General features: G+C 34.2%; 8 protein-coding genes across 21 annotated transcripts; 4 read left to right on the forward strand and 4 right to left on the reverse strand.

Moving 5' to 3' along the window:
* Window positions 1–2,855: 2,855 nt before the first annotated feature.
* LOC105345801 (CD109 antigen) lies at window positions 2,856–150,683 on the reverse strand. Of its 3 annotated transcripts, none has more exons than XM_066080335.1 (38): window positions 150,532–150,683; window positions 134,054–134,122; window positions 130,619–130,779; window positions 129,208–129,230; window positions 126,694–126,853; window positions 125,939–126,009; window positions 125,021–125,072; window positions 123,492–123,580; window positions 123,226–123,265; window positions 122,787–122,874; window positions 120,604–120,691; window positions 118,380–118,595; window positions 117,376–117,564; window positions 115,673–115,789; window positions 49,065–49,088; window positions 22,297–22,371; window positions 21,582–21,770; window positions 20,838–20,990; window positions 20,541–20,681; window positions 17,956–18,031; window positions 16,972–17,119; window positions 16,703–16,817; window positions 15,664–15,786; window positions 15,461–15,565; window positions 14,948–15,100; window positions 14,048–14,183; window positions 13,616–13,789; window positions 12,904–12,985; window positions 12,386–12,548; window positions 11,440–11,538; window positions 10,857–11,046; window positions 10,053–10,288; window positions 9,580–9,750; window positions 8,651–8,713; window positions 8,410–8,519; window positions 8,143–8,290; window positions 7,204–7,306; window positions 2,856–4,773 (listed from the first exon to the last, which is right to left on the reverse strand). In XM_066080335.1, the coding sequence occupies exons 2-38, from the start codon at window positions 134,101–134,103 to the stop codon at window positions 4,628–4,630; spliced, it is 4,467 nt and encodes a 1,488-aa protein (XP_065936407.1). In that variant the 5' UTR covers window positions 134,104–134,122; window positions 150,532–150,683; the 3' UTR covers window positions 2,856–4,627. The 3 variants fall into 3 exon arrangements, with proteins under 3 accessions (XP_065936407.1, XP_065936408.1, XP_065936406.1); XM_066080336.1 differs by having other exon boundaries at window positions 16,972–17,056; window positions 130,619–130,782; XM_066080334.1 differs by having other exon boundaries at window positions 130,619–130,782.
* On the forward strand, window positions 34,447–58,560 carry LOC105345805 (FMRFamide receptor). 4 transcript variants are annotated; one of them, XM_066080338.1, is made up of 2 exons: window positions 34,447–34,629; window positions 57,156–58,560. In XM_066080338.1, the coding sequence occupies exon 2, from the start codon at window positions 57,160–57,162 to the stop codon at window positions 58,279–58,281; it is 1,122 nt and encodes a 373-aa protein (XP_065936410.1). In that variant the 5' UTR covers window positions 34,447–34,629; window positions 57,156–57,159; the 3' UTR covers window positions 58,282–58,560. The 4 variants fall into 4 exon arrangements, with proteins under 4 accessions (XP_065936410.1, XP_065936409.1, XP_011452419.3 ...); XM_066080337.1 differs by lacking the exon at window positions 34,447–34,629 and adding an exon at window positions 44,160–44,676; XM_011454117.4 differs by lacking the exon at window positions 34,447–34,629 and adding an exon at window positions 54,931–54,965.
* On the forward strand, window positions 78,634–98,747 carry LOC105345803 (neuropeptide Y receptor type 6). Of its 2 annotated transcripts, none has more exons than XM_011454111.4 (2): window positions 78,634–78,862; window positions 96,625–98,747. In XM_011454111.4, the coding sequence occupies exon 2, from the start codon at window positions 97,073–97,075 to the stop codon at window positions 98,204–98,206; it is 1,134 nt and encodes a 377-aa protein (XP_011452413.3). In that variant the 5' UTR covers window positions 78,634–78,862; window positions 96,625–97,072; the 3' UTR covers window positions 98,207–98,747. The 2 variants fall into 2 exon arrangements, with proteins under 2 accessions (XP_011452413.3, XP_034318352.2); XM_034462461.2 differs by lacking the exon at window positions 78,634–78,862 and adding an exon at window positions 92,133–92,276.
* A 9,688-nt stretch (window positions 150,684–160,371) lies between the features above and the next one.
* On the reverse strand, window positions 160,372–167,040 carry LOC105345808 (cytochrome b-c1 complex subunit Rieske, mitochondrial-like). Its single transcript, NM_001305290.1, is given in 4 exon segments — window positions 160,372–160,675; window positions 163,088–163,390; window positions 164,790–164,924; window positions 166,820–167,040. Coding segments are annotated over 4 exon segments (789 nt in total). The 5' UTR covers window positions 167,007–167,040; the 3' UTR covers window positions 160,372–160,511.
* Window positions 167,041–167,208: 168 nt separating this feature from the next.
* LOC105345809 (uncharacterized) lies at window positions 167,209–171,464 on the forward strand. Its single transcript, XM_011454124.3, has 5 exons — window positions 167,209–167,336; window positions 169,973–170,134; window positions 170,268–170,456; window positions 170,596–170,825; window positions 171,053–171,464. The coding sequence occupies exons 1-5, from the start codon at window positions 167,301–167,303 to the stop codon at window positions 171,153–171,155; spliced, it is 720 nt and encodes a 239-aa protein (XP_011452426.2). The 5' UTR covers window positions 167,209–167,300; the 3' UTR covers window positions 171,156–171,464.
* Window positions 171,465–177,245: 5,781 nt separating this feature from the next.
* LOC105345810 (GATOR1 complex protein NPRL2) lies at window positions 177,246–206,489 on the forward strand. 6 transcript variants are annotated; one of them, XM_066080343.1, is made up of 14 exons: window positions 177,251–177,400; window positions 178,406–178,471; window positions 178,557–178,757; window positions 178,854–179,106; window positions 200,357–200,448; window positions 200,632–200,800; window positions 202,006–202,114; window positions 202,281–202,414; window positions 202,882–202,979; window positions 203,079–203,115; window positions 203,617–203,704; window positions 204,420–204,537; window positions 204,846–205,003; window positions 205,598–206,489. In XM_066080343.1, the coding sequence occupies exons 4-14, from the start codon at window positions 179,089–179,091 to the stop codon at window positions 205,663–205,665; spliced, it is 1,089 nt and encodes a 362-aa protein (XP_065936415.1). In that variant the 5' UTR covers window positions 177,251–177,400; window positions 178,406–178,471; window positions 178,557–178,757; window positions 178,854–179,088; the 3' UTR covers window positions 205,666–206,489. The 6 variants fall into 6 exon arrangements, with proteins under 6 accessions (XP_065936416.1, XP_065936415.1, XP_065936414.1 ...); XM_066080342.1 differs by having other exon boundaries at window positions 178,557–179,106; XM_066080346.1 differs by having other exon boundaries at window positions 177,252–177,400; window positions 178,557–179,078.
* Window positions 181,655–188,523, reverse strand: LOC105347172 (uncharacterized). 2 transcript variants are annotated; one of them, XM_066080340.1, is made up of 16 exons: window positions 188,175–188,523; window positions 187,728–187,930; window positions 187,512–187,613; window positions 187,296–187,322; window positions 186,818–186,889; window positions 186,614–186,700; window positions 186,064–186,453; window positions 185,495–185,929; window positions 185,052–185,289; window positions 184,423–184,958; window positions 184,087–184,299; window positions 183,683–184,000; window positions 183,494–183,558; window positions 183,009–183,256; window positions 182,622–182,873; window positions 181,655–182,302 (listed from the first exon to the last, which is right to left on the reverse strand). In XM_066080340.1, exons 1-16 carry the CDS (start codon window positions 188,405–188,407, stop codon window positions 181,726–181,728), a joined length of 3,996 nt encoding a protein of 1,331 aa, XP_065936412.1. In that variant the 5' UTR covers window positions 188,408–188,523; the 3' UTR covers window positions 181,655–181,725. The 2 variants fall into 2 exon arrangements, with proteins under 2 accessions (XP_065936412.1, XP_065936413.1); XM_066080341.1 differs by lacking the exon at window positions 187,296–187,322.
* Window positions 191,767–198,635, reverse strand: LOC136274102 (uncharacterized). 2 transcript variants are annotated; one of them, XM_066080332.1, is made up of 16 exons: window positions 198,287–198,635; window positions 197,840–198,042; window positions 197,624–197,725; window positions 197,408–197,434; window positions 196,930–197,001; window positions 196,726–196,812; window positions 196,176–196,565; window positions 195,607–196,041; window positions 195,164–195,401; window positions 194,535–195,070; window positions 194,199–194,411; window positions 193,795–194,112; window positions 193,606–193,670; window positions 193,121–193,368; window positions 192,734–192,985; window positions 191,767–192,414 (listed from the first exon to the last, which is right to left on the reverse strand). In XM_066080332.1, the coding sequence occupies exons 1-16, from the start codon at window positions 198,517–198,519 to the stop codon at window positions 191,838–191,840; spliced, it is 3,996 nt and encodes a 1,331-aa protein (XP_065936404.1). In that variant the 5' UTR covers window positions 198,520–198,635; the 3' UTR covers window positions 191,767–191,837. The 2 variants fall into 2 exon arrangements, with proteins under 2 accessions (XP_065936404.1, XP_065936405.1); XM_066080333.1 differs by lacking the exon at window positions 197,408–197,434.
* Window positions 206,490–218,753: the final 12,264 nt, after the last annotated feature.

A 218,753-nucleotide genomic window follows, 5' to 3' on the forward strand; every position in this document is an offset into this window, starting at 1 on the left:
GAGGAACCTTTTACCTCTATCTCATTTAATTTGTGTTGAATTTGAAACATATTTATATAAGCAGCTGACCATGCAATAATTTGTATTTAATGCTTTTAGTTCTGGGGCTATGATGTATTTGTGTTTATTTGTCTATAACACTATTTAAAGAGGTTCGTTCCTCTGTTTTGGGTAGCCATTTTGGGTCTATTACAAATTGAGAAAAAGTTGGAGACTTTTAAATTAAATAATTTCATTGAATGTTAAATCGCTAATGGCTAAAAATGGCGTTTTATCAGTGTCAAAACGTCAAAATCACAATTAGGTGAAGACATTTCAAACTTTTTCTTTTTGTTAATTTTATTTATTTTAATAGTATAAATTTGTATTTGATGCCATAGTTCATTCCGATGAAAAATTATAGAGGGAAAAGCGATTTATGTGCAATTTGCACTTTCAGTTCAGAAAGGTCATATTAAATACGCCATAGCACAGAAAGAAGCATATAGACCCAACATTTTGCATTGAATTTCGGTTAAGCTTTGTGTGTAGATTTTTAAAAAATACTTAAGAAAACGTCCTTAAAGCATATTTCCAATAGTTTTTAATTTGAAGTTTATGACAATTCCATAAACTATCCACATATGAATGATTAAAGCACCTACAATTAAGGAAATATGCAAGGTGTTTCAAGTGACTTCTAAATCTCTGTAAGAAATTTGTTCTTCATTCTTGTTAATTTCTTTAGGTAAATTGGATTTTTTGTTACCTTTCATCAATTCCAATTGTACTTCTTTGTCAGTCATGAATATTTTGGTTAAAAATTACCCAAAAGGTGAGAAATGATATTTTGGGACTAAATAAAAATAATAATGATAACCTAGAAGACAACAGATAAAGGATATAAACAGACTAAAGACATACCGTACATGACTAGGGCAGATACTTGTGTATGATATATACAGGAAACAGACTAGAATACATTAAGTGAACAGACTAATGTTACAAAGTGAGCAGGCTAATATTACTCAGTGAAAAGACTAATGTTACAAAGTGAACAGACTAATATTCCACTGTGAACAGACTAATGTTACAAAGTGAACAGACTAATATTACACAGTGAACAGACTAATGTTACAAAGTGAGCATGCTAATATTACTCAGTGAAAAGACTAATGTTACAAAGTGAACAGACTAATATTACACAGTGAACAGACTAATGTTACAAAGTGAACAGACTAATATTCCTCAGTGAAAAGACTAATGTTACAAAGTGAACAGACTAATATTACACAGTGAACAGACTAATGTTTCAAATTGAACAGACTAATGTTAAATATAGAACAAATAAATGTTATAAAGTGAACATATTAATGAAACATGGTGTACAGACTAATGTTACATAGTGTACATATTAATGATACATAGTGTACATATCAATGTTACATTGTGTACATATTAATGTTACATAGTGTACAGGCTAAGGTTACATAGTGTACATATTAATGATACATGGTGTACAAAATAATGTAATACATAGTAAACAGATGAATGATACATAGCGTACAGACTAATGTTACATAGTGTACATATTAATGATACATAGTGAACATATTAATTTACATGGTGTACATATTAATGAAACATAGTTAAGAGAACGATGATACACAGTGAACAAATTGACAATGGTTTTATCAGAAATATCAATATCAACTGTTGCCCTCTCAAACCATCACTATTTATATAATGATACATAGGACACAGACAAATGAAAAACCAATGATGCATGGGACAAAGATTTATGATACAGAGGACAGATTTATGATAAACACAGAGGACACAGACTTACGATACAGAGGACACAGACTTATGATATGGAGGACATAGACTTATGATACAGAAGACACAGACTTATGATACATATGACATAGCCTTATGATACAGAGGACACAGACTTATGATACAGAAGACACAGACTTATGATACAGATGACATAGCCTTATGATACAGAGGACATAGACTTATGATACAGAAGACACAGACTTATGATACAGAAGACACAGACTTATGATACATAGGACACAGACTTATGATACAGATGACATAGCCTTATGATACAAAGGACAGACTTATGATACAGAAGACACAGACTTATGATACCAAGGACTCAAACTTATGATACAGAAGACACAGACTTATGATACAGAAGACACAGACTTATGATACCTAGGACACAGACTTATGATACAGAAGACAATTGGACAAAGACTTGTGATATAATATAGGAAACAACCATAAGTTTCATGGGACACAGACTTATTATACACTTAATATTGACTTATGATACATCTCAGGCGAGCTAAAAAGCTGACTGAAGATTCAAATTTTTAATCAGTCCTTGAGTTTCAATATCATTATACAGTAAATATATCTATGAAACAGCCTTTTTAGTTTTTAATATATGTATACTATTGGAAAGTTCCAAACATAAAGGATGAGGATTTAATTAAGACATGATATTGATTTTGGTTTCAATACAGGCATAACATTAAAACATGTTAAAGGGCACATGTTCATTAGTACAAGTACGTTGATATTTATTGATATTTGACCATAGAAGAATAACCTACACTTTTTATACCAGGTAATCATATCTTAGTCGCTGAGACATATTTAGGTTGTGAAAATGAAATCAAGTATAACCTTTTTGTGGATTCCATGGATTCTTCTAAGATGCCAAGATATCCATATTTATATAATTGACATTTCCATGTGTTCAGGAATAAAAGCCTTACATCTACTGTCAGGGAAGCTGCCACAAACGGAACAGTTTAACAGTCCAGTTTAACAGGAGGCAAGAAGATGCAAGTCATTGTGTAGATTTTGTTAGCTTTATTTTTATTATTCAAGTACGGTACAAGAATAGCAGATATACAAAAGAATATAATATACTTTGTTCCTTACATTGTCTTGTATAAAAATAGAAAAAATAAAATATCAGTAAGCTAAAAAAATATACACAAGTTTATTAATAATAGCATAAATAAAAAGGATTATAATGTACACATAAATTCTTAGAAAGAAACAAAACATGCCTGCACGTGTTTGTATCCGTTGTATCTTAATTACCTTTGTTTATTTTTTTTTCACTGGCGTAGAAGATATTTTTATGAAGGAAAACTATATTCTTCGACCCTGATCAGGGTTTGTACATTACTTTATCGGTTATTTTTCAAGATGATCCAATTTTTCTCCATCACTTTCAGATTGGACAAAATACAATAAAAATTACCCGATGTCCGTTGTTTGTTTTTAAAGAAACTTTTTAAATTGGTAAAAATGACTAAGCAAATAAAAATGGTTGCAGATTCAGCTCATGTTTACAAATTTTGAGAGAAAAAACCTGGATATACAGTATATTCTCAATACTTCAAGAACGTTTCTGAAATTATCCTACCCGCCATGTCATTGTTGCCGTTTATGACTCTATTATACATTTTTACCTTAGAGCAAATTGATTTTGTTTAAAAATGGATGACACCTCTGTTTGAAAATTACTCCCTTTAACAAAATTGATCAAACTTCAAACATTTGGGAAGTATCACAATCTTTAAAAGAAAATCCAAATTAATTCAGCAGAAATCTTTAAAATAAAATAAAACCCTCCACAAAATCATGATTTAAAATTTCTGCAAAGAAAAAGATAAACCCAGATTTTCATCAAAAGTTCAACATAAAATTGAATTGTCATTTGTCTGTTAATTATTCAATTACATCACATTTTTGTCGCTTCAATTTTTTTCTTAAGATGGAATAACACACCTGGAAAAAGTCACTCAAATTAACTGTAAATTATTTGATTATGATCATGAAAGATATAATGATAAATAAACTATACATATGTCAAATAAGTGAAAAATTTGCATTTTGGGGATAAAAAATGAATATCTAAAAAAATCAATTCAGTAAGTAACAACAAAAACCCCTGCAGGATTCGAATTCGGTATTTACAGATCATAAGCTCTGAACACTTTATCCACTCTGCTATGAGGTAAGCTATAAGTTGCAGTCAATAAAATCCTTTTAATAAAACAAAATGTTGTTTCGATCAGAGGTCAGCCATTTTATGACGATGTGTTATTCCACCTTAAATTAAAAAAAACCCAAACAAAACCCAAAACCCCGAAAAACCCCCTACTTTTGAAAATAAAAAATATTTTCCCGATGAAACATTGAATTCCACAATAGCTTGCATTGTGTTCTGAAACTGATGAAATTAATTTTTAAATAGAATTCAAGGTTAATAGTTCTTGCAATAAACAAACATGTACATCTAAAGAAAATTTTGTCAACAAAAGTTGAATCTAATTAATTTTCATTACCAAAAAACCCAACAAACGAACAAAATTACTCCCTCAGGAAAATAAAAATACTACCTGTAAATAAAAGTTGCAAATATACTATCTCATACAACTATAGAATATCAAGTCTATACAATCTACATTATATATCTTCAATGAAAATATATACTGTAAAGAAAAATACAAAACAAAAATCTTAACTCTAATCAATATGACCCTATATATTATCTAATATTAAAAGGGAGAACTCTATCAAGGAATGTACAATCTTCAATTAATCAAGTTTCTCAGCCAAAACAAATTAATGCCAATAACATAATTAGAAGAGAAAGGCTGGAAGTTGTCATGTGACCTGCACGTGAACAAATCTGATTCCCACAGAGTTTTACTCGGCTGGAAGGGGTGGGGTCGTACGACACAACAGCTGATACCTCTGTAAAATAAAAAGAATCAGATTATATTCAAGACAGTATCACCATATTCACACATAAATACATCAAACTTCAAATTAGACTGCCAGTACATGTTAGTACTTTTTTAATTGTTGTCAAAGTTTTTTTATATTGATTATCAGTACATGTAATACTAATGACCTTCAATCTCTAAATTCAAAGCAGTCATCAAACCTTTGTATGGAGAACAGTGGATGACTGTGAAGCAAATAAGTCAAGATACTGGCTGTACAACACATGATTACTGATAGATACACCCCTCCCCCAGTAGTTGTACAACACATGATTACAGATAGATACACCCCTTCCCCAGTAGTTGTAAAACACATGATTCAGATAGATACACCCCTCCCCCAGTAGTTGTACAACACATGATTACAGATAGATACACCCCTCCCCCAGTAGTTGTACAACACATGATTACAGATAGATGCACCCCTCCCCCAGTAGTTGTACAACACATGATTACAGATAGATACACCCCTCCCCCAGTAGTTGTACAACACATGATTACAGATAGATACACCCCTCCCCCAGTAGTTGTACAACACATGATTACAGATAGATACACCCCTCCCCCAGTAGTTGTACAACACATGATTACAGATAGATACACCTCTCCCCCAGTAGTTGTACAACACATGATTACAGATAGATATGCCCCTCCCCCAGTAGTTGTACAACACATGATTACAGATAGATATGCCCCTCCCCCAGTAGTTGTACAACACATGATTACAGATAGATACACCCCTCCCCCAGTAGTTGTACAACACATGATTACAGATAGATACACCCCTCCCCCAGTAGTTGTACAACACATGATTACAGATAGATACACCCCTCCCCCAGTAGTTGTACAACACATGATTACAGATAGATACACCCCTCCCCCAGTAGTTGTACAACACATGATTACAGATAGATACACCCCTCCCCCAGTAGTTGTACAAAACATGATTACAGATAGATACACCCCTCCCTCATTAGTTGTACAACACATGATTACAGATGGATACACCTCTCCCCCAGTAGTTGTACAACACATGATTACAGATAGATACACCCCTCCCTCATTAGTTGTACATCACATGATTACAGATAGATACGCCCCTCCCCCAGTAGTTGTACAACACATGATTACAGATAGATACACCTCTCCCCCAGTAGTTGTACAACACATGATTACAGATAGATACACCCCTCCCCCAGTAGTTGTACAACACATGATTACAGATAGATACACCCCTCCCTCATTAGTTGTACAACACATGATTACAGATAGATACACCCCTCCCCCAGTAGTTGTACAAAACATGATTACAGATAGATATGCCCCTGCCCCAGTAGTTGTACAACACATGATTACAGATAGATATGCCCCTCCCTCAGTAGTTGTATAACACATGATTACAGATAGATACGCCACTCCCCCAGTAGTTGTACAACACATGATTACAGATAGATACACCCCTCCCCCAGTAGTTGTACAACACATGATTACAGATAGATATGCCCCTCCCCCAGTAGTTGTACAACACATGATTACAGATAGATGCACCCCTCCCCCAGTAGTTGTACAACACATGATTACAGATAGATACGCCCCTCCCCCAGTAGTTGTACAACACATGATTACAGATAGATACACCCCTCCCCCAGTAGTTTTACAACACATGATTACAGATAGATACACCCCTCCCCCAGTAGTTGTACAACACATGATTACAGATAGATACACCCCTCCCCCAGTAGTTGTACAAAACATGATTACAGATAGATATGCCCCTCCCCCAGTAGTTGTAAAACTTGTAAAAATGGCTTTGACTGGCACTGTAATGTTATAACAGACTCGCCTGGTTTGTAGTACAGCATGGCTTTGACTGGCACTGTTATAACAGACTCACCTGGTTTGTAGTACAGCATGGCTTTGACTGGCACTGTAATGTTATAACAGACTCACCTGGTTTGTAGTACAGCATGGCTTTGACCGGTACTGTAATGTTATAACAGACTCACCTGGTTTGTAGTACAGCATGGCTTTGACTGGCACTGTAATGTTATAACAGACTCACCTGGTTTGTAGTACAGCATGGCTTTGACTGGCACTGTAATGTTATAACAGACTCACCTGGTTTGTAGTACAGCATGGCTTTGACTGGCACTGTAATGTTATAACAAACTCACCTGGTTTGTAGTACAGCATGGCTTTGACTGGCACTGTAATGTTATAACAGACTCACCTGGTTTGTAGTACAGCATGTCATCGACTGGTACTGTAATGTTATAACAGACTCACCTGGTTTGTAGTACAGCATGGCTTTGACTGGTACTGTAATGTTATAACAGACTCACCTGGTTTGTAGTACAGCATGGCTTTGACTGGCACTGTAATGTTATAACAGACTCACCTGGTTTGTAGTACAGCATGGCTTTGACTGGCACTGGTTTAGCATCCTTTACCTCTGTGGTTTGGACAGCAGTGAATTTCATACATTGAGTAACTTGTGTAATCTACAAATTACAACATAACACACATCTTTTATTTTCAAAAACAGACAAACAATGTTCATTATTTCATAAAAACTTTCAATGTGGCGGTAATATCTTTCAAACCTTTTTTTACCATTGTTAAGGTACCGCCTTACAGACCTGTCACAATCCATGTCCTTTCTCCCACCTCAACCTTACCCCCCTAATTATCTTCTCACCAAAATTTGTTTGAATAAATACTTCAAATCTTTCTTTACATACAAGATCTTATATTTGGTCTTGATGTCCTGAATCTTTGAATCTTTAGTCAGCAATAACCAATATCATAGTATAGTTTTATTACATGTACTTAACAATTAAATCATCACCTTGTGATGCTGTTCAGACCAATGCAAATGTTTCCATAGTACTCAAAGGCCCATGATCCATAAACATTCATTAAAACAGGTTTTTTGGCATTAATTTGAATCAGGGTAACCTCAGAGTCCCTGAACTTTCATAAAAAAAATCCCAAATGTTGTTCTTAAAATTTGGTAGGCCTTCATCAAGCTCAGTTAGAACCCATAACCAGTCATTACATGCAATCCATTTGGCCTAGATTGCTGGGCTTTAATTGGGATCAGTGTGATCCTATTAATCCCTGAAATTTAATGTTTTGAATGCTAGGCCTTTATAAGGATCAAAGTATTCTATTGAAATGCTGGGCCTTTATTAGGATCAGTGTAACCCCATTATCATTGAACATTCATTCTTTTGATTCTGAGCTTTTACTAGGATCAGTGTTAAGTCATTCCCCTGATCATTCATTCGTTTAAATGCTGGGTTTAGTTGGGATCGTTGGAATCCCTGATCTTTACCTCATTGATGTACATGTGGACCTGAGATCCCTCGACCTCCACCTTGGCCAGACCTGGATTCCTGTCCAGTTGATTCACATCAGGGACCATCCCTGATCCCAAGGTCACTGTAACCAAGGCCATGTTGCTGGGCTCAGATCCCAGGTACCTACATAAAGACAATAATGAAGTCTTATGTCATCGCATTCAGTCTTTCATAGTTCATCCAAATCATCCATCACTCAATTCAGATATCAGCAAAAACAAAAATTGTGGTTGGTAACCTACTGAACGCAGGCGTTGATGTCATAGATTTGATTACTGATTGGCTGTTTCTGGACAGTGACCTGGATGTTTTCATCCACGAGAGACTCCACCAGGTTATAATGCCACACAACCTAAAAGTCAAATAAGGCAGTGATCTAACAAAATCCACAAACACAAACAACTAACACATACTACAATACCACTGTTGTACACAGAGAGCTATTACATCAAACACTATTGAAAATAATCAGATTTTCCTTACTGTTACAACTGCATCACCAGCTTGGCCTGGCTTGATCTCGATGTGAGTGGTTTCCACTGGGAACTGAAAAAATAAAATAAATGATTCAGTCAGTGTAATAGGACAACCTCTGCAACTGTTACCAACACCAGTGTCTCCATCAAATTTTACCATCCACATGACAGATTTTAAGTTTCACTTGATACTGATGAATACCCCAGTACTCAAGGTACGGAGCATTCCTAAATTCATCACAACATGTAACTCTAATCTTAGCCTTTAAGACAAAACACTAACATTCCTCCTTCTGACATTACACTAACTCTTACCCCTCCTGACATAACACTAATATTCCCACTCCTGACATAACACTAATATTCCCACTCCTGACATAACACTAATATTCTTCCTTCTGACATTACACTCTTACCCCTCCTGACATAACACTAATATTCCCACTCCTGACATAACACTAATATTCCTCCTTCTGACATTACACTCTTACCCCTCTTGACATAACACTAATATTCCCACTCCTGACATAACACTAATATTTCCACTCCTGACATAACACTAATATTTCCACTCCTGACATAACACTAATATTCCCACTCCTGATATAACACTAATATTTCCACTCCTGACATAACACTAATATTCCCACTCCTGACATAACACTAATATTCCTCCTTCTGACATTACACGAACTCTAACCCCTCCTGACATAACACTAATATTCCCCTCCTATCATAACACCTATATTCCCCCTTCTGACATTACACTAACTCTTAACCCTACTGACATTACACAAATATTCCCACTCCTGACAAAATACTAATATTCCCCCTTCTGACAAAACACTAATATTCTCCCTACTGACATAACACTAACTCTTTCTCCTCCTGACATAACACTAATATTCCCACTCCTGACATAACACTAGCATGTACCTGTTCTCTTTGCAGCAGGATTCGGTTATTTTGGTTAATCTGGAAGGACTTTGTCTTTAGTACAGTTGAGTTTTCTTTGGCTATTACATCCACGTTTATCTGAACATTCTTGTTTTTGTCCATCCTACTCCTGGCAAATTCTGACAGGGCCTTTAGGCCAACCACTGTATCCTATAACAAAAAATGTATACTTCTGTTATAGATGGATGATGAAATATAAGGGACTTACACTATGTTAAGGCATCAGAGGTTAAGAACAAAGAACAAAGAAACATGCTTATTATTCAAAACCAAAAGGTGACAGCTAGCTCTTCCTTAAATAAAACATTATTGGTATTACTTGCTATTTTGCAGGCAGATACAAGAAAAATTCATAACTCAAATGTTAAAGGAAAAATGATTACTGTGAAAAGTCAAATTGCCCCAAAAGAAGTATAAGACTTTTGGACAATGATGACAAAATGAAAACAGACCTGAGTGGAGTACCAGCCGCCCAGGCTGTTCCGTTTACTGTTGAGCCACCTAAGGAAAGGTAAGGCCTCCGTGGATTTGTTGGAGGTCATTAGGGTCAACAGGAGGTAGCCGGTCATTTCTATACTAGAGGGGGACGGCTCATGGACCGTGTACATCCTCATCATGGGGTTGGGCCTCTTCTGCTCATTACCCTGACCCCCACAGTCCTTACCCAGACACTTCATCTCAACAGCACCTACATGTAAAGGTATAGTGATACAAATGTTTCAAGACCAAAGAAAGAAAGCATAAGATTGGCAATCTTTTCTTGCTTAAGAGAAAGCAAGTGGTTAACAATCATCCAAACTGCACCTTGAATGTAATGTAGGGATAATAATCCTCTAAACAGACTGTGCTTGTTCTCATCACAAGATGAATTCAATTGATTACTGTATACTGGTTTATTCTTTTTTTTTTTTTTCTTTTTTTTTTTTTTTTTTTTTACTCTCAAGAAACATAATAAATAAATTCAATACAGTTTTTTAAATATTCTTTCACGCATGCTCACTCTCTCACACTCAATCTAATTGGTAGAGGCTGCTTAAATTGAAAATTGATACTGGTTTATTTTTGTCCCATGTAATCTTTGTCCTTTTTCACTTGAAACAGTTTTGCTCCATCTTGAATCCACCCAGAATTATTTGTGTTTATGGAGAGATGATATGAGACATTGGAATTCGCCAAGTCTTTAAATGCCCAATGACAATGAGGGCAAAAGGAGCGAAAAATAAAAATTGGGGGGAATATTTCCCTGTATACATTACCTTCCATATAGGATGTAGCATTATCCATTAGCTGTTGAGTCAATCGCTCAACTTCCAGTGTTGATGAGCCATCTAGAGCAAGGGCATAAGCCAGCAGAGAGCTGTAGTATGGATCAGTGACAGCCCGAGGAAGGTTGCCTTTCAGAAGTTTCTCAATAGCTGTCATCTTAGTTTGTGCCATAATGAAAATCTGAAAACAGAAGGATCAAGATAATAAAGACATTGTAAAGGTATTACAAGTGGTTTTTGTGAAAAGCAGTCTCTGCTAATCAAATATATCACTAAATGCCATGCATATATGTATAAGAAAAGGTGCACTCTGAAAAATGCTAAATCGCATCCACGCTTACTTGTTTGAAAACCAATTTCTGCCAAATATCATACATGCCAAATATAATACATTTACAGTAATAAAAGAAGTCAATAAGTTAGTGACAATCTGATGTTTTCATATGAAAGTTTGCCTTCCAAACAGAAAAGTTGCCAGAATAAGAAAAGAACTTGAATGATTATACGCTACATTTATGAAATCTTACTCAAATAAATTACTGGTACATGAAAATATCACATAGAACCAACTTACTAGCTCAGTCTTTGATTCTGCTCCGAATACGTCTAAGACTTCAGCGTAACAGGCCAGCACAAAGGCAGCCAGCTTCTCTTTAGAGTCCGACATAGTTCCCTTAGAAATACAAAATTATAATTTCACAACCCTTATTGCCAATATTCAGGTTCCCATCCTCTTATAAAGCTCGTTCCTACAGTAATCATTTGACTTTGTCTATGTGAGTATACAATAATTTTTCGTTAAAAGTGAAAACTTACAGCTACTGAAGTTGAGCTTAAATATCATACCTATTCTATGGTTTTAGTTTAAATTTAGAATTCATCATATTAAATCTAAAAAATAAGCTTTTTTTCATCTTTTATATATTTGACAACATTTTTTTGAAATACAGCATTTATTGCTTGACCCATCTCTCCCCTTCTTCATTTTTAGAAGTTAAGAAAAGCATAACTTTAAACCAGTTTTCCCCCTTTTACATTGCAATAATTAACCAAAGCACAGTATTCGACTACATTCTTCTGTATCTTGCTTTTACCCTCTTTTTTGGGGGGGGGGGGGGGGGGAGTTGGGTTGTTACATAATAAAGCTGTTCATATAAAGACAAAATGAAAAGTTGATGCATTCAATGGGACTATACACATACTGGTACTGCAACCCTCATAACTAGTTACTGTACCATAGTGTCTTATGATGGTAGATCAGACTCAAGAATATGTTTACAATATTGTCTGTCTTTGACAAGCCTAAAACATATACTGTAGAAGCAGAAACATTCTTTGAGGATCAAATTGTTATTTTCGTTGGCAGAATAAATCAACGAAATTAAATCCCCATAAATTTTTTGACCCAACAAAAATTTGTACTTTAACAGTAGATGTTAGTGGCACACTTTCATGGGAGATGCAGCAACACTACCACACACTCTGTCCCTGTGTGGGAGACAGGAGATGGACAGACTGACCTGCATCTCTGTGTGGATGACCCGCCCTGGTTCCAGGACAGACCCCCGGTCATCCACCTGTCCGTTCAGCCAGGAGGTAGCCATGACGATGATATTGGGGTCCACAAGATCAGGCAACATTCTGTGAATCTCCGCAAAAGACTTTAAAACAAATGCGGTCAACCTGAAACCCAAATAACGTTATTTTGTGACCATGAAAATTTAGGCAGTTAACCAACAAAATGAATAAAAGATATCATTTTGTGAAACTTCAGAACTAATGCTTGTTTCTTTGAAAATTATTAAACCCAAAGCAGCATTATGTGAATTCACAAATAAGGTTGTAATTGTTAAAGACACTTACACTGCAAACCAAAATACAACTAAATTTTAAAGCAACTTGATTCTACATGCAGATACAGAATGGATAGACAAAAGGGTACTAAAAAATACTTAAAGATCTTCTTCTGTTAGGTTACCCAGTACTAATATGAAATGAAAAGGTATGGGATGTACACCTGTACACTCCCTATACATACCAAGTGCTTCCTGATGGGTCATTCATTCCAAACGCACTGTAAGATCCATCGTTTCTCATGTATTTCAACTCTTTCTGGTACCCTGTAAACAGAGTCATTAATTATGCAAATTACAATGAAGAAACGGGTCGAACTCTGACGCCAAGCCAGGTCCATATCTCACCCCCAACAAACATCAGGTAAAGCGACCAGAGGAAAGGGTGGGAACTATTGTCTATAATATAGATGATGAAGCATGGGTATGGGTCTCCAAATGGAGTTATCTCTCCTTTCAAAGTTACATACTATAATCATGATTAATTTAAAGGATAATTTCATTAGGCTTTGATTATAATGAATATAAAATCACTGTGAAGTATCTTTAAATCAAAGAACAGGAATACATATCAAGCCTTTGGCTATATGCACAGGTCTCTTCCTTGTTCTGTACATTATTTTTTGTGCTGATTTAAGTGATTTGGTAAAGAATTGTTCAAAGGTAATATGGTTGGAATTTTTATGAAAATGAAGTTTTAAAATTTGGAAATCAATGATTACATGTATTTGTGCAAATCATTTTTTTTTCTTAGAAGATTTTCATGATACACAATAGCTGACATAACTGTGTTTTATTTATTGCCATTTAAAAGTGATTGTAAAAACAAGAGAAAAACCACAGCTGAAAAACAGATTATCTGGAAAGGTACACAGAGTCCCTGATTTTTGGCCCCACCTATCTTGATGTTCTGGATGATTTTGGACTCGAGTGTTGTAACAGTCTCGGTGGCCCTCAGGTGTTGCAGCAGGTAGATGTTTGGCACAGTGGTCGCCATGTTCTGTTCCCCGCAGCCTGTCGGGACGGTGATCATCTTCTCGGGGTTACTCAGGGCCTGACCGAGCATGTCACCTTATATAAACATATTCTATTGAACCAAAGGTCAAAAGAATGAGACTCAAGTTCTAACACTTAGACTGTACTCTTCTTAATTCATACATTTTATATTACACATACTACATACAAATATGGATTTATAATATTTATCATATTAAAATTACGGAATAGTGAAGTTATACTGTATTGTTATTATGGCTGAGTATAGGGTTAAAAGGTATGAACCATGTAAATTTCACCAATGGGCTGATAACGATATCTGTTGCTACCTACCCATGACCAGAGCATACACAGCCTTGGAACCTTTGACTGCAGAGGGAGGGAAGGAGACCTCCACTGGCGGGATATCAGTGCTACCAGACGCCTCCAAGCTGATCACCTTGGTCATCTCAATACGCCGACCTTCAGGCTTCAAAGGAAATATAATGGAAATCAAGTTCATATCATATCAAATTGCATATCACATTTGAGTAAAATAAAACTCAATCCCTATCATCACAAATGTCACAATGAGTACATATTATTAAGTGTCTGTATATCCAAACACACCTCAGCACTTGATATCTTTGTATATCCACACTCATTGCAGCACTGATATCTATGTACATCCACATTTACATCAGTATTGATATCTTTGTTTATCCACACTCACCTCAGTACTGATATCTATGTTAATCTTCACTCACCTCAGCACTGATAAACTGTTTTTCTCCGCTCACTTAAGCAATGATATCAATGTTTATCTTCTCTTAGAACCATTTTAAGAAGGTCTTGGACTTTACTAGGATGAAACTATTTATTTTCTGCATCAAAACAAGATAAAAATGATGCTGGTTTCAATTGAAATATACAATGATTTCGTAGTCTTAACTAAAAAGCCAGAAAAATGTTGTTGATTTCAAAGAGCAATGGCTGAGTGGCCAGCAATGAAATAGACAGGCCTACATCACATTGTTGTTTGACACAACTAACCAAAGTCCAAGTTCTTGTTAAATGGTTCTACCTCAGCACTGATATCAATGTTTATCTTCACTCACCTCAGCACAGATATCAATGTTTATCTTCACTCACCTCGGCACTGATATCAATGTTTATCTTCACTCACCTCAGCACAGATATCAATGTTTATCTTCACTCACCTCAGCACAGATATCAATGTTCATTTTCACTCACCTCAGCACTGATATCCTTGTAGATCATGTCTGTGTAGGTCCGTCCATCAGCCTGTGCAGTTGCCTCCCCAATCAATTTAAGAACAGAGGAGAACTGTTCTGTGTCCAGCTTTCTGACCCACACAGCCAGCATACTTGATTGACCCCGTTTTACCTTTTAAATGTGAAAAAAGCACACTGCCTCTTTACAAACATGATATTATTAATGGCAGGAATGATGGACAACTCTTCAATAACTGATTCATATAAGATTGTTCATAGGAGATGAGAATTCATGGTTATATTTTAATCCACTCTCTTGTGAAAAAAAACCCATTCTCTCCTATCTTAAGGGGAAATTGAATGATATAGATGGATGTGCTTAAACCGACAAATTCCAATTTTTTCCAGTTTATGCAATACATGTAGTATAAAATGTGAAATATGATGTGTTGGTTTTTTTTTACGATGAAAAGTTGAGAAAGTCAGAGATAAGGGGAGGGGGTGTCCACAGAGATATGACCGTTACACTCACGGTCAGAGTTTTGCTGACTCCATCAGAAGAAGTCGGCTCACTCTCCAGCTCTCTACTCCAAACCTTCGCCGTATTGTCCACCTTTCCTCTGATGGAAACTGTGGCCTACACAAAATATCACAAAGAGTACAATCAACCTCAGAGATCAACTGAGGGGATCAGCAACATTTACAGATATCATACTCCAAGTTCTCCAGGCTTACCTGGACTTCTTCAGGCCCCGTCTCTATGTAGTTAAATAGCAAGACTTTCACTTCAAACACCTCCCCTTGTATAATGGAGGGTGGAGTCTCAACTACCAGGAAAAATGGCTTGAAGCTCTCAATCTGAAAATAACCATGCAGTCAAGTCTTTGTACCAGTTGTATCCCAAATCATGCTTGTTTGATATCCCCACTTTTTATTCACTATGCAATAAAAGTAAATTCATCCATTTTGCACTGTGGGATAGGGGATGTTACAATACCAGATATCTAAGATATATGTGTGTGCATGTCATACCTGCAAGATTCTTACATTTCCGTGTATTATTTCCACTTAAATTACAACAAATAAACATTTCTTTTGGATGATGTTTGCTGTGAAATAGTGAAACTGTGAATAGCAGAAAACAAAAACAATTTCCCTTGGTTTAATTTTAGAACTTTTCTGATGTTATCATACTCACTTTGTTTAAAGTCTGAAAACTAAAACTTGTTCACCAACGACAAACTCTAATTGTCTTGACATAAAAACAAAGTTTTTTTCATGTTAAAACAATGCAATGCTTTCTTTCATGATTCATGCGGATATAAAGATAAGCACCACTGCAGAAAAAATAATGATTATTTTGTGCAATCCATGATTTTTCTTAGGTTGCTGAAGGTTTTGACTAATCGATACACTGGTAAGAATCGATTGTATAGACTTCAGCCCTGTCAGTTCATATGACACTGTGAATTACAATTGGTTTGCTTCAGAAATATAAGAGAAAATACACAGTAATACAATGTAAATATAATGAAATATCTATGACTACTTCCTATTTTGAGTTTAATGACCCTGAGCAAGTTTAATGTCCCCCTCATCAGCAACAATCCATTAGCCATGCCTCAGAAAAAAAGTTGCTGTCTTGAGGGACAATAGTCAGCCTAGTGTCCTCGCAGCCAGTAAATCGGTTTATCAGATATAAGACTTAGCGATATCTGTGTCTGTAATCACTACATGCCCCACCTTGTGTGATCTGTACAGTGTAGGGATATACCTGAGTGACATCAGGGACGTGTAACCCACTGGACGGACTGACCACTATGGCTCGAGTCACCCATGATGTAATGGAGTCGGGAAGTTTTGTCCTCACTTCAAAAATAGAATCCGCTCTGTGAACAAGAGGAATGAGATTTTAAATATGTATATCATATATGCTGGATATATTCTACGACTTGTAAGGAGACGAATAAAAGCTCATTGACTATACTGAATAACCAGAGAGTGTTATAAGCAGATGTTACGCTGTAGTCGGCCAATACTTGCCCACTTTGTCCATCCATCCATATAAAGGTCTCGGGGAAGTACTTTCTGACCTGCTGATCACTGCTTGGTGCTGACCCACTAAAATCTGAAACTACATTTTCTGCAGGCATCTCTATCGGTATATTTGGTTGCTTTCCCATATCATGTACTAAAAATAAAATTGACTGTTAATCCTTCTACTTGTATCTGACCCCCACACCTTTCTGCAGAAAAATTCCTTCACCCTAGGGGTACTGTAGATTCCTTATTTTAGACAAGTTCTTAGCACCATGAATCACAAGGACACTAAAAAGCCTCATCACTTGACAAACAAAGACATTGATTTCACAAAATTTAGTTGAGAAGTGCTTAGATTTTTAAGAATGTTTTTTTGACTGATGTCTTTTGATTACTCTGTTCTTATTAGGTCACTCGAGTAATGTAAACTGTAAAAGCATATTGCTCACATGAATAGAAACGCCTCCAAAATAACAACATACTAGGTAATCAAAGATTACAGAGCAAACTGAGGTGAGGCTAAATCGTTATGAGATCTCCTTGAAAATCATTGAAAATCATAATTATTGATCTTTACTAACATATTGTATATAAATGTGTGGTTTGACACAATATTTTATAATATCCTATCTCCTGCTAAACTCTAAGAAAATCATTGGCCTATAGCAGTCACGTGGAGACCGTGTGTATCCCATACATAGTCAGTACGAAATATTCCTCTCTTTGAGCATTATGATGATCATGTTTTTTACCCAAATTAAAACTTAAAACCTAACTCTTTATTATTATTATTCATTATTTGCCATTTAATATTACAAAGGCAGTCATCAGGATATAATCATTACATGGTTTTTAGTTAACCTTGTATGGTTTATAAGTGGTCAATTAATTCCATATGAATGGGGTTATAGTAATTTGAATGCTGTAGCTATTCACACAGCTTACAAACATAACGTGTGGAAAGTAAAATAGTTAAACGACACTCACCGACTTCCTGTTGCATATGAAAGTTGATGTTCTCTCCTTCCACAATGGCATCTGTCATCCACAGTACCCCGACACTCTACAACCAAAATATGGTCGACAAAATATAGACCTCTGAACTGTTCTATTGAAATACTCCTATACAACTAAAGTACAGGAAAAATATGAAGAAAAAATTGTTTCTAATTATTTTGTCAAATTAAATAAATTCAAAACAATTGCATTAATTACACCCTTTAACCTAAGCATCACTCGATTGTAAACAAGAAGAATTTTTTTCTAAGTCCAAGGGGCATAACTCTATTGAAAATTGCATGATCTTATCCAAAATCAATCTTGACCTAGATATTATTATGATAAATCTGTATACCAAATTTCATTTAAATACGTGCAATCTCTGCGAAGAAAATGAACGGAAACCATTGGTGGACCGACCGACTGACAGACAGATGGATAGACAGACAGGTCAGCAGCAAAGCAACATGCCCTCATTTCTTCGAAGGGGGACATAATAATAAAAACTTTCCTCTACAGCAAAAACATACCAGATAATCATAATTACAACTCTAGGTATACCCTCTCCCCTTTAATAAGAAAGTCAAACCTAGTTTAGCAATATTGAAAATGGTCTGTTGTATAATCCTTGCCTAGAATAGATGGTTTGTAGTGTATTCCTTACCTAGAGTAGATAGTTTTAGTGTATTCCTTACCTAGAGTCGATGGTTTGTAGTGTATTCCTTACCTAGAGTAGATGGTTTGTAGTGTATTCCTTACCTAGAGTCGATGGTTTGTAGTGTATTCCTTACCTAGAGTAGAGGTTTGTAGTGTATTCCTTACCTAGAGTCGATGGTTTGTAGTGTATTCCTTACCTAGAGTCGATGGTTTGTAGTGTATTCCTTACCTAGAGTCGATGGTTTGTAGTGTATTCCTTACCTAGAGTCGATGGTTTGTAGTGTATTCCTTACCTAGAGTCAATGGTTTGTAGTGTATTCCTTACCTAGAGTCGATGGTTTGTAGTGTATTCCTTACCTAGAGTCGATGGTTTGTAGTGTATTCCTTACCTAGAGTCGATGGTTTGTAGTGTATTCCTTACCTAGAGTCGATGGTTTGTAGTGTATTCCTTACCTAGAGTAGATAGTTTGTAGTGTATTCCTTACCTAGAGTAGATAGTTTGTAGTGTATTCCTCACCTAGAGTAGATAGTTTGTAGTGTATTCCTTACCTAGAGTCGATGGTTTGTAGTGTATTCCTTACCTAGAGTCGATGGTTTGTAGTGTATTCCTTACCTAGAGTAGATGGTTTGTAGTGTATTCCTTACCTAGAGTAGATAGTTTTAGTGTATTCCTTCCCTAGAGTTGATGGTTTGTAGTGTATTCCTTCCCTAGAGTAGATGGTCTGTAGTGTATTCCTTACCTAGAGTCAATGTTTTGTAGTGTATTCCTTACCTAGAGTCGATGGTTTGTAGTGTATTCCTTACCTAGAGTCGATGGTTTGTAGTGTATTCCTTACCTAGAGTCGATGGTTTGTAGTGTATTCCTCACCTAGAGTAGATAGTTTGTAGTGTATTCCGTACCTAGAGTTTTGTTGTTTATTCCTTACCTGGAGTAGATGTTTTGTAGTGTATTATTTTTTAAAAAATTGTTGGTTTGCCGTGTATTTCTTACCTGGAGAAATTGGTTTGCAGTGTATTCCTTACCTGGAGTTTTCCGATTTTTGTAAACTTGAGTTATTGTTCGTTTCACAAGTTATCTTTCCATTAGAGCAGGTATAGTGCTATGTAACCAGTGTAAACAAATGGATGATAGAGACATTTTTTGTCTTGGAAATGAACTAGACAGTTGTGCAATTAAAGGATGCTGTAATATTAAGAAAAACAATAGGGCGATTTGACTACCAATAGCTTATGCTGTTGCAGAGTGAAGTGCATGGTTTCAGAAGAGCACCACTGATATATGAACACTGTATTATCTAAAGAAGTGGACAGGCAAAGCAAAAGATGCTTCATAGATGATTTTGTCTGTCAACCTCTGTTAAGGTATTATCTCATTCTTTCAGTACGTCGAAGTACCAAGACAATGATGGGCATTATACCTACGTACATCAGTGCCTGCCCTAATTATTGACTGAATATAGTATACTTCTTGATGTCTCTCATTTAGATTAATATTCACTAATTTCAATTTCAGCATCTTGGGATTTTATATGAATATATTGATATCAATTTGGTTCTTGCGCATTTCTTTTTTTACGTGGAGTAGTTTATGGGCAGTGTTTTTTACCTGAAGTAAATGGTTTGTATTGTATTTACTCAACTTCAGTAGATGGTTTCTTGTTTATTCCTTATCTGGAGAAGTTGGTTTGCAGTGTATTCCTCACCTGGAGTATATTAATTATTTGCTTTGTATTCCATACCCGGTGTACTGTAGATGGCTTGTTGTTACTCCTTACCTGGAGCAGATGGTTTGTAGTGAATACTTTACCTGGAGCAGATGGTTTGTAGTGTATACTTTACCTGGAGCAGATGGTTTGTAGTTTATACCTTACCTGGGTTTGTTGTTTATTTCTGATGGTTGATATTGCATTATTTACCTGGAGTAAATGGAATGTAGTGTATATTCTTGGCCAGAAAAAACTACTCCTCTTCCTTCTGTCCACTGCCATTTGATTGAAAGCATCAGTAGGTTGTTCAACGGCACCTCCCATTGAGTACATTCCTAGACCACTTATAACCTGCCAAAAGGAAGGCATTAAACTTGGATAAGCCCATTTTCTAACTTAATCTCACTGACCTTTGCAAAATAGATACCTAGTGGGAATGAAACTAAGATCAAAAGTGAGCTCATCTGTGTTTCATCAGTCTGGACGGCTCTATTTCTGGAGACTCACCTCGGTCTCTGTAATATCATTGGGAGCCCCCAGCAGTTCCGACCCTTTGTCTATGGCCACCAGAGCCACATAAGAGTTTGACTGGGGGGTGGTCACCCGCAGTGTTACATTGGAAGCCACCCTGGCTCGAGTCACTCCGTATGACATGCTTGTCTAAAATGTAAAGCTTAAAATAAAGATCTCCCTTTATTCCTATATCACTACCATACTTAGAATTACTATGTCATCTAAAACATCATATACATAACCATCTCTAAGCTCAAACAGTCAAATCTATTTATCTCAAACTCTATGTGAGTTTTTTTTTTTTAGATATCCAATGATTTGAGATATTGAAGAAGAAATACATAAAAAACAAGTTACTTGGCATTCTAAATCCTTTTGACATATCAATGGATTTCAAAGAAATCAGCATTTGAGATAAGGAAGTGCAACTGAATACATGTATTTATAGTCAGTACTTTTTACTTTAAAAAATCATTTTATGCAGTGTTTTAAACTTATAGACATTCAAAAGACTGAAAACATTAGTTTTCACATATGTGTGTAACACATGTAATTAACATTTCTTTCTGAAAAATATATTTTAAATGTATTAAGTGTTACACAATCAAATATTTTTTTGCATTTAGAACTTTGCTACATCCAAAACATGGCTAGTATCCATGTCCATATTAGACAATTCTTTCTGTAGCTTTCATATAATTAAGAGCTTATGGTAAAAAAGTTTGGATAATGGAGTACCTGGGCGTTGAGATTCAAGCTAACTTGGATTTTCTGCATTGCTGTTATGAGATATCCATTGGAGACTCCGTAAACAATAACTGACGCAGACGGAGACATTTTCCTGTTGGTCCTGATGACCAGCGTGGCCGACGTATTCTGACCGAAGTTCACCAACCCATTAACCAGTGACTCCCCTTTACTGTATACCTACAAACGGGCAGCAAAATCAGAGATCAGTTCAACCAACAACTATTGAAAGTGTCTTCTCTTAAGTCTACACAATACAGTAAACCACGCTTATAGTGAACATGCTTATAACAAATTGATGCTGATAGTGAAGTGATTTTCATTCCCCCTGGTTTTTAAACATATTGTAAAGCTAATGGATATAACAAATTAAGTTTATAATAAAGCAAAATTGCCCTTCCTTGGCATATTTTACTCTATCATCAAAACACCGATTTGTAAGGGAAAAATGTATTAATTATGCTCTGTTATACACGTGAATAACAATTAGCAATTCTTGTACTGTTTTCAAAACATGGAATATGCATTTATATGCACATTACTATGGAAACAAAACTTTTAGGATGAAATTTTGTTCATTATTGTTAATTATGATCTGAAGTGGTTATGTGAGGATTCATTTTGTACTTTCCCTAGGCCTAAGATAATCTTGTTTCAGTAACACCTAGCCTGAGTTACCTGCCTGCTATCTGATGTTGACCCTTACCTGGTAGAAGACTGGGAAGTCTGCCTTCTGTGCCGATTTGAGAACCTGGAATTGGACATCTTCTCCGACATTGAACTGAAAGAGAGTTAGGATTCACATCTCAATTACGTTAAAAGAGAGCTTTCATAAACATTAAAGTCATCAATCCTATGAGCTCATCTTAATTTAATTTACATCAAGAACAATGACCTGCACAAATGAAAAAAAACTGCTCATTCCAGATAAAAAGAAAGCTGGGAATTAGAGTGGTATGTGATACCACTGTAGATCTATCCTCAGCTATCAGGGCATTATCTCTTGCAGTCAGTTCCAAGTTCAGCTCACACTGATCAAAGGAATGGTAAAGATTAGATTAATTTTATTTCTTTTGTATTTTCCTTCCAGTCTGTTGTCCATTAGGACAGGACATTGTTAGTACTTTGTAAACAACAAAAACACAGCCATTAATTGAGTGCCAATACCATATGGTCAGTCCTAATGTATGATGAATCTATCAAACTGGATTTGCAAAAAATTAAAGGTTTTAGAACAATCACTGATTCCATTTGAACTTGCAAGTATGGTGTTTTTAACTTTTGGAAATTATGACAAATGAGCAGTTATATATTCTCTCTCTCTCTCTCTCTCTCTCTCTCTCTCTCTCTCTCTCTCTTTCTCTCTCTCTCTCTCTCTCTCTCTCTCTCCGAGAGAAACGTTAGTTTTCTTCCAATTAAGAAACATGAATATCAAAGTTAAATGATAATTTTGAACATTAACAAGCTCAAACTTCAATACCTTCTGAGTGACGTGAAATAATGATTTTCATTGGGGCTTAATTTTCTAGGATGTCATAGGTACTCCTAATACGCACAAAGTAATTACACATTTACACACAGTCTTCATCCATTAAACATAGCGTCAAATCTACAAAATTAACACCCCAATAAATCTTGTAAAGATTGATAATCCATAATATCTGACCCCGGGGCCATAAAACTCAGATGAGCTCACTTTTGATCTCAGTCTCACTTTTCTGCTATATACCGTATATCAGGTTTTTTCCACGTGTATCCAATTTCCGCTTTGTTCGCGACAATTTCCGAATCGCGGAAAATAAATCGGCGTAAATTTGATACAAAGTTTCCTTTTTTGTAATAGAGTTCTCTCTTTCCTGGTGAAGTGTACAGGTAATTAAAAGTACGGTGAACTGTGTTCAGTTAGTTTACTTAGAGGTACAAATTGCGGGATCTGAGGACAAGCGCCCGATAATAGATTTGTATGCCTCGTTGTTTATTTAATAATCCATTGACAAGCTAATTAAAACGTTCGCTTTCCTTGCATAAACCGATGTCTAATTATACCTGAGCTACTGGTATATGTAACGGTACATGATCTATTTATTTATGACTGTTTGCGTCTCCGAAAATAATTGTCGGTAATTATTTCACATGAAGGAAAACGTGTAAATGGATTGATTGTCCGAATTTTTCATTACAAAGAGCGACAATTTAGATACTTTTCGCCACTTTCCTCCAAGGTTTAGACAATCGTAAATTATATTTACAATGTAACTTTGAAATAGTGAAAATTAGATTCGCGTAAATTTTATATACCCTTCTAGGCTCTGATTTGCGGAAAAAACATGACGCGGAAAAAACCTGATATACGGTACTATGAATTCCCTTTGAAAAGGTGAGACTCAGAGGAAAAAAAAGAGCCTGTTTAAATTTTATGGCCCTGGGGCCTTAAGGGACCATACAATTTGACTGTTTTCACAGATTTTATTTTATAAGGAATATTTGTGCTACCATGTCATATATCTTTGTATCATTACAATATAAAAGAAACATTAGATTAGTTGAAATGGACGGTATAATAAATATGATGGCTGTTTCATGGGGTATATGATGAAGTAGTTGTCGAAATGATTCAAATGACACCGCAACAGGTTCCTTATGGTTTAACTCATGCAACATTCATCTGGTCTTTTGACAAAAGCAATAATAAACCCTATCAATTTTGTTTGTCCCTTTCAAATAGCTGAGCTCTGTACTTTACAGCTACTAATTGAAAGGGACAATGAGGACAAAGTTAACCAGCATCAATCAAAACCCAACTGAGAGGACTGAAGGTTTGTTTTGACCATTAGCATTGGGCAAAATTGAAAAACTCACGCAATTGCATTTAATTTGCATAAAAAATCATGAAAGAATTGTTCTTCATTTATAACATCATCAAACTTATTGTCATGTCAGTCAGTGCATGATAATTTATTTTAATAAATCACAGAGAATAAAAAATTAACACATGGTGACAGTTCACAAAATCTCTTTTGGGTACTAGAAATCTCCAGCTTAATTGTTCAATCAATTTATAGAAATGATGTGTTATAAATTCCTTATTAAACGCGAAGAATAAATATCCGCGTAAAATCGCGAGAAGCACATCTCTGGGATTTTAAAATCTCGCTTTAATTTTTGGACAGGTATACCTAAACTGATAGGAAATACAAAGAAAAAATGGTGTTTGCGATTTTATAGTCTCACGATTTGATGTTAAACGATGGAATCGCGAAATTAAGTACTCGCGTAAAATAAGTAATCTACAGTAATTAATACTGTAATAAACTGTTTTGGTACTTTGAGCCAGACATTAAAAGAGGACACTTTTTATAAGATCAGTAAAAAAGCTTAATGTGTCAAGTGCATTTTTTAATGGTCTGCAAATTTCAAAGTTCAGAATTTTGAGACTGACAAGATTAAACTACTAAACAATAATCAAAGTCAAACATTATACAACTCTGTATAAACAATTACAATGAGTTAATAATTGAAAATGTTAACTCAAAAAAAAAAATATAGACCAGGCAATGTCTTTTAAATATTGACCAGCTAGGAATGATATTAAAAAATATATAAATCCCACATTTCAAAATCAATTATGATTCATAGATACAGTGACAGTGACAAAAATAAACCTTTGCAGCTCAAAAACCAATCAAAACTAGCTAGGTGATGTCATAATTAATAAATTAAGGCAATCAGTAAAGACTACATATCCAGTAAACAATGGAGATACAATGCAGTGGTCTGTTAACCACAGAATATGAGATACAGTACAGATAGAAGGATTTGTAAGTCACTGAGAATTAAACAACAGGTAGCCTATCTGTAGTGTAATTCCCATGAGCGGTGGAATATAATCAGAGACTGTTACGGATAAAAAGGATATTTAGGAATAAATGAACTGACTGCAAAATTAAAGTAGTGAATTCTATACTTAGCTGAGAGAACTCCATATCAAAATTAATTAATCATTATTTTAAAATCCTTTCTTTGTTTTTGCTTTTTTATAATGCACAAAACAATTATTGTGTATATTTTTGGGCAAAAAATGATCATGTTAGCTCCCTAGAGAATAATATAATATCCCCCGCCATGCAATGTGAGGCATTATTCAGCATGCAACATATCGGTAAATGTTGCACTAAACCTCAGTAAACATTTGTATCATATAGTCTTTAATTGAAATGATTAATCACTGGCTAGGAATAATATTGAGGGAATATTCCTGCAGTTTCAATAAATCGCTTCTGATTTATCGATGGTAATGTATTAAATGAAATACAAGGTGACATCATAATACTTAATAAGTCAAAGTAAACAACAGGTACACAGAATAGCAGTTTGCTTGCATTTAAAACAGATAACCGATAGAACATCGGGACATACTCTAAAACCTGGCCTGGCCAAAAATTTTTGCATGGCTTCAAATTTGCCACTACAAAAATGTTGGCTTCAATTCTATTTTTTTTTTTTTTTTACATATTTTATAATTTTTCATTTTTCATTTATTTATGTCTTAAATACTTCAGTATCCTAACAGATTTTACTCCAGTCTGATTTTAGATTCCATTAAAGTACTAAAATATAATTATGATATTGCCACTGTATTACAAAGGCATGCTTTTAACTAAAACTCAGGATCAGAAAATAGTAATCGACTATTCATCTAAAAACAATTATTTGTAGAGGCTATTTTTTTTTCTAACCAGCATTAGTGGTCATAAAAGTTACTTTAATTTGTTCAAATTGAGATAACAAAATTTCCCTCACAAGAAAAATTGCTGCCAACAACCTATGTATGTAACTCTACTCAAATGAAAGGTGATGATTAATGATATAACTGCTGAACAGATTCATATCATCTTGGAGGATGCAATGTTGCAATTTATTCATAAAAACACAATAATTAAATAAGACAGTGTGAAATGCTAAACTGTAATGCAGGAAATCAATTTGACCCCAATATAGCAGATATAATTATAAAATAACATCAAATTTCTGCTGGGGAGGAAAATTTGGGCTTGATCAGGCATACTCTAAAACCTGGCATCACTTTTGGCCTAAAATTTGGTCTGGCCTAAAATAATTTTCAATGTTTTTAACTCAAACTGCTCCCAAGGTCGGACAATATCTATATGAAATTGTTGTTGACAAAAAAATGGTAGAGACCAATTTGTTTATTTCTAGCCAACATTAAAGGTCACAAACTGATTTGCTTTGCTCAAATTCTGATATCCAATTAATATTTGTTTTTCCCATATGATTATCTTATAAACATTAAAAAATTAATAAAAATTCAATGATAACTCTTCGAAAATGTGAATGAGGAAAAATTTTTGGCCAAATTTTTTTTAAATGGGCCAAATTTGGGGCCAAGCCAGGTTTTACATTGGTGGTGTAATTCCCCTGAGTGCCAGAATATCACCATAGACCATCCTATGATGAGACTGCTCATGAATTCTACACATTCAGAGCCAAGAAAATTACAGTTCTAAATTTGTTTTTAAACCCTTTCTTGTTTTTTTTGTTTTGGGTTTTCATTTAAAAAAACAAATGTCGACTTGATCTCAGGGCAACACTGATTATTTCGACCCTGAGGGATGAAATGTTGCCATCATGTCAGGCAATATATTAATGTCTCAAAACAGCAAACATAATTATCAATGTTTCCTGAAAACATAAAGTTTAATATATTGTTCAGAATAAAAAAGCATGCCATGGTCTTTAAGATTTTTGCTTTTTAATTAATTTAAATTAAAACTTATCTGTTGCATGTAATACTTTTTATTTTTTTTTAATGTCATGTGAAACGAGATTCATCAATACTATTACCCTGGTGATTATCAGTAACCCATTTTACAAATAAAGTCTGCTGTTTTTAAATAATTCTGTTTTTGATTGACCTGTTCTACTTATGGATGCATTGATCTTTGCGTAGAACAGGCTATTTTGATCCAGTTAAAGATTTTGTCTATCACCAAGCATTCCAAGGAAACTGGCACCAAGCATTTCAAGGAAGGCTAACCTGATACCATATAACTTCTGCAAAATGCCAGTATAAACCACATCACTGCAGTCACAACTCACTACAAATAATATCACTGCAAGTTTTATGACAGTCACAAAAAATATTAAATGACAGAGTGATGTTTTTACTTAATCAAAAAAATCTACATTTGGGAATTGACTTGGAAAGTTTGACAAAACAGGAGACAGCTAGGTTATCAAATAAAAGACCGGGGCAGGGTTTTCTCTGTCTGTTTCAGCATTCCTTTCCATTTAATTGTGGATAACATCAATTCTAACAGGATCATGCTAGACTTGTTAACAAATTAGTAAGCATCGGACTGTCTCTTTGTATAATGGGAGGTTAAGAAGCTGGTTCCCAAAGGAACACGAGTAAAACATTTGGGTGGACGGACAAAACTAGCAAATTGTGTGGGGGAGGTTAGATCTTATTGATTCTATAAAGGTTTTGGCACATCTGTAAAAGGTCTCGATGGGTGAGTGGCATTATAGATTATACTGTGGTCATCCTTCGAGGCATCAGAAATGAGGCATCAGAAAACGCACTGTTTCCAAAATCTATTATACACAGATATATTATAATCAATACCAAAATTCAAGGACTATCTGAGAGTTCATGCATTGAAAGTTAACATCAGTTACGTTGTTCTCAGAAGACTGTCAGGTTCGATTTGTACACCTTTATCAGTACTATTGAACAAAAATACTGTCACAGAACATTCAGATGGCTGACAAATAATATAAAATAAACACGAGATTAAAACTGGTATGAAAATGATCAATAATAGGACTTCATGCATGCATGTAGGTCAAGTAATAAAACATCCAAATGAAATAAACAATATTTTGGTTAAGTTTTTTAAATACATTTATAAATACAAAATCAACGTCATACCTGTTTGTAATCATTAACTGCTAGAATAATATATATATGTTATCAGTGTTATAATCTGCTTGAGTTGTCTCTCTTGAAGAAAATTGCCCATTCATCATTATCATCATTCATAAGACTTGTCCTATACCCAAGGTTGATCACATCTTTTACTCATCACTCATGCATCATGATGGACTAGCCTCCCATTTTTACATAAAGAAAATTATTGAGTTTTGAAGGTGCTGCACCCCTCCCCTATATTTTTGGAAGCCTGTAAAAGTTACTGGGAAATGAACAGATTTCTAAGGGTTTTAAGTACATCTACCCTTTCCTCTCCTACCTTTTCTTCTTTTATAAAGTTTCTAAATGCAATTGATCAATTATGATTATTATCTTATACAAAATTGTACTGTACATGCATTTTTTTTTCAATGTTAAAGTAGTCCGAGTATCGCACTACGTCATAATACGGATTTTACAATATTGGTTCGACTTTTACAAAGCGTTTTGATACCCGGTATTGATTTTGCTCTACATCGCTGTTGTAAACAATGGCAATAATAAGCAATTAGAACGGTAATATATGTATTCTGTGAGAGATAGAAATGATTAATGTTGAGTAACCCGATTCTGTTAAAGTTAAATGAAAAACGATATTTCTGATTAACCAGGATCTCAGGAGCCCGTTTCTCAAAAAGGTCTACGTCCAGGCGTAAGCTTAGTCCGGACTTAATCAAGGACTAAACCTCAAAACCAGACTAGGTTGCGTTTCACAAAAAGGCGGAAACTTAGTCAGGACTAAATTTGTGTTTAAATCTACGCCTGCTAATGGGTAGGCGTAAGTCCTTAGTCTGTGCACAAAAATTGCGACTGTTTTGTTTTCAAGGCAAAATAAACAGAGAATTTTATTTTTTTGGTTTGTTATATGTGTTATTAATGAAAACATTCACATTTATTTAAATATTTATATATGTACGTTTAAGTTTAAAAATACATATTGTTTGATAACTGTTTCTATTTCTAAATAAATTAAGATTAAATCAATTTGATAAATAATGGGCTCACCTTGACTAGACTATTATTAATCGTATGTAATATACATTACTACTCTTTAGTGAAATTTACCTAAAGTGTGAAGAATGGGTATACCCCGATAAATGATATAAACACGATAATTAAAAAGATGCTATAATTCTAAATTAAACATGTATTCCCCAACAAGATAGATGTATATAAGTAAGAATAGATTATTGATTTTTTAATCAATACTCAGTAAGCATAAACTAGAATTTAATGTTTCTAATCAAGTATGAACATGTGAAACGAAACTGATTTAAAAATTATAAGTAGGAGCAACTCAAAACGTTTACAGTTGTACTTTGTCCTTGTGTGTGGTTGTTTGTTCTTTGCCTATATTACTGAAAGCTTTACAACACGTATGCATTCTCATTTTCATTTTTTTACTCCTAGTATCTTTACAAAACCGTATGAAAGCTACATGTATTTTGGAATGTTTATGAACTCGCATTTAGATACAATCAATTTTTGTTAAAATATTACTTAAAAATATGTTTTAGAAGCGGGCAGAGTGTGCATCAATTTTAGATCTATTGACAAGCGTCTGTCAAGGTTCTCGAAGATTCTAAAATTGCACATGCACACCTTGAATTTTTGGAAATCAAATTCATTCATCTTATTAATTCTAGGATGAAGTGATCAATTGCGTTCATATTAAACATCGTTCTTAATTCTTTTAAAATAGGTTTGGGGCAGATGTACTATCAATGATCTTCCTGCATATTCATATGCATTGTTTAATTGTACTCATTTAACTGAATTGATCTTTAATTACTTGAATTCATTATAGTTTTGTTTCATCATATTTAAGATGTATGTATATCAAGGGATTTGTTTTTCTTTCTAAGTTGTCGACTTGCAATACAAAAGCGTTATTTTCGCAGTTTTACAACAGTGTGCATGCATTATTTACAAATTTAACTTGTTTGCATTTGTCATACTTATTATATAAACAATTGTATACACCCACACCCCCACCCCAATAACACAAAGCAGATAGGGAAAAAAGTAAAACTCACATGCACTTGTTAAAACCGCAAAGATAAAAAATGTCTTATCCGGAAGGGGATAGGTGATTTTTTTAGATGCCTTTTCCATTAAACTTGTAAAAACCTTTTATTTATAAAACTTTCTTTAAATAGGAAGGGTGTTCTTAGATAACTGCTTTTATATCTTTATTTTAATCAAGATACTGTATACAGGGTTATTTGGGTCCCGTGTAATTTCCGTCCTTCTACACTTGCAGACAGTTTCACTCTGTCGTGACTTCGTCCAGTCACAGCTGATACTTAAGTCACTTAATATTAGATATTGAGATATTGAAAATCAACATAAATTCGCCCGCTGACAACGAGGGTGAAATGATTGAAAATTAAACAGGGCGAATTATTCCCTGTTTATGGTGTATATTACTTTCACCCCCCCCCCCCCCCCCCCCCCCCCCCGAAAAAAACCCAAATCAAAATAATTGATCGATTAAACCAAAAACAGGAAAGGGAGTTGGGGAGACCATGGCCTCAAATGTTGATAATTCCTGTCTTGTTAATTGATGACTATTAATATCTTTCAAAACTATTATCATTTGAATCGCAGAAAATCAAGAATCGTTTCCATGTCATTGTCACATTCTTTCAATATTGGAACAGAGGATGGACAAGGTTCATGTAATATTATTTATACAGTAGATATTTTCGATTTCAGTTGGTTGCTGTTATGATCATGGTCACATTATTTTCTATAAATAATATAGTGAATTGATAAAAAAGAATCAAGCCTTATCCAAGCATCTGAAAATGTCTAAAGGTCTACAGTGTCTATGAAGCATACTTCTCATTCTGCAGACGTATTGGGGCATATCCACTGTACCTTGTCCCTGTATTCTATAAATATTTGAAGTTTACACGAACATTGAAGTTAATTTCTATGTATTGTTTCGTTCAATTAATATGTAAGATTGTGCCTCAATATCATCTACAATGCATTTAATTGTCACATATTTGGTTTCTGAAACCTCTTATATATGCCGCTTTCATAACTGTTTTTCTCTAAAATTTCATTATTTAAGAAGTGTATAGGCATTTGTTCTACTTTTATTAATATATAATGTCATGAACAGCTTGAACTATGCACATTCAGTGGTAAAGTATAACATGCGTACTTTCGGGTACTACATGTACTATGAATTGGAAAATTGATCCACCACATATAATCATAGCCTCAAAGCAAAACAAAATACGATATGCGCATGCTTAGTACTCAGCGGAGATGTCTAAGTTTTTCGACATTTAAACCCTAACTTACGCCTCTTTCATAAACGCAACTTAGACCCGACTAAATATTGGCGTAACTTTGTTAGTCGGACTAACTTAGGCCCAGATTTACGCCTTTTTGAGAAATGGGCCCCAGGTATGCTTATATCTTCTTTGTTTTGACCCCCCCCCCCCCCCGAATTTTTCTTTTACTAAAACCTGTTTAAATTTAGAGACAGAAGCTATTTCGATTTTAATCAATCGTCAATTAATTAATGTTTAAATGATATCTAACATTGTTGACAGATCTAGGCAGAAAACTGTAGCAAAATGTGATTTTTACGGATTTTTTCATCAGGGTCTACTTGGTTTAGAGCTTATAGCGTGAAAAGTAATCCGTCAACATATAATTTATTTTACCAAATCTTTTTTCTAAGATGTCAATCTATAGAATAAACACCATGAATTTAAGTTTGAGTCCATAAAATAGTAAAAAAATTACCAAACGCGATACTAGCATTGCATTTTTTGTATTCTATTTTTATACATCAGGTCCATAAAGCGTAATTACTTACAAAAATTTGCACAAAATTATTGATGAGATATGGCTGAAATAAATATTTAAACTCTATTTTGTATGTTCAGTTCTAATTTCCCCAAAGTTGGTAATTATTTTAAGAAAAACCGACGTCTGGCAAATTTAATAATTGTCAATAATTTTCGCAAGGGGGTACACCCGTCTGAGAGGTGATAACAACCAAACTAGCATGTAAACATACATATTTTCTTTTGAATATGTATTGCTAGAATGTATATTTATTTTTTAAAGCTAAGCTTTTAATGATTGAGCCCATTTAGTGCCGAGTATAGGACTACCTTAAATAGTAACATTAGAACATAATGTACTAGCTGTCAGCACATGTTTGTACATGTATATGTATAGCAATATCGCACGTACGAAGTTGTGTGTATATATATATATATATATATATATATATATATATATATATATATATATATATATATATATATATATATATATATATACACACACACAGTACCCGCAACATTATTTTTTACAAGATAAACGATAGGATAGGATTCACGCACGATAGGATAGCATTAACGCACGATAGAACAGTATACACGCACGAAAGGATAGGATTAACGCACGATAGAACAGTATACACGCACGATATGATAGGATTGATACACGATAGGAAAGGATAAATGATGTTCATGATATACGTATGATTGCTTTAAACGATATTTACCAACAAACTGATAATGACAGAATTTGAGAGAGAACACGTGCAAATAAAGATTTACGTGGAATTTCTTTTTAGTAACAATTGCCGAGTTGTTAATCATCGCTGCATCATTTATAGAATGTATAAAAATGACCAGTTAATTTTTTTTCAACTAAAATTATGAGCTTTAATGATCAATAATTTTTCTGTATTGTTAAAAAAAATTTCATTACCGAACACCCTAGCCGATCGCCGCGAATATTTCAGCCCGAGATTAAATCACTCGGAAAATAGCGGGTTTAATTATATAAATCCAACTCTTGTATAAAGTAAATATAAAATCTATCATAAGTACATTTCTTTCTGTATAAGAAAATGATGCATTAAAAACGAATTATTACTCACAAGTTAAATAAATATTTACGCAGATACACATTCTGCGTACGATTTGTTAACATTGTTTTCATTACCACACACCCTAGCTGATTGTCGAGAACATTTCAGCCTGAAATCAAATATCACACGGAAAATAACGGGTTCAAAATACAACTCGGGTTTAAATTAATTATATAAATTATATCATAAATAGTTTTGTGTCTGTAAAATATGATGCAACAAAATTATATTAAATAAAAGTTAATGATTACGAAGGTATACACTCTGCGTACGATTTAATATATTCGATATACAGGTAAATATGTTACCTTGTTCCTAAGAACTTCGTTTTTCATTTTCAATGTTAACAGAAATGAATGACATATAATATTGGTTAATTTTGATTTTAAAAAATTTAAAAATTAGTATCCTGACGGAATGTTGGATAGGATTTTACAATTCTTGTTCGATAAATATATGTATACGGCGAACCGAACAAGTTGCAACTTAGTAATAAATTTACTTGCTTATGAAAAGGCACGAAACAATTAACACGATAGGATAAACGGAAGAATTGTTGAAATTAAACGATAAACCTGATAGGATTAACGCACGATAGGATAGGATTAACGCACGATAGAACAGTATACACGCACGATAGGATAGAATTATCGCACGATAGAACAGTATACACGCACGAAAGGATAGGATTGATACACGATACGATACGATAGGATTGTAAAAAATAACGTTGCAGGTACTGTGTGTATATATATATATATATATATATATATATATATATATATATATATATATATATATATATATATATATATATATATATATATATATATATATATATATATCTCTCTCTCTCTTAAGATATCTCTGACAAGCTGAATAATCCATAGATTGTAGCTCTGTCCAGTTCCTGAATTGTCTGCGACTGAGATTGGCTCGATGAGATACAGCTACACCTTATAAATACTGTAATTCAGTTTGAACACTGATAATAGAGAGAGCAGGTTTCAAGTCCGGTGACCTGGAGTAACCCCCCAGTGAAGTGTGGATTATGATTAGCTGTCTGTGTTACAAATTGGTCACTTAAGACAGGCTGTTAGGGTGTAACACCTGGAGAAATGAACCAAGGTAACAAGGTAAGCTATGATCAATACCTGACTTCTCACTACTTATCTTTAGGATGCTGATAGTAACTCTGGTATCTGATGAGTTTCAAACATTTGATTGAAATACTGAATTATGGGATTAACTACTCTATATATTTATATCAATATGACTTATGTGCCAGAGGTACTCAATATAAAGGTACTTACTAGATTACAGACTGCTTGAAGCCAGTAATCATCAAATTTCCTTTTCACACTCAGCCTATCATTTAGATGCACAGATCTTTACAACACCTCTTTATAAATGGATTTTATCTATATATAAAAGTATTTTATAATGGTGAAATCTTAGTTAAAGGTCTGTAGCTCCCAGTCTGAAAAACTTGAATAGGTCGTCAATCCAAGTTTTTCAAACTGGGAGCTACAGACCTGCAGCTATTGTGACATCTTTTATATTTTGTAATTCTAGACAGCTGTCACTCTGACACGCCTCCAAAAATCATAACCAAAACTTTGAGAAAAATTTTGTTCTTATTCTGGAATTCAAAGTTTTGTTCAGAAATCCTTACTTTGAATTTTCATTTTATCAAACAAATATTCTGTGAATCTGGATCGGCACTGTAAGATTTCAGCTATATTTGCCAATGATTACAGGGATTGCAAAAACTTGTTAAGTAAAACATCATTACAGAAATTGAAAAATGCTTGGAATACAACTGCCATTAAAAAAATTATAATATGCCACAACAGGAATAAAAACTATAATCTAAAATATCAAAATCTTTTAAATTGTTAAATGTATCATCACCTCTATCAGTATACAATACTCAAAAATATATCATAACTTATCACTGTGCAGTAATCATAAAAACTACCACCTCAAGGCATCATATAAGATTTTCTAAAAATTATCACTACAAAAACCTAAACTCTGGAGTGTTTTGATCAGCAAAAATCATAGGGAAACTATCCTCATCATGTTCAAATGTTTAACAAGAACTGTTGTATTTTATAGTGATTCATAGAAACTACAGTTTTTTTTGAAGCTGTATATATTATGTTACAGTTTGAATTTTGTTTTGGTATATCTCTATTAGATCATGGTGAACTTTGTTTGCTTTCAACTGATTTCAGCCATAGGAGTACATGTATATAGGTGGGTAAAATTTTGATCCAACTGTGGTCATCATTTTTTCAAACATCAGTTTGACAAATCATTTTGCACAGGGTAATAATTCAAATAATTCACAGAAATGACACAAAAAATCTTTATATTACAACTATTCATTCATACTAGACTAAATGAAGCAAATAATATTTATATTTTATCTATTTATAAAAATCAGTTAAAATCAAATATTTTCACAGTTATTCAGTGACAAAATCTGAGCTGTAAATTAGAAAAATTATGAAGAAAAAGTACAGAGTAATTCAAAACTTAATTTAATTCAAATTGCTATGATTCTTCAAGAAGTTTTAATAATTAACTTCATCCTTAAAATGCAGAGGGATTAGCTCCAGGGGTCTCAAGAGTGCATGCTCATCTGCTGCAACATAAAAATTCTGATAACTAGCATCTGGGTGATATTTCACAGTTAAAAACTGAAAATTCTCAGTTAATTTCAATTTATATTTCACCATAAAGAGAGTACACGCACACTAATCATCATAATCAAAGACTGTAGTATTGTTGGATTGGCGTTTCTTCAGATGATTTTCATTACCGTTAAGTTATGTTTACCTACTACAGCAAAACCTGGACAGGATAAATTTACATAAACAGGAAATTGCCAGGAATTATTTGACAACAGAAGACTTTCAATGCCAAGATGTTCAATTTATCTACTTCCTTACACTAACTGTTATAGGGCATATTGTTAATGAAAAATGACTTCACCATGAAAAGCACATAATAGTTCTTTAATACAGCCTAATTAAAACTATAAAGACATTTAACAATTATACTCTAGTGGAACTTAAATTGTGAAAAAGATTGAATTTGGCACGTACATTTACTTTTTAAATCAATGGATTTTGTCTGTTACGTACACCCCCTCCCCCTCCTGAAGTATAAACTGTATCGACTTTTAATAATATAATGCAACCTGCTGCTGCATTTTAAGAAATGAAAAAGATGAGTTCAATTCCTGGTCATCTGTCTTTTTTTGTTTGCTGAGTCAATGACCTAGACAATTCCTGGGTGATAGGTGCTCCATAAAACAAAGAAGTAGATCTAGTGTCTGTCTTTAGTCGTGGACGGCAAGGAGCTCTTACACCACCGACTCCCAGTGATCGCAAAATCCAATCCCTTGATGGATGTTGTGTCGGGAAGAACAAGGCCAGATTTATCCCCTGTCAGGAGAACACTGGCCAGCCCGGAGTCTTCTCTTTCTTCTGACTGGGTCTCGTTAATACAATCAAAAACATTTACCCAGACTCACACAAAACACAGATTTGTGTAAATCTTATTAACAGAAGACCTTATAATGCTTTTTGAACAAACACACCTTGTGAACAACTTTTCAACTTCCTCTAAGTTCAAGGAGATATTACAGCATTAAATCACACATGGCGTACGTCCTTTGGCCAAGGAAATTGTTCCATTGATTGAGATTATAAAAACACAACTACTGTGTTTTGTGAGTTAACAAGATTCAGTAGTAAAAATAGAACTTGGTGGTAAAAGTGCACGCTTAGTGTGCTTTTATAAACCTCTGATGGGGACAAAGCTTAGATTCCGATTGGCAATAGTAGCAGGTATTTATTGAGAGACCATTCAAACAGAAGAACTCTTGGTAAGGAAGGTATCAACACACAGAGTTGCATCATTTACTTTTGACAACAGCAGTATTTTTCTGACAAAAGTTAAAAATTCTTAAGTGGATGTTAAACAACATTCAATTTCCTTGGTATAAGTGATTTATGATAAAAGTATGAATGAATTCAAATTTACATCAGTCACATTAATATACAGCTGATGGAGACATCATAACAAGAATCATATGATGAGGAGCTAAGTCGGTCACTAATAAATCTTCATACGGCTCTGTCAGATTTTCAAAACTGACCAGCCACTGAGGGTTTGGAGGGCTAACAGGGATGAGTTTTTTAGGTGCCTGTCAAATGGCCTGGAAATTGCCAATACTTTGGCAGATTTTCTGTTGGATGGTCAGTTGTTGAATTCTTTTTAAGGTAAATACTCATTACTATTTTACTTCAGATGATCTGAATCATTATACAGAAATCTACCTCGGATGACCTTGATATTTTCACTGTTTAAGCTTTACTTCAGATGACCTCGAAATTTTTACTGCTGAAGCTTTCCTTCTTACGACTTTAATATTTTCTCTGTTTAAGCTTTACTTCAGATGACCTTGATATTTTCACTGTTTATGCCTTACTTCAGACGACCTTGATATTTTCACTGTTAAAGCTTTACTTCAGACGACCTTGATATTTTCACTGTTAAAGCTTTACTTCAGATGACCTTGATATTTTCACTGTTAAAGCTTTACTTCAGACGACCTTGATATTTTCACTGTTAAAGCTTTACTTCAGATGACCTTGATATTTTCACTGTTTATGCCTTACTTCTGACGACCTTGATATTTTCACTGTTTATGCCTTACTTCAGATGACCTTGATATTTTCACTGTTAAAGCTTTACTTCAGATGACCTTGATATTTTCACTGTTTATGCCTTACTTCAGATGACCTTGATATTTTCACTGTTTATGCCTTACTTCAGATGACCTTGATATTTTCACTGTTTATGCCTTACTTCAGATGACCTTGATATTTTCACTGTTTATGCCTTACTTCAGATGACCTTGGTATTTTTAATGTTAAAGCTCTACTACAACTGACCTTGATAATTTTGACAGTTTTTTTTAGGGTTGTCACTCTTCAGCATATGACAATTCTTGATTTTTTTGGGATTTCAAGCTTATTGCTTTACCTCAAATCAATGAGCTCGAGTTTACATAAGATTTTTTTCAAATTCAGTGACATATGATAAACTTTACATGTAAAATTTAAATCACTAGTGACCTGTTCTGCCTTGTGAGGTTATTGCTCTACCATTCATTACACCTAGGGCATTTCATATTGTTGTACTTCTTCAGATTACAATAACAATTTTTTGTGGGCTTCATCAGGTGACATCTTTTATTGATAACACTCTTTTTAAATTTTTTTTTATATCTCAGGGTTTTTTACTTTGGATAATAGTAGATGTATTTTTTAGTCACACTTTTAGTGACACGTTTTTTCCAGTTCAGAGGGCAAAAAGAACAGAAAAGATATTACTGTATCTACGTAATATAATACATTAACCACATCTTTAATAGAACACTTGAGAAATATGGAACAGAGATGATAATTTGTTGTTTCCTGTCCTTTTAAGAGTACTTCAAGGTGTCACCAATTGGTGGTGAAGGATTTTCAAAATCCTTTATCAATGGATATGACCATTCAACCGATAATAGTGCCAACATTTTTAAGGACACTAAAGTTGTGTTATTTTGTAGAGAAACAAACTTATCAATTAAAGCACCCAGTCCAACAAATGCATTCATCGATTTATTAAACAAAATGTATAAGGCTGATGATCTTGACATCACACTCTTCTTTTTTTTAACAGTTATAAACTGAATAAAAATAGTCTGTTATGCATACATGTTCATTCGATTGTTAATTCATACATGTACCAAAACCAAAGCTTATATTATGAATTAATTGCCATTGTGAGCATTGATGTGACATGTTGTCAGTTCACTAGTTAAATTGATCAGACCATTAATTCTCTTGTAGCTTCCTTCAGCAGACGTCATTATCTGAGGTAACAAATAAAACTGTTATGTAAATGTGCCACTGTCCCCCTCCGGAGGGTTCAGTCCTTATTGTAGAGATCTGCAACAACTTGTTAAAGGGTCTCCATCCAATAGTTGGAGTTATTGAGGACTTCCGTGGAAGACACATAAAACCCCAGATCTTTATAGGAAATGAATGTACTAACCTTCAATGTAATGGAACCACGCTTCACTTCTTGCCAACTTGCTATATTTTTTAGCTTTTATTGGGACAGATGGCTCCAAAGAAGGTTTAAGATGGGACAAAGAGTACTCATTACCGTCCATGCATCTGTACGAAGGTTAATGCTATTAGGTTCCACATGTGTAGCTTTTATACATCATAGAGAAATCAATTGATATGTCAAAAAGACATGAACCCTTAGATGAATGGAAGCAGAAAATGTCTTCAGCTGTGATGTTGCTCTCTAGAATCCTCTATGTTTTGGTCTGATTTACTCAAACTTTGTATACATGGCTCTGAGCAACTGTTACAAAGCATTGTGAAATGGTTTCATTCTTGGGAAGAAACAACATTAAAAACAAAGTGGTGAAATATGTCAAGTCCATATGCAAAGTATCATTATAACTACCGCTGTTCCTTGCATCAAGCTCTTAACAAAGGTAATGGTGGTACTGTTGTGGGTTCAGCCGACAATAATTCTGTAAATGCAGCAAGAGTCTGTATTGTTCTGAGAAACAGCAATAAACCCGCTTCCTGATTTAATAGCACTGTAAACGTTATCAGCATGCTCTTGGAGAAAGTGTAAATTTTTCAAAAGCTAAGACTGTGACCCATTCTATCACCAATTTGGGCATTATAGTTTTGAATTAAGTTCTTTGAATACTTAATCACAGGTAACAGTAATTGACATAATGCAAACAATCTGTCTTGGTCTCTGACAATTAACTATTAAATACATTTATTGTTTCTTAAATTGTTTACAATGCCTTTTTGTGCATCACATAAACTGATCTGCTGTAGAAATAGAAACAATTAGATGGCAGTCGATAAGGTGAGATAAGGTGAAATTTTTGTTTACGGTCTTTGCAATCACTTCCTCATTTAGAAGGTCTCCTGCTATAGTAATCTTAATGTCTGTACTCGGGTTACAAAATGAACAATAACATACAAAATGTCTCAAAGCAATTAAGAACTTTAAAACAATAGGAAACCATTATTCTCATTAATATAGTACAAGATAAAGCAACAAAAGCTCCATTCGGCTTAAAAGTCACTTAATGTCTAATTAACACAGTGCTTGTAAAGGATTCACGGAAAGGCACTAAACTATTGCAATACTATTTGTGACACTATCTGACTGGGGTTCGTGTGCTTGGGATGTCAGCTAGGGATAGCAGGTGGGGGGGGGGGGGGGGGGGTACAAACAAATCTCCTAGTACTTTTCTACTAAACTCTTTGGGACTTGATCGCTAGATCCATCTTTTTCAGATGGAAATTCATGTACCTTTAAACAAATTTAAACATTAAGTTTAGGGGATTTTTTTTATTTTGGCTGATGAAATGTATTGGACAGTATTTATACAGCATACTTCTGTTCTTTTTCTATGGTCATACAAGGGACACATGACCACTGTTACATGCTAATTTTTTTTTACATTCAGGAAAATTAAGTGTAAAACTTGGATACCATACCTGATAAAAGAGCCAGGGATGAAATCAAGCCGCAAGCCACTTCTGTTAACCGTGGAAAATATCATATAACCAGATAATTTGCCTTCATGTTCTGACCCTTTTCTCCCAAAATCTATTTAGCAATATCTTCCTATCTAAGGGGTGTAAATATGCATTAGTAAGATCCAGATGTGTGAATTGAGGTAACACAACAACATATAAAATGATGAATAATTATTTTTAAAGCTTAAATTTGTGTTTTATGAACACATTTTGATTTTACATAATAATACTTTTGTCTTTTAAAATATCTAGTCCTACCAATTTTCATTCACTATACAGTAAATCCCATAAAGTCTTATGTTAAATCACCAAGGACTGTTGATTATTGCCTGGGGACTTATAGTTTCAATTCTCTGCTATTGTAATTTACGTCATACCTTATAAATCTATAATACATTTTAAGACTATAGGGGGTATAAAATTGACTTCATGCACTGATGATAAGCCTGGAATTCAATGAAACTAAAAACTTGTTCATTGCTTAATATTCGTATTAACTGTGCTATAAAAATATTTCCCCTGTAGTACATGTTGAGTACTAAAGAGTTATACCCCTGTAATAACCATTCAAACCCAGACGGGCGGCAAATTTCTACAGACCCCTGCAGACTCAAAAACTTTATTACCCAGGACACCATTGTACTAATGGTTGATAACTGCTACATTTTACCATTTTAGTTCAAAGTGACAATATAACAGTTATGATGATGATATTGTGTAGGACAGACAACTGTTTCCAAAAATGCTGAATGTTAGATTTCATTGATTGGTTGTACACACCCACGTATGGGTAAAAGATACAGCAGGTCGTGATTGAAGACAGAACACAATGTACGAACTGTGAGGAGTTAATGTGGACATTCTCATTTTCAGATACATTGAAATGTCTGTTTCATAACTTTGCTGTCAATTAATCACTTTCTGTGATGTGGTGTCGGTGGACTTGCATCTGTCTGTCCAACCATATTCCACCTGAACTGCAAAACTGCATCATAGTGTTGACAGTTCATGGTAACAAAGTTTTATTTGAAGAGAATTTTCAATGTCAGACATTATTATCTTGACACGTTTTCATCTTGCCAATGGTATCTTCCCTGTGATTCATCAATAATATCTGTCAGCCTCCCGTCACTTTACAACACATGGTCACCGAGCTATACTCCATCTGTTTTATAGAATTTATCAGTAGTAATTTTAACATGTATATATTAACCTTAGAATCTTTGCTTCTTTCTCCCTCTCATTTTCCCTCTCATTTGAACAGTGCACATCTTGAAATTTTAATTTCCTACTGGTTAAATGAATATATACAGTAAAACATCACTATAGCAAACACGCTTATAATGAATTGGTGCTTACAGGGAAATGATTTTCATTCCCTGTGACTTTATTACATGTTGTAAAGTTGAATGATATTACGCTTGTAACCAAGACAAATTGTCTGTCCCTGGCACTTCGTTATATGTTTGTAACACTGTAATGTGTTACCTATTCCAACTTTAAGACTGTATGTATTATTAAGTGATGATCAGCTGGGGAAATCATCTCAATGTTTAATAATTTACAAGATTACTTGGCTTGTCAGGCTGTCCCTCATTAAATCTCTCAAGGACATATTTTATATTGCAGACCACATCTGTGATTCCTTATGTGATCCGGATTTGTAAAAGTGATACTCAAATGATAAAAGCCAGGAAAAAATATAAAGATAAAAACATGTGGCTTGTAATTTAGGCTTGGTTGGGGAACCAGAAACACTGCCTATACTCATCAATCTTGGCCTAAGATATGGTATAAAATTTAACACCCATCTTAATTGCCTAAAAACATTCAAACCTGCACGGACAATTTGTGTGTTAAACGTCACTTAATATCATATTGTAAAACTAGGCTCACAAAAAAATCCACATTTATTTAAATTGGAAAACAGGGATCTTGACATCCATTCCATAAAATTAACTTCATTCAGATCAAACTTCAACTCCTGGTATGCTGTGCATGTTCCCTAAATAATTTCACCTCCTATTTACTGCTAACACTATACAAAGTCAATCTTTTAGAGATTTCTGTTACATTGAATTGAATCATGTCAATACTTTTTTATTTTTAGATGTTGATAATTTCATAGAAACTTGAAACACTTTAAATGAAATCTCAGAAGCCTTCACAAAACAAAACACATCATGTTTATAGAATCTTCAGATGCTTTCCCATAGAACACAAAGCCCAATTACTCAGGGAAGCTGGTCAGCTGCAAAAACAATGCACAGTATGTCAAAAGCCTGAATTCTTTTGCTTTAATTGAGCTTACTAACAGTTCAACATGACCTTCCAAAATACAACACTCAGTGTCTACACAACAATGAACTTGGCGCACGATCAATATATTATGTATATCTTTCCTGCTTAATGACCAGATAATTATTTCTTCATCTGCCAATATAAAAAATTTAAAAAATACCGGTATGCTTTTTGGTATTTCTGGAACAGGCATTAATCTCGACTTTCCTATATTCACTCTATCAATTAGCGCTATGACCTTGATAATTACTTTGACCTCTAACCTTGACCTTTGATCTACTGTAGATAAGACTACTGAATCCAGCTTAATCAATTCATGATATTAAAGATGGAATTATATTTTCCATGCAGAGATCAATATAACCTAAACTAATGGTGTTCATCTTAGGGGTTATTAAGTTTGAAAAAGGATAATTAAACCTTTGATAAACAGAGAATCCCCGCAGCTGTCTAAACAGGAAATTTTGGTGATGGCCTTTTGATAGAAAATGTAAAAAAAATAAGAAAGTTAGCCTCACCATGTACTGATATACCTCTGATGAATGTTTTACCTTGCAAAAAAACATAAACCAAGCTTGTTAAAAGTCAAGAGCATGTAAAATATGTAAATATATCATGACTAGATATATCAGATTTAATATGCTACACTGATTGAGGATACAGTTGAGTTCATCAGTACTGAGTTACTCCTAACAGAGTACAGAGTGTCTTTATATAAACAGTAGCATCCACCAGTAGCATCCTCAGTGGAGACCTAAACAGCCCTTGTTGATTCAGATACATCTTTAATATTGGGGAGAACAATTTGAAATCTGTTGTAACTTGTTGAGTATAAGGCTCTGAGCTGGGACTATTGGAGCCTTCTTTGTGCTCTGTTAAATCCTCAGGCAGGACACAGCTTTACCATTAAACCTTAAAACATTCCACTGCAAGCTCAGAAAACAGTGGACATGAGGAATTATAAGGAATCATATTTGTGTATTTGCAGTGGAGGAGCCTGTATATAAAATTGCGGTGGTGTGTTGATTAGCACTAGATACTGTGGATTCATTATGTGACAGGGTGCCTAGGAATGGTAGCAGCACAGTGTGGTAGCACCTTATTAAAAAATAATTACCAGTGTACTCCGGAGGTACAACATATATCCTTGTTAGTATCTGGCTCATTTAACCGCAGATGTTACTGGATAAATAATCTAATCACCATGTCAAGTCTCCTCTTTTGAAGGTAAGGATATTGTTATTATATTTTATTTCTTTCTAACATCTAGAGTAACTACGAATCTTTAAAAATAGGATGTTTTTCCCCCTCAACATTATTTCCTAAAAATATATTTTCTAAATGTAAATTTTGCTCCCCCTTTCTGTTTTTGAATACATGTACCATTAAATACAGTTATTGAATTGGAAGTTTGTATGTCTCTTTCTCTGCTATATTAGACATAGTGGCCATATTCTAATTAAAAGCTCAATAGGCACTGACAGACCCCCCTTTGTTAAGAGTGAAATTAATAATAACCCGAATATGACAGACGACAGTTCTTTGGGCTTTTATCAGGATCCTGCTACTTGCTTTAAGAAATGTGTGCCCCTTAATGACATTTTGTAATAAGATGGTCTGCTTTCCTCCATACTTATCATCCATTTTACTCCAGAGCCCAGAATCTGACAAACTCAGAGTTATCTCCCCAATCCTGGACCTTCCCACTTAATCAAGTCTACATATTTTCTCTGATGCCTTTTTTCTGATTTGGGCTAATCCTATCTGATCTTATGACTGGTCAATAATAGCAACCCTGAATAAAAGAGGAATCAAGTTGGGAAGACTGTTCAATTCTTTCATTCATTAATTGGTTTTTTCCTTTAGTTCAGACCCTGCAACAGTTTTCTGAATCCCAAACTATTGACAAACTACGACTCCAAAACATACCCGGTCAATTTGAGTCCCTGCATCTACTTTTTCTCGCCAACATTTGCCAATATTTTGTAAGATTGATTGACATTCTTAATTGAAAGTCAAATTCAAATCCATGAATAGTAGGACTTAAACATATATTCTTTAATATAAGTTCTGAGTTATGTACCACTGTTCATTTTTAACAAAGAGGACATATCTGAGTAAAACTTTTATTTTGAATGAAATTGAAAGGGGACATAATTAATACGAGATATCCTGAACTTGACAGATAACGAATTCAACTGTCCATATTGATAAAAAATTTGTATTTTCAATAAAATTTCTCCAATTATAAATGCAACCATATTGTGTTTATTTTTCACCTGAAAGAGATTTCAATGACAAATAAATGCCCAGGTATGTGTGTTCCAATCTTGTAAATGAAGAATGAATCAAAATGACACAATTGATTACATTTATTCGATAAAATTAGGAAAATTAAAGCATTGCAGTTTAAGATAATACATGAAATGAGTTCAGCTCAAGATGCATTAATAAGAATAAATCGCTCTGTAAAAGGGCTGAATTTATTCAAAAATTTTAAAAATATTTTCATGTTTATTTGAATTTTGTATTTACTTCTGCTCAACCCTCTTGTGTGACATATGACATACAATGTCAAGCTTAAATGATGAATGCAACAATATGTCACCACTCTTGAACAGATATAACCACTTCATTAATAAATAAGTATCATAACTTTTTCCTCAATCAATTTTCATATTCTTTTTATTTTTAAAATGATATCCCCCCCCCCCCCACCTACCTCGCATATCAAATGATCATTAATGAATCATAATCTTACATAATTGATTTGTATAAAACAAACTGCAATGGTAATCTGCTTATATTATGTATTAAAATTTCCATCACAAATTCCATACCATAACCAGTCATTCATAAAATACAGAAAACTACAAACCCTAACAAAACAAAATTATTATCTAGACAATTCGTCTGATGTATGCATTAAAACTGTAGAGTCTGACCCATCCCAAATAACAAAATCAAATTCAATACAGATTGATGGTTCAAATCACCATGAAATTTGTTGGAATTTTCTAAAATTATCTCAAGCTTTTCATAGAAAGAAGAGAATGAATTGAATTTGTATGGTAATACTTTGCAAAATTTGTCCATCTCCAAAGGTCCTTAGCATGTATATACAGAAGCAAATTCTGAAAACTGATCCTTTTCAAACTTGTTATTATACATCATGATAGTTTTCTTAATAGCTGTATAATGCTACAAAAAAAACCAACTTTAAATAATGTTTTGTTGACTTTCCGAATTCAATGTCTGCGTTTCAAATTTTAATTTTAATTCCATTCCATTTAAGTCCCTTTATCAGAAAACTCCCCTAAGGAAAAGAAACTTTTTTCCAAAATTCATTATTAAGTTAATGTAATCGACATACAAGTTTAATTTCTAAATTATTTTTTCTACAAGTATCTTAATTTTCAAAATCAATAAAACTTGCCGATTCCTACAATAAACAACGACCAGCAGAAGACGAGGAATTAAGGACAAATAACAAACAAAAAGTAATTAATTTTGTGAAGTTTGTACAAGGCCTCCAAGAAATTGTCTCAAATCTCCAATGTACTAAGTGTTAGTCTGGGAATATTAAACCTGCTCCGATCCATACAGTACGTAGCATAAAACTCTCAGACTCGTTGGAGTTCTGCTGCTGAGGCATTACTTCTGTTTAATAATGTTATCACGGTAGTAATTGTCCTGTTGCCTTCGGTAAGAATGAAATTAGGCTGTTCAAGAGGTTTTATTGAATGTTCCAGCTTCCATAATCGGTGATCTCTGACACTCTCTCTGTTTTACATTGCCCATCCAGGAGATATTATACACAAGATGAGGTCTCATTTTATTGCAAGTTTGTATCATATCATCATTTCTATCATAGAGGCTTTGGTCATTGCTGATTAACCCCAAAAAATCTTCTACCCAACCCAAAAATAACAAAAATCTTCTACCCATTACTTAGATACCAAGCCTCATATTATGCAATTTGTTAAAAATGTTAAAATGGACCCCCACCCACCACCCACCTTTTCTTATGTGAAAAAAACTAGCTGAAAATTAATGGAGTACTGTTTAAAATTCACCTTATAAAAATAAGACTAGAAAATTCATTTGAATGAATGAATTAATCATATTAATTAAGCTCAACTTGATAAGAAGGCAGCTTTATATCAAGTTTATAGTAGAAATCAAGACATCATCTTACAATAATTTTGATATCCTTCAAAACATTCTATATGAAGAAGAACCAAAATGGGTGGTGTTCATTAAGCTTGGTTATTATTATCATACTTGAACAAATTCCCTTACCCCTCAGGGCTTTGGGAGTAGGGGAAGTCGGTAGCAGTCTAATAGCAGTTGTCTTAATCCTGTATTTCTACGTCCAACCTTCCTGCTGAGAAAGGGTGGATTTACCGGCCTTGTAGTGCCTCAGACCCCCATCAATTTGTTACAAGTGGTGAGAAGTCTGTACCAATCTCTGAATCCACAAGTGTTTTAAACACAGCTTATATGCTTATAAGGAATAATGGATGAATTCAAACAGTGTGTATATCATCATCAAGTGCTATTTGATTCATTCAGAGAGGAGGAATTTATCCTGATAATGGCCTCTTTGATTCAAAGGAATTCAAACTGATGGACTTTTATGAAAATTTAAATTGTCCACTTCTTATGTTTGACAGTATAACTGTGATGATTTTGAAAGAAAAGTGCTATCAATTTTTAACAATATGGTATGCATGTAATTTTACCAACTAAAGTGTTAAAGATACCTTAATTATATGTTGTTTAATTTTACATACTGGAATTCACATTAAAGTATAAATAAAATAATGAACCAGAGAGACAAAAATTACAGTGACCTTAAGTATAATTGTCGGGGTTTGTACAGAATTACAATTAATCATCTACAGAACAGCTGTACACACCTTAACAACATCATTTGAAAGAAGCGCTACCGGACAGACCCATCACTAACTACCCAGGGATCAACAAATTTAATTTCAAGCTTTTAGAGAGATGGCTTGAATTGTCACCTTCTTGCACACTCTAAAACCATAAGATGACCTTTCCAGGCTGTTATTAAGGTAGACCCTCAAATGAACATGGTTGGCTGATTTACTTAATGATGCCACGGTTTAACTAATGTCTTATATTTTTCAATTTTAAGTATTTTGAGTTCATCAAAGGTGCTGTGTCATCCTCATTTTTACAAACTTCTTCAGAATATGATAGATATTGACTACAATGTCACAGAGAATATTGTCCTGCAGTGAAATAACAGATGGAGAATTTCTCTGCAAGATTCCACCAACTCTGCCTTAGATGTCATACACTTACAACTTTTAATTAAGAAAGCTGGATGTTAACTGCCATTTTTTGGCTATATATTTGTCTCCCTTAGACAAAGAGTTTTATATGTATAAATATATGGGAAAATGTTCCAATTCTGAAGCTAAAGTATTTGGATTTTTTTTCTTTTCTAATATTAGATTATGGCCAAAAAATAGTATATTTAAAAGTTGAACACAGCTGATCTGCTGGGTAGTTTGTTGACCTTCCAGCTGCCTTAATATTTAGAATGACATTAATCACTTACCCCTACGCAGTGTAAAGCTTACCAGACTTTTGGAGGACATCTGGTTCTGAAAATAAAAGAAAAATTGTTATATAAACACATTAACAACCATTCAGCATTTAAATGACCCCTCCCTTCATATGGTTTCTGGAACATGATTTCATTCAATATCAAAAGAAGAATATTTTAGCCTCAATTTAATAGTTATTTTTCTGGAATACATGTATCAAGCAAATAAAAAAGAGATCATTGTCTCTCTCTTTCCTCAATGAACATTCTTGAAATTTCCTTCTAAAGCAATGACAGTAATAGAAATTATTCATTGTGAGATATTAACATTCAGCGAATGTTTACCATACTTATATACATAACAGAAACAGCTTCTTTATTGTATTTGCTGGATTCAAAGATATTATGCTTGCTAGTGTTTTGACATCTTCTCTGTTTGAAGAAAAACAAAATGTACTCAGTCCATGGGAGCCATTCATTTATTTCTTTTCTTTCATGCAGTTGTACAAATGTACTGTCAGCACTTGCATACACTCATCCACAGTTGGACATTAAAGTGGTCAATACTCATTTCTTGATAACACAATTACAAGCCACAGTTGGACCCAAAGGACCATCAAGTCGTCCAACAAGCCATCCTCATTACACACCAAATCACCTTCACCTGATTACCCAAAGGTGTGATATCTATCTACCATGCATATTAGAATTCCTTCAAGTCTTGGCACTACATATGTAAATTTGACCAGTTTTTCTTGGACTTTGGTTTTGTTTTGACAACAGGAAAATGGCAGGAAGTTAAATAAACCACTGCATCATCCCAGATTCAACCATGTGCTCCAAATTGCCAACAGCGGCAGGGAAACATTTCTTGTTTTATGTTTTGAATTCTGGGATAAAATTCTTTATTTCCAAGATTTTCAATGATTCCCTACATCATTATTTCAATATCAGGCCCCATCTGTATAAACAAAGGTTAACGTCCCCCTTGGGCAGGATCAGCAAACAACTTTTAATTTCCACACTGTTGGTGAACCAACTTTTATTGTACAGCAAAATGACTACCTATGATGTAAGAGACATTAAGATTGCTAATGACAAAATTAATCAGATGTGATTTTTTTCTATATTTGTCAATTCAGAGTCCTGTATAATGGCACTCAATATAAAGAGATAAATCTAGATGTGAATGATTTAGTTTGTGTCAAAAAAGAGAAAACCCACTTTCTGCATTCTCTTTTAATTCTGCAGCAACTGTCTCATAATAAAGCTCTATTAATCAAAGAGCATCAAATTAACCTTATTTCCTATACAGGACTATATAATCAAAAAATTGTCCAATTTCTTCATGTTTCTTAATCACATTGCACTTGGAATTCAAAATTTTGGAAAGAGATGATGATTACAAGAAATCAGCAGAACCTGTGACAGGAACCCCACCCTTCCTTATAACAGTCTGCAGACCTGGAACCGAGAGATCTAGAGATAACCCACTTCCTGGCTATGTCGAGCAAGGAATGGTCTGAGATTTGTTGAACTCAGTCAGCAGTTCAATGTACCACGTTGCTCAGCATCTCAACAACACTGATAACAGAAATCAAGGAACACCCATAAGTTTATAAAACAAATGAGATTAATTATAAAATGCACTCATGAAAGTATGCGATGCACCTTTTCGTTTATCAATTTCAAAGTCTAATAAGAGAATGATTTGCACCTTTACAAAATTAGAGGCATGCATGAAAAGTGTATATATATGCTGGGTCTATAACTGTTTAATACACCAGCTAGATTGACTCTTATTCACTATCAATCTGCCTGAAATTGTTTGTTAAAAAGATAAGTACCCACAAAATGATCGTCTGAAGTAAGATAAAGTCATGATCATCTAAGAGTTTGCAGAACCAGCCATTTCCCTGGTTATCGCTTTCCTTCATCAATTCTCAATGTCCCATGTACAGACAAATGATCAAACTCCAAGGATTTAACTATACTTATACAGATTCTAATCAAATCTCATTAATCATCCTACTGATTTACCTGGGTGCTAAGATAATTAATTAACAGGGGAAATGGTTACTAGTATCATGTGCCACTGTATAAAAACGAGGTGATTCCTATATACCCCCAAACTTCGGTTGCGGGGGATGTATAATGATTAATCCCTTATTGCAGTAACAAGATTGCTAAAAAAAAGTTCAAACAAACATTATTACAGTAAAACCTGCATGATTATAGCAAGGGACCTGTGGATTATTGGATTTCTTTTAGTTAAAAGAAATTTGAAACAGTAAGTATATATTGTAAATTGCCTTCATACATGTTTTCCTTCCCATGTATGCTGGGTATAACGCTAGTGGAAGTACGGTATGTAGTAAATGGAATGAAAATGAAAACTGAAATGTTCTAAATGTTGCAAATTAAGGGATTAGATGTTTAGAAAAATATATTATATTGAAAATGAAGTCATTGAAATATTGGTAGCTTCTGGGATTAAAAAGAAATAATACATATATGGTGTTATGAATGTAAATATCATTTTTCGATATTCAGCTTTATAATATGGGCCTCACAATCTGTTCGTTATATCTGTAAATTCATTTTATCAGAGGTTGATTAATTAAGCCATAAAATTTTACAATAAATTGTTAGAATTTCACAGGGGACCTCACAAATCTTTGTACTTTTATTTTTTTGCAGCACATGTATCAGTGTTTGTATAATAAACAAGTTTTACTTTTATTTAAGGTAAAGCTGTAAATGAAAAATTTTTAAAGGATGAAAAAGGTCCCAAGGAGAATGGATTATACAAATCCTTATCACACAGATAATGCCAAAAAGATTTATTTATAACGTTTATTTCCCTAACTCTACTTGAAATGTTTCAATGATATACATTTTATAATTACACTACACTTGTAATTAATTTATTAAAGCTTTTTATAATAAGTGTTTTTACATAAATTAAAAAAATAATAAACTAATATTTTTTTCTATTTTGCTTTTTATGAAATTTATCAAGATCCATAAAAAATAAAAAGCTTCAAAATATATTTCATTTCAGAGACATGGTATCTAAAATATACAAGACTATTCATGAATAAAGTGTGTGGTGAAACATCCTTCTTTCCATTCATAAACCGGTAATAATAAATCAACACTTCTCTCCTACAATTTGAGCCATGACTTGGCATTTCACGATCAATGTTTCTAATTCTTTGAAAAGGCAGCATGTACATTGATAAATTTACTCACACATATGCTAACAGCAAATATCTTACTAAGTGAAAATCTCTGCCAAAATAATGCTCCGAGGTATGCTTATTGTGAATTAAAGGTTTCACTAAATGACCTTGTTCATTCTTTTTTTTTAAGAATAGATTTTGCTCATATCTGCGTTTAATATTGATATCGTATTTTCATTTAAAATTCTGTGTTTGTTTTATGAGCAACCACATGTATGAGACAAACAATATTGAAGACTACTCAACTAACAAAAGTTCATTATAGAAGCTACGTACAGTCAAACACAGGTTTAAATATTTGTTAATGATCGATAAAAATAATTAGGAGTCAAGGGGAGTTATTAATCCTGCAATATTGTAATCTAATATTATAGGAATCAAATAACATCTCAAGCTACATAATCTATCAAAGTATAAACTGAGTTGTGCAGTTTACACTTCTTGTTCAATATCATGCCAACAAATTTAAGTTCTTCATGATTATACATGGTTACATTATGCTTTATTTTTAGAATTTTTTTTGTTTATGTAAGGAATCGGAAATCAATAAATAGTTATAATAATAATAATCAATAAATAAATTTTTAAATCATCTGTCCAGTCATAAAAAGAGCAGCAAGTTAAGTCGAGACTCGTACAATATGATCTCCCAGCGGTATTCTTCCATCTCCTTGTTTTCTCTGATAAGCAAAAGTTTCTATCTGACCATCTAAATATTTATGATCTCCAAATAGAAGTTAGTAATTACAATAATGGAACTAATTGATAATTAGTCCAAGACATCATTTAATTTTATGATACACATTCAGGGTGTATCTAGGGTCATATATCTACCTGTTTGTTGAATAAATCATACATCAAGACAGTGTCATGTTGTACACAAGACACCTTATGGTTCACTGATAATTGTCAATAGTTAAAGAAATAAAGTATTGGCAATGAAACACAACTAGGATTCATACGATGAAATCATCTATGCTGATCAATGTAGGATTCATACGATGAAATCATCTATGCTGATCAATGTAGGATTCGTATGATGAAATCATCTATGCTGATCAATTAAAGAAATGTGAGAAATATCAAAAAGTTAAACATACCGCATTGTGTCCTAAATATGAAATTCCATGCAGCTGTTTAAGTCTCAGCTAGCTGGGAGTTGTACTTGCAAAAACACAAGACTTACAGACAGACTGACTGACGGATGGACGAGTCAAATACATCATATCCCTTGCCACTTTGTTGCATGGGGTATAAAAATAAATCATTGCTCTAACGTATTTTTTAAATGATATAATGGAATTTTCCATTGTGAACACGGTTTTGTTACGGCTATACACTTTTTTAAGTTTGATTTATCATGATGCCTAGGTAAGTTTCTATATGTGAGCAGTTAGTTTTCCTGCATTCATTAGTTAATTGCAGAAATTTACCAGCTAGTATATAAACAACTTCAGACTTATTACCATTGAAAACAGCACTTCACGTGCATAGCAGTTCTTTATTAGCAAAGTTTGAGATAAAACCTTCAGCTTGGGCACGAACAATTTATTATTAAGGTTTTACAAAGAGTTTTCATTGGGCTAAAAAGTGAATTAGTTTTGACTAAGTAGCAATGGCTATCACTGGTGAAGCTCTTCCCTAATGATAAAACTGCCTCTAATTGATACTTTATGTTTCTGCATTTACTGGTACATGCAATATTGGTGACCTAAACCTTCAAATCTCTGTGAATGCCATTGGGTATGTAGGTATCGGTGTATATTTATTATGTGTTTTCTCTAAATAGCTTTCTTTACAAAACTTTTAAATGTTAACAGCAACATATGTATTATTAAGGTGGAATAACACATCATCACAAAATGGCTGACCGCTGATCGAAACGACATTTCGTTTTATTAAAAGGATTTTATCGACTGTAACATGTAACTTAATTACTCCATAGCCGAGTGGATAATGTGTCGGTCTTGTAATCTGTATATCCCCAGTTCGAATCCCGCAGGGGCTTTTGTTGTTACTTACTGAAATAATTATTTTAGATATTCATTTTTTTATCCCAAAACTGCAAATTTTTCGCTTATTTGACATATGTATAGTTTATTTATCATTTTATCTTTTATTATCAAATAATGTCCTGTTAATTTGAGTGAATTTTTTCAGGTGTGTTATTCCACCTTAAAAAGTATTTAAAATCAAATGGAATGCTTTTAAAATGATTAAACATTTTATATTTTAAGTTTGTCAGACTTAATTTTAAATTAAGTCTTGCAATTAGGTCTGAATTGGTGAATAACTTTGAAACTTTCCCCCCCCCCTTTTTTCCGGGGGGGGGGGGGGGGGGGGGGGACCTTGACTTTTATAAAAGTCACTATATAAGTCAAGCCCCCCCCCAAAAAAAAGAGAGTAATCATTATGTTATTTGCAGCACATTAATTATCTCTGTATGCTGAACCAGATTTTTAAAATCATTTTAAATATTTTTACTATGATTTTATACACTGCCCCAGATACATCCCTGGTATATATACTATATTCAATCTTCACATAATTATTTAATATGATTTTATTGCAAGTAGATGTACACTGATGCAAACTACCCCTTACTTGGATCCGCCAAAGCGTGTCCACCACCTAAGTTAGGTGTTAAACTCTCATTTTTGCTATTTCGGGGTGGTTTATCGAAAATGAAAGTAGGTTAACTTCTTAATTAAATTCTTAATAATTACTTATCAGTTACAATTTAATTATAGTTAAAGGACATCATCTCACACATGAAATACCAAAGGTGTAAGCAGTTGCAACTTTAGTGCAGGCATTTTGTAGTTTTTTGACAAAAAGTACATGTATAGATATTTGATGCCATTAACGCCATTAACTTCCGCTGACTTGGATCCATCAAAGTATGTTCACCATGGCCACCTGTCTCTCATTTTTGCTATATCAGGCTGGTTTGTTGGGAAATGAGAGTAGGCTTTTAATAAATTTCACAATAATTACTTATTAGATAAAATTCAATTATAGCGAGCTTACAGACATCATCTCATACATGTTGAAATACCATTAAAGGTGTAAGCAGTTACTCTGGTGCAGGCAATTTGTAGTTTATGGGCAAAATGTCTTCATTTATAAGATTGTACCAACAATCCTGCTTGACTGCATGGGTCACCCTAGCTACTGGCAATAAAAGAATGAGCTGTAAGGGAAGTTTATAAAAATCTCAATAAACTTGTATTAATTATTTTTTTCTTTTAGGAAACTTAAATATACATTTTTTTATGAATTTATTTAATATGCATGGATATATATGCAACATCTGATGAAAAAATATTTTCTATGTACAAAACTTATCATAAGATTCTATTAAAAGTCAACATATGTTGCTAATAAAAATTTCTCTTCTTTTTACCACAAAATTAAATGTAAATCAATTTGGTAGGAATTCCTATTTTCAGAGATATAAATTTGTAAATGTTATCTCGACCTTTAACTCCTCTCCTTTATATAATATATCATTCACTTGTTTAGATCGAGGAACAAGTCTTGTGAATAAAATACCTTAATTCATAACCCTTCCATACATGTAAATATCTAGTACATAGATTTACAAGTATAATACTATGTATTTATCATCAGATCCAATGATTTCTTTTAGAGTGTGTTCTATAGAACAAAATAAATGTAGCAGTTTTGTGATACTTCTATAAATGTGACCTGAACTATTTTAACAGTCTTAGAGAAATGGGATTTTAAATGAAAAGGTTGAAAAATCAAAATTAGTCATTTCTTTTCTCATTCAATGCAATTAGTATGACGACAGCATGACAAAATATAAGCTACACCATCTACATATATATTTACTTATTGCTAAAGACAACTATTTCTTTGTCCTAAAATAAGGTGAAGACTTGTGACATTTTTAAGTTATAAAAATACATTTTGTAAAATGGATAAGGAGTGATCTTAGGAAAAACAAGCTTGTTCATATTATTGAGATAGATCTTAAGTCATGGTCAGCTCTGAGAAACTTAGGCTCCTAGAACCCAATACAGTACATCAAGATTCTCTGACACAGGAGATGGGGATCAGCAGTGTCATAACCAAAGTAAGATAAAGTCTTTAGCCTACGAGGTTCACGCGGGCGAGGATCACACGGGCTGTTGGCGGTGGCTGTGTTTGGAGACACTGATAGAGCCGCCAAACAGATGCTTCCCTCAGGGACCTCAGCAGAGTCCTCGGTGTCCTTTTAACTTGATGGAACAATAGATAATGTTTCTCCTAAGATGAATATTATTATGTTTTAGAGCCCTCTTATGACAATGGATGATACAAAAACCCATTAAGCAAGCATAATCAATCAGAATGCTAACATCTAGATCATAATTCATCTTTAATAAATTAGTAAATGCTAGGGTCCAGTTAATGGATAGTAAATCAATGTATTATATATACCCTTACACAACTTGATATTAAACCAGTTTAGCAGATCTGTGGTGTTGTAGTAGACAATGCACCACAGAGCATGTCGGAGTGGATCTAGTCTGTGTGCAACAGTCCATTTATAACATATTATACTTGTTTGGTTATTAACACTGATTGTAGGTACAGAACAAATATAGCTGTATACTGTATACAGGGTTATTTTTGCTTGGCACTATTTTAGCCCTTCTTTATTTGCCTCATCTTGATTTCACTCATACAAAATTGTTAAGGAGAAATAATTTGAGATATTGGAATTCACCTAGTCTTAAATTTGCTTGCTTGAAACGAGGGTGAAAAGGGCAAAAATGAAATAGAGGTGATTATTTCCCTGTATACAGTAGCAAAATATTTTTTTTTAAATCAAAAACAATTTCATGTTATTGTTGTTTTTTGTATTCCAGAAGAATGAAACACTTACAAGATGACAACCCTGTAAACAACACCATGGCAACCATCCAAATAAATAGCAGCACTCCGAGTACTGAGGAAAGTACCACCCTATCGCAGCCCAACTCTGAGTGGGATGTAGTCACCATCATCAACAAATACGGACTACCCACAGTATGCATGTTTGGAATTGTGGGAAATATTCTGAATCTGACTATTTTGACTCGACGTAAACTTCGTCGCTCTCTGCGGACAGTGGAGCAAGCTGCCAACCTGTGCCTTATTGCCTTAGCCCTGTCTGATTTTATGTTTTGTTTGTTTGCGCTCCCCACCACCTTCCTGCCCAGTGACTTTGACACGGATACAGGATTCATCATATACTATGGAATGTACTCACCCGCTATTATCAATGTGTTTATTCTGACAAGCACCTGGCTAACTGTTACTATGGCAACAGAGAGGTACTTTGCTATATGTCATCCACTGAATCAGAACTTGTTAATGACCTTGAAAAGGACAAAGTTGATCATTGTGATTGTGTACGTGTTATCTGTATTATTTAATGTCCCAGTGCTTTGGAGAAATCAAGTGGTTGAGAATGTGGTCAATAACAGCACCAAAGTATATACAATGGATATTGTACCACTTGGAAATGACACAATTGCAGATACCACTTATAGAGTGGTATGGGCCATACTTGGAAACTTTATTCCTCTTATTCTACTGGTCGGTTTCAACATCTGCATCTGTCGCAAAATCCATCAGTCTTATCAGTATCGTAAGAAGTTCCACTTTGACCGCTCCTCATCCCAGGACACCAATTTCACCCTAACCACCACCCTCATCGTTATCGTGGTCATGTTCCTCATCCTAGTGGCGCCCTCTGAAATTGTCCTCCACATCGCCAGTATGATCCACTCGGAGAATTACCGCTCTATTGAGGCCATCATGAACTTCATGCAATCCGTCAACTTCTCTGTGAATTTCATTTTATATTGTATAATTAGTTCTTATTTCCGTAAAACCTTGCGCCACATAGTGTGCTGTTACTGGTGGAACCAGAGAAGGGATTCCTACCGCCTCAACACCAGGGCTGATCTGAGCAAGGTCCCCCTCCAGAACATCAATGATGGATCGTGAGAAAGTGATTAATTAAACTAAACACGAAACACAATTTATTTTGGAACTCTTCAGAGCTCATTTTCTTGAACATTTCTTGTTCTTAAGAAGATAATACTGAAAACTGAAGAATCAATGAAATACTTGGGAAGTCTCTCACGACTCAACTGCAATAACTGAAATGTTGTCTTTTCCCCGATTATTGCATGTATATACCATCCATTCTTCTACCTTACACAGCAATTTACGACTAAATCAAATTTAACAGATTGCCTTTATATTAAATCCTGAAAAAAAGATTCTCATTTTGTGATTTGATTTGCTTTGGTAGGGCAGCATTTTTTTTAATGGTGATGCATCATATAAAACATTTCAAGTGTTGATGTAAAACGAGAATGGACTCAATCTGTATCTTTTTTATCTGGCAGCATGAATTTTTTTCTAGCAATAAGCCAATTTGATATTTGATTTTAAGTGTGTCAAAAGACATTTACAATTAACCAGATACAAAAGGTTGACAATTTGTCATTTTTACTCAAAATTCCATTTTTATGAAATTGAATTTAAAACATGTTAACAGATTTTTATAACCAAGAGACATCGATAGGAATATACTAGCCATGCTGATAGGAGAGATGCATCAATCAGTTAGTCATTATAAACGATAAAAACTTGTTCAGTGATAGCAAATGACAAGTTATTCAGTCCATGTTTAGCTAGTCTGACACCTTTAGTGTCAAATTATCTACTTGGTAGAAGCCAAAGGTTGTTAGGAGATTAGTGTCAAAAGAAAGGGGTATTTCAGATAAGGGAGCATCATTGTCCAATTGGTGATGGGGTCAGAGAGGTTCCACTGTACCACTAAACGGTACCTGATCTGACACAGTACTGTATGACTGCAGAGTTTGATGATCTAAGGTATTAAAAAACCAGTATCTAGGTTAATGCAGAAATAATTTAATGAAGAAATAATTTAATGAAACTATTAATTAAGTCAGTGAAACACTTTCATACTCTGACATCATTTTATAATACATGTACTTGATACTTTCACGTTCACAAACTACATATAAACATACCTATATGATGTAACATTGACTCTGCTACAATTTTTTTTTTAAATTATGTCTGTGAAAAGAAACACACTTCCATTTACCACCGGCAGAGTTAATTTCATTTGATTATTTTAATGTCACCCTAACATGAGAGAATATTTCGTATGGGTTAAGCTTTCTTATCTTCTACTATAATTACCTGGTACTCTATCTCAGAGGGACTTTAATTATATAACTGTAAATAATTAAGACCTTTTATAACAATGTCTGTCAAGTTTAAGGTCCTTTAAATATGCTTTCTAATTACAACCCCCTTCAAAGGATCATTTCTTTAAAAATCTATAGTTGTCCAAATGATATACAAATTGCCTCCCTTGGAAGTTTAAGAACTGTACTTTGGATAAGAGTAGCAAGATTTCTTTTAATGACCAATTATTTTTTAGAAATTTTGCAGTGATTAAAATACAACTTTTTATACTAAAGACGAATCCTTTTTTTCTGATACATTAGTTGTTAACTGAAACTGTAATGGCTGATGTCACAAAGTGATTGCAATACAAGATGCTGAATGATAACGTTTTCTGTTGAAGACTTTTCGCATCAGTTTCTCCCCATATACATGTATCTCATCAGTGCTGTGTCTCCTGGGGTAACATAGGATGACAGAATGTCCTTCCTAATGTACTTATCAAAGACAATAATGAATCATAAATTTACATCCACTAATTGGTATTTTCTCATCTATGACAGCCTAGATTGAAATCTTGTAACCTACATTAAGTGCAGAGAGTGCACAGCCTGACGTCACACTAAAGATAAGAATTGATTTGCCTCAGACTGGAATGATGACATGTCATTGGATGAAACTCTCCATGTGATTGCCGTCTTAATCTTTTTACACAGAAAATGACAAAATTTAGATGGCAACATGGCAGACACAACATTATTTACCTTCAGTTGTCTTAAAATTTCTTTCTTATATGAATACTATTTTACAAAAATGTTTTAATCTTCAACAAAACCTAAAATAAGTCTATTCTCTCTCTTCATGTATAAAGCTACGTACGTAAAAAGAAAGATAACTTCTATTCCAGGCAAAAGCAAACAACCATTTAATTTAGCCTATAGAATTTATCTATTTCAAGGTTTTAATCATATGTTACACTTTTTATTAACACAAAATTATTTTTTCTGTTATTAACCAACATAATAAAAACTTATTAAATGTATTGTTTTTTTAATGAAGGGGTATACAATACAGCTATATATATAAATCATTTGAAACCAATTAATGACCAGTCTTATTAGTTAATTCCCATAAAACTATTGATGGACCAACTTTATTGCTGAATTTTGTCGTTCCCATTAGTAATTGGGTATATCAACTTATATATATATACATCTACCACATATTTTTTTTAACAAAACCGATTGTTATTCGTAGCTTTATAGAAACTGACACTGCAGGCTGAAATCTACATAATCCAGTGTTATCCAGTCCTGCCATGGTGCAAATTCCGCCAAGCAAACAGCTTTACTAGCCTTAAATATGTCGATTGGTCAAAACTTACAGGAACCTAAGAAAAATCACGGACTGCTCAAAATAATTATTGTTGCTACCTTCATATATCACATGAATCACCAGACATAAATTATAATTATTAGTATTTTATTTTAAAATATATATTCATTTGGTACCTTCATATTTTCATGAAGGAAATATCCTATTACAGTCAAAAATCATTATCTTGAACTAGATGGGACTGCAGGGTTATAAACTTCAAGATATCTGAGCATTCAAGATTCAAGGGTAATTAAAATACAAGTACAAGTGGTTGGGACTTACAAATCACTTTGACATATCCATTGTTTCGCGATATTGGTATTTGATATACCAAAGTTCAACTGTATTAATGCTTACACACTCATCTCTTAAGGTGGAATAACACATCGCCACAAAATGGCTGAACTCTGATCGAAACAACATTTTGTTTTATTTTATCGACGGTAACATATAAATTATTCCATAGTCAAGTGGATAACATGTCAGACTTTTGATCCATACATCCCAAGTTCGAATCCTGCAGCAGCTTTTGTTGTTGCTTACTGAATTGGATTTTTTTATTTTTATTCATTTTTATCCCCAATTTGCAAATTTTTGCTTATTTGACATATGTATAGTTTATTTATCATTATATCTTTCATCATCAAATAACTTACTGTTAATTTGAGTGACTTTTCCCAGGTGTGTTATTCCACCTTAACAACTTCATGTTTTCAAAACAGTTTCTTTGTTTTCATACCTCATTTAATTAAGACATATTCATAGAAAATGGCTAGTTTACGTAAATGGGTCACCTTCAAAAAGTATTAGCAAAATAAACTTAATATTTCAATGCTGCAGATGTAAATTATATTGACCAAAAAAATGTCTCAGGTATCTCACTCATGGTTGAATTTTTAGTTTGTTCTCACCAAAATCTCACACTTTTAGATGCAGGTAGTAAAGTCAAACTTCTGGCAAGCTTCCTAAAGACATCATTTTAAACAATAAAAAATTCTTAATTTATTTTGCCTCAGCAATAATTTGACATCAACCATTAGGGAATTACAAATGGGATAATTACTTAATCAGTTTCATCTTTCATGACTAGCATTTGTATTTATTAAAGCTCAAAGCATTCGCAATGAAAGAAACATTACTGGCTTAGAACCAGTTATTGGCTAAACCAAGGAACGGTTAATTAGGACACAATTATCCAGAATTCGGAAAATCTGCAAAAAATGCAAATTTGCTAAATAACATCCAATGATATCAAGTGATTGATATGAAAAAAAGGATAATTGCTACCTGTTAATATTCAGTTTAATAAGCTTTCTGCCTGATGAATTGATGAATAAAGTAAATTTTTAAATACAATGATTCCACTGTACCCCATAGAAAACTCTGAGTTTGTTTTGACATACCGGTAAAACAAATGGCCATACAAAGACTAAAAGAAGATTAATGAAATTCTTTACAGAAGGGAAAGCAGCAAAAACATGTTAAATTCCTACCAATATTTATAGTCCAGAACTATATATTATGATTTGTCATAATTAACCCAGCAAAAGGGGACATTCTTTCTTTAAATATACCCGTAATCTTAAATACCAAAAATATTTTAGAAATATTTAAACAATAAAATGCTTTCTTTGGTGATACAATGATGAAGGTAGCGACATTGCAGAAAAAATAGATAATTCGCCTTAATAGTTTATGTAATTTTTTTCTGCCATGATCCCTAGCTTCATAATCCACATGAATCATCAATGAATTATCAAAGCATTTTTTCATTTATATTAACATCTTTCTTTTAACTAATTAATAAATTGATTGTGAATTAAAAGTTAGTGAAATTCACTAATTTACTGTTAATGTATAAGTACATTAGCTAAAAGAAACAGCCAAATCGTCTCCTGTGAGATTTTGTTTCTGACATCATCATAATTATTTCATGCAGTCTGTTATTTTTTAGGCTTTGACAAATGGATAAACAGGGCCTGTCAATTTCATGAAGTCCTGTCAATTTCTTGTCAGTTTCAGTAGCTGTAGATTTCGACCAATCGATAACATGCCATGTAGATTTCAGTCTAGCTGTTTCTGTAGAGCTATGAATTAATTAACTGTAATAAGTTTCCGTAAGAAATAGAGAAAATAATATTTGGTAGTATAAATTTTTTCAGATGGTGGCTCACTACATGTATATTAAAAGTAACAGAAGTTGTCTTGCTTTGTATGATATCCAAAATATAAGTGCTTCTAAGATTTTTCTCTAAAATTCAAATTTTCATCCTTTTGTTGAAAGAGACTCATTATTTTCTTACTGCAGGTCACAGGTATCAATCTCAGGTAAATTCATTAGTGATTGATTTGAAAAGAAAGATAACCCAAGTGAAACTGAGGAGTGTTTATTAAATGTTAGATGTAAACTACTAACTTACCTTGAGAAGGTATAAACGAGAGCTTATATAAGCTCCAATGAGACTTTCTTAAATTCATTTCATTCTAATTAAATCAAGAATACAAACTGTGTACATTTCAAAAGAAAAATTAAGAAAATAGAATTACATATTTGTCACTATATTACAATTACCAAAAATATATTATCATTTAAAAACTTCAGTTACCAGGTGATCATATTTTTTTTAGAATAAAGTTATTCATATGCTCTAGTTTTATTTTAAAATTACATACTCAAAATTATGTAAATCTGCATCTACTTCAATTCAAAAATTGGTTTGCTGCATTTATTGCATAGGTTTTTTTTTCTGTATATTGTACACAGGATTTTGCCCTTCTACACTTGCAAGTGGTTTTGCCCTACCTTGAATTCACCCAAACAAAGTTTCATATAATTCAAGGCATTGGAATTTGCCCAGTCTTAAATTTGCCCATTGACAAGGAGGGCAATAGGGGAGAAAATGAAACGGGGACACATATTTCCTTATATTTACATTTCAAATATTTTTTTCACGTAAAGTGTGTGAAAAGACACTGCAGCTATTAGACTGTAACACACACAGGGTACTCAAAGGTTAGAATGACTAGTTTTATTATATGACATCACAAACGTTGAACGCTGTAAAATGCAATGACACAAGCGAGAATCAAAGTTCAGGCTTGTAGCTGTTACAGTGGCTCTTCCATTAATTTGAACTTACCCTTAGGATAAAACAGAAATTTTGACATATAAATCACATTTGCAGACAAAGCAAGAAGTTTAAAAAAATGTAAATATAAGCATTAAATCATTATTTTTTGAAAGATATAGTCTCATAAGTGCAGCGGTGTGTGCATACAAATTTTCATAAAGCGCTAGCGCGCGTTACTCAATTTGTATGCACACACCGCTGCAGTTATGAGACTATATATCTTTCAAAAAATAATGATTCAATGCTTAAGTATACAGTATTTCATTGTTACAGTACATTAATAAAATGTTTATCTTCACTGATACTGTATTACTGCATATTAAAAGTATATACATGTAACTAATAGCTCATACATCATAATCACAGAAAACTTAATCCCAGATATTTTGGTATGTCAGCATTCACTATTTTTTTACATTGAAAATTAACACATTTTTCTCATATACACAAATATACAGTTATTATTTTGATAAGATATGCTTCACTGAGCACATAAGTACATAAAATTAATACACAATATTTCATATGACATCACAATAACTTAATTATGAAGGGCATCTTGGAGCACCGGGCCTGTGTGCACACAGGAAAATCTACCTGTACATGTACGATGGAGACCAAAAGGTTCTTAAATGCTGCTATTTTTATAGGGCAAAAAAGGTTTACAATTAGCCCCCCCCCCCCCCCCCCCCCAATACAGCACGGATATGACCTATGGATTTTGCTTTTTCTCTTATCTAAAGTCGAAACTGCATGGACAGAGATTTTTGGACCTAAATGATCTACGATATGCCACAAAAGACATTCTACAAAAACTTGACAAGAAAGTTGGTATGAACGTGCATTTTATAAATCGGTTAAATGACTTGAAAAGTGTGTGGAACTGAAAGGTGTTTACTTTTAAGAGTAACATGTTTGACTTTCAGTTGTTTGACATCACCTGTGGAAATATGAAATGGTGTTCATAAATCTAAATCATGCAAAGTAAAAATCGCTGTATCTTTTGAAAAGAAATTCAAATTCATATATTTACATCTAACAAGTATTATTCCCTCTTTTCCTTATGGAAACTATTAGTTTATTCATAGCTCTATAGAAACAGCCAGACTGAAATCTACACGTCCTGTTTATCAATTGGTCAAAATCTACAGCGGCTGAAACTGACAAGAAAGTGACAGGACTGAAATTGACACACCGGCCTGTTTATCGTTTGGTCGAGACCTACAACTACCTAATAAAAATCACGGACTGCATGAAATAATCATGATGATGTCAGACTAAGTCTCACAGAGGACGATTTGGCTGTTTCTTTTGCTAACGTACTTAATATGTACATTAACAGTAATTTAGTTAATTTTACTTACTCTTTGCGCTCAATGTAATAATTTGTTAAAAGAAAGATGTTCATATAGACAATAAAATGCTTTCTTTAATGATTCATGCAGGTTATGAAGGTAGCGATCATTGCAGAAAAAATTACTATACATAACCTGTGTTAAACCCGCTAACGCGGGTTATGTATTTTTTCTGCAATGTCACTACCTTCATATCCCAAATGAATCACCAAAGAAAGCATTGCATGGATCTATACTCATTGTCTTAATTGCACCATTTATAAGGAAGCTTTCTATAAACCAGACTGATTATAACCTATTATACATGACTGTGCAAAATATACACTGTTAATTGAATTGGAGATGAGAATGGCATTTGGAAGACTGATCAGAAGATCCAAAACATTTGCAATACTAGTATAACAAATATGTTTAGTCTAAGATGATGATATCTACAAATAGTTATTACGCAGCCTCCTTATTAACTTCAATTTATTCTTTAACCATTACTTTAACAAAGAGAATCTAAATATTTGAATAAAGGAATTAAGCTTAACTTGTCAAATACAATATATATATGCCAATGATTTAACAATCTTTCAATTTCATTTAAAATAGACAGTAGTTGTTTAAAAGTATAATATAAATTACATCATCATCCATTTCTATAGAATTAAGAATTTGACATTTTTGATAAAAGTGCCACCGGGGCATTCGATGAAATTATTCCTTCTGTTGCCCCCACTCAGACTAAAACATAAAGGAAAATAAAGCCCATCATACTTGCCAACTGACCCGATTTCGTCGGGTCACACCCGATTTTTCAACCCTTCACCCGATTATTTTTTATGACCCGGCGGGTCATGCTTTTCACCCGATTTTTGTCGAACAACCCGAAAATCTCCCGATTTCCGGATTTGGTTCGTAAATTACGTTGCGCGTTTGACTTCCAGTTATGAACCCAAGCTGAGCTTGGATTTACGTAACGCGTAAACAATGCCGCTGGCTTTAACAGACACATTAAGTGTAATTATTATCGTGAGTTGTTTTGACTAAGCGAAGGTTTAAATCATTAAGTGTGATGGCTTCCAATAAGAAAAGGTCTTCATCGGGGCCAGCAGAATCAAAACCAACAAAAAGAAAACGATATTTTGTACCTATCAACATATCTGGGAAAATGAATTCCCATAGCTAAAACAAAGTAATCGAGTTCAAAATGGGGCTTTTGCGTTCTATGTAACGCACATTTGAATGTTGGATTTTGTTCCCAAAATGATCTGACTAAACATTCAAAAACGCCAAGTCATGTATAGAATGCTTTTTAATACACAGTAGTCTTCCAAGTCACTTACAACTTTCATGCCATCATTTACAGAGTTCAAAAGCAACGTAAATGTTGCAGAAACTCTTTTTGCATTTTTTTTTCAGCTGAACACAACCTACTATTTTCTGTGTCAGATCACTTTACAAAATTCAAAATCAGCAACTGTTAGTTAAAATGCTTCTTTGCAATAAAGTATTACACATAAGTTTTAACACATATTTCTATTGTATATACCTATGAAATGCATGATAAATATGTCGTGAATGTCGTTACGCGCTATGACCAGATTTTTTAGTTTCCAAATCTGGTCATGACCAGATTTTCACATGTTGGAGGTTGGCAAGTATGAAGCCCATGTGTGTCCCAGTAGATGACGATAAATTTAGTTTAGAGAATTCCCACTTCATTTTTAGAAATGAAGATGTTCTGAATGACTGACCATGAAATTGAATTCCTGATATAGGGCAACACTTGGGCTGTAAATTGCTGCTGTGACTGCGTGGTTTGGGAAGGTTAAGCGGGGCCGTACAAACAGTATATATGTGGCGTGATCTCTGATCAAAAGACACGTCAGTCTCTAATTGTCATAATGTCTGCATGTCAACAGATGAGGGATAAAAGTACTCTATTACTTGAGCTGTGTTATTTAAAACATCAAGAACCTCAACAACAGATCAACTTTTCTAATTTTAGAATTCAAGAGCAGAATTTCAAAGAAGCGATGACTTTTCCAATACATCAAAATTTGCAGGAACCCAAATCTTCAATTTTTTGACTGATGTAATAAAATACAGATTCATGCAAACACTGAATAATTGGTTTTGTTCAAGATCAGTTTTATTTCTAACCCATTAGAGATTAATATTACTACAGCTCACATGAATCAATGGTTCAAATAAATTTCCTTAGAACCAAGTAAGCTTTAATATCACAAACTTAAAATTAATTAAGTTTCAGTAAATGTGGATTTCAAGGGGTTTAAAACCGTTGTGTCCTCAAACAGGGTTTCATCATAGAAAGAGTTTTTTAAAATCTTCCTTTGAAGAATACAGACTCTGAGGCTTCAACTTGTGAAAATAATGCAGTAACAAATTAATATATAGCTGACTGCCTTGACCATAGGGGTTAGAGAGGGACCACATAGAGGAATTATGGGGGGTACAATTCAGAGAAGACTTAAGTACGTGCGTGTTAAACTTTATAAAAGTCATGCTGTAATACATTGGTGGTGCATCACATTTGAATAATAAACATAGGTAATCACAGATTACAAAGCTCACCGAGACGAGACATCACCCTTATGAGACTTCACCTTTATGAGACCACCTTTATCATATTAAATGAAAATCATACTTTATGATTTTGGATATTCATGGATTCTGTTTTGACACAATATCATATGTTAAAAAATTGTATGATAATCATATGTTCATATGTTAATCAATACAATAATATAAAATGAAATATTGCATCCTATCATATTTACAACATATATCATACAATACAATAAAATACCATAATAAACAATGATGAGATATGATATTGTAACGTATGATATGACATTGTATTGTGTTATACATTATTGTATTTGATCACATAATACAATATCATAATATATAAAACAATATAGTATTATATTATAATATCATATTACATAATACATCATAACATTGAAACATATGATATTATATTGTATAATATAGTATGATATTGTATGATACTGTATCATTTTTGAAACATAATATGATATTGTATCATATGATACAATATAATTTGATACAACATTGTATCATATCAAATGATACAATATTATGTGATAAAGTAAAATATATAATACAACATTATATTATACATATTGTATCATGATACAATAATATATTTTACAATATCATACAATACAATTTCATGTGATGTGATAATATATCATATAATAAACCAATATCATATTATACAATATATTGTATGATACGATATTATATAATATTACAGTATCATATTATACAATTTCATGTGATATAATTCTACATTACAGAAACTTATATCATATCATACAATATCGTATGATACAATATTATAGAATATACAATATTGTAACATAGGATACAATATTATATTTTGCAATATCTTATGCAATAGTATCATGTGATAAAATAATAAATTAATAATACAATATAATATTATACAATATTGTATCATAATATACAATACTTTACATAACGATATCATGTTACAATATCATAACATTAAATATCAAAAAATTGATACAATATTATATCGTATCATATAACTTTTTATCATATTACATATGATATTATATTGTATCATATTAAACAATATTGTTTCATACCATACAATACTATATCATAGGAATCATGTTATATCATTTAACAACAAACACATCTATCTATCGAGCAGGTTTGAGTGAGGTAGGAGATTTCTTTAGCATCCTTGATAATGGAGATCAGGCTCTGCATCTGAAGTAACCTCTGCGTTTCATTTATAATATAGTAAAATCAACTATGCAAGCTATCATCTATAAAACATGTGACCTGTTCCAAAAAAACTAAACCTCATCCAGCATCCGAAACCTATGGCTCAGATTCAGCATTCAAGCCTGTCAGGTGCATCAGTATACATAAGACGCATCTCCATGCAAGTTTGGTGAAGTTCAGACCAGTAATAACTAAGATATTATCATCAGAGGGCACTAGCAATTAAAACCTTAACCTGCTCCAGCATCCGCAACCTATGGCTCAGATTCAACATCCATGCCTGTCAGATGCATCTGTATCATAAGACACACCATCCATTCAAGTTTGGTGAAGTTAGGACCTGTAATAACTAAGATATATTTTTTAGCATCCTTGATAATGGAGATCAAGCTCTGCATCTTAAGCTTCCTCTGTGATTCATTCATATTACAGTTTAATCAACTATGCAAGTTTGAAATAGTACTATTATCTATTAAACATGTGACCTGTTCCAAAAAACTTAACCATATCCAGCATCTGAAACCTATGGCTCAGACTCAGCATTCAAGCCCGTCAGGTGCATCAGTATCATAAGACGCACCATCCATAGAAGTCTGGTGTAGTTAGGACAAATAATAACTAAGATATAATCATCAGAGGGCACCTGTTTCAAAAACTTTAACCAGCTCTAAAAACCTTAACCTCCTCCAGCATCCGAAACCTATGGCTCAGATTCATCATTCAAGCCTGTCTGGTGCATCAGTATCATAAGACGCACCATTCATGGAAGTCTGGTGAAGTTAGGACAAGTAGTAACTAAGATATAATCATCAGAGGGCACCTGCAACAAAAACTTTAACCAGCTCTAAAAACCTTGACCTCCTTCAGCATCTGTAACCTATAGCTCAGATTCAGCATCCAAGCCTGCCTGGTGCATCAGTATCATAAGACACACCAACAATGCAAGTTTGGTGAAGTATGGACCAGCAGTAACTTAGATATTGCTATCAAAGGGCACCTGCAACAAAAACTTTCACCTGCTCCAAAAACCTTAACCTCCTCCAGCATCCGAAACCTATAGCTCAGATTCAGCACTCAAGCCTGTCTGGTGCATCAGTATCATAAGACACACCATCCATGCAAGTTTGGTGAAGTACGGACCTGCAGTAACTTAGATATTGCTATCAAAGGGCACCTGCAACAAAAACTTTAACCTGGTCTAACAACCTTAACCTCCTCCAGCATCTGAAATTTAGGACTCAGATTCAGCATCCAAGTCTTTCAAGTCCATAAGTAGGTCCAGATGCATCATCCATGCAAGTTTGGTGAAGATAGGACAAGTAATAGCTTAGATACAGGACCTGCAACAAAAACTTTAACCAGGTCCGGACGCCGACGCCGACGCCGAGGGTATAGCATAAGCTCCCCCTGACTTCGTCTCGGTGAGCTAAAAATAAAATTTTCAGAAAACAAGGGCATTAATGATATTCTGAGGAAAATTCAACCCTCTGAAAGATACATTTTCATAATATCTATCATGTGCATTATATCATTGGATTGAAAAATAAATGGTAAAGATGGCTGATCTGAACAGTGCTCAGAATACTGTATACAGGGAAATATTACCCCCCCCCCCCCTCCATTTTATTTTCACTCTGTTGTGGGCAACTTTAAGACTATAGGCAAATTTTAACAAGATAGATTAATTTCTTTCCATATGCCTGTTTCTGGGTGAATTTATGAGACTAAGCCATTTACAAGTGTATAAGGGTGAAATTAACACAGGGCAAACATATTTAACCCTGTATACAGTATTGTACAACTTGTAAAATATTGAGGTGAATTTAAGGATTGGTCGTAATGCCCAAAAATGAGGGTTATTAAGTGTTGGATCAGAAGAGTATATCAAATTCATTTAACAATTCATACAAAAGAAGAAATTGGTGTGGCAAAGATGATATTCCAACTTGGTCATGCACTATAAGTTTTATGTCAAAAAAATCAAAAGTACATGCATTTTATAATAAATAATCAAAACTCAAGTTTAAATAACCATCATTTATACCTTAATCTAACAGGGTAAAAGAGAAGACTGGGGGATCAAATTGAAAGAGACAGAAAAAATCTGGTGTTGAAAATTATGGCTTTAATCCAGAAAACAAATAAATGCAAGGCATATATAGTTTGAAGCATTTTCAAGCTCACATCATATTGTAACCCCTTGTGTGTCAGACGCCACATATAGTCGAAATGGGGGGGGGTGCTATATGCAATGTCTTTTCTGGTGCTGAATATAACTCCCCGTGAGAATCAAGATCGTAGTTTAAGCACTACAGCAGTAACAGCACAGAGGCCTTAGTTGAGTTAGTCTAAACCAGATTAGGTGAGCAACATGACCCATGGGCATCACCTGTTGTCTCTGCATTCCTAAAGTTTATTAATCATTTGGATGAATGTTTAACTGTACACCCATTCCTTTTTTAAAATTCTAGGAAAAGAAATTCCAAATCAGTAAATCAATCTGTGCACTGCAGGTCATAAACATCAGAATGCTTGGTATTTGCATGGTTTAAAATGATGAATGAATTTGATATAGGTGAAAATAAATCTTTTCCCCTATATCTCTGAATCTGCATTACAAAAGTATTGGTGGTAATAAAATGAAGACTTAACATTTCATTCTTCTTGAAATGCAACCAGTAATTTATCTTTTGATTGCATAACCACTAGACTTAAAATAGATCTACTGGTGTCTTGACCATGTTTACCTAAAACTATAGCTATCCATGAATCGATCTTTTCAACCAATGATTTCAATATACATTCCTGTGGCCTTTGGATGGTTGACTTCAGCTAGGATTGAGGTTAGATCAGATGCATGCTGCAGGCTAGAGGACCCGGTACCTGCCACTGATGGCCAGAGTTACTTATATCACAGCTGCAGTGATACTTTCATAATCTAGGAAATTAATTACCAGATGGAATATGAAGCCTGGTAATATTTGTTTAGTCAAAATTGTCCAAAGGGTGTTTCACTATATACAATAAACAGAGAGGAAATAATTATTGGGCAAAATAGTGTTAATTGGGCAGAAATGAGTCCACTCACTGTATCAGAGTAGTCATTGAACAGCCTTGGACTTCGAATCTTATTTTGATCTCTGAGAAACACAGCTGAGGTCTCCGCCATATCACCTTCTTAAAGGCTCTTAATGTGGATCCCTATTAGCTTGTCTTACCAAACATAGCTTATTCATAAACATTAAAGGCATGATGAAATAATTACCCTTTGTAAGTGAACTTTGTGATCATGGTAATTTTTAGACTACTAGTATAATATTATTCTCCTAAAGACAATAAAAGCTCTGGAAAAGATATAGAAAATATTTCAATTTCAAAGCTAATTAAAATATATGGATTTTTCTTTCATGATTAAAAGTTTACAGCTAAAAAGTCATAGATTTTAAAATGTTGGTAGATATATATTATATGATAGACCGCTTGTTGACCACCACTTACAAGTTTAACCATGGCTATACCTCAACACAGATTACTGGTATATGCTTCATATAAATTGTGAAGTGATTTATATAAAAAAAAAGAGTTCACATCGGTACCTTAATCTAGTTTTTGTAACAATATGTACAAAAAAGAAACATTAATTGAAAAAATTTAAACGTTACAATATTTATTGAATTCAGAATTAGTACATTCTAAATATGAATCATATTGTGATGTAATGTAGGCATTGTCAAAGTAATACAATGTACACTATTATTTATTAGTCTAACACTGCACAGAATTCATTTCCTATATTATTTTGTACAAAACATGCAGCGATAACATTAATAATGTCAATCAAGATAAATTGATAAAGCTTCGAAGTTTGCAACTGACAACACAATTTATACTCAAGCTGCCATTATTGGCATCTAATCCATGCACTAAACTTTGCTCTGTGTCACTTTAGAGTGCAATTAAGTACTCAAAGATGGTCACATCTTGATATAGTTGGAATGCGATGATAAAATCAATTGCAGCATCTGCGGTGAATTTGTCTCCCTTTAATGACAACTTCAGAAAGGTATCGGATAGTGTCCCCTGGCACCAACGGAAGAGATTTCTTCTCATCTCTACATACTCTCAATCAGGAAGTTCCAAAGAGTTTCAGAGCACAAAGCAACATTAACAGTTTTTTAGAGTTTTTTAAATTAAAAAAAAAATACATTAAAGGCTCATTCTGTAAAGGAAAATTAAAACAAAGAATATAATCAAAGCCAGGACTTAGGACTGCAAAGCAGTGACAGGTTGAAATAAACACACTTTGAAGTTCAGTCTCATTAAATTTCCCCCTGCCATTTTCAACTTGCATTAATGTTTAAGATGCTCGATCAGTCATTCAGACAATAATATATCTAAATCAAAGTTCCAAATTAACTTTCAGATTCTATCATATTGGTAACAAAGCAAAATTGATGGCATTATGAGAGACTAAAGAAAAGAGTCAAGCCAATGCAGCCTTTCAAATTTTAATGTGTTTTCTCATCAACTGACATAATCAGGCTAGATCCTGTCTGAGAGCTTGGATATTCTCCATATTGTTTACTGTTACCCACACAATTAGCACTTAAAAATCCACCCAACAGTCCCACAGCATTATCCAGACACAATCCCATATACACCTAGATATTTTTGATATATGTGTTGTTTCAAAAATTGTAAATGGTTGATTTTTCCCCTGTTGTCAATGAACCCTGTTTTATAGACCTCAAATTGTCCTTATCTACCATTTATCAAATATCCATTCTTAGAAATACTCAAAAAGGATTTTTGAAGAAACGTTAATTGTTAATTTGAACATTCTACTTTTACAGAAACTAAATTAGTTTTTAATTTTTTTTTCAGCTAGGAATAAAATACCGGTATCACTTTTTATTGATACATATATACTGATAAAAAATTGCCAGAAGGCCATTAAATAAGCAACTAACCTTGGAACAGTGAAATTACAAAAAGGGAGACATGAAACTCCCAACCTTTTAGAAAATATGCTGGACAAAAAATCCTCTTGAGTACATTAGAGAGATGAAGTCACACCTGATACAATCTGAAATTGGAAGGCCATACATGATATCCATCTTGTGATGCATGCAAGTTCATTGTTAGAGATGTTCTTAAAATCTAGCAGTTCCTGTTCTACAAGGATGTTCTGAGATTATTTTCAAGAAGAATTAAAGGTATATGTGTTTTACAATTTATTTGTACTGTCAGGAAGGAACATAAGTAAAAAGGCAACATATATAAAAAAAAAATTAAATAGGGTTAAAATTGTACCAGACAAACTGTGAGAAAATGCAATTATGCAGTGAGTCCAGGTGTTTATCAATTTAAGAATCAATAACAGAGGTAAATAAGATTAAAGGTTATAACAATTTTGAAAAAAAAAAAAAAAAAAAAAATTTAAATTAACGTATCAAAAGCAAAATCAAATTTTACATTACTATCTTATATGTCAAAATATTATACAATTATTGCTGTTTTTTTAAGGTCATTACGATGATTTAACTACCCGAGAAGGTACTAAGCTATTTAGTCATCTCATTGATAAAAAATAAACAACAATAATTGTTTTAATATAAGATTCAGCGAAAAATTGATACAGACATATCAAATTACTTATTAACATTGTTGAAAAAGGCAGTGATTTAAAACAAATGTAAATCAAGAATGGAGACAACACTCAATGCCAGGAAAAAACCTGCACACTATAGACAAGTACTGGTTCATGTTCCCAATCAATGACTGCACTGAACAGTATTGCAATATATGGTTTCTTCCCAATATAAAATCAGGTGCCTGTTAAGATCCATGGGCCTCGTTTTATTTTTCAAATGCCTGATATAGAATAGTTTTGTCTTGAAATTGATGTCATTTGTGCTACTACCGTAATTTAAGCTGTGCTGTTGTTGAAAGTATAAAAAGGATTTAATATTTTCAATGAATTTTTAATGCTTTGTCTGTTATGTCACCCATGCAATAAATTAACCTATATTGGAAAGGTTCATATATGATTGAAGGTGTTGTTTTCAAATATTTTTTTCACCTCATTGTTCAGTATCTGCATGTTGAAAGATGCATTTTAGGGTGGGTATTCTTGGTATTGAACATTAATCATGAAACTTAAGGTACAATGGAGGTCTGAAATAACAAAACTGGAGGCATTGTCTACTGCATTACATTGGATTGGTTATGCAAGTAATTCATTTTATTTCTAAATACATGGGTGTGGCATCTAAGTGATGTTCAAGATCAATGGTTTGACATGTTCTTGCCAAATATACTGTGCACTCTTTCTATTTCTAATATCTTTATGATCAGTTATATGCATCTTTTAATAATACTAAGCATTTTTGACTTTACATATTGTGAATTTATATAATGCGCAATGTATTTTGATTTTAAAATGAAAAACTCAATGAAAATTCATATCACCAATATATTTATACCCCTCCACATCCTGACTAAAGTCATTGTTTCACACACATGCACTTGTCTGTCAGACTCACTTGATCTTGATGGCAGACATTACCCTTGAGGTTAGACAACCGATCCAAACATGACTTTTTATACATTTTATGTTATGAGGTTGAAATAAGATAATTTCCTCAAAGAGTATACTGATAATAAAAAAATCCACTTATGAAACTTTACCACCTTTTGTTAATAGATTATTTCCATGAAGATTCTTATTATATAGCAAATTACCATGATGTTAATAGTCAATTGTTGCTTTAGATTGATTTTATAAATGCATTTTTCACTTCATGATAAAGTCCTGAGAACCCCCCCCCCCCACCAACATACACACGAATTCTTTTCATGAATGACACTGAGATTAGATGAACCCTGTAGATGATGAGAAAATTATTTGTAAGTTCAACTTTTGATTGTATTCATTCTTTATGGGTAAACATTGAATAGTCAATAAATAATTTTCAAATTCAATCAAATCAGATATTTGTTAAAAAAAGGCTTTAATTAAGACTTGAAATGATCAGTGGTGCACCTGGCATGCCCCCCCCCCCCCAAAAAATTTTTTTTTTTTTATCAAAATAACATTAATTCATCAATATTCCTTCTGGCAAAGAAAATAAACAATTTGTGAGTCTTTATTATTAACTGTTTTACTTTTGCCCTGGACCCACTAGGGGCCTTATAAAGCCCCCCCCCCCCCCCTTCAGAGTATAGAGCACAGATCTGCTCATGCAAGTACGATTTTAACATAGGATTTTCTTCATGAATAATTATACACATCATTGTTTAAAATGGTACTTGAGCAAGCATGTGGTTGATGCTTCCCAGTCCATTGGAAAACACCCATATTTTGCTCCAAAACATTAATTCAATGATAATTTAAGATAAGACAATCTCCATGACGTCATTTCTACATTACGACATTACTTGGCCGAGTGATAACTTTTACATACTTAATTTCAATATGATTTAAACTATTTTCAACCTTATTCTAAAGCTCTTTATAGAACTTCAATTTTGGGGGCAAAAATGCATAATACCACATGTAGTCCTTTGAAAATTTCCTTCACTGCTATATATGCAGAACTTTTCTTTTTAAAAATAACATGGAGGAGTCTAAATTGGCTTTGATGATCAGGACCTAGTAAATAAAGCAACTACTTTGGATTTTATAGGGCAATTTGATGTTTGTGCACTAAATGACATACCATTATATATACTGGAAACTGAGATACAAAAAAAACAACCAAGTGACCATATTTTTGGGGTTCAAGCACTGATAAATGATGTATAATACACAGTAAACAATACTGAAGTACTATGGGGAACCGCTTCTTAAATGCACCATGATTCTGTTTGATTAACGTAAACTGGGTCGGCTGAACGACCTATTATTCCCTACTGTCACACTATTGCAGTGTACTGATCCTGCACCAAAGGAATTCAGTGATGACACACAAAAGCTCTAGTAAAGTACTTAATGAGGGAAAATTCGAGAAACATATATGCCACTTATGATTCTGAACAACAAACAGGATCATTATAACTCTCATATGTCACAAATGTGTCAGTAAGAACAATATGATATTGTCCCCAGAAAGTAGTACCATTTTAACAAGGTCTTGGACTTTCAGTAGGACGTTACTATCAATTTTTTGCATCAAAACAAGTTAAAAATGACACTGGTTTCGAGTGAAATATAGATTGCTAGTCTTAGCTCCAAAGCCAGACAAATCTTGTTGATTTCAATGAGCAATGGCTGAGTGGCCAGCAATGAAATAGACAGGCCTACATCACATTGCTGTTTGACACAACTACCCAAAGTCCAAGCTCTTGTTAAATCAGGTTCTAATCTTACAGTAAGGGTGTCAACCTTCCAACAATAGCAGCCTGAAGACCATAGCTATCATCATTTCAACTACTTGGAAGGTAGATTTAATTAAATCAAATGGAACATCAGATTCCAATATCCAATGTATTTTAATGACATTGACTTTAATCAGGGATCACAGGAGCCTAGTCAACACTTTAAAAAGGTTCTGTTTGATTCCTGCAATGACATCTTTTGACCTAAAAACCAGGGATGCTCTGATAATACACTCTGACTTGTTAATCTTATTTATGTGTGTATAGTAATTGTGTATATTGTCAAGTCAAAATTTTATGAGGGTCAACTTTTGTTGAGTTTAAAGTGTCCATACTTAGCAACTAAGAAATAACGTATCTAAAAACATGTTAATTCCGGATGATCCCTTCATAATTGTGTGTGTTTAGAAAAATGGACAGTCATGGATATAAGGGGCTCTGCTTGTGTATACCCCTCATTCAGGTTTAAGACAGATATTGGTACTTCTCATTTTTGAAACTATTTTATATTTTTTTAATGAAGCAACATACTTTTTAGTTCTACAGTCAACTGATTGAAATAGACATGCTGGGACTTTAGAACATATGCTCTATTGAGCCCATCAACTGTATCTGATGATTCAAGAACAGCAAGTATTTTCGAGTTTAAATGGTAGAGCAGCTTGGCCAAACACTCCTCTATGACTCTGATATCAGGATATCACATTGTACATTTTCTTTTCCATCTCGCACAGAAACTAAATGAATAACCAAATATTAAATCATTTTTTCTCTCTTTGACATATCACTGCAATATTGATATTAAAATGGGCTAAGAATACTAAATCTTAATGTAGATGCAGTAATTATCAATGTATCTATTATGTTATTAGCTTTCATCTCTGATATGATGTACAAAACCTTCTTGAAGAATAATGATAATTTTTTCAGGGCAACATGGTGTATGATAACAATCTTGAGAAGTTGGCTGGCTATTTATAACTCATATACTAGTATATTAATAGAGAAGTCTGATCCTCTGGTCTTAAGACTGTAACTATGATATATCCCTTAATCCTTGAACCGGAGCGATTGTTGTGGGAAATAAAATACAACAATAAAAGAGTATTTTGCTTTCTTTTGCTGTCAATCACTTCAACAAATTTTCTGTTTAACAGCCAGTGCGCAGCGTCAGCAGTAGGGGGTGCATGGGAGGGCAGCAATGATATATAGGAGAGAGTCGCATTAAATCCGCTGACTTTATTGATCAGATTGATGCCTCTCATACTGTATAAAACAATGGAGGATAGCACTAGCCTGGCAGGACTCTATCACCAGTGACAAGTGAGTACTTTTCTGTATCAAATCTGTTCTCCTATATCTGTCAAGATATCTAAATCATTTCTAAAAAAAATTGTAACTTTGGAACTGAAACTTTTAGTTAAAAATTTTCTAAAAGTTTGTGCCTAAATATTGTTTTCCAGGAAAAATTTAATGATTTTTATTTAATAAAAATGTACGCTATCTGTCAGCAATTGAACACATACAGACACACAGACAATTGTAGGGATAAACTTTAATAACTTACTGAGGTCTCATTAATCTTCGAGAGCATATATTTCAAGGATTAGTTAAAATTCATTGTTTTAAGGATAAATAAACTATTGTATAAGTGTATTAACAAAGTTCTTAATAAATAAAACCTTTAAAAAAAATTCTTGACTTCGTTGGATAATGCCATTACAACAAAATCCACAAAAATTGATGTTCATCATGAATATTGATGAAACAACAGTATAACAACAGTTTTTAACCAATAGCTCTCATCTTCCTGTCATCTGGATTGTTATCTGTTTTTTTCTCCAATTTCCCACTGTCAGAATTGATTGTCAAGTTAAGATTCATTCACGTTAATAACACAATCTGTTGGTCGAAAACAGTGGACTGTGACAGAAGTTACACAGGGTTGATAGCAATTCTAGTCGACTTCGATAATTTTATAAACTGCTGTTTGACATCACAGCATTTGTCTAGTTAATGCCTGATCTTATATAAGTAGATAAACTGTAACTATGAATAATCAGAATATCATTTTGGAAGTGAAGTATCTCTGCTCATTGTGCTAAAGGTATTTGGTGAAACTAAAATGAACAACTAAGACCTCAATAACCATTATCTATTTAACGAGCAAGGAAGAGAACAAAGCTCTTTAAATTCCCTCGTTTACAACTCATCAATACATGCTGCAAAGTTGAATGTTATAGTGGAGAGGTGCAGCAAATCAGTATTTTTTGCAATCAGAATTGTACCTAAATCTGTAAATCTCGGCAATATTCATCATAATAAAGTTTAATAGTGTCTCCCTTGTGTCACAAAAGAATGAACAACTCAAACTCTGCATTTTCATAATAATTAATACAAAGGTCCTCAAAGTTAAACTTCAATTATATTCAGTTTCATTTACATAAAAGAGTGATTAAAAAGAGCGATTAAAAGTCAAAAATGCTGGGAATATCATAGGGAATTAACTTGTCTGCAGATGACAGACACCTGCATTCAAACTAAATTTTCCATGGTTTTTATGTTAAGGAACAGAATTTCTAGTAAACAACTAAAATACTGAAGGACCAGGGTTAACGGAAGTTATACCACCCCTGCATTAAATCTCAATTGCTAGAGTTTTACAAATGTTTTCCCTGTGATTCATTTTCATGCTGCCTGAGTACAGGCTTCTCTCTCAAACTTAACCAAATCTTGGGTTTTTTAGTATAACAATAAGTACTGTATGGAGAAACTTGTTAAGGTTACCAGGAAACTTGGTTATTTCTCTGTGCACATACATTAACTTGAGGAGATACATTACCAAACATATTACAAAAATCTTTGATCCAAGAAAATTGCAATATGTTTTTACCAATTCTGCAATAGCATTTACAATATTCTGTGCTTTTCACTACCACTGCATAGTCTTTTCTTATATTTCCCCATTTGCTACCAAATTTCACCCAAATAGCCTAATTCCAGCAAATTGAAGCTTACATCATTATCTTGCATCAGATGAGAAATCCTCCGAGACAAAGTTCCCTCTTCATATTCATTTCCTTGAGGCAATTAATATCTAATGAGAATTTTTTACATCTTAGAGAATCTATTAAATCTTAATCTTGGCACCAATGCTACAAAATCTCTGACTGTTCAAAGATAAATGATTTAATGGTCACAATTATTCCTTTTCTTTTTTTGTTAGTAAATTTAGAATTTCATTGCATTCCCTTATTGTGAGTAAGGTATTTATTACTGAAGCAATAAAAGCCTTCAGTTCCTATCCTGTCATTAAACAGCAGTAAATCACTTGCCGGTATGTAATTTTGCGACTTTGATGAGTTTGGTGATATTTTGTTTCTACCACCGTGTCATTATCATGTAGAAAATAGCATTCTCTTGCATGTGAAAATTTAAAGTGCTAGCGTAGTTTATTTACTTTCACTTTACAATTAATTCATTAATTTGTTAAAAAAAAATGTAAATATAAACAACAAGATATCTGTGAGCCAATGCTCACTAGTGATACCCCTGCTCTGATGTGAATATGCAAAATAAGCAAAGTCGACATTTAACAGAAAGCTGGCATCCGATTGGTACAGAAATATATCCCACAATATGGCACAAATAGTGTGTTAAAATTTCAAGCATCTGCGATAAATAGCTGCTGAGAAATCTTTGAGGAAAATTTGTTTGAAAATTTTGGCTAAAATAAACAAAGTACTCATTTAACAGGAAGATGACGTCCGATTGGTACAAAAATATATCCCACGATATGGCATGCCTTAACAAACACTGTGTAAAAATTTCAAGCATCTGCGATAAATAGCTGCTGAGAAATCTTTGACGAAAATTTGTTTGAAAATTTTGGCTAAAAATAAACAAAGTCGCCATTTAACAGGAAGTTGACACCCGATTGGTACAGAAATATATCCGACGATATGGCATGCCTATACAAATATTGTGTAAAAATTTCAAGCATCTGCGATAAACAGTTGCTTAGAATTCTTTGACGAAAATTTGTTTGAAAATTTTGGTTAAAAAATAAGCAAAGTCGTCATTTAACAGGAAGTTGACGTCCGATTGATACAAAAATATATCCCACAATATGGCATGCCTAAACAAATAGTGTGTTAAAATTTCAAGCATCTGCAATAAATAAATAAATAGTTGCTGAGAATTCTTTGACAGAAATTTGTTTGAAAATTTTGGCTAAAAATAACAAAGTCGTCATTTAACAGGAAGTTGACGTCTGATTGGTACAAAAATACATCCCACGATATAGCATGCCTATACAAATACTGTGTAAAAATTTCAAGCATCTGCAATAAACAGTTGCTTAGAATTCTTTGACGGAAATTTGTTTGAAAATTTTGGCTAAAAATAACAAAGTCGTCATTTAACAGGAAGTTGACGTCTGATTGGTACAAAAATATATCCCACGATATGGCATGCCTTAACAAACACTGTGTTAAAATTTCAAGCATCTGCGATAAATAGTTGCTGAGATAAATGCGACAGAAATTTTTGTTACGGACGGACAGACAGACAGACAGACGGCCAGACAGACAGACAGACAGACAGAGGGACAGACGGACAGACAGACAGACACACACACAAGGGTAAAACAGTATACACCCTCTCCTTTGGAGCGGGGGTATAATAAAACATTATCTTTAATGATTCATGCCAGCTATGAAGGTAGCAATCATTGCAAATAAATTTAACATACCAGTTATCTGCTAATGCAGGTTTTGTATTTTTTCTGCAATGTCGCTACTTTCATACCCATATGAATCACCAAAGAAAGCATTTTATTGTTTAATTATTGTCATCTAGGTTTGGGAACACAGCATACTCAATTGGGATCACAAAACAAATTGCTCAGAATCAATATAAGCATCCATCTCAATCAGTCAAAAATCAATGATGACTTCATAAAGTTTCTGATTTCTTAGCGACTCTCACAGCTATATATAGCTACAAGCATTATGGTAGTGATGGAAGATTGCATGCAATCCTAATTTCATTCAAACGCCAAGATTTATCTTTAGCTCATAAAAGATTGCTTCATTTAGGCAACAAAATGTCAAGATATCTGCAGTTTTTACCAATACTTGCAACAATAAACACCCAAAAGTTGTTCAAGTGCATGTCAAAGCCAGCGTATTACATCTTTAAAACAAAAAGGAGGGTGGAGGAAGAATACATAAATTCATCTAGTAATTTAAGGCTGTAGCCCTTATCACAAAAAATATTAATATACAGTCAAACTTCATTATCTCGAACTGGATGGGACTATTTCAAAACTTCAAGATATCCAAGTATTCGAGATATTGAGGGTAAAATACTTTAAAAAATAAGTGGTTTGGATTTACAAATCACTTCAACATATACATTGTATTCGAGATATCAGTGATCGAGATATCGAAGTTCAACTGTATTAAGAATCTCTTACGCAAAATCTAAAGTGCTTGTACACTTCTTACATTGAGTGAAATTAATGTGATGTACCAGTAGTAGGAATCAATGATGTCACAATCACAATGTGTGTTCAGTGTGACGTGGAAAAATCTTACGACAAAAATTTACCTAAAAAATTTTTGGAGAATTTATCAATGACTGCTACATAATGCAAAATAACGGTATAATGTGTTTCAAAATGTTAAAATTAGCTTAAAATTAGATTTTTTAAATCATGTAATGATTTCTTACAGTTTGAAATAAATACAAGAGGGTACATGCAATCATAATAAAGTTACGACAAATTTTACATGCAAGAATCTCATTAGATATTTTGTGAAAATGAACAAAAGCTTAAGTTTTCACTTACAATAAGAATTGATTGTAAGATTTTTTATGAAAAGGGCTACTGATGCTTGCAACATCCAAGTACTTGAACACCAGATGTATGTTGTCGACATGTTTGACTCAATAAAGATGTAGATTTTGAGTGTTCTCAGATAAGCTATCATCTACAGATAACCAGATTATGGCTAGGCAACTCTTTTTTTTTAATGGCGGTGATCATGAGAGATCATAGAAGAAATCAATCAAAACATAATGACTGTGAAACTGTGCATCTAGGTGCCTTGTATATTAATTGGCGTGGCCCTTGTTATATACGAATAAACAGCTACTATTACCTGTAACAGCATTTTTGACATGAACATGCCTTGGCTACAGACAGGATTAAAAACAGCTATATATTTATTCTAGCAGCTTGAATATGCCAAACATTTTCAAAAAAATTTCCACTTTAAACCCAGTTTTTTTGTCCCACAAACCTAAGAATTGGCATAAAATTCAAAGTGAGGCCGCCACCATTCTTACCCGTTCTAAATGAGCCTTAATTTAAAATGAACTATTAAACTATTTCCTCAGCAATCTTCTTCTTTTATATATACGAAAGCAAAAATTTAATTCCATGGCATGTAATATCTCTCTGATCTCCTCCAATAACAAAAAATCCAGCTTGGCCCCAAGAGTGCCAAAATGAATGTCCTATCATATTAAGTGTCCTTAACATAAAGATATCATGTCTGTCTATATGCCTTTAATTTAGGAATATACATGTAGTTGAAGAGATCAAATATCTTTCTTAAAACCTTTCTGAATTAAAATATTTCATTTAATATTCCGATCCCAAATGAATGCTCTGAGTGTATCCAATTGGGGGGGGGGGGGGGGGGGGGGGGTGTACATTTATATGGTTGTACAATTCCTCCAGTTACTAGCAAAAACACACAACTAATGTTTTAAACTTTAGTAAAATAGTTTTATTCTCCTTATTATAAACCATGAATTATAAACCAGTTCTTCTCTTAGTAATTCGGGAAATGTAGCCTGAAATTCAGCTCAGACAACTGCTTGTTTTGATTAAATTGGGATGAACTTCATCTCCTGCTCGCATCAAATTTTGAGAGTTGATTCTAATCAACCCTCCTATGCAGTTACTCTGGCAAAGCGGAAGTAAAAACAAGTTGCACAAGGGGATAATGAAGAAGCAATAATCAGCATGTTGTTGTGTCCACAATATTCAGAGATTGCTTTTATATTTGAAATTGCTTTAAAAAACCAGGGATATTTTAGAGACTGTACTATAAATGGACATATATGAAGGGAAAAAAAGTTTTCCCTTTTATTACTCAACATGAATAGTTGATGGACAAATGGCTGACACATTTAAAATAAAAAGATGGAGGTGATTTAAATAAATAGGAAAAAAATATGTGTAGAAAAGTTCTTTAGATGCAAAATGAATAGCTGATGAAAAGTTTTGTAGATAAACGAAACAATTAAAATAAAAAGATGGAAGTGATTTAAATAAATAGGAAAAAATATGTGTAGAAAAGTTCTTTAGATGAAAAATGAATGGCTGATGAAAAGTTTTGTAGATAAATGAAACAAATACTGTTAAATGACAGTAGTGGAAAAATTAAAAAGGATGGATTATCAGTGGATTAACAGTAGATAAATGGTGGACTGTTTTCTCATGAGAAACATGGACGGGAAATATAGCCTTCAATCATCTATGCCTGTCCACTTCTTTAAAGAGGATAGGTGTATGAAAGTGTCCTCATCATAGAATTTCATGAGATGTCATAATTTGCAGAAGAAACTCACTTTGTTTCCTTTGACACTCAGAACCAATCAAAAAATTTATGTTTCAAATTTAAAATGTTTAATTCTATCAATCCAGCTTGTTGAAATGTCAGGCCTTATGGAGAAATAGCTAAGGACCGTAGCTGATCTTCCAATTATAATGGTCTTAGAAGGACTTCCAAATTCTGGACATTCACCCAAATCCATTATATCCACACAGCTGTTTCTTTACCTTTATACCAGGTCGATATTTTATAAAATCAATGGAAAACAATAATCTATAATCAGTCATGAAGTTCAACTCTACATCAAGTGATATTATAAAACTATTTTTGGAGAACTTAAAGCTATCCTTTGATAAAATACCACTAGAAAACAAATCTAAGCTCAACAAGAAATAGTACTATGTATTATTGCAGTGATGCCAACAACTCTCATCAGTCGGCAGTGGTTTCCTATGTTCTGGTAGAATTTAAGCATTGATTTCATGGGACCAAACATTCCCAGTGTAATTCCACCCCATCCCCCACTCCTATCCCCATCTTTACAAGTTTTAAGCAATGCACACAATTATTATAGTGTATAACATTTTCTCCTTCTCACATATCAATCTTTATCGGTTTGTTTATTCATATCTCAAAATGCCACCTGTTGCTCACTGCTATACCTAATAGATAAGATATGATTAAAGAAAAACAGATAACAACTTACAAGATACAGATGCTGGAAATATATGTGCAAGTATTCAACTCTTCACTCAACCATTCCCTAATTTCTAGTTTATCTCTCTCTCTCTCTCTCTCTCTCTCTCTCTCTCTCTCATGTAAGAACATAACATGTAGAGGGTAGATTCTGTTCAAATTTTGCAGTCTATACTTGTGTTACATTTATTTTAGAAATAAACAGCAATTTAAAAAAGTTCACCAGGATATGAACTTGGTTGGTCACATGTACAAATCCTGTGAAGACCAAAGGGCTAATCTCAGAGATTTGATCATGTACCAACCAAGTTCAAATTCCAGTGAAATTTTTAACATTCAATGCAGTTTATTACTTATATTTATGTTTGAAAAAGGTAAACCATTCAAACTTTTTAATGTTTACAATAATGCAACCTTCAAGTGATAAGCTTGTGAATGAGTAAATCATTGTGACATCATGAAAAAGTTCACTCAGATTTGAACATTTTCAATAGCTTTATCTAAGGAAACATATTTGCAAATGTAAATATGAGTGTTTACCATCAAACAAATTCACAATTCATATCTTAAGCTTACTTCTAGAAAGCTATGAAAATATAATCTTTGATTTTCAAAGACTTATCATAATCAAAAATTTGTAAAAATTTTTAAAAGAATTCTGTTCATTTTATATATGAATAAAACAAACAGTCTGAATATTACATGAAACTTAAGTCTCAATAATTCAAATCTTAAGTACAGAAGTTGTAGAATATCGGGTCTGCAGTGGGTAAGATTCATCTGATTCTGATCACACCTCAAATCCAATAAGACTCCTCTAATTTTGCGGAAAGAATACTTGTTAAAAGTTTTCTGGCAAATACCAAAACAAAGTAACCACACCCATGGTACTTATATTCTGCTGACAAATGATTTAATAAAGCAGATATAAACTAATACTGTATCTTTATATCTAATAAATATCATATTCAATTAATAAAAAACTAATAATGTATTGTCATAACTTATAAATATGATATTCATTATACTCAAACAGTGTATAATTTAGCTCATCTGTTTTACGATTATGACAAATTAGCTTCTCAAATATACAACATAAGGTTATTAAAAGCCCTTAAGGTATCATAACTTTTCATTATTGATGAAGGATAAATTCAGCAATGAAATATCTGAATGTGTATAATTCAAAGCACATATTTTTATATACTATATATACAGATAGGTTTTCTGATTAGTATTAATAAGGATATCAAATTTAGCAATATCAACACCAGCTAAAAAAAAGTTTGCAGGTATTTAATTACCATCTAATTGATTAGGCTATTTTTTTTTGGGGGGGGGGGGGGGGAGAAGAAATCTTTGTGTATAGAGACTTGAACAATTCTTTGTCATTGTTCAGTAAAAATAGGTTAAGCTTCCAACAAATAACAAATAAGAGAAGTAAAAACTACATGTACTATTAAATCAATAATGAAATTGAAGTTTACATGCTTATCACAAATCATGCAGCATATTGCAATCAAATGCAAGTCGGGTTTACTGTTGAGGCTATCTAAAGCTATCCATCATAACAACTCACATAATTCTTGGAAAAGCAGTATATTGTCCAATAAAAGTGACAGGAGGAAGACAGAGTTAAAAAGCGGTAGACTTCCACATAAAGCATGTATGAAAGGTACCATTGTATGACCCCAATCACAATAGGCATTACATTTTGACATCCAGACTACAGGTCTGAACCAGTTTAACAAGAACTTGGACTTTGAGTAGTCTGTCAAACAGCAATATGATGTAGGCCTGTATATTTCATTGCTGCATGGCCACTCAGCCCTGGCTCTTTGAAATCAGCAAGGTTTGTCTGGCTTTTAAGCTAAGACTATGCAATCGGAGCATATTTCTCTTGAAACCATGTCATCTTTAACTTTATAGTTTTGATGCAAGACATGAATAATTGCATCCTACCAAAAGTCTTCTTAAAATGGTTCTAAAAGACTTGAATTCAATTTAGTAATTTTCCTTATTCAATAACAAATATAAAATGCTCAGATCATGCTCACAATGATGTTCAATATCTTTTTTATTACCCGGTACCTTTATCTTTTATTTTTTTTCCTTTTTCTTATTTTGACCAAACAATAAATATGCCATGTTGCATTGGCATTTATTATGCTGGCATTTAGGAAACTACACCCTCCAATTCTGACAGCCTCAGCAGGAATTTTCCAACACAAGTTAAATATGATACAATGTTTTCGAAATTATTGTGAACCAGGAAATATTTGATGTAAACATCCCTGATACACTTGATAATACACCTGAACTCGTGGGTTTGGTGCTTAGCATTACAAATAATATAATGACATAGAAGACAAAATCTCCACACAAAGAACATATAATATCTCTGATCCTAAAATAAACATTATTCATAAACTGGTCTGAGATCTTAACAGCCATTATTTAGAAATATGCAACAGATTGACTGATACATCTAAGAGATCCAGAACTGTAGGACAGCGATGTAATAATGCAAACATTTGATTAATGATATCCCTGTGCACCAAAGATAATCCTTTATTAGCAAAATCAAGCAGAATATCATGTCTGTAATAGAAAGAACCAAAGAGGGTTATTTTCTCCACAACCTTGTGCAAAAATATTCCGCCCAGTGATTTCCCTGATCAGTGCTTCCTTCTTAGTGCTACAGTAGTACTTAAGTTGTGGGTAGCACGAAGAGCTTTATTTATGATTTAGTTCAAGTTTCTGATAAATCAAGGAAAAGGGATAGAAATCTATGTAATGTGACAACACCTCAGCTTTCAAACGAACCTTAAAGGTCATATGAAACGATTTTTAACACTATGATTTTCTTTCATAAATATAAAGCTTGGTATAAACAAATGTTAAAATACGTGATGTAAGATTTTTTTGCCTTTACATTACTGAGAAATAACCGTGAAAACTGAGCACCTCAAAAAATTCTTCCCCGCTTATCGTTCTTGATTTTGTGGATTTATGACGTCACACAGACCCACCGATGTAAACACTGCATTAAAACTAGTGTAATTTTAAAGAAGTTTATCGATTAAATTTTAGTAATTTTTGCATATATGAACGTGTCTTTCTTTTCAAATGAGATAATTTGATTTCATAGTAGCCTACAGATGACTTAGTTTTAATTGGTCGTTAATGAATAAGCTATCATGATGAAGATCCCGTACTGCAGTCGAAATTTAACGAAAGAATTAATGCTCCAACATTAACAGCTGATTATATATAAATGAATTATGCTTATTCTTTTGAAATAGAAACATCATTTTCTTCTTCGGTACGTATAATGATTGAGCTACATTTAAAGGGAATTAAAGCATTTTAATTGATTTGATTTATTTTGTCACATAAAAAAGTATTAGACAGGCCAATGAAAATGTTTGAGGCATTGTGTACATAGTTTGTATTTAAGAGCTGCTGTTAAATGCCGCAAAATTATTCTTAAATTTTATTTTGAAATAATATTAATTTAAGATCGCGGAAATATGGCATTTAAGGATTTAGAAATGTATCGGTAAAATAAATGTTGTTTGATAAAAATAGTTGTGAACGAATGTGAAGATAATCAACAGATTTTAAGTAACAGCATCAATAATGATAAAAAACGAAACAAAAAATTGCGGAAGGAAGTGGGAGAGAAGGGATCTGTGAGTAAACACCGCACATGTATACACGTTTGTAAAATCGAAACACCGCACATATCAATATAAGTACACGTTTCAAAAACAAAACATTTGAAGAAATTTCTCCTAGACTAAAAATAATTAAATGGTAACATATTTGTGAATTTGAAAGCGAAACAAACAGTATAATCGTGAAGCGAATGAGGCACCACGAGGCTTATAAGTTAAGAAAAAAAATCTTAATGAATCGCATGAACGTGCAAATGGGAAAAAAACGATCAGTTATTTTTGAATATGTCAATTTCATAAAAAAGGTCGAGATAAAACATATATACATGCATATATTAAAATTATATTAAACTTGCATGTGGGTTTAAGAAGAAAATCATTCATTCTCCGTGCAGTCTCGAAACTGAGTATGTATACATGCTATCAAATATAAACTCACACGATTTCATTTCTTGAGAGAAAAAATACTGACGTACTGGGTGATTATTTTATAATTATACAAGTTTTTATATAGAATAGTATTTTTTTTTCTTTTAAAATGCTGCAAAATGACATGGATATTTGTATTCACAACATAGCTTTATATGGCTGTTGGGTCTTACTGACGTTTTAAGCAAGGGAGGTAAGCCGCGTAAGTCAATGTTCCTTTTTGTGAATAAGTGATTTTGATCGACTGTGGCGCTCACATTTTGCATAAAATATAAAAAAAACAATGATAGTCTTATTAAATAGGCACTTATGAACTCATTCCCGTATATAACTCAATATGGTCAGGATATCATTTCATATGACCTTTAATGAATTAAAATCCATTATGAATTCTTAGAAAAACAATCTGCAACTTAGTATAGACTTGATGTTAAACCAGACCAACGTTGAGTCCTAGCTATCAGCTATAAATGCTCACCTGAACATTGCGAAGCAGTGACTTAAAGGGGTAGACTCACGATTTTTGTCAAAAATTATTTTTCTGATATTCATCTTTACAATGCTCCAGTAAGGCATTTTTAAAAAAAAGGCAACCAAAATTTGAGTGTCATTTGTTGAGTTTTAAGAGAGTTGCAGAGCTTACAATTCTTTGCTATGTAAACATGGGGGGGGGGGGGGGGGGTTCACTAGGACAGAAATATAGATAGTATTAAAAGGATCTCTACATTTTACTTAAAATGTTGGACAAAAAAGATCTTTTTATCTATCATACTAGTTCCTTAGGGGAAATTGGATAAGCATGAAGTCTACCGGGTCCTTTCTTTGTTATGGTTACAGTGATATGTTCTGCAAAGGATGATCAATGCATGAAATGTTGGTTCTTTTTACTATCTGATTAATTTCAGATCCTGGATGCTCCTACTTGATGATAATTAGTGAAATGTAGCTATTAATGGTTCATATTGACATAATCATTATTCAACATAATCATTTATCGTGAGCATCGAGGATCTGGTTTTAATCAGCTTGGGTTCTATACATGTATTTGGTAGTCTCTCTCCTGACTTCACCTTTGTAAGGAGTCTACCACTGTGATTGGCAGCTCGTCTGTATCAGACAACTTACGAAATCTCCACAAATCATTAACTAATTGTCAGTTAGCTAAAATGAGATGTTTATGAAGTTAAGAGTTATACTGGAACAATTACAACACTGATTGTCCTTAGTTACTTCTCCAAATTGTAGCCCAGAACTGGGGAAATCAGATTGAATTATACAGTAATGCAAACATTATTGATCTTAAAAGAACCTTTTCTTTGATGTGTAGTTTTCTTCGTCTTTGAATCTAACAATATTTCTTTAATTTGATTTAGTTTTCACAAATTTAGACAATCTGAATTGATTTTTGTGGATGAGATTTTTCAAATGAACTCCTCTTCTATTGTAAAAACAATTTAATATCCCATTAGATTTTGTTAAAAATCTCTCTGTGTCTAAATTTTTTGAGTACTAGAAGATTGAGAGAACAATTGCCGCAAGCAGAATTGCTGCATGCTAATTTAAAGTGTTCATATGACTGAAAAACAGCAGAACTAATAGACAAGTGATACAGCGTTAGAGCAGCTCCTTTGAAACAGATTTTCTAATAAACATCATGATATAACTGCAACATCACGTGGTAACGGCTTTTACTCCTTTGTGTTTCACACATTTCTTCCGTAATGTAGGAAATTATGGCAACATAAAAACTGCCAAAAAACAATGAAGAATATATTGCTTCAAAGTATAAGGACTCAACAACAGCTAGCGCTATGATACCACACACAGGCCAGCATCCATCAGTCTGGTCCTGTGCTGCCTAATGAATCGATCCACTGACCACCGCTTGCCTTTTCTCAGGCAATAAATCACGCAAAAAAATTAAACATCCATACTTAGAAGGTCAATCCTAGGGTCTTGGCAGCTATCAATTCTCAATCCTTCATTATTATTAATTACACTTTACCAATTTTATGGCATCAATTAGCAAATAATGGAAATTGAATGCATGGGCATGGAGAAATTGCCTTCTTGGTCATTTATTTGCATCATAAAGACTGACAAAAGGAGTGTTGAGTTCACTTGTTTTTTTATTACTTTTGGGAATAGGTTTCACCCTCAATCATTATTGGGATGCCTCCTTTAAGTGTGGGAATCTAACTGCTCCCTTTCACAGAGTAGATGAACCTGTAACTATTCTTAACCAGGTTTCTTGTCCTTTAACTTACTAGGATAAAAAGTAGCAGAACTGAACATTTACTGGTAAGTGCCACCGTGATACAAATATTGTCTGTTACAAGAAATTGCTATATCTGAATTGCCTTTGAAGTTGCACCAAGAGTAACACTTTCCTTTAACTAGTGACATGGTTTTCAATAAATATAATTAACTTGTATCATGCACAATCTGTTCAGTACATGAAAGAGGGCAGAGTTTTAGATGCTATCAGGAGAGTCTTGAACTTGTTGAGTCAGTATAAGAGTCAGTAGCTTTTTTTAATATGTTGGTTAATATATGAGAGTTTTGTTTTTTTCTGCATTTTTAAACAAGTTGTAGACAACAAGAGTGCATATAAATGAAAAATGAAATTCTATAATGTTTGTAAAAAGTGACAGCAAACCAGGTTTTCATTTGTGTAAACAGTATCCATAATCCATTTGTCAACCCTGAATTGATAAACCCTCCAGAAAAATTAGGTATTCTATATGCAATATTTTGCCAAATATTAACTTTGTTTAACAGGTGGTATTTTTTCCATGAATAATCAAAAATCAAATCCAAAAATATATGCATATCCCTGATACATGTTCAATTCATCTGCATTACAACAACAGCCTATCTTGAAAACTGTAGGAGGAGTTATCTGTACAATAGGGGGATTTTTCATTTAAAAAACCTGGTTAATAAAATCCTTTTAAATTAAATTAGTTGTTATATTCTAGCATTTATTTCATTTAATTTTCTCAATATTATGGGGGTGGGGTGGGTGTGGGGGAGGGGGTGGTAGAGATATTTGTGCCATCCCCCGTTTTATTTTTGTAGCAGCATTTAGTAATTGTTACTCTTACTGTATCCGATTCGTTCTGGTTCTGTTCTTTATTTTCTTTCCATTGCTAGACATAAAACATCAGAACTTTAAGGTCAGTGTGTCAGTTTAGCCCTAGCTATGACATGCCAGTACTAGCATTATACATGTATATGGGATGACAAGTGCATTGACTAAAACGTTAGGGAACAACATAAAAGTACATTAATTCTATTGATTCAATTCTGATTAATATCTTTATGTGTGGAAATCACTTGACATCAGACTTTCCATCCCACCCTTCTTTATTTCCACTCAGTTTTAAGTTTCACATTATAGAAAACACTCTACGAGTTTATTTTCCTAGCTGACAAATTATTTCAGATAAAACACTATATAGCTGTGAAACCATTATTTGTTTTTTTAATTTTTTGAATACCATGACAAAATGAAAAATTTTATCATTAAGAATTATCAAGTTTCACCATCAATTTTAATAACCCAGATTTATGGAATTAAAATGTGCATGCATTGCCTTTCATATCTATTGTTAAACCTAAGTACAGGATTATGATAAGAGATTTTCAAATATACCTGGGGTATATCATCTTAAAAATTTCTTCAATATATATCATTGAGACAGCCATGATATGATGCGTATCATGAAGGTTGGAGACATACCTGTAATATCACTGAGACTCATGAAGGTTGGCCACATACCTGTAATATCACTGAGACTAATGAAGGTTGGAGACATACCTGTAATATCACTGAGACTCATGAAGGTTGGCCACATACCTGTAATATCACTGAGACTAATGAAGGTTGGAGACATACCCGTAATATCACCGAGGCTGATTAGCAGGTCAGTGTTGACTGGAACACCTGTGAAAAATGCTTACCCCACTGTTATCACCTGCAAAATTTCGTTTCGTTTTTTAGGGAGGGGTAGGGAGAATCTACACATGTGTGCATGAACCCAGTTAAAGGGACTTGGACACGATTTGAGATCAAAAATTTGATTTTTATTTTTTATGTATAAAATGGTTTATTGGTGCATTTTAAATGATTTACCAAAATATTAAAAGTTAACGTCAAGTTACAAGCGAGATACAGAGGTAAGAATTGATAGTTATGTAAACAAAGCTCGAGTCTTATAGTTGTTTACAAAACAATGTAATGTAGAGAATTACAATTTCTTAGACAAAATGACATGTAAAAAACAATTTAAACTAATTCAATATCTTCTTAAATACTTTTATCAACAAAAGAAAGTTACATTTGATTGAGATTTACATCCACACAATGAACATGATAAAATGACAAAATTCGAGATTTGTTTACAAAAGAAAGAATTATAAACTCTGTATCGTGCTTAAAACTTGATATCTGACTTTCAACTTTTGACATAGCATTATAAACTTCTATATTTATCAGTATAAACATTGAAAATGGAAAAATAAAATTTGAAAATTTTAAGTCAAATCGTGTCCAAGTCCCTTTAAAGGGATCAAGGGACTTCTTTATATGATAATTAATGGATGAGCAGAGAAATGTACAGACTGAAAGCATGCACTTATTGATAAAAACAGTTGGCTCTAATACTACTCGTTTTATAGACATGTCTGTCTATGTACAGATGTTCATGCATTTATGACATCATTTAGGCCACCAGTTTCCATTCTGACTTGACAACTCTCCAATCCTGTCCTTCCCCTGAGATTCAGAATTATTGTTAATCACGTATCTGCCATATTGTTCATAAACTGGAATGAAATGACAGCTTTTTGTGAAACTAAGCTTTGCGCTGTGTGAGTAACTTGAGCTTTGTTAAAAGCTTCCTTGCAGTCAACAATTATCAACATAGGGTTTTCATCTTGCACAATGCACCCATATAACAAACCATATAAAACTATCTAAGCATTAGAAAACTGAACAAGGAGGACTTGATTTGACTGGGAATGTTCTTGAAACATATCACTGCTTCTTGTGGTCAAAATTAGGAATCCCTGGTAATCACATTGAAATCTTGAAAGATCCCATTATAATGAATCATTCTGTACCTCTAACCATATTTGACCATATAAGGTCATTCATATACATGTGTAAGACTTAATGTAACATAGCACACATCTGACCATTCTACACTGTAATGTGATCTAAGATATCTTTATATTTAACTTTCAGTTCCCAAAATTTAAGAAAAAAATAATCTGACATTTAAAAGGAAAGTTTAAGCACTTTTTAAAGTAAGTAATTCCAACTCATAATGTTGTATCTGTTTATCAAAAGATATTTTTCTGAGTGCATCATAATACAGATGGAGCTTTATATTATTTGTACTACTGTTCAACCAAGAAGTTCCGTCATTCAATACAAAACTCACTAAGTTCCTGTATAAAGAGTGTTTCGTAACACCATTACCGGAATATATCAAAGGTGATATATATTTTTGACATGTTTTTCGATTGCTCATTCATTAACTCAATGGAACCTAGACACACTGCTCTGTGATATGGAGAAGGGATCACAGGCATACAATCCGGTAACAACGCTTTGATCTGTATAGATAGCCCAGCTCTCGTTCAGGGGACTGAAAATTATTCCTCTCATTTACATCGCCAGGAAATGTTAGAACCAACCATAATGCCTTCTTTACTTGTGAACTGATTTGCATTGAAATAGAAATGAATCTAATCAAACTTAATCAAAACAGGTACATGTACTACAATTCCATGCTTTAGCACACAAACATGCTATAGTTTTGTTAATTTTTCATTTATCATGTTTAGTTTATTACTTTTTTTTGTCTAAGTTTTAAACTGCAAAATTTGACACAAATAAAAAATTTACACATTTCCCATGAAACAACTGAACATCCATGATTAAATCTAAGTTAATTAATCATTATATTCTCTTAAATCACAAAAGCCAATTTATCGGTAACTACTATAAATGATTTGAAAATGAAAAAAGAGAGAAAATAACACAGAAAATAAAACATTCCAGAAGTTATTGCTTTCGTAAGGTCAAAAAACAATTAGAACTCGATGTGCTTTGTATAATCTTGTTGTTATGGTATAACAAAAAATTTATTGCATGAACGTTTTGGAAATATGAAAAATTGTTCCTCCAGAAAATCATATTTCCCATGGGTGAAGCCCTTGGGAAATATGATTTTTCTTGGGGGAATAAATCTTCATATTTCCCTAACTGTCATGTAATAAATGTATATTGTTTTAAAATTGCATTTAACTTTGAAAAACCATTTTTTTTCCCCTTAAAAAATGAGTTTTCTGTCCTTTTAAATCATGTACAAATGATCATCAATTTGGTCTTGATTTAAGACCCTAAGTAAGTTTGGTCCTTATTTGCAGACCTTTCCTCCAATTTATCATGCACAGTTGTCGTCAGATCGAAAGAAGCTCTCGCATGATGCAGTGGTTGGGCTTTTGTTCTAATTTACCACTTATATTTGCCGTTTTTGACAAATTAATTCACAGCTTTTTTGTTGACTTAATGAGTACATTAGCTTGTTTTTGTCATGATGGATAATTAATATAAAGCTCTTTGTTGATGTTTCAGATTGAAGCTGAATGGCTAAAGAAGAAGAAGCACAATTGGATTCCATTAAGAAACTGGCTCCATAATGAAACAAAAATATTTTTCATCCTTTTTATGAAGTGCTAATATACTACTTAGTGTCAATATCTTGGAAGAAGTGTAATAAAATCTTTTAGATGAGGGAAAGATAAATAAATAAAAGGAAGATGCTAATAGTCCGATATCCAGGCATGTTGTCGGACTTCCTGTAAATAATCTAAACTGATTTCAAGACGTCCTTCCATGGCAGCAAACTTCAAATGAATTTAAGTAACCTGTGTTCAATGTAGACACTCCAGTAATGGAACATCAAACGATTCAAAACTGAAGAGTGGTAAAAAGTAGGAAGATACTGGCTCGATTACTACAAGTAGAAGCAATTTTTCATTATTATTGAAAGTGGAACCAAAATACAAAATAAAAGACAAACATGGCTAACGAGTCATATTATTTGACCATAAACTGTTCGTCTGATGGTGCTGAAGAGGATTTGAACTCCACTTTGGTTTTCACGGATGAACAGATTGAGATACTGACAGCCCTGCAGTATTACTTATACCGCATAATCATTCCTGTTGTTTGTTCATTTGGGATTCTGGGTAATATTCTAAATGTCATCATTTTTACAAAGAAAAAGAATACAGGAATGCTGGATGAAGTGGAATACTGTACGACCATATGTTTGGTGTCTCTTGCAGTATCCGACATGATGTTTTGCATAGCTACATTCCCTGTTGGATTTCAAACTCTCAACCAGAAAATTTTCCATCGAAGTGATTTCATGTTGTATTACACAATGTACAGTTCCGTCATAATCAGTATCTTTATATTCAGTAGCACCATGTTGACAGTACTAACCGCATTGATGAGATACCTGGCGATATGTCACCCATTCCGCTCACGTCAGTTCATCTCAATCAAAGCCACTAGTATAGGTATACTTGTGGTGGCTCTCATCTCTATTGCGTTCAACCTTGTGTCTTTTTGGCATTATATAACAGACGACTGTGCAGAAGAGGACTACACACAGATCCAAATGAGCTCTTTATTCCAAAGTTCCTCCTTCCAGTACACACACAAACTACTGTGGGCTGTATTTGGAAACTTCATACCATTATCCATCTTACTTTACTGTAATCTCCAATTAATTCGCGCCTTACGGCAAAGCCGACAACTTCGTCTGCTCCATAGTCGGGATGACACCTCCTGCTTGTCTGCTCATCGCCGAATTAACATCACCCTGGTCACTATCATCATCTTCTTCTTCATCCTTGTGGCTCCATCAGAAATCACCAAATTCATCATGCTTCTGAGCAAGGACCAGGGGTTCAGCTATGTTGTTGTATCTCTAGTCACCAATACGCTACAATGTATCAACTTCTCAGTGAATTTTGTGTTGTATTATGTCATCATTGCTCCGTTTCGCCATTCTCTACATGAGTTTCTATGTTCTTTTCCTCGTGCAATTCGTCACATGGAAGAGGCCGACCAGTCCTCAGCAAACAGTGGCAAACAGCCCCAAACAGTGATGCTGATATCCATCAAAGACAAAAATCATATATAACAAACAGTGGAAAATCCCAAGGAAGTGAAGGGCTTTATCCACTGAAATTATAAGATAACTGTCTACATTATTTTGGACTAATTCAGCAACTGACCAGTTGTCATCTTTATTGATGACCATAATGAACTGGGCATTCATTAGATACTGGCATGCGGTGATTTCACACTGATTAAATGAACAGATTTAGTTGTTTAAAATTTCATGAAAATAATACTTAAAAAAGCCACCTCAAATGAGTAATGCTCTTTATTTCAAGAATTATTGGACGTACATGTTCTGATAATGGATTATGTCTTTTTCCTCTGTCAAATTCCACTGTTTTGGTCAGTGATTCTGTGATTATTGTGTGTGACTATGTTTAACAGTCATCCATTTAACTCACTTTTAACTGAAGTGTATACAAGTATATATGACTATACAATTTCCAGTTTCAATGTTGTGAATCCCTGCGTTGATGATAAATTGAATTTTGCATACTGGCTGTGTCATTAGAGATGTTTGCTTGTTATCATTGGTGTAAAAATAAATTGATATAAATTGATATAGACATTAGTTGTCATTACACATATACGTATATGACAGATGAGCAGCAGAAACCCAACTTCTCATTACTCCCCCTTGTGTAATAATTTCAAAGCTGATCCTGGTTCCACTAGCTGCCATAAGACAACAATTTCCAATGTCAGGCCATTTTTTAGAGTTTAACTTTGCACTTGTAATTCTAGATAATAGAGTAACTCCTTCATTATTCATTGCATTCCCAATATTAACAACTTCCTTTGCTTGTTGACACATGCCAAGACTCGATGCTCCTCATTCCACTGTCATTATTCTCATTCCACTGTCATTATTCTCATTCTACTGAACCAAACCTTTTGCTTTTTAGACAATTTCACAACGACAAAGACATATTTACAACTATCAAAATTCTCATAAGAATATTTATTGTTTTCATTTAGAGGAACATTGTATATAATCTCAGCTAAGATTCTGTTTGGCTTGATATTTGGATTGATGCTTTCATAAATTTTAAGATGGTCCCTCACAATATTTGTCTAGAATTTTGCCCTCGGCTATGGTTACTTGTCTATGTTATAACTGTGACATCCATGTGTCTCACATTTATGTCCATTTTTTCAATAACATATGGTCATTCCAACAATTACCTGAAGTTAGGAATGAATTTATTTCAAAAAATGAATTTTGAATGACTTTTTCCATGATCAATACAAATGTTAAACCAAGCAAAAACTCAGCCAAGATTTATAGAATCATTCATGGTATACTCGTGTGGGATAGTGAAATTCCACCGAGAGGACAAAATTCACGGTCTACGAGGAGGCTCGGCCAAGTCCTAGATCATGATTATTGGCACTGAGGTGGAATTTCACTATCTCACGTGAGTATTTCATGAATGATTGTTTTTGTCACATTATTTTACATAACATTAAAAAAATTTTGACAACTTTCTAATTTGACGTTCAAAAGTTTACTTTTGGTTTTTTCCAATCCCATAAGTATTTCTCAAAACATATTGTCGGTACTTGGTTTTAGCCGATTTGAAAAAAAAATAATTACTGTCTGACATATGTTACCAATTCATATGGGGAAAAAATGGTTTACTCTCCTACCTGCATATATTTTTAATCAATATAAAAAGGGTTTAGCTAGATATCTTGTCCGAAATATGAGCCAAATGGATTCTAAAATATCAATATCTAATAATATCAGATGAGCTGTCCCTGCAGCATTAATGTACCATTTCTACTATAAATCATGCTACAGTAGTGACAGCTTTACAACAGTTTAAGAATGTTGGGGATAATTGCAAGCTTTAGTTTTCATTAACTTTCATACAATTTTATTTTATCTATTGATTTTTAAATATTTTTATATAATTTTTATCATTTTGTGTTGAAATGTAAAACACTAATTATAAATTTTAATGTTGATGTCACACTGACCTCTTACTTTCTTAAAATGATAGACAAATAAAATTTTCACTCAAAGTCTCTAAAAATTCAACTAGATTACTATTTTATTCACACAATTCATCAGTAAACGTGTCAAATGCACACATCTGTTTAAAAGTACCATTGACCTTTTGATATGGGTCGAGGCAACTCTCATTAGGGATCAACAAGATATCTGTGAGCCAATGCTCACTAGTGATACCCCCGCTCTGATGTGAATATGCAAAATAAGCAAAGTCGACATTTAACAGAAAGCTGGCATCCGATTGGTAGAGAAATATATCCCACAATATAGCATGCCTAAACAGATAGTGTGTTAAAATTTCAAGCATCTGCGATAAACAGTTGCTGAGAAATCTTTGAGGAAAATTTGTTTGAAAATTTTGGCTAAAATAAACAAAGTACTCATTTAACAGGAAGTTGACGTCCGATTGGTACAAAAATATATCCCACAATACGGCATGCCTTAACAAACACTGTGTAAAAATTTCAAGCATCTGCGATAAATAGCTGCTGAGAAATCTTTGACGAAAATTTGTTTGAAAATTTTGGCTAAAAATAAACAGTCATCATTTCACAGGAAGTTTGACATCCGATTGATACAAAAATATATCCCTCAATATGGCATGCCTATACAAATAGTGTGTTAAAATTTCAAGCATCTGCGATAAATAGCTGCTGAGAAATCTTTGACGGAAATTTGTTTGAAAATTTTGGCTAAAAATAAACAAAGTCGTCATTTAACAGGAAGTTGACGCCGATTGGTACAAAAATATATCCCACGATATGGCATGCCTATTCAAATATTGTGTATAAATTTCAAGCATCTGCGATAAATAGCTGCTGAGAAATCTTTGACGAAAATTTGTTTGAAAATTTTGGTTAAAAAATAAGCAAAGTCGTCATTTAACAGGAAGTTGACGTCTGATTGGTACAAAAATATATCCCACAATATGGCATGCCTATACAAATACTGTGTTAAAATTTCAAGCATCTGCGATAAACAGTTGCTGAGATTTCTTTGACGATTTGTTTGAAAATTTTGGTTAAAAAATAAGCAAGGTCGTCATTTTACAGGAAGTTGGCGTCCGATTGGTACAAAAATATATCCCACGATATGGCATGCCTTAACAAACACTGTGTTAAAATTTCAAGCATCTGCGATAAATAGTTGCTGAGATAAATGCGACAGAAATTTTTGTTACGGACGGACAGACAGACGGACAGACAGACACACAAGGGTAAAACAGTATACCCCCTCTCCTTCGGAGCGGGGGTATAATAATTATTTTTATTTCAAGGTAGGCAACTTTTGACAAATTGCCCCTCCACAGAGGATGAAGTTATCCAGATTGATTTTGGATAATCATTATTAGGATAAATGAGAAACAAAGGATTAAAACGGAGGGTTTAACACAAACTTTAGAAGCCTCAAGAGAACATTTCCTCATAAACTTAGCAACAGATCGTAGAAGAGACGGATGATCCGCGTACAAACACTTCATACATTGTTGAAACTCTCAAAAGACATTTGTGGCAGAACACCTTTTCTTTTTTCTATGATTTATATAAATCATCAATTCATGTTCAGTTATTTGAAATTTCTCAAGTTAATTTGAAGTTTATAATACTGGGTAAATATATTGATGGAAATGTAGTTGAAATATCATAAATCACAAAAATCTTGGGTGAAATTATGAATATATGAAACTTTTGATGATTATATTTATTTTAATCTTCTATAATTTAAAAGAAACTTAAAATATGTAATGTTATAAGTAAAACTTTTAGCTGACATAATATTATTGTCTGATGCAATCAACAGAAAACTTATTCATGCACACATCATTAATGTCAACATCACGCAGTTCTCAAAAAGCAAGATTCAGACACACAAATTCTATGATGTACTTCTATGCACAAAAACAAGTTGTGAACAGGAGACTATTTGTTAGAAGAGGTGCAATAATTGATGACATTTGATATACGAGTGTGACCAAGTCCTTCAACAAAGGATGCAACAAGGCGAGAGGGAACACAAATGCTGATCAGCAACAATGTAGCCAAAGTACCTATCTTTTCTACAACTTAAATACAAGCACAGAGAAAAAATCTTAATCAAGTCTAGTTATTAGAATGTCAGGCTATGAGAGATTTTCATAAGGTCTGACCTCTCAAGGGAAACCTCAACTCTGAATGCTGTCAGAGAGAACTTCTCACAATAGGGGGTTTCTTGGCTCTGAATCAGTTATAATCAGCTAACTGGATAATAAGATGTTCAAATCTCAATGTCATTTCCTTGGCAGCTTAGTGCTTCTAAGACCAGAATATTTCAGCTCCACTGATGACAATAGTCTTCCTATCTTTGCCTTTGACCTTGTTACATAAAAATCAAATGAGGTTTTTTACTCCTTTAAGGGTATTGAAATGATGTATGTTTGTCGAGCGAAGGGCTCTCAAGACATTGAGACCTATTGGTGGATGTTGAGAGCATTTTGGCCTTGACCTTGTGACCTCAAACTCAAACTACTGGTAGGAGGTACCGGTATATAATAGTTAATCTATGCTCTATGGGGTACCAGTATATCAAGTTTGATGTCTAAACAGTAGAAGGTTTATTATATTACATTGATCTTACAACACTTGGCATTGGACTATTACCAACCTATAGGCCTAGTTGTCCAACAGGCTCAGTACATCATACTGTACAACCATGTACCTGTATTTTCTGTTGCTTGAAATTTTGGCGGTTAAGACTCTAAAAGCTTTGAAATTATTTTCTGCATTTCCAATTTCTGCATTTATTTTAGACCAGAAAAAATAAATTTAAACATAGAGCATATCATTATACATTTTATCAAATTCTGTCTCAATCTTTCACCAGTTTTTCGGGACTCCATGTGGGGTAAAAGTATTACTGCCGATACTGTGTGTAATGAGGGTGTTCAACCCAATAGTAATCAGACATCTCTTAACTCTAGCTGCAGAAATTGTTGCTTAGTCAATGCTTATCCAACAATTTCTGGTAAAGAATTTGTCTTATGTTGGATGATATTTAAAGTTCTGTAGCTCAAAAATGTGCATAAATATTTACAAATGATGAACTAATAAGATCTTCTTTTTTTTAACTTCTTGTGACCTGTTATCAAATTGACCATTTAATTTGTTTGACTGACTTATCTGTTCAATATTATTTAATTAATTCAATGATTATTGAAGATACTTGATTAACATGCACTTTCCTTATGTGATTGTTCATCTATGACAATGACAATGACAATGACAATTTCTTTATTCTCTGAACTGCATTAATTACAGTGTTGAAAAAAATCACAAAAAAATTTGAACAATAATTCATATAATACATACATTGCATGCATTGGAGTGGCAATATGAAAGTGAAAAAAAAATGGAAAAAAGTATGATTAGCAATTAACCTAGAGAGCTAACTCTAATGAATTTACACAGATTAATCAACAATTTTTTATTATTAGTATTAAAGAGTTGTTGAAATTTGTAAACATTTGGCTGTGTGTAGAAGTGTGAAGGTATGTATAAAACTCTCTTAATATCTTTAATTGTTATATCTGTACAATGATATAAATAATGAAATTCATCTCCTATCTCAATACAGTTACATATGGTACATATACGGTTTTCGTGAGGTATATCGTACCTTCTACCTCGTTCTATAGGCAATTCAGCATTATTTGTTCTAAAAGTACAAAAAGATATCTGATATTTGGAAGGCAGATCTAATAAGTATTTTTCCAAGGATAATGTGGTTTTAAAAATTCTATAATTAATACCTTTTGATGAATTATACATTTCACTATTCCATGACTGCTTGAATTGGTCTAGAAGTATATGAAAAACAGTTTTCTCAATTAATTAAGCCACTGGATATTTACATTTTGTTGATTCAAAAAAAAAGATAGACCACAATCATTCAATATTTTAACAATAAATTTAAACCAGGGTCTGTTCATTTTACTAAGAATAATCCTCTAATTAGGCTATTATAATCTAAGATTAATGTTTTGAATGAGATTTGCGAATGAATTTCACACAAGTGCTTGGAATACATCTTAAAACTGCACATGCAGCAACTTAAAAATAAATCATATCTGAAAATTTTGTCACATTTTGAGAGTCATGTAAATGTATTTTTGGAGATCTACATGTATATACTAGATTATAAGTCCCTATCATCATATTTAGAAAAGAATATTTAAGAATATAACTGGTAGATAGGCTAATCATTGCATCTGGTGAATAATTTAAGAATATTCTGCAATTTTAATTTCTGCAGATTTTTATACCCACAAAATACAGCAGAAAATAAACAAACACAGAAAATATGTACCTTTTTCAAAAGGTAGAACCATTTGACAGGAGCTTGGACTTTGGGTAGTTGTGTCAAACAGCAATGTGACGTAGGCCTGTCTATTTTATTGTAGGCCACTCAGTCATGGCTCTTTGAAATCAACAGGATTTGTCTGGCTTTTGAGCGAAGTCTACGCAATGGATGTATATTGCGGTTGACACCGGCGTCATTTCAACTTGTTTTGACGCAAGAAATAGATCATTACAACCTACTGAAAGTCCAAGGTCTTGTTAAAATGGTTCTAAAATAAAACTTCTAATCATACTTAATGAAGGTTATATTTTGATAAAACTTTAAATTTTCAGGAATGAAATATTTTTCCTCCAACCCGATGATACGAGGGTTGTCCCAAAATAATGTAAACAGGACACATAATTTAAAATCTGTTCACTGTAATTTCATTAGACTTCTATGTTTTCTTCAATGACTCTTTGGCAAACAATACTGAAAAATTCAAATCTGTACTTTATTTATCTCTCGATAAAATGAATAATTCGTAACAACAAGTTTTGTCAGGCGGCGCAATGTGCGACGTCGAAAATTTCAAATTTTACGTTGTTGCTAAACCCTCCACATCGTTTACGATAACATTAACGTTTTATTTCCGAAAATGTCTCAGAAAAAGATATTATCTTTGAACATGTACCCTGAGTGCACATTCAACATATATTTTAGTTTAATTTTTTTAAAAATATTTTCGAAGTACAAACGATCTGTCGGCTCCAAACTTGCCCTGTATTACTTATTGTCTAGTTAACGTCCGTCTTGTCGAAATGTGTCGTTCAGCATTTTGACGTCCATTGATATCTTTCGGGTTTTTCTTTTTTCCACTTATTGTCATCATACTTGTTCAAATATTTTCAATGTTGTTTATGTACATATTCACAAAACGCATTTCTAATCGATTTTGTTAATTTCATTTACTCCATAGCCGCTTAGGATTTATTTCATGGTCTTTACAAAATTGTATCAGTTACTGCTGCGCCGCCTTAAACGCTGACATCGTCATTTTATTACGAGTTAACTTTTCAACTTGTCACAAAACGCGCTATAAAATATTTAAAAGTTTTGTTATTGCCAAAACATTTTCTATGTAAATAATAAAATTGTTATCAAATATCAATGTATGTTTTATTTGAATTTATTCATTCGAAAAGTACTTTTCCTCGCAATTTTCATTTCATTGTCTTGATTTTACCTTTTTGTTTTTGACATTGCGCCGCATGTCGAATTTCTGATCTAACATGCTTTCATTTCACTTATTTAATCTCAAACAATATTTGATTTTAAAACATTATTTGAATGCAAATTTCATGAACCCTTTGTGGCACAAATTTCAACTTCCTTTGTCTTCGATTAACTGAATAACGCCACTTGTCTACGCTATTTTGGGACAACCCTCGTACATACAAAATAAGGGCAAACTTTCGTCCAAATCCTCATTGCATTCAAATTTTTCCCAAGAGAGAAAGAATATGAAGTTAGCACAGAAATATGATCCACTGTCAGGTTCATGTCATTTCATCAATTTTAATTAAATCCCATTATCAACAGAGCAGAGCAATGTTGCTGAGATAAGTGCGTGGTTTCACTTTCTACCAGGGGAAGCAAACTGATACCAAGGCAACAAAAAAAAAAATCACTCTGACACAAGCTAGGTTTCAGCAACTTTTCTATTCTGGGAATTGTGGAATAACTCACCATTCCCATTGTGTGACAGAAATTAACATTTTCACTCTAAAAAATAGTCAGAAAAGGTCATAGTATTAAGTTCTTAAGTCATTAAAAAGCTATTTACTCTAAAAATTTGTCACAAAAAATCATAGTACATGTATTAAGTTTTGGAGTCATTAAAAATTAAAAGTAACATTTTCCCACTTTTAAGAAAAAATACAGTATATACCTTTACAGTTTTTAAAACCATGAAATCTAATCCCATGATTTATACTATATAGTAGTGAGTTAACTGGCGCTAAACTAAAGTATCTCGATCCCCTAAAGATATGAACTTGTACCTCTTACACTTTCTGATATTTTAACACCATGGTTTTATATATATAACTACTTTTATTAAAAATATTTGTTAATAGTAAAAATTGTACATATGAAAGGGAAGGCACAACAAAACACAAAATGCTAACTTTCAGTGACTACATGATCGATTCTTATAAAAAGATTTCATTCTCCAAGGATAAAAAAAGACTGTAGACAGAAAATGGATTATTATTAAAATACTTCGTAAAAATAGCATTCGTATAACAGAGTTTACTGGGAACACCCCACGAAAAGATTAACCGCGGATACCGTCGTATTTAAATGATTGGGATTTTGATCCATCTTCTTTATAATGATGTTCACAACATCTTCAATGTCAGCAGTGCTCAGATAGCTGTAGGAACAATTCACCATTTTACATTACTGACTTGATCATTCCAAAACCTATTCCATTTTCCTGTAGTTGTGTACCACATTTATTTCATTATCTTCTCCTGTGTCTTCCAATCAAGTGGTTGTGCGTGCCAAATGAATTTCAAATTGTCACGACTAATCTTTTTATGAACTTGGAAAAATGGAAATAAACCGTAAGCTACCCACATCCTCCGGTTATATTCAAATGAATGCGATGGAAACATTGTAAATCCAAGATCATTTTTGGAAAATCCTAATTTTGACACGTTTCACCATTTTGTGTGGATTTTGATTTTAATAAATAATAACTTTTCATTTAAACACCAATCATCCACCTCAATGTTTTGAGATGTTGATCCAGAGAGGGAGGTGCAGTAAATGCTCACCCTACCACCCAGAATTGATTTTGATATCATGCTTTTTGAAAATTTAAATGTTGAAGGACATTTATTCATCAAAACAAGTCAGAAGATTAGTTTAAAAGAAGAGCAGACATTAAAACGTCAGCCATGAATATCTTTGATAAATCCTATACCATATAAAGCTTAAGGCTTAGGCTGGCACTGTTCACTGGTGAATATTCATCAAAGAAAACGTAAACAAGTCCTGTTTAGTATAATGGTCCAATTATACCTTAATACCCCTAAATTTTATACTTGTTTTGAGATCAATAACACAGTCCTTGTCATTTGCTGCAGAGATGTTGATGGCCTTGGTTAAATTCATTGACAGATTCAGCCACTTGCCATAAATGCATTGACATCCAAAATCCCCATGCATGCACTCATGCGCAAACAAATTGATCTTCCACAAAAAAAAAAAAATCACAAAAAAAATATTAAGAAAAAAATAGATATTATAGTCTTTACATACAAAGGTTTATTTTCAACATCTTATCTCAGAGAATAACAGTTCTGCTTTCAGAAGATAAATTAGCAGTTGATAAGGCTTGATTTGCTAATAATTTGTGAGATTAAAGAAGAACCCTTGGATCGTTCCTAGTTTAACCATCCATTAGCACTAACAGGATGCCAGAATTGCCTTTGTTGGTATTCCAGTGGCATTAGAGTGATATTGGCTACTGTGTACATCAAAAATTGTGAAAGCAATATTGATAAGAATAAACACTGGCTGATGAATTCAAACTAACTCTTTGTCAATTTAAATCAAACTCTTAAATCTAGAATTTACACGCAATCATAATCTTAACATCAATTAATATATCTATACTACTATATTAAAATAATAGACTCGAATTTTTAGTCTTTAATACCGAGAAATCGGAAGAATACTGTCTTTTGTTTTAGATATTTTAAACATCTTTGGTACTTGAAGATTACCAATTTGTTTTTATTTTTTCTCAGTTAAGCTTCGCTAATTAATAATCAACGAAAATTCCTCAAAAAATCCCGGAAATCACCTGGATTTTTTGGATTTTACAATCGTGCACTTGCGCAATACATTCACACTAACGGGATCTTTAGTTTATATTTGTTTCCACAATATCACATCTGCCTGAATAAACTCAGAAATGATAATACAAATACGGGTAAATTTTCATTGGACTTTTGCTATATATTTTGTTCATATAAATTAATGATTTCTTATGAGAGAAAGTATAAAATAACAAATATACATTTCAACTAAGCACTTACTTTCATCTTCGTGATGACAAAAAATATTTGATTACATGCAAAAATGTTACATTATATTTGTTAGGAGAGTGAAGATAGAATATGTTTTATCGTAAAAATGAATAATGTCCTACAGACCCAGTTTTACGAAGAATATACGATTACGTGTACGTTGGTGAAAAGGTGTCGAGTTCTTCCATTCTATGGATTAAAATTTTTAGTTGAAAGGTATTTGCAGTCTCAAAAAGGTTTGTTGTGATGTATTTGACTGTTATTTTCAAGGCAACATCATTCATTAACTTTCTCCAAAATCGTTCCAGAGCGATTCTGCAATTTTCTGCTACTTTACGGGTATAAGTAAGGGAGGGGCTTTTCCCGAGACACAGTTAGGTTATTCAAACTAAGGAAAGTGTAGTGAAATTAATAGCATTATTGTAGGCTTATAGCTTTGTTATGTAAATGTCAATAATAAGGTGTATCGATGTACCTATTTCTAAATGTTCGATATGCAATGTCAACCCGTGCACGCACGGGTCAAAGTCTAGTGTATAAAAAAAAATTTTGTATATACATTAACAATCATATTAAACATAAAAAAAAACTTAAACTTAGCTTAATACTTTTTTCTTTCCTTTATTCTCAAAAATTCTATTATCTTTCTTGCCTGTCTCACAAACTTGCAATAATTAATTGACATGGTCATTGCACTGTCATTGTCTTTGAGACTTTGTGGGTAAGTGTGTGTGTGGAGGAGGGGGGGGGTATAAAAGAAATACTGCATTTCACAATTGCCTGTTGAAAAGTCCGGAATTAAACTGAATAAAGAATACTCCCTCAAAGGTGAATGCTTACAAATATCCAACATGTAAATTTCCACCAGAAAAGGCTGACCATTTCTGGAATTGCCAATCAGCATGGTCATTGCAATTACAGTACCGTGATGGAAGCCAGTCAGCCTTTCATACATAATAAACAGCCATAGATATAAGCCTGGCCTCTGCAATCAACTTTTAATTTGAATTTTCTGCACTTATATACTCTAGTATCAAACTAAAAAATCAGAATTTAACCCAATAAAACTTGATGATTCCAACACCAACATTGGTCAGATGGCTTCACTCATGCAATAAAGGAAGTATAGAATTGATAGATGCTCTGAGAATTATAGGTTCGTGAATTTGAGATGTTTGAGGTCCTCAGGTAAAGCACACCAATCATCTTCAAAGTTGCATTAGAAACATTTTCAGTAATTAATTAGTTAATAAATGTAATCTAACTGCATTAAATGGATGGTAACCACAAATCACTCAATGAATTTCTAATTGATAAAAATGCTATTTCAAACCCTATAAAACAGTAATTAGTATATTTCATTCAGTCAAGTTAAAAACTCAAACATTTTATCTTAAATTCCATTTACAGCTAATACGTAGTTTAAAATCATTCCATTTACTGTATGTCTTCTCTAGGGAACGTGTAGCCAATGAGCAGTTCCTTCAACCTTTCATGCAGACAAAGGAGACCAATCCCATGTTTATATACATGCACTGCTTAATCATTCAGTTATTGCAAAAGTTTTTGGTTTTTTTCATAAATCTTTACATGAGTTTTACATCTGAGCTAATGATGATGGTTGCCATTAATTATTCACGCATATAATGAAAATGCACAGAGAAATCAATGTCAGCTCTTGCACCAGAACTTTTCCCTCAATTCTTCAACTTTGCTCGACATTCATTTTGGAATGTTTTAAGAAGTCACAGAACTGACTTGCAATTGATAATGTCACTTTAACAATAAAAAATGACTAGAGAACTGTCAGTGGAAGCTCCTTGAATATAATTTTTATGAATATTATGTAACACATCACATTAACTAACACTTAAAATTATTGTCATGAAATTACGGTGCAGTTGGCCAATATATCTGAAAGCAAATTTATCAGGATTTGATTAGCATTTTCTGGTTCAATCATTCCCCCACTGCCTTTGAATGCAGCATTAATCATAAAGATAGTTAGCTTTCAGCACATTGCATGATTTCTGGGAAATCAAAATTGGAATTGCGTGCACGCTGTGCATTTTGTTGACACCAGGATTGGCCCATTTACAAGATGACCTTACAAAGGCATCTTATTTTGAGAAGAAAAAATCTGTTGTTTACATTAAATGTCTGATTATTGTCATCGTAAACTATAAATTCAAGAAAACAAAGTAAAAGTCTGATAGATTTGTGTGATAATTTACATGTTCCGATTGTCAGTGTTAACGTAGTGCATGTAGACAAGGAGTGCTGGCACACAATTCAATGTGGGTACTGACAAATACATGGGGAGATCAAATTCTGAAATATAAAATTCTGGTTGTAATTAACGTGCTTTCTGATTAGCTGAAAAAAATTATTTTATATCTTTAAGTTTAAATAATGTTTCCTACATCACAGTAAGACTAAAGTCAAAAACGTATCAATCCGCCTTCCGTTATGTTTGAATTATGTAAAATTCAATGTCATTTTAAAGGTCAAATGACAGTTTTAATCAACAACAAAAAATAAAAAATTTACGAAATTGATTCAACAGCTACCCAATTTATACTTACATAAACTTGATTGGAACAGTCTATGCTTTTTTATAAACAGTCTTGCAATATAAAAAGCGTAAATTGCCCCAACCCATTTTATATTCGGATATATTGGGTAGCTATTGAATTAATTCCTTAAACGTTACTTGATTACCGTATTTTTCGAAAATTAGGTCGATACGGTTTATTGGGCGAAGGAGGCCGTTTTTAGCCAAAAAATAAAAAAAACAGTATAAATAGGTCGACTTCGAAGAATTGGTCGAAAAATTACCGCTAATTTTAATGAATAATTGGTTTAAACCAATAACGTTATCATATAGTAGCCTTTAATCTTATTTTACAGTTTTAAACAAACGGGAAATAAAATGCATTTCTTAAAAACATTGTAAAATTTTCAAACCAATTAATTCAGTACAGCCGGGTTAATTTAAGATCGTTTTTTATTACTTCCCTGCCATGTGTACAAACTGGTGTTAACCCGGGGATAGTAACCTAGCCTGGAGGCATGACTACGGTAGCACATGCCACCGTGTGTCTCTGTGTGACTTTTTACTGTGTATATACACACGAGTCAACCACTGATCTTCTTGAAGCCTGTTGGCTTGAGTAGCACGTGCCGAGAGTTCAACTGTGTATATACAGTAGGCGCTACCCAGACTGACTTCAGAGACACCTGGCTAAGATTTCATCGAAAGTTTTATTGAATATACATTAAAAAAACTCGTACATGTATTCTATTACAAAAACAAATTCTTCTTTTTTTATTTTTACCCGACGATATTTTTTCCCCGTAATTACCCTTTGTACGGTTCTCATTTTACTTTTACCTCGCGAAATCGATTTCCTGTTTATCGTAAGCACACGATCAAAATGCATGACAGCATATAATAATGATCAAAAGATGATTCAGATAGCAATCTAAGTAAGAAATGTAAAAAGAAATGAATTTATTTACATTTAATTTGTTTATATGATAAATTACTTCAGTATATTGATTAATATCCATATGATTTTTACACAGAAATTCAAGCAGTATTATAGTACCGGTAAACACTCATGATTTTATTGGAGGGTTGCATACATTTTTGCCAAATTTCATATCAAATTTTTCAACAACAAAAAAAAACATAAATTGGGCGAAGCGATACATAGGGCCAGGTCCATGTGTCAGAAAAAAAAAGTATCGACCTAATTTCCGAAAAATACGGTACCTCATAATACATTATCAGCACTTTGGGGTAAAAATATGTGATATTTGGGGTCCATATTTTAAATTAGGAATATGGTGTTATGCAGCATTTAAATTCAACTTTAAGAGGGGGAGGGGTATATTATAAACATAGTACTATTATAAACAAGTGTGTACTATACAGACAACTTTTCAGCATTACAGACGTCTGTCAGTACTGTAGGCGCTGATCTATTAACCCATCTCTCACTATTAAGTGGATCCAAGCATTTTATGAACAGTGGTCACCAACGGAACCTCTCTTTCACAAAAATAAAGTCATCACATCAGTGAAACATTCTAGAATGAGACAGAAAATCAATCACCCAAAACATCTTGGCATGGATGATTTTGATAGAAAAGTATTATCTGGTGGGCAATGCCAGGGCGATCCAAATGTACAACCAGCTATATTGGTTTTGACAGGGGGAACAACTGCAGTCAAGAGACGTAAACACAGAAAGTTTAATCTTCTCTGAAGGCACATAGAAAAGGGAATTTTTACAGTAAATATTTTTTCTAAGGACACTGTACAATTGATTTAGTTTTATTTCATGAAATGCATGTAGGAATGGAATATGAAGCTTCCTCATGCGTTTAATCCTGACTATGACACTCCAAACCCCTAATGCTTTTAGTAAAGCCCCTTTCGAACACTGAGTGCATCCCAGACTGTGGCCTGTAGCGGGAACAAGGATCAGGCTGTCTGTGAATGTCTTTCATCATTGTCCAATGAGCGAGTATCTATTTACCTGAACAGGGAACACTATTCCAGATTACTTTTGAAATTATACCCCTGATAATAAGTTTTTTTAATTTTTTGCTTAGGATCAGACAAATGACATGTTGATCAGAAAATGATAGACTCATCATCAGAGAGATAACAAGGAAACAGGAATGATTGTGCTGTATTACCTTCTCTCCTTGCTTAGGATTTTTTTCTACACAAACAATTTGTTTCTACTGTAAAATAAATATGCTGCACAAATTGCACACAAAGCAAAAAACCCAAGTAATTCACCAATGAGAAATGTTTCAGACAACTCTCATTCATCATGGGCAGATTTTTGACTTTATTAGAACACTAAATCAAACAGACTAACATCTCTGGTGCTTTCATTTCAACCTGTTGTTGTTTTGTGGGAATATTCAACCTTTGGAATAGCTTGTTTATCACGACCATAAAACTAATAGCATTTCAACCTTTCAAAAAATAAAGAATGAGACACAGAAACCATATTTTTTTTCCTTCATAGTGAGAAAGAAATTGAATAAGACACTCTAACTTTTAAGAGAGAGAGAGCATTCAGAACCTTTAATCATATATAAAATGACTTTTCAACCTACAAGAAAAAGGGTAAAGACCCCACTTTATACAAAAGCCCAGACTTGGATGTCATTTTCAGGTTGGTTTACCACTTATCCGTCTCAGCTGTCCGTTATGGCACTGTTTATATCTGCTCATATTAAGAAGACAATCATCTTTGATGGTCATCAAGGTTGATTGGCGGGTGATTGGTCTACAGAGGTACGGTCTAGACCAGCAGCTGTTACTACACGGCCAATCCCTGCTTATTAATGAAATCCGTTTATAACATTGGGATGGGTCTGCTGCATGCATACACACCACCTTACAGACAAAATAGTCTACACTAACAAATGTCTACACTCACTTCAGTAAAAGACAAAATGCACTACACTAAAACTTGTTTAATATAAACACAAACATGGCGAAATTGCTGATATAGGGAACTTTTGTAAAGAGTATGGAAAAATTCTTTATAAACCCTACAAAATTTTATGGTTATAATGAATATGGATATAACGAATTTACGGATAGAGTAAATAGATGAGTCCCAAAGAGGCAATAATTAATAATTTTAAAACTTTTTTAATGATTTTATAATTGATGTTAAAAAAGGAAACAATACCAATAGAGATAATACTTTGAATGAATTTAATTCCACATAAAGTATTCAAGTTACAATCGGAATATTATAGGCTTCAAAAGAACGTATTTTCATATCATGTCCCAGAAAGCTTAACGAGGCCGAGTACAGAACGAGTACGCACTCTTTCGCGCAGCGTTTCATTTGTATTGTGACGTCATCTTTTTGCTTTGTTGACGCCATGGCGCGATAGTTTCAACTGCAGATATTCAGCGAAATTTGTTGAAAATAGCTCGTTTGATGCGTAAAATTGATATTATATTGTGGAATAAACATAAATGTCTCGAAGTATAAGGTATATTTGTGCTCGGGTCGAAAACGTGAAGAGGGTTCAGCAAGCCTAACCCACTGTCACGTTTTCTTAACCCGCCTAAATATCGCTTAATTCATTTATTTCAAGATATTAACCATGTATTTTATATTAATTACCCTTAATATGTGATGTTATATATTTATTTATTACTTAGATATGTCTTAATGTTTTAATGATACAATAAAGATCACCATATCCATCTTTGTCAAATAAAAAATAGCCATTATCTGACAAACTGGGAAACTGGGCGTACAAAAAATAACTTTGATAAGACCCCTGGAACAAACCAGGAGGTAAAAGGTTTTTTTTATTTGACAATTTGATGCCTTTTAGCAATAACTTTAATATGTAGAACAGAAAAAGAAATCCCTAGGGCAGAAGTTTAAAAAATGTGCAAATTTGGTACATTTCAAGCAAAATCCCATAGGGTCCTATGTTAAAAATTAACAAACTTTGAGATGACCCCTTAAACAAACGGTGTGGTAAATGTCTTATTTTTTTATCTTAAAATAATAATTATATCAGTAGAAATTCTTGTAAAAAATTTCATTCAAAAATCTAGGGCAGAAAAAATTAGACCCGGCCTCGTTAAATTTGTAGGCTGGTGTTAGTAAAAATGTATATAGCAAATTTGCTATACTTATTTTTACAAATTTGTTATATGGCTATAATGAGTTACACATACAGCGAAGTTAATCCAAAGGTCCCTTGGACTTCACCATAACCAAGTTTTACTGTATATGCAAATCAGTTTACAAAATCTTTGCTTTCAGTTTCAACTTTACGCAGAAATTTCATCATTCACACAGACCACTCACTAACAAACAGACATGTCAGCATACAAAGCAGATGAGACGGCATACAGATAACGACCAGCTGATGGACCAACCATAGTCTAATAGTCGGGTCATCGAATAGGCTCTTAACGACCAGCTGATGGACCAATCAGCAAATAGCCGGGTCGTTGGAAATCTGCGGACGGATGATGACTTACCTGCTGTATATCCCAGGCTGTCAGTCCCAGAGACCCGGCCGATTCTTTCTCAGAGGTGGATAGTTTGTTGATCACGACATCCTTATTCTGGGATACATCTTTTGCACTCACTCTTATCTAAATATAAGTCACTTTCGTTAAAAATACTGTAAGCTTAGGGAAGTTAAAAATTTACTTCCAATTCTCAATTTATTAGTGGAACAGTACTATCAACTTTCCTCCACACAAAAGTGCATGAACTGAAGGAACCATTGATATCCAAAAGGAGATGGTTAGAGAGAGTTCAATATCCCACTTATAACATATATTAAAAACAAAATTAATTCAAATAATAATTAGAGTGTATGATTTTATTTTATCAACTGAACATAAAACAACTTCAATTCCAGTGAATTTTGTTCAGTTTAAATCTGTTAGGAATATTAATTTGTATTCTGTTCATTATTGATGTGAAACAACTTAACTTAACAAAGGATCTATTTTGAAAATCAAAGTTTTTTTGTTATTTTCTATCGTACATATTTCTAAATTTTTCGCAATTGCATTTTAACCTATTATGTTGCTCTTTCCATTTTTTTTATTAATCTTCAAAGTAAGCAAACACAGCATTTTCTAAGTAAAATGGTATATTTCTGCATGGTTTTTGGCCTAGATATCCTTCAGGACCGGCCTGTCCCTAAAAAAATCTAAAATATTTTGATAGATCTTGTTAAAAGGAATAAATAAAGATAAAATTTTTTAAGGGCACCCTCGCCTTAGGATCGAATTTTGTAAAAAAAAAAAAAAAAAAAATTTCGGAAACTGATTTCTATCATAGTGGTCTATACTTACACTGAAGAGTGTAAGTTCTGGATAGCTCAGTAGGTTAAACCGCTAGCTGTAACACGATGTTTTTTGTGCCCTAGTTCGATTCCATCTGTGGGCACACTTTTTCTTTTTTAAAATTTACGTCATTTATAAACACTTTTTCTCTTTTGTGCAGAATTGTGCATTTAGTATATTTAATTTTGATCTTCTTCCTTAAATGCACATTTGCTCTTTGAATTAAAGATATCGATGAAAAAAGTACATGTGTATACTTAATAACTACATGTAAAAGCAATCAACCGGAACAATACCTTATTGTAAGCATGCTTTGTTTGAGGACAAGAATCACTCACTCTGTGTTACTCAAGACAGGTGCCATGTAAAAAAAATCATGTAAAGCATGCCAAGCAAAAACTGCTGCGTTTGCTTTTCCAGAACATCTATAGGAAATGGTACAATTGTGGGAGAATTACTGCAAAGTATAGATGCTGTTCGTTCTTTGCTATGGATGAGTGCATTGGTGACATTTTATGTCAAAAATGCAGGAGGAATATTTATAGCTTAGATAAAGTAGGGGTGGGTCAGTTAGAGTTTGAAATTCGTCCCCTTGTCATCCCGGCAACAGGTAAGTCCCTCTATATGAAGGATGCAGCTGTTAATACGGAAAAGAGTTCAGTTGAATTTTTTTTACCTTTTAGAAATTGCATTTGAATGAAAATTTATAGATCAACTTAACAACAAAATAAAAAAAATTGGTATTCAACAAATATTGATGAAACCATACTACATTTTACTGTATGTAGAGGTTGATGTGGCTTCAGACTTGTCTCTCCCCCTTCCCACTGTTCTGACTTGTTCTAGGTCTTTCTCTGAGTGACTCTATGACTTACACTCACCTGAAGTCTCAATGGATCAAGGAAGGGTGGACGGACCATTCCACAGAAAACATGCTTGGCGTCGGTCACAGTGAGATCTGACAGAGCCAGAGACTGGACGGGGGTCTCTAAATCCCGCGTAATTGTCATCTGATAGCCTGCTCTTTCAGAAGCCGGGATCAACTGACCCTTGTCATCTGTGATTGTCACCTGCATAAAAATGTACAGTCTGTCGTATTCATTCATTTAGCAAACTAAAATCACTCCTACTTACTCATCCATGGTTTTTAATACATCTATGACCAGATAACCTAACGCAGTTTACACTTTTATATACATCTTTTCACCGTATGTAAACAAACTGTTTTATTATACTTTCATGTTAAACACTGAAATCTGATTGGTTTAGATGCAATTTATAGTCCGTTCTATTACCCTCAGCATTAGCAACACACTTGACAACGGGTAACACAACGAATTGTTACATGCGTGTAAATTATGAGCGTACGGTTTGCCTTAGAATTCACATCATTTATATATAATAGCATTAAAAATTTCTCTCAAATTAAGACATTCAGTATAATAAAATAAATAGTGCCTGTTTGGGAGGATAACAGTTGAAATTGACACCCCTCGAAAACCATTGTCAACCTCCGCTTCGCATCAGTTGACAATGGTTTTCTCAGGGTGTCAATTTCAAATGGTACCCTCCCAAACAGGCACTATTTATATAATGTTACATCTTTTAGGAGAGCTGGATGCTCACAGTCACTTTTAGACTATATCAAATAATTTTCTTGAAGCATATAGTTCTTTTTAAATGTATAGGAAAATATTAAAATTTCAAACCTAAAAGATTTCCTAATGGATTTTTTCATTACCAGATAAAATAGTATGTGGTTTAAAAATTAAAATCATGTTTAAATTCATAATGTAAATTTGATAAAGATTTTGAATAAAATAAAACAATAGGCTTATATTCTCTTTCAATTGTTTCTCTATCTCTCTCTTTCTTTCTGGCTTACACAGAAGTGGTATGGGTTGTTAGAAGAGTAATATTCCTCCCCAATATGTTCTACTTTGAGTACACTATAGGTGAGTTTTATTGAGGTCCTTTCCACCAGTTCAATCTTGGATGACCCTTCCGTTACCATGGCGTCTATGTGGATAGCCCTGGCATAGTTTTGCAGTAGTTCTTTCAGGGTATCTTGCTGCAGAACAAATGTTGTTGTTCCTTCTCTCTACAAATATATCACTTTAATTATAAAGAGTTAATACCGGGCATATTATGAAAATATATGTACTGCAGAAGCAAATATATATTTATGAGAGATATATTCATATATCAAATTTGTATTTGTGAATACTCTGGTTAAAATTCGTCATGGATTGAATTTCGTTGATTAATAATGCAAACAGAAATAACAATATTTTAAAATCCTCAACGAATATTTCTGCTTCTACAGAATCTTTGTCAGTATACGTCTAACTTAACTTCTAACTGAAGGAAAACCCTCACTAGGTGATGAAGAAACTTATTTTCTTTATATTTCGTCAATTACTTGTCAATAATGGAACATTCAAGGCTTCGCTAGAACACTGATCAAAAGTTTGATGAGCGTGGCATTCCTTGCGTCTCTTTAATCAGCCATCATCCAACAACAATAAAATCTTCATCTCTAATAACGAGGATTAAGACAGCTAGCACTCATTGTGACAAAGCCCACTAATGGATATAAATGACCAAACAAAACAGAGTTTTGCTTAAAAATCTGACACGTACTGTGTACTCTTTTGAATAATGAATGTGTACATAGACTCTAGACTTGTATGATGTTATAAAATCTAGCAGAATCCTTAACAATTTGTCAATTTGAATCTCCAGACCGATAAACTCCAATTGATTCTGAGCTTCTCGATGAAATTAGAACCTCGACTGATCAAAAATATAACGTCATTCTAAACCCCTTAAGAGCAAACACATTCCTTTCTCCCTAGTCCTTTCCTGACAAGTTGAAGAAAATGGCTAGATTTTACAATTTCTTGGGATTGTTTTACATAAGTAATTACATAATATCGCAAATCTTTTCAGTCTCAGCAGATTTCAAAAAGCAAAATGAACTCATCTTGAACGACTTCAATATTTCTCAGTTTTATTTCCTTGTTCTGAGGTGACACTTTGATATACCAAGAAAGAGTAAGAAAAACAAGCATTTGTATAGTCCGTTGTTTTTTTTGTCATCAGTTTGTTTGTACCAATAAGCAGTGCCTGTAATATTTATGTCTTCAATACTCATCAAATTATGGCTTAAAAGAATAATCATACTTAATGTGATTTGCTACTTTCAACAATTTTGTTTCCTTTGACTTTAAAACAAATTGTAGACTCTGAAGTACGAACAAATCAGACACTAAATAATGATGGTTAAAAACTTCAGTTCATACACTGATGTTTCAAATTGTACAAAATGGATGTTTGCTACATTACTTTTGTACAAAATACATGTAATGCACTACATTACTCTTGTACAAAATACATTAATGCACTACATTACTCTTGTACAACAAACTACATGTAATGCACTACATTACTCTTGTACAACAAAATACATGTAATGCACTACATTACTCTTGTCCAAAATACATGTAATGCACTACATTACTCTTGTACAACAAAATACATGTAATGCACTACATTACTCTTGTACGAAATACATGTAATGCACTACATTACTCATGTACAACAAACTACATGTAATGCACTACATTACTCTTGTACAAAATACATGTAATGCAATACATTACTCTTGTACAACAAACTACACGTAATGCACTACATTACTCTTGTACAAACTACATGTAATGCACTACATTACTCTTGTACAACAAACTACATGTAATGCACTATATTACTCTTGTACAACAAACTACATGTAATGCACTATATTACTTTTGTACAACAAACTACATGTAATGCACTTCATTACTTTTGTACAACAAACTACACGTAATGCACTACATTACTCTTGTACAAACTACATGTAATGCACTACATTAATCTTGTACAACAAACTACATGTAATGCACTACATTAATCTTGTACAACAAACTACATGTAATGCACTACATTAATCTTTTATTTCTTCTAGAACTTCCTTTCTAGAAGTTATGGTTGATATCTATAGGTGACAAGCATGTTCAATTATGTTCTTGTTAAGATCAATGGATTAATTGAATGACTAATTTTACCAGCGTTTGGGAATTGGTGGGTATGCGCATTGCTGTTGAACTGACAGAAAGCCTAGCATCTCCAACCACATTTTCTCCATAAGTATATCTGAAAATATATTATTAGGCAAACTAAAAAACATAACATTGCAGCATTGTTCTAAAACTAAACAAGTACAATATTAGTTGTGAGATAAATATTTGCATGCAGATAGGTTTTATTAAATATGTAGCTTAAGGTTTGGGCTCACAATGGGTGATCATAATGCAGGGAGAGGCCACAGTAAAATCAGTGCTCCAAAACACTGCACATCTTTTCTTCCATGAAATTAAATAAAGAGACTTAACTATCCAACAAGTTGTCCCTACATCGAATACTTCTCATCTATTTTGATTTATCTTTTAATACAGATTGATATGAATTGGCAGTTCTTTATATGATTCAATGTGTAGATCAGTTGATTCCAGTGGAGGACATCAGCTAATCACTCACTGTTGAAGGGGAATTGACATCCACACAATGATGTAGAAAATTGAACATATATGACATCAAGCTCAATTAAATATAAGTCTGGTTCTTTTTTGCCAATTATGATGTTTTATAATTTTTGTTTATCAAGAAAACATTTTTAAATGTTTTAAAAATAAAAAACAATGATTTCTGAAGAGATCTGCTATGGCCGTCACATTTTTCATAGAACTTGTGTCAAGGGAACTGTACATACTTACCCACAATTCCTTTTTACATGAAGCATAAACCAGAGAGTGCAAGTAGAGAGGAAAAATGGTTGGGACATGGATTTTTTTATGACCTTAAAGGGGCATGGTCATGATTTTGGTCAAATTCTAGTTTGCTGTTTTTATTATTCATAATGCTTTAGGAATGCATTTCTAATGATCAAATTGAATTTGAGAGTCAGTCGTAAAAATATAAGCAAGATGCAGGGCTCACAATTCTTTGTCATGTAAACAAGGCTCGTGCCCTGTTTTTGTTTACAAAGGTGCAATACAGCAGTAAAAATCTTTTTCAAGCTAATTCATTATATTAAGCATAAATAAACAATTCCTTACGTTTTACACATTCATTTTAGGTCTAAAACTGGAATTGTCCCATCAACATTCAAAATGTAAACAAAAGCTTTGTTTACATAGCAAAGAATGGTAAGCTCCGTAACTCGCTTATAACTCATTGAATGACACTCAAATTATGGTTGCCTATTAAAGATGCCTTACTGAAGCATTGTAAACATCAAAATAGGAAAAATAATTTTTAACCAAAATCGTGATCACTTTACCCAGAGGCACCCTGTGAATAAAGCGCAAGCCAGATTGGACCAATAGTGAGAAAATATGCCATGTTCAGTGATGTTGGATAGATAGATGATTATTTCAGGTCATCTCGAAGAGTGACCCCTAATTATAGGATTTACCAGTGACCTAGATTTTGGATATTTGAATATAAAATTGCGAACGCTGAATTTTAATAATAATTCAAAATAGTTAACACCTGTCCGAAAAAATAAAGCCCGATCTTTAAATTACCGAGATGTGCTTCTCGTGATATTATGGGAATATCAATTTCTAGCGTATAATTAGGAGTTTACAGTATTTAGAATGACATAAAACTGAGATTGACATGGATATTCACGTTGACATTTTCTTAACAATGACCTAGATATTCCGATTTACATTTTCCTGAAGGTATCATTGATATTTACACTGCCATTTGCCTGAAGTGACCTAGATATTCAGTGTGACATTAATCTGACAGTGATCTTGATATTCAGAGTAGCATTCACCTGAAGTGATCTAGATATCTAGTGTGACATTTGCCTGAAGTGATCTAGATATTCAACTTGACAGTGACCTGGCTACTAAGTGTGACATTCACCTGAAGTGACCTTGATATTAAGAGCACATTGCATATGATATTTACCTGGCTATGACCTATATATATTCAGTGTGATCAATGTGGTATTTACATGGCTATGACCTATATATTCATTGTGATAAATGTGATATTTACCTGGCTATGACCTATATATTCAGTGTGATCAATGTGGTATTTACCTGGCTATGACCTATATATTCATTGTGATAAATGTGATATTTACCTGGATATGACATATATATTTTCAGTGTGATCAATGTGGTATTTAACTGGCTATGACCTATATATTCAGTGTGATCAATGTGGTATTTACCTGGCTGTGACTTTGATAGTCAGGGGATCCGTGCTTCGGCCATACATTGTAGGGGGAGCATCAACAGTTACTTCAAACCGCGGCAACACTGAGAACATATGCAACACAATGTACGGATCATACATCAAACAAACAGGAAACTTCACTCCTAGTTTATTCTTTATCATCTCATGCACATTTGTTATCAAAAAAGATTAATGAACAAAGTCACATTATCAAAATATCTTTACTTCTTACTCATGTTTTATCAATACAGCTGTATATCATGTGTAGCTGTATTAATAATCAAGGAATATTATTACATATTATGTACATATACAACACCTATTGCGCTTTACCTGAAATTAACATGAAGATTTTTGCAAGTGAAATTCTTACGAGGAACAACATTGGTTGTGCTCAACAAAATCCTTTTTCACTACCATTACCGTACACTCACCAAATTTGTCCACAGTAATGGTTACATCAGCATTCACAATCTATGAAAGAAATCAACATCTAATTAGACCTGATGAGTATGTTAAGAGGCGAAATTCATTTATCTTTCAATGATTGTCAAATTAAAAGACTTTGATGAGTGTCTCTGATTAATCAAACAAGAGAGACTTTACATAAAACAGAATAATATGAATCAATCACAGTTTCTTCTTCTTTGACGTTTATTAACATTGCCGATGTTGATACAAGATAGATAACTCTTACAACCTCTGATCCACTGTGTTTCTGCTCTGCGTAGATTTTCCAGTAGCCTAGTGCTGGGTCATCAGACAGAAGAAATTCTGCTTTGGCCACACCTAAACAATGACACAAAGATATGTAAAATGAGTATAAAGTGAAATTCAATGGTATTGGTTGTTATTTAATGTTTTAATGCATGATTCAAAAAATATGATAGAACCATTTTAACAAGAGCTTGGACTTCGGGCAGTATGTGACAAACTCCGATTTGATGAAGGCGGGGTCTACTTATTGTTAACTGTCCAGTCATTGGCTAACATATATCAACACACTGAATGCAATGACACTCGTACAACTTCATCCAGGGATGTACATTTCGCTGAAACAGCGCCAATTTCACACAACAAAGCAGATCTTGACAAAAACTTTGAAATTTTGACACTCCATAAATATTAACGGTTATGAGGCTCTCTTACGGAATTGAAAGCTTGTTTTGATGAGCAAACTAGATAGTAACATCCCACTAAAAGTCCAAGCTCTTGTTAAAATGGTTCTACTTATACAGTTTTACTGAAATACAGAAAAACTCAATTACAAATGATGTCCAGGGAACAATTTTAATGGTGATTAGTTCTTGGAAATAGGTGTTCTTAACTTTCATTTAAAACATAATGGGGGATGGAGAGAAAAAATCATGAGGATGATTTTCTAATATCTTAGATTTCTTTTTGTAAGCTTACATATTTACTGTACATATACCAGTGTTTGAAATAGCTGTCCGCCTGACCACCTGAGACGCATAACTTTTGGCACGAGCGCCCAACCGGATGTGGAGAATTTTTGAGCCAAGGGTATATAATATCGGGATCGGGGGTTTAAGAATTTAAAACTGATTCTTGTCACACTATTGCTTACCTTGTGGTTATGGTCAGTCAAGACAAGCTATTAATTTACGTAGACTATGCTTGACGTGAGCATGGCGAGGAAGAGTCTCCAGATATGTTACGGAATAATATACGGTAATGTCAGAGAGATTCGCCGAGACTGAACTATTTTGACAGACGTCTCTTTTGATTCTCAGACCAGTTCGACACACAGTGATTCAGTAAAATTTGCGAAAAACTTCGGGCGGTTGTTACGATAGAAATACGCTGAACAACTTTTTACTTTCCTATCAACATAAAATGTTAGTTTCCTACAGTTAAATTGTTCAAATCTTACAGAGTACGAACTTGTTATTTTTTTCAATTCATTTTTACAATCAAAGATTCGGAAGAGACATCTGTCAAAATTTTTCAGTCTTGACTAATTTCGCTGAAATTGAAGGATTATAACTTTACAACCAAAAATCAACAAGTTTAAAACAAAACGAAATCAAAAAACAGGTTTTTGAAAGTTTTACATGCAAATGAAAAAAAGAAAGAAAGTCAACTATTTTTCTCCGGGCTGGTTGAACTTTAACAGGGCTGACAACTTATACTAGCTGTCAGCCCTGAATGTCCAGCTAGTTTGTTGACGAGTTTAAAACACTGCATATACCAGTACACTGTACAAACCTGACACTGGCTGTAAATCCCTCCACATGTCCACTCTGTTCCCACTAGGATCCTGCAATTACCACAACCCATTTAATCCATTATATCCAAATTCAACTCCAGCACATATATAATCAAAGTACTGAAGTACTGACGGGAGTTGATTTTATCGATTATTATTTATCTTAAAATCAACGATAGGTTATTTTGCTTGGCAAGTAGTATATAATCTGTATTTGAATTACGCACATTTTTATAATATGAATTCTCGGACTTTTCCAACAAGAATTTTGAGAAAACCTCTTATGAATCATGTTGTGTAATATTTAAAAATCGAATTGATTTCATCAAATTATGTATTGGTATTCAAAATATTTCAAATATTATATGGATCCAACCAATAATGAACTCTAGTCTCGTTCAATAAGATGCTTGGCTGTCTCCGACAAGTAAGAGATAACAGGTCACATGATAGCTTGACGATGCTGACTCTCTGCTTGTCGGAGATGTACGGAGACAGCCAATGGTTGAACGAGACTACATTGAACTCTGGCGTAGGAATACATACGACTGCAAAACACTTCTAAATTGTTTGTACTATTTAAAATCTGACTATTTCCAAGGTATTTATAAATAAGTTTCCTTTTTAAAAAAATGCTTCAGCGTACATTACATCGAATTTATCAATTATGTTCAAGAACTAAGTCTTATCAGCAGTGATGATTTGTGCTTAGGTCCATACACTGTTTCAGTTTCGGTTTGCCAGAGTAACTGCATAGGAGAGTTGATTGAAATCAACTCCCAAAAACAAAACAAATATACATGAAAAATACATTTCCTTGATTTTAAATTTCACAACAGAATCTATTTGCAGTCCCATCAAAGCCAATGGTAGTTTAAATTATAGACAAGTAAAAACATTGTTATCAGTATACATACCTTGATATAAAGAGATATATTCTCATTCACTGGCATCAGTTCTTTGTCAAGAGCCAACACACGAATCAAAACTACAAAAATATAAATAAAGAAAAATTGAGAAAAAAAATGGGCACCTTTAAAGATAGATATTTGTCATTTACTAACTAGATGTTTACATATCAGTTAGTGTACTAAAATAAAGAATGGTATTTTTTTTTCGAAACTTTTTGTGAAGATTGTTTGAAGAAGTAAAAATTTTTTTTTAATAACCATCACCACTTTCTAAACAGTTTTTGTGCTCACAGTTAAATCTTTCTGTCACTGTAAACATTGTTATTATTAAAAAGTTGTCTAAAAATTTCCTCCATGCAAATATGTTTATATAGTACAGAATATTTTCTGTTTTTATGTTTACTTGTATGTTTGCATGTTTCTTAACAGCAACAATATAACCAAAGTTCTACCACTTAATTGTCTACTTTTATAAAATGTATTTCATCTATGAGTAATATACTTTCAGGCTTCCAATTTAACAAGGTCGAATGGTCAACAAACTACCCATCAGATCAGCTGCTTTAAACTTTTAAATATTCTATTTTTTGTCATAATCTAATATTAAGTACATGTATAGAAAAAATCCAAATATTTTGAACATTTTCATTCATCTTCATACAAAACTCTTCATCTAAAGGAAATTAATATAGCCTAATAATGACCATGCATGACCATCTAGCCATCTTAAATAAACGTAGCACAGGTAGAGTAGCTGATACCTCTCTGGTTTTTCTTGTACATCTTTTTATCGGTCTGTATAGTAAGGAATCCTGGTACCCCCTTGACGGGAACCAGTGTTGAATTTTTTATCTGTATGCTTGACTGGGAATAGTTCAGGTTCATGGACAATTTAAAATTAAGTGACACATCTGCAGGCACCTGGAATCAAGAAAATAGAGTAAAACCCTGAATGAAATGACAAAATGTGTATTTTAAGCACTAATATGATTTAGAATCTAATTGAACTTATAATGTAAATTAATTTTCAAGAGGAAACAGCAGTTTTTAATTATGAAACAAATTTGATTTGGATTTTTTTCATTTAAATGTAATCAAATTGGCTCAGACAATAACCTTCTAACAGGAAGGCCAAAAAAAGGGGGCAATGGGTTTTTTTCCTATTTGATAAATGCTTCGTTGTTAATTCTATATACATGCACTCAGTTTGTTTTATAGATGTCCAGGGGTTAAAAGGTTTTAAAAGTAACAATGCATATTCACTGCATATGGCCCAATTTCACACCTTATTAAGGGCATGGGCAGTTCTAGAGGTTGGGGTCAGGGACCCCCCCCCCCCCCTTTCCGAAAATTCAAACTCACAAGTAAAGTTACCAAATATAAGCCTTGGATATGAATTTTAACATTTTTAAACTATGAACTGCTTTCTTAGGAAGTTTGTGTTTTTGAAAGTAAAGATAAACAAGAGGTCCATGGGCCTTATCGGTCACCTGAGTAACTGCAGTGTGGCTTTTGCAGTGTATATTCATGTACATTATATAATTACAGGGCTAATGAAATCATTTTTAATAATCTGGGGTACTTGTTTAATCCAATAAACTTTCTAGTTTCTAAATTCTAAAAAAAATTATTAAAAAATTGTAGCATAACAAACAGTGACATAATTGAACAAATCATTAGTACAAAAAAATATAATCAATTGAAATTACACAACCCTACTCTATATAATATTTAAAACCCTACCATAACACCAGAGCTGCATTACGAGAATTACAAGAACTTACGACTTACGACCAAATTAATGAATGTTTATTAATCACAAACTAATCAACATTTTATTGTAATATCTTTAAAATATAATTATGGAAATCAAAATAGTTGTAAATAAATGGTTTGATATAAATTTTGTTCATTTAAGACCGTTCCACGAGACTAAAATATTTACGACTTTGTCATAAGTTCTTTTGTAAAATGCAGCCAAGAACCCTGACCCAGGGGCCATGAAATTCATAACTTTGGAAGAGTCTCTCTTCTTCATCATAACTATGTACTTAATTCATCTGCATAATACCCAGGAGCAGAGGAGAAGTTTTTTTTAAGAATGATTGCATTCATTTAGAGCCCCACCCTAACACCAGAACCCCTGACCTAGGGGCCATCAAATTCACAATTTCTGAAGAGGCATTATTCCTCATTATAACTATATACTTAGTTCATTGGCAAAATACCAAAGAGAAGAGGAAAAGATTGTCAAAGAAATAATGTACTTTCAATATATATTCAACAGACTCTGCCTTAGCACCAAAAAACCTGACCCTGGGGCCATGAATTTCAAAATTTTGGTAGAGGGCTCAATGCTTATTACAATCATTCCAACAGTTTGACTGCCTGATGCCCAGGGGTAAATAAGGAGATTTTTAAAGATTGCATTAATTTTTATGGTTTTAGCCCCATCCCTCAGGCCCCAGGGGGGCAGGGGCCATGAATTTCACAATTTATACTTCTGTTCACCCATTGATGCTTTATGCCAAAATTGGTTGCAATTGGTTCAGCAATTCCAGAGAGGAAGCTTAAAATTTTAACACATAGTTTACTCAGGTGATCGACCTAAAAAAGAGATATTCACAGACCTGGTAAATTTTTTTTGTTATTTCTGAAAAAAAAGGTTTTTATTCACATCACAACTTTTTCCTGTTATTTCCAAATCAGGCTTATGCAAAATATTTGCTAATTTGAGAAACTTTTCTCAGAGGTTGGAGGACCCTTAAAACATTACATGTAAAGGAGAGGGCAATGTTAACTGTCCTTGTTCAGAGATTTTGATATCATCATTTTGACATTACAGTACGTCATCGAAATGCCTACAGGTAAATAAATCTTCTTGGTATACATACACTGACTTGTATATGAGATGGTCCTAGGCAATATAAGCCATGTCTTAGGCATCCCCAGCATTTTTTGTTAGCAAAATATTTATAAAAAAAAAAAACCAAACACCTCATTGGGTTAAAATAGGTTTCAGGTACGTGATAATCAATATGAGATGCAGGAAAAGAAGGGATATAATATTGATAAGGCAATCATTGTTTGCTGGTATACTAATGAAAAACATTGTAAAAAGGAGTCAGGGCGTGTGCGCTATTGTTATTCTTTAAGCTTAATTGATACCAAGGATAAAATGAAGGAAGCGTTGATCATCAAATAGCCTCAGAAACCTGAGCAGCGATGGATAGGTTCCTAGAGATGTCATTTATATCAATAATAATGATACTTACTGGTATATCCAGTTTAATGGAATCTGTAAGAAAATACAACTATCATAGTAGTATCATCCATATCAAATTAATAATTCCTGACTATGACTGTTTATAACATACCTCATGCGTATATAATCAATACATACAGAATCTAACATATATATTTTACAATAGGATCCATGTTCTAGCAATTATTTAACCTTCTAAGTTGTAACAAAAGATACTGGTACGTGTCATATCATATTTTGTATATATGACACTGTACATGAAAACAAAGGTTTTTGTAAAACTTGATTGCCTAGGGGAATTAACCCCAGAATTAACCCAGAATCATTGATCTCCATGATACTACTGAGCATGATTCAAAGTCAGATTTTGATAAAAAAAAAAAAAAAAAAAAAAAAAAAGAAGAAGTATAATTCTTTTGATTTCAATTTATATCTTACAACACATGAATAACAAATAATCTTCAGAATGTCATAATGACAAAATTTTGGACTATGTGTGTATGCTGTATCATGCAGATTTTGCCCACAATTAAAGTTCTTAAAGAGAGCTTAGAAATTAAAGTCATATGATCATATTGAAAATAATTGTGTAATTGGCTATTAAACTAGAGACTTTATAATGTAGAAATGATGTCATTAAGATCCTTATATTTCAGAGCAATGAATTGGTATTTTTGACAGTTTTCGACTAGGAAACATCTAGTGTGCAAGCTTGCTCAAGTAACATTGTTTACTATGATCTTTATAATTATATAAACAAAAGCATAAGTAAAAATGATTCTTGATCAGACATATGTTATACATTTCTAAGGTATGATTCAGAAGCATAAATGACAATTTTTCAATTTGTTTTCAAAATTGCGAGAATTATTGGTTCATGTTAGTGACGTCATAAATGAACAGCTATTGGACAATAATGACTAGCCTAACATGAAAATTATTGTGATAGACATTTTCTGTTCAAAGAAGATAATGAGATTCTAATATGATAATTTTAAAAAAATTGGTTAAAAAAAAGAGGGGGGGAAGGGGGGTTGCAGATATTTGACCTTATCAAATGTATAGTCCAGTAGCAAGCAGAGGATCAGACAACCTTAAATAACTGATAGAAAAATTCACTGAAATAGTCCTGTGTTAAAACAGCTTGAAAATAAAATGAAAAACACTAGTCAAAAACTGTTCTGCTTTAATGAAACACCTTCTCCAAAACTGCTCATTTAAATCATTTTCAGGCATTTTTAGTACACGAATATGTGACGAATTTCGATTAACCAGCATGTTATCAAATGTGGTAGGTCTTTGAAATTATAGATTCATGACACCTCTTACATCCCTAACATAGCACCTTCCCTGTACAACAGTGTATAGGACTGTGAACATGTATACTGCTTCTAAGGGTCCACATGTCATGGGCATCTTACCTTTAGCTTGTACGACTCCTGTGAATGTCCTTGCCATTAATCCACTCGTACTCTTGGAACTCATCTCTAGCGTAACATCCGCCGGTTCATTCAAGTAGTTCACCACAGTCACTGGATAGTTGTCTCCCTTGAAAGCATTCTCAGGAGCAATCAGCAGGTACCTACTACAGAGGAGAGAACCCAAAACAAGTACCAGTTATAATGTATGCTGTAGAATATACATTAATTTTATTTACCACCAATAAGTCAATGGATTAATTTGCATTCCTTTTCAATATGGCTTACTAAATATCATTAACAAAAAATTTTAATTCTAAAAAAGCGTTTGCAAACTTCCACAATATATTTAATATGATATCATTAGACAAGCATTTACAAACAATCTAGCTGGCAAACACATAATTATATATACAGCAGGTGTTAGAGTGTAACCATTTTCCAGATTCAATTTCCAGTTTTTGTTTTAATTGTATAAACATGCTTGTATCAGAAAAAAATTTGCAATTTCCCCAAAGTTTCACATCAGGAGAATGTAGTTTCAGTTATATTGACTGATGAAGTGAGTTTTAAAAATACACATGTATCATGAATGAAAATGTTGTATTACCTGACACAAGAGTACCCAAATGTTTAAAATCTATAAATCATTACGTTAGATTAAAGCATGGGTATTTCTAAAAAGTGCATTTTCCTTAATTTTCTTAGAACTTAGAACACAATTTTTTTTTTAATGGGAAACTGTGTTCTATGCCATTACCCACACTGATATTTACGTCATAGCTTTATCATAGGCAATATCACATAACATATATTCATTTTCTTGTGGGCAACAGCTGCAGACACATTCTCTTGTTCGAAAAACTATGAGTTACATGTGCCATTTTTCATCATTTTTCTCTTCATACATTTTAAGAATATAACACCTGTTGAAGTCATTATTCCTGTTCATAAACAAAACAAAAGTGAATAACTAAGTACATTATACAAACACTTGTTCGAGATGCAATATGTGTATTTTTATGAGTTTTAAACAATTTTTTATCTCGTCGATAATTAAGGCACATGTTGAAAGAAAACGTATCTTAATATTAGGTTCACAAAGGATAATTTGTTTTTAAACATATTTATGGTAAAATTTGATTTAGTCTTTCAGTCCATTAATATAAAAAAAAAAAAAGCTCCTATGACTTAATTTGTATTCCATAACTTTTTAACACAAATTTCAACAAGAGGCCCAGGGGCCACATCGCTCACCTGAGCAACAATTGCCTTAATTCTGATCAAATTAGCATTGCAGTATCATAATATCTTGACAACTGAGTACAGTAGATCTTGCTAAAAAAAATTGAAAATCGGCCAATTTTTATCCACCTCTTATTTTTTTGGTAAATACCAAGCCTTTTGTTGTTGTACCTGTAAGAAGATTTTTCTCTATTCCTATATACCCCCCCCCCCCCCATATTTCGTGGCCCCACTTTTCTCTAGGGAATCATGGTTTCATCAAACTTAAATCTGCATTACCTGTGCTCTCACAATAAGTACTGAGTTTTGGACCGAAAACTTTCCCAGAATATCTTTAAAGATTTTCTCTATATATTCCTATGTAAAAATTCAAATCGCCATCACGGTCCCGCCCTACCACTAGTGACTGTGATTTTGCAAACTTGAATTTACACTACCTGTGGATGCCTCTATACACAAGCTTAAGCTTTTCTGGCCAAATAGTCTTTAAAAAGAAGATTTTTAAAGATTTTCTCTATATATTCCTAAGTAAAATTCATCCCCCATTGTGGCCTCACCCTACCCCTGGACTATTAATAAACAAACTTGAATCTATATGATCTGGGGATCCTCCACTCAAATTTGGGCTTTCCTGGCCTAATAGTTTTGAGAAGAAGAGTTTTTCTCTATACATATATAAACATTTATCCCCCATTGTGGCCCCGCCCTACCCCCAGGGACCATGATTTGAACAAACTTGAATCTACATTATCTGAGGATGGTTACACGCCAATTTGAGCTTTCTTGGCCAAAAAGTTTTTAAAAGAAATTTTTTTTAAAGATTTTCTCTATATATTTCTATATAAAAATTTATCCAACAATTGTGGCCCCACCCTACCCCCAGGGATCATGATTTGAACAAACTTGAATCTACACTACCTGAGGATGCTTCCACTAAAAGCTGAGCTTTCCTGGCCTAATAGTTTTTGAGAAGAAGATTTTTAAAGATTTTCTCTATTTATTCCTATGTAAAACTTGATCCCCCAATTGTGGCCCCACCCTACCCCCGGGGATCATGATTTGAACAAACTTGAATCTACACTATCTGAGGATGCTTCCACTCAAAGTTGAACTTTCCTGGCCTCATAGTTTTTGAGAAGAAGATTTTTAAAGATTTTCTCTATATATTCCCATGTAAAACTTGACCCCCCAATTGTGGCCCCACCCTACCCCCGGGGACCATGATTTGAACAAACTTGAATCTCCACTTCCTGAGGATGCTTCCACTCAAAGTTGAGCTTTTCTGGCTTAATAATTTTTGAGAAGAAAATTTTTAAAGATTTTCTCTATATATTCCCATGTAAAACTTGACCCCCAATTGTGGCCCCGCCATACCCCCGGGGACCATGATTTGAACAAACTTGAATCTACACTACCTGAGGATGCTTCCATTTTAATTTGAGCTTTTCTGGTTTGATAGTTTTTGAGAAGAAGATTTTTAAAGATTTTCTCTATATATTCCTATGAAAAACTTGATCCCCCTCTTGTGGCCCCTCCCTACCCCCGGGGACCATGATTTGAACAAACTTGAATCTACACTACCTGACGATGCCTCCACACAAGTTTAAGCTTTTCAGGCCGAATAGTTTTTGAGAAGAAGATTTTTGAAAAATACCAACAAATTTTCAATAATTCTCAATTATCTCCCCTTTAAAGAGGGCGTGGCACTTCATTTGAACAAACTTGAATCCCCTTCACCTAGTGGTGCTTTGTGCCAAATTTGGTTGAAATCTGCCCAGTGGTTCTTGAGAAGAAGATGAAAATGTGAAAAGTTAACAACGACAACGACGACAACGACAACGACGACAACGACAGACAACGGACAAATTGTGATCAGAAAAGCTCACTTGAGCCTTTGGCTCAGGTGAGCTAAAAAGGTACAGAACCAATGGCTGCAGTGTTGGTGCCAACAATTCAGACAGCCACAACATTATTGAATTCTAATCTAATCAAATTTCAGTTCAAATTTAATTAGGGAAAAAATTGTCTTTGGCATTTGATACAACTTGGAAATTCTACAGTCAAATATTATGGTAGTACCAGAGTAATATCGTGTACTGCAGGATTTTTTTCACCTTTAAGAAGCAATACTGCCTCTTAATTAAGCCCACAAAATCTGAAACTGGAAATATGATAAAAACTAAGACCCCCTACCTGGCAGTGGTTGGGAGAGCCAGCATCAGAATCATCCATATTCTGGTCATTTTTTTCTGTCAGACACACCTGTGCAGGTAAAACATACAGGTATATTACCTAGATAAAAATGATGCTTTCTTAGATACTACAGCTGTCTACCTGTCTGGCCATAGGTACTTTTATATATATATAAAATCAATCATATAGTTACCTACTTTGGTCTGCTTGAAAGATGTATAAATTATATATCCCCCCAATCATTTTATTATCCATGTTATGAAAAAATAAAATAAAATAATGAATTTCAGTGAAGATAAAATATTCTTTGTTTCAAATAGCTTGATTAAAAAGATACCAAAATTTTATTTTATTTTATCATGTTTATGTAAGGAAATAGGAAACTGTATTTTTATATCACATGCATTTTGTAATTTTCAACTTTCAAATTTAGTAAAAGCTTAATTCACCATTTTATTCATTTTCCATTTTGGGAAAACGTTTTACTTCATCAATGTTTAACAACTTGATTAAATATCTGGTGTGTTAACATTGCAGTTAACTTATCCAACCAGAACAAAACTGAAGACCTAAGTCACGCACAAATCTAAAAATACCACTCATAGGTTTCATTTGACTGAGTTCTGAGATATGTTTTGTCAGGGAACACTTTGTGAATACCATTTGTGCTTTGTCATAGATTCCATGGTCTCTTCATCACTTGTAAATTCATTGTATTGACACTGGTAGTAAGGTGAAACTGGGTACCCTTATCATGTTAATGATAGGACAACCTGTTTCTCTCTGTGTGCAAGGGGATTCCATTATAACTATATATAATTATAAACTGTGGACTTTTTTGTGAAGTAATAAAAATTGTATTGACACTTAAGGTGAAACTGGGTACTCTTATCATGTTAATGCTGGGACACCCTGTCTTTCTGTGTATGCAAGGGGATTCTATAATAACTATAATTATAAACTGTGGACTTTTTTGTGAAGTAACAAAATTAACATTTTACCTCTTACAGTCATAAAACCTTAATTCTTTTCTTTGTTCATGCACTACAGTAGAAAGTTTCTCACCAAACAGAAATATACTGCATATGGCTGAAATCTTTGGCATCAGATATATAGTGTTTGCATCATATAAAAGATATAACATGTGTATACTAGTCAAATTAAGCAATTTAGAACAGAATAGAGGGTCAAAGCAACTGTACCCCCTTCTTGGGCTAAATCAAAATTATGTATAACATAACCCACTCTTACAGTTGTTGATCCAAATTCTGTGCCAATGCTTTCTCTTGTTTGTTACAGAGAGGTTCTAGAGAAGTAACAAATGTGAAACTTTTACAAGGATGACAGACAACCAACAAATTTTGATCAGAAAAGTTCACATGATGGAACCTCTGGCCCACTTGGGTGTGCCAAAATGTTAGAAAATAACAATTCAAATCAAGAAAACAATGAGATATCTTGTGGAACAAATTGTGTAGCAAGATAGACTACTTTGTCTTTTGTTTGCTACGTACGCTATAAAGAAATTCTACACATATAACTACTGTGGAATCATCATTGTTCGTGGGGGACCAATGTTGGTGGTTTTCGTGGGTAACCCTTGCCAACGAATTTACATCCCCACGATCGTGTATACAAGCATTTGTTTAATATTTTATATTATTACCTAATCAAAGATATTTTGTTGTTTTATTACAAATCAAATATTTGCGTCTATTTTGAACTGCCGGTCAATAGACTGCGATCTATTGGACCGCCGGTCAATAGACTGTGATCTATTGGACCGCCGGTCAATAGACTGCAATCTATTGGACCGGCAACGTATTTAAGAACGCGGGTATGTTAATTAATGTTACATCCTTTCGATAGTTCTCAGGGAATGTATATTCCTTTACATAGACGCTGTTTTTAGGAATGGGTGAAACCAAATTCAAAATGGAGTATCAAATAATCAACTAATCAACAGTTTAAAAGCCTCATATAAGGTAAAAGACTATTTAAAAGATAATGCGTTGAAGACCCCCCCCCCCCCCCCTTCTTTGTGTAAACTTATATTATATTGAGATGTTGTGATGCATGCAACAGGTTTTGTGCATGTAAAAAATAAAAAAATGAAAAAAAAAATCTTAATACATTGCATAATGGCACGAAAAACATTTGCAATATGCAAATTGTAATCCCCGAAAACTTAAGAAGGAATTAGGTAATAAAACAATTATTTAATGCTTGAACAGTCAATAGACCAGAATTTTTCCCTTGGAGCAGGGAACAGCTCAGTATGATCTATTGCCCTCGGCCGTTGGCCTCGGGCAATAGATCGTACTGAGCTGTTCCCTGCACCTCGGGAAAAATATTCTGGTCTATTGACTGCTCAAGCATTAAATAATTGTATATTACAATTATCCCGACTACACTACCAACGAAATTACATCCCAACGAACCAGGAAAATTTTGGCTATCCACAAACATAAAATGATTCCAAAGTATACAATTTTTGATGTTTTCAAGGTCAATATTGTCCTTCTTGGATTGCTAAATCATCATATTGATAAACAAGAGGCCCAATGGGCCACATCGCTCATCTGAGCAACACTGGCTTTATATGGGCGTTCAAAGGATATCGTGCCATGTGGCCCCTCGGTAGATTAACCAATCAAAGTACTGAAGTACTGACGGGAGTTGATTAAACATTTGCGTGGCAAGTAAATTCCTATAAGTATTTGAATTACGCACATTTTTATAATCTGAATCCTACAGGAATTTCGTGAGAACCCGATATCAATTATGATGTGTAATATTCAAATAACTATTCCATAATTACTACGAATTAGTAATCGAAAAAGTTATGAGAAATTGTATGGATCCAAGCAAAATTGAACTCTACTCTCGTTCAACCAGACTCTCATCTGTATCCGTTAATCTCCGACAAGCAAGAGAGAATCTCTGCTTGTCGGAGATTTACGGAGACAGCCAAGCGTCTGGTTGAACGAGACTATATTGAACTCTGGCGTAGGAATACATAAAATGTACGACTTCAAAAAATATCCGAATTGTTCGTACCATTTAAAATCTGACTTTTTACAAGGTAACTATAAATGAGTTTTCTTTAAGGACAATGCTTAAGAACTCATTACATCGAATTTATTGATTAGAACTAAATGTTGTCAGCGGTGTTGATTTGTGCTTAGGTCCAAACACTGTTTCACTTTCGGTTTGCCTGAGTAACTGCATAGGAGAGTTGATTCAAATCAACTCCCAAAAATGAATATCCGACTTTTCACTTATTTTTGCATATATTTATCTTTGACATATTTACCTTCATGGAATACAATTTTTACCGAAAATAAGATCATATGCAATATAAATAACTAAATTATCAGTTGGTGTTCACGGTTCACTTTCAGTTCCCTTTATTTAAGCCCCCCCCCCCCCCATTATAAAACGATTAAAATACATGAGAGCATAAAGGTACATTTTCTCCCTCCACTACTTGCTACTTATTGTATTTAAAAAAATTCTATATGTGAAAGAAGAAAATGCACCAGAATGAATGCGCTCAATTTCTCAAATTAAAAACATTGAAAAATTTAATTGGCCTTCTCTTCTCTCAAGAATTTTAAACTTGGTATTTCCTATTCAGCATAGCTGCATTTAAAATATAAACAAACTAAAGAATGACCTCAGCTTTGTGTACAAACATATAGTAGCATTATGCGCAAAGCTCTGTATCTTGCTTATAACTCGAAGCTTTACTCTCAGGTTAGTAAAATTATAGGAATTTGTAAACAATTTAACCAAAGAGAAAACTCAATTTATTTTTCATCATATATACTTTAGTTATATATTTCTAACAGGGAGAATAATCTCCGTTTAGATTGAAATTGCTGAACATCTTAATAGAACATGTTGCATTAATAAACTATTACGTAGAGATAATACCGAATTACACGCACCACCATAATTTGACCCCGCATGGTGGACCCACCCTATCCCCTGAAATCATGGTTTGAAAAAACTAGAATGAATCAACACTACCTGAGGATGCTTCCACACAAGTTACAGCTTTTCTGGCCAATTGGTTTTTGAGAAGAAATTTTTTTAAAGAGTTTTCGCTATGTATTCCTATGTAAAATTCGACCCACCCATTGTGGCCGCACCCTACCCCCGGGATCATGGTTTGAACAAATTTGAATCTACACTACCCGAGGATGCTTCCAAACAAGTTACAGCTTTTCTGGCCTACTGGTTTTTGTTGAGAAGATTTTTCTCTATGTATTCCTATGTAAAAATTTCGACCCCCCATTGTGGCCCCACCTTACCCCCGGGGATCGTGATTTGAAATAAATTGAATCTACACTACCTGAAGATGCTTCCACAGTTCCAGTTTTTCTAGCTAACTGGTTTTTGAAAAGAAGATTTTAATGATTTTTCTCTATACATTTGTATCTAAAAATTTGATCCCCCATTGGGGCCCCACCGTACCCGGGAGATCATTGTTTGGACAAGCTTGAATCTACACTACTTGAGGATGCTTCCATACAAGTTACAGCTTTTTTGGCCGATTGATTTTTGAAAAGAATATTTTTAAAGATATATCTCTGTATATTTCACCTCAGGTGAGCTAACAATTATTTATGTCTCTGCTACATGTACACGCACTTAGTATTTCCATCAGCAAAATTAATCTCCGTTTAGACTGAATAGACGGGGAAATACTTATAACTAGCCTAAAACACATTGCAGTACCGGTTATCAACTATTACGCAAAACACATACCGTATTACCATTAGAATTTTTATTTTAGTTGTTAAAGTACAGTACCTGTTAATGTATCTTATTTTCCACAAGTAACAGTCAGCTGTCTTACTTTCCGATGTCTATATTTGATTGGTACATAAAAATTACAAAATACAGGCGATAGTTCCCCTAAGTTACAAACCGTAATTCATGAAAACAAAACGAAAATCAAAACAAGCTAAAACCACCGTCAAAGGTGAAAATGTCAACGAATTGGAATATTTAATCTCAATTTACTTCACAAAATCGGCATTAATGTATCTTGCACGTTTCAAATATTCCTTACGCACGCAAACTGTTACACAACAACCAAATTCATCTCTGTCAGATTGACCCATTTCTTATACGTTCAGAATGGCCGCTTCTTTGTTTCAAAGAGGGTTTTGAGATATGGAATACCGAACCCGAAGTTAAACTGATTGACCCTCATTCTCTCTGTCTTATTATAATTTCCGTAAATTACTCAAATTTGAAACAGAATTAGCCCTTAATTTTTACAATTTATATTTTCCTTCCCTTAAGAATAATTTATGCTAAACTACATTGAATTTGACTCCGTAGTTCTTGAGAAGATTTTTAAAAATGCACCCCCCCTTTTTCTACAGTTTCGAGGTTTTCTCAGCTTTGAATAAAGATAGGTCTTTCATTTCTGCAATTTACATTTGCCTTACCATAAGGATGCTTTGTGCCAAATTTGGTTGAAATTGGATAAGAGGTTTTAGAGAAGAAGTCTAAAATGTGAAAAGTTTACAGACGGACAGACAGACAGACAGACAGACAGATGGACGACGGACAAACTGTGATCAGAAAAGCTCACTTGCGCTTTCAGCTCAGGTGAGCTAAAAAACCAGTTTTATAACATGATTCAGTGACAATTTGATATTGCAGACATAGCAAATTGAGCGGTATCTCACCACCTTTTATAATGTTGTCAAAGTCATTGCTGAACACATGAAATGAGTAACATGAAATTTCATTAGACGACAACAAAAAAATAAATATATGACAAAATTGTGTGTTACATTAACCTTGTTGGTAATGTGCAAGTGAATGCTATACAATTATTGCTGTTTATTAGGTCAATACGATGATTTAGAGCGAGGTTAATATTGTACTTTGAGGGTAGCTAAATCATCATATTGATAGAAAAAACCCAGCAATAATTGTTTTATTATATGATTTAGCGACAAAATGATACAGACATATCCAATTGAGTGTTATCAAGCGAAGATTTTAGTTTGAAACCATAGCCAAACAAATTGAGAAACGTGATATTTCATAGGACGATCTACTTTTAGTCCAATGTAGAGAAAATCAAATGTTATATTGACCTCCTAGGTCACGTGCAGGTGAATTTAACGTTTGATTTATATCTAGATTGTTGGACATCAGCGAATCAGAGAGCTAGGAATTGATCAATCATATAATAAAACCTTTCATTGCATTTTTAGCTCAATATATGGTGGATATCACTCATGTAATAAATTTTTGTTGTTATACTTTCATGTTAAATACTGAAATCTGATTGGTTAAGACACAGTTAATAATATTTTATATTACCTTCAGCGTTAGTAACGCACTTAGCAACGGGTAACATTAAAAAATATTACATGCGCGAAAATTATGCGCGTACGGTTCGCTGTAGAATTCACGTTATTCCTATGTAAAAGCAGTTAAGTTTTCTTTAAAATTAAAACATTCAGTATAACAAAATAAATAGTGCCTGTTTGGTAGGATAACAGTTGAAATTGACACCCCTCGAAAACCATTGTCAACCTCCGCTTCGCGTTGGTTGACAATGGTTTTCTAGGGGTGTCAATTTCAACTGTTACCCTCCCAAACAGGCACTATTTATATAATATTAAACTGTGTGTTCTTATGCCATGTGACATTATAATTAAACATTACGTAGCTTTAGGTGGATGATTGATGTAGAATTAAAAAGTAACAAAATAATTCAGTTGAAAAGAGTAGTTATAAATGTGAAGCATTTAATGCTGTTACATTTTTTTCATAAATTGATATTAAAAATATGCAAGAAAGAGAGATGCTTGTTTGTTTATCATCGAGGAACTATTTTGCATGCGTAAAGTTGTTGATGTCTTGTAGTAAATGTGTTGTGTGTCTCAGAATTATAATTTTTACAATAAAGATTGAGGTTTAACAAAAGATGTGGTAAAACATGATAAAAGGAATCTCTTATAATTGGTATATATGATTTTTATCCAACTTGTGTGTTTTTGTTGGATAAAAATCATATACCATTGCAAATTATGAGAGATCCTATGGCTATCTTTTTCTAAATTGTTGAATTGCAGTAAATCAGAGAGCTAGTAATTAATTAATTGTATAATAAAGAATAATAAGCTTTAATGAAGACCTACAAGGAATAATACTTATTTGTTCAAACAGAAAAAATGTTTGGGGCGAACTTCTGACATTTCTTGAGGAGTTTGCAGTAAGTTTGCCACAACTCACAAAATATGAGCGTCCGATAAACTTTTGGCAAAATCATAGAGATTAACCAAAAGTTTGCCTCTACTGACAAAGAGTAAAAAACAACTTCAATAATTAATATGATATTGTATCACATAATATTGTATCATATAATATGATATTCTATCATACGATACAATTAATAATGTATTATATGATAGGATAACATATCATGTGATATGATACAATATTGTACCATGTAATATTTCACAATATTATACTGTAGCATGTAATTTAATATTTAACTAGATGCTGTCATTAGACAGTAATACCCGCACCATGTGTTTGCCCCTAAATAACACTGTTTTATACCAGTTTACTTAAAAATGAAGGCTACATGCAAACTCCGGTAATACATTTAAAAATTATAATTTTCATAACTGAAGGATGAGATCCCTGCCCATATGATAATACACATCGTGACATGAGCATTTTCAGTTAATCAATAATCTTAACATTTTATGTCATAGGAAGTATAATGGTCTATATAATTATTACAAACAAAATTAAAAATTAAATTATGCCCCCTCCCTGTGGCGGTTGCCGGTTTTAGATTTGCTTCTGTATGCCTACATGAACATCATCGTATGCACAGATTTAGAGAAGGGGTGGGAGTGAGGGGTCCAGACCCCCCCTCCCCATGAAAATTCGTAAATTACCAAAAATACACCTTGGACCCCAATGCTCTTACAGACATGTAAACGCTCTAACCCATTGCGCTTCAATGTTAGGTAACATTATTTGGGGGGGGGGGTAAATATTTAATCAATAGTCAACATACTTTATTGTTTATCTCCATAGGAAGTATACATGTACATCACAATATGCAGGTGTCCTGCACCACCTTAAAGCTGTTATTTACCTAATAAAATAGTGCAAGTGGATTTGAAGAATAGGTCATAAAGATACATGCATGTTACAAATGACTGATCTTTGTCTGAAGTTACGTACACAACACAGGTTTGCAAGTCTCATTAGCGGGTACTAGTTTTACCCAGCTCTTCGATTAGATGGGATCACGTGTATACATACATGGGTGTTGCTAAAACGCGGAACGGAAAACGGAACGGAAGGAAAACGGAAAATCTTATCTAATGTTATTTACCTCATAGATTCATGTGCGGATCTAGAGGGGGGGTCGGGGGGGTCCCGACCCCCCCTGGAAAATGAAAATTTATTAAATTTACATAGTAAAATTATCGCGAAAATATGCCTCGGACCCCCCCTGGCAAACACAATTATCCTTCGGACCCCCCCTGGAAAAATTTTCTGGATCCGCGCATGAGATTTGTTAAGTATGCTAAAACGATATACTTTATGTACCTTTTTAATTTTTTTGAAAGATTAGCAATATTAGATTATTTATTCAAGAATATTTATTTCCTCAAAATTAACAGTACATGCATTGACCACTATATTCTGTCCCAAAATATCCTCGATTCACTTTTTGCTGTATATTTATATATACCTCAGGGTTCAAGCGATTCTCTTTTAGAAGCATTAAACATTCTCATTATTCTTTCTTTAAAACGTCCTCTCTAGCTTATCAGCTGGTATAAATACAAGGCTAAAAATAAAGAAGTCTACGGGGTTTTGCATTTTAACAGACCCGGATGATGGTGTTGAAAAATTGTGCAAGGTCTTCTGAGTGACTTCCAAATGGAGAAAAGATGTCAACATTTTCCATTATAAATCGTCCAAATGTGCTGCATGAATATTTTGGGATCGACAGACTATAGTCCCAATATATAATCGGAAAATCAAACCAGGCAACGTCTAGAGCTCTCTATTCGGATCATATGTATATAGCTGCTGGAATAAACAACTGCATGCTTTGTAATGCAAACGTAAACAAAATTGCATTGCTAAAAATACTAGTTTCACAAATTACCGGGTACTAGTTTCACAAATTACCGGGTATTTTAATGTTTACTGTATTTTAATTTTTTAATGTCGTCAGTCCTACAGTTTTTTTCTTCCATCTCAATGATACTGTATCGTCTGTATGATAAAAGATCGTCTAGAACACCGAAAATTCAATTTTGATGTAAGTATATACATGTACATCATATTTGAAAATAATATAAAAATACTCAAAACACGCATAAAACGCTTTCACTAACTGCGTACGTTACGCTAATATGCCAGCAATACCATATAAGAGAAATAAGTAAAAAGTTATAGCTAATTTGCTCGTTTAATCATGTTAATATTTCACAATTCGTATACATTTGATTTTTCCGTTTCGTACTCAACTAAAGCCGAATGAATACAATGCTATAATTGATAGACATTCATATGAATATTAATAAGATAGCAACATGTTGATAATCATTCATTAGATATAAATAAAAGATACAAAGTAAATCGTTTCTGGCCAGTCTATACCCTTTTTAAGGGATAAACGTGATGATATTTTCCATTCCGTTCCGTTTTCCGTTCCGCGTTTTAGCAACACCCATACATACATGTCTGTGTTTTCCGTATGCAGAAAAGGATTACGGTAGTTAAGATCAGCTAAAGGAATTCATTATTGTGTTTTAATTGGATTATCATTATGATGTTGACCAATTTAGGTAAGCATAATACATGTAGTAGCAGTAGCACAATATAATAAGATGCCAGCATGGGATTCCTGCCAGCATACATACACATGTATATAAGTTCTACTTTCACTTTCTAAATGTAATCTCCCTTTGACAGCATACTGTATCATCATCTTTTAATATTTAAATAAGCTTATCATCGTTACCTATCCTTTCGCATTTGTAAAATTTCTGTCATTTTAGTTGCAAAAGTTATTTTTTTCATTTGTCAGACTGCATGCACTGTTGAGTTGACACCATATTGACCCTGTATAAACAATTTCTTATTAAATTTGTGTATTTCATATGTAAGTAAGTGTAGACACTTATATTTTTTATATGAGTAATAATAGGAAGGAAGGAGTATTTCTTTCTTAATGTATTATAATGCATCAAATACAATGTAGGTCATGACCTTATGGGACTGTTCTGACCCCACGAAACAGGAAAATACAAAATATCTTCTAAAGTCATTATGATGCATCAACTGGTGTAAAGTACATTAATGACCCCCAGGTGTTGTCTTTACCCCCCCCCCCCCCCCCCTTTATGAAATAGGAAATTATATGATACACTGTTATTTGTTAACTTCTGAGATCTGAGATCCTCATCCCTAAACCGTTTAATTTATTTTTGCTCTTTGTGTCATTGCGCGTAAAATTGTATTGTAAGATTATGCCCCCTTGGAGACACCCTGACATTTTAGAACTAGAAATAATAATGTATTTTATCTTATTCATATGTTATACAGTAGTGTTTGATCCATGTGGGTAATTCCTAGCCTAATGATGTCACTGCTTTGTTTAGGAGACTTTACAATTGCCCCAAATAGGTGAATACACATGGCAGTGATGCATATAACATTTTGTTTATAAATCTTAAAAATTGAATGAAGCAATTTCCAAAATGTTAATGTGAATCACGAGAGAAAAAGCAATCAAGAAATGATTTAAAATTTGCTACTGTACACATGTAAGAATGTATTAAGAAGACTGAATCTTTATAAGCAGGTTAGATTGGGGGGGGGGGGATGAATGTGGAGTATAAACATTTATAATTTGAATCATTTATTGTTATTAATTAATTTTAACTTGTCAATGAATACTACTTATTGATCCCAAGGTAGAAATATGACCTCTGATCGTATCTCAATAGATCATTTGTCAATTATGCAAGGTGTAATGTAATTTTTTTTAAGAATAACATTTTTTACCAGTTTATAAAAGTTTTTAGACACCCAAATTATATTTTGATTTTAATAGATTATTCGACAAGGAAGGGGGGGGGGGGGGGGAGAGAGAACAGTTTATATTTGAGTTTGTTTGGGAGTGGGGGTTCCAAGTCATATATTTGACAATTTTTTAATGTAATTTAAAATAAGACTACGCCATACTACAGTCATGAACATGAATAGTATAGAACAAAACACAAACTAATACATGTACATGTATATATACATAGGAAGTATTACAAAACAGATGATTGATCTATATCTGGGTTCTTAAATTGAATCATATATCATGTACATATTATATTATTGTTTCTTTGTTCAAGGCATTTAAGATGGTATGTAGGTCATGATCCCAAGTGCTCTTCCTGAAATTATCAAATATCATAAAAACCATTGAGATCCCCACCTTAATCCAAAGATATTATTCCTCCTTAGGTCATGCAGGCGCATCAGATCATTATGGCATGTAAGTCATGACCCTAAGGGGTCATCCTGACCCCCTTAGAATCAGAAATTGTCAATTATCTTTAAATTATTGATGTTTGATGATCCTATCTCTATTTAATCTTTATTAATTATTAAGTCTCCTGAATGAAGTTTGGAGACTTATTGTTTTTGTACGGTTCTTAATACATGTATATATTCTTCATCTTCTTTTTTTTCTTTCCCGCTCTGAACTTGTTTCTCAGAGATGGCTGAACATAATTGTACAAAACTCTAGGATATGATAGGCCTGCAAATCTAGTTGTGCACCCTGGTTTGATTTTTCTCATTTTGGGTTAGACAACCACTTTTCGGGGGAGGGGGGGGGGGGGGGGGGGGGAGGGGGGTGTCAAAAGGGTGTGGGGTCTAACATTGAACCTTGTAGAAAGAATCATAGACTCTATTGTAAATGGTAACTTGAAAACGGACAAAGATAATAATATAGGGTTTTCATAATCATATATTGGCTGTTACTGGCAATATATAGGGTTTATTAGATCTGACCCCTGGGGTCATCCCCACCCCCCAGGAATTTGAAATTACCATATATCTCAGAAACTGTTATAATCATGACCCCTAAACCATATATATTCATGTTTCTGATGTCAAGGGGCATCAAATGTTATGTAGGTCATGGGCCCTGTGGGTGGTCCTGACGCCCTCAAACAGCAAGTCCCTTAATATCTTCAAAACAGTTGAGATCCCCACCCTTAAACCATATATATTCTTGTACCTTGTGTCAAGGGGCATCAAATGGTATGTAGGTCATGGGCCCCGGGGGTTGTCATGACCCCCCTTGAACAGGAAGTGCACGAATATCTCGAAAACGGTTGAGATCCCCACCCCTTAACCATATATATTCTTGATCCTTAAAGGGCATCAAAAGGTATGTACCGGTAGGTAATGGGCCTCAGGGATAAATTTAATTTTTCAAAACCGTAATGCACATCTATGGAACAGTTCCTTTCATATCCTAAGATATGATGTGTCTATCCATTTAATCATAAAAGGAGTTCTAGGATCTATGTTTTTTTTAAGTGATAAACGTCAATTTTTCTGCTACATTTTGACTCCCTGGATGAAATTTAAATTTTGAAAACCTTACTGCACATCTATAGAACAGTCCCTATCATATCCCAAGATATGATTGTCTATCCATTAAATCATAAGAGGAGCTCTTGGATCAATGTTTGATTTTTTAGTGATTAACGTCAATTTTCTGCTACTATTTGACTCCCAGGATGAAATTTAAACTTTTAAAACCTTATTGCACATCTATAGGACAGCCCCAATTATATCCCAAGAGATGATGTAGCTACTCCAAAAGTTGTAAGAGGAGTTCTGGGAACCATATTTTTTTTGCCAAAAAACGTCATTTTTTGTTGCCCACTGATCCCCTTAATTAAAAAAAATATTCTGGAACCTGATCATGCCTCAATATGACACCCCCAATCATATTCTAGATGATCATTTGGCTACTGCTTAAAAAAAATGACGTTTTTTAAACCAGTTTTTTTGTAAAAAACCGTCATTTTTTAGCCATTAAATGACCCCCAGGACAAAATTGAAAATTCCGAAACCTTATTGCGCATCTATAGGATACCCTAAAACATATTCCAAAAGATGATTTGTCTACTTTTGAAAATGTAGGAGGAGTTCGAGGAAGAAGGTTTTTTGTGAAAAAACGTCATTTTTTACCAATTATTTGACCCCCAGGACTAACAGAGAATTTTTGAAACTTTTTTACAAAACAACATGATACCCCAAATCAAACTCCAAGAGTTCAGTTTGCTGGTTTATAAGATGTAAGAGCAGTTTGAGAAAGTAAAACGTGACAGACGGACGGACGGACGGACGGACAGACGGACGGACGGACGGACGGACGGAACAGGGTAACAACAATATACCCGAACTTTCTTTAGAAAGTGCGGGTATAATAATATTATATACCCATATTGATACTGTCAATTTTACAGAGTATGATCCAATTTTCTGGATTTCACACTGTAGGTTTCCTGAAACTTGATGATGTTACAGTACACATAAAATAAAAAAGTCTGTTCTTAAACACATTTTAAAAGAGTTCATATAAAAAAAGCTTTGTTACAGAAGTAAACATTATAAAGTTGATTTTAAAAAGATAGTTTTGTGATTAAAACTTTTAAATTGACAAGGGTGTACAATAAATTTATCAGTGTAACAGTAACTTGATCCAAATTGGAGCTGGATCATGTTGCCATCTCGTTTGATCTGATGATCCGCGCCTGGAACTCCATGTGATCCGTGCCTGGAAAGCCATCTCGTTTGATCTGATGATCCGTGCCTGGAAACTCCATGTGATCCGTGCCTGGAAACTCCCCTTGGATCAAGTTACTGTTATACATGTATAAAAAAGCTATTTTCAAATGAACTCTTTTAAAATGCGCAAAAGCACACTTTATATTATGTGTACTACTTGTGCATCATCTTTTTCAGAGAATGGTGTTAAGCAATCGGAAACCCATAGTATGGAATCCAGAAAATCGTATCACACTCCATAAAATTGACAGTATCAAGAAAGGAAAATTGAGGGGTATATAATAAAAATATTATTATTACATAAATCAATAAGCACATCTATTAAGCAAGTTTGAGTGAGGTAGGACAAGGTTGTCTTAGCATTCATTGATAATTGAGATCAGCCTCTGTATCTGAAGCTAGCCTTACCTTCAAATCCAAATTAAAGTTACACATGAATTATGAAAGTTGGTCATGAAAGCATGTTATCTAATATTCCAACCTGCATTTAACTACTCAAAAAACTAAATATGCTTTATCCATGGATAATCAATATCAAGTTCTGAATCTGAAGCAACCTCAATTTATTTAACTGTGCAAGTCTGACTATAGGTACATGTATCAACAGAATTTCCACCATTTTGTAACCAGCTCCAAGACCCTAACACCATTTGATTTAATTGTTCTAAAATCTTAAAACTTCCTAAGCATCTAGATAAATAAGGTCAATTTTCGTTCACATTGTCAAATTAACTATATAAGCAAGTTTGAATAATTAAATACTATAATTCACATAAACATAAGACCGGCTCCAAATCTCCTCCAGCATCCAAAACCTGCGGCTCATATCGGTATTCAGCATTCATAACACCTATGGAGATGCATTTGATAATTAAAAGATTAAATCAAAAATAAGTAAGATTTGTCTATCAAAGGGCACCTGCTCCAAAAACCTTCAGCAGCTCCAAAAACCTTAACCTCTTCCAGCATCCAAAATTCATGGCCCAGATTTAGCCTTCAAGCCTGTCAAGTGCATAAGTATCATAAGACGCACTCTCCATGCAAGTTTGGTAAAGATAGAAAGAGTAGTAACTTTGATATAGCCATCAAAGGGCACTTACTTCAAAAACACCTGCTTCAAAACCCTAACCTCCCCCAGCATCCAAAATTCATGGCCCAGATTCAGCATCCAAAATTCATGGCCCGGGCAGATTCAGCATCCAAGTTTTTATCCATAAGTATTTATAGATGCATCATCTACTCTAGTTTGATGAAGGTAGGACAAGTAATTACTTAGATACAGGACCTGCTCCAAAAACTTTAACCATGTTCAGACAAAGAGTACGCTGACGGAATGCCGGGGATATAGCATAAGCTCTCCCCAACTTCGTCTGGACAGTGGAAGTTGAGACTTGGAGGATAATGGCTGTATAGCAGTTTGAGCTGCAGCACTTTCATTATTGTAAAGCTTTCATGTTTGTAAAACTTTCATTTCAATTATAACATTAATTAAGATCATGTTTATAAAAATCACTTCTTCATCTTTGTGTTGGGTGAAACTGCATTTATCTAATAGCTTTGATCAAAGCAATGTTACATTTCAACTTGAACAAAAGTCGGTTTTTTTCATTAATGATCGATAACTGGTATACATGGATATATGTATATTTCCAAGCTAGTAAAGGGTCTTCTTTTAATACCTAATTCAAAAATTCATAGTTTTAATCTTGTTTGTCATAAATATCATAAATCTTTAAAATGCAGAATTGTTATGAGACACGTTTTTTAAATTCTTCGTAATGCAACTCAAATTGCTTTCATCTTTCACAGAAATTGTCATGCGGACACTTAACTGAATCATTATCTAACGACAGTTTATTTCTGTGTAGATAATGACACCTGAAGACGTTAATGTACCACGTTTTTCATACCGTTATTACAACTAGTACTATTTATTATGAATAGATCAATATCTAGCGTGGAGCATCTTTACAAAACTGACGGTAAAATGAGCTGGATGTTCCCTTTATGTATTACGTCTTGGAGTAAACAATATTTAATTACATGTAATTGTAGACAAAACTCTCATTGTTTATTTCATGTGTGTAGTTTTTCTATTGATTACTACAAATCTATAACCTTAGTTACTGTTTGCTGATCATGTTCATTAGTACAACAGTCCTTCTGCCACTGTCTAGAGAGGTATACAGTTATACAGATATTATATATATATAAGACCAGCTGATGAGCAATTGAATACACTGGGATGCTGGCCCCATTGAATTAGCTTACAACATATTGATCCAAATTCTATTACAGCATATGACTTTAATTCAAATGAGACCATGCAATCCTCATCCTCCTGCACCCTCCCATAGATTGACAGTCTATATAAGACGCAGTTGGACAAGTCTGCAAGGTGTTTGGGACAGCAAATAAGATTTCTTTCAGCTTGATACTCGGGCCCATAATAAAGGCCATATCTATTAACCATTCTGAGACTTGTTGAATTGCATGCGCTTTATCTGTTTATGGGATGCCAATTTTACTGATCTACAGTTATGGGAGTTTTCTCGTCGATCTTTAACAATTCACATAAACACACTTACCTGCTCGGCGTATATCTATCCTGTTTTCTGTTTACCGCCGTTCGTTCAATTCTAATATTAAATCTACCTTGCCTTGCTACCCTTCGGTGATTTCTAACAAAACAATTTGGTACCATATTCTCGGAACACCTCGTGAGTCAGACATGCTGCACATCCGATGGTCGGGGGGGGGGGGGGGGGGGGTTGAGAGGACAAGATTCTGAGAACAACACGCAGTTTGGTTAATTTTTATTAATAACATTCAGTTGAAATTTTGTATATTGCAGTTACCGTAGTCATGTTAGATAATTTATTTCCAAATTCTGGACCCTTTAAGTTTTGGGCATAAAATGAGGGTTCTTGCTGCAGGCTAAAATTTTCCAGACTTGATGATGATGATGATTGTATAGTTTTACGCTAGAAGTCTTTCAAACTTCAAACTCGGATGGGACCACAAAATATTTTCTACAGATCATAAGGTAAAAGTTTGCATTTCATTGCATATTATCAAATCAAGTTTTAAATGTATCATTTTTATCATTTGAAAGATTTCCACATGAAGTGTAAATTCATATGACCCTTATCTGTATAATGACTTACATTGTAGCTTGGATTGGAAATAAAGTGATGATTGGCTCTCTGTGCTAAATGAATGGAAACAATCGAAATTCATTTCAAGAAATAGTGACCATATCAACTCTGCACTGCGGAGGAACAGAACATTTATTTATTTCTAATTCAGAGTCAAAAACAGACAAGTATGACATTATTACAAAAATAAGGAAAAGATACATGCATGTATGTCAATGAATAGTATAGAAATTATATAGTAAATGAAATTGCTCATTCCAACAATGATCTTATACTATTTCAGGTTGTTATTTTTCTTTGTATTTCTTATTTATTATATCATTAATTCAACTGCATGTCAGTTTGGACTTGTAGAGTTTTATTGTATTTTTGTATGCCGATCGTTCCCAAACTCGGGAAATTCACCTAAGAGGGTGTTGCTAAAACGCGGAACGGAAAACGGAACGGAAAGCGGAACAGAACGGAAAATCTTATCTAATGTTATTTACTTCATAGTTTTGTTAATCATGCTAAAAACGATATACTTTATGCAATTTTTGACTTTTTTTTGAAAGATTAGCAATATTAAATAATTTATTCAAGAATGATTATTTCCTCAAAATTAACGAAAATTCAATTTTGATGTAAGTATATACATCATATTTGAAATATAAAAATACTCATAAAACACACGAGTCGCTCTCACTAACTGCTTACGTTATGCTGATATGCCAGCAATACCAATAAGAAAAATAAATAAAAAGTTATTGCTAATTTTCTTTTTTAATCGTGTTAATGTTTCACAATTCGTATCACATCGATCAATAGCTCTGCACAGGCCTACAGAACATTTTCAAAGAATAGTAAACCTGATGATTTATTTGCCTAGCATCCATCCTCCTTACACTATACACTTGGTTACTTATTTAAAAAACAAGACCGTGTGGTTTATATTTCATTATACTTTCATGTTAAATACTGAAATCTGATTGGTTTAGACGCAGTTGATAATCCGTTCTATTACCCTCAGCGTTAGCAACACACTTAGCAAAGGGTAACACAACGAATTGTTACATGCGTGTAAATAATGCGCGTACGGTTCGCCGTAGAATTCACGTCATTTATATATAAAAGCAATATAAAAATTCTCTAAAATTAAGACATTCAGTATAATAAAATAAATAGTTGACAATGGTTTTCTCGGGGTGTCAATTTCAACTGTTACCCTCCCAAACAGGCACTAATTATATAATGTTAAAAAAAGTCAAAAATGTATATATCGATTACTTGATTAAGTCAAATTATTTTCTGTTGACAAATGATTTCGATGAGACCGATGTTTTTTGGGGTTTTTTTTATTGCTTTGTTTATCTAAATATTTGATCGAACATAATTATAATGATATTTTTCTCTAATACTTCGTCAACGAGAATTGTTTTGCAAAGTCGATAATGTGCAAAAAGCGTTAATACATTCAAGTTTTTTTTATTCCTTTCAGAAAGCCGTCATATCGACCCTCTACAAAACCACAGCGCTAAATTACATGTATATATCTGATACTCCATAATGCGAGTAAAGACAGCAGCATCTTTCACAAAATATATACCCATATTACGTATGATTTAGTCGTATTCCTGTATAAATTAAAATCTGTAGCGTTGGTTGTGTTTTCTTCCACGTTCAGTGCTGACAATAGTGGCATTAATTTACCATATCACTACTCAAAATATATCTATATAGTTACATTTTTTTTCACGGAAAACAAAGCAGTTGGACCTGACTAAAACAGCCACAACATGATAAAACAGCCTCAGCATGATGAAACAGCAACAACAGGATAAAACAGCTACAGAATGATAAAACAACCACAACATGATAAAACAGCCACAACATGTTAAAACAGCCACAACATGATAAAACAGCCACAACATGTTAAAACAGCCACAACATGATAAAACAGCCACAACATGTTAAAACAGCCACAACAGGATAAAACAGCCATAGCATGATGAAACAGCAACAACAGGATAAAACAGCTACAGAATGATAAAACAGCCACAACATGTTACAACAGCCACATCATGACAAAACACCAATAACATGACAAAACAGCCACAACATGATAAAACAGCCACAACATGTTAAAACAGCCACAACATGTTAAAACAGCCACAACAGGATAACACAACATGATAAAACAGCCACAACATGTTAAAACAGCCACAACAGGATAACACAACATGATAAAACAGCCTCAACATGTTAAAACAGCTACAACAAGTTAAAACAGCCACATCATGACAAAACAGCCACAACATGATAAAACAGCCACAACATGATAAAACAGCCACAACATGTTAAAACAGCCACAACATGATAAAACAGCCACAACATGATAAAACAGCTACAGAATGATAAAACAGCCACAACACGATAAAACAGCCACATCATGACAAAACACCAATAACATGATAAAACAGCCACAACATGTTAAAACAGCCACAACATGATAAAACAGCCACAACATGATAAAACAGCTACAACAAGTTAAAACAGCCACAACAGGATAACACAACATGATAAAACAGCCTCAACATGTTAAAACAGCTACAACAAGTTAAAACAGCCACATCATGACAAAACAGCCACAACATGACAAAACACCCATAACATGATAAAACAGCCACAACATGACAAAACAGCCACAACATGATAAAACAGCCACAGCATGATAAAACAGCCACAACAGGACAAAACAGCCACATAAAATTAACACATGCAGAATTCCTACTTTTCGTTTATAACCCACATTCTCAGCTTAGAAGGAGAGGATAATAATTTAATTTTATTAAATATCATTTATTATATATGCACATTTTTATTTATCGCAAATTAATAAGATAATGGAGACACTGCATGTTTTGGAGGAAGAGATGCGTGAAATAAAACTCCAATAACATATTAAACACTAATGAAAATTTATGTTGGTAGATATCAGTATTCGCACTGAATATTCAGGGTTAAGAAAAGTTAACATTTTTATTAAAATTAATAGACAACAGGGAAACAGAGGCTACAAGATCGACCTTACGGGTACTTTGCAATTTACACGTATGTTCATTCGGGTACATACGTGTAGAAATTCGTCATTACACAAACTGATGACGTAATGCACATATTTTCCGTTCTACACGTACACGTTGGTTTGCTAAACCTCTCTATTATCGTTTTCCAGCCGTATTTTAGCATCGGGACGCCTTAACAATGCTGCGAAACAGCTACAACAAGTTAAAACAGCCACAACAGGATAAAACAACATGATAAAACATGCAGCCACAACATGATAAAACAGCCAGAACATGATAACAAAGCCGCAACATGATAAAACAGCCACATCATGATAAAACAGCCACAACAGGAAAAAACGGCCACAACATGATAAAACAGCTACAAAATGAAAAAACAGCTTCACCATGATAAAACAGCTACAACACGATAAAACAGCCACAACAGGACAAAACAGCCACAGCATGATAAAACAGCCACAACGTGATAAAACAACATGATAAAACAGCCACAACAGGATAAAACAGCCACAAAATGACAAAACAGCCACAGCATGATAAAACAGCCACAACAGGATAAAACAGCCACAAAATGACAAAACAGCCACAACAGGACAAAACAGCCACAACATGATAAATCAGCCACAACATGATAAATCAGCCACAACATGACAAAACAGCCACAACATGATAAAACAGCCACAACATGATTAAACCGACACAACATGATTAAACCGACACCACATGATAAAACAGCCACAACATGATAAAATACCTGTAATGTCAGTATCTATACGCTTTCTGTATATTGTGAAAAGTGGGTGTATATTCCCTTTTATTTTTGGAAGGACGAGTTTTTTTCAACCAAAAATAAATTTATGAAGAGATGCTCACAAAACAACATATATCATAAACACCAAGCACTTTTTTTTTTTTTTACTTTTGGACTCGCAAAATTTGACAGATAATTTAGATTTCCCTTATTTTCGAAAAATTTACAACGCGCAAAATATAAAAATAAAGAAAAACATGTCAAACTAAAGATTATTTTTCTCGTAATCATAAAACAAAACACTTAAAGCCCCTCTCACAATTGGCGCACGAGCAAAAGCGACCAAATATTCGTGCGGAAAAAATGATATGGTTCATAAAGCCCCTTTCACAATTTGCCATGGCGCACGAGCAATTTACAACACTTTGCGATCGGATTTTTTTTAGATTCTCACGAGCTCTCTCATGCGTTGCACGAGCTCTCGCATTCGTTGCATGCGTTTAAGTGGTCGCATCAGGTCTCCCCAAATTAGTGGACATGCACACTATTCAGACGCGACCCAGTGCGATCCAAACGATCGAAGTGCAACGCACGAACAATAGTATGAACGTTTTACAACGTTGTGTGTACTCGCAAGAGTGATGCACGAATTTTAAAGGTTAAAGAATTTTAATTTTAAGATGAATCTCTGCTGTATATCCGTGTGTTTTGCGACCATGTGACTGTTGCTCAATTTTTTTCGGTTGCACAAATATTGTGTCGCCTCTGATCGTGCGCCAATTGTGAAAGGGGCTTAAACTGTTGCCAAAATAATCGCATACGAAAAATTACTCGTACGAAACTCGCACGATTCAGAGCGACCGTTGTGCGACGTAAACGCATTGAATCTTGCGATTTACTAGTATCTTGCGTCTGTAAGCGACAGCTGTACAATGAAAGCGAGTATTGTAAGATTATGCGATAGAATCGCACGAATGACTAGCTGACCGGACAATTGAACGTGCGACAATGCGATAGGACGTGCGGCGCTCGTCCGATCATGCGTTTCATCGTGGGACTCAGAGGGGGTATATACACATGTCCCGCCCGTATCCGACGCTCTTCAGTAGAAATAGTTGAAAAGAAGATATCAACTAAGAAGATAACAAAAGCATCAGCCAAAAACAAGGTCAATTGTGGCCTGAGACAGATATCCTTATACAATTTATACTGTATAGGAAACTATTCGCTCCCGTTTTATTTTTCGCTCTTTCAGTTAAGCTGCTTGGTCCGATTTTTTTGTAATTACAGTATCAAATTTTTTTTCATACAAATCATCTATCCTTGAAAGTTATGGACTTTCTCCTATTTACACCAGCAGAATCAGTCTCCTTTCAAAGTTAGAAATATTCAAAGTAAATAAAAATAATTTCTCTTTGGGCAAACGAAAAAACAAACCAAAATGCATCACGGGAATGTTTAGAAAAGGAAACCGCTTGGTTTCGTCCCCCGAATGATTGGGGTTATTCAACCCGCATGCTATGCATCGATTGTAAAGAAAGCAGACTTTGGAAATATTAGCGAACGAAAGGTACACATGTTTATTTGTAATTTGTCTGATCATTTCCGAATCGACCTTTATTTAAAGCGATGTCAAATTGGTAATACAACCATACCCGTCTCGCCGTCAGGGGTTAAATTTAACATGAGGCGAAATAACGCGGTACCTTTTAACGTCGTTTGTTTTGTTAGCAAATTTTGTACGTATTTTTCTTCATTGAAATTTGGCATAATTGACGGGTATAACTACTGCAATGTCTATTATTATACATATACTAAGCATAGCCATCGTTTAAAAGCGTGCATAAAATTTGATATAAAATCGGACCAAGCAGCTTTAACATATTAAGACCTGGCGAATTCCAATGTCTTATATTTTCTCTCTTTTACCACAACATCGTTGGGGCGAATTCAAGACGAGCCAAAACCGTAAGTAGAAGCGAAAATGCCACGGGCGAAAATAACCCTTTATCCAGTATGTACTAGTGGCAAAGCATGGAAACTGAAACCGACAAATCTTGCAATGATCGTAAAACGTTGCAAGATTACATGAGACACATTGAGCAACAGTAACATGGTGGCATAACAGACGAATAAACAGCTGCAATTTATCTTACGATCTTTAAAAGTCGTGCATCGCTCTTGCGAGTACACAAAACGTTGTAAAACGTTTGTAGTAATGTTCGTGCGTTGCATTGCAGAAATTTAGATCGCATTCGGTCGCGTCTGAATAGTGTGCATGTCCAGTATTTTGAGGAGACTCGATGCAACCACAAAAAGGCATGCAACGAATGCGAGAGCTCATGCAACGTATGCGATAGGTCGCGCAAAGCCAAAAACTTCTGATAGCAAAGTGTTGTAAAGTGCTCATGCGCCAATTGCGAAAGGGCCTTTATGTGTCTGTATTACGATTCTCCTCTTGTAATGAGATAAAATCTCGTCAATCTGCAAAAACCTCCATATAAAGATATAGTTTTGCTACAATAAACAGACAATCAATAGCCAAAGTACAGAAATTCCAGATATCGGTAGGTACATACGCTAATATTTTAATATTATCATTTCCATCGATTGCTTTCTAGTGAAGTTAAACTATCTACATGTAATACACATTTAAAGGGGCATGGTCACGATTTTGGTCAAATTCTATATTTAGGTTTTTATTATTTACAATGCTTCAGAAATGCATTTCTAATGATCAAATAAAATTTGAGAGTCATTCGTAGAGTTATAAGCAAGATACAGGGCTCAAAGTTCTTTGTCATGTAAACAAGGAAACTATTTCAGACCACAATTGACCGTCGACTTTGACTACTGATGAGCATCGGAACCGGGCAGTATATATACCCCCTCTGACTCGCACGATCATTTGTACCATGGAACGCATGATCGCACGAGCGCCGTACGTCCAACTGCATTGGCTCACGTGCAACCGTCCAATCATCAGATCACTCGCGCATTCCTATCGCTCTATCTTACAACACTCGCATTTCTTGTACAACAGTCGCATATAGACGAAATACATATCGCACAATGGTCGATTAAGATCGTGCAAATTTCTTACTTGCGATTATTTCGGCAACAGTTTACGATCCAAATCTATATTTTTGGGGTCGCACGAATATTTTGTCGCTTCCGCTCGTGCACTAGTTGTGAAAGGGTCTTAACCATATGAAGTACAGATACAAATTCGTTGAAACTCACGATCTCTGAACCTAACCAATAAAGATTTTCTTTCTACTTGTCAATGAAGACTTCATATTGTCCTGACAGAAAGAATTCTTTATTTTGATTTTTTCCTCCCTTTCAGGAATGCATGAAGTTACCTGTATTCATGCAAATGAATCCGATTATGTGTTAAAGTCCAGACGAACATATCACTCCCTGCCCCCCGGTAGTTAGATCACCTGACGATAGGTATATGTACCGAAACAAAATCCCATAAACCCTTCCTCTGGCAACTGTATCTTCAAATTTAAGTTCTTTTTTTCCGTAAGATAATCGTCTCTTAGGTTTATCTTATTTCTTTCTAAAATGTCAGGATTAAGTATTATATTTTTTACATGTTCATAGGCTATCAATTAAACAGACCCAGAAATTTTTTTTTTAGCAGCAATCACGGGGATCATTCTTTCACATCAATTGAATTCATATGAATTTTAGTTGACGCTCATTTGTACGTTTCTTAATATACATTGTCTCTGTGTGAACTTACACTCCGATTTTCATTAAGACTGTCATTATTGAAGCCATCTTCTCTGCTGGGACATACATCTCATCAATAATGTCATATCTCCAAGGCACAGAGGCAAATATTGTAAAATTAGATTTTTAATGAGAAGTATACTGTGTAAATAGCAGTCACTACCTGAGAATTCCTGGTCCTTAAGGTATTTAGGATCGGTTTTTTATGAATCTTGTGTAATCATGAAATAATAATCTTTCTGTGCTAATTTCATAAGTATATCCATACTAGTTTTAAAGAAGGTGATCATGTGCGCATTGAACTTAAAAACGTGGCGAGTGAGATACCTTGTGAAACTGATCATACTGTTCATGGTCATGGTTCTTTTTTTCTCATTTGCAAAAAATGACACAGGGTTTGAACACACGAGCAACATCTATGGCTATTTCCATTCTAAATAGACATCAGTCATGATGAGCAGGGTTTTTAGAAGCTAAATATGCCGATTACCAGTACAAATACATAGGAATAGAGTTTATTACAAAATGCGGTCATTTTCCCCACTTGTTGACAGTCTTGTTAACGTCAGACACTTTAAAAACAGTCACCAAACGCTTCAACGGCATTTATATACCAGTATAAAAAGGATACATACATGCTAGATTACTTATCAAATGTTTACAACAGGGCACATCAACTACATCTTGTCTCCAGTTACCAAGCACTTGTTGAGTGCATCTTACTGAATAATTCAGTACTGTACTACTTATTGGACATCCATCCTTGCTTTAGTGGATCTAAGGTCGATTACATTTCATTAAAATATTGCAGATTATTTCAGTTCAAGGTTAAATTTTTATTTCTTAAGACTGATTTAGTTTTAGGTTAATTGTACACTATCTGCAATTACAATTACTAGTAAATAATAAAAAGACAAAAATTTAACTGGCATGTAATACTACCAGTTAGGCAGAGTATGTTTAGCTCATTGCATATTGATAAAAGAAATCAGATACAGCCAATCAAAGATACAGTGAAGTCTTGTTGAGTTCCTCACAAAATTCTTAACAAAGCCTAATATTTCTTTTACTCCTCAATAAACTCTTATATATTGTAGTATGGTGAAAGAAAAGCTATATATTGTAAATCTGCTATACTTATAATGAAATTTGTCATACAAATATTACAAAGAACAGACCGCGGTTTATAGTGAAGTTAATCAGCTGGTCTCTAGGTTATTGCTATAACTGAGTTTTACAGTACTCAATACAGTGTTCCACAGTGTGACACGGAGGAAAATAATATTCTAGACTTGTACTCAGCATGATGTGCTAAGACATCAGAGCTAAATCAGAGCTATCCCAAGAAGTCTCCATAAGATTAGGGTAAAAAAGAGCTGGAATTTTCCCTTTACGATACATTCCTGAAGTAAACTCGGCTGAGATTCTTCCTGTGGGTTGTCGTGCATATAAATGCACAAGTATGCCTATTGACGACATCAAAGCACATGTATTGAGCAGTGCATGGCAAGAACAAGACTGTCACAACGTGGGGAAATCATTGGTAGTTTGAAATTTATATTAACCTAATCGATGATCTACCTGACCTCCAGTTTATGACAATAAAAATACACAGTACCTTTCATCAGTAAAAGGCACGAATTAGGTACAGTTTATATTTTTGTACAACAAAGTTACGATATGATTTGTATAAAAACATAAACAAAAATTCATCAACATAATTTAATGAGTTACAAGAGAAAACATTTGAGCCTTGTGGTGTCCAAAAGGCTACAGTATTGAACTTTCAAACTTTGTCACATTTCTGTTCACATCTCATGTATAGATATTGTCTTCTACTTAAATCTTCTTTATCCCACAATTAAGTATTCTCCTTTAATTTTATGGGGTGCGACAGTAAGATTAAGGGGGGCGGGTCCCTTCCTGATGCGACCTGAGGAGTCGTAGTGGGAGCCATGACAGGGGCAGTACATTCCTCCCGCAAAGCTTCCCTGGTCCTGAAGGGGGATACAGCCTGAAAGTATGGAAAACACTGTTAGTTACTGACCGACAAAAAAGGTCAAACAAAGTACTGAGGTCACACAACACAATCATCCAGGGACTGCAATCAAACAAAAAAAATCATTCAGGCACTAGAAAAACACAAAACAATCATCCAGACACTGAAGTAACACAAAACAATCATTGGGGCCCTGAAATTAAACAAGATAATCATCCACGCACTGGAACCAGACAAGATGATCATCCAGACACTGAAGTAAGACAACACAATCATCCAGGCACTGGAATCACACAACACAATCATCCAGGCACTGGAGTAACACAAAACAGTCATCCAGGCACTGGAATCACACAACACAATCATCCAGGCACTGGCATCATACAACACAATCATCCAGGCACTGGAGTAACACAACACAATCACACAACACAATCATCCAGGCACTGAAGTAACACAACACAATCATCCAGGCACTGGAATCACACAACACAATCTCTACACAGGCACTGAAATCAATCATTCTTTATAATCATAAAACTTTGACAAACTCTTTTGACCTACTTTTTGTATGCTATTCGTAAAAAGTAAGACTGAGATTAGAAGTGAGCACATCTTTGTAAACTCATTTTATGGTACTTGAGTTTAAATGGTTATCAACCGAGTTACAGCAACATTAGTCATTATAAGGGATAACAGAGACGACAGATACATGAAGACTTTTATGTATACAGAATAAAAGCCAAGTTTCATAACCCAAAATAAGGAGGAACAAACCACAACATGTAACAGCCGGTCCATAAGCCTGGCTACCATAAGCATTGTACTTTTATAACAATAGACAACACAGTTTTTAATATTAGAATTGGAGTGGAATCCACTATTTAATTGAGAAGAATTCTTATCAGATATCTTCTTTAGTAAGTACTTTCAGATACATGTATTAGTTTTCCTTAAGGAACTTGAATCACTCGAATTTAGTTTGGATTTACAAAGTGATCTAAACCAATAAAATAAAGAAAATGATCCCTTTGTGTGAATGAAAAATGGTATGCTGTACATTCAGGATATTTACAGTTGCAGATCTGTGTAATGGGTCATCATTTATACATAGTGATTACAAACATCTACCGTACATAAGAATTAACAAGATATCTGAGAGTCAATGCTCACTAGTGATACCCCCGTTCTGATGTGAATATGCAAATTAAGCAAAGTCAACATTTAACAGAAAGTTGGCATCCGATTGGTACGAAAATAAATCGCACAATATTGCATGCCTAAACAAATAGTGTGTTAAAATTTTAAGCATCTGCAATAAATAGTTACTGAAAAATCTTTGACGGAAATTTGTTTGAAAATTTTAGCTAAAAGTAAACAAAGTTGTCATTTAACAGGAAGTTGATGTCCAATTGGTACAAAAATATATCCCACTATATGCCGTGCCTGAACAAATATTGTGTTAAAATTTCAAGCATCTGCGAAAAATAGTTGCTGAGAGATCTTTAACAAAATTTTGTATGAAAATTTTGGCTAAAAATAAATAAAGTCGTCATTTAACAGGAAGTTGACGTCCGATTGGTACAAAAATATATCCCAAGATATGGCATGCCTAAACAAATAGTGTGTTTAAATTTCAAGTATCTGCAATAAATATTTGCTGAGAAATCTTTGACGAAAATTTGTTTGAAAATTTTGGCTAAAATTAAACAAAGTCATCATTTAACAGGAAGTTGACGTCCGATTGGTGTAAAAGTATATCCCACAATATGGCATGCCTAAACAAATAGTGTGTTAAAATTTCCTTCATCTGCGATAAATAATTGCTGAGAAAAATGCGACAGAAAATTTTGTTACGGACAGACAGAAACACAAGGGTAAAACAGTGTACCCCCTTCTCCTTCGGAGCGGGGGTATAATAATTGCAAATAAGCTTTTCTGTTAGTGGCTGACTTCCTGGAGAGTCCAAATCATAAAAAAAATAAATCAATAAAAACAGAATTTCTGAAATGAGAGGACTAAATGAATTAGTCTGAAAGAGTTGTCTCACTTGTGCCTCTACAGTCTACATCCCTTGATAAAATAAACAGAGATTATAAGGTTTCTTATGTAAATCTCTTGTAAAACTATTCAAAGCCACAGATTTGTTTTCCAATTTCCTATCTTAGTGGGCAATGCTTCACACTTCTAAATCAAAGATCCTGATTTTGATTGTGGGAGGATCTTAAAACTTTTTTTGCAACACATTTTCAATCATATTTATCTCAAACATTGCAATATTTATTGTCCATTAGAATATTGTTCACAATAAAGAATTTTAAATCATTCAAAAAACGAGAAATAAAGAAATGAAAGCATAAGGTTTTGAGGAGACTTCCTCTTGACCCAGTATTTTACCTGTTGACAATTAACACTCTAAACACCTACCTAAATGTGTGCACACTCCAACCAAGATCATCCACTCAGGGGTCAGCGAGCGGTCAGAATCGTGCTGGGGGTCACGGAGGGACAAAAGGTCAACCGCTTGTTCCGCTTTGATCTCGGCTTCCGTTCGGTGACGGACAAACAGTGGCATTCCCTTCCAGGTGGTGAGGAGACTTTTGCCGACAGGGACATCATTCAGCTTGATTTCAGTAATGGCCAAGGCTCGGGCAGCATCATTGATATCCAAGTACCCCACCAGATCCTGCACTATTTCTTTACCCATGTACACAGTGGCAGCTGATGCTCCTACACAAATAAGACATTGAAGATTTTTTTTACATTAAGAGAGCAGGTCCCAAATCTGTTAATCAACTTTTTGTTCCAAACCTATCCTATCAAGTAACTAGACATTGTTGAGATGGTGACCAATATAAAGGGACCTGATTAAACGATGGACAATAGCATGAAAAGCATTTCAGAGGATATTGCTTTGACCTTGACCTATGACTTAGAAATTTTCCAGTTAGAATAGATCTTTAATTTAAGCTTGTTACCCCCATTAGCTGTTCTCATACGCTACTGCTCTTGAACATCTGAAATAACCTGCTTGGAGGTCACATTCAAACGACCTTTTGATAAACCAATCAAATTGTGGCTGGGAAACTCTGCCAGGAAAAACTTAGCTATATTAGCATTCAAACAAGTTGGCCGCTTTAATTAGAAAAGTCCCAACTCCCAGGAAAATGTACAGTTATGCCATATGTTAGTAAGTATGGTAGCTTTTTGTTTCTGTAGGCATTAAAAATTCATCTGAGAAGACTTGAAGTGCATTCAATGACACAAGCATTTTGTTGTTATATTGTTAATTCTTCTGACAGTATTCAGGATTTATGAAATGCAAATTTTGATCGGTTTAAAAAGGTTAATTTTAATTCTCAAGTCATTTGGACATGACCTCTCAGCTTGTTATTTCAGATGTATAAGGCAGTGACATATCAGAACAGCTATTTTAATCAGATTTCATTTTGGCAAGATTAAGCCAATTGGAAATAATTCATGGTCTAAAACTATATTTTAAAGAGATCTGCTATGACCTTAACATTTGACTTTGAAACTTCATTCAAGGTCACTGCACACCCATTACCCAAAAGCTCTGTTTATATGAAGCATGAGCCAGAGAGGACTAAGGGGAGAGTTTATTTGGTCTGAATTTTTTTTTTGCATGGTCTAACATGACCTTGACCTTTGATCCAAAGACATCATTTAAGGTCAATGCACAAAGGCACTCTGTGGGTGAAGTATAAGCCAGATTGAAGCAAAAGGAGAGATTATATGATCTGGGCAAGGATTTTTCATGTAATTCTGTTAGGACCTTAACCTTAGACCTAAAAAATTGATTGAAAGTCACTGAACATCCTTTACCCAAAGGCAATCTGTTGATGAAATATGAGCCAGATTGGGCCGAGGGAGTAGAAGATATGCTCCAGACAAATGATCTCAGATGGACTGAGCAAAGGCCAAAGGGATGGCAGACAGAAAGACAGACGAACAGACTGTTCACTGTCATAGTATGGTGCACTAGCTGAGTGGGGCTAAGATAACTAAGATATATCATCTGAATAATAGTATATGATGAAATCTTATCAAGATTCATAAAGCAGAGTTTGCTAATTGCTATATCTGAGTCTTAGTATCATTTTATTACCTCCAACTAGGGTGTACGAATACACCTTCCGTTTAGCATCAAATTTATCCCGTGACACATTAGCCTGTTTCGAACTATTACTGCGGTACGCCTCGAAGTCTGGTTCGGGGATATCTGTATGGTAGTTTCTTCTTGCTGTAAAAAAAGAAAATATACTAGTTAAGTAGTAAAATTGTACAAGATTTATATAACAAGAGTTCTCGTATTCTAGAACATATACAAGGTATTTTAAAAGCTTGAACATGTCAAGGCATATTCACTTAGTTCATTCATTTTCATACAACAATATAAATGTTAATACAGTACAAAACTTCAGATGTACAATGTACAGATACATCTTATCTCCTGCTTATTTGTTTAACAGCAATCTTGTAGAGACCATGTATATTCATACACAGTCAGTATAAAATGTATCTCTCCTCAAGTATTATGGTGCAGTCTTAGAGCATTATGATGTCAGTTTTTCTACCCAATTTAATACTTTAATAAAACATTAAATTTCTACCAGTGTAGGACCAATTCTCACCAAATACTAACTCTTGCCAGTGTATTGTTACGTCACAAAATTCATAATAAAATAATGTGGTGGCGAGAACTGGTACCGTACATGGCTAAAATTGGTCTTTGGCCAGTATAGTTTTATTTACCAGTACTGTATGCCAAAAGCAGTTTTTGTTTTATACTTGTTACATAGTTTGTGGTTGACCTTGTATAGTTTATTAGTGATTTCCATATGGGGTGAGAGTGAAGTTTTTAGGTAAATACACAAAGCTTTCTTAGAAATGCTTAGAATAAGTCTCGTCTTCACACTTTAGAATACATCATAATTTTTTTATTACTATTTTTAAGTCATCACTGTCACAAATTCTAATTTCCCAAGAAATTGTCAAATTCTTACCTCTGTTTAAAGTAAACTTTCGTTTAACTTGAAAATCAATTGACATCATAGCAATATATTATGGTTAAATATATAAATATCATAACCCTCTGCTCATTTAGTAAAGTACTAAATTAGTACCGGGAAGTCAGAGGACCAAGATATAAACCAAAGAAAAAGTTTTTTAACAAAACACAAAATCTGATGCACATTGATATAAAAAAATGTTTCCCACAATGTTGTTAACTTTTCTGACCCTAACTGGCCTTGGTCCCACAACAAACATGTGGTGTGTAAGCCTTGTCAGTAAAACTACGTTTTTTAAGATTGATTTCGAAGGAGTTTTGAATCTTTTGAGCAATCAATTTCTAAAACAGTTTGGTTAACTTTCGATAGATTAGTCCCAACTGTTAAGTACAGTCTAGACTGTCTTATGTGGCCATCCAACGAACTAAAAGAAAAGGTCACATAAGACAGGGAGTCACGTGACGCAGTCCAAGACTAATCTCACAATCTTTAAGCTATCAAAAATACTTGTTACCTAATTTTACCTTTTTGAATAATTTTAACAAAATAACACATACCTTGTCAAAGATGTACAATTGAAATTGATACAAGGAAAAACTCAAAGATTTTTTCCTTGATACTTTATCAATTTTTACAAGGAGAAATGAAATGAATGAAAGCAAATTCCTTTAAAATACAGAGATTATTAATGGGAAACCTTGTTGTTTTTTTTAAGGTTAAAAGACCCATTATCAGCTGAAGCTACAAATATATGATGGTTAAATAATCCATATATTATAAAACAAGTTATATAACCATGATATGAATGACATATGAATGACTTCTTAATGTCCTTTCTACAAAAATGAACTGTAAAGTAAAAAAAAATTCTAGTGTATCTTCGGTAATACCAGACCAGAAATGCTCAAAACAATGTTGCTTTAGAAACCACAGAACTCATATGAAAATCCACACAACCCCTGTTAGACTTGGTATACAGGGCTGTAGTAAATGTACACAGTACATTGCACTGTTATTCGCAGCAGTTATGTTACTATTTCATTGGATAGTATAAATATTTAAATAAAATGTCATGATTTGTAGCATTAAATGATCGTCTATAATCTGAACAGCAAATCACCGGTACCTAAACAACTGACGGCTCCAATCCTGGCTTTGAAGGACTGCAGTTCAGGCGAACTATTCCGAATCACGGGAATTGCTAACTTTCTACCTAAGTTGGCGATCGGCTTGGTGTTGCTTTTGGTAACTGTGTGTGACAATCTTGAAACTGCAGTCCCTAAAGGGGCTCGAACTGTGTTCGCAAACGACATTGTCTGCCGAGCCTTCGTAGAAACCTTTCTCGGCAAGGTTAACGGATGTGAAAGACTACTTTGGAGCAATTTTACATTTAATCTAAATATTTCTAAGCGGATAAAAACGGAAGATGATTTAATGTGAACCCTAATTTTACGACATATTTATATCATATTTTTTTACACAACACATTTTTTTAGAAAACAGATAAAAAATAAAAAATATTATACATTTTATGCATTTAGATAAAAATTCAGCATTTATATTTTACGACACTATCTGCAAAGCATTCTGGGTAGTAAATTTGAAAAATGGCTACGGATAGTGAGTCTGGAAGTGAATACGAGGTACATAATTTGTAAAATTTCGGTTTATTGATGTATAATCACTATTAGCATTTTTCAGTTAAGTTATTCACTGCAAGGTCTTTTTTAAAAATTGTATACGATCACGAAAATGGTCTTTGTGTATTGGCATACTAGATAGCGTCATGTCGAAGACAACACTGTGATTGTTACTGTGTGTCTGTTTCGCTTTCGATTTTGGTGTTTATATTTACTTACTCACCGATGAAGATTAAAATCAAACATTGCTGTGTATTAGCAATACCTGTAGATAATATGTAAACTGTGACATACAGAGAAATGTTGTTTCATACTATACTCTGTCCCAAGATATTTTGGATTCACATTTGGCTTAATTGCTTGATATTTATAAATACCTCAGGATTCAAACGATGTTCATTCAAAAGTATGAAAAATTTCCAAGATTTCTCAGTCAAAACGCCCCTGTTAGCTTATCAGGTTTCAATACAATGCTAAAAAATGTGATGTCTACGGAGATTTTGTATTGCAGCAAGCCCGGATGATAACGTTGAAATATTGCGCGATGTATTCCGAGTGTATTCCGAATGGAGAAAAGATGTAAACATTCCCCATTATAAATCTCCGTAAGAAATCTGTTTTCGTTCCTGTGAATTTTTCCGAGTGAAAGATGATAATGTGTCAATTAAATTATCTTGGAAAATATCCCTTTCAACTATTTCAATTGCACTTCTTTCACAGGTAAGTGTATTTTTATTAAAAATCGTCCAAATGTGCTGCATAAATATCTTGGGACAGACTTTATACAATAATTTTTTTTTTAAGTGCACCTTTTGTTTGACGTCATACCACAACTTGTGTGATGTTGGATAGAAAGAAAAAATCTTACCGTGACAAGGCTACGCTCAGGTCACAGTAAGAATTTGTCCCATATACTTGCAATGTAGCAGCCGCAAAGCGGATCAGCTTCGCATCGTTTTTAAATTCTGATGAAATAATCTGCAGGGAAATAACACACTTTTAAACATTACAAATATTTTTGAACATGCATATGCAGTTTAGTTCACAAAATATCCATTTAATGAGCCTTACCAAGGCATTTTGTTAAAATACACGTTTGAATTTGCCTGCCATTTTGTCGGAAATCGCACTAGGAAGGTCTCGGATTTTATCATTAACATGGCAACCATAAACAGCGAATTTTCAAACGTTATGTTAAAAGTGGCAGTGATTTCGTTGCAAAAACAGTTAATGTGGTAATATGGGTTTATAAAAGAGCAACATTGTAGGTATTTGAGACCAATCATATGGAAATTTAGGCGAGATACTGCGCGATATAATTCTCTATTTGCTACGAAGCGAGTATATGGGAGGAATTCTATCGTTAAACCAGGTCCGTAGGACATCTGTCATTTTAACGATAGAACATTCTATCTAGGAGACCTCTTACAAGTAGCAACGTTTCTCTTAATGGAGTTTGTTTATTAATAAATGTTCCAATCCAATTTACTGGCCTTGTAGACAGGGCGGACGGTTTTCGACGACTGGTTTTGTGTCAATTGATTCTGCAAAATTTGTGACTTGTGCACCAAATTTATTTATCCCATAGTCATGCAATAGTCAGCTGTGTCTTTTTTGGGGTCTGTACCAGAATTTATTTGTGTGTCTAATCTATTAAGGTTAATCTGAGTAGATGTTGAAAAAGTCTAGCAAGTAAGGCTGTAAAAATTTAGTCTTTTTGTTCTCAGGCCAACATTTTCAAAAACAGATTCAGTCGGGCTGGGATAATTTTTTCTTTTTATTTCATAAAAAAAGGATCTTTTTATTTTAACAATGTGTGCAATTCTTATTCAAATCCAGAAAAAGCAATGTAAATAAGCAATAAAAAGCAAATAAAAAGTTACCTTGCAATGAATGTATCGAATTTATTAGCTCAAACTAAATGAAATGAATAAGTCATCATGTTCTTCCAGAAACACCACAACTACAAGACTTGAGAAAGCCATGTTTTTAAGTATAATGGGATATTTAGTATAGTACAAGCTGCAGGAACTCTCCTCCTATATGCATTTCAGGTTAAATGACATATACCAAAACTAAAATCATTGCTGTCGTGATCACAGCTAACCACAGCGTCTCATAACTAGATTCGGCGGCCATTTGCAATTGCTGTGATTAAATCTGTATGATGGCAATGTTTTCAATTATGTTCTGTATTAAGTCAAGCATTTTACTGACTTGAGTATCTAAAATGCGGACCTAAATCGGGAATAAGCAAGCGAACTATTGAAATTTTATTTCATTCAATTAATGATCAAAATGGGCAATGCGTAATGTGAAATCAGACGCGTGCAGGCCTAAGAACCAAGGAATTAATTTTTGATGGCCTAAGAAAGTTAACCTTTAACTTTGCATGCAAATTACACTTTATTAATAGAAAAGGATGAGGTGAGGAAAGACTTCACCTACCAGTATAATCCCTTTTCAGCAATTAATAGTATAGAGCCAGTACAGATAAGGACCATAATCATGGTTACAGTGAAGTAGTCATTCAAATATTAGTATATTACATGCAAAATTACTTTCAGAGTTGATTGGAGATTGAGTCATACTGAGGATACAGTGTTGGAGTAGTTTGATAAGATATTTTGTCTTTGCAGGTTGACAAAATCCTTCAACAGAGGAAACGGAAAGGTGTGATAGAGTACCTGGTCAGATGGCAAGGTTACGGGGCAGAAAATGATTCATGGGAGCCAGGGAAAAACTTGAAGGACTGTGCAGCAAAGATAAAAGCTTTCAATGAGAATGAAAATGCAAATGCTGTACGCATTTTGTTTTAATTTTTTTTGTCATTTTATTAATAAATATATGAGTTTAGCTGATTTATATAGTGAACCTCTTATTAACAATGCAAATGAATACCTAGAATTTTTTTTTTTTCTCTCATTTATTCAGACTCCTAAAAAACGAGGGAGAAAGTCGACGTCCAGATCGAGGTCAAGGTCACGTGGAAGGTCAGCATCCAAGGGCAGAAAATCCCCAAGTCGCAAGAAAGCGACCCCTGTCAAACAGGAGACGGCGGTTCGTCGGTCCAGTAGATCCAGGTCCAGGGGTCGTCAACAAACCACAGTGGAGACCCTCACTGTAAGTGTCACTTGGTCACTGATAGTAGGTGATCCATCCAGGGTCACCAGCTGTTAATACAATTCAAGGGTCCTTTCTACACCTTGTATCAATGGAATGTAATCGTTTAGTTAATAAAGGATTACTCTACTGCTTTCAGAAAAAAGTGGAGGAATTTTCTGATGATGAGAACCAAATAAAAAAGTTTGTCACAGAAACCAAGGAAACTGTTACCAGGTCAAGCGGAACTGCTGCACCAGTGAAGAGCAAGATGAAGAACCCAGTGAAGGCGTTGTATAGACAGCTGACCACATCTGACTACCCCACCATCATCATCTTCACCTGCATTGCTCTCATCACACTCAGCTTTGTGTTGGAGCCTTACATCAAGTAAACTTTTACATTTTATGCTGTGTTACTTGCCTGTGTCAATGTAAACTTGATATTTGCTTTATTGTCTTATGGCTCATTTCAAAGAAGAAATAAAAGCTTGTTAATTGTTAGGTATTATATATAAAATTGTGCCTTTAATACTTTCAAAAGATTGGAGGGTATAATGACAATCACATGCATTTTGTTGTTTGTAAAATTGCTAAATCTTAACTGATTAATTACAGCTTGGAGCAGGCCTGGACTTGGGTCACAAAAACTGTATCATCTCTTCAGAAATATGTTCAAGGACTGTGGGCCGCTCCCGCCAGCAAATCAGGAGGGAAGTGAGGCAGTGACTTAGATCTCGGCCAAGCAGATGGCAGCTTCAATAGTCATTGATCAATCACTGGATGCAATTTTAAGTGACAGCAATTCAATTTTAAATGGTGACATTTTGTATGAAAGAAATTTAGATATACATTTGTATTTTATAAAGTTTTGTAAGACTTCAGTTGTAGAATGAACTAGTGTAGTGCTGTAGACATTTTAACACAGATTTATTTTATTACCTTACATATATTTTTACTTAACACTTGATACTGGAAATGTAAAAAAAAAAAACAAAGAAGAACTGATTGAAAATTATTCAAATTTTGTCTCCCACAGTATTGAATGGTCTTATGAAATCCCATCAATGTGGTTTTTAGTCCATTTTATCTGATAAGAAATGCTTACATTTGCATATATATGAAAATGAGACAGCAATAATTAGAAAGAAAGGACTGTGGACATTAGAAAACAAACCAAATTCTTTGTATAGTGTAGATTTACCATAACACCTTTATCAATGTTGACATAAATGTGATGTGGTTATCGGCATTACAATGTAATGGAAGAGATTCAGACGGGGCAACAGAAATGTAGTTTGTTTGTTTCCTTGGAGACTGAGAGATATAGGTTGCTGTCAATGACAGAGTGTGTTCTAAGCAGTTGTAGTCCATGTAAATAAACCCAGCCTGTAAGCTGTAATACTCCTCTCGTATCATAACCCCACCTATCAAATACTACTCGCAATATCAAATACACCCCCTCCATAGTCCACTAATATTTTCTGTATTGTTTTTATATCTACGTCAAGTTTTAAGGTTGGTTTACAAGACATCTGACATTTTATCTTCAGTATCATTGTTTGGTCATTTACATGCTACAACCCGAGTCAAATTTTGGCATTCCTGGATAGAACAAGAGATGGTCAGGCTGTGTACAATCTTGTACAGCTGTATATCGCTATGTATATCTATGCATAGCTGTGTACAGGTGCGTTTGATATCCTTTATGAGATCTAAGGGTGAAGTCCGTTCTCTTTATTCCCCTGTGTGGACCCTCAGGAAATTCTATTTTGTGGAACTTTTATTATTGAAAAGATCTTGTGAATAAACTTTTATATGAATGCTATGACTGTTGTGGTTTTCTGTAGGATATGTTTTTCTCCAATGAAAATTGGGAGGGAAAGAAGATACACATGTATATGTACTTAAATTTCTTTGATCCTCAGCCCCAAAATATTTTTTTATTAAAAAAATGTCATTTGTCCTTCAAACTTTATAAATTAAATCAAATAAAAAGGAATTTTATTGATGGTATCCATACATTTTGTAAAATTATTACAGGTTTGCCCTTGCTGAAAAATGTAATAAATATACACGCAGAGATTAAATTAAAAAAAAATGTTTCTAATGGTTAGGTAGATCAAACCTCTTCACCTTAAAAAGTCACAAACTACTGATCTCCTTGAACCCACTAAGCTGTATATTTTGTTCAAAAAATTAATAACTTTAGAAGACTTACTAGATTTGTCAATGTAAAACAGATTTATGGTACAAATAAAATAAACTGGTAATTTAGAGTTATCAGGCAATGCTGAGGAATCTTATTAATATTAGATCCTCGATGCTCCAAATAACGGTTTAAATGATATGTCACTCGTAGCGACACATCATCAAGGATCTGATTAAGCGACACATCATTAAAACGGGAGTATAAAGGATCTGATCGTAGTGACATATCATTAAAACGGGAGCATTGAGGATCTGATCGTAGCGACATATCATTAAAACGGGAGCATTGAGGATCTGATCGTAGCGACACATCATTAAAACGGGAGCATTGAGGATCTGATCGTAGCGACACATCATTAAAACGGGAGCATTGAGAATCTGATCGTAGCGACACATCATTAAACAGGAGCATCGAGGATCTGATCGTAGCAATATATCATAAAAACGGGAGCATAAAGGATCTGATCATAGTGACACATCATTAAAACGGGAGCATTGAGGATCTGATCGTAGCGACACATCATTAAAACGGGAGCATTGAGAATCTGATCGTAGCGACACATCATTAAAACGGGAGCATCGAGGATCTGATCGTAGCAATATATCATAAATACGGGAGCATAAAGGATCTGATCATAGTGACACATCATTAAAACGGGAGCATTGAGGATCTGATCGCAGCGACATATCATTAAAACGGGAGCATAAAGGATCTGATCGTAGCGACACATCATTAAAACGTAAGCATTGAGGATCTGATCGTAGCGACATATCATTAAAACGGGAGCATTGAGGATCTGATCGTAGCGACACATCATTAAAACGGGAGCATCGAGGATCTGATCGTAGCAATTTATCATAAAAACGGGAGCATCGAGGATCTGATCGTAGCGACATATCATTAAGGCTCTGATCGTAGCGACACATCATTAAATCGGAAGCATTGAGGATCTGATCGTAGCGACATATCATTAAAACGGGAGCATGGAGGATCTGATCGTAGCGACACATCATTAAAACGGGAGCATTGAGGATCTGATCGTAGCGACATATCATTAAAACGGGAGCATGGAGGATCTGATCGTAGCGACATATCATTAAGGATCTGATCGTAGCGACACATCATTAAAACGGAAGCATTGAGGATCTGATCGTAGCGACATATCATTAAAACGGGAGCATGGAGGAACTGATTTTAATCAGATTGAAATAGTTACCTCTGACCTTAAAGCACGCGCGGATCCAGGATTTAAAAACTAAAATTTTAAAAATAAATGATTAGTCAATAAAACGAACAGGCTTGAAAAATATTAATTTCAATTCAATTCAGTTTATTCACTCAAACCATGAAATGGTCGAGATCAAACAGTATATACAGTACAAAAGTCAGCGGTACATTTTGAAATGGATAGATAGGTAGTAAATAAATAGTAAATGAGCATACAATTTATACAATGAGAAAAGGAAAAAAGTATAATTATGGAGAACATACTTTTATCAGACTGTATATTTTCATAATAAAGTAGCATAATTTTTTCAGAGTTGTACCATTAGTACAAGACATTAGCTCATAGAACTTGTTAATATTTGGCGCTGTAAGGTAGTTATCATCGAGAAGTTTACGTCTTAACACCAATAGCTCTTTATATATACATAAAAGAATACATGTATAATGAAATTCGACAGCATTAATCAAATTCAAAACAAAACCAGCTATCGTCTCCCAGATGAGACCGGGGGAGGGAGAGGGGGTTACAAAAATTGCGATAAAATGGCATAATTGCATAATTAGACTTTATATACTCTTGCAGTAAGCTGATAGCTATCTCAGTTTATTTTTTAAAAGGTCCGATTTTAATTAGAATGTCGGATAATCTTAGAACAGACTTTACCTTCAAGATATTTATCTCCCCAGACCCACAGCAAACGTGCATAACAGGCATAACAGTTGTAGTGTACCTTTAACTTCAATGTTCGATTTCACTGTTTATTTCCTTATCTTCAATTCAATATTTTACTTTGTCCCATACGAGTGTGGGGGGGACAACGGGGACAACTCCATGTTAATTCAATTTTTTGTATGTAAATTTCAGACAAATCTTTGCTGCGCAAAAAATTGGGGGAGTCAGCCCCCCCCCCCCCCCCCCCCTCCGATGCTACGTGCCTGCATAACCATATGTGTCTCCGGCTCTTCTAGTTAATGCATCGCTGCTCGTCATCAGTAGCCGAAAGTTACTTAACTTCACTCCTAAATTAAGTGTAGTCTTAAAATTAAGAGCTAGGACCATTGGTTTTGTCTTGATTCATTAGTTAGTATATACGTCCCTGATGAATTACGTGTCATTATACAAAATATTCAACAAATACTGATCGTGCGCCCTTTATTAACAATGAATTGTAAAAATCCATGAAATGTAAACCAACTTAAAACGAGCATTAATTTTTCTGACTTGTAGATAACAACAGATAGGATTCGCATGTAAAGTTAATTAGTATGAATAAACACTTTATTGACAGGGCAGTTCCTGCTGGGGGAACTATCCGGCCACTGGTGGTGGAAACATTGTCAATCAGTTAGCACTGTTGCCTGACGTCATGACGTCAGGCATATCTAAGGTTTAAAAGTTGCATTCTCCGAAACAGTGCAGACAATGGGACAAGCAATATCATGATATTTCACAAAAAAGATTAACCGATGCATGTTTAAGATGTCAGCATTTACATTCACAATTAATGTAAATTTTATATGGCATGTAAACAACAGCGAGCAAGAGTTTTCAAGTAAAAGGGATGTTCACCATGCGGTGCACGTGTGTAATCCTGGTTTAAAAATAGATCAGCATTCCACTATATTTAAACGGTGAAAAAGGGGGAGGGGGTCATCGCAACAAGTTGTAACAAATTGTCTATTACGGTACAATGTAAGTAATAATTGGTGTTGGATTATCATTATTACAAGAGAGTCATCAGTTTGGATTAAAACAAATATATATTTATACAACTGGAATGTTTACTAGAGGAACTAAATCGCCGAAGCGGGGTGTGACCCGATTTTCGTTCAGTTGGACGATTTCATTAATCTTGACAAGGGATCATAACTCGCGTGTCCTACTAAATGTACATTACTACATTTAACAGTTACTAATCAAACGTGTTTCTTAATTCGTTAGATTTCTTCCAAAACATCCGATCCAAAGTATAATATACATGTATGTAGCTGTTACAAAACCAATGTCAAGAAAATCATCTGACCTCCTCCCCATGGATATCTCCCAATGGATGAGTTCATTCGTTGCGTGAACGGTAATAGCAGGATTTCGCGCCATAATGTCTCATTCATAGTTTTTGCGCACCGATTAGTTGACGAGTCCGTTGGGATCATGTCAATACCCCAGAGCACACCATGTGTTTACATCACAGGCACGTAGCATCGGGGGTTGGGTTGAGGGGGGCTGCTTCCCCCACCCCACTTTTTTGGCAGCTGGCACTTTTCTTAACTTTATATGATGATAAATGGAAAAATTAATGATTTGCCCCCTTCCCCCTCCACTTTTGTAAGATCATGCAATAAATGAAACTGCAAATAAGGAATTCTAATTGAATTGAAGTTACAATTAGGTTTTTTTTTCATGAATTAGAGAATTCAACCTTTTTTAATTGCTTTTCAAGATGATTGTGATGTAGCTGTCCACACACATTCAAAAACAATACGTGTTTGTATACCCTTTCATATTTCATATGGTTGGAAATTTTTAAAAATGCCCTTCAGTTGATTTTGCATCTTAACATAACAAATTCAATTTTAAAAAACTACTATTTACTCTCCAGCTTTCAAGCTTACATGCACTTATATAATATGTGTACATTCCTAAAAAAAATTGAATTAATAAAATAAATGAATTTCAAGTGATATATAGGTACATGTTCTAGATCGAAGAAAAGACTGACATTTCGTCTTAAATTTGCACGTTCCGTTTATAAAATTATGATCAGCAGCGAAGATTAAAATTCATTTCTAATAAGGTAGCCGAATTGATACATGCATGCTTCCATTGAACAATTTTGTTTAGTCAGGCAAGCTTTTTGGAAAGCTATTACTTGTGATGAAATAACGTTTATCTCACCGGGATACGAACGACTGACTGGTACACCGCTGGGTGTGAAAACTTCAAAACTTGGAGTTATCAGCCACGGTAAGGTGGCTGTTGTGAGGTGGGGGGGGGGGGGGGGGTCAGTCAGTAGAAGTGTGGCCGTACTATAGGTTTATAATAGGATCAAACTTAATTACGTGTAAATGTAATGATATGTACAATTTCTGTCTCTGGAAACTAATGCTGTATACAGATAATGGCCAATGCATAAATGCAAAATTTTATCTGTCTTGTTTCTTATTTACTGTAAACCATTTTGAAAGGGGTCGTCATTAAACAATTAAAGTTTGGAGATTGTACATGTAATTATTACTCAGGTTGGGGAAAACAACTCGGGCCAAAAAAGTCAAAGGCGGGAAAATTATAATTGTAGAAATTCACAAGACATATGATAAAGAAACGCAGAATTGCGCATGCCCAGTAACAAATTACCTAACGCCACCTTGTTCTTCCTCGCCGTAAACCCGCGGACAGCTCGCTACAGTGTCACGTGCACAGACATCCCCGCACAATGTCAGTTTAAAACCAGGGACTATGCCCACGATCTGTTGTGAAAGAGAACGGAGAAAGTTAAATGTGACTTGGGGAGAAACTGTAGCATTGGGTAAGTACTTGCTTCATCTTCCTATAAGTTCGTTTTACTTCAAGTTACGGATGCGAGATGGTGACATACCTAAATCATATATGCCCCCAATACCCTTTGGACAGCGGTTGGAATTCACCTCGTGGACTTGTGTCTTTTACTAATTAACAATTTTTTATTGTCAATGAGTCCATGACTAATTATAGTCATGGACTCATTTACAGTAAAAAATTGTTAATTAGTAAAAAAGACACTTGTATGCCTCAGCCCTGGAGAGTATCCTTACCATCCCAGGGAACAAGGTACATAGGTGGGGGATACACAGCTCACAATTCTGTGTAGGTAGACAAGGTTCGTGACATGTTAGATTGCTAAAGAAACAATACATTACTTGAGAAACTAATATACAAAGAAGTAACAACATAAATAAAAAGTAAATTACTTGCAGAAAAAAATATTCTTAGGAAAACGGAGCTCTTACCAGCATGTACAATACACGGAAAGACAATCTTAATAATTATCTTTTTGAATCTAAAAAATAAAGTTCTATAAAATGCTTAATTTGATTTATATAGCATGTGCACGAACCACAGGAGGAAGCCGTCGCACATATATATAAGACTGTGAGACAGGCTGGGCAGTGCCTGCTGAGAATGAGGGAATCAGAAACTTGTGATGGGGAGATTTATGATGGGGGCCTTAATCGACCAATTAAAGGGTTATCAAAGCACAGCTTCGTTAGACTATAGAGTGAAATAAAATGCTTATTTTACCGGGATACACACTGGCCTGATTTGGTGTGAAAACTTGCAGTTGCATTTGATCGGGATAGATTAACTGGTAAGGAGAGGGGGTGGATGGGGGTGCAGAAACGATCATTAATTGCTTGTTCACAAATTCACAAGATACAGTGGAACCGTTACTAAGAGATTCATCGTAGATTAAATTAGGTATGCTATTTATTCAATTTCCGATCAAAATTGCTAAAATATACAAGCTCTGTATTACTAATACCTTTCTGTCTAGGTCGTTGTTGACCATGTTTCGCTGCACTGTGGTGTGAATCAAAACAGGAAAGGCTGGAATATTAAAGTAATATATTTTTATAGAAATTGTCAATGTTTGATATTCATAAAATAAATATTTAAAATGCAGAAATCTATAAGATGTTTTGCAGATGTAGATGGAACAGCCTTCCGCTCAGTAATTTATTACATAACGCCACCTTGCTCTTCATCACTGTAAACCCGCGGACAGCCCGCTACAGGGTCACACACTGCACAGATCCCCGCACAATGTCAGTTTCTGTCGTCTCCTCCAGACCAAACCAAAAGAGACCAGCCAGAGGAAATTAATATGACGGGGACGTAGTGATAGGGTAAGGTTGTGGCATTGGTAAGTACTTGCTTGTATGTCTTTCTGTGGGTTCGTTTGACGTTGAGATACAGATGCGATTTGATGATTATATTTTTAGACTTGAGTGTTTGATAACTCTTTCTTCCGTCACCTGAACGTGCATGCACTGACAATAATTGATAAAGTTTGTATTCGCCCTCGTCATCGGGAACAAGGGTACAGAGATGTGTAGGACACCTGCTGCCGTAACCATGATAGCGTTTTACCGTCACCCTCGCTGTCGGAGAGCGCATGTAGACTGAGGCAAAAGAATCACCACACCATAAAGACCCTCAGGACTGAAGTAGGTTTACATGTACAGATCAAGTGAGGTAGGTTTTTAATATGTTCACAGGCAATGACATTCCCATTCCCGACTGAGATTCGGTCTTGGTTTGATTTTTGGACTGACGTCATCACGTGCGGCTTCCCACGTGTGAACGCTTCAGTCCAAATATCCTACCTAAAGCGAATCTCAGCTTAGATTTGCCTATCTTAGGCCTACATTTAGACCATCTTATCAAAATCAAACCTATTACTTTTTCATACATGTATATATAGTGTTCTCAGTGGGTAATTACCGAGCAAAGGCATCGCCCCACCCCCCCCCCCCCCCCCCCCGGCATACAATAATATTATTCCTCGGACACCACCCCCTGGCCGGATAAATTGATCCATTAAGACGTGCAAATTTTATTCAAACCCAATTATATCACAATTTTAATTATTTTAAAAACAACGTGTATGTATATTATAGTTTTTGATAGTGTGCATTTGGTCGGAAGTTCTTTTGTAAAACGCTGCGTTTTGTTGTTGATAAACTGTATTATTCAATGAATTATTTTGGACTGTATGATAAATTCTAAAAAAGAAATAGTGGGTCAGCTGGAATCACTATATTACCATATTTGTAGTTGGACAAATGGGCACCGTTGTGCTGTATCGTACTATGATATGTAATGATACGAAAAATATTCGCCCACGTTGGGACTCGAACCCAAGACCCTCAGATTAAAAGTCTGATGCTCTACCGACTGCGCTAAGCCCATGACCCATTAGTCTCTGCGCAACAAACCAAAAAAAAAAAAGAAAAAGAAGGAAAAAAGAAAAAAAAGAAAGAAAAAGGGGAAAAAGAGAGAAAAGGGGAAAGAAAAAAGAAGAGAAAAGAGGAAAAAAGGAGGAAAGAAGAAGAGAAAAAGGAGAAAAGAAAGAAAAAAGGAAAAGGAAAAAAAGAAAAAAGAGAAAAAGGAAGGGAAAAAAAGAAAAAAGGGGAAAGAAAGAAAAAAGGGGGAAGAAAAAGGAGGAGAAAAGGAAGGAAAAAAGAAAGAAAAAAGGGAGGAAAGAAAAGGGGAAGAAAGAGGAAAAGAAAAAAGGAAGAGAAAAAGGAGAAAAAGAAAAAAAAGAGAAAAAGAAGGGAAAAAGAGAAAAAAGGAAGGAGAGAGAAAAGGGGAAAGAAAAAGGAGAAAAGGGGGGAAAAAGAAGAAAAAAGGGAGGAAAGAAAAAAGGGAAGAAAGAGGAAGAGAAAAGAAAGAAAAAAAGAAAAAGGAGAAAAGAAAAAAAAGGAAAAAAGAGAAAAAGGGAAAAAGAGAAAAAAGGGGAAGGAAAGAGAAAAGGGGAAAGAAAAAGGAGGAGAAAAGGGGAGAAAAGGAAGGAAAAAAGGAAGAAAAAAGGGAGGAAAGAAAAAGGGAAGAAAAAAGAAAAAAGAGGAAAGAGAAAAAAATCCTGAGTGCTTTTGACAATAATCATAATGTGATTTCATTATCATACTTTAAAACATATCCTTTATCTAAATTGACTTTATTTTTAATTCTATGAAATACCTAGATGCAGCTTCTGCCAAGATTTGAACTTGGACCTCTTTCTGCTAAGAGAAAGTGTTCTTCCATTGAACTACAAAAGCTTCATGCAAACTGTGGTATTTCTTAATTCTCAAAGATAGTATCATTAACAATGTGTAATAATGATAAAAAAATTATCAGCACTTAAAAAATTTCTCCTCTGCTTTTTCAAGGGCTTGGAACCTTCTAATGCACCCATGAATACAATGCATACATTAGGCAGCATTAAAATTTTTTTAGTGTTCAATAATTGGCCAAAAATGAGTTTCTAACTTTAAGTTCCTCAAGATATTGTTTTAAATATCTATCTTCCATTATAAATAATTTTTAAATACTGTGAAAAAATCCATCAAATTCAAAATTTGAGTAAAATGCATATTTATGGTACAGCCAATGTAAAAATTACATAGAATACAGAGGTATGGTTGAAAAAAAATCAAGAGTTTATTAAATTCAAGATATAATTATTTAAAATGATGCTTTAAATATCAAACAGTTTCATTTTGTACATTTTTCCCTTTAAAGCCTTAAAATATTGAGAGAAAAAAAAATAATCAAATCAATTATGATGTCATAATGGTCCTAACACCAAAATGACATATATCTATAACTATAGAAAAAAATGAAGTTTGAAAATAAGTCAAAATGAAGCAGAAACTCATTTTTGGCCAACAGTCACAAACATATACAAGTCATAAATACAGCTGCATTCAAATGAATTATTTTAAGTCAAAACCTTCAAAATGTAAAAGTGAATAATCACAGATACCCCACACTCTCCAATTACTAGTTTTTAAAAGTAAATTTCAATTTGCACAAATAGTAATAAAAGGGCATAAATGTAAAAAAAACCTATCAGATCTTAACTTTACTTAATATTCACAAATCCATTATTCCCAGAAAAATAATGGAGGCAGAAATTGACAGTAATATGCATATCTTTACATTATGTTCTTAATGTATCTGCACATTTTCACAAATTCTACAGCTGTGTAGAGTGAAAAAAAAGAACAAGGGAGTAATGGATGGACTGAAGAACAGATGGGTCTAAAACACTATACAATACATGTATATAATTAGAGATCTCTAAGGCTTACAAGAATAAAATCATACTTACTGCTGGGTCTTCTTTTTCCTGGCTACTCCAGCCTTCTGCAGATTATCCCTCCACTCTTGAAATGGTATGTTGTCTTTGCGAGCACAATACCGATAGCCCATATACTGTGAATGGTCTGGCGGCTTCATATCCTCACCACACTTGCTACACCTGATTACCGTGGAGGTCCTGACATACTTCCTTTTTGGTCGCCCTTGCTCCTCAAGCTCTTGTTTTCGTTTCTGGTACTGCTTTGTAGAGTGTGGAATATTTGGAATCAACAAAGCAGTGCCTTCTGTAGTTGTGACCAATTGGAAGCTCATGACAGGATCGCAAGAAGGTGTCGGACAAGGAAGAACAGGTGCCACAGCTGGTATTGGTGCTTTTGGAGTCTTCTTTGGTCTGCTCTTGAGTTTGGCCATACCAATTGTAGAGGGTGGATCATGAAAAGAGAAGGGGTCTGTGCTTCCTGCTGGCAAAGATGTTGGCTTGGGCAAGGCTTCTGGTGCCTTGGCTACTGTCATTTTTGGTGTAGGAAGTGCAAGACCCTGCATTAAGATTTTCTTCTCCTCAGCCTTACTCTTCTCATTGAACCTGAAAAATTAGAATTGAATTCTAGTATTATTAATAAAAAAGAAACTATCTGCAATTTAGATACCTATTTAAATGTACATGAAATAAACAGAAAAGTTTAGAATTTCATCAGTATATGAACCTGGTTGGTCACATGATCAAACTTATATTTGTGTTTGAAAAAGACAAATCATCAGAAATATTAAAATAACCGTGTTTTTAATGTTTACAACATTGCAAACATCAAGGGATAAGCTCGTACTGTAATCATAGTGATGAAATCAACAAATTTAGGAAGCATTTTTGCAAATGTAAATTTTATATGTATTAATCGACTCACCACTGTTGGAGAGTCTTCCTGTTTAAAAGAGGAAGTTGGATGTCTGTAACTGACATGGCTCTATGGTTGTTCAAAATGGTCTTCCTGATGGTATGATATGCATCCAGGATGAGTGACCATTTTGTGAGAACCGCCTCCCCCTTCCTCCTTCTATCACTTGGATAGATCTGCAGAAGTTTTTCAACAGTGGCCTCTGTGTATCGATTGCAGTTAGGCCACTGTGCTGGACCTTGGTTTGGACCAAGAATAACCCTAATAAAAAAACACAGTAAAACTTAGTGTACAACTTAACATAGCATCAAGTGTTTTGATTTTTCAGGTTTCATAATATTGTTACTGCCTATTCTTTACAAAATTACCCATACTTCCAAAAGCGCAATTACTTACTTCTCAATACTTTCAACTCCTGGTGCAACTTTCTTTCTTTTGCTACAGAAACGTCCGAGAGGTGCAGTGGAGAATCGCTGAGGGAACACAGTCCTCTTCCTGTCATACTCTGAGAGTGCTGACCACAGATCTTTCAGCTTCTGGACTTCAGCTGAAGTCATGGCTGCCTTATCCTTGAAGGTTACCAGAAAGTCTGCTAAAGCCAGCACTCTTGAATATCCAGGTACATTGTCTGGACCAACTGTGTCCTTTAAATAATTTTTTTTAAAGAAATGTTAGAAGTATTCTAAAGAGTGGATAGATAAAAATCTATGAAAATTAATAAAACTGTTAAAAGTAATCTCAAGAGTGATTATAATATAAAAGTTATAAAAAAAAGCACACATGTAAATATATTTAAGTTATAAGTACATTTCACTTTTACTATCATTCAATTTTTTGCTGTCATTCATGTCACTAATATCTTTTAATCTGCAATCACTTACATCACCAGAGTCTGCATCTTTGCTTTTATCTGTCTCAGCCTCATAGTGATGAGTAGGTACCTCAACTGAAAAGAAAAAGACATTAGGTACTGTAATGTTGCAGCCAGTCATGTAAACTTTTTTTTTCAAAATTATGAATTACTGCATAAATTGTTTCTCATTCTTATTTCAATTTAAAGCTCCTATTACCTGGATCTGACTGGGCCATCATCTGTCTATACTCAGCTACTGACGGGATGTTAAGGAGGGCAGGAGAAGCAGAAGTAGATGTACAAGTTGGTGTGACAGGATCCATACCTAACTCTACAGGATCCACACTTAACTCTACAGGCAGTGTGGGATCCAACATCTCCTCCTGTTGTTCATGGAATCCTTCATCTGCTTCAGAATGCTCTGGGTTTTCCTCCTCCACATCGGCATCATCAGCGAGTATCCGGACGGCCTCTCTGTAGTCAGTCACACCTTCTCCTGTTTGGGAGTAGAGGTACTCTATTCCTATCAGCTCTCCTGGTGAGGGTAGAAAGATTCAGTTGAAAATTGTATAAAATGAAATGTAAGATTTCTTGTCTAAAAAATACCTATAGCTCACCTACCCGTGTATTTTCCAGGTGGCTTGTAGTCGTCAAAGATTCCTCTGCCCAAGACCTCATTTGCCAACTTGTTAACAGAGTTCTTGAGCGGTCCACTGTATGTCATTGGGGCGTCTTCTTTGACATCAACTACTGCTGAACTCTTCCGGTCAGAATTCCATCTGAACAGACCATCCAATAGGAATACCTGGAAATTGATGTCCTTTGCCAGGGTTCCTATAAAAATATTTGAATAATTAAATAAATTTCAATGACAATTATAGGTGTTTGATCTTTATAACATTGAATAAAAAAAAATGTTCATATTAATGAAAAGTATTGTGTTGAATCTGTTCTTACCTGGAATAAACCTGTTCATATGGAGATGAAAGCTTTCCAGAGAGGTGGAGCCTCTTGCACATCTGTAAACAGGAAGTTCAATGCCGCCTTTCTTCAAAGTGTTCACCTGTGTGTAGAGTCTAAGACCAGGGGGATCCTGGATGCAAGATACATGCTGACTCTGTATCTTCCAGATCTGCTGGATCTTCTCACTGTCAAACAAAGGCACTCCCTGGGTATCAAAACCTCTGGGGCCATCTAGGGATTCTAACAGGCTGGATATGAGCCTAGTTGTTTCAGCAGTGCCGCGGGTCACTCGCTTGCAGTGGAGTGCAAGCTCAGCTGTAGACAAGCGTCTTATGACATCATCCTCTGAGGGATTTTGGATGCACTGCTGAATCATCTCGGCTCGCTTAGCAGTCTTCAGTAAGTTGAGATCAGTCTCATCCCACTTGAAGATGCACTGGCTCAACTTCCCCATTAAAACACTGTACAGTTGATGCTTATCAGTGGTGCAGCCATAGGGAAAGCGGCGCATGAAGTGCCATATATCCAACCTAAAAAACATTGGCAATAAAATGTAAGACTCATAGTGCTATACCTGAAGCCATCTATATTATACATGTAAGAGCAAGAGAAATCATACACACCTGATATGAAGAAAGGGCCAGGCCTCCAAGTACTTATGCACAGATGAAGCTCCGCAGCAGTCACGGTCAACATAGAGTGCCTTGGGAGGAGGAACGCCAGCATTTCTGTACCGTGTAACAAGGCCATCCAACATCTGCTTCAAACCTGATCCCTCACCGACAGTCAAGACAGACATGAGGACTTGTCCATGCTCATTACCAATGTTGGTGGCCCACATTGCTGTCTTCCTCCCCTTTCCTATCAAATAAATGGCAATCATTATCCCCTGAACATAATTCAATGCTATTTTAGTATTATATTGAGAACATGCATAATTTTACATATTACATGTAGTAAGTATCTCATAAACTTCTTTTAAATGCATTAATGTGAAAAAAATACTTCACTTTACCTCCAACAATATATAACTCATTAACATATATTTTCTTATCGAAAAACCTACCGGCAAGCTTGTTGGTGATTTTCTTTGTTGAGTCCATCTTGAGGACGGTCCCAAACTGTGACGTCATGTGGGCTTTGATGTAATCAACGCGGTTCAGAACATCTATCTGGTAGACCTTCATGAACCAGCGGTGTCTTGGTACAGCGGCAGCTGGAGGAGGCTCACTAAACTGAATCGGAGCAAAGAATCCCCTCTCTGCCGATGTCTTAAAGTCCCTGCAATGAGATAGATACAATTGTAAATTATTTAGATAAGACTCACCATGTTGTTCCCTTACCTGTTTCATCACTGCGCTGCTGCTGTTTCCAAGTCCTCTCTGTCTCAGAAGGCGTACAATCTTCAAATCGCAGGCATACTTTGAGGTAAGGATGCAAGGAAAGCGGGACCTTGTTGCATTGTCCAGTTGGTTAAGAACTCCCTCACTCCAACTAATAACTGTGAAAAAAAAAAAAATTAAAATATTTACTGATATCACAAAAACATGTTCATACCCTATCATATTCTTTATTTCATTGACAGTATGTCAAAAAAGGTTTAAATTCCTGATTTAAAAAAATTGAAAGGCATACCCTTCTTATGGCAGTTGGAACAGCTAAGATATTCAGCTGCTATAATGTAGACAGAATCTACATCCACAACACGCCTGGTTTTCTGATGGACGCCTGCATTTGTCAACGTTCCGTTACAACCACTATGGGGGCAGTGAAACTGCGTATGGAACAAGTGGCGTGGCATCCAAAGAAAGAAACGATGTCCAAAGTATCGGTCCGGCTTGTTCAAGACAGCTCGGGACAGACTTGGCTGGGGTGGATCGTACCATAGCTTTGACACACGGCTGAAATCAAATTCAGGACCTCGCTTCCCAGCATGAAAGAAGGTCTCCGATATCCACTGATGGTCAACTTCAGGAAGCGTCTTTTTCCAGCCAGAAGGAAGTGCTAGGCTATCCAACTCCGGTGCTGGAACAAAATCATTTAACATGCAATTACATTCATACCAATGTTCACATGTCATATCTTCGGATAAGAAACTTTTAGATATTAAAGTGTAAAATACACATTCAAAGTTTTAGATATTTTTTTAATTGTATTTTTACCACATTAAAGTAATTTGGCTAACCTGTGGATGAACTTGACTCTTGCTGCTGATTTCTTCCAACCATGGCAGCTGAAGTACTACTAGTTGGCCTGGAGGAACCGGAATCTTCTAAAATAAAATGTTAATCCATATTTGATATTCAAGTGTTATAAAATGTTGCTGCAGACAGGAAATTAAATATTTTTGTTTCTTATTAGGATATGTATTTTGGTATTAAAATATTACCAGATGTAGAAGTAGATGTAGATGATTTCCTCCTAACAGCCGATGCAAGATTTGGCGTAGGCTTTGGGATTCCTGTTGTTATGTAATTTACAACATGACTTAATATTCAACATGTAAGAATTTTAAACAATTTACAATAATAGCCATATTATAAGCACGATTTCGTATAAGAAACAAAAACAATGCTTAGATGAATACACATTTTCTCTCGTTGTAATTAGAAAAATAGAATAAAAATAAAATGAAAATCTGATACATTTCCATAAAGTAATGATACACTATATACAGAAATGATTACATTTTGATGTTACATGTATGAAGGATTACACTGTGATTATGATTGATTTCACAAGTGCAAAACAAATGTAAAAGGAGACAGACACCACATATAGCCACTCTATATTTACTCGCCATAACCACACAGTACAACAAGCCCACTTGATAATATATAACAGACAAATTACCCTCATATACTTACTGATGAAGACCAGTATGTAGGAAGATTCTGTTATTCGAAAATAAATTTTAATATCAAAACTATTATAACAAACATAACAAACCCTATATTTTAATACACTATTGTTTGAAAAATTCAAATTGCTTTTAAAATGTTGACAGACAAAATAAATAGCCTCTCATTTTTTTAGCAGATTTTCTGAAAGAGTAAGACATGTAATTGACATGTAGTCCTCACCTTTGCCAGCTTTGCCTTCAACTTCCTCTAAGCATGCTATCAGTTCAGAGTCATCAACATGAACATCAAGGGTTCTGGTCTCTGAACTTGGCTTCTGATTCCCTAAAATGCAATTAATAATTAGCTTCAATATGAAGTATCAAAAACTTAATACATGTATTTCAGTCCTTAGGATTAAACATGTTAAACATATCTTATTTTAATATTCGAACGCACCAGGTGTCCTTCTCTGTTTTTCTTCTCTTTTCATCCTCACTAATTCCTTGCTCTCTTCAAATAGATAGACATATCTTCGGAGGGCCATCTTGTTAAGCCATCTATTGCCAACACCCTGGGTCTCTCCGGAAGTTTCATCCCTGGCAATCAAAAACGCAACCCACCCTGGAGCATTTTCAAGCAGCCATTTGAAAGTCATTCCTCTGAAATAAAACAAGATTTTCTCAATAAAAACCATAAAAAAAGAATTCTTCTAATTAAAATAAATCATTCAAAGGCATTTTTTACTAAATCAAGATGATGATTGATTGTTTATGAAATTATCACAAAAAGTTAAAGAACAGAAACTAACATTTATTTCTATCTTAATGAAATTAATTATTGTTCGGTATTACTGGTACATGCACTTTAATTGACTTAATATTGTCACAATAGAATGCCAATTACCGAAACTGTCCAAACTGGATTGTATGTTGTCCGAGCAGATGCTTTACATTCTTAACATCTCCCCCCAAGGCGTTTACGGATCGCTCTGCCTGGGTCTTTATCCGGATGACACTCTCGGATTCTGCTCGGTTCCGTTCCCTGTGTTCCGTTTTCACGGCTCTCGCAGCAGCACTGTCACTGAGGGACAAAATTCCTGAGGGCAATCGTTGGAATGTGGGCACTAAGGAACTCATGACACTGAAAAATAATCATTGTTATTTTATCAAATTTATCTTGTTCTAAAATGATGACCGGAAACACATGAATGTACCTAATATGGAGATAAACAAAATGCTTCCGGAAAAATTTTCCTTATGTGACTTCAAAATAAATTTTGAAACATTCAATAAAAAATCTAAAAAGCTCTGAATAAAAGGAATTGTATTTTAAATACTTATGTTTCAAATAAGTACACGGTATAAATTTAAGTAAAACCAAAATATTTTTTCGGTGTCCTTAAATGTCGTCTTACATCATAGCAGATACAGTACTATAGAAAGATGATAGAGTAATAACAACACTTGTCTTGAAAATCTAACTAATTACTTCATTATAATTTCATTATAAAAAAATTCAAACAATTTACTTGTTAATGAATTTATTGCTTCAAAGTTATTCCTATACATGATTAATTTAAAAACATTAAGTCCATTTAATAGTGTTTTGAGAAAAAGTCAAGATGATTTATGATGATTTTTTTATATAAAAATGTTATATAGATATATTTGGTAAGGGTGATCCAAAGATTAATACATACAAATGATATGAATAAATCAAACTATTAAATACATGAAATTCAGATTAATACTTACGGAAAAAAAATTGTTATAAAAATCCAGAAAATTAAACAATGCAAAAGTGCAGGTATCAAGTGGTGATTTGCGGTAAAGCGTCTCTTCATACAGCGATGGGAGAAAAGTGAGCAGGTACATAAGAAACAAATATTATATAGATTCAAACCATGACACCTGACATCCAGGTATATACTTGTAAACACACATGGCCTACCCCACACTGTCAACCTGCCTAGCAAATTCTGCACAGGTATATAGGTATACTGACTTTATTAACAGGTACACTGATAATGATGAATTAACAATGGGATGTCAGGGTACCCCATCAGTTGCACCTTTCACACATGGCCAGTCTCATACTGTGACAAACTAAATGTGATGCAGTATTTGGACAATGATCAAAGGTGGAACACCTGTCAACACCCCCACCCCCCACAACTCATTTCTGTAACTACTTACAGTAGATAATGATTTCAATCATCAATTAATTCAACAAAAAAATGTTATTCTATGCATAAAATCTGCATTTTTAACTTAAATCACTTTAAACATGTTTTACCGGTGTTGATATATTTTTTATTATTTCCAACACATTTTCCAATTCTTTGACATAATCAATTAAATATCTCAAGAAAACATGCAACCTTACCTGAGATAAGCAAATTTATTCCATTATACTTTGCATAAACTAAATCAAAATATCTAGGGCATCTGTAACACAATGGCGACCATTAAAGATGCTATTTTGGAAGCTGATAAATAACAAACTCTGATTGGTCAAAAACCTCAAATTGAGGTTCGGACGCTGCCTGAATTTGTGGTTTAAGTGGATGTGATTGGATATCCAAACCAAGAAATTTGTGGTTGAATTGCATGTGATTGGATATCCAAACCACGACTCATGAGTGAATCTTAGCGCTAAGCCCATGACCCATTAGTCTCTGCGCAACAAACCAAAAAAAAAAAAGAAAAAGAAGGAAAAAAGAAAAAAAAGAAAGAAAAAGGGGAAAAAGAGAGAAAAGGGGAAAGAAAAAAGAAGAGAAAAGAGGAAAAAAGGAGGAAAGAAGAAGAGAAAAAGGAGAAAAGAAAGAAAAAAGGAAAAGGAAAAAAAGAAAAAAGAGAAAAAGGAAGGGAAAAAAAGAAAAAAGGGGAAAGAAAGAAAAAAGGGGGAAGAAAAAGGAGGAGAAAAGGAAGGAAAAAAGAAAGAAAAAAGGGAGGAAAGAAAAGGGGAAGAAAGAGGAAAAGAAAAAAGGAAGAGAAAAAGGAGAAAAAGAAAAAAAAGAGAAAAAGAAGGGAAAAAGAGAAAAAAGGAAGGAGAGAGAAAAGGGGAAAGAAAAAGGAGAAAAGGGGGGAAAAAGAAGAAAAAAGGGAGGAAAGAAAAAAGGGAAGAAAGAGGAAGAGAAAAGAAAGAAAAAAAGAAAAAGGAGAAAAGAAAAAAAAGGAAAAAAGAGAAAAAGGGAAAAAGAGAAAAAAGGGGAAGGAAAGAGAAAAGGGGAAAGAAAAAGGAGGAGAAAAGGGGAGAAAAGGAAGGAAAAAAGGAAGAAAAAAGGGAGGAAAGAAAAAGGGAAGAAAAAAGAAAAAAGAGGAAAGAGAAAAAAATCCTGAGTGCTTTTGACAATAATCATAATGTGATTTCATTATCATACTTTAAAACATATCCTTTATCTAAATTGACTTTATTTTTAATTCTATGAAATACCTAGATGCAGCTTCTGCCAAGATTTGAACTTGGACCTCTTTCTGCTAAGAGAAAGTGTTCTTCCATTGAACTACAAAAGCTTCATGCAAACTGTGGTATTTCTTAATTCTCAAAGATAGTATCATTAACAATGTGTAATAATGATAAAAAAATTATCAGCACTTAAAAAATTTCTCCTCTGCTTTTTCAAGGGCTTGGAACCTTCTAATGCACCCATGAATACAATGCATACATTAGGCAGCATTAAAATTTTTTTAGTGTTCAATAATTGGCCAAAAATGAGTTTCTAACTTTAAGTTCCTCAAGATATTGTTTTAAATATCTATCTTCCATTATAAATAATTTTTAAATACTGTGAAAAAATCCATCAAATTCAAAATTTGAGTAAAATGCATATTTATGGTACAGCCAATGTAAAAATTACATAGAATACAGAGGTATGGTTGAAAAAAAATCAAGAGTTTATTAAATTCAAGATATAATTATTTAAAATGATGCTTTAAATATCAAACAGTTTCATTTTGTACATTTTTCCCTTTAAAGCCTTAAAATATTGAGAGAAAAAAAAATAATCAAATCAATTATGATGTCATAATGGTCCTAACACCAAAATGACATATATCTATAACTATAGAAAAAAATGAAGTTTGAAAATAAGTCAAAATGAAGCAGAAACTCATTTTTGGCCAACAGTCACAAACATATACAAGTCATAAATACAGCTGCATTCAAATGAATTATTTTAAGTCAAAACCTTCAAAATGTAAAAGTGAATAATCACAGATACCCCACACTCTCCAATTACTAGTTTTTAAAAGTAAATTTCAATTTGCACAAATAGTAATAAAAGGGCATAAATGTAAAAAAAACCTATCAGATCTTAACTTTACTTAATATTCACAAATCCATTATTCCCAGAAAAATAATGGAGGCAGAAATTGACAGTAATATGCATATCTTTACATTATGTTCTTAATGTATCTGCACATTTTCACAAATTCTACAGCTGTGTAGAGTGAAAAAAAAGAACAAGGGAGTAATGGATGGACTGAAGAACAGATGGGTCTAAAACACTATACAATACATGTATATAATTAGAGATCTCTAAGGCTTACAAGAATAAAATCATACTTACTGCTGGGTCTTCTTTTTCCTGGCTACTCCAGCCTTCTGCAGATTATCCCTCCACTCTTGAAATGGTATGTTGTCTTTGCGAGCACAATACCGATAGCCCATATACTGTGAATGGTCTGGCGGCTTCATATCCTCACCACACTTGCTACACCTGATTACCGTGGAGGTCCTGACATACTTCCTTTTTGGTCGCCCTTGCTCCTCAAGCTCTTGTTTTCGTTTCTGGTACTGCTTTGTAGAGTGTGGAATATTTGGAATCAACAAAGCAGTGCCTTCTGTAGTTGTGACCAATTGGAAGCTCATGACAGGATCGCAAGAAGGTGTCGGACAAGGAAGAACAGGTGCCACAGCTGGTATTGGTGCTTTTGGAGTCTTCTTTGGTCTGCTCTTGAGTTTGGCCATACCAATTGTAGAGGGTGGATCATGAAAAGAGAAGGGGTCTGTGCTTCCTGCTGGCAAAGATGTTGGCTTGGGCAAGGCTTCTGGTGCCTTGGCTACTGTCATTTTTGGTGTAGGAAGTGCAAGACCCTGCATTAAGATTTTCTTCTCCTCAGCCTTACTCTTCTCATTGAACCTGAAAAATTAGAATTGAATTCTAGTATTATTAATAAAAAAGAAACTATCTGCAATTTAGATACCTATTTAAATGTACATGAAATAAACAGAAAAGTTTAGAATTTCATCAGTATATGAACCTGGTTGGTCACATGATCAAACTTATATTTGTGTTTGAAAAAGACAAATCATCAGAAATATTAAAATAACCGTGTTTTTAATGTTTACAACATTGCAAACATCAAGGGATAAGCTCGTACTGTAATCATAGTGATGAAATCAACAAATTTAGGAAGCATTTTTGCAAATGTAAATTTTATATGTATTAATCGACTCACCACTGTTGGAGAGTCTTCCTGTTTAAAAGAGGAAGTTGGATGTCTGTAACTGACATGGCTCTATGGTTGTTCAAAATGGTCTTCCTGATGGTATGATATGCATCCAGGATGAGTGACCATTTTGTGAGAACCGCCTCCCCCTTCCTCCTTCTATCACTTGGATAGATCTGCAGAAGTTTTTCAACAGTGGCCTCTGTGTATCGATTGCAGTTAGGCCACTGTGCTGGACCTTGGTTTGGACCAAGAATAACCCTAATAAAAAAACACAGTAAAACTTAGTGTACAACTTAACATAGCATCAAGTGTTTTGATTTTTCAGGTTTCATAATATTGTTACTGCCTATTCTTTACAAAATTACCCATACTTCCAAAAGCGCAATTACTTACTTCTCAATACTTTCAACTCCTGGTGCAACTTTCTTTCTTTTGCTACAGAAACGTCCGAGAGGTGCAGTGGAGAATCGCTGAGGGAACACAGTCCTCTTCCTGTCATACTCTGAGAGTGCTGACCACAGATCTTTCAGCTTCTGGACTTCAGCTGAAGTCATGGCTGCCTTATCCTTGAAGGTTACCAGAAAGTCTGCTAAAGCCAGCACTCTTGAATATCCAGGTACATTGTCTGGACCAACTGTGTCCTTTAAATAATTTTTTTTAAAGAAATGTTAGAAGTATTCTAAAGAGTGGATAGATAAAAATCTATGAAAATTAATAAAACTGTTAAAAGTAATCTCAAGAGTGATTATAATATAAAAGTTATAAAAAAAAGCACACATGTAAATATATTTAAGTTATAAGTACATTTCACTTTTACTATCATTCAATTTTTTGCTGTCATTCATGTCACTAATATCTTTTAATCTGCAATCACTTACATCACCAGAGTCTGCATCTTTGCTTTTATCTGTCTCAGCCTCATAGTGATGAGTAGGTACCTCAACTGAAAAGAAAAAGACATTAGGTACTGTAATGTTGCAGCCAGTCATGTAAACTTTTTTTTTCAAAATTATGAATTACTGCATAAATTGTTTCTCATTCTTATTTCAATTTAAAGCTCCTATTACCTGGATCTGACTGGGCCATCATCTGTCTATACTCAGCTACTGACGGGATGTTAAGGAGGGCAGGAGAAGCAGAAGTAGATGTACAAGTTGGTGTGACAGGATCCATACCTAACTCTACAGGATCCACACTTAACTCTACAGGCAGTGTGGGATCCAACATCTCCTCCTGTTGTTCATGGAATCCTTCATCTGCTTCAGAATGCTCTGGGTTTTCCTCCTCCACATCGGCATCATCAGCGAGTATCCGGACGGCCTCTCTGTAGTCAGTCACACCTTCTCCTGTTTGGGAGTAGAGGTACTCTATTCCTATCAGCTCTCCTGGTGAGGGTAGAAAGATTCAGTTGAAAATTGTATAAAATGAAATGTAAGATTTCTTGTCTAAAAAATACCTATAGCTCACCTACCCGTGTATTTTCCAGGTGGCTTGTAGTCGTCAAAGATTCCTCTGCCCAAGACCTCATTTGCCAACTTGTTAACAGAGTTCTTGAGCGGTCCACTGTATGTCATTGGGGCGTCTTCTTTGACATCAACTACTGCTGAACTCTTCCGGTCAGAATTCCATCTGAACAGACCATCCAATAGGAATACCTGGAAATTGATGTCCTTTGCCAGGGTTCCTATAAAAATATTTGAATAATTAAATAAATTTCAATGACAATTATAGGTGTTTGATCTTTATAACATTGAATAAAAAAAAATGTTCATATTAATGAAAAGTATTGTGTTGAATCTGTTCTTACCTGGAATAAACCTGTTCATATGGAGATGAAAGCTTTCCAGAGAGGTGGAGCCTCTTGCACATCTGTAAACAGGAAGTTCAATGCCGCCTTTCTTCAAAGTGTTCACCTGTGTGTAGAGTCTAAGACCAGGGGGATCCTGGATGCAAGATACATGCTGACTCTGTATCTTCCAGATCTGCTGGATCTTCTCACTGTCAAACAAAGGCACTCCCTGGGTATCAAAACCTCTGGGGCCATCTAGGGATTCTAACAGGCTGGATATGAGCCTAGTTGTTTCAGCAGTGCCGCGGGTCACTCGCTTGCAGTGGAGTGCAAGCTCAGCTGTAGACAAGCGTCTTATGACATCATCCTCTGAGGGATTTTGGATGCACTGCTGAATCATCTCGGCTCGCTTAGCAGTCTTCAGTAAGTTGAGATCAGTCTCATCCCACTTGAAGATGCACTGGCTCAACTTCCCCATTAAAACACTGTACAGTTGATGCTTATCAGTGGTGCAGCCATAGGGAAAGCGGCGCATGAAGTGCCATATATCCAACCTAAAAAACATTGGCAATAAAATGTAAGACTCATAGTGCTATACCTGAAGCCATCTATATTATACATGTAAGAGCAAGAGAAATCATACACACCTGATATGAAGAAAGGGCCAGGCCTCCAAGTACTTATGCACAGATGAAGCTCCGCAGCAGTCACGGTCAACATAGAGTGCCTTGGGAGGAGGAACGCCAGCATTTCTGTACCGTGTAACAAGGCCATCCAACATCTGCTTCAAACCTGATCCCTCACCGACAGTCAAGACAGACATGAGGACTTGTCCATGCTCATTACCAATGTTGGTGGCCCACATTGCTGTCTTCCTCCCCTTTCCTATCAAATAAATGGCAATCATTATCCCCTGAACATAATTCAATGCTATTTTAGTATTATATTGAGAACATGCATAATTTTACATATTACATGTAGTAAGTATCTCATAAACTTCTTTTAAATGCATTAATGTGAAAAAAATACTTCACTTTACCTCCAACAATATATAACTCATTAACATATATTTTCTTATCGAAAAACCTACCGGCAAGCTTGTTGGTGATTTTCTTTGTTGAGTCCATCTTGAGGACGGTCCCAAACTGTGACGTCATGTGGGCTTTGATGTAATCAACGCGGTTCAGAACATCTATCTGGTAGACCTTCATGAACCAGCGGTGTCTTGGTACAGCGGCAGCTGGAGGAGGCTCACTAAACTGAATCGGAGCAAAGAATCCCCTCTCTGCCGATGTCTTAAAGTCCCTGCAATGAGATAGATACAATTGTAAATTATTTAGATAAGACTCACCATGTTGTTCCCTTACCTGTTTCATCACTGCGCTGCTGCTGTTTCCAAGTCCTCTCTGTCTCAGAAGGCGTACAATCTTCAAATCGCAGGCATACTTTGAGGTAAGGATGCAAGGAAAGCGGGACCTTGTTGCATTGTCCAGTTGGTTAAGAACTCCCTCACTCCAACTAATAACTGTGAAAAAAAAAAAAATTAAAATATTTACTGATATCACAAAAACATGTTCATACCCTATCATATTCTTTATTTCATTGACAGTATGTCAAAAAAGGTTTAAATTCCTGATTTAAAAAAATTGAAAGGCATACCCTTCTTATGGCAGTTGGAACAGCTAAGATATTCAGCTGCTATAATGTAGACAGAATCTACATCCACAACACGCCTGGTTTTCTGATGGACGCCTGCATTTGTCAACGTTCCGTTACAACCACTATGGGGGCAGTGAAACTGCGTATGGAACAAGTGGCGTGGCATCCAAAGAAAGAAACGATGTCCAAAGTATCGGTCCGGCTTGTTCAAGACAGCTCGGGACAGACTTGGCTGGGGTGGATCGTACCATAGCTTTGACACACGGCTGAAATCAAATTCAGGACCTCGCTTCCCAGCATGAAAGAAGGTCTCCGATATCCACTGATGGTCAACTTCAGGAAGCGTCTTTTTCCAGCCAGAAGGAAGTGCTAGGCTATCCAACTCCGGTGCTGGAACAAAATCATTTAACATGCAATTACATTCATACCAATGTTCACATGTCATATCTTCGGATAAGAAACTTTTAGATATTAAAGTGTAAAATACACATTCAAAGTTTTAGATATTTTTTTAATTGTATTTTTACCACATTAAAGTAATTTGGCTAACCTGTGGATGAACTTGACTCTTGCTGCTGATTTCTTCCAACCATGGCAGCTGAAGTACTACTAGTTGGCCTGGAGGAACCGGAATCTTCTAAAATAAAATGTTAATCCATATTTGATATTCAAGTGTTATAAAATGTTGCTGCAGACAGGAAATTAAATATTTTTGTTTCTTATTAGGATATGTATTTTGGTATTAAAATATTACCAGATGTAGAAGTAGATGTAGATGATTTCCTCCTAACAGCCGATGCAAGATTTGGCGTAGGCTTTGGGATTCCTGTTGTTATGTAATTTACAACATGACTTAATATTCAACATGTAAGAATTTTAAACAATTTACAATAATAGCCATATTATAAGCACGATTTCGTATAAGAAACAAAAACAATGCTTAGATGAATACACATTTTCTCTCGTTGTAATTAGAAAAATAGAATAAAAATAAAATGAAAATCTGATACATTTCCATAAAGTAATGATACACTATATACAGAAATGATTACATTTTGATGTTACATGTATGAAGGATTACACTGTGATTATGATTGATTTCACAAGTGCAAAACAAATGTAAAAGGAGACAGACACCACATATAGCCACTCTATATTTACTCGCCATAACCACACAGTACAACAAGCCCACTTGATAATATATAACAGACAAATTACCCTCATATACTTACTGATGAAGACCAGTATGTAGGAAGATTCTGTTATTCGAAAATAAATTTTAATATCAAAACTATTATAACAAACATAACAAACCCTATATTTTAATACACTATTGTTTGAAAAATTCAAATTGCTTTTAAAATGTTGACAGACAAAATAAATAGCCTCTCATTTTTTTAGCAGATTTTCTGAAAGAGTAAGACATGTAATTGACATGTAGTCCTCACCTTTGCCAGCTTTGCCTTCAACTTCCTCTAAGCATGCTATCAGTTCAGAGTCATCAACATGAACATCAAGGGTTCTGGTCTCTGAACTTGGCTTCTGATTCCCTAAAATGCAATTAATAATTAGCTTCAATATGAAGTATCAAAAACTTAATACATGTATTTCAGTCCTTAGGATTAAACATGTTAAACATATCTTATTTTAATATTCGAACGCACCAGGTGTCCTTCTCTGTTTTTCTTCTCTTTTCATCCTCACTAATTCCTTGCTCTCTTCAAATAGATAGACATATCTTCGGAGGGCCATCTTGTTAAGCCATCTATTGCCAACACCCTGGGTCTCTCCGGAAGTTTCATCCCTGGCAATCAAAAACGCAACCCACCCTGGAGCATTTTCAAGCAGCCATTTGAAAGTCATTCCTCTGAAATAAAACAAGATTTTCTCAATAAAAACCATAAAAAAAGAATTCTTCTAATTAAAATAAATCATTCAAAGGCATTTTTTACTAAATCAAGATGATGATTGATTGTTTATGAAATTATCACAAAAAGTTAAAGAACAGAAACTAACATTTATTTCTATCTTAATGAAATTAATTATTGTTCGGTATTACTGGTACATGCACTTTAATTGACTTAATATTGTCACAATAGAATGCCAATTACCGAAACTGTCCAAACTGGATTGTATGTTGTCCGAGCAGATGCTTTACATTCTTAACATCTCCCCCCAAGGCGTTTACGGATCGCTCTGCCTGGGTCTTTATCCGGATGACACTCTCGGATTCTGCTCGGTTCCGTTCCCTGTGTTCCGTTTTCACGGCTCTCGCAGCAGCACTGTCACTGAGGGACAAAATTCCTGAGGGCAATCGTTGGAATGTGGGCACTAAGGAACTCATGACACTGAAAAATAATCATTGTTATTTTATCAAATTTATCTTGTTCTAAAATGATGACCGGAAACACATGAATGTACCTAATATGGAGATAAACAAAATGCTTCCGGAAAAATTTTCCTTATGTGACTTCAAAATAAATTTTGAAACATTCAATAAAAAATCTAAAAAGCTCTGAATAAAAGGAATTGTATTTTAAATACTTATGTTTCAAATAAGTACACGGTATAAATTTAAGTAAAACCAAAATATTTTTTCGGTGTCCTTAAATGTCGTCTTACATCATAGCAGATACAGTACTATAGAAAGATGATAGAGTAATAACAACACTTGTCTTGAAAATCTAACTAATTACTTCATTATAATTTCATTATAAAAAAATTCAAACAATTTACTTGTTAATGAATTTATTGCTTCAAAGTTATTCCTATACATGATTAATTTAAAAACATTAAGTCCATTTAATAGTGTTTTGAGAAAAAGTCAAGATGATTTATGATGATTTTTTTATATAAAAATGTTATATAGATATATTTGGTAAGGGTGATCCAAAGATTAATACATACAAATGATATGAATAAATCAAACTATTAAATACATGAAATTCAGATTAATACTTACGGAAAAAAAATTGTTATAAAAATCCAGAAAATTAAACAATGCAAAAGTGCAGGTATCAAGTGGTGATTTGCGGTAAAGCGTCTCTTCATACAGCGATGGGAGAAAAGTGAGCAGGTACATAAGAAACAAATATTATATAGATTCAAACCATGACACCTGACATCCAGGTATATACTTGTAAACACACATGGCCTACCCCACACTGTCAACCTGCCTAGCAAATTCTGCACAGGTATATAGGTATACTGACTTTATTAACAGGTACACTGATAATGATGAATTAACAATGGGATGTCAGGGTACCCCATCAGTTGCACCTTTCACACATGGCCAGTCTCATACTGTGACAAACTAAATGTGATGCAGTATTTGGACAATGATCAAAGGTGGAACACCTGTCAACACCCCCACCCCCCACAACTCATTTCTGTAACTACTTACAGTAGATAATGATTTCAATCATCAATTAATTCAACAAAAAAATGTTATTCTATGCATAAAATCTGCATTTTTAACTTAAATCACTTTAAACATGTTTTACCGGTGTTGATATATTTTTTATTATTTCCAACACATTTTCCAATTCTTTGACATAATCAATTAAATATCTCAAGAAAACATGCAACCTTACCTGAGATAAGCAAATTTATTCCATTATACTTTGCATAAACTAAATCAAAATATCTAGGGCATCTGTAACACAATGGCGACCATTAAAGATGCTATTTTGGAAGCTGATAAATAACAAACTCTGATTGGTCAAAAACCTCAAATTGAGGTTCGGACGCTGCCTGAATTTGTGGTTTAAGTGGATGTGATTGGATATCCAAACCAAGAAATTTGTGGTTGAATTGCATGTGATTGGATATCCAAACCACGACTCATGAGTGAATCTTAGCGCTACGCGGGCTTCATACCAACTACCGATGAGTACTTTATTAAGTACTTTTTAAACATGGAACAAAATTCGGAATACCTCTAATAATTTTGTCGTTCGAATTAACTCGGTTTACTTTACCGCAAGCATGCATCCTCAAATAACATCTATACTTCTGAGTGAATTTCATCATACAACTGGGCCAATGGTAAAGTACCAGGTAAGTGAAAGTCACTAGAGCATGGCCAAATTGTTCAGTTTAATCCCATGGCTTTCCATGGATCAGGTAAAAGTAAGAAGAGGCGTTCACTGGTAAATTGATGAATTGCACACATTTTGTAGGTTCCCAGAGAGGTAATAACGAAAGCCCATTTTGACACGATCCACAATTATATTATCCCTAAACCAGAGTTCCAAGGAAGGCTTATGACTGTGTAAGTCTGATACTTCGAAGTTTATTATCTCTTCATTTATACATACATGCACTGACCAATACTTTTTAGCCAAATGTTCATCATAACACTGTTCTTCATACCAGGCTTATGATCGATCTGTGGATATACTGGTTGATCAACTGCTATATTGATTATGTATTCAAGTTAATTATTTAATTTTAGAAATGCACTAGGCTACAAAATTGTCGGCTGTCCGGTATCAATCGGCGACACAAAGTATCAGAGGAACGCCCTCATGTTCAACCTCTGTTTTGTTTTTGAACAAGATGTAGACACTATTAACCATGAACCTGTTGTGAAAAAGTTGGCCTCATATCTAACACAGATTGAGGTAAGTGGGATATTTCTCTCTATCTCTTGTGAAGGCTTGGCGAGATTCATGGAAACTGAACAAGTTTGACTAACATCTCTTCCAAATTTTCATGACTCCCTTGTGTGGCACTAGTCTGAGATTCGGAAGCAACATAAGTAAAAAATTTCAGTCTCGAAGAATTTCGCTGAGATTAGGTGGCTCACTACACCTTGAAATAGTTTCCCAAATCAGCAAAACATTACTTGATTATAATAAACAGCATTATGCAAAAGAAGTTTCCTTTTGTGCTCACATTTCCACAGTCTTAGTTCGCCGGGTTAAATGAAATGAGCAATAATTTTGAAATCTATCAATATTTATCATGAATATCAATCATATCTTGCTTTTTTAACATAAGCTGATTAATCTTTTCACATGTCATTTCTTCTATTTACAAACTTAAGTATAAATTCATCAGCAAAATAACGGGTGTGTCCATTACTAGGTCCTAAATTCGACGTTTTAACTATATTGCTTTGTCAGTTAAATATCTTCCTTGTTTTTCATTCATGAATCTTCAGACGATACATCATAGGGTTCACCATAGTGTTTTTATTTTTGTAGTACAATGATCTAAATTCAGAGTAATGGTGGATTAACAAAATTTTCTCTTTTTTGTTAGGAAAACTTCAAAAATTAATTTCTTACTGGTTGGGGTGTATTTTAATAAATACTTAGCCAGTTGATCGTTAGTCTACCATTGTATTATATGCATAAAAAATACCTATTGTTCCTGCAATAACGTATGAGATGTAAAAAAAAAAATAAACACTGTTGAAATTTTGACCCTGTTAATTTTAGACCTTCGACCATGTATATAAACTCAAATAGTAAAACAAAATATGCAAGTTTGGTAAAAAAAAAAATATATATATATCTAATTTAATTTGTTAAAAATGAACAAATTTTAAGTTCCAGATGGATTTAAGCTCATGATCTGCAACGGGATACTTTAACCACTAAGCTATGATTACATTCAAGCACATTCATTGATACAAACAATTTAACAAAACATTTAAATTGCCATATTGTAACATATAGTCCTTTAGGTTTGGCAACAATCCTTACAACATTATTGGACAATTTTGATACTAATGGTTATTGAGATATATTGTCTCAGTCAACAGTTTATAGAACGTAGTACAAATCACAATTCAAAATTTGTTTTCGGACAATCCTTTCAGCTGGAGAGTGGGTTTTTATCAGCTGAGAGGAGTCAGGGCCTCATACCACAATTCATGGAAAAGGTACTACATCTGCTGAATAAATATGGACGCTGCAGCATTCCTGTTGGTGAGCCATAAATTTTGTACTCTGACACTTTTAGCAGGCTGGTCAGTCTCATGTAGATTGTCTGTTGTGTTTATACAATCAGGATAGTACAGATATATAGAGCGAACTATCATCTCATGTTAGATGTTGATTACCTTTACATTGTACACATTGTTTACCTTTACAGGTGAATCCATTACTGTCCATCTTAAGGTAACAGTCAATATCAGTGAGCCCCCACCTGTTCTGGACCACGATGTACCCATCCTCATCAGGGACAGGGTGAGGCCACATCATGAATGGGACCTCACTACACAACAGGTAAGATACACAGGTACCTCAATACACTGCAGGTAAGATTACAAAGGTAACTCACGACACGTCACGTAAGACACACAAGTAACTCCCAACACAGCAGGTAAGATATACAGGTAACTCAGTTCACAGCAGGTAAGATTACACAGGTAACTCACTACACAGCAGGTAAGATTACACACTCGGGTAACTCACTACACAGCAGGTAAGATACGCAGGTAACTCTCTATACCTTATTTTTTTAACTTGAAAAATATTTTTTAAAACTGCCAGAAATGGAAATTGATCTTTTAATTACATAATGTGTCATACTAATAATTTAAAGAGAAAAAACATCACTTTGGCCAAAAAATTTCTTGGTAGGGACCCACCTGAAGTCAGATATGTACACTTTCACAGAAAAATGCAAACAATTTTAATGGTAATAGTAAAATTAATGAATTTAATGTCACTCATGTCTTCTTTATGGACAGGTTCTTCCCTACATAGACGGATTCAATCCAACGTGTCGGATAGCTGTGGAAGCAGATGTGGAGATTAATCTTGTGAAGTCCTGCCTACAAAACCTTCTGTAAGGCCAGTGTGCCGAATGATATGGTCTATGTTGATAAGTGCAGCAAAATAGGTTTACATGCATGGAAATAAACACGCTGTGTGTTTCTATTTTCAGGCATTACAACATCATAAAAATCATTCCAGTCTTCCAGGTCAGACATTGCTCTTTTCTTATTTTCTGTGCTGTTGTAATGAATACACAAGTTTTCAGTTAATGTATACATTACTCGTATATTAGATATCGATTTCATGACCACAAATTCACTTGCTGGTGCATGTACAGTGTTAGACAAAAAGTAGGAATTTCAGGGTATTGAGAAGCAAGAACTAGTCTTTATTTGTGAAGTTTACAACCCCAATGTAATACATTTAAGAGCTAGGTAGTTTAAGGAGACTGGACTTTTGGTATGATGTGACCTTCTATTTTAAAATTGATGCTGGCATCCAGTATTAAAAGTATGCTCAGCTTTGATCTAGTATCAAATGTTGTCAGTTTTTAGCCAAAGACTGTTGAATGGCGGACAATAAAATGAGTAGGCCTACATCAAACTGCTGTTTGACACTAACTACCCTAAGTCCACAGTCTCATTAAAATGGCAGTTTTAAAATACAAAATTATTTAGCATAAACAGACAACCCTGTTGGTATTTCAGTATTCCAATATGTACACTGTGACGTCAGATATCAAGAAGCTGTACTCGGACCTACAGGAGCAGTGTGTGCTCTCTGTCGCAATCAAAGGTATGGAAAACAATTTATAGGCCAAGATAAAATAAAGAGACAACATCAGGAATAGCATCTTCACAAGCCAAGTGCTCTATTCGTTTTTCTCATCTCACTAAGAAAAACGAATGGGACACTTGGTTAGCGAAGTTGCAGGAATAGCCTTTACTCCAACAAGTAAAAGGCTTGGTAAGTGTTTTTGTGCTTCTTACATAGCATTGCCTGGGTTCCAAGTCAAATTCATGTATATCTCGCTGTCAACCAACTAGCAATCTGCTGCAGTAAGATAGGATATTGATGTACACGTACAAGCTGGAACAGAGCAAGCAGAACATCAGAGCATACCGTATACATGGAGTTAAAGAAAAGCATGTTATGTTTTAATAAAAATAATGTAGCATTAAAACAAATGTATAGTTAGCATGAAGGATAGCAAGGAATGGGGCAAAGTTGTTAGATAAACATAATCACAGCTAAAAAACTAAACATAATCTTAAAAGCTAAGTGCTTAATGCTAGTATGGCACAGCAAGTCTGGAAATATGTAATACTGAAAGTGTGAAAAAACAAAACAAGAACTTTAGAACTTAAAACATACCTTAAATGAAGAATGACAATGAAAGAAAGGAATTTAGTGAATAGCAAGAAAGCATAGATTAAAAAAGTAAAATGGTGACAACAACGTAAGTGTGTAGACTTATACATTAATTAAGACTTTAATTGAATGTTTTTAGGCCACACACTGCCCCGTTTGCGAGACATTATGACCCTCTACACAAGTATGACCCATGGGGTGACAGTTAAGGACCTCTGTTGTCGCTATAATCCACATGGACTTAAAATTGATGAAAAGTAAGTGCACCGGTCATGAATGTTTAAAGATAAAATCAAGAAAACCACTTGCTATTTATCTCCTTTGTAAATTAAATGAAATTCTTTTGAATGTTTAAATGGTAATTAGTTTGAAAAACCAATTACAACGATACACATGTACATCATTATTTTTTTTGTACCATCCTTTTGAAATCTGTAAGCATATGCTTGCTATAGTTTGGGACTATTTAGCAACAGCAGGTTACAAGGTGTGAGGAGTTTCATAGATAGTGATGACTTATTGCCATTTGATAATAACTTTTTCTGTCATTCTTTCATCTTTGAAGAAAGCTGATCCAGTTTGGTGTGGTGAAGAATCTAATTCGAGTCCTCAGGAAGTACCCTATTGTGGTCCCCTCCAACTCTGAACCCGACCCACGGCTCCGGTCCCTCTACACCTTGTTTGATGGGCTTCATTGCTTAGATGAAATCTGCTGTAAAGTGGGTAGGTAGTGTTATGGTCACTGGAGGGAGACAAGGTATACAGGCATATTGAAGTTTTAGTTATTGTCAGTGGTTGCATAGGCGTCGGAACCGGGGGGGCTAGGGGGGGCTTAGCCCCCCCACTTTTTTTGCAAAGTTATACCTAACCATTAGAAACATAGCATGATAGAGGGTTCAGCCCCCCCACTTTTTCTCGCAGGAAAGACTATTGTTCCTAAATTTACCTTGAAAGATTGAGAGGTTAGATTCAGAAGCATACTAGCCCCCCCCCCTCCCCCACGGATTAGGAATTTCATGATTTTGAGAAAAAAAATTTTGGTAAGTAAATATTTTTTTTGGAAGTATAGGTATACTCCCCCCCCCCCCCACCCCCCCCCCCCCCCCCCCCCCCCCCCCCCCCCCCCACGGATTAGGATTTCCATGATTTTGGGAATTACTTTTTTCTCAATATTTCTGAGGATTAGTCTAGCCCCCCCACTTTCAATTTGCTTCCGACGCCTATGGGTTGTATACATTGTCAGTGATTGTATACATTGTCAGTGATTGTATACATTGTCAGTGGTTGTATACATTTGGCTGTTGGTTTCTGTTGCAGGCATTGGGCAGTCAGAGTTGGAGGAGAGAATTGAGAATGATCCCAATGTAAGAGTGTGTATGAAATAGGGAGACAGACGTCAAGTGACACAAGTCCAAGATATCTGTAAAAGACTGGCCCCGCAGGGAAGTGAGCCAAGGAGCGAAATCTCAAACACAATCTCTGTGGACCCATCTAAACAGTGAAGATGGAAATTATAAACAATGGAATCATCTACAACGTGTCGATAACGCAAAACACAGTTGTCACATCTTTACAATGTTAGATGTAATGTGCAATGAAATCATATAACAGGTAAAAGATGGGCATAAAACTGAGTGGATCCTCTGTACAAGTGAAGAAGGAAAATTTCTGCTGGGGACCCACAGTTCAACCATCTTTACAATATTGATGTATGTGACACAGGAAAACCATGATCAATACCTATGGAATGAAGATAAATGAAGTACATTATGGAACCATCTATAACATGTAGATAGAGATTGTACACAGTGGAACCATCTACATAATATTGGCATAATCTGTACAGGTGTACAATAATTTTAATTTACAATAGATGTATATGTACAACACTTACTGTACAATAAAGTAACATCAGATGTATGTACTACACTAACTGTACAATAGATCTACATCCATTGTTCATGTGTCTACTACACTAACTGTACAATAAAGTTACATTAGGTGTGTGTCATGCACTAACTTTACAATAGATTTACATGAGATGTACATGTATGTACTATATCACCTATGCAAGATGTACCATGTTTGTAGAAAGTTGTATGTTGTAATTGTGCTTTTGGAAAAACATGTTAAACGTTTACATAAAACCCGCCTGTCTAAATTCTTATGTCATGACTTTATTGAATTAAAGAATTGTAAAAGAAAGCAATTCACCTGAGTGTCTGATTTTTCATGAAAGACATTGACACCCCCCAGGTCTGTGGCACATAAACACTTGACAATCACTTTTTTTAGCTCACCTGAGCCAAAGGCTCAAGTGAGCTTTTCTGATCACAATTTGTGTGTTGTCTGTCGTTGTCGTTGTCGTCGTCGTTGTCGTCGTTAACTTTTCACATTTTCATCTTCTTCTCAAGAACCACTGGGCAGATTTCAACCAAATTTGGCACAAAGCACCACTAGATGAAGGGGATTCAAGTTTGTTCAAATGAAGGGCCACGCCCTCTTTAAAGGGGAGATAATTGAGAATTATTGAAAATTTGTTGGTATTTTTCAAAAATCTTCTTCTCAAAAACTGTTTGGCCTGAAAAGCTAAAACTTGTGTGGAGGCATCCTCAGGTAGTGTAGATTCAAGTTTGTTCAAATCATGGTCCCTGGGGGTAGGGAGGGGCCACAAGAAGGGGATTAAGTTTTACATAGGAATATATAGAGAAAATCTTAAAAAATCTTCTTCTCAAAAACTATTGGGCCACAAAAGCTCAAATTAATATGGAAGCATCCTCAGGTAGTGTAGATTCAAGTTTGTTCAAATCATGATCCCTTGGGGTAGGGGGGGGCCACAATTGGGGGATCAATTTTTACATAGGAATATATAGAGAAAATCTTTAAAAATCTTCTCCTCAAAAACTATTGGGCCACAAAAGCTCAAATTAAAATGGGAGCATCCACAGGTAGTGTAGATTCAAGTTTGTTCAAATCATGGTCCCTGGGGGTAGGGTGGGGCCACAATAGGGGGATGAATTTTTACATAGGAATATATAGAGAAAATCTTTAAAAATCTTCTTCTCAAAAACTATTGGGCCACAAAAGCTGAAATTAAAATGGGAGCATCCACAGGTAGTGTAGATTCAAGTTTGTTCAAATCATGGTCCCCGAGGGTAGGGTGGGGCCACAATAGGGGGATGAATTTTTAAAATAGGAATATACAGAGAAAATCTTTAAAAATCTTCTTCTCAAAAACTATTAGGCCAGGAAAGCTTAAATTTGAATGGAAGCATCCTCAGGTAGTGTAGATTCAATTTTTTTTCAAATCATGATCCCTGGGGGTAGGGTGGGGCCACAATTGGGGGATGAATTTTTACATAGGAATATATAGAGAAAATCTTTAAAAATCTTCTTCTTAAAAACAATTAGGCCAGGAAAGCTCAAATTTGAATGGAAGCACAATCTCAGGTAGTGTAGATTCAAGTTTGTTCAAATCATGATCCCTTGGGGTAGGGTGGGGCCACAATTGGGGGATCAATTTTTACATAGGAATATATAGAGAAAATTTTTAAAAATCTTCTTTTTAAAGACCATTTGGCCAGAAAAGCTTTAACTTGTGTAGAGGCATCCTCGGGTAGTGTAAATTCAAAATCACAGTCCCTAGTGGTAGGGCGGGGCCGTGATGGCGGTTTGAATTTTTACATATATAGAGAAAATCTTTAAAAATATTCTGGGAAAGTTTTTCGGTCCAAAACTCAGTACTTAGTGTGAAAGCACAGGTTATGCAGATATAAGTTTGATGAAACCATGATACCCTAGAGAAAAGCGGGGCAACAAAATGGGATGGGGGGGGGGGTATATAGGAAAAGAGAAAAATCATCTTACAGGTACAACAACAAAAGGGGATTGGTATTTACCAAAAGAAAGAGGTGGATAAAAATTGGCAGATTTTCAATTTTTTTTTAGCAAGATCTACTGTACTTAGTTGTCAAGATATTTTGATACTGTAATGCTAATTTGATCAGAATTAAGGCAATTGTTGCTCAGGTGAGCGATGTGGCCCCTGGGCCTCTTGTTTTTATATATTTGAGAATTCCTCATAATGACAAATAGAAATTTTGTGTTTACCCGACATTACCCCTGCTCAGTGGGTCTTAGATTACGAGGAAGTGTACTTTATATCTGGTAGGACACTGCAAGAAGGAACGGATTAAGTTATGTGTGATTATGGTGCCATATTTCTTTCCCATGTTTGCAAAATATTTATCTGTATATGTCGACATGCACGAAAATTATGTTGACATGCAAAATAGTTATGTCAGCATAAAACATAATTTTGTTGACATGCAAGAAAGTAGTAATTAAATGAGAATAATAAAATATCTCAGAAAATCTCAAATATTGCCCAAATGTGACTTCCAACATGCTAGGTGTTGTTTATTTATGTGGACATGCATTTTGTTTATGTTAACATGCGAAAGAAAAATGTTGACATTCAAATATTTATGTCAACATACAACTTAGTTATGTTGACATGCGAAATAAAATACATATGTTGACGACATGCAACTTATTTACATTTATGTCACCATGCATTTTATTTATGTCAACATCCATCTTAGTTATGTGGGCTTGCGAGATAATTATGTTGACATTTTTAACATAAACTTCTTCATATTACTAGTATATTAATATCTTGGTTAAATCCTGGTGAGTTCAATGTAAAAGGGTATTAAAAACCAACTTCATTTATCAAAGTAAAATAACAGGGTATATAATATATCAAATGACTCATTTGCGGTAAATTGGTAATTTTAAATTGAAAACAAATATTTGGAACTTTATTAAGACGATTTACGTGAATCTTTGATATTGTATTTAAGTGCCATTGTATGATTTATTGTCATCGATATTAATATTTTGCAAACAAGTGAGCTTTTCTGATCACAATTTGTCCGTTGTCTGTCGTCGTCGTCATTGTCGTCGTTGTTAACTTTTCAAATTTTCATCTTCTTCTCAAGAACCACTGGGCAGATTTCAACCAAATTTGGCACAAAGCACCACTAGGTGAAGGGGATTCAAGTTTGTTCAAATGAAGGGCCAGGCCCTCTTTAAAGGGGAGATAATTGAGAATTATTGAAAATTTGTTGGTATGTTTCAAAAATCTTCCTCTCAAAAACTATTCGGCCTGAAAAGCTAAAACTTGTGTGGAGGCATCCTCAGGTAGTGTAGATTTAACTTTGTTCAAATCATGGTCCCCGGGGGTAGGGAGGGGCCACAAGAAGGGGATCAAGTTTTACATAGGAATATATAGAGAAAATCTTTAAAAATCTTCTCAAAAACTATTGGGCCAGAAAAGCTCAAATTAAAATGGGAGCATCCACAGGTAGTGTAGATTTAAATTTATTCAAATCATGGTCCCCGGGGGTAGGATGGGGCCACAATTGGGGGATCAAGTTTTACATAGGAATACATAGAGAAAATCTTTAAAAATCTTCTTCTCAAAAACTATTAGGCCAGGAAAGCTCAAATTTGAGTGGAAGCATCCTCAGATAGTGTAGATTCAAGTTTGTTCAAATCATGGTCCCCGGGGGTAGGGTGGGGCCACAATAGGGGGATGAATTTTTACATAGGAATATATAGAGAAAATCTTCAAAAATCTTCTTCTCAAAAACTATTAGGCCAGAAAAGCTCAAATTATAATGGAATCATCTTCAGGTAGTGTAGATTCAAGCTCGTTCAAATCATGGTCCCCAGGGGAAGGTTGGGGCCAAAATGGGGGGATCAAGTTTTACATAGGAATATATAGAGAAAATCTTCTTCTCAAAAACTATTAGGCCAGGAAAGCTCAAATTTGAATGGAAGCATCCTCAGGTAGTGTAGATTCAAGTTTGTTCAAATCATGGTCCCTGGGGGTAGGGTGGGGCCACAATTGGGGGATCAAGTTTTACATATGAATATATAGAGAAAATCTTTAAAAATCTTCTTCTCAAAAACTATTTGACCAAGAAAGCTCAAATTTGAGTGGAAGCATCTTCAGGTAGTGTAGATTCAAGCTCGTTCAGATCATGGTCCCCGGGGGTAGGGTGGGGCCAAAATAGGGGATCAAGTTATACATAGGAATATATAGAGAAAATCTTCTTCTCAAAAACTATTAGGCTAGGAAAGCTCAAATTTGAATGGAAGCATCCTCAGGTAGTGTAGATTCAAGTTTGTTCAAATCATGGTCCCTGGGGGTAGGTTGGGGCCACAATTGGGGGATCAAATTTTACATATGAATATATAGAGAAAATCTTTAAAAATCTTCTTCTCAAAAACTATTTGACCAAGAAAGCTCAAATTGGCAGGTAACCATCCTCAGATAATGTAGATTCAAGTTTGTTCAAATCATGGTCCCTGTGGGTAGGGCAGGGCCACAATGGGGGATACATTTTTATATAGAGAGAAAATCTTTAAAAATCTTCTTCTCAAAAACTATTAGGCCAGAAAAGCTCAATGAGGCCAGGAAGCACCCTCAGATAGTGTAGATTCAAGTTTGTTCAAATCATGGTCCCCGGGGATAGGGTGGGGCCACAATTGGGGGATCAAGTTTTACATAGGAATATATAGAGAAAATCTTTAAAAATCTTCTTCTCAAAAACTATTTGACCAAGAGAGCTCAAATTGGCGATAACCATCCACAGATAATGTAGATTCAAGTTTGTTCAAATCATGGTCCCTGGGGGTAGGGCGGGGCCACAATGGGGGATACATTTTTATACATAGAGAAAATCTCTTAAAAATCTTCTTTTCAAAACTATTAGGCCAGGAAAGCCCAAATCTGTGTGGAAGCATTTCCAAATTGAATAGATACAAGTTTTTTAAAATAATAGTCCAGTGGTATAGTGAGGTCACAGTGGGGGAGGAATTTTTACATAGGAATATATAGAGAAAATCTTTAAAAATCTTCTTTTTAAAGACCATTTGGCCAGAAAAGCTTTAACTTGTGTAGATGCATCCTCGGGTATTGTAAATTTAAAATCACAGTCCCTAGTGGTAGGGCAGGTCCGTGATGGCGGTTTGAATTTTTACATAGGAATATATAGAGAAAATCTTTAAAAATATTCTGGGAAAGTTTTTCGGTCCAAAACTCAGTTCTTAGTGTGAAAGCACAGGTTATGCAGATACAAGTTTGATGAAACCATGATACCCTAGAGAAAAGTGGGGCCACAAAATGGGGGTGGGGGTGGGGGTATATAGGAATAGAGAAAAATCTTCTTACAGGTACAACAACAAAAGGGGCTTGGTATTTACCAAAAGAAAGAGGTGGATAAAAATTGGCAGATTTTCAATTATTTTTAGCAAGATCTACTGTACTTAGTTGTCAAGATATTTTGAAACTGCAATGCTAATTTAATCAGAATTAAGGCAATTGTTGCTCAGGTGAGCGATGTGGCCCCTGGGCCTCTTGTTTTATTTTGTTGCAATAGACTGAAAAAAAAATAATGTAAAAAACACGATAGAAAGTTGAAGGATTTTTCTTTTTCGAATGTTTTTTCAGTTAGTTGTGTGACTTAGTCTTATCTTAAAGATAAGTAACATTTATTTATTTATTATTATTTTGAAATTTTACTAACCCTTGTTTTCTATCAGTTTGCTTCCAAAAGGTAGGAATAATAATGCATAGATACGCTCAGCGTATTGGCATGCCTTCGTTGACACTCCTCAAATTCTGATATATTGAGTTAAAATAATAAGATTCAATAGAGAATTGTTCAGTCAATATATTTATCTCGCACGTTAACATCATTAAGTTGCGTGTAGACATAATTAAGGTCAGACGACACGTTTCTCGATTTTATTAACCGGGTTTTCCAACGGAAAAATGGTGAAAATGGCGGGCGGCTGCCAAAAGGGTACCTTCATTGTTCGGATACTAGTAATTCCTCATACAGTTTTCAAGATAAGTTGTTCTTTTTTAGATCAATTATACATATATCAGAGGTGTGCATATTGCAAAGATTTTGAATTCTGATAATTTATGAAAAAAATACCAGCTTTTCAACTAAATCATTTTTTGGCAAAATATTGCATATAGGGTACCCTCATTGTACGGATAACTCCTCCTACAGTTTTCAAGAAACGAAGTTGTTCTTTTGCAGATCAATTGTACATATATCAGAGGTGTGCATATTGCTAGGATTTTGATTTCTGATAATTTATGAAAAAATACCAGCCTTTGAACTTAGTCATTTTTTGCAAAATATTGCATATGGGTACTCCATTTTACTGGATACGGTAGGTAGTGTTTATCAATTCAGGGTTGACATGGATTATGGATATAGTTCACATAAAAGAAAACCCGGTTTGCTGTCACATTGACAACTTTCCACTTGTATAACTCTTTCAAGGAATTTGTTATTGATTTACCACTACTTTGACAAGCTTTCTTGCAAAAAATTAGGATACCTTACCGGGGACTTCTGCAAAATACTAGAGTATGCAATTTCCTATATGATCTTCTTGAAAATACATTTGAACTGATCATATAAAAATAAATACAATATACAGCACAGGGAAATTCACTATACTGGAGCTCAACCTCAGCCGGGGATGGGGATTGAACTCACGACCTCAGGCACCTACGCTTCTAGAAGTGAGCGGTCACTGCTCTAACAACTCGGATAAGGCATATATCCATATAATTATCACATTTTTATCATTTTATATGCCACCATGCATAATTGACATCTGCTGTCAAATTGTTGTAATGCTACTTTCGCTTTCTTAAATATCCGCATGAAAGGCTTTTTAACATCAAAACTTTTTTTAAAAAAGGGAATGGTCAATTAAGAGTGATGGAACATAGGATAAGCCAACTTTCACGACCGAGAACGGCCGCCTCTCTTACCATCCATCTAGTAATGGCAAGTTTACAAAATATATAGTGTTTATTTTAAATGCGGCATGGGATTAAGTGTTTAAATTTGTTCAAGAGAAAACTGTAAATTTAATTGTACTCTTGCTTAAATTTTTCTATAGCTTTTTTATGTTTTAAAATTTTGTCAAGTATTTAATAATAATTGTTTAAGATATTGGACAATTATTAACCGAATTAGTACTTTTTTTCGCATAGACCTCGTCAAACAGAGTCAATGTATTAGCAAATACCAAACTGACTGGCCTCCCTTGAATCGCTATTAGATTCCACTGGAGTTTCCAGTATACAAGCAAACTTTTTGTAGCACAGCATAATAACATGTGATAATGATTCAATGCAACTCAATATGGAAAATCTAAATTAGAACGTGTAGCATCACAAGTTTGCAAAATACAACATCTGTGTTTTGCAAATTAAAGGAGGAATGCTCAGTACCAGATTCTGAAAGCTGTCGTATATTCTCTGTTTTACCCAGCAGTGTGTACCTTTCTGTATATAGACGTGATATAAAGAAACATCTTGTGATGCGTAGCTAATTTAAAAATTTGCATAGTTTAACCGCAATAATGACATATAGGATGTTGACACATATCTCTAGAGCCTAATGACCTACATTGTACTTGAGGTCACCCTCATTCTGTCTAAAGTCTGATATATTATGTACATTTTTCACGTATAAAATCTGCTTCACATTGTTTCTGTGATAGTTATTCAAGATAGATGTATTGTTTTATTCAAGATTGTCAGATCATTCATTAATGAAGTGTGAATCATCGCACTATATGTTACAAAAAGGACAGTATCGCAAGCGTTAGCTGTACGGAATAGAATTGTTTTTTACAAAAAAATTTCTTTTTATGCTTACCATTTTAGTGTTTTATCTTGAAAACTACTTGCAGATAATAATAATGTCAATGACAATTCACAGAGAGAGAGAGAGAGAGAGAGAGAGAGAGAGAGAGAGAGAGAGAGAGAGAGAGAGCATTAGCATCGAAATCTGCCAGGTTGAACATAACCGGGTATTGTGTGTATGTCCTTTGAAGTTTGTGTGTAATTGTTAGCGCTAATTAAGTTCTCTGTGTAATAGTTTTAAGTTTCAATTACCTTGACCGCCTCATATAGTTGAGACACGCGTCCTTTTAAATTGTCTGTCAATACCACAGACTGCAAAGTGAATTAAAACTTTTAATTATTTGAACATCAGAGAATTCACAGATTATCGGTCAGATATGATGTTAATGATGGTCCCATGATAAGTTATTGAGCGGAACAAATCGGACAGACTTTGGTTCCGTACAAATATGACTGATATACAGATATATTCGGGTATTTACGAGCTATTGCCGTGTGAAAAAAGTGCCCTCTTCATGGAAGACTGCATCAACTTCCTGTATTTTCATTTAATATGAACGGATTTCTTTTATCAAGAAAATTAAGTCTGACTATATTGCGACTTCAGTTGAAGTACACTACTCATCTGAAGAAGTAAAAGTGGAAGGGGAATTTGTAGGCGAGTCCGGAACCACTACCGGTGTAACTCGAGGGGACGCACTAGACCTCCCTCTGATGTGGCGTGTCTCTCTTAAACTGAGGGATATGGAAGGGGGTCGAGCTAATGGGTTTTTTGTTACGGTCGATAACAGGTTAATTTTTCTCATGTTAATCTGCAAATTATCCGGCTTACGCATCTTCTACCACTACTTTTGATATACAATAGTGCAGATCGGAAAATATGATTTTATTTTACACCACAAAATTGATTGCCTAAATTCAAAAGGTACCATCGTGGAAAATATATCCGTAGCTAATATATCCTGGTTTCTCGTAATTTTTCATAGAAAGTATGTAATATAAACTTGGATTGGTTCTGAATGGTCGACTGCATGTCATTGTCTGTGTGCGATCTTGGTGGAGATGTTAAATAGTTGTTTGTGCTTATAACAGTGGGTATATAGTTTTCAAAAACCATCATGTTGTAAATTTTGTATTTACTGCCATCCGGTAAATACAAAATTTACAACATGACAGAATGTCCCTGCTATATTTGTTTGTTAGTGTGTGCATGCAAGCTGCTATCGAATTTGTCGCAAAAGGAGATGAAAAGGTCCTATTGAAATGGAATAAAAATGATAAATATTCATGTATTCTATATTGAGTGAGGGCAATTAATTAATTGCAAAGATAAAACATAACTTTAAAAATCCAAAACCGCAAACATAAAGACATCTTTTGATAGGATTGGTAGCGAATAATGCACGTATCCTATCGTGTTTTTTTTTCTGTTTTAAGAACGTAAACATCGAGCATTTCCCTTTCACGAAGATTTTAATGCAAACTATTTTTTTTCGCAATGTCAATATCAATCATGATAAATATCGCAAGTGTATAATAAAAACTTCAGATGCACTTTACATTTCGAACAAAACACGATCCAAGGACAAACCCGTGAACATTCCACATCGAGTATACTCGATGTGGACTAAAAGCATAAAAACAGAGACCAAGGAAAGCAATACCCGATGTGAACACTTGCCATGAACGCGGACTGAAGAGAGCACTGTCAAACATGGACACAGAACCACGAACTGGGTTTGAAACCACAAGGATGTCATGATCATTGTAAGCAATGGACACAGAAAACGAACGTCTCGTGAAAAGAAAAAATGAAAACAGACAATGAAAAGTATAGTGAGCATAGACCAGAAATAATGTCGTGAACATATTAATAACAAAACTAAAAACAACAGCGACCGTCTGCATCGCTATCTCAACAAGAAGGTAATAGAAAGGAAAGATATTCGACTCGATCTCCTCAGCCCCATCTCCAACTCACTTAGAAAAAAGAATATCGAAAAAGAAACCTTTGACCGCTATATGGCTCAATGCTGATATGCAGTGGTTAACTTTGCGGGGAGCGTGTGACTATATTAAGTCGGGCCTGTGTACAGGTGTATTATATTTACTGCTATACCCTGGTCTTTGAGAAGAGTTCTGGAATGTTGCTGGGTCACGGTACCTGACACGGCGAGGGTGGGTGCCCGCTGTGATTGAGGGAGGATAAGGTGATACGAGGACACCACAAAGGAAACTCTCTAATTGCGTCTCCTCAGTAAAAGCCGGGTGTCAGTTTACACTATATCCCAGTCAAAATCTAAGACGACTCTTTGATTTATTGTGTTCATTTTTTCAGTCTTTTATGATCTATATTTAGAACAATCGGTGTTGGTGTATGTAGAATCTGTCTTTCTTCTTTTTTTATGAGAATTAAAATATAAGACCCCACTAGGAGCTAAAGAGATTTTAATTTTAGCTGTTTGACGTGGTTCTTCAGAATTCAGATTACAATGTTGATTGTGACGTCAGATGTCATATGTTGGACTTATTTTTGAAATGTTCAATGCAACAAAGCAATGTATCTCGCCGACAACTATTTACATTACACGTGGCTATTATAAAGCCGAGATTAAGTTTAAATTTTTCAAGGGCTGCCAAAAACGTCCTGGGTTAGCCAGCGAGTAGTTTGAATTGAAGCCATTCAGAAATATTCCATGATGTTTTTTGTAAAGCTCTATTAATGCTTGAACTTTTAAGTTTTCATTGAATGTTTTAAAAATGTTAACGCTATTGTTTTTTTTAAGGTCAGCTTAATATTGCATCGGCTTCAAGAGCATGTCAAATAGCAGTCAATCCACTTAAAACGATATAGTCATAGGTTATTACTTAATGTATGTGAACCTTAATGTTACAAATTGCTATACATTTTACATTTAACTCTCGATATGCGATGCGTTCAATGTGTACAACAGAAAGTAAGGGAACAATAACAAATGTAGACCAATTAGACAGTAATGCAAACTTTATAATCTTAAACTGCATCATCGGTATCCTTTTAGCCGTGATAGATATTGGAAATAGATGTAACATGAAGCAATACTGTTATACAGCAATAATTTAATTCTGGTTGCAACGTACTTTCTGATTGGCTAAAAAATTATTTCATATCGTACAAAGAATGTTGCCTACGTCATAGTAAGACTGACGTAAAAAACGTATCAATACGCCTGACGTTACGTTTGAATTCTGTACAATTTTACGTCATTTTAAAGGTCAAATGACAGTTTTTATTTACAATGAAGAGTAAAAAAAATTAAATTATAAGCAATGAATTCAATATTTATTAGTTTTTTACGATACAAAATGGTTTGAAACAGTTTAAATACGCTTTTTTATAAACCGCGAAGCTGTTTATAAAGCGTTAACCGCCCCAAACCATTTTATATCGTATAAAACAAATAAATATTGAATTCATTCCTTAAACGAAGCCGCAATATGAACCATTTCACTATGATGTTCATGTATGCAGTATATGCAAAGTCCGATATATATTTTTGAGATTTTGCTCCAAATCACCAAAGTTTGTAATTAATTAAGTTTTAATAGTTTATACAAACTAATCATAGTTTGTGTTACAACGTTTCCTTGAGAATGACCAAAACAAAAAGTCACAAGTGATTGATGTGACGCGCTCGCGATGTGACGTCACAGATCTCCTGATTGGAGTCAATATTATCCCATGACCCTGTTCTGTTTGAAGTGCTGCACATTGCAGGGTATATCGATCAGTTGTGTATTGTTTCGGATGTAAACAGTTTGGTTGCTATATATTAGCAGACGATAGGTAATTAGATGGCGGCCATTCAAATCAGAAATACCATGAGATATGGATGATGATACTAATCGGTCTACAGACGACATCAAAAGGACTCTTTGTTTTGGTTCTTTATAATATGAAGAACAAAGGGTTTTTTTTGTCCTGATGATGTCAAGGGATTAGGGCTATCTGTTGCCTCTATAGTACTCGTTAGGGTAGGGGTCCTCGCACCTGTTGGTACGATCTCTCCGTGACATCAGTTCTCCAACCCTAATCAGTATATCATGTGATACGCAGTAATTATCTATGAATAAAACTGTGATTGATTTGCACATCGTATCCTTTTTATTGTTAATAGTAGTGGGTCGAGAGATAATGCATTTTGCCGGGTACAAAGTAACAGTATACTATATTACCAGTGGAAAGTATAAGCATAGTGGACAAATTTTGATTACCCTGCTATAAGAAAAGTTTTAATTTATATATAACCTTTGAATTAAATTCATTTGTATAGAATCCGGATTAGCCTTTTTAATAGTTGACCCAAATGTATGGTCAGATTTTTCACGTACGACTCTCGTGATTTTAAAAACACCCAGAAACAATTTGTATCGTGTGTGAATCAATAAGTGCGTATGTGTGTGCACCCATTGGTTCCTTGTTGGACGTTATTAAAACTTCCCAATCCTCCAAACAGATTTTTTAAAAGTATAGTCTATATTGATATAGAATACACGCATTGGTATTTATAGTACATTATATTTCTCATATATTGACATTGAACCAGTTCTTGTTACTTGTCGCGATGGTAAACTTTTGCGATGATGCGCCTAGTAACTATACACAGTGACGTCACACAGACCCCCAGAGAGCACGCTGTTCAAACAGGAGGTAAATATTGAGGACGACCTTCACTGGTG

This window comes from Magallana gigas, chromosome 3 (assembly GCF_963853765.1).
Source record: "Magallana gigas chromosome 3, xbMagGiga1.1, whole genome shotgun sequence".
In the NCBI taxonomy this organism is placed as follows: domain Eukaryota; kingdom Metazoa; phylum Mollusca; class Bivalvia; order Ostreida; family Ostreidae; genus Magallana; species Magallana gigas.

Excerpts from the sequence above, each read along its gene's own strand:
- LOC105345805 (XM_066080338.1), top strand. The coding sequence starts at position 57,160 with ATGAAACACTTACAAGATGACAACCCTGTAAACAACACCATGGCAACC.
- LOC105345803 (XM_011454111.4), top strand. The coding sequence starts at position 97,073 with ATGGCTAACGAGTCATATTATTTGACCATAAACTGTTCGTCTGATGGT.
- LOC105345801 (XM_066080334.1), bottom strand. The coding sequence starts at position 134,103 with ATGACCAGAATATGGATGATTCTGATGCTGGCTCTCCCAACCACTGCC. Across the intron at positions 123,581-125,020 it reads GGATTTACAGCCAGTGTCAG|GTGTGGCCAAAGCAGAATTT; the intron begins GTTTGTACAGTG and ends GTCATTGTTTAG. Across the intron at positions 122,875-123,225 it reads CATTACTGTGGACAAATTTG|TGTTGCCGCGGTTTGAAGTA; the intron begins GTGAGTGTACGG and ends ATATGTTCTCAG.
- LOC105345809 (XM_011454124.3), top strand. The coding sequence starts at position 167,301 with ATGGCTACGGATAGTGAGTCTGGAAGTGAATACGAG. Across the intron at positions 167,337-169,972 it reads AGTCTGGAAGTGAATACGAG|GTTGACAAAATCCTTCAACA; the intron begins GTACATAATTTG and ends TTGTCTTTGCAG. Across the intron at positions 170,135-170,267 it reads AGAATGAAAATGCAAATGCT|ACTCCTAAAAAACGAGGGAG; the intron begins GTACGCATTTTG and ends TCATTTATTCAG.
- LOC105347172 (XM_066080340.1), bottom strand. The coding sequence starts at position 188,407 with ATGAGTTCCTTAGTGCCCACATTCCAACGATTGCCCTCAGGAATTTTG. Across the intron at positions 187,931-188,174 it reads ATCCAGTTTGGACAGTTTCG|AGGAATGACTTTCAAATGGC; the intron begins GTAATTGGCATT and ends GTTTTATTTCAG. Across the intron at positions 185,930-186,063 it reads TTCCAACTGCCATAAGAAGG|TTATTAGTTGGAGTGAGGGA; the intron begins GTATGCCTTTCA and ends TTTTTTTCACAG.
- LOC136274102 (XM_066080332.1), bottom strand. The coding sequence starts at position 198,519 with ATGAGTTCCTTAGTGCCCACATTCCAACGATTGCCCTCAGGAATTTTG. Across the intron at positions 196,566-196,725 it reads AGAGTCAAGTTCATCCACAG|CACCGGAGTTGGATAGCCTA; the intron begins GTTAGCCAAATT and ends ATTTTGTTCCAG. Across the intron at positions 194,113-194,198 it reads GCCACCTGGAAAATACACGG|GAGAGCTGATAGGAATAGAG; the intron begins GTAGGTGAGCTA and ends TACCCTCACCAG.
- LOC105345810 (XM_011454125.4), top strand. The coding sequence starts at position 200,163 with ATGCATCCTCAAATAACATCTATACTTCTGAGTGAATTTCATCATACA. Across the intron at positions 200,449-200,631 it reads CAAGGAAGGCTTATGACTGT|AAATGCACTAGGCTACAAAA; the intron begins GTAAGTCTGATA and ends ATTTAATTTTAG. Across the intron at positions 202,980-203,078 it reads TCCTGCCTACAAAACCTTCT|GCATTACAACATCATAAAAA; the intron begins GTAAGGCCAGTG and ends TTCTATTTTCAG.